This window comes from Elgaria multicarinata, chromosome 1 (assembly GCF_023053635.1).
Source record: "Elgaria multicarinata webbii isolate HBS135686 ecotype San Diego chromosome 1, rElgMul1.1.pri, whole genome shotgun sequence".
Taxonomy (NCBI): Eukaryota; Metazoa; Chordata; class Lepidosauria; order Squamata; family Anguidae; genus Elgaria; species Elgaria multicarinata.
The window spans coordinates 147,635,743-147,911,250 of record NC_086171.1 but is presented as its reverse complement, the minus strand read 5'-3'; the positions used below and the strand labels follow the sequence as shown (position 1 = coordinate 147,911,250).

Genomic DNA, 275,508 nt, shown 5'->3' with positions numbered 1-275,508 from the left:
CCCAAGTTCAATCCCCAGCATCTCCAGGTAGGGCAATCCTGCCTGAAACCCTGGAGAGCTGCTGCCAGTCAGTGTTGACACTACTAGGCTATAAGGACCAATGGTCTGACTCAGTATAAAACAGTTTCCTATGTTCCTAAAGACTAATAAATGCATTAGGATATAGGCTTCTGTGGACAGGAGTCCACTTGATGAAGAGTTATGGTCAGTTATACACAGGGTGGGTGGGGGAGAACTGTAAAGACTGAACTCAGAGGCAAACTGAAATGCCTTAAGTACAGACAGTGATCTCTATGTAGCAAGGTATTCGGGTTTGTGTTTACCCGAATTGCTCTCTCTCTCTCTCTCGTTTCCACCGCCCAGATCCTTGTGTGGTGGTTCGCGCAGTGCCCCTGGCTACAGGCTCCTCAGGCGAACTGATGCCTCTCACCTCACCGTCGACCCTCAGCGGGCGGAGGCAGCCAACCTCGGAACCAGAAAGAGGCCGTGAGGAAGAGGAAGAGCGGCAGCTTCGGTTTTACCACGCAGCCGTGAGGTGGCCTGAGAAGGCCGGCCTGGCTTCGCGCTTGAGCTGCAGTGCCGTGCCTCTGGGGCCGGCCAGGGGGCGCTGGTTGCCGAGAACCAAGGCGGCTTCGGAGCGAGCGAGGCAGCCCTGGCTGTCGGGAACAGAGGGACGCGCGGAGGGCCGGGCAGGCGCCGTGCTGGCCTTTCCTGCGCTCGCTGCGTGCAAGGCCCACCCGGGAGCGGAGCGGAGCGCTCGGCATCAGGGGAGCCTCTCCGCCATGCAGGCCCAGCGGCGCCTGCTGTTGCCGCCGCCGCCACCTTCTGAGGTGAGTGAGCCGCCGGCCTCATGTTTAGCCCCTTTTCCCTTCGCGCTTTGGCTCCCTCTCAATTTGGGCCGTTCAGGCAAGGGCATCCTCTTCCCAGGCCCCTGTAGGGCGGTGTAAGGCGCCTCTGTTTGGGGGGGGGGGAGGGAGCTGGTTCAAAGACTTGGGGCTGCCTCGAGGAGCTCGGGCAAGGGAAGAGAAGGAGGCTGAATGAACCCCTCCCCCTCCTCGGCGAGGGTACTTGAAAAGGATCGAGAGGGGCTACCGGACACAGCAGGAAGGGGCAACATATTCGGCTTGGAAGGGGGGAAACCTCGGAGCTTTTCCTTCTACAGGCAAACAGGACCCCCTTTCGTAGTGACATACGCTTCTTTCCATCACAATTGGGGTCCCGAGCCTTGGGACCCTGAGAGGAAAGGGTAAACAGGAGCCTCTCGCCCCGGCTTATCCCTTTCTGTGTTTGTCTGGCTTCTCTTAGTATTACGAGTTCTAATGGAGCAGATTGGTAAGAGCCTTCTTCCTTTCAGGATACCCAGTCAGCCTTCTTTAAGAGTTTGTGGGGGCGCATTTATAGTATCTCCTTCCCCCGTCCCCAAATGCTAGGATGCCAGAGAGAAGACGTGGCAACAACCTCCCCCAAACAACCCCCCCTTCACAGCAGACTCTTAGTCTTCTTCTGCTAATTAGTGGGGGACCCCCCCTCCATACAGCCAGGTCCCACGTTGTAGAACATATGCCTCCTTTTTCATATTCCTTGCTTGTGTGTTTTTGCATTTATGCATTCCTACATCCTTTAATTTCTTTTCCTGCTTGTTTACAACCAGCTACATTTGCTTATAACTCAAGTTTCTCATACTGGATCTGACGGGAATCCTGTTTGCTGCTAAGGTGGCTTATTTTGTGCCTGAAGTACCTTGCATTGATTTGACTTCATTTGTTGTAAACGGTCTGTTCCCTATTAAAATAATTTGAAATGTGTCATTGTTGCTGAAGGAGAGCACTTATCAGGAGGCAAGGATACTTTTAATGGTGTTTCTGATTATGTTTATTTAAACGATGCTCATCTTGGTGATAAAATTGACAATCCAGGTTTTCAAGAGCTATCTTTAACTCACAGAAATATGGATAAGTAGGTCCAGATGATGGATTATAATGGAAGAGCTATTCTTTACCTTGTAACAGGGAATTGTTTTGATTTGGATGTTTAGATATTTTGCATATTGTATATGCTGAATTGGAAGCTTAACATATATTTGAATTCCATACATTTTTATTAATAAATTTTGATAAGGTGAGGTTCAAAATGTTAAAGTTTCAAGAAACTCTTTGATGTTTTTGGTGGTGTTACTACAGCTTTTCAGATCTGAACCTGCTCCTATAAATTTGTGTGTCAAGATAGAGGGAAAAATTCAAAAAGCCTAGTAGAGAGAGTAAGGGAAACATAGAGGTCATACTAGAGGTTATAAGGACAGCAGTTTGGTTATTTGTAGAGCATATATATCTAGAAGGATAATGTTATGATCATTTAAAGTAACAAAACGTAGTTATATGAGAGTGGCGTGCTGTTTTGGCTGGTATCAAAATTTGTCAAATTTCAAATTGTCCTATGAGCTTGATCTTACAAAGTGGATAAAAACGGCTTTATTGGTCAGTAATGCAAAGGTGCACAGATGTACTAGCAAGATAATGGTTTTCTGAAGAGGATTTAATAGTTTATATCACATAAATAATTGTAATTAATTTTATTTATTAGCAATATTTTATACTGTTTCTCATTTAAAACAAATCCCATTGAAATTTAATGGCTCAGATTTACTAGTTTCAATATGTACTATTTGCAACCTAGTAAACAGAAATGTGTAGATTTTATTATCTGGTAAATATAGAGATGTGAAGGTCTGGTAAACATTCAGGGGGAAATACATTTTCCCACATGGCTTTAAAATTGATGGAAATTTTTTATCTGTTATGCTGGCACTGATCTCCAACAACACCGGGGGGGGGGGGGGTTTGAATGTTACCCTAGCAATGTATTTATTTATTTATTTATTTATTAAATTTTTATGCCGCCCAATAGCCGAAGCTCTCTGAATGTAGAAGCCATTCAGTGAAAACCAGCAAGTTACACAGTCCTATAACACTTTCTTGGGTGTGAATAATTGACCTCAGTGGGACTTGTTTCTGAGTAGATGTATACATAGAATTGCACTGTCAATAAATAAGTGAAGGATGAGCTGGTTAGTCAGTGTATTTCTATTTGAGCAAATTTTGGGGGGCACATGTGAGAATGTTGTAACATTTATATGCTTCTCTGTGATATCCCTGTTTCTCATTTGAAAATGAAAATGTATTTCTAGCCCTCTGTGAATGAAAAATGTAAATTGATGCAGAAATATCTGCTGAAGTCAATGAGGAAATAATATGGCTTACTAAAACAATATTCCTCACAGTTCTATCCTAAGACTTGTTGTGTCAACGCAGAATTGTTTAGGACAGTGTGGGAACCTGTGGTCCTCCAGATATTGTTGTACTTTAATTCCCACAATCTCTGATGATTGTCCATGCTATCTGGGACTGATGGAAGTTCGAGTCAACAACACCTGGAAGGCCACAGGTTCCCCAGCCTGGTTTAGGAATTATAACTCAATTGTGGACAGAAGGTAGATTTGCATCTACTGGTAAATCTGTGGATCATTTGAAGTAGATCAGCAAGGATTCCTACCTCCCAATTGTTTAACAATAGAAGCAATAAAATTACTGCTTTCTGACACTAAATTAGACTGCTGAAGTAAAGAAAGCTTGGGGTAAGCATGAGTGGACTTGTGTGTGGAAGGACTGTGGGCTCAGTTCAGTTTTGATGCTTAAAACAAATTCCTGGGCTCAGAATTTTTAATTCTAATTGTATGTCTATTGTACTAGGCTATGGTTGGTGGTTCTCAGGAGTAAAGGATTACACATTTTTTAATGTGTGCCCTTGTATTGTGAATGGTCCTGCATGAAGGGTTATTTTTTTTAATAACCCATTAACATGAACGTTAATCTGCTTAGACTGCAGGCCTAAATACACTCACTGAGGAGTAACCTAGCTGAACACAGTGGGATTTACTTCTGAGTAAATATGCATAGTATTGGTTTGTTATGATTTGGGCAATCTTCCTCATTTTTCTCAGTGTTAAATTGTGGATGTGATTGTCAAGGCCTGAATCTAATAACATCTGGCAGTGCTAAATATACTTTCCCTTTGTAGGAACACAGTATTAGATATTAGGGCTTCATGGAATCTATTATGTTGGTTTTTTTCATGGTCTTGCAAGTGAACATCTGAGCATACTTAAGTTAGTAATTTGTTGCTTAAAAAACAAACGAACTAATCATTGTAAAAATATCTTTGTCTCGTTGCCTGAAGGTGGTTCTTATTCACCACAGGTGACCAGATAAGTGGCTCTTTACAAGCCTATGCAAAGGTGTTGAAAACAAAGTGTCAGGTGGTTATGACCTCATATTGCTAAATGGAAGCTGGGAGTTGGTGCAATGGGTGTCTGAGCATGTAACAAAGAGTGAAAACTTGGGAACTGGATGAACAGTAGTTGGCTAAAGTTTTTTTTATTAGTATGGGTATGCAGATGAGGTAGACAGAACAAAAGAAGGTAACCTTGTCTTGTGTTTTGGTATTCCTGTAGAGGGAACTTGTATTTAATAGAATGCTTGCAACCTTTTTGCATTGCTTATAATATTGTAGTTTTAAATTAGTTAATATGGTTAAATCCTAAAGGCCTTACTCTGTGTTTCCACCTACCTTTCCACTGTAACTCTTGTACCTTTCACCACTTCAAAAGTTTCTCCTAAAAAGTCAGGAAACACTACAAAACATGCAGAGGATTTCATTTAAAAAGCTAAATTGCAACTTTGCGCATTTACAAAACCTTATTAGTTGCAAAGACAGCCCTATGGATCCCAGCCTATACTATATAAACCTTAATTATTGAATACTATGTGTAAGAATGATACACAGATAATTTAAAAAGCTCCAATCTTTGTGCTTTCCAGATAAAATTGTTCTAATTTTTCATTGGGATAAATGGCATGCACAGTGCTTGAGTCTTCTCAATGTGTTGGATTCTGACTCTACATTATACGAGGTCTCCTCGTTCCCCCATCCTGTCCACTAGTGTTTGTGTTGCTCAAACACATGTTGAGTATTATGTGCTTAGTTGTTTACTAGGACACAAGAAAAGGAGAGTAATTATAAAATAATTGTAATGCATTTTTCCCAAAGCTAACAGAATACTTGAAATATTATTGTGTTGTGTTTTTTTATGTTACGTCTCTGTTTTCAGAATATATAACCTCACCAGTAACATTGGTATTTAAAGGTTATACCATATATAAGTGTTGTTCAGAGAGTTGCAAAAATGGCAAGAAAGATTAACAAAGCTTAAATTAATTGTTTGGGAAACCGTTCAGATATAGGGAAAAAGGAATAAAGTCCAAATAGTGACTTTTGATACTAATTATGTTCTGAATTGACAAATTGGTGGATAATTTGTGGATCTTTCAGATTAGAGCTAAATTACAAGAGTAAATTAAAATTTAAGAGTGCAGTAGTGTTGGCAGAACACATAGGATCAGGCTTAAGGGTCTTAGTGTGTGTTAAGGAATATATGTTGCTAGCAGTCCCCAGACTGACTGCTTGTCCAGCAGCTGCCATTAACACTGCTGTGCTTCTTGTTCTACTGACAATACTGGTATGTGCATTGCAAGAGTATGGAGCTGTTTAGTTGCTTCTAAAGTAGTACACCCATATGATCTAGCTGCCCTTTTTGGAGAGATACTTCCTATGGATTAAAATAAAATTACACATAATTAAGCTAAGTATAATAAGCATATGGGACAATAGTTGAGTCATATAGTTTATGACCTATTTGTTTATTAAGAGTATTTGTATCTTGCCCTTCTGTTGTGTAACTCTGCTCAAGGCAGCTCACAAGATATTAAAACCAAACAAAAAGCACATAATGTTTTTTTAAAACCGACAAGATTGGAGACTTATTACAGAAGATAGAAGGGGCCCAGTACAATAAACTCATCAGCCTAGCAGATCAAACACCTGCCAAAACAGAAATATCTTAACTAGGTGGTGGGAAAGTCTTAAGGACAGGACCAAATTGGGTAGATTTCTATAGCCTTTGTGCAACTGCAGGAAAGGGTGTCTCCCATGTCCCAAACCAGTTGCTCCTTTGTTACTGGTGGAATGTAGAGAAGAGTCTTCCCCATACATCTTAGCAGCCAGAGAGGCTCAGATGCATGGGTGGGTGATCCTTGATCTATGCCATTTAGGGCTTTAAAAGTGCTAACCAGCACTTTAAATTGTACCTAGAAATGAACTGGAAGCCAATGAGGCTGTTGTAATCTTTGTGTCACATGCTTATGCCTTAGGGCAGTCTTCTCTAGCCTGATTCTCTCCAGATGTGTTGGACTACAATGCAACTGGAAGGCGCCAGGTGTGGGAAGGGTACCCTGGTTTGTAAAGAAGATTGTACAAGTATTCTTCCCAACAGAACATACTGAATGTTTTTAATTCAATAAAAAAATCCTTTTGCAGGAGCCCCTAATTATAAAAAGACATAACAAGTTTCTGTCAATTGGACATACTTACCAGTATGTAGGATTGCCGCCTAATTGCATGGTAGTGCTCTTCAAAAATGATATTGTAGAACTGGAAAAGGTGAAGGAAAGTGAAGCCAAAATGATGAAGGGGTTGGAATCTTTTCTCCCCTATGAAGAAAGATTACAACATTTGTGGCTATTTAGCTTAGAAAAGGGGTAAGGACAGACATGATAGAGGTGTATAATAGTATACATGGTTTGGAAAAGGTGGATGGGGAGAAGTGCCCCCCCCATAATACTAGAACCTGGGGTCATCCCATAAAGCCGCTTGATGGGAGATTCTGGACAGATAAAAGGAAGTACTTCTCCACATAGCGCATAGTTAAACTATGGAATTTGCTACCACAAAATGTAATGATAGCTACCAACATGGACAGCTTTAAAGGGAATTAAACAAATTCATGGAGGATAATGCTATCAGTGTCTATGAGTCATAAATATAACTTAAGAAGCAATATGCCTATGTATGCCAGTTGATGAGGAATAAAAACAGGAGGGTGCTGTTGTGCTTATGTCCTACTTGTGGGCTTTGCATAGGCATTCGGTTATTGGGCGGTATAAAAATGCAATAAATAAATAAAATAAATTTGGTGGCCACTGTGTGAAGCTGAAATAGATAGGTCCAGCATGACCTTATTTTATATTAAGGATTCAGGCGTGCCTACTATCAGCTTCAGCTGATATGCAGGCTGCAACCCTTCCTAGAGTTGGAAGACCTAAAGATGGTAGTGCACATGGTGGTAACTTCGCGGCTCAACTTCTGCAATGCACTGTATATAGGGCTACCTTTGTGCCTAGTCCAAAAACTTCAACTAGTTCAAAATATGGCAGCCAGGTTGGTCACCGGTACACCTAGGGATGACCATATTACACCTGCTTTAAAATCACTTCACTGGCTGCCAGTTTCTGGGCAAAGCATAATGTGTTTGTTATTACCTTTAAAGCCCTACATGGTTTGGGTCCAAGTTACCTGTGGGATCTCCTTCTCCCGTAGATCCTCCGAGAAGGATTTACTCCAATTAATTCATTACCCAGAGGACCTTCTCTTCTGCTGCTCCCAGACTGTGGAATGGCCTACTGGGAGAGATTAATCAACTTAACAGTCTTACAGAATTTAAGAAAGCCATAAAGACTGATCTCTTCCGGCAGGCCTACCCAGTTGAATTTTAAAATCTTTTAATAGTGTATTAGTTTTATTTTTTTATCAGTTGTATGTATTTTATGGTGTTTTGTATTCTGGGTTGTACACTGCCTTAATCCAGAGGGAGAGGCGGGTAAGAAATAAATTTGTTGTTGTTGTTGTAGACCAAACCCATTTTGAATAATGAGGTTTTTTTTTTTTTTAAAAAAAAAGCCTTTTGTGGGCCCTTATGGGGCAACTCTAGATACTTACCCAGACCTTGCATAGTGGTATCTGGCCTTTTTATTCTGGTTTTGGCCATTTTTTTCATTAATAGCTTTGCTCTTCCCCAATTTTTTTTTTTAAATTTGACCATACTTGCACTAGCAAAATCTCTCCCTCCTTCATATCAATAAACTCAGAAGTAGAGTGCAGGTTTTGTTTTACTTTCAGCTGCCAGCTTCTATGGTGACATTGTACTTCACAAATAACTTTTTTAAAACACAGATTAGTCTCTGTGCTGGAAAAAAACACCATGTGTCCAATAATATAATGACAGCCATGCATTTTTTTGTGTCTCTGCAAATGTCAAGAAGCTGACACACAGTCTGCTTCCAAGTGTACCTGAGGCAAGCAAACATTCATGCTGCAAATTTTGCATAGTGTGAAACAAAAGGAGAAAGCTAAACTGGTTTGGCTTATGCCCTTTATTTGTCAAATTTATTTCATTTGGGAGGAACAACTGACTGAGAGGTGCTTTTTTCACTATGCTGATGAACTAAAAAGGGGTTTCTGTTGAAAATAAGCTTATAAAATGTTATGTTTTTCTTATTTAATGAGATGTAATTTAAATTCCTAATCATACATTTTTAAAGCTATTTTTAAAGTGATTTCTTGGATAAGCCTTGTTTACTTTTGCATGATCCATTGCCTTCAATAGTATTAGTGAAGATCTGGGCCAGCACCAAAGGGCAAGGGTTAAATGTATGTATGTCTAGTACAATAGCTATTGTTTTGTCACTGGAATGGCAGATGGGAAACTAGAGCCTCTTACATTCCCGCATGCATTGTTTACAGAGGAATTTACCATCAGCTGATTATCTTAAAATTGGAGTTCATTTGTGGCAGTGTTTCTTAAGTGTTCTGCAATAAAAAAGCATTTAATGTGTTGATTAAATTTTAAACTGCTTTTTGAATTGATGTTGTATAAATGCACTCTGAAAGTTTTATACAGATAATCATATTCTGAGTCAATATATTGTAGAATCCTGTAGATTCATCTTAGTCTAAAATACTTATATATGAACTGAAAGTATGGATTTGTTGTATTCTCTTTTAATGTACAGTATTTAAATGTATCAGTTTTCTATGCATGTTAAATGTCTCTTCTGGTGTATAAATGAACTGTTTTAGAAAATCTGTAACAGCCTTTTCAAAAGCTTTTGTGTTCATCCCCCACTCCTTAAGTAATATGGTAGATATAAGAACCACTATTGTTCCATGTGAGGGGCAGATCAAAGTGCTTTCTAAATCCCCTAATAGCTGTTCTAACTATGAATGACACTTTTATTGTTATAAACAGTAAATTAAAGTTAGAAACAATTTCAAAGTTTCCTATTTCATTTTGCTATGTCAACATTTTGCTTTGAACTCAGTCCTAGTGGTGTGTCACCTAGTAGTTGGTGCACTGTTTAATATAAAACTACTATGCACGCTCAATAGGATAAAGGCTAATTTAGATGTTATGTTGCCATCTGTTTGCCATTATAAACTTACAAAACTAAAGTGAGTTATTCCGCAGCTTGCTTTACGCATCTCAGTCACGCCTGTCTGCTGTACCATAGCATTAAAAATGAAGATGCAACTCTGATTGCTTAGTGCTATGTATCACTTAAACGCCTGGTAGTAGTTCTGCTGCCAGGTCCATTGCTGGATGTTCCACATCCTTGGTTCCTGGGGACAGTTGGGTCGCAAGTGTTCTTTATTACAGGGAATGTTTTGTGAATGTGATACACATTGAAACACCAAATTCCAAAACTACCATAACACACCATCCCTCTGATTTTTCTAGTATACTGGCTCTTCACTATGAAATAAAGAAATTACTTGCCTTGTCTCCACTTATACGTACCATCTCCATCTATACATACCACTAATTCTCTATAAAACTGCTCAGTTTTCTCTAACTCTAATCTAGCTTTCCCCCTCTCGAGAGTTGGCCTACATAATTATTGATGAGGGAGAGAATAGGGAAGAATAGCAGGGATGGGACCCAGGATAGGAAAAAAACATTGTGGAGTATGTTGACCACGGCCCACAGTAACAGCAAAGAAGCATAAAAAGGCTATGGGGGAGGTGGGGAAACAATGGAATCAATGTGCATGGCTGATGTGGCCATGGCCTATTTAAACTAATACAATTTTGAGTATTATTGTAGTGAACTAATACCTCTTATGGCTCAGTTCAGACAACAGGTTTCTCAATGATGGTTTTAGAACTCCACAGCGGAGTTTTTACACCATTGTTGAGAAATGTGTTGTCTGGCAGAAAAACTCCATTCAGTGGTTGAGGTTTGTTTTTTTGAAAAACACTGCACACAGAATATCCATGTTGTGCAGAGGACTGTTCCTGCACAATGGTTGTGTTGGCAGGCTCTGTGGAATTTTCCGTTGATTTGACTTTTCCCACTGGCTACAGAGTTCCCTGGAAAGAGCGGCAAAAGGAGGAAGTGCCATTCTAGGAGAGCTGCTGGGATTTCTTTTTGCAGCAATATCTGATGGAACGCTATTGGGAGAACTGGGGGAGGAGAGAGGTTGGAGGAACTGTCAATCAAAAGTCGCGATGGATTTTACTCAACTCCACAGTAGCTCACAGTTACACAATGGTGGAGTTAGAACATGTTGTGTGAGGAGTACTCCCTAAAATTCAACCATTGAGTGGAGTTTTCACACTACATTGACTAACATGCTGTCTGAACTGTGCTTATGGCTCTTTGGCTTTTGAAAAGTGTTCTGATGAGTGGGTGGGCACATCATGAGGTGGCACTTTTATTTATTTTTGTGTGAATATAACTGATCCTGCCCTGCCCTGCTTTTCTTGCTTAGTGACAGTGCTGGTCTTATTGATTGTTATTCTCAGATGCATCATCAGATGGCTAGGATGCAGCTGAGAAAGATTAAGTAGTGGGATATCTATCAGCTTCAGCTGATATGCCAGCTGTGCCCCTTCCTAGAATTGGAAGACCTAAAGACGGTAGTGCACGTGCTGGTAACTTTGAGGCTCGACTTCTGCAATACGCTGTACATAGGGCATTGAACTTCAACTAGTTCAAAATATGGCAGCCAGGTTGATCACTGGTACACCTAGGGGGAACTACATCAGTTTTAAAATCACTTCACTGGCTGCTAATTAGTTTCTGGATGAAGTGTAATGTGTTGGTTATTACCTTTAAAGCCCTACATAATTTGGGTCCAGGTTACCTGCAGGCTCGCCTTGTCCCATACAATCCGCCCCACACACTGAGGTCCTCTGGGAAGAATTTACTTCAATCAGCGAAAACTAGGCTGATGACCATTACCCAGAGGACCTTCTTTTTTGCTGCTCCCAGACTGTGGAATGGCCTGCTGAGAGAGATTCGCCAACTTAACAGTCTTTCTGAATTTAATAAAGCTATGAAGACTGATCCCTTCCGGCAGGCCTACCCAGTTGAATTTTAAGATGTCTGGCTGTTATTTTAATAATGTATTCGTTTTATATGTTTTTAATCAGTTTTTGTATTTTATAGTATTTTTGTATTTGATGTTCTTCCCTGCCTCAAACCAGAGGAAGAAGTGGGAAAGAAGTTGTTGTTGTTATTTATCTTGACCTGTTGTCCCTTTGTTCCACCCCATGATGTGTTGTTTGCAGCATTAGGCACAGAGAAGAATGTTAGCAATGGGGGAATTTGGAAGTGAACTTCCCCAGGTTGAAAATCTAGCAATTCTAAGCTGAGCCAGCACTCTCTCTAAAATTTGCTACTGTTCATTATACTTAGCTTAGTGTTTGTCCTTCCATCTTTGTTTCTTCCTTACTCTACACAATTTCACAAAGTTATCATATTGTGAGCAGTAGAGAAGGGAGAACATCAGCCATGTCTTAAGCTTTTCCTTCAGACAACTCTGGGAAACATGGTTATTCCTTTATTTATTGACCAGGAGGAATATATATATATATATATATATATATATATATATATATATATTGAAGTGTGTTAATTTTTAAGGTTCCACAAGCGTTTTTGATTTAAGATGGTCAATAAAGTGCTGGACATGTTCAGAAGCTTGCAAGCAAAGAAAAAGAAAAAAGGACATGTAGAGAAAAAAATTAGCGTTTGCAAGTCGTCTTTTCTTTTTATCCCTCCTCTCTTCACCTCATGGCAACTTCTAAGTGTGTGTGTATGGGTGCGTGGGAGATGAAATTTAGCAGATGAGAGAGAGCTGGTGATGGTGGAGGAGCTCCCATGGGCTGGGTCTGTTTGAGAATTGGAAAATTCCTAGAAAACGCCTGTGCTTTTTCTGAGATTTTTTCAAAAAAGTATGGAGCCATTTGATTTTGAAATGAGCTTTACCCATTTCTATTCCTGCCTCCTTTATTCTTTTTCCTACAATCTCCTGGAACTTCTGGATGTGGGTGTTTCTGCAGCAAGAAACCCTTTTCTTCTGCTGCTTCAAATCAATCTAGTCTTTTTTTTGGGAAAAACAACTTCTCTCTGTGGCTTTCTGTCTGTGCATGATAAAGCCTTCCTTTCTCTGGAGAAGTGCTTTGGTTTTTGGCATACAGGCATCCATTTCATTGCTTTTATACCCAGAAAACCATTCCTCCTTGTTCCTAAAGTTTTTTTTTGTTTAAGCCTGTGAATTATTTACTGGACAGTAGGTTTCCTTAATCTGCTGTGCTAATGAATAATCATACATCAGGTTCCTTTACAGTTCATGCTGATGGTTCCATTGTATTTTTTTTTAAAAAAATCTCAGGTTGTTAACTAACATTATTTATATTATTATTGTTATTATTATTATTATTTTCCTTGCACACAACTGTTCTTTGGACAGACAAACATTATTCAAAGTTTCTTAGAAGCTTCTCTTAAGAAGAAAGAGTGCATTGTTTTTACAGTTAAGGCATAAGTTAATTTCTTTTGTAAATTGATTAAGGGGATCCTGGGTACTCGTAAGTCTCCAGATTTGGAGGCATATGAGTATCCAATGAAGAGTGGGAGGTGCTTTGCACGTCTAGTGGAGGCTGAGGATGTTTGGGGATACCTAAGTTGTCAAAGAAGCTAGCATACTACTTTTTTGGAAGATAAATAGTAGTGGTATTGTGTGATAAATATATTTTATCCTTTTTGCTTTTAATTTTGAGGATATGAAGCAGATTATGTTGTCTCAAGAAGGAACTAAAATATCTAATAAACACTGATCCATAAGATACTAAAATTATATTTTGCTCAAGGAGTCCTGGAACTTAAGTCTAATGCAAGCTACTTCAATAAGGTTAGGTTATTGTGGAAAGTTCTATACTGAAATATTATGATCTAGTGATATCTTCCTATGGTAAGACTGTAAAGATATTTTATCTTATTGCATGCTGCTTATTTCATTGCATGTCATATTATCTGTGCTGTTGCCTATCTTGTTGGGTTCTCTCATTTCTAAGTGTAATATTGAAATGGAATCTAATTGCTGTAAATAAAGGTAAAGAGATTTAATGAAAGGTATCAAATTAATGGCGTTAGAAACTTCTAAACATTCATGTTTTCTTCTTTTTTGTTTGCCATTTTTGGAAGATTGGCAAACTTGCCAGATAAACTTACTGATCACAGTTTGCATAGATCATAAATAAGCCATCACAAGGCTGTAATTTCTATTTCCTGAAAGGACGAGAAATTTTTGTAAAGAAAAATAAATAGCTTGAGGGAATTGTTCTGTAGCTTTTCATTGACTGATGACATTCTTAAGATGTGGTATATTAGGCCACTGAAATTAATTAGATGTAACTATAGAGCTTCAAGAATGTCTTTGGCATTCTGTAGGGTGGTTACTTACATAATTGGCATGATGTTATCTTAGTGCGAATGTTATAGATTAACCACATTGCAGTCACAGGGCAATGTGAACATCTCCAATAGAAGATAACTTTGTTCTTTGGGATAAAATGCTTTTTCTGAGCTTTCTTTACAAATTCATCCTGACTTGTTATACATATGCCTCCTCTAATTATGAGGGCGGGTTACCTGGCCTTCTGCAATAACAATGACAGGTTACCTATCATTGTTTGTGTTTTATCTTCCTGTGTATAAAGTTTGCAGTGTTACTGGTCTCAACATGTCCAGGGTTGTCTTGGTAGCTAACTATTTTTTCTACTGGCCAGTTGTGAAGTATAATTCCACCATGATACTACAATATTATATGCATTTTCAAAATAAATATCAGTTTAGTCATACTGAATGGAGTTTTGATTAATTCAGTTTATCTACGTTAATAAACCCATGACATGGATTTTTCTAAACAAAAATTCTAAAACTATGTACTCTTTTCATGACTTATTACTGATTATATTTACAAATTATATTTTAATTAAAAGTTCCAGTGGTATAGAACACTTATGCTTTCTGTTACAAAACTCAAAATGTGGGGGAAGTATGGACTTTGCCTAGTAAGATGACTATTTTAATTCTGTATTCAGAAGTTTTATTGGAAAAGTGAAGGAAGAAAGAAAGAAAAGTCTTTCACAAGGCAGGAGCCCTGTGGTGCCTTAAAGACAAATAACTTTGTGTGAGTGTGGAATGAGTTTTCATATCCTAGTGTCTACTTCTCAGTTGCAGTTTTCAAGCTTGATTGCTGTAACTCTGTTCACTACATGGTTTTGTTATGGAAAAATAACTGATTTCCCACTACTCCCTTCGCCCATCTCTTCTCTCCCCTCCTCCTTCCAAGATCCCTCATTTCCCTTTCCCAAAATGCCATCCTTGGGTGATTTCTATGTGATTTAGATGAGTAGAATAGACCCTCTACTCCCAGGTAGGAGAGAAAAGTCCCATTCACCTATTTGGGTAAGGTCGCTTACTCAGGTGTAAAGGATGAGCCCTAGCTGCTGGTTAAATCACCAGGCGCTTGCTTGTGCAGCTGGCATACACACACACCTCTTATTTCTCTTTCCCCACAGCTCAGCAGGAAACCAGGAAGAGAAATAAGAGGTGGGATGCTCGCCCATCAAAAGAAATGTCAGGTGCCATCTTGAGGGCTGGGGCTTCTTCTTCACCTTCCTTTCCACACCCTCCGATGGGAATTTGGGAAGGGAAGGTAAAGCGGGAAAGTTTCTGCCACATAGGCAAGGTGGGACAGGAATGTCCCAGGGGACATTGCGAAGGGGGGGGATGAGGGAGGGAGTGTTGGACAGGGATTAGTTAAAGATAATGGAATACGTGACAGGAATGTCCCAGGATTCGTTACTAAGGGAATCATGCGATAATGGAGTTTTGCAAGGTCAACAGGGTCTCTCCCCATCTGGGCATGTCAAGAAAACAGGGAGGAGGATCAGCTGTGACGATTTGAGCTGGCAACCAATTATTTGTGTACAATGTTTCCTCCTGTATAAAATGAAACATAAACTTCTGTTCTTCTTTGTGGTCTCTGTGCATCACACATATGGGCTCTGCGCCTGCGCGGGGCCAGCTTCGGAAACTTCTATAGCTGAAATCTTTTTAGGCGGGAACCCCTCCCCCACCGTCCACTGAGCATGCTCAGGGGTTCCCGCCTAACTCCCCAGTTCTCTTCAACCGCCTGTGGGTCAACAGCTTGTTGGAGACTTCTGTGGTAGATAATTACCTCAGCTGAAAAATCTATCGTTTTAGACCGGACCCAGCTTTTCTGCCCAAGGTTGTGTCTTCCTTTCATCTTGGACAGGATATCACCCTGCCAAGTTTTTTCTCTTCGCCGACATCTCCTATTGAATCTGCCCTACATACCCTGGACGTTAGACAGGCCCTTGCCTTTTATCAGTCCAGGACTGCTACCCTCCGGAGATATCAGAGACTTTTTGTTTGTTATGGGGGCAAGCAAAAGGGACTTCAGGCATCTCCGCAGAGGATATCTGCTTGGGTTGTTCAGGCTATTAAATTAGCCTATGAACTCGCTGGCCTCCCATTGGAGGGTAAGGTGCGTTCTCACTCCACGAGAGGAGTGGCCACCTCTACAGCCTTTGAAAAGGGGATCGCTCTACCAGACCTCTGCAAAGCGGCTACCTGGTCGACTCCTCTGACTTTTGCCAGCCACTACCGTCTGGACATCTTATCGGCAATTCTGTGAAACTCATCCATCATCTGACACCACCCACCTCCGGTAAGTCAGCCTGTTATTCGCCCATATGTGTGATGCACAGAGACCACAAAGAAGAAAGACAGGTTGCTTACCTGTAACTGTAGTTCTTCGAGTGGTCATCTGTGCAGTCACACAACCCTCCCACCGTCCCTACTATGGTGTCATTAAAATTTGATCACCTGGTGGTTCTCCTCAGTGAGACTGTTTAGGCGGTTTCAGGAACTGGGGAGTTAGGCGGGAACCCCTGAGCATGCTCAGTGGACGGTGGGGGAGGGGTTTCCACCTAAAAAGATTTCAGCTATAGAAGTTTCCGAAGCTGGCCCCGCGCAGGCGCAGAGCCCATATGTGTGACTGCACAGATGACCACTCGAAGAACTACAGTTACAGGTAAGCAACCTGTCTTTCTGGGCCTTTTCCTTTACATTGGCAAGGGAAAGGGGCCTTTGTACAAAGAGATTTTTGGTACCTGAGGTGGAAAATAAACTTTCCTTTTGAAACTGCATCTGGATACCTTTTTATTTGATTTTAATTGGGTTGTAATCCACAATTTTTCTAAGAGTTTGAAAATGCTATTTCTGGGCTTTGCTCCTTATTGAGGATGCAGGATGAAACCAGATTTTTAGCTTGTAAGATCCTTTGTTTAGGACTCAAGGTTTTATTTAGAATATTTGACTAAAAGTCTGTTAAAAAGGAAGGTGGAGCAGGAGAAAGAAATCTGCTGTATTTCAGTCATAACATCTCCTGCCCTGTTTTACACATTAAGACTGCAATCCTAAGACCTTTATCTTATGGCAATAAATTATATAGAACTTAGTGGCACTTACTTCAGAATTTTCATGCATAGGATCAGGCTGTAAAACACATCCAGCATTTGCCAGCTATAATGCAACCTTGTCATTTCTAATGATCTTAAAAACAGCCATTACCTCTTCAAATACTTGCTTTGTTCTTCTAAACTGCTACCCTATGCTAGGAACTATGTCAGAACAAGGGAGAGAAATATACCGTCCTGTCCTGTATGGTACTTTTCTTCATTCTATCTTATTTCGTTTTATTTATTTTTGCTGTTTAATTAGAAGTATTTGTGACTTGTGATGAAAATAAATAGAACTCGGACAGATTGGACTCTCCCTACTCTTTGTATTTACCCTGGAATCTCTGTTAGCTCCAATTAGTGAAAATAAGATAATTCTAGCACCATCCTCTTTAAGAGTAACTTGCCCTGTTTCCAATATCTCCACACTTGAGAATTTATGCTGATCACCCAAATTTTTAATCCTGCTGAAATAATTATGGATAATTATGCATATCCCTCCGGCATGTGTGGTTGCAAAATAGGCCACTGTGGCTTATTTTCCTGTCTGTGATTGTGCAAACAGGCTTGGCCCTGAAGCTTGTTCACCATAGCAGGGACGAGCACTGACCTTATGTTTTTGGTGAGTGTGTGACTGCTTTTGTGGATGGTTGAACACCTGAAAATAATTTAGGAACAAGGATGGATTCAAGAGGTCAATGTCCAGCCCTCATATTTTGTCATTTTCTATGTACTATGTACCAAAACCTACTTGCTGGTAAACTCCATATTTGTTTCTTTCTTCCATACGTTTGTATTAGTCTCAAACCAGCCAAGGAAAAGTTAATTGTCTCACAGGATACTAGGTTTATTGTAATACAAGGAATCATGCTTCCTAATGGAAATACAAGCATGTAGTTGGTGACCTAATCTTTATTGTGACATGAGATTAATGAATACTTTTTTCCTACTATAGCTAGGAGCAGGTCTCACAAGTAACAAGTGAGAAAATTGCATCTCTTTCCAGGTTTTTATCTTGTAGTAATGAGTTATGATACCTTCATAGTGTCAGAGCTAGGCTACTCTGGAATTGCTTTTGACTGTGTTGCTGGGAGTATATTACACAAAGATGCACAAGCTCATATAGGACTTAAGACCTGTAACCCTATAGGGACTGGATACAATTCAGGATGTTGATAATAAACTGGCTTGAGTCCATCTTACTTCATTTCCCTTGTATCTCTTTATGATGATCTATAATGAGTGTCTTCAGGATGTTAGATGGATATATTGAGAAAGAATACATGAGGTATCCTGTGTAAATACTGTGGTGACCTGCTTACATGTATGTTGGAAGTGCTCAATTATATTTTTCTTTGGGCTTGCTTTGCTGGCAGTTTAGAGAAGTGTAAGTTATCAAGTTGTTTTAATAGATTTAATAAATTAAAATATTGTTATCTTAACTTAGCTACAATTGATTAAACTACAGATCTTACTGTAGTGTTAGGAAGTCTAATGTATGGTGTTTATTTCATTTTTAGGATCAAGCAGAACATATGGATTCAACTCAACTAGCTGATTGTGCAGTATATATCATGGATAGGCATTGGCTCAATTGTTTCTTAATGTATGTGTAGGACAAAAAGGTAAGAGGATAGGAAATAACGATATAAAACTTGAAGATTTGAATAGTAATTTCAGTTTTGTTTTCTTATAACTTTAAATTTTGCATCTTTGGGATGTTACTTACATTGCAATCCTATGGGGAAAAGGAAAGGAACCCCTCGTGCAAGCACTTGAGTCATTGCTGACTCCTAGAGGGACGCCTGCTTTTGCTGATGTTTTCTTGGCAGACTTTGTAGTGGGGTGGTTTGCCATTGCCTTCCCCAGTCGCAATTACCTTTCCCCCAGCTAGCTGGGTACTCATTTTACCGACCTCAGAAGGATGGAAGGCTGAGTCGACCTGAGCCAGCTGCCTGAGAACCAGCTTCCGCTGGGATCAAACTCAGGCCGTGGGGAGAGTTTCGGCTGCAGTAACTGCCGCTTACCACTCTGCACCACACGAGACTCCATATCTCCTATGGAGATCTACTTAAAAATAAGCCTTATTACTTAATCATAACTTACTCCCAGGTAAGTGTATAGGATTGCAGTTTTTGTAAGCTTAAAACCTTTTTTTACTTAAACTGTCCCTAGTGGGATAAAATCATAGCTGTTATGCAAAGCTATTGTAAAGAACTGCTGAATCTCTAGTAGAGTTTGGTTCTTCCTCCCATCCAGAAGCAGACTAGGAAAGTTAGTCCTATGTGCTAGAAAGGAATTTAAACTTGCTTCACCCATCATTGCTGGTTACTGGAAAAAGTCCTGAGGAGTATTGGTTCACACAAATTACTCAGTTAAGATGATGTGTTGTGTTGTCCTTCTACAACTTCATTGGCTGCCAGTCCAGGTCTGGGCCTGATTCAAAGTGCTGGTATTAACATTCAAAGCCCTAAACGGTTTGGGGCCAGGTTATTTGAAGGAATGCCTCCTCCCATATGTTCCTGCCTGGACCTTAAGATCATCCACAGGGGTCCTTCTCTGTGAGCCCCTGCCAAAGGAAGTGAGGCAGGTGGCTACTAGGAGGAGGGCTTTCTCTGCTGTGGCACCCTGGTTGTGGAACGAGCTCCCCAGAGAGGTTCGCTTGGCACCTACATTGTTTTCTTTCCGTCGCCAGCTGAAGACTTTTTATTTTCTCAGTATTTTAACACCTAATTTAACTTAAATTTAAACTTTGCTGTTTTAATCTCATATTTTAACCTATATTAATTTTTGCAGTGTGATTTTATTCTGGTTGTGCTTTTTATATTGTATTTTGTATGTGTGTTTTAAATTTGTTGCTTGTTTTTATGCTCTTCATGGTTTTAATTTTTGTGAACCGCCCAGAGAGCTTCGGCTATTGGGCAGTATAAAAATGTAATAAATAAATAAATAAATATTTTGAAAATTGGTGAAAATGGTTGGATTCTGAAGCAAGATGAAAACATAGCAAGCTTTATTTGGTTTTTTTAAAAATTGAACACATCAATTCTGTTTCCAATAGGGTTTGCAATAAAGAAAGGCCCTATAGGCCTTCTGCATGATTTTTAAATTCTACTTTTGCCAAGTTACCAAAAAAAACCCAAAGCTTCTAAACGATAAGTTTACATACATATCATTAAAGTGTGTGCTTGGTTTTAGTTGCTGTTTCAGCACATCAGGATCATGAGACTGGCAAAATTTGGGCATGGCTAGTATTGTTTCCTGCCAAGCATTAAACTAATTTAAATGTTGTAAATATTGTAGATTCAATAATATAAGGTATTATATGATAAAATACCATTCTTGAAGTAATAGGGGCCATCTTAAGAAAGCCGATTTAATAATTTATTAGAATGAAATGTTTGGAAAGCCACAGTCTTACTCTATAGAAAAACTTAATAGATAGCCTTGAACAAAAGTTTTTAAACCCAGCTTTTATCTTAAGTTAAATGTGCTATAACTGTTAATGTGTCATAAAAAATGTCCTCAGCAATGATATTTGATTAGGGCTCCTAAAAGGTACTTGGGTGTTGGGAAGTCTTCCAGGAGAAGATATTTACTAGGCAGCAATAGTTAAGGTTTTTCAAATGAAAGGTTTTTAAATTGGATGCATGGATTAACTGTGAATGCATTCTTGATCAAACTTAGATATTGGTTGGGTGGCTGATAACTTTGTCTTGATCCATAAAGCTTTTTTATGTGAAAATGATAAAAGTGAATTCTGTGTGCTGATGTAATGTGCCTCCAGTGACTCAATAGCTCCTTTAATCTATTTATTCTTATGTCCACCTCTTTAGCTTTAGGTTCTCCCCTGCAACACACACACACACACGCACACACACTTATATAAATACGGCTTCCCAAAAGATATTACTGGGCAGTATCCAACGGGACTCAACCGATAACATAAATAACATTGCTCTAGTGTAAACTACTTTAACACAATGCCAGTAACATTAGCTGATGTGCTAATTTCTCTGGGGAATATTGCCCTTGTGAATACTTTGCCTTATTTTGAATGGGATCTTTGTTTTGAATGGAATTTAAAATAATAGATTGGTACACTTTCTGTTACTTATGCATTAATTCTGAAGGCTTTCCAATTTATTTTATATCTGATTGACTAATCTTGATGGGAAATTAGGAAGGAGAGAATCAGAATTAACATGTTTCATCACCTGACAGTTTTGAAATACTGGAATGTGCTCTTGATTTTTTTAATAGAAAATAATAAACTGGCTTAAATATTAAAGTTGGTAATAGTCTCTAAATGTTGTGCATGGGACATTGGAATATTCCTAGAAGTTTGTAACTGGCTGTCTGCTTGACAGGTTCAGAGAAGGAGCTGGGTGGCATTTCCTGACAAATGGAGAACTATTTCCAGGCAGAGGCTTATAACCTTGATAAGGTCTTAGATGAGTTTGAACAAAATGAAGGTGAGTAACTTTTGTTAGGACTGGAGATGATCTCTGGATCTCTAGTTGTATTTGTATTTCTTGTACTATTATAGCCACCATCAGTACATTTCCTGGAAAAAAATGGAAAAGGATACTTACCATTTTTGTTACTTGGCAGAAATAGTTGAAATAATTGTTCTTAAAATTTCAGTGATTGCATGATTGATTTCCCTATATTAATTTGAAATCAAGCATTATGACAGTTGCATAGATACATAATTTGCAGGTGAGAATTTGCTGTAGTCAGGGCTAGCACAGATATAACATTAGCTCACTGTAAATAAGAAATAAGGGCTGCTTCCTTCTGCAACCTTCAGCTCTTTTCTCCATTTTATTCAGGTTCAGTGTTATGTCTGACTGGCGTTAACCCTGGTTAATACAAATCTGGAGGTGTTCTGCAGCTAGCTTTTAGAACTATGGAGTAATTGCCCACTTCCAATCCTAGGGTTGGCAACCTGGAGTCTAGTTTGTGTCCAGCTAATGTTGAACTACCATTGAGTTGGATCTAGATTTAGGTATATGCAATAGGGCTGAAGGAAGTGGACTTCCCTGCTCCCTCTTTCCCATGACAGCCCCCCTGAAAATGTTACAGAGAATCAGGGGTTCTTGCTGAATGAGAGAGGCTGTGTTGTGGCCTCTGACTGATTTGGGGGGATTCTCTTTCTACTCCGCCCCCTCCCCACCAGCCTATCCCATTCAGCTGTAGGATTTTCGGTGGGTTGGAGAGGCTGTCATGGGGAGGAGGATTAGGAAATGTGCTTCTGTCCAGCCCATATGGGTCCTCAGTAATTGGTCTAGAATACAATTGAGCCTGAATAATAACAAATAACTAGGTTTTAAAGGTTAATATAGGAATGACTGCTGTTGCTGTTGTTTTTATTGTTGACTTTTATTATTGTTTTTATTGCTATTGTATTGTGCTTTTGTTTTTACCAATCCTAACATTTTAACTGTTTTTATCTGTTTTATTGCTGTGAGCTGCCTTGGGAGGGCTTCTGCCCTAAAGGGCGGCAACAAATGTTTTAAATAAATAAATAAAACAAAAGTATTTAAGTGTAGTATGGGTTTTATAGAAATGTAATAAATAAATGCATGCATATGCATTTTGCCTTCGGCTGTAGTATAAGGCGCAAATCACTAGTTCTGTGCTAGATATTTGTATGTCACCAATAAAATGTTAAAATTAAATGTGTTTTGTAAACTTAAATTCTCAAGTGGCTTGTCACTCATGCCTGTGACTGATGTAACCTCTATCCATTGTCTTGGATGTAGCTGAATCAAGAGTTGCTCCCCATATTATACTTCACTTCCCACTGATTTGGGTTTGACCTTTTCTGAACAATCTTTCAGACAGGACTTAAAAACTCATCTGTTTTGGATTGTTTTTCTTAAAGCGTTTACATAGTTATGTTTTTTCTTAAAATGCTGACCTGTTCAAAACTGTTTTATGATACCATTTTTTTCTCCTAGTCATGCTCTTAAGTTCTTGGTAGTTGTGGATGTTTACAAAGCTGTTTGATTTTTAAATGAATTTTAAATTATGTTTTGAAAGCTGGGAGGTCTAGGCTATAAGAGTGGCCTAAAAATACTTCTATAAATAAAATACATAAAAGTGCTCTTGTGAGTCCCTCCGGTAATAAACATCTTATCAAGAATAGGATTTATAAATTTGAAAGCAGATATAACATCTTTCCATGTTACCATTTGTGGAACTAGGGCATTCTTTTCCATGAAAATTGTAACATTGAAACTATAAGAAGAGTTCTACTGGATCAGACAAAAGTTCAGCATCCTTTTTCCAGCAGTGGTCAACCAGATGTCTCTGGCAAGCTCAGAAGAAGGATATGAAGGCAGTAGCTCACTTCTGCTTTTTCTCTTCAATGACTAGCATTGAGTAGCATACTACTTCTGAACCTGGAGGTTCCATGTAGTTATCATTACTATTGATGGATGTATCTTCCACAAATTAGGCTAATTCTTTTTATAGCCAACTAAGCTGCCACATTGTTGCAGCGAATTTCTTACATTAATAAATAGCTGCTGTATGGAAGAATGCAGCCTCTGGTGTTTCAACTGCAGCTACTAAACTGCAATTGGGAATAAATGCCATTTGGTTACCCTCTTTGGGAGTAAGGTTTATTTGCTAGTTTGACTGATGGGAATTACTTTCTTAGGGCTTGTCCCTAGAGTAGTTTACCTCTGATTAGCCAAAGAGCTGTTGGTCTGTAGTTATAACTTGTAGGCCAATTGTTTCCTGATGTTTTTCCTCCTCTTATGGTGCTAAAGGACGTTTGTGCAAAAAGCAGTAATAATGCCTGATGGTTATATGAGGAAAAGGAGCAGCAGCAGCCTGAAAGGCAGATGCTAGGGGAAGAACTGTTGGAGGGAGAGCAGTACCTTATGAGCAGAGGCACAGTGTGAGCACTGTGTTTGAGAGTGAAAACTCTCTTCGGAATTGCTTACTGCTACTGTCATTGAATTCTGTGTGCCAAGCGGAGAAACACTGAGGATAGAATGGGGTTGGACTCAATGGCCTTATAGGCCCCTTCCAACTACTATTCTGTGATTCTATGATAAGAGACCTCCAGTTCTTTCTCTCATAGTATCCTCTCAACGTACAGTTTCACTACTTGCTCCAGGCATGCAGAACTCAGCAGTAGCAATGGGATGAACCCAGCCTTTTTATCCAGCTACTCTTCAGGGGTGGAGGGGAAGCTATAGTTCTTTTCCTTCCTTTGGCTGCTGTAATGATAGACTTTATCTCCTGGAGGAGGATCTTTGCTTTCTTCCCAGTCAAAGCCACAACTGAATAGTTCTTAAAACGCTGTTTTTCCCCCTTAAAAGTGAACGGCAAATCTGCAAGCAGAACATTATACTTGGAAAATTGCTTTGGCTGGTTTTATTTTGTGTATATAATAGCCTTTGGGTGCACTTTGCCAGAACCTTTTTCTTTTTGCACTGTTACAGAGATATGGTAGACTGAAGGCCAATCTAGATTATGCAAGAAATGTGTGGTTGTATTTCATATATCTTTAAAAAAATAGGTGTAGGAAGGAGAATCAGGATTGGTACTTCAGGATAGGCTGACCCATTTATTTATTTATTTATTTATTTATTACATTTTTATACCGCCCAATAGCCGAAGCTCTCTGGGCGGTTCACAAAAATTAAAAAGTTTGCAAGACCCTTCTCTTGCAAACTGCAGTCCTGGTGCTACCGCCCCCACCCCAAGCTACTATTTGTCCTAGGAAAGAACTGTCATTAGTGCCAGTGGCCGCCTTCCTAATGCAACGAGTGCCAGCATCTTGGGGTGGGCGATGTCAGGATTGGTGCTAAAGGGTGTGGGGGGAGCCCCAACACCCACTGCGAGAACCTTTATTATTCTGTAGCCTATCCATGTTTGAAGTTGTTTCACAAGACTCAAGACTGTGACAACTTTGGTAAACACCAGATTTATCCAAAAAGCATGGGAAATCTATTTCTACACATATGTATTACACTTAGAGTGCTCAATTGCATTCTCATATTGATTGCATCAGGTGAGCATATCTTCAGTAATTTTAAACTGCTAAAGGATTGCCAAAGACAGACAGAAAGGACAAAAAGGGTAAGAAAGGCTTACAGTTCAATCCTATGCACGTCTACTTTGAAGGAAGCCATATTGAGTTTAGTGGGACTAACTCCCAGGTAAGTGCATTTAGGATTGCAGCCTCAATCATCCTATATGATCTTAGCAGAAACTAAACTTGCTAGGCAAATCTCCTTTGACAACTTAATTTTGCAAAAATAAAAGCAAAGAAGAAATCATTCATATGGGCTGCTTGTTTAAATATTAGATGATTGATTAATTAATTATTGTAATAAAGGACTTTTGTTTGAATTATGTGAATATTTGATAATTTTTGCTCTTTAAGTATAGTAATCTTAAATAATGTTTATAGATATTATTACTGTAATTTCCTGAGATTATAAAATAATCTTCTCACATTTTATTAAAGTAGGTTAGATAAAGTCGTTAATACCTATGAATGCTGATTCACTGTTTGCCTATTTAATGAATCTGCATTCGTAGTTATTAATGAATTTATTGTAATTAAATACTGCACAATGGACTATCTAATAAATTGCCTTTTGCCTGCCATGATTTAAGCTGGGTTTTTTTAGCATCTGTGATTTGTATCTAAATATATAAATCAAGATTTTTAAATTGCTTGTGTCAAAAAGAATTGCATTATGAAGAACTATTTGTGTTCAATCCTTAAAGGAGATAGTGAACCTCTGGTCTGCAGAACTTTCCCTCCTCAGCTCAAGCCTTGCTATTATCTCTAATCACGTGTTCCCCCTAGTGTGCTACTTGCTGTCCAAAGAAGGTGCTTGACTTGGCTAGTGCCTGGAGGAACAGGTCCCTCAGGCACCAGCCAAGCAACCCTTGATGTAACACTTGCTTCCTCAATTGGAACAGCATATGAAAAAGGCACCTGACTCTGCTGGTGCCTGAAGGAGTGGTCCCTTCATTTGCTGGCTGAATGCTCTTTCACACACTGTCCAAAGGAGGCACCTGACTCAACTGGCACCTGGAGGAGCCACTCCTCCAGTCAGCATCCATGTCTCCCTCTGGGTAGAGAGATGTCTGGAGCTCTATGCCTTTCTCTGCATGGTGATAGGCGAAATGGGTTGGGGGAAATGATGTCAGCAGAGGGGCACCCTTTTTATGTGCTTCTAATCTAGGGCAAATAGTAACTTTGTGGGTCTGTTTAGGAAAACATTATGGTGTGAGAATGATGTGGTCAAATAAACCTACACTGTTCTGGTTGTGCTTGAGATGGGCCCTCCTGCAGCTGCAGTTAAAAACACCTTTCTCCCCCCACTCCCAATAATTTCCAAGCAAACTACGGTCTAGTTTTACCTTGATTTTTAAACTAGTTTAACTATAATAGCTTCAAAATAGCCCCCTCACAAATCTATAATTCTTGGAATTCCTTTGGAAGATACCATGGCAATAAAATAATGACTGTTTGTAGTGCTAGACATCATCTAATTGAAATCACCCTTTTAGCTGCTGATAAATACTTTTCATTGCTGTCTTTATTAGTATTGTTAGACATGTATGTACTTCTCTTTCAAATGTAGTTTTGATATAGAAAAAGTAGAACTTATACAAAACACAAGTTATGCAGTTGTGCTAAATTTGTCACATACTGATTTAGATCACTTATTTTTCAGATGAGGCTATTTCACCTACATTGTTGGATGCAAAGTGGAATCAGATCCTAGATCCTCCTTCCCACCGGCTGTCTTTTAACCCAGCTCTGACCAATGTGAATGAATCCACAATTCCTAAAGAGTGTCCACAGAAATTAAAGTCATTTTCCTTGTCTAATTTAGTCACTGCATCAGTAGTAGTAGGAGATTGTTGTTCTAATGGAAAGAATCTTAATATGAGCCAAGAAAGCCCAAAGATGTGGATTGATGATCAGGCAACAACAGATGATCAGCTAGTAAAGAGAAATAGTAATCGAAATGCTCAGTGTAATGCTGTGGATGAAGAAGAAAGAAAATGTGGCAATATAGATTGTTTACCAGAAGAAAAAAATGTTCTAGTTGTAGCAGTTATGCATAACTGTGACAAAAAAACTTTGCAAAGTGATCTGTTGGACTGCAAAAATTACAGCAGTCCCCCTATAATGGATACCATTAGCTTTACACTGGATAATGAAACCCAACAAACAGATCACCTTGATGTTACTGTAAACGGGTCCACTGAGAAAGACACTGATACTGAAAAAGAAGCTGTACAAGCAAAGAGGCTGCATGCAGAAGAAGATTCTGTTGACCATTGTATTGCTTCTGCTTCTGATTGCCTATCCAGTGGATATTCCTCTTCTCTGTTAAAGGAGAATGATAATACAAATAAAGACTCTCAGTTCTCAGAAGCTGCAACAGCAGGGATGAATGTAGTTTCCTTGCAGAGATCACTTGACCATAGTATTAAAGTGCAAGCAAGATGTGCATCAGGTGAAGGTTTTGATACCGATGCTGTTGCTCAGAGAACAGAACTAGGAACTAGGAACTGTTCACCTAGTTCATGCAGTGGTGATTTTTCCACAGAGTTGTCTGCAGCAGAGCAAACAGTGCACCAGTTTCAGTCAGGGATACCTGAGCTCTCTGCAACTTGTCAGCTGAATGCTTTTGGAAGTGGCAATCACTATGAGCATTCTGGCGGACATTTGGCCTCTCAGGATGTTAGTGCTGTTGAAAACGAAGCTGACAAATATGAAAAAGTTCTCAGCACAACTGAATTACTCAATACGGCAGTTTGTTTATCAGAATCTCAGGAGATGACAAATGGGGAACTGACTAAACAAAATGAGATGAGTAATGGGCGAACACATGGGGAGAACGAAGCACTGTCATGTTCAGCAAAACTGGAAGAAGCACATAGTAGTAATGGAGACAGTGGTGATGGCATGACAGAAGCAGGTCTTGACTTAAAAGGGACATCTGTAGAGGAGCTTGAAGATTCCAGTCCTACTGATGTCATGGGTACATCAGCATCAAGTGGCCTGCCCAATTGTTGTGATTCCTATGGAATACAGAACCCAGTTCTTGCTCATATTCCAAAGACTTTACCCTCTAAGGAAGACTCTGTGACTGAGGAAAAGGAGATAGAGGAGAGCAAATCAGAATGTTATCCTAATGTTTATGAACAAAGAGGAAATGAAGCCACAGACAGGAGTGGACTCATTTTGAACTGCACTGGTGACCCAATGAAAAAAAAATATTTACATAATCTCTGCAGTCAGGTACCATCTGAACCAAGTCAAGCATCACCAAAATCAGCAGCTAGCCTGCAACCTCTCAGTGTTCCTTTTGGTGGTGCCCGACCCAAGCAGCCTACAAATCTTAAGTTACAAATTCCAAAGACATTATCGGACCATTTACAAAATGACTTGGTCCCCCCAAACTGTGGAGGTATCAGTAAAAATAAAAATGATATATCTGGAAAAGCAAAAATTGGTGAAAATGTAGCAGCAAATGTATTTTCTGATGAAACAGCACTGAATTCCTCAGTGACAGATACTAGTGTGGAGCATTCAGATGAGTATGAGCCTGGGGTTTCTAGTAGCTCGTGCCTTGCAGCAGCCTTGGATAGTCCAGACAATGATCTTGGAGCTGGCCAGTTTGGAGTTCCTAACAGAAAGCCATTTACTACTTTGGGTGAAGTGGCTCCAGTTTGGGTTCCAGATTCTCAAGCACCAAACTGCATGAAATGTGAGGCCAGATTTACATTCACTAAAAGGCGACACCATTGCAGAGCCTGTGGAAAGGTAAGTTTATATATGTAATGAAATATTCTCATAAATAATAGAGGTCATGGACCAGGACTAAAATGGTAGACTGGCCATTAGGTTTCTTTACATTTTAAAAATATTTTCATAAAGCATCTTGGAAATCTCACCTGTTCACTTTTTAATGGTTACTGGGAATAATTGGTTATTTAATAATTAAATAATTAAAGTTTATTAATTTAAATAATTAAAGTAATAATTAAAGTTATTAATTATGATTTTATTTAGGAGTGTGTGTGTGTGTGTGTTCATCAGAAAATTCCAAAATTCATATTAGTGGAATAGCTTTTTTAGGCCAACAAAAAAATCTCTTTCATCAGGTAAGATGTTATAAAAAATAGGTGCAGGAAGGAAGCACGAGGAGAGATGAAGACTGAGTTCAGACAACATGATAACCAACGGTGATTTAAACAGTCGACGGTTGGCTATCATGTTGTGTGGCGGGAGTTTTTTAGCCAACAGTTGGTTATTTGGCTGAAATAACAAATGCAAATAACAAATGCTGTGCAGAACTGGCTATTTGGACCACTGTTGGTTATTTCCTCAGCCACCGTTGGTTATTTTGTCAGCCACAGAGTCACAAGGCAAGAGTGGTCAAAGTGGAGGCTTCCCCTCTAGTCCAGCCAGCAGGATAGATTTTTGGCAGCAATGGCTGATGGGATACTAGTGGGAGGGGGGTGGGAGGGAGGGGGATGAGTGAGTCAACTCAGCATGGACTGATAGTCAACTCAACACTGATCCTAATCCACACTACGTTTGATTATTATCATGTTGTGTGGGGAGTACCCCCTAGATAAATAACTGTTGAGTTGATTATTACCCCACTGTGTTATCTGAATGCAGCCAAAGACTCAAGCTGGGTTCGGATGATAAGCAGAGAAAAGAAGAGACAGTGACTTGTAGGGGTTATAGGGTGGTTTAGAAGCCACCCCTGCAGTGCACTTTGCTGGATTCAGACAACACAGCAATCCACACTGCAGTGAATGTAATGAGGGAAATTGCAGGTGCGCCCATGAGGTGAGGAAAAGAAGCCACTGTGGCCTCCTTTCCTCCATTGATTGTCCGAACCTAGTCACTGTATCTACATGTTTAGAAGGAGGAAGGGTCTGCAGACATTCATATCAGGCTCTGCAGGTCATCTGATATTTACATGTTGAACCTGCAGCTGCCCCTAGGGTTGCTGGGTGTAAGAAAGTGAAAAATGTTGGAGTCCTCATTTTTGAAAATGTAAAGTTCAATTATTACTCAGAAATTAAAGGATTTCTTAAATTACTTGTAGTTTAAATAGCCATGTGTGGAAACCTAGCTTACGTAAATTATTGTCTCACTCATTTCTCTCATTCTGCACTCTGGGCTTAGACATATGTTCCCAGTTTTTCATCGATGAATGTGTCTGATCATCACCATTATACAATACCTTTCTGTGGCTGTGTATGCCAGGCCTTGCAGCTTATTGCTGGAATCCTTAAAATGTCTTTATAGCTGTATTGCTTCTTTTTTCATCAAACTATAAGGAAAGTAAAGGACCCCAAATGGATGACTTTTTAAATGTAAAGATTTCTTAGCACATTTTGTGTTTGCGTACAGGCTTCAACAGTTTGGATAACCCATGGTGAGTGTGGCATTGCCCTTTGGTTAGCATGATCAATGAATGGGAATTGCCAACTCCCTAACTCCAAAGTTTATTTATTATTTATTTATTTATTGCATTTATATACCGCCCCATAGTTGAAGTTCTTTGGGCAGTTTACAAAAGTTTAAAACAGTAAACATTAAAAACAAATATATAAAGTTTAAAAACATAAAAAGCGTAAAAACAACAGTATCTTATAAAAACAGCTATTCTGGGGTCTGTTAAAAACAAACAAACTCAGCTCATGTTGTTAAATGCTGTTAAATGCCTGGGAGAAGAGAAAGGTCTAAACCTGGCGCTGATAACAATGTTGAGATAACAATGATGATGAGATAACAATGTTGGCGCCAGGCGAGCCTCATCAAGGAGATCATTCCATAATTGCGGGGCCACCACTGAAAAGGCCCTCTCCCTTGTTGCCATCCTCTGAGCGTCTCTCGGGGGAGGACCTTAGATGTAGAGCGCAGTGAGTGGGTAGGAAGAAGGCTGGGGATTGTTTGGTAGTTGTATGGCCAAAGCACCCAAAGAGCCTTGGCCATACAGGACCAAACTGGCCAACTTCCTCTCCTCACTACCTGCTGGCCTTTTCTGTTCTTATAGCAAGAAAGACACATAGAGTGGGAGTATTGGTAACTGCTTTCTGAATGTGCTTGGGTACAAGCAGCGGCAACCAACAGTGCAGCCTCCTTGCTAGCCTCTCCATTGGCAGAGGCCAGGTGATGTTTTGATCATTGGTGCCTGAAAACATACTGAGCACCTTCAGGCAGTGGTGTTAAACAGCACACATCCAGTGCTTGACCTCTCCTGATGGAGAGGGTTAGGGAGAGTATTGGTCACTACTATCTGGAGGTGCATGGGGTGCCTTCAGATAGGGGTGCCCAATAGTGCACACTCATTCCCTGTCCTTTCTTTCTTTTTTCTCTTGGTAGTTGTTTGTGTATTGTAGTATGGAGGCAAGCTTTGCTAATTTTTGGCTTGGCTAGCAAAGCCAGCAAAAACTGGTGGATCTCATGAGTAGAATCCAATTATGCATTATTGCTAGCAGCAAGCGTTGCCAGTGCCCGATGCGCGCATGGCCTCTACTGCTGACAGCGGCGGTGATATAGCAATCCCAAACTGCCCCTTCCAGAAACTTGTATTTCCAGTTGTTTGAGGGCTTGTCCCCTTCGGTGCTATATTGCTGGCAATAGGGTCTGCACACGCATTGGGAACCGGTGGTGCTCACCACCAGCAGTAGGGCACCATTGGATCCTACCCCATGATTTCATAAATTTGGAGTGTTGATACTATGAAAAACCAGCACCAAAAATTCGTAGAAGACTCAAAAGTTGAGAGGGAATGTTGTGGCATCAAAAAAGACACAATGTGGGTCATGGGTGAAGCGCTAACCCATGTAAGTATTCCATGCATTCGCTGTCATATTTAAATCTGCTTGTCATGTAGGGTGCCCCATTTACATTTGTAAGTTATTTGTAGTTTAAGAAAAAAAAATTAAATTTTTGAAAAAACTTTTCTTTCGAGGTGTATAGAATGAATAAGTACATTTTAATACTTTATGTATTATTTCAAAATAAAATGTAAAATAAGACAGACCTGGAACCTGCACCAAAATGTTGCAGTGTAGAGTGCTCCTGTTTAGGGTACTCCGTGGTGCTCTATTCCATTCCTCCTCCCGCCCAGTTCGCGCCCCCCCCCCCCCCCCGCCACAGTCAGTCAGCATTTCATGTCTGTTGGGCATGCTCAATTTTCATAGGGCTATTCTTGAGGTATCTCCCTTTTCCATGAAGCTAGTGCCATTTTGGCAACATAAGTGATGGCACATGAAGAGTTGAATTTGAATTAGAATATATGATGATATGATAGCTTGCGGCCCTGTCCAACATGCAGATTTGAATACTTTTTTCACCTGAGAAGAAAATAAATTTAGAATTAAATGAATAAAAGATTTGAAAGCAATGCAGCCATGTGTAGTTTGGCCAAAATTGAGTAATATGTAATTTTATATAGCAGTTACCCTTTTTAATTACTGAAAAGTTTCTGTGCTTCCTTTTTTTTAGTAGGATTCCTGTTTGTACTAAAAGGCCTCACTTACTTTAACCATTGAAGTGAAATATGCTTCTCTTTATGTGTTTCCAATAGAATTATTTTACCTTTACTTTTTGAAACTTGTTTCTGTACATAAACTGCTTACTTATGCGCCCTCTCTTAGTACCTACAGCTTGTTGTAACACAGCTACAGGGAAGCTTCTGGCTAGGAGCTTCTGCTTTAAGGTTATATGCTGATCTACAATATCAGTATGGTAGTGATCACTGTAATGTCCACACTTTATGCTGATTTTGTTTTTCTTTATATGAAGCTTCCTGTATCGCTTTATTTACTGTCCATCTCCTTTAGGCAGTGGATTTATTACTGACATTTGACACTGTTTGGATGAGCATTACTGTATGTGAATATCAGGCTCACACATGACCCTACCCTAGTCTCCCCCTTCCTTTCCTCAACGAGAAAGTTAGAGCTGGTGCTTTATTGGGCTTATCTATATCCCCAGCCTAAAGATGGAATGACATGAATGTCAGGTTTAGGAATATCATGGGTAGAGGTATCCTGACTTTGTCCCAGCTCATATCTGTCTTTATGTGGTGAAGAGGGGAAAGGTTGTATATGAGCCTGAAACTAGTACACGTACATTTGTGTACATTGGTATTGGCTATCTGGTTTTATTGGCATCTTAAAAATGACTGTAGTTAGGAACCTTGAAATGTAGTATTCCGCTTTCTTTAGAAGATTTTGAATGAGGAGTGTATGTTTTATTTTACAGTTGAGGATATAAGCTGCCATTCTAAGTTTCCTGTTGAACTGAACTTTCCAGCAACTAGGTGTCAGTGAATGTAGACATGTCACAGAATAATTAAAATATCACTATGCAGTTAGGGTTTTTTTTTAAAAAATATTGTACGATATTAGAAATTTGGTACATTTTGCTCAAAGTTAAATGGATGTTCTGATTCTTTGCTGAATATATTTTGTCAAGGTACATTTTCATGTAAAGTGATAGGCTTCATTCTAATGTGTGAAGAAGGAAGAAACTGTAAGAGAACTTCATTAGAAATTAAAACACTGCAGTTTATGCAGTACAAGCTGTGAGCTAACTCCTTATATCACAAAATCAGCACTAAGTGGTAACTTAGTGCTGACTACCCATGAGCTATTTTGGATGGATGTTGTCCATAGTTGAATGTACTTGCCCATTCTATAAAGATAAAGCACAAGTTTGAGGCTTGGCTGCTGTGAAACTTATAAAATATTTATGTGTACTCAAGAGCCACTGAGTAGCTATTAACAAATACACTATTGTTGAGAGGACGGAGCACGGCCTTCCCACCAGCCTAAACAGTCTCCTTAATTTCTTTTTATTTTCTCCCTCTTCCCTCCCCATCCACTTTTCCTTGTGTGTCACGTCTTTTTTTAGAATGTAAGCCTGAGGGTAGGGACTGTCTTCTTTATTGATACATTGTAAGCCGCGCCGAGAGCCTTTTGGCTGAGGTGCGGGATAAAAATACTCTAAATAAATAAATAAATAATAAATAAACAAATAGGTGCAGATCACACACTATTGTTTTGCCCAGGCACAGATTTTATGGCCTATTTTTATGATGTATGAAAGTGGCCAGGATGATCAAGATTGTAAGATTTTTATATTCTGCAATGAAGGCTCACTTGTATACCTAAGTATTAATTCCAACTTATTTTGCATTTTCAACATAATCAAGGAATGTGTTCAACACAAGGAGGCCTCTGTTATAGCTCATCCCCATTTGCCATAAAATAGTTTTGTGTCACTTGTGCTTTCTTTCTCCTCTACTTCCAACCTTTCTAGTTGCCCCCAGTGGGGTGAAAGGAACAAGGTCCTTCAATTAATTGTTGGGAGATGCACTTTCTTAATTGCAGTTTCCCTTTGGCATATCAATCAAGAGTCAATGTGAAATCATAGTTTAGCTCAAGGGCTTATCTTAAAATATATGCATTAAATTTTCAAGTGCAAAAAGTATTTATATCTCTGTTCTGGAGTCTTATGAAAAATTGGCTTTCACTACAAGCATAAATGATATTAGTCATTTTATGTAGGTATATTTTTAGCTTCAACTAAGTTTGTTTTAGAAGTAAAAAAAAAAGAGTTCTTTTTTAAACACAGTGCTTTCTAGAGAGAGGCTTTTCTGCCTAATCAATATACATCCCTCGAATGTGATCTCCAAAAATCATTATAGCACTATTCAATGAGAAACCCACATAATCAATTTTTACGCACATACTAAGCACTTAATGTTGTTTTGTGTGCTGTATCACTTCTGCTGTAGAATTACTGGCTTTATATAGCTTTGGCTATATAAACATGGAATTCAAGCTGTTTGAATTATCTTCGTCATAAGAGAGTTCTAAGTGACTGAATATATTTTTCCTATTTTGCTTAAGGTCTTCTGTGCAGCCTGCTGCAGTCTAAAATGCAAACTGCTATATATGGACAGAAAGGAAGCCAGAGTGTGTGTAATTTGCCATTCGGTACTAATGAATGGTAAGTAACAGGGTTGGAACCAAACGTAAGTTCCTCTGCCTTTGTTCTAGACAGAGCCACCCAAATGCATGAGTAGGGTGTGTGTGTGTGTGTGTGTGTGTGTGTGTGTGTGTGTGTGTGTTAGTGCTGTTCAGTGCATTTTTGTTTTTTTCTACTGGGAAGTATTTTAATATAGTAGACATTTTCAGAGTGGCAGCTGTCACAATCCTATGCTTATGGTGCATCATGGGGCTTTCTTGAACTTTTGTGTTTCTGCAACTTCCGATTCATAGAAGAAAATTAGGAAGCCCTAGTGTGTGCATTTGGAGTTCTATGTATATATTACATAGAATGTAATATATATATCTAATATACATATATATTACATATATTAGATCCCAGCAGAATTTTAGATAGTGTTGGAGAACTTCAGTAAAATTGACTTGAACTCATTTTCTCTGTTTGAAATCCATACAACTCCTTAACCAACAAATGGTTCCTAAAACAGGCAAGTGTATGCTTTGCAATTTAATCTTGTGTTCTAAAACAGTGATCCTAGTTGTAGAAACTCATTTGAACAGACATATTTTTTGCAAAACCTGCTTTCATGACTTAGAAGATCAAAGAGAAGAAATATTGTATGTAACACAGTGATCTTGACAGGAGTACCAGATTTTTTTTGTCTCATTCTTTAGTTTTGGTGTCTGAAAATGATGCCTGGCATAAAGCTTGATTGTACAAGATCAGGGATGTCACTTTGTATCTATTTCAAAAGGTTTCTAAGAATTATGTAGTTAAATTATGTCTCACATTTTAAAAAAGGATTACTGCAGTATAAGTAACTGCTATTTAGGGCACAATCCTATGCATGTTTAGACAGAAAAAAAGTCCCACAACTCCCGACATGTTCCATTCTGGCTGTGGATTGCTGGAAATTGTAGGGCTTTGTTCTGTCTAAACATGCATAGGATTGTGTCCTTAAAGTATTAAATATTAACATCCTGCATATAGGCTGAAAGAAATATGGCAGGAAATGGTGGGTTTATTGCAACTATGAATTTAAAAGTAGTGACTAAGGTGATGTTGATTTTTTTGGAGGACGAGAAATATTACTCTCTGAGGGGTGGGGGGAAATAGCATCTTTTCAGTATGTTCTGAATATATACTGTGACTCCATTTGGTTAGTGAATAATACTTTTGGATGGTTTGTGGAAGGATGGAAGCTTGAAAGTGTTTTGGTTAAAGACATCTAATAAAATTCATTGGGTTATAATGATTTCCTTTTAAAAGCCTTTCTGTTCCATTACTCATCAGTGATGGTGAACAAAAGCATCTATAAAAGAGCCCTGATTGCCTGTAAATTAGTGTAGTCCTTTGTCTGGAACCAGTTCTCCACCTATGTTTTGTAAAACTGTAGTGCCCAATAGTGTGGTGATGATACTTTCATGTCACTTGTCAGATCAACTGTATCATCTGAAAAACCCAATTATCTTAGTGTTTCAGATTCCTTCGGTACAGTGCAGCAGGTCCTTCATCATTCTTTTCTCTCAGAAGGCTTATGCATTAGAAGTAGTGATTGCTCAGTTGGTGAATTACTTGTATACAGTTTGAATGGGTGGGAATACGGAAGCATGTGTGTGTGTATGTGTATTTCTTGCACTCATCTACATATATGAGTGCATATCTGCTTACAGTTCCTGATAACTTGTTCTTATGTTTAAGTTCATTCCAAACAATAGGTGTTTTATTTTATAAGAATTGCAAATGATAGGTGAGGGCTATCACTTTCAGAGATTTTTTCATGCCATACAGGCCCGTTAAGAATTGCTCAGCACACATATCCTCCTTCCAAATATCTGTCATCTGAAGCCCTATGTTGAATCCGTATTTGTAAATAAAAATGCCTTTTCAGTAGTAATGAAAGTTACATCACACTTGGTCCTAAAGGTGTCAGCCCTTGTTATTGTGTTTGATTGTTATGAGGTTTGTCATTATTTTTGCTTTTTGACTTTGTTCAAGAGCTTGAGCCCACTGCTATCTATGCTTTCCTGAGTAGACTAACATAGGTCCTGGGTTTCTAGCAAAGATGGACAACTTGCTTCCCAATTTGCTCTGGTGCTGGAAACCAGTTCCATTCTCTTTTCCACACACCCAGAAAGCCGTAGGAACAATCCTGTCTTAATATTGCTGACAAAATAACTAGTGAGCATGAAAGGATTTTCTTAGCCATATGAGGCTGAGGTGTCCACCTTGTAGGTTGTTAGTTCAGCTTGTGTAGCCCAAGTAGGTGTTTGGCCTACAACAATTAGGCAGGATCAAAATATAAACCATTCAGTTGTGGAAGGCAAAGAGTTGCAAATGAAAACCGTTCCACAGTTGTTGAGGGGAACAATATTCTAGTAGCTTCTGAATCAAAGCTGCTATATTTTTAGTCTCTGTATTTTAGAAAAAAACTTCTGTAGTGGTTTTGAAGAACTACAGAAGGTAAAGTTCAAATCATAATTTAGCATGCAACCATTCGTTGTAGAGTGATCTAGTGAAGTTACTAGTTCATAAAACCTCATTACTAGCTTCCATACATATGTGAGTTCCAGACTGAAAGCTATAAACAGCAAACTCTCCCAAACCTTCCCTGCTTTGGTTGCCTTGATGTAATTGGTACTTGCTATAGGCTAAAGGGTTTGTTTTCTGTTGGACTATCGTTACTGTTGCTAAAAAACGGGGGAAAGGCATTGATCTGGTAGGTAGGAATCCTAGAATTGCTATATTTGCATTCATTTATTATTGTGGGGGTTGGGGTATAACCAATTGCCTTTTTGTGTTTTGTGTTTCCTTAGCACAAGCCTGGGAGAATATGATGAGTGCCTCAAGCCAGAGCCCTAATCCTAACAATCCTGCTGAGTACTGTTCTACCATTCCTCCCTTGCAGCAAGCCCAAGCTTCTGGAGCCCTGAACTCCCCACCACCTACTGTTATGGTACCTGTGGGAGTCTTAAAGCACCCTGGTGCAGAAGGTAGGGATTCTTGAGTATTTGTTATTTCCCTGGCTGATCATATTAGTCTTACCTATTTGTGAAGTCTGATGCAGGAGATAATGTTTTGAGCTTCAATGCAGAAGATCTGATATCAAATCTGTACTCAGCCAAGTATTCCAAAGTAATGACATGTGCACGTAGACAACTGTTTTCGGAAGCTGCACTTTGCTTGCTATTACTGCTGCAGCAGTTCTCACTGCTAAAGAGACAAGCTGTTTAAGAAAACAACAAATGAGAACTGCTTCACCAAAATCAGCAAATGATGCTCCTTTTGATTGTAGCCTTGACATATTTCTGTATTGTTATTTTATACATTGAAGTCAGCTAGTTTTACCTCACGTCATGCATGCATTTATTTCTCATCACTCTTCCTAGTGGCTCAGCCCAGAGAACAAAGACGTGTTTGGTTTGCTGATGGCATCTTACCCAATGGAGAAGTTGCTGATGCAGCCAAGTTGACAGTGTCTGGAACAACTTCCACTGGAGCGCTAGCAGTGTCGCATGATCCAGGCAAGCCCATGAGCAACAGTTCTTCACCAGCGGAGGTGAGAAAATATCCAGATTTACCATACAGTATGTTGGATGGTTCAAATGGCAAGAGTTAAGTATTCTAGTGTGTGATACAATTAAATGTTGACAATATGTAATATGGATTGGATCTAAACAAGTGTTTCTGCGAATAGAAGGGCTCCTTCTGTTTATGGAAGAGACATAGTTCCAGTGGAGGCTCCTGTTGGAGAAAGGTGGGGGAAATGGTTCCCCCTTCCCCCTGCTGGTCCCTGAAAGACTGCTCCAGAGGGTTAGGGGACCCTCCAGAACAGCATGGGAAGTGGTGAGGGGAGCTGCAGGGGGAATGAGTAATTGGCAAAAAGCACCTCACCACTCATCCTCCAGCAGAGCATCCTATGAACATAACTTCGCTCATGGGAAGTCTGAATCTCTCTCTCTCTCTCTCTCTCTCACACACACACACACACACACACACACAAAGAGAGAGAGAGAGAGAGAAAATGGGTACTTGTATCTATAGCGGAGCAGATTCTATAGAACAGGTTGCTCTTGTATCTTGTGTTTACAAAGTCACCATTAGAGTACATTTACATGGTGTTGTTTGTTGCCTCTTGTAGACTGAAAACACACTGACGTTTTCAAGAAGTATAACTCAGGTTGGAAGTCCAGTTGGCAGTGCAATGAATCTTATTCCAGAAGATGGGCTTCCTCCAATTCTCATTTCTACTGGTGTAAAAGGAGGTGAGAGCTAAACTATAGAATAAGCTATACATGGGTTTAAGAAATTACAGTCCATCATAGAAGGATCTATATTGAAACCTAGATCTCTTCTCAGTCAAGGTCAGATAGTCTCTTGACCGTCAGTGGGTGCCAAGCTTAATGGTTGTGTGCGTGTAACTATCTGTAATCTTTTATAGTGGAAATTCTGTGGTTGCATTCTCTCTCTCTCTAGAACTGTCATTCAGATATACTGGAGAGTGATATGGAAAATGGAAGGGTTCACTTGAGATGCACGCAAAATTGTAAGAAAAGGTTTCTTTGTAGGAAGGTAAAAATTTCTGAGACAATATTCTCTAGCCTTTCTCTGATCTATGTATGTTATCAGTGGTAATGTGTGTGTAATGCCGTATCTGCTGCAAGTATCCAAGCCTCAGTCTGATACGTTGGAGTATTATCATATTTTCTTGCCCGCCTCTTCCGAAGGTAGGTTATTGTATCCACACTGGGAAGTTACTGTCATTAAAAGCAGCAGACAGTAGAATCTGTGTATAACTCCTTAGTTGCACTGGCATAGAAAACCAAATGATTGATTGTGATATGAGACTCTTCTTAACATTCCCTCTTGAACTATAGTGCTTTTTTAATTGCTCATTTATTTGAATGAGATCTTAATCCACACCATGCTTAAATATCGGAGGTATGCTTTTGCAAAATTGCATAGCATACCTCCAATACCTCCAATATAGAACACTTTACTGTAATCATTTGACTGCTAACCTTTTTTTCTTTTAGATTATGCTGTAGAAGAAAAACCATCTCACATATCAGTGATGCAGCAGCTAGAAGATGGTGGCCCTGACCCTCTTGTGTTTGTTTTAAATGCAAATTTGCTGTCCATGGTTAAAATTGTGAATTGTAAGTCCAATTTATTTGGAGAAGATGAGAAAAATATAATGTTTTAAACTGGGGTAGGCAAGCTTTTGGGCCTGTGGGTGTATTTGGAAATTTTAGAAAAAGTCCTTGGCACAACCATAAAATGGCTGCCATGGGTGGGCATGACTTAGTCACAAAAGACAAATAGCCTGCTCAGAGGGATTCGTGGGAAATTAAGTTTAGCAGCAGCTAGAGGCTTTCATTTCACTTTGAAGCAATCCCAGCTGCCATTTAGAAAATTGGGAGGGGTCGGGTGTCTTAGTGGGTACCAAGAACAGGGTTGGGACACTTTGGTGCCCATGGACACCACATTGCACACCCCTACATTAAACACATTTCTTTAGCTTTTATAAAACATTTGACTATGAAAAACGTCTCTCACAGCAGAAAACTAACCTCCTATAATGGTGGTGAATGGTCTGTCTGTTCTGTTTCTTGGAAGTGAGCATGCACAAACCTCAGGATACTTTTCCAGTGATTTTTTTTAGTCCGAAAATACTAATTCAGAAATTAAAAATGTGTGCTGGTCTTGCTACTGATGATTTCTTGATTCAAAAAGACTGCAACAATACATTAGAATGTCTAAAATTCTGAATGATAGGATTTATAAAACCACACTCCTGAGTGTCAGTTAAGGGTGCAACTAGATTTGATTCAGAAGACTCATGATTTAAGATCTCGCATGGTTTTAAAACAATAGCAGCTGCAGAGTGTGCCTAATTGGATCAGGAGTGTTATGCTGTTCTCCTCTGTGGGACAAATAGCTTTAAGGGGGATTTTTATTGGGGGAAATGGTATGAGGGAAGGGTTAAATCCTTACCCACTCAAGGATGTGGTTCTGATTCCCCCCACCCCAGCCCCAATGCATGACTTCTATTATTTTTAAAATGCCAAAGTTTCCTAATGAGAGATCCCTGTGTCATGTCTAGTTTGGCTTTGGCAAGTGAGCAGTCTTCAGTAGTTTGGCTTTCACTTTATTCCATTTGTCCGTGTTTTGAAATTCTCACTGCACTTTCTCTTCTACAGATGTGAACAGGAAGTGCTGGTGCTTTACTACAAAGGGAATGCATGCGGTGGGCCAGTCAGAAATAGTAATTCTTCTCCAATGTTTACCTGATGAGAAGTGTTTGCCCAAGGATATCTTCAACCATTTTGTGCAGCTTTATCGAGATGCCTTGGCAGGTGAGAGGACTACCTGTTTAAAAATTGTGATGATTGACAGCAGTTAATTTATCTTAATTATTAAATAATCAAAATGTGTAGCTGTGACTTTTAGATTCTTCCACTCTTTTCGCTATTGGTCTTATATAGGGGGTTAGGTAGCATTATAGAGTTGTACTTGAGCTTGTTGTCTGCCTCTGTCCTAAATGAAACAGGACAGCAGATATTAAAGAAAGGTATATTTAAGGGGACTAGACAAAGCGACTTACACACACGATACAGAAATCCGTGATTAATATAACAGGAAGATGAAGAAAAGGGGAATCATTATAAATCATAACCAGCACAACAATACGAATAAAAATAAATACCACAAAAACATAATCTAAAACCAGTGTAATATAGTATTCATGCATCTCCTCTTATTCATAGCCTCGAATGACCACAAAAACGATCCACAACAATTGGGTCTTAACTAATGTCCAAATGCCTGGGAAAATAAGTATGGCTTTGCCTCTCACCATAAATTTGACCATGTCAGTGCCAGATGAGCTTCTTTGGGGAGAGCATCCCACAAATATGGGGCTATCACAGAAAAGCCCTGTTACCGTACTGACACTCCTGCCGTCTTCCAAGCCTCCCTTAGAGGGGGCGGAGGGCTCACAGAGAAGGGCCTTTGAAGCTGTACTCAGGGACTGGGGAACTTTTCATACAGGAAAAGATGGTCCTTGATGTATTGGGGACTTGAGCCATGAAGGGCTTTACAGGTTAAAATCAGCACTTTGAATTTGGTGGAGCTTTCTGCAGTTCTGTGGACATAGTTGTAACACTGGTGGTGGTCACCCAGATGGTAGAGTCTGAAATGGCCATGTTGAGAGGGTTGGATATGTAGGATCCAAAACCCACTCATTTCCCAATATCCATGGATTGGGCCCGAAACTATACTAGTCTGGTGCTAGGATAGCAGTTTCCTTCTCATTGTGGTCCATGCAAATGCATTAAACAACAATGGAACACTGGTGAGCATAAAAAACAGGCAACCCAGGAAGGCTATGAATGTTGCAGGTGCTCAGCCACAGATTACACCCACAGAATGCTCAGCCCATTAACCAAAGTCTTCAGATCCTACTGCAACTATATTCTGTGCAATTTCACTGTAGTGTAATTGTTCTCTACATAATTTGTTTTTGGATTCTATTTTTGGTATGCTTTGATATACTGTGAAAGAAGTAGGACTTTGGGGGTTTACCATTTTTAATTGAAAGCGAAAAGCTTTTTACGCCTTTTTTTGTGGGGAGAGTATTTTCTGTTCCTGTAGTTCAGAAATGCAGAGCAAACAAATTAGATCATAAGTTACTGTGTCAGATACAAAAACGATTCTTGCTTTGTGAGCAGATGATCTTCATGACTCATAGAACTCTCAATCAATTCCTGCATTTTTAGTATGTGGCTTGCTTCTGTTCTGACATTGTAAGCAGTTGAGAGAGATGATATAGTGCACTAAATTAACTGTGAGGTTATGACAAACAGTTTGTTATGAAGTCATTTACCATAGACACAATGAATCAGGCTATTGTGCCTTAAACTTTTCTCATACAGTTCAAATTTGCCTGTAATTCGGAATGTGCTGTGTATAATTCTATCTAAACTCTGTTGCGGGGGGTGGGGGGAGATATTGGTAAGGGATTTCCATTACAGTAATGGAGAAATTTTAGCTAGGCTTAGATAGTTATAGCTAGAGTGGATAGCCATAGCTAGAGTGTTAGACCATATATGCTTGGGACTTTGTTTCTCTAAGAGTTGGATGTGCTTGGGCTGAATATCTGGTACCTGCAGTTCAGGCCTTATTAAGCCACAGTTACTCTGTGCAGATGTCGGCAACAGCAGGACTAAGATGAGCTATGTTGCTATCATCTGTCAGGTATGCTTTAGGGTAGATTCCTGCATTGAGCTGGGGGTTGGACTCGATGGCCTTTTGGCCCCTTCCAACTCTACTATTCTACGATTCTATGATCATCCATTCAAGCTGTAATGTCAGTATAGGGTTGTCTCAGGCCATGTCGAAGGTTCTTTTTCCTTGTTGAACCTTTCTTGAACTTCCATTTTTGTTTCAAAGGTATTAAACTGGAAACAAGAGAAACATCTGTGCAGCTCCTCCCTTGATGGAAAGCACATTGGTATATAACTTAAACACTAGTTGTATGAGTTTTTGTCTGCAGAAATAGCATCAGACAGATCTTTATAACTGTCAGTCTGCAGTGAAGGACATTCTGGCAATAGAAGTTTTTAGGTTTCCTGCAGAAGATAGGCAGAAATGTTATAAACCTAGGAAGATTTGTGGCCTAGGCGGATTAGGATACAACTTGCTTTCAATTTTAAAGTTTAAAAGAGGAGAACATTTTGCTTCATAATTTAGGTAAACTATAATGAAAAATATTGTTCAACATAAATAATTTACTACTGCCATATTGTTAGCTTTCATTAGGTTTATGTTCACCTTGGATACTTAAGAAGAAAGTATTTAAATTATATAAATCACTGTGGACCTACTGCAGGAGTTGTTTGCCATTCAACTTCAATCTTGCACTTTTCCATTATAGTGAACTCACAATCACTTGGAAGTGAATTTAAAGCAGAATGTTATGTTTTTGTTATTTCTGGCAAATCATTATACCTTAGAGGGGAGAAGTACAAATGGAGATGCAATAATTTTGCTAGTGCTGCTTTATCAGTTTCTGGCTGCAAACTGGGGAAAGAGCAAGGCTGTTTATGCCATGCAGCTGGAAGTTTTCCAAGGGTGTGAGACAATGAAACTGCGCTAGCTACGTCCCATAGAGTTGGACTCACAGGGCAGTATCCAATGATATCATTTCACTAATGAAAATTATATTGCACTAGTGAAAGTGACCTCTAGTGCAATCCTAATAGCGTGGGCTTGCATAATAGGATTCTCTGGAAAACCAATTGGTGGTGTTACATTAGAGGTTCCTTTCACTAGCGCAACATAATTTGCGTTAGCAGAATGATATTGTTGGATACTGCCCTGGGGCAGTTGTCAGCCACCTTAGGTCTCAAGTGCCATCTCAACTTTTTAAGAGTTACTGGAGGTATAGCAGGATAGATAGCTCAGCAAGTGGGCTGGGAACCCACTCCTCATTGGGTAGGCCTCCTTAAGACGTCTGGGAGTGGTCACTTCAAGGCACCGCTGAGCTTGGAGACTGGCATGTCTGTAATATACTGTAGCTTTCAGATGTCTGAGTCCTTGCCCTGCGTATGCCAAACAGTGTAAGTTCTAAACAATTACATTATTTTCTAACCCATTTCTGATCTTAACTTTTGCTCCCCCACTTCACCTCTGTTTTCCCTATATTTAATAAGGAACACTAGTGTCTTAAAGCTGGAAACAAATTTTTATCAGAGAATTGGGAATGATTTAAGAGTGCTGCTCATGGTGTGTGCACACATTCTACTTTTGACTCTGGTAAAATGGTTTTGTAGGTTTTTGTATCATTCAAAGACATGCAACATTCATTTGACTAAAGGTGACATTTAGGCAAAAGGAATATGTGTATATCATAAGAAGTGAAACATCTCTCAAACCACTTTCAGCTCTCATAAAACATACTCTTTTATGACTTAAGACATAAACCTGAAAATACTCAGCACATAACTGCTTTGAAGTACTCTTTTGTATGTGCAAAGCTCTCATTTTTCAGCTTACTAGGTCTCCTGCTGATCTTGTATCTGTATGTACAGTTGGAAATGATAATTATAGGATTACTACAGAAACAGCACATTCCTCCAATTTCAAAATAATAAAAGCTGCACTTCAGCAGGAAAGCCTGACAAGTCTAACAAGTTAAATACACAATACATACAATACAATGTGTTAAATACACATTCATACATACACACACTATACTAAAATCCTTTTATTTTTCCACTTCTCCTGCAAGTTCTGTATTTTCCTTTTAGGCCCTTGTCCCAATTTCAACTGTTCCTCTGAGATGATTCAGACATTCAAAAGATGGACATACTAAAGCCTTCCTGAGACAATCTCATTTTGGAATGCGGCTGAGGTGATATTTTATGAATGTTTGAATTAGCTCTCTGTGAGAAAAATGAGTGAAGCTTTTGAGCAAGTGTTATAAAGACGTACCAGTTTAATCACCAGGAATGAAGTAATCTCTTTTGAAAGGCTGGTGTTTTTTTAAAGAAGAATACATTTAAGACCGTAAATTGTTGTAAATCATCTAGAGAGCTTCGGCTATTGGGCGGTATAGAAATGAAATAAATAATAATAAGAGAGGTTCGCCTGGCACCTAAATTGTACTTCTTCCAGCGGCAGGTGAAGACATTTTTATTTTCCTAATATTTTAGCATTTTACCATCCTAGTCTTTAAGCTCTGCTGTTTTAAGTCTGTATTTTAAATCTCATTGCTGCTCGGTTTTATTCTAGCTGTACTTTTATATTATGGTTTTAAGTTTCCATATTTTATATTTTACAATGTACCTTATGGTTTTAATTTTTCTGAACTGCCAGAGAGCTTCAGCTATTGGATGGAATAGAAATGAATAAATAAATGAATAAGGTGATGTTTATTTCTCATATGTTTATTTATTTATTACATTTTTAAATGGCTCAATAACTGAAGTTCCCTTTCTTTAATCCTCCATTCCAAGTACATATGTGAATGACAGGGTGTGTGTATGCATGCAGAGGTGAGTGCCCATAACTGTTCACATCTTCATTGAGTTACCTGCAAACCTGTACAGGGCCAGGAAGTGACATGGGCCGTGCTTGGATGACCATATATTAATAGTCAACTCCACATCTAATTATTTAGGGGGTACTCCCCACACAACATGATAATAGTCATCCGTAGCGTTGACAATTAACACATGGTTGACTATTGCCCATCCCCACCCCCTCTTTGCCCTCCCCACCAAATAGCGTTGCTGGTTCCCATGAGAATCCCCCTTCATGTCAGGACCCAGCACGAAGGGGGATTCTCATGGGACGTGCCATCCCTGTGTGGGGTGCCGCGATCAGTGGTGTCCCATGCACTTCCCAGGATGTGCATGTCCCATCCCTGGGTGGGGTGTCGAGAATGGGGAGGGCAGGGCGCAAGCATCTCTCCTGCGGCTGTCAAGACGCTTGCACCCCGCTGTCCCCATTCTCCCCAAAGTGGTGGCAAATGGGGACCGGGGTGGGTGGGCTCTCTCCTGCGGTGTGAAAAATGAAGCTTTTAACCTGTTGTGCTTTTGTGCTTTTAACCTGTTGGTTGTCTTACTATGGTTTTAATTTTTGTGAACCGCCCAGAGAACTTCGGCTATTGGGCGGTATAGAAATGTAATAAATAAAATAAATAAGTATTTACAATGGAATAAAAATAATGTTGCTTTGTTTTGATATATGTCTGTTGTAAATACGTTCTTTAAAATGAGTATGCTTTAACTTTAAAGTGTTCTGCTGTAAGACTAGTCGTACAATAGGAAATAGGTGCAATTCTGGCTTAATTTTTAATGGTATGTGCTCACTGAAATAACTGTATCTTTTGGTTTTGTAGGTAATGTTGTGAGCAACTTAGGACACTCATTTTTTAGCCAGAGTTTCCTTGGCAGTAAGGAACATGGCGGCTTCTTGTATGTTACACCTGCATTTCAGTCGCTGCAGGACTTGGTGCTACCTGCCCCACCATACTTATTTGGGATTCTTATCCAGAAATGGGAGACTCCTTGGGCCAAAGTATTTCCCATCCGATTGATGCTGAGACTTGGAGCTGAATACAGGCGTAAGTACTGTTTCTCTTAAATATATAGATATGTACCAATATTGATTTTTGAGAACAGTACCTATAGAATGGCTAAGAAAATGACTTCTGTTGGACTTTACTATTTTGAATGTGATAATGCATTGGCTTAGATCCTAACATTTGCTCTATGAATGGAAGGGAAGCAATGTCTTTTCACAAAAGGGATCCTCCCACAAAGCACAGCTTTTTCCATGAATGGAAGATCCTTCCATTCATGGAGCAAAAAGTTATGGTCCAAGCCATTATTCTTAGGCCATTTCTAACTATGATTCCATTTACCAAATTAACTCATAGTTTGAATATTTTCAAATCAGGTAATCTTAGAGAAAATTAAAATTAACCAATTTTGAAAAAATGGTGATACCTGTTCTCAAAAATTTATAATTTATTTTTAAAATGTGAAACCATGCTTAAACAAGTCAAAGATTCCATAGCTAAAGGAGCACAAAATATAGGAAAAAGTATTCCCATGGAGATTTGGGGAAACTTAACAAATAGAGCTTATAGGCTTTCTTTGAAAATGGCTGGGAGAACTACTATAAACAATGATGAGATGGTATACTACGCCAATGGGCCCATTCAGAAGACACCTTAAACCATGGCTTTAACCTCAGTGAATAAGGCTTTTTGCTTTATTCGCCGTGGTTTAAAGTGTCTTCTGAACACAGCCAGTGGTGATAAATAATTGTCCACCTATTTGTTGAAGTTAGTAAGAAAAGTGAGCAGGAAAGAGAGGAGATGAAGAGATCTACCATATATGGTTGGAATATTATTTAGGAAGTTGGTGCGCTAGCCTCAGCTGGGCAGATGCACTCTTGGCCACTGCAGAAACCTGGGCATCTGGGTTTAGAGCTGTATCTAGGTATACACTCAAGACTGCGAACCTGAGATTTCAAATGGAGTGGAACCCCATTCAGCACACGTTGAATCCCTATTTCCTGTGCATGAAGTGTTGCCAGAAAGGACAGGCATATTCCCCTAGCACAATTCTGTGCTCCAGGTAGAAAGTTTAAGGCACGTCTCATTCTGCCCCTGAAATTGTCCTTGATCAGCCGGCCACCAGAATGGGTGAAAGGACTCCTCTCATGAATGTGTATGTATGTGAGCCACTGTAAAAAAAAGTACATTGCTTTTTAAATTTTGTTTTAACTGTTTTAAAGAAAGAATATGAAGAAAGAAAGAAAAGAGAAACAACTCAATTCTTTTGTTGCTCCTTATGTTGATGTTGTTCTATATCTGGTTTTTTAGCAGCCAAATACAAGTGTTTTGAATAAACTTCAGAAGATAAATTTGAGTGTGATTTTATTTATTTTTATTTTCTTAGTATACCCATGCCCACTTTTCAGTGTCAGATTTCGTAAGCCATTGTTTGGAGAGACTGGACATACAATTATGAATCTCCTTGCAGTAAGTGATGACCTTTTTCTTCTGTAGTAATGAAATAAAGAATGGGCATGTGTTACGTTCCCCCCTCCCCATTCACATACATGAAAATATTATGGCAACTAGATTTATTCACCTAGATATGAAATTCTAGTGCAAACAGTATAGATGTGAACTGAGGTCTTAAACAATCTCTGAAGATTTGAACTGGTCTTCCCCATGGAAGTAGGGTGGAAGAAATGAATAGTGAATTAGACTGCCTAAAATACTCTGTACGTAGCTTGTGGCAATCCCTCTCCAGGGGATGGGATGGTCTAGGGCAGAAAAGTGAAACAGAATGTTGACTTTTGGTACTAAGGTTGGATCCAGTCTGAGGATAACTATGTCTTTTTGAAAGGTTGATGAGGCTTTCTTTTACTGAGAGTGATGAAGTTTGGATATTCTATGTGCTAATGCAATTGTCACTAAAAACAAGACTTTTTGTCACAGGATTCTAAGTGGTATCTTAAGTGGCTCACAAGGAACTTAATTAGTGCTAGTAGCGCTACGTATAGGTTCCATGATGGAAATCTCTGGACTGTGGGAGGGCTCAGGAGTGAGGCCTTCCTTTGAAGTCATTTAAAGTGAGGGTGTGAGCTGGATGCCCTGGTCTTGAAAGGACTGATAATATGGCTGATATTTGTCTGTGCAAAGTACCTGGTTTATGGTTTAAGTACCATGTCAAAGGCTGTATGGAGGTAAAAAAAGAAGAAGACAATCAAGTATTGTAAAAATAGTAAAGTCTTGAAAAGGTGAGGTCAAAAAGCAGTGATGAACTGGAGGAGGAGCCTGGGACCAGCATATTACTTAGAACTTTATCACAGCGCTCCTGGGTGATAATGGGAGTCAATCTATTATTGGATGCCTTCTTCACACTAACCTGGAGAAAGGGCACTGCTGCTCTGTGGAATGGAAGTAATACATTGGTGCTGTCCTCTCAGCATTTAAATGGTTTAAAAATGCAGCTGTGCTAAATGTGTATTGTACTCTCAGAGTCCAGGAAGGACAGTTGCAGGAGCAACTGGAATGGGGGATACAGGATTGTCAGGTGGGTGCTTTCCTCCTGCTACTGGTTGCTAAGGGGCAACTTCTCTTCATTCTGGCACAATCTAATGCTTTGTTGCCAATAATGAAACCAACTCATTGGTGTAGTATTAGTTCTTCCTATTTGCTATTGTTCACAGATTCCCCTTTGGTTTTTCATGTTGCCTCTGAAAGAAAATGTATTCTTCAATTTTCTTAACAGAAAAATAAGAATAGAATACTGCTTATTGCAACGGAATTAAGTATAGTATTTTAGTGTAACATTTCTATATGAACTCACACTTTCATTGTTAAAAGTCGAATTCTGTTGGTAATTATCATGATTTTAGTCATTCTGTACACTGACAGGACTTCAGAAATTACCAGTATACATTGCCAGTTGTCCAAGGCCTAGTGGTTGATATGGAAGTAAGGAAAACCAGCATCAAAATTCCCAGCAACAGATACAATGAGGTATGTGGTATCCCTTTGCCTTGGCTCTCATCTGAAAAAATTGACATTTTACTATACTATGTAGATATGCAAGCTCAATTTTAAACTATTTTGGCTGTTAAATATACTATACAATTATTTGTTTTGGAGGAATAAAACCTTAATGTTTGTTGAGGGGAAAGTTTTTAAAGGTACCTTGGAAAATAGCTTCACTTTGGCCCCATACAGATGGTATTTTTCTCCAGGGATTGTACCTGTGGAAACATTTTCCTATAAAACAAAAGTGTTTCATTTTTAGGTTGTGGTCTGATACTGCATTGTAATGGCAAATGCTCTGTTTTGGTTTGGTTGCAGATGATGAAAGCCATGAACAAGTCCAATGAGCATGTTCTAGCAGGTGGGGCATGCTTCAATGAGAGGGCAGACTCTCACCTGGTGTGTGTGCAGAATGATGACGGGAACTATCAAACACAGGCCATCAGCATTCATAATCAGCCACGGAAGGGTGAGAGTTGCAGACAATATGTCCTCCCCACTCCCCAGATCAATACTGTGTCTTTTGTATTTCCTTTGTGTGTTTTTTGTTTCTGTTAGGCCCATTTCATTTTGCAAGTATGTGGTCTCAACGTTCACTCATAGATCTTCTGAGATGAGTATCAGCGAAAGGGATGTACTTATCTGAACGTGACATAATTGGAACACCATGTGCAAGCATGCTAATTCTGTGGTTGAACTCCATGTACCCTCCATTTATTTCCATTTGCCTTTCCATTGTAATGTCCATTGTTCATCTAGGTTATGCAACACAATATTCCAGTTCAGGCATAATGTTAAACCAGCTTTCCCCAACCTGGTCCCCTCCAGATATTTTTGCCTATGATTTCCATCATCTACAGCCAGCATGACCAATGCTGATGCTGACTGAGGATGATGGGCATTATAATCTAGTGCATCTGGAGGAGACCAGATTGGGAAAAGCTGTGTTAAACCATGATTTCTGATCGTGGTTTGTTTGAACTCTAATCACTTTCTAAAGTCTCAATGTAATCGGAAACTACACTTTATTCAAAACCAAAGATGCAAATATTCACCTTCCCCTCACACAAGAAGGAAAAGGTGTGGGAAGTGTGTGAAACTTGTCATGGTTCAATCTTGTAATGCTAAAACATGGTAGTGTTCAGTCTGAACCAGGGCAATGACTAAATTTTTGGTTTCCCCTTTTTTTCCTGAGCTGGTTATCATCACATCTTTCTAGGCGTGTAATCAGCATTTAGCTGAACTTTACAAATATGCACAAATTTGGCACTTGAGAAAATGTCTCTATAATTACAAGAGATGCATTTTCCAGAGACCTTGTAATCATTATTGCAGTAATCCAAGTTTAAAGATACTAGAGGATGAATGATTAGTGCCAGGCTCTGATCTTCAGGATATAGGGTGCTGCATCTAACTTACCAAACACCACTGAAACAAAGCATCTGTTGCCACTGCAAGTACTTAGACTCCACTTTGCTGTTGAATGCCTCAGGATACTTGTAGACTGCAAATCTGACCTTTCATGGAGGGCAAATAATTTGGTACATGGAACATTTAGCATTTCCTCCAGAAACATAAGATGGGGCTGTAAGTATGCATATTTGGGAAAGTGAGTAATCTTGACCTGGCTATATCTTGATGCTGGAAGTGAAATGATCTTGGAACCTCAGGGGTTTTTTTTGGATTTGGGAGATTGCACCTGTTATGTCTTTTAGGTTTACATGGTTTATGCTTCCTGCTTTCTCTCTCCTGTTCCTTAATGCTTACATTTTAGTAAAGAGATGTTCATAGGTCTCTTGTGCGTGCTTCCTCCAATGAAAACACACCTGTTTGGAGCCACTCATTGCTTAGGGAAAGAGGAACCAAAAATACAATGCATTAACCTAAAGTGGTATTTTACTTAACACTGATAATTCTAAAAGCTTGTGGTCAGGTAAAAAAATGCAGTGATTTGTATTTTACATAACGGTAGGTAAGATGTGTTAATAGTAATTGGCTTCCCTTTGAATATGTTAACTTGCCAAAGCGTTTCACTAAAGGAAGTTTTGCTGAAGCATTGGATGTTGCATAAATTTGGTCTTTGGATGATTTGCTGCTCTGTTGTTGATCAAATTCTAAAACCTAGCTCTTCAATACAGTATGAATTTTCTTCTTGTCTCCCATTGTGGCAGTGACGGGGGCCAGCTTCTTTGTGTTTAGTGGAGCTTTAAAATCGTCTTCAGGCTATCTTGCAAAGTCCAGTATTGTAGAAGGTAAGATTTATGTCAGCTTTCACCAAATGCACTGGTTTCTTGGTAAATGTATGGCAAAACAGTGCTTGGACAGTAGTTAAATTAGAACTTACCTTGTTTGCACAACATTGTGTTGCTATTTTTAAAGTATTATGTATTAGGTTCATTTAGGATTTTTGAGCATAGCAAGTCCTAAGGGGCAAGCTTAAATAAACCAAAAGGAGAATGAACGCATTGTGATGTGAGAACAGCCTCTTGTGCTAACATTACCTAGCAGTAGTGGAGAACTACTTGCCCTGCTTCTGTCTCTGCTGTTGGTTTTCTCCTGAAGAGATGAAATGCTTCTTAGATCCATTATGGTTATGAAATTGCCATCCAGTTTAAAAGCCTCTGGATGTTTGAACGCTAGAATGTGGGAAGGGGTCACAAGTTAGGGCTACTTGCAAACCCCCATTACAATGAATTTGTAATTCATTAGCTATAGTGCAAACTTCAGATGAGAGCTTACTAAGAAACGACACTGAAGCACAGCTTACATGTTGGATACTCATACGTACTGGGGCATAGATCGAGATTGTGTAGTGCCTACCATGCCCGATGGTTGGTGTTTGGGATTTCATATTTTTGTAGAGGCCTTCATACATGGAGCCTATAGTGTGGCGACCTAATCCACATAATCTTATAGCTTGATTTTGCAAGTTACATATATGTGGGTTGGCCTGTACATATGTAGGCCTCTAGGCAAATGTGAAATTCAGTGCTCAAGATCTCAATTCCCTGCCATATATATGTTCAAAACTTTAAGATTTAGATGTTTGCAGCATTAATCTGGTTTGATGCCTACATTTGGTTTCTGATTTATGAATATAGCTGTGGGAGTTTTCAGCCCTTGTGTCTTGTCTTACCTAGATGGTGTCATGGTCCAGATAACAGCTGAAAATATGGACTCCCTAAGGCAGGCTCTGAGGGAGATGAAAGACTTCACTATTGCTTGTGGTAAAATGGATGCTGAAGAGCCTCAAGAGCATGTGCACATTCAGTGGGTGGATGACGATAAAAACTTCAACAAAGGGTAAGTATAGCAGTCTTCTTTTGACACCTTTTAAATAAGCTTATTTAGTTTTATTGCATCTGCTGTTTGGAAAGGAGAAGGTTTAACAGCCTATGTGTTTTATTGCATGTTAGTATTCTCAGGAGCGGATAACTAGCATCTTCAAACTAATCAGTAGAGGGTATTGGCAAACATGATCCTCCAGTTGTGTGCATTTTTAAAGACTATGTTATGGCTGGGTATCAAATGTGTATCTTGCTTTTCCTCTACTATATCATGCTGGAATAGACTGAGTTTAAAAACACACATGACCACAGCTGTTGAAGGTTAACCTTATAGAAGCCAGCCTACATTTGACAACTCAGTTACCTAGAGTTCCCCTTCATGTCTTCATACATAAATATCTCTTTGGTGTATGAAATTATGTGTGCATCATATTGTGGGCTGAATGCATGGGTGGTTTTGGCAGTCTTCCACAGGATATAGACACAACTGGTGCTTGCTGCACTAGCTGATAGCCACACACACACGTCAGAGAGAATGAACTACAGTTGCTCTCGTGGGATGCAATGAGGAGATGCCAACACTGAAGAGCATGGGAAAACTTTGCTCGCGAGGAGCTTTTAGCCTCTACTTATTTTGTCCCTGCACCAACTTCCCCCTACAGTGTATTGCAATAGTACTATGTGGTGCGACTCTGAAAAGCTATCCTCTGTATGTAGCCTATTTAAACTGCTCATATTACTATATGCCAATTTTTTCCAGTCTTGATGGAGGGGGTGTCATTGTTTTGCATTGTCTTCTCATCTAGTTAGCGAGACATGGAAAGGCATAGGATTTAAAGGAAATATTCTGCTAATAGTATTGCCTATTCCTTCCTCTTTCTAGTGTTGTAAGCCCCATTGATGGAAAATCTATGGAGTCTATCACTAGTATCAAGATATTTCATGGCTCAGAGTATAAAGCAAACGGGAAAGTCATTAGGTGGACAGAGGTGAGGAAACCAAATTGTTTTGTATTTTAAAGTAGGAATCTTTAGTGACTTGCATGATGTAGCTCATGTAGCTGTATGGGCCCTCCTCAGCTAAGCTTGATGGGAAACCAAAAAGGGCTGTATTAACTTCCACGAAATACTCAATTGGTCCTTGCTAATATAGGCTAGAAATATACATTGTGTGGTTTCTGCCTGACTTGGAATGGTCTCAATACTTCGCTTATCAGTTAGTTCTTAAAGCTAAATAACATTACAGTAAGTCACTGTGAGAGCTCTGTGAAGTGTGTTGTCCTCCATTTTGAATATGCAAGCTATGACTTGCTTTGTTATGCAAACGTGGGCATCGTGGGTTATGTGGTTTAACCCTCAATTCACGATGCCTAGGTCTGCAAACCATGATAAGCCATGGCGTGCCCCCACTGTGACTTGCATATTCAAAATTGTGGCTGGCATGCCTTGTGGAACCCCACGGGTTAATGAAAATGGCTTACCTCTACATATGAACTGATTCATTACTTTTTATTCTAGGATGGCTCATATCTAGGAAGCATCTCTGCATATCATTTCCCTAAAGTAGCTATCTACCTTGATGTATTTGTTGGTGGTCAGTCTGCACTAATTGCTTTGGCTGATCTTTCTCTACTTTTCTTGATTGTAATGGCATAAACAGACACATGAGGCGGAGTGTTCATTTTTTAAAATATGAGAATTTAGTTTTAATTGTGAAGAAAACATTGATCTATTTAGATACTCAGAAGATGAAAAGTGCCTGTGTCACAATGATCCCAAGCTGCAAGACTAGTGTTACAATGCAGAACTAGAGAGACTTACATTTATTTCGGCTGTGTATGGAACAATTATTTCTTCAGGTTTTCTTTCTGGAAAATGATGACCAACATAATGGCTTAAGTGACCCAGCAGATCACAGCAGGCTAACTGAAAATGTGGCTAAGGCTTTCTGCCTGGCCTTGTGCCCTCACCTGAAGCTGTTGAAGGAAGATGGGATGACCAAGTTGGGTCTACGTGTTACACTTGATGCTGATCAAGTAAGTTAAAAACAACTAATTCTTTCTACTGCTTTGGTGTGGGTTAGTTAAAGAAGTCACAGAAAGCATGAATAGCACCTTTTCCTTATGACTTTTCTTTTGTTTGGTAATTGACACTAACATTGGGTTGGATCCACATGGAAGGTCTATTTCTCTTCAAGGAAGGTACTAGGATCTGTGGTAGAGAAAGGGTTGCAAGGAAGCAACACCCCCTGCTTCGCCCCACCTCTCTAGCAGCGCCTGTGGGTCCACTAGCCCTCCAGAGAAGCTTTCAGGAAGAACAGGGGGAAGGAAAAATTGTGAAGACTGTGTCCCCGCACCCTTCCTCAGTGCAAGCAGAATTCCATTAAGTGTAACTCTGGAGCCATCTAAACTTATAAATTTCAGTTTATAACCACTTCCTGGAAATTCTTCTTCTTACGGTATCTAAAAATCAGTTTCAATAGGCTTCTGATTCCAGTAGAACTTTAATACGCACTTTATCTAGAATGATTGTTGACTCTGTGATTATGCTTGTTCACATAAGCAACAAAACTATTTGATCTATTGAGAATGGAAATATGGGACCTTTGATCTAAAGAAAACACTTCATATCTATCTAAACATAACCAAATAATCTAAAATTTATAGGATTGTATGTATTATTTTTTAACAGTGATATAAATTTGGGTTCTACAGATCTCCCAAAAAGCATACAGCCACAACTTTAACACGAACTTTTGCATCCCTTTTGCTTATCTATTGCAGTAATCTAGACTAGGAGCATTCTTACGCTGGGAGTAATCTAGAACTACATTGATGAATGCCAGGAAGTTCAAAGTCAGAGTTTGATTGCTTTATGGAAATGGTGCAAGACCACCTTGTTTGGTCTGGTGTTTCATGGACAATATTAAAAATCCTTTTGTAATATAATGTAATAGGTAGCTGTTTAATTTGCTTTATTGGGCATTTCTCCATGTTGCCATACTCTGACAGATTCAATTTGACAACTGTTGAGGCTGAAAAATTATTGGCTGGTACCTGTATCTTAAACAGTATTCCTCTGCAGCAGATCAGTTAGTTCATCTCCCTTATCTGTATCCATGATATAAATAAGTATTGAGGTTCATTTCTGAAAGAAAAAAAATGCTTGTTTCCTTAAGTGCTGTTTCCTTAATCTGAAAATATATGAACTGAGGTTGGTGCACTGTTCATTCCTTGAAAATGATTTTTCTTCATGTCCAGATAATCTCCATAATTGGTAGGAACACCATCCAGCCCACATTTCCCCCCTCTATTGACCTTTCATGCTTGCTTTTTTGTCTATTGTGTTTCAGGAAACAAAAGCCTTTTTTTTAACTACTGTGAGATGATTAATTGAAAATCTCTGTATTACAATACTCTGGATCATGATTCATGTGAATTTGAAGGATTACTTTAAGAACATAACTTTGGGCCTGCTTACCACCATTTCCATAGAGAAATTACATTAGGAAGGACCCTTCTGTAATATAAAGCTTGCTAACTGAGGCTGCACTCTTATCACACATACATACTCGTTTCAAAACAAAATAAAGTACTCTTTTTCCTTTTATTGTGTGTTTTGTAGGTTGGCTACCAGGCTGGAAGCAATGGCCAGCCACTGCCTGCTCAGTACATGAATGACCTGGACAGTGCCTTAGTTCCAGTGATTCATGGAGGGGCATGCCAGCTGAGTGAAGGCCCAGTCATAATGGAGCTTATCTTTTATATTCTGGAAAACATCTCATAAGAGGACTTCATTTTCTGTTCAGACCTGTTCCAGCGGCAGTTGTATCTGAATCATTTGCACTTTAAAACTGGAAAATTAAGCGTTTTGTTAACACTATTATGAGGGGTGGGGTGGGGGTGAGAACAGTTGTTCCATAATTCTGAATCGTCTATGCATTTGTCAACAAACAGGATCAGGGCAGCTTCTATACTACAAAATGGCTATGCTATCTTTGCAGCTAATACACTTCTGATACAGATTAGAAACAAATAATGGTCATGTTTTAAGACAACTGCAGTCATGTATTCAATACTCAAACGGGTGCAGAAATCACTGGGAAGTAAATAAAAAGAAAGGAAATGTCAATGTTTAATGTTTGTAGATGAACTTATTATGAAGAAACAATCAAGACCTCCATTCTGACCTCATTATACTGCCGTTTATGGCTAACTTCTCTAGACGTTAAAAAAGTATCGTTTACATTATTTTGACCAGATTATTGGTCGAAGTACCTCCAAGACATGTTGAGATTTTCTATAGAGGTGTACAGAAAGAAAGCCGCATGACTGAGGGTACCTTTTATGTCTGTCCCAAACAAAGCAGCAATCTCTCTGAAAGATTTATGTAAATTAAGCTTGCAGTTTTGTGTGTATAAATAGGATAGTTTTACCTTATTTTTCTTTACTTGTGGAACTGTCCCCCCCCCCAGACTGATTACTTGGCAAACATCTGCCACCATAAACTTTTGTTTCCTTCTCTGTGAATTTTGAAAGAACCTGTCACAGGCATGAGAATTGTTAGCCTTAAAGAGCAGTTACATGGAATTGCTGTTCTCTGTCCAGCTGGTCCTTTTTTCTTTTCTTTTTTAAAGGGAACAACCTTTCTTGATTTTCCTGATTGGTGTGCACTGTACTTACATTATCCCTACCATTAAGCCTGCACTTATCTAACACTTTATAGTAGCAGCACCATGTAAAACTAGCCTGTGAGAACTATAAGAGTTTGGCTGCTGTTGCATGTTTTGCTTTCACTTCAGGCTGGACGGCTTGTGCTCTGCCTCACCTGAGAGACCCTTTGAGAGGAGAGCAGCTTGAACCCTCTTGCTGCAGCATACGAAAGCTGGCAATGAGAGTTAGCAAAGAATATGAACACATTCCTATTACATCTAATTTCTATCCCTGAGAAACTGATAACCAGTGGAAAGAGCTGTCCCAAAAAGTGAGGAGGCGAATATAGGCTTCAACCAGACACAACTGCTGCCATTCAGATTGGCTGCCAGCCTTGTGCAAGGAGATAATGAGCTGAGAAAGCTTGACTTTTAAAATACAGATTTAAAACTGGGGCAAGTATGGGCAAACTTGTAAGCATTCAATAGTAAGGATGGGCAGCAATTGTTACAGGTTGAGAACTGCATTTTTTTAAAAAAGCAAATGTATATAGCAATGACAGCTATGATAATGAACTTTTCTCTGTAGGTAGCAAAGTGTAGTTGAAAATACATAGAGCTCGTTTTTGAGCAAGTTACTACTGCTCGCCCAAGATTAGTAAAAACTTTCCTACTACAACCTATTGCAAACTGCAACAGGACCCTGAGGGAGACAAGGGTGTTAGATCTAGGCCCAAATTAAAGGAGGAAAGTTAATCCAATAAATTCTACTGAATTAATAGATGGCCATGTGGTCTGAATATACTTTTAGGGCATGCTGAGCTTTCTGAAGGTGCTCAATATTCTGCCATGGGAGAAGGGGCAGGGCAGGCATTTACAGGCACCTGTGAAATCCTTTGCAGAACAAGGGCCTTACTCAGTGGTTCTAAGAGACTTATGTTTCCTGTTGTTTTCCTTGCATATAAAGTCAAGTTGTGTTTAAGATTTCCTTCCTCCTGTGACAAGCATTCAAGTTTTCCTGGCAGAATCTCCAAAATCTATTGAAATCCACTACATAGCTGCAGTAGATTCCTAGTTCAAGAGATGGCATCCCAATTTCACCATAGAAGCAGCTTTTTGAGTAACTTAGGACACAATCCTATGCCTGTTTAGACAGAAAAAAGTCCTACAACTCCCAGCATTCCTTCAGCCACCCATGCTGAAAATTGTTGGGCATTTTTCTGTCTAAACATGTGTAGGACTGTGTCTTTAGTCTTGCATTAAAGTTACTGACAGAGGGAGAAGAAACTGAGTTTTTCTTCCTCCTCCCCGCTGCAGAAAATCATTTGTTTGGGTTATGTTTGTGCAAAATGCTATTGACTGACTGGTTTGCTTCAACCATAGCCTTTAAAATGACCTTAAGATTACCATATTGTTAAGAAATGAGTACTTGTTTAAAGAAAATGTACTTTTAAAATTCAGTTAACACTGCAAAAGACTGCATATTATATTTTTATTTTCAACATGTAGTTTTGTATATTAAATTTATTAAAATTAAAAACTGAATACTGTATTGTCTCTATCTGATTAAGACAGAAACAAATGCTGCCTGCATGGCAGACTTAGGTTTATGAAATCACACACATACTGTGAAAATCTTCTGCAACTGCCTCCTGTGAGCTATGAAAACTGGGGTGGGGGGGGGGGAAGCAGGCAATTTTAGACCCCTAGCATTGTGTGTTTTATATTCTTTAAAACAGGCAAGAGTTTCATGTTTTTTTTTCCAGTTGAATTGTTAAGTGACTCAACTTGCTGAAACAAAACCAAAATGCTGTGGTTCTTTAAATCATTCAGCTTTTGTTCTGCCTCAGTTGAAAACAAAACAAAACACAAGGAGAACAAAGGCTGAGTGGGGGGGGGAAGGGCTTAAAAGCAGCTGTTAGCCCCCTCTCATATGGTACAGGCCCCTTTCAAAGACTCATGCCTCATTCTAAATAAGGTTGGGAAAGATGTACTTGTAGTTTAAAGAATTCTATATTGCAGGCAATGTAAAGAAATATACAGGTGGTTAACAGTAATAGCTATGTAACCTAACTCCTTTTGTATGTAAGAATAGAGTTTACTCTGGGGCTGGGAAACTTATTTGCAAATTCATGATGAACTTCCTCTGCTTCAGTACATCTTAGTATACTGCTATGCAGTAAGGCAAAACTTTTTGCCCACTCTGCCAACATATCCTTCCTCTGTATAAGTCAATCAGTTAACAGTTAAGTAACATTCATGTAGTACCAACAACATTAGTCTCACCAAGGCTTAAGACAGGTCAACCTGTCTTTGTGGATCAGTACCATTCATTTCATTCCTAGTAGTAGACTTACAAAGCTTACCAACTCATACTATATGATAGTTATGAAAATAAAGATGTTATGTTCAGTAGTGCATTCATTGAACATCTTTGGTGCTTGCAGAAGCTCTATGTATATAAAGTCCATCCTGCAGCTTTTAGCATTCCTGGATCTGTGGTAATGGGAAGAAAAATGGGCATGGTTTTAGAGGTATAATCGAGGACAGTACAGCAATATGCTACAGATCATAAATGGAAGTCTAGCATCCATTATAGAAAAACGTTTTAGTTTGCTTTCAAACATAAAATTCAAAAGGAAATCTCTAAAAAATACTTTTAGTATGTTTTAAAAGTGAAGTGATTACAAGCATATGTAAACGAGACCGTTTTTTTCTGAATTGTTTGTAAGCCACTCTGGGAACCTTTTTTTGGCGGAGAAGCAGGATAAAATTATTTTAAATAAATCAAATAGTAACAGAGTGAGGTTTTCTTCTTGTGGCTGTAATATAATTCTGTTCCTGAGTAGTAACCCACTTCTCTAGTAAGACTTAAAAATTAAGGCAAGAAACTGGTTTTTAGTCTTGGATATTCTGGTGATAGAAGAAATGTTTTTAAATAATATAATTTAATGATTTATAAAGAGTAAACTAGGACATGAATCTCTACAGAGAGCTTCGGCTATTGGGCGGTATAAAAATGTAATAAATAAATAAATACATATCAAAACACTTGTCATGATAGTGAAAGCTGGGTTGCAGATTAAGATTGTTCACACCAATTAGCAGCCTATCTAGAAAATAGCTCCTACCTTAGGCGGAACTAATGTTCAAGGATTAGCCAGTTTTCTGTAATTGTTTGAAGGTCTTGCCCACTAAGTGGCTCCCTGAGTCTCACTTTTACTTCTAGTTTCCCTCCAGTAGGCTTCCTACTATCCAAAACCTAAACACAAGAGAAGACATGTCAAAAGCTTAACCACAATGACAATAATCCAGAGAAATGTGATTCTGACTCTTTGGACTCTTCTCCAGTGGCAGGCCCCCAAATAGATATTACACATATTACAGTGGGATCTGCAACAAAATGTTGCAGTGTAGAGTACCCCTGTTTAGTGTTCTAGTGAGTGAGCCATGTCCTCCTCTAGGTACTCCATTCTATTTCCCCTCCCATCCAGTTTTTCATTTCCTGGCCCACCTCCCACAAGCTAATTAGCATTTCGTCAGTCCTCATTTGGTTGTTTGGGGGATTTTGTAGCCACCATGGTTAGGAATGGTTCACACACTACGGTACTAAGCCATAATGTTTTGCTCAAAATGCTTAGCCACCATGGTTTAGTATGTTGTCTGAACAGGGTCACTGTAAGAGAAGTGGTGAAGGAGAGAACTATATCAGCCAGCATACAGCTCTTGTGCTTTAAAATCATCCAAACGACCATACAAGCATATTTGGAAAACTTCAGTTACATCTACCCTGCACTTTTATATCAGCATATAGCAGGCACCATGAGAAGGGAAGAAAGTGGCTATGCTAGCAGTGGAACTGTGATAGAGAGAAAATCAGTGCAGCATATTCTATTTCAACACAGACTGTGTATTGTGCAAAAAGAATAAGCAGCAGTTCATTTTACAAAGCTTACTTGAACAAAACAAGTATTGTACCTCGATTATTTCTCTAATTTCACATTCAGACTCCAGTTTGTCCAACTTCAAGTGTGCTGTTCCCACTTGCTTGTCACTCCTGAAAAAGGACCTGGGAAGAGGGGGAACCATCAGGGTATCAACTAGGTTCTTCTCTTAACAATCATGGGGAGAAACAGCAACATCCAAACACATTCAGGATATCAAACTGTGACAAAGATCCTATTTTATTTATTTATTTATTACATTTATATACCGCCCCACAGCCGAAGCTCTCTGGGCGGTTTACAACCATTCATTCATTCATGTGAGATCAAAGATGGATTTATAAAGCCCTTTGATCAACAGAACCACTACAACAAAAATCACACATAGAGGTAAAAAGTACAATTTCGCATCATGTGAACTAAAGAGAAAACTCGGGAGACACGGCATGTATCCCTCTTACGATGCACTTGCCTACTGTCACTCACACACGCCATGATCAGACACATTTTTAAGCTAAGAAATGACGTCAAGGGAATTGCTTATTGCAAAATGTGCTAGCAGAGGTGGGCATGGCATTTCATTACTGTTATAAAAACGCTAAAGACAAGGGCGTAATGGGTTAGTTCGGAAACAATGATAATGCATGATGCACAGAGATCTTTAGGGTCACTGAGACAAAAGTCTACACAAAACAATGCCACTGGGCTTTCTGCAAGATCCATTTTCAAATGAATACATTTGAAATACGTGCCATTTGATATGGGGTATGTTGGCTCACCGCGCCCCTGAAGATCTTTGTCAAAAATGTGTTGGGCCTAACAAACTATTTCCTGTGCACCGCAGAGTTCTTCCCCTCTCTCTCCCTCCCCCCTCCCCGGCCCACCCTTTCCTCCTTCAATATGGGAAGGAGATGCAGCAAGCCTTGGGCTTACACACTGACTTTTTCTTCACATGTGAGGAGATGAGAAGCTTTTATTTCTGGTTTACAGCAAATTGTAAGCTTTGTTCAGGCATTCACCGGAGGGTCAGACCTATGTACAGGACTGCACATGCTTTATCAGGCTTCCTGAACATGGGGAGAGATCATGCCCAGGCAAATTTAAGTAGAACTCCTCTTCCTACCTCTCTGCTCAACACTGGGAAGCTGAGATCTCAGGAGAGGCACAAACAGGATCACAGAGGGCAGGGCCAGCATGCGCATCTCTACCCTGTACCACCCTCAGGCAAAATCACAAACAGGTTTGCCCTCAAAGCATGGTTGGGAACCTGGATAACTGCATTTGGACAGAACAGCACCCAAGAAGTAGAAGCTCTTTGCATCTAGAGGATGGCATCTGCATTCTCATCATGACAAAAGATGCGTTGTCATGTAGATCAGAGTGGAACTCATGAATGGGACTTGCCGTATCTATCTATTCTTCTGCCTAGCAATAGGTCACAAGAGAGCCATGCCTTAATAAATTCCCTCTTAGATTACTGCAACATAATCTTATGTGAGGCTGCCCTTACAAGATGTTTGGAAACTGTAATTTGTGCAAAATAGGGCAGCGAGGTTGCTTTCTGGCTGCATAAATGTAATTGCACTGGCTTCCAGTTTATTTCCGGGTCCAGTTCAAAGTGGAAGTTCAGGGATGCACAAATTGTGGCTCTCCAGATGTTGTGCGACTGGTAATGCTGGGTATGGCTGATGGGGATTGCAGTCCCACAACATCTGGAGGGCCACAAGTTGCGCACCCCTGAACTTACACCATGAACTGAGCCTCTGTTCTTCTCTACAAACCCCTAAAGGGTTTGGGACCAGGATATATGAACTTGCCATAGGTGACTATCTTCTTCAGAGACCCTGCTGGGAATAAAGGACAGGTCCTTTTCTATGGCAGCACCCAACTGTGACATTAGCTGTTTAGTTTCAGTTGGGCTCTCAAAATGTTTCTGTATGGTTCAGCTTTTATTGTTTTTTAAGATGGGGGGAATTCTGTTCTCTGGGATGTGTTATAGCTAGATATGTTCAGTTTGGTTGGTTGTTGTAGGTTTGCTTTAACATTTTGTACACCACTTCGGGGGCCCTGCTGGACAGAAAAGCAATTTATACATATTTCATCTGGTAACCTTGCTTTCAATACATTTTGATCACTAGAAGGTTCGAATACATGCTCACAAAAGACAGGACATACCTAAGGGGATCCAATCCATTCTTTGCCAGTGAAGAGAAGGGAGAGAGGGAGGTGTGTATATGGGCAGACAGGATAGGCAATGAGGACCTTCGTGTTCTGTTTCTTCTATCTTATGCAAGCAAGAGCCCCAGCCCAAAGCTAACATGTACATAACAGATAAGAGTCACCTTTATTACAGGATTTGTCTATATAACCTTAAAGCAAGCATTAAGAAGTGCTCTGTGTTGTAGAATTGTTGCACATCATCCCTTATTTAGCAAGCTCTTTTGCCAAGAGGGGGACCCTTTCAAACTGCTGCTGTAATAATACATAAATTAACATGAAGATCCACATTGCCAATAAGGGTCATGTCCTTACTGTGATTTGACTGTAAGATACATTGACCGTCTGCCACCGAGGTTGGGTTCAGCTTCATCCCTATGGCTGGTTTAGCCCTGTAGTGCATCATAAGGAAGACACACAGGGATTTTTTCCCTGCAACACTCATCCAGTGGCATAGTCCCCTTGGGGCTTACAGGTGTTGGATGCATTGAATCGTTACGTTTGGTAAGAAGGATTCTGTTTTATAATGGAACTAACAAATCACAGGATGACAAAAGTCTTACGGCCCAGGGGGATTGAAACTGGACAATCCTACAATTTACTGAAGTGCCATACTGGCAGCAGGGATTGAAAAGTCCCATGAGCTTTGCCAACTATGGGAATTTCTGCAGAAGTAGCTTTTGCGTCAAACAGCCAACCATCTAGAGCAGGGATAGGCAACCTGGTGCTCTACAGGTGCCTTGGACTACAACTCCCATATGCCCCAGAAAACATGCTCAATGACCAGGGATTATGGGAATTCTAGTCTAAAACATCTGGAGGGAACCAGGTTGCCTCCCCTTGAGCTAGGGAGATCAAGTAATAACAATATTATATCAAGTACTGCAAATACATGAAAGCAGCATCTGCTGTAGACGACAAATCTTTGTTACGGCCCCTTCGACTCAGATTGCCCACCATGGCTTCAGTCCTCTTGTGAAACATTCGAAACAGGCAGATCCATGCAAACAAGTTATTCATAGTTTTTAACTTCCACTAGCTCTCCTAGTGACAGAATGTGGTCTCTCTTCTTCAATCCTCAAGTTTTCCTAAGCGGAAGTCACAAGACCTTGCTTTCAATCAATGCAACACTGGGCATAAACACTTACCCTTTGTGGAAAATTTCAAATTTAATTCCTTTGGCCTGAATTGCTCTTCGGAAGCCTCTGTGATTTCGGTTAATATTCAACTTGAACAGCTGATCATATTCTAGAAATGCAAGGACAGATACGTGAAACACACACAACTGTCGAGAGCACTCAGGACCAATTCAAGATCAAACAGAGCGTGTGTTGGGGATCTTTCAAGCAAGCAGTCTGCTCGTAGGTGTACGTCGTACCGTGTGTCCTGCTTAATGTCACCTCTCATGAAATCAAAACACAATGGCTTTGATCCACATACACACACCATTGCAGGGAAGCGGGGAAAGAAGGATGTGAATGTCTATATGGGGGGACTGGACAGAGAAGAGAAAGTCCAACTATCCAAGAGCAGACCCACCCATAGTTTTCTGCATCCAATCCTATATATCCATTTTTCTAATTCTCCTGGAACATTGCTCACAGCTGCACTCTCCACTCTGAATGACGCTCATGCTTTCACCCATTTTCCTGACCAGTTATTTATTAAATTTTTATACCGCCCAATAGCCAAAGCTCTACCACTGTCAATTTGAACAAAGGGAGAGGTTGGTGGAGAGTGGGGAGCCATGCTTACAGGGCTGTGGAAAATCAGTCTTACGACTTTGTTTCCACTGCATGTCATATTCACTCATCCCTAAACTCTGAGACTCTATGGTACCATCCAGGCTGAAACAAAGCCAAGAAAACCATTTTAATATATGCATTAAGTGAGATCACGGTTCTAACCATATGTTAAAAGCCAAGGTAGAGATTTAACAACAGCTGTTTTGTTTTACAAGCTGTACCTTTTGCATATCTTAAATTGCTCCTAAATGTACAAGAGAAGGACCGGTTTGAGCAGTCAGTTTAGCTTCAGGGTTCTGTAAAATGCTAGGGATTAAGGTTTCTGGTGAAATCCATACACTATGCACTAAAACCCAAGGGTTATTACTTACTCATCCAATTACTAACTCCCAGAAATACTACAAGAAAGGAGGAATCCAGTAGCACAATTCAGAAGCACTGAAAATGGGAGAAAATAGCCAAGGGTGGAGGGGACAATATCTCCCCTTCATGCCATGATCCTCTCAATGTTAAGTGTTGGACTGACACTTCTCAGTGCCCCCCACCTTTCCAATACTTCTGAGGCTCCAGCAGGTCCAGAAAGGGGAGATATTGGCTCTTCCCCTCTTTTCGCAGCCAACAAAAAATAACAAAAAAATTGCAACCTCAATTGTGCAATTTTCTGATGCTGATTTTTATTATCTAACCCCAAACACACATTTTGAGGCTCCAAAAACGCACACCCAGGTAGTGATCGGAGCAGGGAGCTGAAGGCAAGACAGCTTCTACCACAAAGAACACTGAGATCCCGGTTGGAGGACTGAGGGTGAAGGAGGAGAACAAGTCACTGTGTGCCCAACTGTGAACAACCCACACTGCGTAATTTATTCGGAGAGTGGCTTAGCATGATGTATTAATGTGGCCAAGACAGGTTTTGCCCCAAAGTCCCCTGTGATATACATTGGAGCTGGCTTGAGGACTGAGGGGAAGACAGGGGAGAACAAACCACGGCAAGCCAAATAGTCGGGAGCATACTGTGGGTAATTCTGTGCACAAGCAACCCACTGTGGTTTATTTGCAGGGTGGGTTAGTGCGACATGAAAACCCACCCAATGGTTTGGATCCTAGGTTCTTGCTCTAGAACCAAAAGGACCCCTTCCATTCAAGGAACAAAAATCTTGGACCTGACTCAAAGGGATACAGTTGAATCTCTGCAACCCTGTAAGTTACCTTCCTTAGTCAGTTTTTTTTAAAGCACATGTTCTACAATTTACACTATTTCCAAAGAGGTAGCCATGTTAGTCTATTGCAGCAAAAATAATGGAGTCTTGTGGCACATTAAAGACCAGCAAATGTATATGAAATAGCTGTGAAAAAGTAGGGGATAACAGATCCCAGACAAGACCATGGTGAAGGTGGGAACTTTTAAAAAATGATCAGATGCAGGCGCTGTGGTGCAATGAAGAGCAATGTTGGCCTTCTAGGGGGCAGTAGGCAGGGTGGCAAGTCCTTGAGAGAGATCCGGAGATTTGAATCATAGAATCATAGAATAGCAGAGTTGGAAGGGGCCTACAAGGCCATCGAGTCCAACCCCCTGCTCAATGCAGGAATCCACCCTAAAGCATCCCTGACAGATGCTTGTCCAGCTGCCTCTTGAAGGCCTCTAGTGTGGGAGAGCCCACAACCTCCCTAGGTAACTGATTCCACCGTCGCACTGCTCTAACAGTCAGGAAGTTTTTCCTGATGTCCAGCCGGAATCTGGCTTCCTTTAACTTGAGCCCGTTATTCCGTGTCCTGCACTCTGGGAGGATCGAGAAGAGATCCTGGCCCTCCTCTGTGTGACAACCTTTTAAGTATTTGAAGAGTGCTATCATGTCTCCCCTCAATCTTCTCTTCTCCAGGCTAAACATGCCCAGTTCTTTCAGTCTCTCTTCATAGGGCTTTGTTTCTAGACCCCTGATCATCCTGGTTGCCCTCTTCTGAACACGCTCCAGCTTGTCTGCATCCTTCTTGAATTGTGGAGCCCAGAACTGGACACAATACTCTAGATGAGTCCTAGTGGAGTCACCATAGCTCAGTGGTGAAGCACATACTTTCACATCTACAAGGTTCAGCCCTTTGTAATCTCCAGTCTTTCAGCCTAGTTCTGAAATGACAATCCCACAGAAAACCACCAAAAATGTGAAAGGAAACACACACACACACACCTGGACAGTTGTTATTTTTAACCACTGATGTTTTACTTTTCTGCGCTTGCTCCTGTTTTAAGAAAAGCACAAACACATAATTCCTTAAAAGCCATTTAAAAACAGTAACACACCATTAATATTCAGCAAACATTTAGTGTAAGATTTTATCTGCTTTTTGTATGAAGAAATGATCAACACGAATGAATAGAAATGTAATAAATAAATAACAGATAAAGCCATCTCCAGGGGTAAAATCTACATAAGTAACTAAAGATGCAAAAAAGAAGAAGTGTATATTTGAAATAAAACTAAATGCTGTTTGGGAGACGTTAAAAAAAGGTAAGCCAGATTCAGCGAAAGCACCCTCCCTACTTTTGCTTTGCTGCAGAATAAGAGCTGTGATGCACACAATTTCCAGTATTTTATTGTTTGCCTTCCTTCTTCTCAAGAAGGTAGAGAGTATGAACTTTGGAAGCTGCAACAAAAGTGCTCCAAAGAGATAATTTACTAAGCTTTTTGTGACAACCCAATCATAGTATAAAATAAATTAACTTCTAGCCCCAAAACAAAGCAGAAATATCCCTAGGGAGTGAACAAGGACAAAGTGACCCAATTAGTGTAGCCACTTCTCTATGCTCCCATCTCCTTCATTCAGTTCCTCACCCCCTACACACACCTTTTTCTTCTTTTATGTGCTGTTTCTGTTGGCTTGATCTTTGCTCTTCCTTATTTAACTCAGTAACAGCACATAAGGTTCTCTCTCTCTCTCACACTCACACACACACACACACACACACACACACAGAGAGAGAGAGAGAGAGAGAGAGAGAGCGCTTTCCATATATTACAAGGCAGCAAACTCAAGTTTGCATCTGGGTTTATGCGACGGAAGGCCATTGCCCATCCTGGCTCTCTGATGAGTATACGGGCAGGGTCCATGCATTTATCTCCTTCACACATATTTTGGAAGTGTGCACTTAAAATCTTAGGTTTACACCGAAGAAATATTATGTGTGCATTGGCTCTGGAAAAGCTGTAGACACAGGCAGGCTGTTCACAACGGTTGTCAGGATGCAACCAGCTAGAAGACTTTCCAAAATTGGGTAAGGCGTGCTCTCTGAATGCACAGAGAGAAGCAACAAAGTATGAACGTGAGCATCCTTCTATCCCTACCGCTGATGGGCCTGCGCTGGTCATAGATAGTTCTACAACGAGGCGGGGATAGGTGCTAGCAAGCAGGAGGTGTTCAGTCTCCACTGGAGAGCGACCCACTGTCAAGAAAATGAGCTATGCAGAAGTTCATAAATTTCTTGGCTTAGTAAGCTACTTCACTTTAGCCTCATCTGTAATATGGGGATATTATTACTCATCTACTTTACAGAATTGTTAGATAAGGATTACTGAGCACACAAAGTGCTTTGATCTACTCAGAAGCATTGTATAAACAGTCCATATTATAAGCACGCTTCATTAGCTTAAGTTTCTCTCTCCTCACTAGCAAGCCTCACTCTGATTAATTTCATTCAGTGAGGAAGGGGAAGGAAAGGGAACTATAAGGGAAAGCAAAGAAGTATGAAGCAAAATTATTAAAATATAAAATCAGGAACTCAGCATCTTATATTGCCTCTTTGGGATGTCAACAAACAAATACCCCAAAATTATATATATTATAGGCGTTGATGTGTACTCACGGAATTAGGGTAATGAAATTCAAATTTCACAAATGCATCCAAGTCATTTGGTGCCACACCTAGGCAAAGAGAGTACTTCAGTCAAGCAAGCAGTCCCTCTGAGGTCAAAGCACAAGATCCATCAAGGCAGCATTACATGTAACGCTCCTAAACCCTACACAATGCTGGCACTCAAACACGAAGACTGCCAATGATCTCACAGGAAAGAATAAGTAGCAGTCTATATTTAGAGATACTCTTGCTTGTGCCCTAAACAGCTTGGTAAAAACTGTAAGAATCCCCAACTTGTATTGATTGAGCAGAGATCAAGTTTCTAGCTCTCGTGGATGCGGAGAAAACTGCTTAACACCTCAGTGCATACATATGGTGGAAGCAGTAACTATGAGCCCCATTTGTAGTACCAGGGGCTCCAGATGTTCTGTTCAATGCAACTCAGTGCAAGACACCCATTTCAGATCCTCTCTGCAAAATATTCCCATTGCTGTAACCATGAGGAAAGCAACATATGAGTGGGGAACCCACATGATCATTCTATCCCTGTGGAAGGGTCCCTTCTAGGGGTGGGGGGAATAAACATCTGTAAATAGGGATTGCAGAAGTGCAACAGCCATCATAGTTCTTTAATCCTACAACTGTTCCATACACATAGTGAAATTGGAAGCCACCCACCCCAAAAGCAGGAACAGTTTAATATTGAAGTGTCTCCCTTGAGTTTCAATGGCTTGGATCCTGAGTTGCCATTCCGTAAATAGAAAGGCTTCCGCTATTCATGGAAGCGCTTCCAATGCTGTGGAGGCTCCTACTGGTGGGGCAAAGAAACAATTTTCACCAATCCCTCCTTTCGCTTGCAGCTCCTCACGGCCGCCTCCCAGTCACTGAGGGTCCACTATCACTCTAGGGCAGACTTATAGGGCACTTCTCAGGGAAGGGGGAAATCACTGTCACCCACTTTTCACCAAGCCAATGCTCAGTTCTGCTCACATGGACTTCGGACCAAGCCAATGTTCTGTGTGTTTGTATTTGGAATTTGAAAAGCCCATGTCAAGTCAAATGCAAGGTGGATGGAAGGGACCATATAGCTCTTAAATATGCCTCATCCAATCACCATAAAGTCCCACAATCGGAATGATCTTTAGAGACAGTTACATGGCAATTGTTGACTACCTGGTGGAGCTGGTAAATTGATTCCTCTGACAATGATGAGATGCATTTCAGTGCTATTAAGTTCAGAAAAAATCCTAGGAAACAAAGAAAAAGAACCACACGATCACTCCAGCAATCTGTACCAAATGTAGGAAATGTGTAGAAAGAAGTATCATGGAGAAATGCATAGCATGGAAACATCAGAGCATGAGCTAAGTTACAGACATCATGGGCAGGGATGGGAAGAAGAGGAGCACTTGGACTAAATACAGTATTTCCATTTTTGGCGGCAGCCCCATATTTCCTTGCAATGCTGAGTTGTATTCTAAAACACTCACTTTAAGAAAAAGGGAGGTGGAAGACTTCTGCTCTATTAGGAAATTCCAGCTTAGAAGTTTCCAGCATTCTAGGTTGCTTTGGGGTGGGGTGGGGATTTGTAACGCTCACCTCTCTGTGAGAACAAGAGATTTGCAACCCTTCCCATCATGTTTTGCTTAAGATGCGCCCTTGGCTTTTCATACCTAACGATTTTAAAGGTTCTCTCTTCAAAATGATGGCTTGGGGGATCCAGCCCCTGGGCCTGTGCGAGCTGTAAGATGTCCAGATCTTTTTTACAATTCTGAGCCAGTTTTTCAAACCTGAAAAATAACGTAGGAAACACAGCATACAGGAGATGTGAGAACCAGCAGAAGTACATTGCCAGAGCATCCTTTGGTTGCAAAGCCAGTATCGAGGAGCAAGAGAGCCCCAAATTGCTAAATTTGTGAATGGTGACAAAGGTTGGGCCTTACTCAAGACTGGAACAGCTTCATGCCAGAAGTCAGCAGCAGGGATGCAATTAGAAACAGACCCCGATGGTATCAGGCTGGCAGAGCAACAACCCAAAGGGCTTAACCTCCATTAGTGACACCTTTGGGAACCAGATATGCAAATCCAACCAGGGGTCCCCAACTTTTTGGAGCTGGTGAGCATATCTAGAATTCGGGGGGGGGGGGGGGCGGGTGCTCACAAAATATGTGCCATGGGGGGCTGGCCTATTCATAAAATGGTCCAGAGGAGCCAGCCGCTCTATGCCTCGCTTCCCGGTGGAAGGGCACACGGTATCAGCCATCCTTCCAGATCTGGTTCTTGAGGAGGGAGGATTCACCATACCGAATAGGATGGCTGGCCCTGTTGCCATCCCAAAACAAAAAGGGGACTTCCAGACAGAGGGCTCCCATTACTGCCAATCAAAAGACACTAACTGGGTTCCGACAATCAGTGGGGGAACAACCCACCTTGGGTTGTTGCCTGCGACTGGCATTTCCCTATTTACCCATGTTGCGGATTACATGTCCTTTGAGGTGGGCAAGAAGCCACGCAAGAGGGATGGCTTCTTACCCACTCTACAACACATGGCTGGCAGTAGGGGTTGTGGGGTGGGTGAGAAGCCGCCACGCCACACCATGTGCTGGGATCAGAGGAGTGTGGGTAATTCCGGAGATACCGGCACACACAAGGGAAAGGGAGACAACCCAAACTGCGTTGTTTCTCCCACTGATCGTCTGAACACGGCCACTGTGTAGCTACTCAGTCTTTTCCTTCTTAACAGATTTTCTATGGTAAGAAAAAGGATGGGAGGAGTAGGAAAACCCAGGAGGGCTACAAATGGAAGACAACATCTGGACAACACCCCCCCAAGGTAAAATTCCATGAATGAGGAAGTGTCATTGTGTAATAAAAGCCTTGTCTAGAAGCACCTAAAGGACCTCAGAGGCTATTAATTATGGTTTCCTGCCCCAAATACCAGCTATGCTACAGGTTAACCAACAAGATCCAGACTAACGTGCTGAAAGCTAAGAACAGTGGTGAACGAAGTGTGCCTGAACAAATACCTCTAAGTGTCTCAAGCTGAGAGCACCAAGTTACACTTAACAGCTGGGAGAGGGAACCTGTGACGCTCCCAATGTTGTTGAACTCCCAACTCCCATCAGCCCCAGTCAAAATGGCTATTTGCCAGGGACGATGGGATCTGTAGTCTAACATCATCAGAAAGGTCACATGTTCTCCTTTCCAAATTTACAGACTTAGGGGGAAGAAACTACAGAAAGTTAAATTAGACCTGGAGCAAGAAAGCAAAATTCAATCACAGAGTTTCTCCCGAATGAAGTTTCTATTAAGCTCCACATTCTTTTATGCTATAGGTTATCTCGAACTATAAACCTACCGGGATGTTTCAGTTACATTTCCCAGATGCATGAACTGCTTGGAATATTGCACACATTTCTATTAACAGAAAAGAACAAAACGAATGTCAACCACAAATTCCCTTTGAAAATTTCTTAAAGGGAGATGAAGGGAGGCATTGTGTGTTACACAGCACTTTTACAGTTTGTCCACTGGAAGAACTGTACATTTTAAACAGTTAAACACACACACACTAATTAAAAAGAACAGTACTGTGCAGTCACACTTATCCACATAGCCCAAGAGATTTATATAAGCCACAGATTAAGACATGAGAGCAGATTAAGAATTCAGAATTGCTAAATTCTGGAAAAAAGGAAAGAATAGATCATGGGCCTGTGTGCACTTTTGGCAATCTGAGAAATCATCTGGGCACCACCACAAGATGACCACCATGGAGTCACAGGTAATCACAAAGGTCAGGTAACCTGCCCAAAAGACGAAGTACAAGGCAGAGCTGGGCTCTGAGCTGCAACATATAAAAACAGCTTTGAACCCAGTTTTTAGCATCAACAAAAACATATTTCACTTCTTCCCTCTCCCCCACCTCTGCCAGCCAACTCATTCCCACAAGCCCCCACATGCCGACAGCCAGTCATCATCATCCATCCAAGCATGCCTACACACACACCCCTCCTTCCTCATCCTTTCTGCAAGCATAGAATTATAGAATAGTAGAGATGGAAGGGGCTTATAAGGCCATCGAGTCCAACCCCTTGCATGCAAATAAACGTACTTACTCCATCAGGACCCCTCCAAAATCCTCCCCTGCAAACTCTCCCAGTTTGGCGCTATGTGCACAAGCAACAGCAAGCCTCACCCTCACCCCCACCCCCACTCTCCTCTTCCAGTGTGACCGCAAGCAGGAAATCCAACATCTACTTTTAAACTACTGATCCCCATTACAGCCTAACTGGGCATAGGAACTCTTGATGAATTTACGACCCTGGCTTTTAACAACCTGATTTTATACTATGCTTTGCCCCCGGCATGTTTAAACAAACCATAACTTAGGCCAGCCAGAGTTCCACATTTGGATGCAAGTTAGTTTAAAAATGGAAAAAGATGCATTTATTTAACTAAAATTCTTTCTGGGCTGCTATTAAGGGTGGAACCTTTTCCTCCTCACCACTGCACCAGAGGAAGAGAAAACAGAAGGGAGCACCTGACCGCCAAGGTTTGCAGCTAAATCATTGTTTAGCGTTATGTGCAAAATAAGCCAGTGTGAAGTACACAGGGACTCCTACGTCTGCTACAGGATTCTTGGTTAAAGAAACAGGAAAGAGTCTCTCTCTTGCTTGCTCTCTCTCTCTCTCACACACACACACAAACACACCTCTACCTACCTCATGCTGGTCTCTCAGTAGCTTGATGAGCTGTGTGTAAACCTCTTCTGCTTTCTGAGAGAGTCTGACATCCTCATGATGTATGAAGATAAAGTCACCCTCGTCATCTGTAGGAGGTGAAGGCAGCTGTACAGCAATACACAAAACATGTCAAAGTTTCCCCGGAGAGAAAATGGTAACTGAGAATAGAAAAGAGGCCAGCATCAACAGAGTGAGACCCACTCAGAGCAGATCAAAGCGGGCAGGGGAGGAAACAAGCAAAGGGCAACAAGCAAAGCTTCTTCACCCGGGATTCATACAGGGCTGACATTTGGTGTCAATAAGCTCATTTTCTGGGGCCTCTAAATCATAGCAAGGAGAAAGTCAACTTTACATGCAACTGCCTGGAACGCCCAACACCGCCGTGATCCACCTATATGAAAACGGAGGTAGCTGTCTAGTGACGAAGTTTGTTACTACGAACAGTCATTGTGAATTTTATCCTATAACTTGTTTCAATGGCACATATCCAAAGGAAAACATTTTCCTTAGGCTGAATTCACAGCACTCATGTTGGATTTCATTTTAGTCCCACTCTGTCCCAGTAGTTTGAGCTAGGTGGAAACAAATGCTAGAATGCTGGACTTGGGAGTGAAAAGCACAGGGTCAAGTAGTCATTCAGGTTTCAAGCCCACAGGGTTACTTTCTCCCAATACAATCTACCACTTAGATTGGTGGTGTGACAAAAAAGTGGCTCTGAGTTCCTCAGGGCAAGGGAGGCTTATGCATTTAGCCAATAATTCATCTACATGTGTGTGCCTTCTGCTCCCAGAATTGCAGGCCCCTTTTTTAAGCCCCAGCAACCTGCAACCTCTGCCTGCTAAAATAATCCTGAATTTGGGCACAGTTGAATTTGGGCACCAATGACTGTGTGCCCATAAGCAAGGCAGGGTAAGAAGTGGCTGTGTTCTGGGATAGTCAAGCAGACAGGTTCAGGAATTAGCTGAAGAAATATTAAAGCATTGAGCAGGGGGTTGGACTCGATGGCCTTACAGGCCCCTTCCAACTCTACTGTTCTATGATTCTATAAACATATCTAAAGTGATTGGGATATTCTGAACAGATCTAGCATTTCAAAAGATAAATAAAAAAAAAGAAAAGGCTCCTATAACATAAGGAGCAAAAGTAGGATAACTTCCAGAAAGATAAATAGTACAAGACTGTCATCTGGATCAACCAAGGAAAAGGATGTCTCTTTAATGTAGAACAAGATGTTTTAGGGTTTTCTGTAAACCCCCCAGAGAGCCCTGGCTATGGGAGCGGTATATAAGTGCAATCAATCAATCAATCAATAAGATGTTTTGAGATAAATCCACAAAGGGTGTGTTTAACAGCAACAAAGGGCATCAGGTGATATAAGGCAGCATGGATGGTGCCTCCTCCACAAAATACCAGTTAGGGTCTCTCTGCTAACCTTGGAAATGTCGACTGACTTGCCATTTTTTGCCAGCTCAATCTTTGGGTCCAAGCTCTTAGCTGTTCTCAAGTACACCTTTGCTCGTTCAAGATCATTTTTCTTCTTTGCCTGGACTGCAGCCTTTAAGTACTGTTTCTTTCTACTCTCCAGAAATTCAAGTTGCTCTGTAGCTGCAAAGAAACAAAACTATTTAACTTACTAAACAAACAACACCTTTCAGACTGTCATGTGGCCCAACAGGGGACTTCTGGTTATAAGAACAGAGGTTAAAGCCAAAGAGATGTTGTCAGATGGCGCACTATACATCTAGCATATCATTTTTATGCTGATGGAAGATGATGAGTAGGACCGGGAGAGGTTCACAAGGACCCATAGGGTTTCAAAACCAACCATGAATCATGGCATACTCAAATCACATTGGAGATGATATAAGACCTTTGAAATAGGACCATCATGTCTGTACAGTGCCCAGCACACACCATTAATCCTAAAGCAATGTGACTGAGTAGCATCAGGAGAAGGACTTGACAGGGTGGAGATAAAGCCAAGTCTAGTTTTCACTGGGATGTACTGGTGCATGTTTACACATTCCCTTTCTTTGGAGAAGAGCTCTTTCCATAGCTATTAGCCACAATGCCTACTTGGGACCTCCAGGTTCAAAGGCAGGATACCACTTGCTGGGGAGCAACAGGGAGAGGGCTGTTGCCTTCACACCCTGGCTCTGGGCTTCCTTGAAGCATCTGGCTGGCAAATCATTGGACTAGCTGGACCTTTGCTCTAAACCAGCAGGGTTTTTGTAATGGCCAGCGATAGCCATTATTTGGGATCAGGAAAGAAACCATGTCTGGATCAGATTTGCCAGTGACCACCCTGTTCCAATTTTAACTCCCCTACAATGTAGAGCTTGGTGTGTTTGAGAGACTCCTCTTGCACAATTTGCTTCTTAAGCACTATACTGCAGTGCTTGTGGCACCTGAGAGCTGGATTACATCAGCTGATCTGGTGGGAAGATCCTGCCTTATGACAGAAAGTTCAGCAAGATGACCCCTTGTTCCCCTTTTCACTTCTCGGCTGTTGCTGTTTTTAAAAGAGAGAGATCAAAGCCCTTCATAAAGTTTTGCATCAAGCTAATTTGAGGAGATGGAAAAGCCAATTCCTCATATTTTTACATGCTAGCAAAGAAGGAAAGAGTGCACTCTCATTTTCTGTTTTCCGTATTCCCACTCTGCACACAAAGACAAGCCACTCCACATACAACACTGTAGCAATGGTATAAGCAAACACACGAATGATTATGGGAGAGCTCTTGTCATCACAGGGATGTACAGAATATGCTCTTAACAGCACAGAGAGAAAAGTGCAACACTGATGCCTACTTTCCATCCTCACAGCAAGGCTGGCAGAACTCTGCCACTGTGTGCAATGTGCCTAGTCATCCAAATCGAAATCAATTAGATAAGCCTACGCACCAGGCTTTGGCTCAGCTGGAATAGCTGAACTGTATTTGTCCCAAACTTTGTTTGGGACAAGGTGCGGGCGGGTGGGGGAAGAGACATGGAAAATGGAAAATTATCAGGGAGGCAAGATCTTACACTAAACCCTTAATACATCTTTAGGGTCTCATGTCCAGCAGACATGCACCAGCTCTTACAAGCTCTGAAAAGCAGAAAAAGAGAGCTAGCCTAAAGGCAGTCATGTTTTTTTTCCCAAACGGAAGATTGCCATCAGAGTTCATGCACTTACTACAGTGCAAAGATGGAACTTCTCTCTGTGGAACACTGTTAGTGTGTGTGAATGAACTTCTCAGGAGGCAGACAAAATGCTACTTAATCTTGGCTAAGTAATAGTTGCACCTGCATCTTCTTAGTGACACCAGAGACCGTGTTCCAAAGGCTCCAACTATAAAGTGCCTATTTAAATGTACTCACTGCATACTTATTAGATTTTGTCCTATCATCCAATGGCTGCAGTGAACCATCACCTCCCCCAGTCCTTTCTATCGTCTTTTAAGCATATAAAAATATCATCGTTCTACCCCAGCATAGGTAAAATAACACAGTGCTTTAAGTATTTCCACATCAGATGCTTTGCCGGCCCTTGAGTCCTTACCAACTGGAGAGAGTTGTTCAACAGGTGCAGATTTCTCTGGTGCTGTTACAGGGGAGGACAGAGAATCATCTTTTTCTGGCGAGGTCTCTCCCTGCATTATAGCAGATGGCACCGTTAGTGGTTGTACAACTTGCACTGGTTTCTTAGGCAGCTGGGTGGGCTTCTTGGCAGCTGGAGCCTGTGTGGAAGACTCACCCTAGCGGGATCAAAAGGAAATTGATTAGAGTGTGCATGAAATCCATATACAAGACCCAGAATCGGTGACTGCTGTTACACAAATGGATCCCATTACAGCAGCCATCTGCTCTGGTGTCGCGGAGAAGCAGAGACCGACTGCCTGCTGACATGCAGAAATTCTCGATTTTGCAAAGACATGGGAATGACTCAACATCGCAGGAATTACAAAGTAACTAAGATGTTGAGAAACATCTTAATGGCAGCTCTAGAATCATCATCGTTAGGTGATCTTTAACAGAATGTACTCCATTGTCTAAAGGGCTATTGCAGTACATGGCTGGACAGGCGGCAAGCTGGTACTGGGAACCCAACACAAAACCTGTGAATTAAGTGGCGAAGATACTAGTATTAGGGGATCAACAGTAATAACTAACCTTAACAAAAGCAAAAAGTGCTTCTGTGACAAGGGCTAAAACCAAAGAAAGCCCGGAGGAACTACTGTGTTAAGATAGGAGTGAGCAATATCTGGGGCTGGGGGGGCACATTGCTCCCCCGACCCATCAGGTGCCACATCCCAGCCACACTGAATTTGCTGCTGGTGTGGAAGCCGAATTTGCTGCTGCAGGAGTAGCACCCCCAAACACAATGATTTTGTATGGAAACAAGGTGTGCCAAAAGCCTGGTTTCCAAGAAGGATCATCTTCTGAGAGGCTTCCAAAAAAGTGACTCTGCCCCTCCCCCCACGCACTCCTTGTTTCCATTCAGAATTGCTGCGGGTTTTGCCGCTGCAGCAACACATTTGGCCAGTAAGGTGACACAAGGGGGCACTAAAAACAGCTATTGGTTGGGCTGCACCCCTGGATTAAGACATAAACACACCTCTTCCTCCTCCTCCTCCTCTTTATCATTCTCCTCTTCCTCCATCTTAACCAGCCTATTAGCACTTTCCAGCACTGCAGCGACTGTACCATCATCATCTGCAGGAGCCATTCCAGGAATTGGAGGGAATCCTGAAAAGAGAAAGAAAATGAAACATTTATTATAGCACTAGCCAGATTTTATTTTTTAAGTGACTACGAAATTCTAGCTGTATTCAAAAGGGCCAAGATTGGAAAGCTCTGACTATGGATTACAATGGTTGGCCAATAGAAGGCAAAAACGCTGTCTCCAACTTTTGTAACTAGGCAAGCAGGTTGAAAGGACAGACATGAATGTAGGCTCCTACTGAGGCCTTTCTTCTCCCAGTCGAGTAATCAGAAGTTTAGAATAAATCAAACAGGGAAATATTGAACGTGAAAATCAGGAATTGTATCATGTATCCACAGCTTTATACGAAGGGCAGCATCCTCATATCAGTGCTGCAGGGCATTCTGGGCGCAAGACTTTCTGTCCCTCCTTACAATTTTCACCTACCTGTCCTACACTCATGACTAGAGATACCCCACCCTTCTTTTGTTTTTAAATTCTAATGTTATAAACCCATCCTTCAAAATTAGCAATATGAAATATACAGCCAAAGCATTTCAAAATCTGTTTTGCAACGTTTATTCCCAAAAGACCATTTTTTCCTCCAGTCACGGCGCTGTTAGTTCTGATCTCCATAAATAATTTTTTTAAAATGGCAACTACTAAACAGGAAATGTTAGCTGGGATAGTTCCATGAGTTTCAAAATTCCTGCCAATAAACATCTCCAGGCAAGCAAGAATTTCAAACGTTTTACTTTGTTAGAACAGTTCATTTTAACTTGCCATTCAAGATGCTCTCCCAACATAAAGGTAATGGCAACAGCCATCATTATAGGAACATAGGAAGCTACCTTGTACCAAGTTAGATCATTGGTAGATCTAGTTCAGCATGGAGATGCCGGAGTTTGAACACCATACAACTTGATGAAAGTTTATCAATAACAATAAGCAGTTGTACAGCACATTCTGTAGAGTTGTCATGGAGCCAACCAAGACTTCTGACAGAGAAGAGTAGGAGGAACTCTGCTGAAGCATTTCTGGCAAATGCATTAGGGAAAGTGCTTATGCTAGGATATTTCACATAACACCACACAACCCTGACAGGCACACACTTACCAGGGGGAACTGGAAGTTCAGCAAAATTCACTTTCCTGCCTGCTTTATGGGCTCTTATGGCATCCTGGTATTGCTGTAATGAGATATTCTGATTAGAACAGAGAACTTCTTTTCTTGCTGGGGGAGCAATAAATACAGGTTTGTCATTCATTTGCTGTCCACAGTCTATACACCTTCCCTACAAAAAGGTTATCATATTTAATGAACTCTCCAGACACAATAATATGTAGCCCGGACCTGTAAAGCTTTCGTCAGGTAAAACGTTCATTGCCACTGTGCTTGTTTTGCGAAAGAATATCCTCCATGTTCTTTGTGAATTCAGTTTCATGATTAACGTAAATCACAGTGCAATCCTATGTCTACTCAGAAATAAGTCCCACTGAGATAAATGAAGCTAGCTCCCAGATACTTTGGTATGGGAATGCAGCCTCAGTGTGTAACCAGACTTTCGTACCTAAAAGATATGGGATATACTTGGTGACTTTTACAAAAAACACATTTATGAGAGATCATAAAAGCCATTGTTGCGCCTGTATCATATCAGAATAGTGTTCTCCAACCTAGTTTTCTCCAGATGTTTTAGACTACAACTCCCATCTGCCCCAGCCAGAATAGCCGATGGCCAGATTAGTTGTAATCCCAAAAATCTGAAAGGCGCCAGGTCAGGGAAGACGGCATTAGAGACTCGCAACAAGCCGCGATACCAAGGGACTTTTGCTGGCAGCAAGCTAGCTCTTCCTCCCGCCACTAACCTTGGCTATCCTCTCGTGCATCCTGCTTTTCCGACCATCTCCGCTTGCTTTGGCTTGAGCTGCTGCTGCTTTGTATTTCTCCAACCTCTGCTGCAAAGCTTCTAGCACTGTTTTTGGCTGTTGCAGGGAACCTTTGAAAGAGATTCAAAGAACGTATCAGGTGAGCTCAACCATGAAATATGTACCCGTTTCTTTCACTTTCCCCTGGGGGATGGTAGTGTTTTCCAGGTTGGACTTCCACTTGACAAGCCTCCTGGGGGCCACATAATAATGGTGGTTGTGGTCAGAGCTTAAAGGAGGTGTGTCCAAATGCTGTTTCTCACATACAGCATTTACACAGACACATACAACATGCAAACACACATGCACACCATTTCCTCTGCAGCTGATCAGCTTGGGGTGTGTGCACGATTTTCCATGTTCAGCACTAAGAAAGGGAGCTTTTCCCAACACTGGGCAGGGAAAAGCCCTCAACTTCAATCAGCTGCTAGATCTTGGGGAAGAAGCTGGCAGGCCAGATTGGGATTCCCCACCCCCCCAATTTGCTATAGGTTCCCCATTCCTGCTTTAACCCATCATCCATCTCTCACTGGTGCTGTGCTCCTAATCTATATAACCAATCTCACAAGAGAGCCCTCCAGCTTTAAACACGTCTTACCTAAAAACTTCATTACCTTGAGGATCTGGTGTGGTCACAGGCTGGGAAGTTTCCACAGGTATAGATGGAGTTGGTTCTGAAGGAAGCTGCATCTTTTCTGGGCTTTCGAGTTCTGAGAAAAAAAATGTTATAAAAGGGAAGAGAATTTCAGACGAGGTTTCATAAAAGGCAAGAAAGTGGCAAAGAAATAGAACCTGGCAACATAATTCAACAAGATCCAACAAAAATTCTGAACTGTTGAGGTCACTGTCTTCAATGGGAACAACTTTAACATCACCAAATACCTAACCCCAATGATCCCATTGTTAGAATAGGACCACATGAAGAAATGTCAATTGAGCACCCTAATCTGTCCCTATAATTCCTTTAGAAATATGTTGATTGTCCAAGCAGGTCTGATGCTCTGTATAAATATATATAAATAAAGATAAGAACCACATCAATTTGCTACCAAAACCTAGAAATGTAAGAATTCCCAACCAAAATCACAGTGTAACATGGACAGTAAACTGAGGTAGTGGTTTATATCTACTCACAAGGAAAAACCCAGGTAGGTTCACATGACACTAGCACAGTCATACTGTACACAGCAAACATCCTTTTTATGTTACCCAGTGTTATCCCTTTTGTTATTGTATAGAAGTGGAAAGGTAATTCATCTGTGTAATTTTACCTGGTGGAGGTGGAGGCATATCCCTGAGGTCTATTGGCTGCCCACTGTCCAGTGCTTCTAGAACCATGCTAAATTTCTGAAATAGAAAGGCCAGGCCAGCAAATACTGATTACTATCGGAAGATCTAGACGCCCTCGATTTCATGACAATTCACAGAACAGTGCTTTCGGGTGTTTTTAGAATCCTGCAGAACTACTTCCATGTAAAATAAGACATTCTCAAAATTTTAGTGGCAAAGAAAATCTCACCATTTATTGTAAGTTTATGATTTTTAAAAAATCAAGGGGAGGGGGGAATGGGCTTCCAAGAGGTCAGCAAGATGAATGCCTGCAGCCCCTAGGCCCACTCTTCCTATCATTCAGCCTCATCCTGTGCATAATCTCTCCCTTGCACTTCAATTATCTCTGTATTTGCTAGCAATTCCAAATTTCATCATATCTAGAATAAAGTAGGGAGGTCAATGCCCATTTAGACAAAATTCTCTAATTTGAAGCATAATTTGATTTATCTGGTGACAATGTGAATTTTTTATTGCATGATTGTATTAATGTTTGCGACGCAATGAGACGGAGTTTGTCCCCTAATAGGAAAAGAACCAAGTACTGGACTGTAAATTATTTTCACCATGGTAATCAGCACTCCTTCCCGCTTTTCCAGGATTTCATGAAGCAGAGCTTACAGTATAAGACAGGACCATTACTCTGATCTTCTCCATCCCTGATTCAGCTCCATGGAGGCTGTTGGAAGAGACTAGAGACTCACAATGCAACAGCTCCAACTCATACAGCAAGCTGTCATGGTACGCTCGAGGAGGGAAATTCACTGCAGGGATGCCGAATCCCACGGTGAAAGTCACTTGTAAGTTCACTTCCAGAGGAGGAAATATTCTAGTACCTCAAATTCTGGTTTGCTGAAAGCTGCCTGGGCTTATGAAGAATGGAACCTCACCTTACCAGTTCTCATATATTCTTTCGCTTTCTCGAGATCACCTCTCTGTTTGGCTTTCAGTGCTGCTAACTTATACTCCTTCTCTCTCATCACAAGCAGTGCTCGTGTGCCAAGACTTGAGGAATCTGAATTAAAAGTCAGACAATAAAGTTAGCCAATAAAACATCTCCTATAGACACCATGAAGAACAATAATTCCTTCCTAGTCTGGCCCACCTCCCTGGAAGAAACAAGCAGCAAAATGGGATATTTTTTGAATGGTTGCAGAATGGGGATGCTGCATGGGGAAAGGCCATACTAAAACTACTTACTGTTTTCAGAAGTGGTACCTATTCCCAGAGCATCTACATCTCCATCCTGGCCCTGGAGAGCAGTTAGGCTCACTGACTGTTCCAGATCACTGGGGTCCTTTAATTCATGGGCTGTAGCACAGCCTCCCTTCTCCTCCTCCTCCGGTACTGTTCCTTCATCATGATCATCTGAACTCTCAGGCAAATCATTATGATGCGTGGCTTGTGGTGTGGTCAAAGAGCTCTTCCCTGATCCTACAGGTGGCGGCATTTCTTCCTGGTTTATTTTTTTGCCCTTCTTCAGTGCAGTCAGCATGGTTTCCAATGTCTAGCAGTGATTGAGAGACAGTGTTGCCTGATAAATAGAACGTTCACCTATATATGATCCCAATCATGCCCCTTCATTCATTCATAATGGAAAAGCTGTCGACACACATCATGGTGTAAGTAGAGCAAACAGTAGAAGAACACATTTTGCTTCTCTCTCTCAACAAGACGTGGAACTATACTATTTTTACAGCCAAAAAACAAACAAACTAATCAGCCCTTGGTCACTGAGACTAGCGCAAAGGAAGCACTCAGACTAGGCAAAGGTATTTCTTATCGTTGTTCTAAATACTCATTTTTAAAGAGTTTGGTCCACTGTGGGAGCTTCCAGATGAGGCATTTATAGTGCTACCACCATGCCTCATTCATAGAATTTAATGGGGTGGGAAGTAGATGGCAACTTCTACTCATAACCCTCCTGTATTTTCCCCATCACTTCTTCCATATTTTCTCTTACTGCAGAAATTTAATGAAAAAGAAGATGGAAGAGCTGCACAAGGACAGAGGTGGGCAAAAAAAAAGATCTCCAGATGTTTTGGACTTCAACTCTCAGCATTCCTAACCTCTGGCAATGCAGGTTTCTGTCCATTCCTGCTGGACGACTTCTGTCAGGAAAAACTTGATCACTTGATTCAAGATCACTTGGTAAACTCTAGACATGAAACGTTTATAAAACTCAATCTTGTGATCAATCCATTACCCACATTAACAGCGTAATTCTATGCCTGTCTACTTTGAAATCAGTCCCATTGTATTCAAATGAACTTCTTCCTGGAAGCATATGTGTGGGAGCGCAGCCTGAATGCTTGCCTGACCCAAAACAAAAACTCCACCAAATGCGGAAATCCCCCAAACCAGGCAAGGTCAAAACCAGACATTATGTATCACCTGTTTTAGAGCAACAATTGAGCATCTCTTTTATCAAGCAGCTATCAGGATGGAGAAATGCACTGAGGCACACATTAATGTGCCTAGGAGTTATGTTTTCAACCAGTAAGTTAATAACAGTTGATTCCTTAAAAATTATGCTTTTATGGCCACTTGAAGAAAGAGAAGTCAGATGCCTGAAATTTCACACCCCATCATCTTCCTGGTAATGAGTTTCCAGCGCTCTGAGATCAGTGAAAATACTCCCAACACACGCACAAAACATAAAAATTGTTATTCTATCTATCACAAATGTCTGGACTACAACACACACGTGCAAATCCACTTGGAGCAGAAGCTAGAAAAGCATTACAACTCTTCCTTCACTAGACAGAGCAGAGACCCAAGAACAAAACTCTGAACTATAAGGGAACATGCAGTAGCTTTCCAATAACATCCATGCTTAAACACAGGAAGGCGAAGTAAGACCATTTTGCCAAGAAGCATCACAGATTGTCCTTGATTTTATGTCCTAATAAGCAGGCAGACTTTTCTGCTCTCTCTTGAAGCATAAGCACAATACTCTAATACATCTCCATCCACAAAATATCAGCCATCCAAGTAGAAAATGTCAACCACAACAAGAAAGCCCTAATGTAGGAATGCTTTTTCTGGAAAAAATGACAACCAGCTAAGAATCTGCACAGATCCTGTTTAGCTTTTACCCCACTGCACTTGTTAAATCCAGATTGCATCTCATTTCTCCCAAATTTCCACTCTCTGACCTAGGTAGCCAATAGTTATTTTAGAATATGCAAAGTAGAATTTTAAAAGCTACCTTCAATATCCACAGTGTTTATTTATTACACCTAACTCTGCCATATAAATATAAAATTGAATGGATCATTGCTGGGGTATGAGTACTAGGAATATGAAAGTGTAATTATTAGACTGGAGGGTGGGGGTGTAGGAAGTCTGGGGAAGACAAAAGACGAAATAACCTTCATTAAAACTCCCACCTACTAAACCAGATTTCCTTCATTACTTCATAGAAGGGAAACATTAATGGAGGTGCTCATTTATCCTAGATAATTCAAACTATGCAAAAAGTTATAACAGAACATGATTAGCACCCCAATTAAACGATAAAACTGAAAACGAATGGCATCTCTTTGCTCTTCTATGCACATCCTTTACAATGAGTTAACATGCGACACTCCTAGTCTGTTTTGAACACTAAGAGGATGGGGAGCAACTGTCAATGACTCCAACATACCTTGAGGCCCCGCTCATACCGCCGCACTTTGGCACCCTCACCGGCCTCCTTCGCGTTTGATATCGCTGCCTTATAGTTAGTTATCCTTTCTTCTATTGTTTGCTGCAGTCCACTGGAAGCAGGAGTCATCTCAAAGAAGAAGAAGAAAAATAAAGGAGAAAATAAAAGGGACAACAATTTTGGCTCCACAGAATTACACGTCCATAGGACATTCAAGTATCAGCAGAAAACTCCTCTCTAGCATACATAGGACGTGAGACATAAGAGGTTGAACCATCTCTCTTGAACAGAGAAGTGCTTGTTCTTTTGCAAAAATTCCACAGGTCACCTCTGGGCTTTCTGCCAAAGAAGTAGCAGAGGGGTGGGTGGAGTACCTCAGGAAACTTTACAGCCACAGGAGGGTAACTAGAGATATTTGGTCAGTGAAAAGATGAAGGAACATAGTCAGAAGTCTTAGTCATTTCAGGCAAGGATTGGTTGCACGGTTATTTTGGAGCATTAAAGAACTTTTCTCCCCCCTTCTATGAACATTTAAATAGTTGTCTTCATCATGTCTGCTTACAAGATTCTCTCCTACCATTTGGAGATGGAAACAGCGCCAGGCAAATGCTATATTCAAACGTACAAAGAAAGCTGTTGGCAGTCAACCACTTACAAAATACTCTGCCAAGAGGTTGCCAGCATTGCTCTTCAAACCAGATCCTAATAGGAATGATACAGGGAGCTCACGGAATGTGTTCAAAAGTGAGGGGAAACCAAATAAGCTGTAAACCCAGCCCAGGAGAAAATCCGTTGATCCTGTTCTATCTACACTGCCTATAGCCTGTTTGGCGATGTTCTCAAAATCAGATCTCTCTTCAGGACCAGATCATATTGAATTGCAACCATCCAAGTCGTAGTTCAGTTGTCTACATCACATGAAAAAAGTGTGCCCCAAACACATTAATAAGGCAGTATTCTTGCCTTCTATCATTTCCTCCCTTTGGAAAAATTAATTAACTTCCAAATTCACTGTAAAAAAGCAAAACACAGTGCTATTCCAGGAACAGATGGCAGAAGGATATACAACATCGTGCCCCCCAGATGGTTTGGATTCCATCTCCCATAAGACAGATGTAGTCCAAAACATTTGGAGTGTACCAGGTTGGAGAAGGATGGGAAAATAAATATACTGAAGAATTTTTTTGTGGGGGATTAAATGACCTTTATGTTCTTTTCCATGCCTTAATATTCACTTTGCCAGGCTCAAAGCAACAGCGTCCACCTACCTGTGTATGCTGCTCTGTGGCTTCTGGAGACTCTTCCATTGTTTCTGTCTCACGCTCACTGCTTTCTCCTCCATCTTCCTCTCCTAGGACCTCCTGCAACTCTGCCTAGAGCAAGAACCAGTGCAACTGTTGCTCAGAAGAGCTACTTCTATTTTAAGTCCTGTGTTAAAACGAACCACAGGCTATTTAATACCTTTCCACTGCTATCATTCAAAGACAGGGCCTTGAAGTCTCTTACTCAGAGTGCTTCCAGATTAGGCTTTTATTGTGCAATTACGCAGCCTCATTCACGGAATTTTATGGGGAGTCCAAATGATGACATCTTCAATTTGAAGCTTTCTCGCTGCTGCTGCTGCCTTTTTTTCTAATCAGGAAAAATCCATTAAGGAAAAACAGACAAAAGCTGCATGTTGCCTTTTGACTGTTAGCGCTAGGAGCCCTCCATCTGGAACCATCCTTAGAATCAAAGAACATTTTTCTTATGCCAGACGAACAGCACATTTTAACCAAGCATTGTACATGGTTAAAATAACTGTCTTACTATTATTATTACTATTACTATTATTATTATTTACATTTCTATACCTCCCAATATCTGAAGCTCTCTGGGCAGTTTTCACCTGTGGCAGTCTTAACTTGCAATATATTGCAATCATGCAATATACCATGTTTTATTTAATATAAATTAGCAGGAAAGCAATTCCAATCAAACCCTGATATGTGCCTTTTAGGAGTGGGAGAACTGTTCTGGTGTTCTCACATGCTGAACCTTCAGCTAAACCACATTATCTAAGGGCCCATAATACATGCCTAAGGCAAATAAGAACTTGTGCGGTTCTGGATGAAAAATAAACTTCTATATGAAGGCTTTTGCTGAAGAACTTCACAGACCATCAAGCAAACAAATGCCAATCTTTCCTACAGTTAGAGTTATGTACTAACGAAGCCAATAGGATTAACACTGTGAACTTGTACACAAGACTGCAGTAGAAGTTCTTACATATCAGCCTTTCTAGCAGGATTCAGTTTCAATTTGCAAATTTCAAAAGTTGCAGGTGGGAGAAGACCCCAATTCTAAGCAAATCGAAATGATGCATCTACCCAAGACTTCCAGTGCTGATGACATTACATTTATTTCACTAGCATCTCACTTTCTCAACCCTGTCTTGAAGAGTACGAACATTATTTTAATGTAAGGATAATGCACCCTAGCAGCCTTCCCCAAGTTGATAACAGTACCTTGCAGATATTTTGGAATTCAACTCCCATCAGCTTCAGACAGCATGGCTGATAGTCAGGAATGCTTGGAGTTGTAGTCCAAAACATCTGGATGGCCCCAGTTTGGAGAAGTCTGACAATAGGTAAACTCACGTTAGGAAAACAGTACTAAAATTAAGACCAGAGAGAAATACAATGGGCATGGCTAGATGACTGTTTATGCCAGGGATCACCCCGGGATCATCCCTGTGCATCCACATGACACACAGGGGATCCCGGGGGCAGGGAGAGATTATCCCTCCCTTGTTCCGGTATAATAGGCACCACTTTTCCTGCAGTCTCGGGATGATCCTAAGACCGCAGGATGTGTGGGCACCCATCCCGGTTTCATCCCGGCTCCTCGCGAGTAACCATGTGGAGCTGGGCACGGGGTTCCTCAGGAGCTCTGTGCCCATCGGGGTGGGTGGATAGGAGGAGCAGGAGGTGTTTTTTTTTAAAAAACCAACAACACCTCACTGTTTGCACTGGAGTGCTCAACTTGAATAAAATGTAAAGAAACAAAATGGCGGGTGCGAAATCCTCCGTCCACCCAGGACGTCGTGTGCCATGTGTAGACTGGGGTGAGGAAGTCACGATCACCATATCACGAAATCCTCTCTCCTCCAGGCCCTGGTTTAGCCATGGCCTAAGAAGCTCTCAGCTTCATTTCAGCCTCATCCATCCATCCTTAAGCAGCATCCACATATGTGGAAAGCTAGAAAAACTTGCTTCATACAGTGAGCAGACCTTCGATGTTTGAACCCAATCCAGTAAGTACTGCCAATGCCACTTTTCCCTAAAACTTTATGAAACCATGTCTAAGGGTGGTATCCAATGTTACTCCTACATAGAATAGACCCACTGAAATGAATGGGTCTTAAGTTCATCCCATTCATTTCAATGGGTGTACTTTATGTTTAACATTGGAGAATGTTAAATTATCTTACAGGCAATCTTATGATTATCTACTTAGACGTAAGACCCATTGTGTTCAATGGGACTTACTGCCAGGAAAGTAGGTATATGACTGCAACCTAAATTGACTACATACTACTTACTAAGAAGTTACCTGAAGCACAGAAATGGCACTATTTCTTACTACCCATACACTTGTGCAGATTGGTTATTCTCACTTGATTCCTACAGACATCCCTTCCAAACACCCTTTCTGCAATAACCTGACTTCCACTCCTCAGAAAAACCAGAACATTAAGCGTTATAGTTTATTAGCATTAAGAATTTTTCACATTCCCTGACATTATTCCAGGCCTTCAAGATTACCAAGTACTACCACTTGGACTCTTCCCTATAAGGCAATAATCGCTCTTCTTTTGCACTAAATAACCCCACATCCTTCCAACAGAATCCCATATATACCAAAAGTTCGGTATCTTCCTCCAGACCTTCATCATCTTCCTCATTCAGGTCCTTCATGCACTCAGCAGCCATCTTTTCAATATGGTCCATAGGCAGAGGGGCTGGTGAAAATCAAAAAGGAAAGATCCTGAGAAAGGGAACGCTGACATTCAGAGAAACAATCACTGGGTGTAAACTCTATAATGGTGGCAAATACACAAAACAAATTCTTCTCCTTAGTGTTAGCCATTTCTCGACAATAAAAACACGCATACACACAATAAAAACAAAGGCAGCTTCCCTCTCATGTTCTGCCTTCCTTTTATTGCAATCCTGGGATATGACGGGAATAAGGTCTGGTTTCAATAATAAGTCTGTCCTCCAAACCCAAACCCATTTAGCAAACAAAGCCCCAAGCCCCCAACTTGAAGGCATAAGGGAAAGATGCACCCTACGAACATATAAAATGGGTATATTTACTATTGGGTGCTAACAGAGAATGCTAACAGAGGTCTGATCTCTTCTTAGTTACGTTAGAAACTGTTGCTAGTTATTTTTAGCCAGCAACGTTTTCCATTATTTACGCTGCCAGTGAGATTTTATCAGAATCAATGGAGTACCATCAAAAAGAAGAAGAAATATTAACTCTAGATAAAATTAAACTGCTGCCTTTATTCTAGAGCATTCTTCCCCAGCCCAGTGGCCTCCAGATGTTTTGGACTACAACTCCCATTATCCTTGACCACTGACCATGCTAACTGGGGATGATGGGAGTTATAGTCCAAAACAGATGGGGGAAGTTGCTCTAGGAGCTAGAGTTCTCTAATATACCCAAGAAATGATCATAACTACCACTCAGTGAGAGTTTGAAAGCTAAGGATGCACCATTCTGACCCAGATGCAGCCTAGCTCACACAGGCCCATATCCAAACTGCCACACACACCTTTGGCAGAATACTGCTTTGTAAGAAGATGGGGCTCCATCTGAAGACTTTCAGTCCCATACTTTTTCCACACTGGGTAAAACAGTGATCTTCCAGCAGAGCAGAGCTAAAGCCTGCATCCAGAAGTGCACTCACAATTCTTTTTTTGGCACAGAACTATTTTTCAAGCAGCATAAGTTTTCCATGCAACAACACAAAATGCATTTTGGGGAGGACAACTTTTGGTTTATTCTTGTAGTCCTTGTCTGGAGAACGCCTTTGTCTTTCTTAAATCCATATTCTGCCCCATTATACTGCTTGCAGGATAGGTACAATGAAACAATTATGTGCGTGTTTTTTTTATGATAATTTCTAAAGCAATTAATAATAATTTCTAAAGCAATCCTATTAAAAATAGGATTGCTTTAGAAATTTATTATTATTCAGTTCTACTGAAGTCTTTTGGCTTATTTCTGTGTAGGCACACATAGGATTGCATTGTAAAGCTTTCTTCTTAGTCTTAATTAACAAATGCACATCAAAGGAAATAAACTGAAATGTGCAGTGCAATCCTAAGTGTCTACTCAGAAGCAAGCTTCATTGAATTCAATGGGATTCACTCCCAGCTAAGTGCATATAGGATTGCAACCTAAATGCAACTTCCAAACTGATGCCCTTCTATCATAGCTTACCTTTTCCTTTAGGTTTTGTTTTCCCAGCTGGCATGTTCTCCCCAGTGATAGCAGCCAGTTCTGCTTCTAGGTCCCCATCATCTTCCAGATCCAGCATCATCTCTTCAGGATTGAAGTCTACAAAGAGCCCCAACTGAGGCCAGGAAAAAACCACTTCAGTGAGAACGGAAGGTTTATGCCAACAATCACCATGTCAAAGTTACATAAATGCCCAAGTGTTAAAAATGAAAATTGGCTTCATTTACTTGGATTCAAGACATCTTTAACTTCTCTGTCCCAGATTCAAAGATTCTAAAATGAAGAGCCCATGGCCCCCACCCAGAGATTTATATTTCCAGCTCATGTTAAATCTACACTTAAAGTTTTGAAAAGAGTCGTTATTTTGACAATTTGGAGCTACCATTATCCGTTCCAAGAAAAAGCTGAATTATATGCCAAGGTTATGTTTACAACGTTATGCAAAATTAAGTTAACTTTATGCTTCCAGTCCAAATTTTGAAATTTGCTGTTTTCTTTAAAGCCAAACAAAATTCACTAAGTAATTGGAGGTTGGGCTGATAGTGCAATCAAAACAATTCAGTATATGTACATATTTTTTTAAAGAACAAAACTATAAATTAATACATGTAAACTTACATATCACATCTATTTTGTTATTATATTTTAAACCTGCTCCTTCCTCCAAGGAACTCAGGGGAATGTATATAATTCTCCCCTCCAGCTTTACTCTCACCACAACCCTGCAATGTAGGTTAGGTAGAATGATAATGGGGATGTTGTGCCATCACATCAGTAAAAGTAGCCACTGTGTCTTCTCCCCCTGCCCCCACAGCCACCATCTGCAGGAGTGGCAGGAGAGCACGGAGAAGCTCCCCTGAACACTGGAGCCTCACACAATCATGACTTTAAGTATCAACCTCTCCAAAACAGTAAGGCCTAAAAATGGGCTTTTAAAAAGAAAACAAAAAGAAAAGTCAGATTCTAAAAATGTTGCAACAGTTCTCAGATTCCAATTGACTTTGTGAATACAGAGGTATAAATTACAAGTCTTCTTCAATAGTACATCAGAAATTGAATGAAAGACATTAGAATGGAACTAGTGCTAGTTCACCAAGCACTGACTGGGTTCGCACAACACAAAAACCCAGGGCGGATTGTGAGTCATGTTTGTTTCTGAGTGGTTTGTTGTATTATCTGAACCTGGCAGGGTGGCTTCAGCATGGGGAAAACAAGCTGCAGAGTGCCTGTCCGGAATAACGTGAGTAAGTGAGCAAACAGCCAACCCACCATGGCTTATTTTCAATATGGCTTACTGAGACATGAGAACCAGCCCATTATCTAGCACAGCTTCCCCCAACCAGGCATGGCTGTTTGGGGAATGCTGGGAGCTGTGGTCCAACACATCTGGAGGACACCATCTTGGAGGAGGCTAATCTAGAATTACCATATCCAAGCAACTTAAATTTATTACAGACTGTGGTTAATCTTAACTGCGGTTAGTGGAAGCAAGCCAACTTCAAGCCTTATTATTATTATTATTATTATTATTATTATTATTATTTATTTATATAGCACCATCCTTGGTTTAATGAAGCTGGCTTGTTTTCTCTAATCATAGTTAAGATTAATCATACCTTATGGTTCAGACGACATGCTAAACTGTAGCTCATCTAAAATGGAAACAGAAGTTTCTGATCTCCTTGCAATCATGGGACACAAGCCTCATTCATGTAACACTAAACTCCAAATGCAGCGATTACCTTAATACTAAGGCTTATCCTTAATGGAAGGCTGCTATACATTATATTGTTAACCTTGTTAAAGCTACCCAAAATCACAAGTTCATACTAATTAACAAATTGAACAAGATCTTTGCTGCTGCTTCTTTCCCACTTTTAAGCATAAGAAGGAAATTCCATTTGAGATGGGTTTTATAATAACAACCACAACAATGTAAACATCTATCTGGACATGCAGGAAATACATAGCACCTCTAGACTTGTACTAACTTGTTTTGGAGAACACGGAACAATATATTCCTTTGCAAACCAAGAATAAAGTCCTTGACAAGTTGTTGACCTAAATATTCTTGCCTGGCTCAAACCTTGTGCAAAGTTTACACACACTATATTCCATTCCTTTATGCATTTTGCTTGCTTACATCCTTTTAAAACTTTGCATCTTAAGCTCAAGTAAAACACCTTAAGTTTAAGAGATCAACTCTTAGCATGAAAATTCAATTATGCTGAATTCAAGAACTACCTATACTGTTCACAATCCAAATGTAGAGGTAAGTACACTAAATCCCACTGATTTCAATGCTTACATTTGTGTCTACCATCTTTACCCTATTGTCGACAAATTAATTTTCTGATAATTTCCTTGTTTTGTTTTGCAGTTTTACTCTCTAGCACAACTTCCTCTTGTGGTCTAACCAAAACTGTAAAACACTTTTATTTGTAAAGAGATCATATTCTTCTTCCCCTGTGTCTTACAATTGGTTTGGAAACCTGGCACTTTTGTTTTTATCTCACATGGACTTCCTTTCACAAGGATCAACTGAACAAAAACTAGTTTCCTCTTCCCAGTCCCACTTTTATAAAGCCAGATTCAATAGCAAATTTGTGAATATTTTGGCTTCCCCAGCAGCATGCACTGTTTCCTATCAGTAGAGCTATTTGTTCTGCTAGCACCCTTCTAAATAGTGCATGCTCTTTGATTGTAGCACAGTGCCATAGGTTGCCCAGCATGAACTTTGGAAGCTGATGGATCCTGTTTCACAGAGGAGATTGCCTTAAGAGATTGCCACTTTGGGTCCCTTTCAGTTCTGATTTTATGAGTATTTGTTTCAGTACACTGACCAGTTCCACCCCATTCATTTATTATATCAAACACCTATAGCTAAATTACCTGCAATACTCATAGCTAAGTTACCTGTAACAAGATGACATCTATTTAGACTGTGAAAGCAATCACCAACCTGATGGCACTGCTAGCAACTTCAGTCAATAAGACACGAAAACAAGGAAGAAGCCCACTTAAAAGCAGTCTGACTTTATCTTTCTTGCTTTCTTCAGAAGGACAGCATTTCACCTAAGTTACCGAGCATATCAATTATTACAAGTTTCTTTGGCAACCAAGAGTTGGCAGAAAATTCCAATTGGAACCTAAGATGCTAATAAGAAAATGACTCATCAGGTCACAAGTCACACATTTCAAGGATAGAGCATCTAGCAGAGCACTGTCTTCATGTAAGAAGTGCCTGGCTAGGCATCTGTCCAGATTGGTTTAAATCTAAGCAAGCCTGCTTTTGCAAAGGGCTGTATATATGGATCTTGAGATGCTTGCATAATTAAATTCTTCCTGTAGGAAAATCTGCAAGTGAATTCCTGACAGGCTATCAAAATAATACATAGATCGGGGACACCACCTCTTTATTATTACTTGAGAGGCACAGAATACTCCACAATGTCTTCGAATGATAGTAACACAAAAAAACATTGCACAAACCAGATAGAACTAAGGCAAAAAGGACTGATATAAGATGTGTACCTGTTTTGCTGCTGCTGCCGCCTGACCCTTCACCTGGGGGCTTTTCCTGGGTCTTCTGCCAAGCATATTGGTTCATCAACAACCAACACAGTCACTTTGCTGGGTCCACAAAAGTTACCTACAGACAATAATATCCAGATATAAACAGAAAAGAACAGCATACTGATGTTCCCGATTAGAACATTCAAAGCACCCTAACTGGAAAAACAGTAAAAAAGATACCAATCTGCTGCCATCCCCTGCAGTAGGTCTTAATGCTAGCAGGCAACTGGGCACTATTCCCCCACCCATTTCTATCAGCAAAGCACAAGTGAAGGAGCTGGGCACCATTGCTTCTGAAAGATATATATTGCCTGGGTTACCCTACCCCAATACAGTTGGGATCAAGCCATCACTGCCTTTTAGATTACGACCATAAAATGAAATTGATAGATATCCTGAGACTCAAAGCACTCGAAAAACCTACCTGGAAATCCTGCCACCAGAGTAACACCTGTTTTGGAAAAATTGGGGGAGTGGGGAGAGGGGCAATCACTGCCGTTCCAGTATATCCTGTTAAAGAAAGGCAGGAATCCCAATGATTTGAATCTGTATCAAAAAAGTTCATACATTCAGGTATATGGGTGTGCCTTGGCGCTTACTCTGTGAGAGAGCACAGACCCTCCATAATTATTAAGAAACACCCTTTATTCTTACTTCACTGAGCCCTGCCATTCAAGATCAGTTCCAGGATTAACCCTGGATCGAATTATGCTCTAGACCTGCAACTCAACCAAAGATGACAGCCCCGCATTGCCGTTCCCCTCAGTGGGGGGATAAATCGGGCTCAGCAAGCTGACATGTCCCCTCTCCTCCCTGTACAATGAGCTCATAGAGACACCCGAACCGCGTTCTGTCATTCAGCGACTACAAGATGACTTGCATGTTATGAACCAGCCATCACAGGCGCCACCACACAAGAGACGGCGCTTTCCTATCTGCAGACACCAAACACAAGACGTTTCCAGGAAGGCCGTTCGCGCGAGTCGGTTGCGATCCGAAAGATACGCATACACGTGTGAATCGGCACAACTCGGGGGGGTCAAACGGAAAACGAGGCTCAGCGGCCAGCCAATGATCACCTGTTAGGGCTCTATCCTGCCACAGAAGACGAGGAACAGGGAGGAGCTGGGTCACGCTTCACACCCAGTTAATAACACACCTTCCCTCTGAGGAGAGGGAGGGAGAAGGGGAGTAACAGCAAGCGCCCACCCCACCCAAGCTCAAGCACCGGGGAAATGAAGCGGGACGGCCTATCCTGGTATCCCGGCCGCCCACCAGGACGGGCGGTGCCCGGAGGCCCGAGCTCACCTCCTGCCGCAGCCGTGGGGCCCCAGCGCAGCACACAAGAAGCCGCGGCCTCAGCGACAGAGAGAGAGAGACGCACACCTTCGCCTCAGCTAGGGGCTGCACCAAGGGGCCTCGCGACGCGCAGGCGCGGCCATTTATTTATTTAAAAAGAGAAAGAGGTTGAAGGGGGCGGAGACATGAGCGCGCGAGGGCCCGGTAATTGGCTGAAAGGCGAAGGGAAGCCTGCCTGCCTGCCTGCCTGCCTGCCTGCCTGCCTGGGCCACGGCTTTGAAACCGGGCAGCTGGAGGCGGTGCTAAGACAAAACAAAACTCCACCCTTGTACCTCAGCAACTACTCCATCGGTGTCTCCACTGAGTTCGATAGGTCTGACTCCCAGGGAAGTGTGTGCGTTTTTTGTGGTTTTAATTTTTGTGAACCGCCCAGAGAGCTTCGGCTATTGGGCGGTATAAAAATGTAATAAATAAAATAAAATTAAATAAATATAAATGATTGTAGCTAGTCAGCTGCAAGCTCTCCTGGATGAAATTGGTTTTCAAGATCAGGGATAGGCAGCCTGGTGCCCTACAGATGTTTTGGACTCCAACTCCCAGAATCCCTAACTGTGAGTCATGCTGTCTGGGGCTGATGGGAGATTTAGCCCAAAGCATCTGGAGGACTTCAGGTTGCCTACCCGCTTAGATCTATTTCAATTAAGATTTAGGGCCTGGTTTTGAAACAGAGCCTGCCTTAGTCGCCTGTGGGATGACCTTTGCTGAGAGATGGATGAGGGAGAATGACATGTTGATTCCCTTGAACCTGTTACCTGCTTTTCATGCTATTGGGCATATCCTTCTAGACAGGCTGTCTGGATGGGGGTTACTGGGGACAATGTAAAAGCCAGAACCACTCCTTTAGATATGCCAAACACTATGGCATATGTTAGAGACAGCTGAGAACAGTATTTTAGTTGAGAAACCCTTGAAAAATTATATTAACCCCTTAATGCCCAGAACACATCTGGAACAGAACAGCCCAAAACAGTCACTTCCAAGTGAGCCAACTCTACCAAATTCACGAGTTGGACCCAGAATACATCTGGAACAGAAAGGCTGCTCCAGCCCATTCCATTTTGTTCCAGATGCATTATGGGCATTATGGGTTAATAATATATTTTTCAAGGATTTCTGTCCTAAAATATTGTTTTCGGGTGTCTAAAACATGCCATAATGTTTGGCATGGTGTTTTTTTGTTTTGTTAAAGAGCCTGTTCCTTTCCAGCTTTTACCTGGTCCCAGGTTACTGTAGTGCTAGGATTCCATTGTTGCACCATCCGTTCCACAAAGTGACATCTCCCCTGCAACCCTTCAGTTTTTCAAATCAGGGTCCATGCTATTCCCAACAACTTCTGTATCATAAATTCCATTTGTGTGGTTATACTGGGTCAAGAGTACTGGAGTAGATTTTTAGTTTCTTTAGTTTAGCTGTACAAAAAACACCTATTACAAATCACTCTAGGAGTCCGTTGAACCCAGGAGTAAATTTTACCCAAGGAGTGAATTCTGCTCCAAGTTGACTTTAACTTGACATAGGAGTTAATACTTTCATTGTAGCCCAATGAAGAATTTAAGTCCAATGCCCCCAAAATCTTTTGTTAAACTATGTTTTTAGAATGTGAAATGGAAAAAGTGTCTTTTATATGTTGAACTAGAGTAATTTTTGAAATCAATCATTTAACTTGCTTTCCAGCTAGGACTGTTTAAGGAGTCTATTGGACCCTGATAGTTAAAAAAAAACCCACGAAGTGTGCAAGGGCTAAGTATAGTAATTTTATTAAAAAGCATCTACCCTCTGAAAGCAGTTTCTGAACTTAAAAATGTACTGGATAATAGGGGTGTGCAATCTGCCACGGAATTATGTTAATCACAAACATCCATGGAGCATTCAGTTTCCAGAGCAGAGACTGGCTGCTTCCAAACCCATTGATTAATATCAGAGCAGATGTGCCCAATTGGAGCTTCTAAAAACTTCGAATTATCCTGCTGAGTGTCTGTGTGTGCATCTAAAGTGAGTATCTCCATATCTGCAAGATGCTGAGTAGGGTGAAGGGTAGCTTTGATACTGACTTCTGTGGATAACCAATTAGGAATAGTTACAGCGCTGTCCCTGTGTTCTCCAATTGCAGTGTTCAGGGAAGTGGGAAATACTAACTGGCTGCTAATTCTGGCCATGGGGAGGGTGGGGAGAGAGGGAGCACGTTCCTGCTCGGACTCATAGAATAGCAGAGTTGGAAGGGGCCTACAAGGCCATCAAGTCCAACACCCTGCTCATTGCAGGAATCCACCTTAAAGCATCCCCGACAGATGGCTGTCCAGCTGTCTCTTGAAGGCCCCTAGTGTGGGAGAGTCCAAGACCTCCCTAGGCAATTGGTTCCATTGTCATACTGCTCTAACAGTCAGGAAGGTTTTCCTAATGTCCAGCTGGAATCTGGCTTCCTGTAACTTGATCCCGTTATTCAGTGTCCTGCACTCTGGGATGATCAAGAAGAGATCCTGGTCCTCCTGTGTGTGACAACCTTTCAAATATTTGAAGAGTGCTATCATGTTTTCCCCCTCAATCTTCTCTTCTCCAGGCTAAACATGCCCAGTTCTTTCAGTCTCTCCTCATAGGGCTTTGTTTCCAGACCCCTGATCATCCTCGTTGCCCTCCTCTGAACATGCTCCATCTTGTCTGCATCCTTCTTGAAGTGTGGTGCCCAGAACTGGACTCAATACTCAAGATGAAGCCTAACAAGTGCCAGATAGAGGGGAACCAGTACCTCGCGTGATTTGGAAGCTATACTTCTATTAATGCAGCCCAAAATAGCATTTGCTTTTTTTGCAGCCACATTATACTGTTGGCTCATATTCAGCTTGTGATCTACAACAATTCCAAGATCCTTCTCGTTTGTAGTATTGCTGAGCCAAGTATCCCCCATCTTGTATCTGTGCATTTGGTTTCTTTTTTCTAGGTGTAGAACTTGGCATTTATCCCTATTAAATTTAATTGCTGTTTTCAGCCCAGCGCTCCAGCCTATCAAGATCACTTTGAAGTTTGTTTCTGTCTTCCAGGGTATTAGCTATCCCACCCAATTTTGTGTCATCTGCAAAATTTGATACGTGTTCCCTGCACCACCTCGTCCAAATCATTAATAAAAATGTTAAAGAGAACTGGACCCAGGGATGAGCCCTGCAGTACCCCACTCGTTACCTCCCCCCAGTTTGAGACGGTACCCTTGGTAAGCACTCTTTGAGTCCGATTCTGTAGCCAACCGTGGATCCACCTCATAGAAGTAAATCATGCACATTTCCACAGTGTGAAAGTGCTGCTGGGCTGGCTGGTGAGTGATAAAGCTTCTACACCTGAGTGAGGCACAGGCAGTCTCTTTATTTCAGTGGCTGGGTGCAGGGTTTCCCCCTCCCCCAATAGATATGGAGGGCACCAGGTTGGAGAGGGCTGGAGTGGGGATTTTTTAAAAAAAAAATCCTAAAAAAATCAATGCATAAACCTATCTGATTCAAACTTAGTGGGGCTAAAGCCCTCTTTAAGAGCTATCACCGAGCCAAGTTTGATCTCTTTATAAAAATGAGGGTACTATAAGCATTTCTGTTAATACTGGTTACCTGAATACTGAACAGTTCTTTGAGGGTAATTTGATGAGGCGGAGAGGGGGAGGAGCTCTGAAATTGAGGTAGAGAATCATCTCTACAGAGCTGCAGATCGAATTCCAAGGCAGAGAAGATCCACTTTGCACACCCCTACTGCATACTCCTCCAAGGAATAAATGTGACAGTGCCACCTACTGACCAAAAATTGTATATGCAACACTTAGGGTCAATTCACACATGATATGAAAAATGGAAGCACCCCAAGACTTGCATGTTCCCTCATCCCACTTCCTGGTTTTCATTCATCTACATCAGCCCTGATATTTGAATTGGCAAGCCGATGTTAGCACCTTGTCTCCAACCAATCTGAAGTAGGCTTGGAAAGCATAGCTTAGAGGTTAATGCTAACCAGTTTGATTTGGATGTCTCAGGAATTTAGATTGGTGCCTTATACACAGGACAGTGTGAGCCTGTGTGGAAGCTCCTAATCAGCAAAGCCAACTCTGAATTCAGCTTAGAAACTTGAAAAAAAAGTGAATAAATGGAATGCATAATTATAAAAGATTTATTTTATAACAGTGCAATTACAAAAGTACATTAAACGAAAATTGAAATCAGTTTAAAAACAAACATCAGCATAATTTAAAATGTCTCTAAAATTTAAGATAAAAGTCTTCATATACATACATGTGCCAGCAAAACTGTTATGTTGCTTTACTCTTCCTTGAGTGCATACATGACATCGTCCTGGCTAACATTCAGTCGAATTCGCATGTGAAGATATTTATTGCTAGACTCTACTAACAAGAGTCTACAGGTACCAAGCCGTGAAGAAATTGCCATTATTTCTGATATGGTAGGAGTTTGCAGGCCTTCAATTCTACACAGTGCAACATGCTGATGAAATATCTACAGAAACAAAAAACAGAAAACAATAAGAACAGAGCAAGCATCAAAAAGACTACATATGGGAAAGTACTTTAACCAATAAGTTATATTATTATTTTGGAACAGTGTGTATAATATATTCCAAACCAAGGGATGTTAAAGGTTTTCAAATAAGTTCCTTCCACTGAGAATACATAATTGGAAAGTCAATCTGTTTTATTATTATAGTTCTGGCCGAGCAAATATATTTGCTTTCAATATATAAAAACAATTTAAGTAGGATCAAGTAGGATAGCTGCTAAAGTGGCTAGAAAAAATGGAGTTCATGGAAAATCTAGTCCATACATACTTGTGAATAGTGACCTACATGGATTGCACTACAGTGACCTTAGCTGTATACACCCTTTGAATACAGCCAAAGTCTTCTGGTGGAGGACTAATCAAATTTAGCATGCATTATTTTTAATATTACCTGCTGAACTGTAGCTTCCTCCAGCCCTAACCTGCGAAATTCTGCAATAGTTGCTTTGAGGAAGGTTTGTTCCTGCAGTGAAGCATTCCTGAAATCAGAGCAAAAGAGTTCCACAATATTAATTAGCTAAACGTAAAGGATGAGATTTGGCTCAACAAAAACTGTCAAACTTTTGATAAAACTATATTTGCTTCTAAAATATATTAACACAGAGTGACTAATAAACCATAGGTTTATAGGATGATAAAGGCCTTAGCTAGACCTAAGGTTTATCCTGGGATCGTCCCTGTTCATGTAAATGACACACAGGATATCCTGGAAGCAGGCAGGGACGACCCTGGGATAAACCTTAGGTCTAGCTAAGGCCAAAGGCTGCATTTAGAGTAAATGCCAAACCATGATTTGCAAAACCAAACCACACGAGGTGAACCTACACTGACTTATAAACCATGATCTGAAACCAGTTTGAAGCTGGTTGACAAACCACAGCCTGTCGTAACCATAATATGCTCCTGTGTCTGAATTCACAAACCATTAACTAACCACAAGTTAGCCCCATTGCTCTGCCTTAAGAAACTACTGCACTAGTAGACTGGAGGTGCTCTCCTACTGCACCATGGAGACAGGAGTGAACTTATCAAAGCTGAGCGCTGAGCAGAGGAAAAAAAGCAGAAAAGCATATCTAAACCATGTTGTCTGTTGTATGTCTAGAAGCTCAAACCATGGTATGGTTCTTAACTATGATTAGCACAAACCATGGTTTGGCATGATGCCTGAACTAAACCACTGCAATTAGTTCCACTACATTAAGATTTAGAAGAGTGTTTGGGCCGTGGTAGCTACTTAAAAATATATACAAATAAATCACTGGAATTTAATTTACCACATGATCAGGCACTACAGATAATCTGCCCCCGATCCCCAGAGATGCAAGATCATAGGCAGCTGCCACAATGTAAGTATCATCAGACTTTGCTCTATGCAACTGAGCTAAGGAAACTACATGGCCAAACTATTGTATTACCTAATTGTATTTATATAAGGAGATGAGAACATTTCATCCATGGCTTCCATAACATGTGCCATGCCAACCAATCCAGACCTGCTTTTCTGGCTAGCACGTTCACAGATCTCAGTGGACCTTCTGCAGATATCCAGGCAACGTCTTGCATCCCCAGATAAAGCTGCCACCTAAAACAAATTTATTTGAAAAAGTAAAGAATATAACGTTTCCTATATTGCAATATGCAGAATCATTACTTACATACATTTTAATATACTGTTTGTGTCTTGTTACTATGCCCTTCCCTTTTCACCTTTGTTAACGTGCCCCCATTCTTATGGTAACCAACCCAACCCCCAACCCCACCCCCCGTTGAAGTTGTAGGTTCCCGTGGGACACTGATAGCATGAAATAAATAGAAATATAGACAGTCCTTCTTAGAACATGTATATAAAAGTGTGTGGTGTGTTTTTTTAATCAACTACTAAAACAGAAACTGATCGTTTTAACACAGGTGTTCAAAATTCATTCAAAATATACCATTCCAGTAAACTAGATTTTTAAAAAATCCTCAAAAACCCATATGGACAAGTTGCAGCTATTTAAAAACTGACAGATATCAAGCCAGAGAGTCTGTAATACTTCACTAAGATTATTTCCTTAAATTTAGGTATGGGGTTAGGTGCATTCGTTTCAATATGCATTTAGGACAGCAGTCAAAAATTTAAAATATGATATCACAGGCCAATTAATTCTTATGAACAATGCTAATTACCTACAGATTTTCAAGAATAAAAGCAGACTTATCCCTATTCTGAGTTTACCTTTCTAGAAACAAGCTGAATTGCATCTTCTTCAAATGCTTTCATCTGGCCCACTCTGGATGAGATAATCTTCTGTAACTCTTTGTAGGTATATGGCTGGAAGGACATTCTGGTAAGACCCTAGAGTGTAGAACACACTGCACTTTTAATGGCTAGTATATCTGAAGGGCTTATTAACCACCAAGAAGCATGTTCCTGCATTTCAAACTGAGATTCTTCAATCTTATTTCTGCCATTTTGTTGTTTACCACCTGCATTTCCACAAGGAGAAGTTTTTCTCTTAACCACATTCTCCTGCTGTAGATTCAGTTTGAAAATTATTTTGAAACCTGATCACTCAAGACAGGAAAGAATTTGTTGGAATTGATAGTAGACAGATTGTATAGGTTGTATTAATCCAGGTATCGAGAGAAGATTGATGATCTATCTGCCTCCCTCAATGTCTGAAGATTTTATGACATATACTTAAGATGTTCCTGGTCAGCCATAAACAACTTTATAGCTCAAAAGCAGATCTTACGTATACTTACATGGCAGCTTTAGTAACTCGCAATTTTTCTCTATTCAGAAAATTTATTACATGAGCTGGAACATTCTTTTTTTAAAAAATAATATGACTAGCATTGCATTTTTACCTGTAAGCCACTGAAATATTTTATTTAGAATTAACCTTGTGACAATGTTTTTGCTATTTTTCAGAATTCTGTTGCATTCATGCTCAAAAATATGACTTGCAAAATAACCAGTTAAGAACCTTATCCCTTTTTTTCTTCTAATACCACAAGTTTTTCTACTAATACCCTGTTTTGCAATCCTGTTCTATAACATATCAGTAGCGGGGAGGGGCATAGCTCAGAGGTAGAGCACATGTTTGCATGCAGAAGGTCCCAGGTTAATCCCCGGCTTCTCCAGGTAAGGCAGGAAAAAGATAAGGCAGCTTTCTATATTCAGAACACTAAAAAGCCTCAGAAAAATGCAATGCACACTAATGTGATTTGAACTGACAAATAATTATCTCTACAAGATTTGCCATCATTCAGATATCATGTTTTGGAATAGCATGTTCATTGGAAATTATCGCAGGGGGTGCCACATTTATTTTTATCATACAATTAATAACTGGCAGTCTAAGTAAAATAATAAAGTTTTTCATTTTTGGACCTCCTAGAGTTACAAGTTCACATACCATAACTCGGTCCGAATTATGGGTACAAATAAATGAGAAAACTTCACTGAACAGAAGAAATTTACCAATGCTCTGATAGATGAAGACAGTCTAGAATTCTGCATAACCACAGTAATAAAGCTGAAAGGACATACCAGCCTGCTAGCTACTCTGTTCATCATAATTCTCTCTGGCAAATCCATGGTGTTAGCAATGGCCAAGACGATCAACTTGGAATTTTTCTTGGTTGGCCAGTCAAAGAGATTGTACATCACGTTTTGTTTTCGGGTCCACAAGAGATCGAGCTGGGTCAAGAAAGAAAGTGATACAAACTTACAAGGCAAGACAAAACGTGCCACAAAGATTTGAAGAACTGGTTTCAATTAGTTTTCCACAACTGTATGTAACTTTGCGTAAGTCTTGCTCATTCTTGTCCTGAGTCAGTTAAGATGGTCATATAAAGGTACAAAGAATAAACACATGTCCAGCATATAAAAGTGCATTATTTTGTAAATTTAGTTTTCTTTACCTACTGTAACATACAGCCAAATGTACAAAGTAGGGATGCTTCCTTAGCTGAATCCCACGTCTGTGATTAATCCATAAAAATATAAATTGGTAAGAATAGAAAAGGTAGCTTTTCCCTTTTCGTTTTTGTGTTGTGCCTTTTAGATTTTAAGGCTGAGGGCAGGGATTAAACTCTCTAAGCCACTTTTTTTTGGCTGAAGAGCAGCGCAAAATTGCTTTAACTAAAAAAATGAATAACAATGATGTCCCTTCAGTTTCATAGTACAAATCAGAAAATTCTTCAGAGAATTAAACCTCCAGGAGTCCCCTACTTTTAGAATATTTATAGTGCGGGCTAAAATTATTTCCTTGTAACGTTGTAAGAACCCCAAATTACCTCATCTACTACGAGTATTACAGTTTTCTTTTTAGATCCAGGCTTGCTGAACATCTTCTCCAGGAGCACAGCAGCATGGACTGCAGTTGCCTTCTGGCCAATCATTAACTAAATAGGATTAAGCAAAGATTCAAGTTAAGATCTGCAAGAAGGAATAATGGATTCTTCTCTACTAAGAGTGCAAACTCCTATGTATGCTCACTAAGAGGTAGGTCACACTGTATTCAATGGGGCTTATTCCCTTATAAGCATATTTAGGACTGCAAACTAGGGCTGCAGAAGACACCTTAAACCATGGTGGTTAAGGCTTTTTTGTTAAAAACAACAACAACCCTTAACCACTGTGGTTTAAGGCGTCTTCTGAACAGGGCCAATCTTATACACACTAACCTGGCAATAAATTCCATTGAACTCAATGGGACTTACTCCTGAGTAGATGTGCATAGGCTTGCACTGTAACTGTACCTCCCCCCCACCATGCCTTTAGACATATGAGTCAGATACTGTTAGAAGTATTTATTATTATTATTATTATTATTATTATTATTATTATTTATTTATTTATATAGCACCATCAATGTACATGGTGCTGTACAGAGTAAAACAGTAAAACAGTAAATAGCAAGACCCTGCCGCATGGGCTTACATTCTAATTAAATCATGGTAAAACAATAAGGAGGGGAAGAGAATGCAAACAGGCACTGGGTAGGGTAAACAGGCACAGGGTAGGGTAAGACTAACAGTATAAAGTCCAAACGACATCAAGTTTTAAAAGCTTTAGGAAAGAGAAAGGTTTTTAGCTGAGCTTTAAAAGCTGTGATTGAGCTTGTAGATCTCAAATGTTCTGGAAGAGCGTTCCAGGCGTAAGGGGCAGCAGAAGAAAATGGACGAAGCCGAGCAAGGCAAGCAGAGACCCTTGGGCAGGCGAGAAACATGGCATCAGAGGAGCGAAGAGCACGAGCGGGGCAATAGTTTCAGATGAGAGAGGAGAGATAGGAAGGAGCTAGACAGTGAAAAGCTTTGAAGGTCGACAGGAGAAGTTTATATTGGATTCTGAAGTGAATTGGAAGCCAATGAAGAGATTTCAGAAGCGGAGTAATATGGTCAGAGCGGCGAGCCAAGAAGATGATCTTAGCAGCAGAGGGGTGAACAGAAACCAACGGACTGATGTGAGAAGAAGGAAGGCCAGAGAGAAGAAGGTTGCAGTAGTCCAGCCGAGAAATAACCAGCGCATGAACAAGCGTCTTGGTAGAAGAGACAGACAAAAATGATCGAATCCTGGCAATATTATACAGGAAAAAACGGCAGGCTTTAGCTACTGCCTCAATATGAGGAATAAAGGAGAGCGAGGAATCAAATATAAAGCCAAAACTACGAGCTTCCTTGACTGGTAGTAGTGCACAAATGGAAATACAAACCCCCAGCAGGCCTTATAAAATCCCTTCTGGCAATCCAAACAGTCATGAACCCAGATGCACTGCCAAACATTCCCTTGCAATATTAACAGGGATGCTGGGCCGCCCCCATCTGCTCAGAGGCTAATTTTAGGTACTACAGGGCAGCATGGGAGCCCTCCAGGCATTCAATGAACCACTTTCCCGGGACACTTCATATTTCGTAGGCTGTAAATAAGAAAAGTATATAATCTGTCTATTGGAGCAGTTTTAGGTCATTCATCCAAAGAAACCCAAGAGTTTCTGGCCCAATATGTTCTCAAGCATGAAAGACTTGCAATACATTTGCTCACCTTTAAGATCTGCACATAGGCTTGGTGGGGATCAGTTAACTTCATGCCATTAATCTCTATAAACTGGAAATATGGTAGCTCCTCTTTTTCTGCTGCCTGCTGGAGAGAACGAATGGCCTCATGAACTGTTGCTGTTTTGCCTGTTCCAGGAACTCCAGAAATGTACATACATCTGAAAAAGCAAGGGAGCCAGTGGTACAGGGTGAAGGATTTAGGAAGACGTGTTGACTTGTGTCTCTCTCCTAAAAAAAAACTTTCCAGTTATTCACTTCCTTATAGAAAGCTGCTTTAGACCAGGTCATCTTATCTGTCCATCTAGCCTAGCGTCATCTACCCTGCAGCTGCTCTCCAGGGTACCAGGTAATCAACCTGGATCCTTTTTTTAAAAAACCAGAGGTTGAAAATTGAATTTTTGCATGCAAAGCATGTGTTCTACTATTTCCCGGCACTACAGATAATAGTTCCTCACACCACTGAGTTCCTAACTTTTTTTCATTGAGTTCCTGAAGATTAGTTAATGCTGTTGAAGAACTCTGAAAGAGGATGTGCTTATTTAATAGCTGCTAAAAGCTTATACATAAAGACAAAACTGCCTATTAGTTTGAACCTGTGTAAATATGAGAAGCATATGACATGGCTATAGCTTCAGATCAGTGCTACCAAAAACAAGAATAAGACTCTCAGAGAAATAGACCACTTTTTAGGGAAAACAACCTACTTTCTCATGTCATTTTCACATATACATGATCTGGATTGCCCCTCTTCCTTTCACTTTAGTGTGTAGAGAGCTGTTGTGCTTCTCATTAATCTCAAAATAAAATGGCTGAGACAACACTCACCCGCCTGTCCCATCAATGAGTTTGCTTTCTATAAAGTTATAGATATCCTGGAATTCCTTTTCACGGCAGGGCAAGGACTCTGGGACAGCAGACACATGTAGCCTTTGATTAAAGAAAAACAAGAGGAACTAGAGGTTATAAAGTACTCAAAAAGCCTTCCCTTTTACAAGAGGTGTAATCAAGCTACTCCACACAAAGGAGATGTTAGGAAGTATGCTTACACAGATATGCAGATCCTCTAAATCAGGGATGGGCAATATGTGGGCCCCCAGATGTTCTCGCCTACAACTCCCACCAGCCCCACCCATTGATTAGGGGAACTGTAAGCCAAGATATCTGAAGAGAAACAAGTTGCCGAAACCCTGCTCTAAAGAATTATTTTTAAAGTATTTGTGCGCTAAGGCTACAATGGAAGGGGGATGATATTAAGCCAAGTTTTCAAAGGTGTTTTCAATGCAAACACAAAACCAGGAAGAATGTGACATTAAATACACATCCATTTAAAAGAGCCATGGCATTATAGCTTGCTTTCGTAAAGAAAATTAATCTATACACAACCTATAGGGAGTAATTCCAATTCTTCTTACTTTAAATGTGTCATTCTTTTCCACTTTCGATTAAAAATCAGGAACCCCTCCTATTTACCTTATTCTAGCCTTTTCAAGCACACTGACTGGCTTCTGTGCAATTTGATTTCGGCTGCGAATTCTTGGAGTTGCATTACTTGGAGTCTTGGGAATTCTTGTCTCAGGCTGCGAAGAAAATATTAGTGCTATATATTTTGCATTGTATTGAAGTGTTTTGCATTGTATGAAACACTTAAAATACCAAGATCCCACAAAACAGTAGATATCTGGTTGTTTTCTTCATTCTTGAAGCTAAACTTTAGATCGTAGCTAAAAAAGGAAGCAAGAGGCCTATCAAAGTTAGGTGTATCAGAGGAATCAATTTTGGGGGTGGAACTCGGTGAGTTTTAATCATCTCAGCAGCCCAGAAACCAGTTTGTGGATCCCTGAGCTGGCTCGACTCAGCACGTGCTGAATAAAGCAAGTGACTCTTTCCCCCCCTTTTTCTGTGTGCAAAAGGTGACTTCCCGCAAATCCACATTTGCACAAATTCATGGGTGGGAGCATTTATGGAAATCATAATTTGCACAAACTCACAGCTGTAATTAGCGCAATTTGTGAAAATGCAGGTGTGAATATTCCTTTACACCTGCAATTTTGTGCAAATTGCACCATGTACAGCCGCAACTTTGAGTAAATTGCAATTTCGCAATAAATATTCCCACCCGCAAATTTGTGCAAAATCGCAGCTTGTGGAAAAGGCACACACATTTGTGCAAAAGGCACATGCTGGGATTGGGCAACTATCAGGAGTCCAGCAAACAGGATGCCGAAGGGTTCCCCCATCCTTAAGTATGACTTAAGAAAATCAGGGACCTGCCCATATTGGACAAAATATCGCACCAAATGAAAGCTAACATAACACTCATTCTGATGACTTCTCAGGTTACCAATTGTCAAATCTGGAGAAAGTAATGATGCTAAGACTGGAAAACCAGTTAAATATAAACTGTTATTTATTAATTTTAAATAGGATTCCTTTCTTTAGGTTTAGTTAAAATATTTATAAATTCAGATATGGTTTTTAAATTGTTTAAGTTCACATTTAGATGCAACTGTTTGTTTTCTTATGTTTGAAAGTCTTAAAATAGTTTAACACAAAACCACTGATAAAAGTAATAAAAAACACACTTTAAAGCTCATTGCGGCATAATTTTTTCATTTTATGCCAAATGAATATATCAGACTGCAATCCTGATATATTCATTGGAGCAAATCCCACTGAATTCAATCAGGATCACCTCTGAGTGGATGTGCATAGGATTACACTGCCACAAGTCTCTGCTTTGGTTCTGCTGCAACAGACTAATTCTCTGAAGTATTTCACAATTATCCACAATTTAGCTTTCAGCATAGCAGTTGGGTAAGAGGGAAGAAACCCTAGAAAGATTTTTAAGCTATTCCCATTGGGAACACCAAATTTGTTACTTGCAGCCTAGCTCAACCAAGCAAAATGAAGATGATCTCATTCCCCCACCCCAGCTAAAAGAGACGCAGGATGCAGAGAATGATGGCTATCCTTGCATGTTATTATACAGATTCCAAGTAGTTACTACCTTTTTTTTTCTCAGATTGCTACCAGTTACATTATATTGTAGCCATGACTTCCTAAGCTTCTAAACAAGCCAGTTCATTTTATGTATGTACAATTGCTCAAAGTAACTACAAACCAAAAGGCTGAAGTCTATGCATCAAAACTTACAGTTTTGCTTCGAACCTTGCCAGGTGTCCCACCAGATGGTTTTCTTGAGATTTTTGGAGTGGATCTCGTTTGCCTCTTAGGTGTACGAAGCACCTTGATGTCCTCTTTATCGCTGCTACTAGAATCAGAACTTTCCATGAGCCTCATTTGCCTCTTAGGTGTATGGCACACCTTGATGTCTTCTTCGTCACTACTACTTAAATCAGAACTTTCCAGGGAAGAAAAGAGGTCCTTTTCCTTGTCCTTCCCTCCAGCTTTATTTAATAAACTAAAGGAAGAAAAGAATCAAAACACATATTGTATTTTCTATACTAGTGCCTTTTGATGATGCTAAATTCTATGATGTTAATGGCAACGAAAAATACATTTATCAAGATAAAGTAATTTTATAAGCTGGTTAAGAAGCTTGTTCACCAGAGAACTAAGGAACCTATAACATTAAGGTACACATCACTGGAAATGGCAAGCTTGTTATTAAGTGTTTTTACAGGTCTTACACAGCTCCAGTCAGTACTACTGAAATATCCATCATTATGATGTCTAAGATGTGTGTAGAAGAAGGTACTATATATTGCATAGACCTAAGAAAAGCCCAAGATGTATGACCAAAGGCATATCAACTCTAGCATTCTGTCTCCACAGTAGCCAACCAGATGCCTATGGGAAGCCCACAATAGCACCCTCCAACATGTGTTCCCCAGCAACTGGTATTGAGAGGCATTTTTAGGTCCATGCTGCCTCCAATACAAGGGATAATACGTAACCATAATAATAGGCTCTGTGAAAGTCAGATCCACACAAATCTACTCACTTAGGGGCAAATACCCTGATTTTCTGGTGGAAGCCCATGTTTGGCCATGCAAAAATGCTCTCCTCCTTACTACCTAATAGGGAAAGGGTTCCTCATATGGCACTGCTACACTTTGGAGAAGACAGAAACAGTGTAAGATGCTCATTATTTCTCCCACTCCATTTTTTAATTATTATTTTATTTATTTATTTTCCAACAGCAACATCTAAACAAGCATCACACATAATACATACACAGACATTGTACATACCCACAAAACTACGTTTAACAACTACAATTAGAGGTTAGGATATATATTTCTTCTGTCCCTTTCATGCCTGAAATGCCCCTTATATTCTTAATTACCCTTACCTAAATTACAACCTTGAATTCACAGAATTTGTTTTCCCTTCCCCCCTCTTAACCTAAAAACCACAAACAAATAAATCATTTTCTCTGTCTCTTTCAAATAATCTATCATTGGTTTCCATTCCAACATAAACGTGGCTGTTGACCTTTCTCTCTTATTTCTCCCACTCCAAAGCACAGCAAAAAAACAAAGATACTGTTCCCTTCCCCAAGTTCTAGCACATATGGATGGCTTGGAGGAGAGGAGTGTTCAGTGGCGACCACAAACACCTACCCTGGAGGCTATCAGTAGGCTGGGCCACCCAGAATATGGGGAAAGAGGCATAAGTTGCCGCTACGCGACCATCTCACAGTGCTCAGCACTTTGACTTATGAGGGGTAGTATTCTATGGAAGAAATATAGGGAAGGCTATAAAGGGGGTTTAGCTGGTGGTAAGATCCAGATTTATAATTTGGACAATTTCCCCCCAGCTTAAAATATGCTTCGTATCAAACATATCTTATGTCTTGTATGTTTATACAGAAGAAAAAGTCCTACAACTGTTAGCTGGGGAATGCTGGGAGCTGTAGGCCTTTTTTCTATCGAAATATACATAAGATTGCGCCCTTAATATATTTGTCTGTGTGCATGAGGGCAAATGCAAGCAGACACACCCAAATGATAATTTGACATGCATTTCACAAACAGTGCACCTCTGGGCTATGAACTGCCTGCAGAAAAAAAATCTGTAAGGAAGACATTCTCACCGAAGCTGTTTTGTAATGCGAATAGCAGTCACCAGTGCACATTTCCTGCGTGAACGTGGAGTCACTGCTGGGCTTCTGGCTTCCGATTCCTGATCTTCTCTTAAACTACAGGGAAAGAGAGAGATGGGATTTTCTGACTTGCTTGAATGACACATTGACCAGGTTTGCATGACTGCCGTGGCTCGTTGTGGTATATTTAAGCCACGACAAGCTGTGGCACCCATGGATATTCAACCCTGAATATTCAAGCTGTGACTTGTATTCTTTGAACCTGGGGGCTGTGGTTTTTCTAAGTGTTTTCAAATCCTTTCAGAATCCATGGCCCATGGGTTGTTTAACCCTCGTATAACTCACAGTCCCCAGGTTCGGACATGGCAAACCACAGCTGGAATATTAAAAATGGCTGCCACCCGCACCATAGGCCACAGTGGGCTGCTTGATCCTGCAAACTGACCCACTGTTAGCTGCCTATACAAGGCCTCAGTTTAGACACGTAATTTGAAAACTTATCCCATATTCAGGATTTATACGGGATAAATGAGGTAGATGCAGCTGTCCATGTTGTCAGATTTTGAAGCTGCAACCCAATACACAATTACCCAGGAATAAGTGCTATTGAAGTCAAGGGATTTACTTCTAAGTAGACATGAATAGGATTTAGGGATAAAGTTTTCAAAACCAGCTGTTTCGACAATCTATATTTTTTATAATATAAAGAAGCAAAGAATGGAAGATTTTACGGTTATTGAAAAGGAACAAAGATCTATAAAAATCCACTGGTCAGGATCACTTCAGTATCCCCAGTGAGAGTTTGACTTTTACATCCCCTCTTTAAAATAGCAGACCCTTGTGCTAGATCGCAAACTGTTCCTGAAAGCCCCACAAATTTCAAAAGCATTTTTTTTATGCAGCCTGGGGAAATTCTGTTCATGAAATATAAATCCAAAGCCCCTTTTGGTCAACTAAATTAGATATATTGTTCTGTGGTTCCGAGCCATGAGTTGCAAATCAATTTCTACTACATAATCTCAGAATATATCTTGCCATATAGGATTTCCAAATTATTTAACAGAACAATACAGAAGAACACAAAACCACAGACAAGACACCTTCACGAATAATTTCACTTTTTTCATCGTTCAAGAGAAGGGGACACATTCAAAAAGACAGATGTCCTATCTTTCAGGTGTAAAATATTCTTGAGAAAGATTTTTATTCTCTTTCCTCAATTAGGATCTCATGTTCCCATAGAGCAAAACATTCCAAGATAATCTAGATACTTAAAAACATCAAACTGATTTTAAAGCAACCATGTCCTAGCATAGTTATTGGGCCTGTTCAGAAGATACCTTAAACCCTGCTGGTTAAGGCTTTTGGTTAAGCAGCAGGGTTTAAGGTGACTTGTGCGATGCTAAACCCTGCTCACTCAGGCCTTTGCTAGACCAGGCTATATCCCGGGCTGATATCTGGGATCGTCCCTATGCGTCCAGATACAGCCCTATCCTTTGGCCCCGGTTTTTCCTGCGGTCTCGTGTGGCCTGTTTCTGCGGCTTTACTCATGCAGGGCGCTGCACCCATCAGGTGTAGGGTGGGGGTGGGGAGTGGGGAAATCATTTTTTTTTAAAAAAAAAAACACTCACTGGTTGTCGTGGAGCGCTCCTGTCTCTTTAAAAAAAAATTAAAATGGCGGGTGCAACACCTTTCTTCTTGAAGTCATTGCGCCTTGCGTGTAAACGAGGGTGAGATCTTGCGTTATTCACAACGCGAGGTCTCCCCTCCTCTCCCCCGGATTTTCAGGTAGGTCTAGCAAAGGCCTCAGCGGCTGAGTTTGGATGACACGCTAATCAAAGGTTGTTTCCAATTCTGTTCCTATTACCCTCCCAGTTGATTAGCATGTCATCCGAATTCAGCCACTAACTGCAGTCAGACCATCTACAGCAGGGTTAGTGACTCTAACCGTGGTTTAAAGTGTGTGTGATAGCACAGCTTGTGGTTAGTGTTAACCCCCAGAGAACCACAGTTTCACTAACCACAGAGCCCGAAGTGTCATCTGAGCAGGTCTATTATCTATATCCTATTTCTATTAAAAAGTTTTGAATGCCTTCAATGTGCTGAAGAACAAAAGCACACCAGTATTACTGTTTACGCACACATAAGGCATCCAGATGGGATCTCTTGCTTTAACAGAAATTATCTGCTAGGGTTTTGGCTCAGTAATGGACTAGATGAGCCCATTCCTACATTCCTATGCATGATGCGCTACTTACTCTGTGACATTGTATTGCATAGCAGAAGTCCTAGTTTTCTGACTGGAACATTGATTCTTCTTGCAAGGAGTTGATAGGTTTGTGTTTGTTTCTTCAAAACGGTTGCCCAGTGGTCTGATGTCTAGAAAGAGATCATCTTTCTCAGTAGCACAGGATATTTTTGGAGGAGAACCATTAATGCCAGTTAATGTCACTTTTCGTTTGGGGGCTGATTGCTTTACAGGCTCAGTGAAATCATTGTCCAAAAGCTCAATCATGTCTTGTTCAGTAAACTTGCTTATGGGAGATTTTCTAGGGCCTAAAAAACAAAAAGCATCAATGTACATTTTTAGTGACACTCATTAGGTAGCAATGAATTTTAAACCACACATGCCAGATGTGTGGCATGTGTGGCCTAACAAAATGGCCTAACAAAAGGTTAAATTTCAGTTGAGAGCATTTAGCAACACAAAACAGAACAGCTTTTAAAAATAGGTAGGTTATGGTATGGCTTGGAGTTCATTTTTGTTTTGTTTTTGCCTTTAGAAAACATAAATGGTTTTTTTTAATTACTTAATGTATGTCCCCACAGAGCTACTCTACGCTATCTCATTATTTCTGCAACAATGTCCAACGAATAAAATGTAATTGACCCTCATTTATTCCATATAAATCCTGAGTGATACTTCCAGATTAAGGTAAGGTCCTGTCCTGTATAGGCATCTAACAGTGGGTCAATTTGCACTATCAAACAGCTGACCGTGGTCTATGGTGTGGGCAGGTGACCATGTTGAATGTGGCTTGTCATGCTTGAACCTGGGATCCATGGGTTATGCTAGGATTAAACAACCAATACGCTATGGGTTTTGAAAGGGTTAGAAAACACTTAGAAAAACCACAGATCCCTCTCATTCCCACTCCTTTAAGGAAACATGTCAAAGGTTTATTTGTACTCCTGTAAAAAAAAATCTATTTTTCATGTACGAAACAAAATTCAATGTCACATTTTTTTAAAAAACAAACAAACACGTTAGCTTTATTTGTAAATTGAACACATGTCATACCAGACTATATATATGGAAGCCACCACTATTAACATTTTTTTCCACAGGGGCAAGGAACATTACATGGACTAAACTGGATTTACTAGCAGACAATTCATCTCCACCAATTTGCTTTTTGCAAACACATGTCCAAATTGAGCTTAGCCCAGTTGAGCCGCTGAGTCATGTGCTGGATCCATCTCCAGGAAGGTGCCTCTGCTCAATTTTGAGCTGTTCCCCCATAGCTGAAGCCTTCTCAAAAGGTCTCCTGGCAATCGGGGGGGGGGATCTACACTACTGCTTTAAAGCGCTTTATAACAGTTTTGACAACTGTTGGGGCCCAGAACACACTGCATATACAGTTTTCAAAACGTTTTCAAAGTGCTTTAAAACACTTTAAAAGCAGTAGTGTAGATCCCCCCAGGAGAGGCTTTACAGGGCTCATTGTGGACAGCAGCGGAAGAGGAGACAGGGAACCACCACTGAACAAGTGCCCTTGCACGAGGGCAGCATTAGATGCCACTCAGTTACCAAAGACTCTTGACAAAAATACGCAGGAGCAGAGTGCAAGGTTTGTACAAAGGCTCAGGTTCAATCACTGGTTTGTCTAGTTCAGAGGTGTTGTAATCCAGTGGTGGGCTGAGCCAAAGGCAGGAGGGGCGGGGCAAGAGATACCAGCCTATTTTAGTTTAAAGCTCTTACTACCAGTAACTAAGATTTAAGAGGCATTTCAACCCTTTAGAATGGGGAAACACACACACACACAAGCTGTGAAGACACCAATCGAGCAGAGGAAAGGGAGCATGGCTATCTGGGGAACACCAGGGATTGCAAGCAAGCTGGATTTGGCCCCCAACCTGAGATTTTACATCCCTTGTCTGGTTGGAAGAATCTCAGGCAATCCGATTCACAATAGCTTCTTTAGCTACAGCAAGAAAATATCCCTACTACAATTTGTTCTCAAAGAACTACTGGGGTGGAGTGGGGGTGTGTGACTACGACAAGAGAAATATAGGAAGATTTTACTACATCTATTCCTCCATTGGAATTGTTCCCAGGTACTTGTGTGTGTCTGTGTGAAACTACAGAGTAGCTCTAATTAGTAAAAGCTACAAATTTGTACTGTGGAGTAAAATGCTGTAGTTGCAAGATTTCAACATTCAAGATAGATCATATTTCAATACCGTATTTCTTCGATTGTAAGATGCCATTGATTGTAAGACGCACCCTAATTTCAGTACCACCAACAGAAAAAAAAACCTAAGACACACCCGTAATTCTAAGACGCACCCCGTTTTTAAGAGATGATTATATGGGGAAAAAAGTGCATCTTAGAATTGAAGAAATACGGTAATTAAAATTATCTCTCAACATGCTCACTTTAAAAAAGCATCTGACTCTGCTGTTGCTTAATTTTATCTACTGACTGTTAGTATGGGTTTTTGCTGCTGCTTTTAGCTTGTTAATGTGTTTTAAGGGTTAGTTATGGACCCTAGCCATGTTCGGGTGTCATGATAGTCAATGGTGGGTTAATAGTCAACTCACAGTTGGTTATTTTGAGGGTACTCCCTACACAATCAGAGAAATAACCAATCATAAGTTGGTTATAAGCAATAAGGTGTATTGACTAATCCCACCCACCCTCCTCTTCTCAGCCCTCCTTGCTTGTATCCCATCATCCCTTGCAGCCAAAAATAGTTCTGTCAGCTTAAGTAGAGCTGCAGCCTTTAACTGTTCTTACCTAGCAACTCTATAGCTGACAAAAATAACCAACAATGTCCTCCACGTGACACGCTAACCACCAGTGTTTAAATAACACACTCTGCACTTCATTGGTTATTAGCATGGGTTATTTTAGTAAAATAACCCATCGTGGATTCAAAAAAATCCCACCACATGACATGATAACCCATGGCAGGTTATTGTGTTGTCAGAACCCATTCAATTTTTAAAAATATTTTGTAAGCCACTTTGAGCAACCCCCTTTTAGGAAGGGAAAAATGGGGTTAAAAATACATCAATAAATAATAGATAAACCAATTGTCAGCTTCCAGAGCTATCAACTAACAATGGTTTTGCAGGCAGTAATGCTGATATGTAAAATCACTTGTGAACATACTGTTTAACTGTAATTTTTTCTTTGCTCCTGGAGTGTCACTGCCATTGGCCATTCTTTGGGCATGTCTCTGCTTAGACAGGGAAGACCTGGAGGCCGAGTGTCTTGATTCTACTTCTGCCACACTCTTCTTGCGGCTTCTGGTACTCCAAGCGACCTTCTCAGTTTCTGCTTCAGGAGAGCGAATTGTGTGTGAAGGACTCAGGTGGTACTCAGTTGCAAAGTCTTTAGTCTTCATTTTGACAGAGTCTTTCAACTCTGCTAATAAACTAGGTGACAATGGTTTAAACTTTTTTCCATCCCAAGATTCCCGTATAAAGAAAATCTCTTCATCCTCTGACACAGGAGGCAAAACTTCATGCAAGGACAGTGGAACAACCTAGAAAGTTAGCAAAATACCAGAAGGAAGTTAACTCCAAATAGCAGACTTTAATCTTTACCAGTAAAGATATAATGCAATCAATAGATAAGACCAGCCGTACTGGATCAGACCAAGGGTCTATCTAGTTCAGCATTCTGTTCACAAGAAGGCCAGCCAGCCATGAGTACTGTATAGCACCCTCCCGGTTGTGTTTTTCAGCTACTGCTGTATGTAAGCTGCCTCTGATACTGCAGGTAACATATAACCATCAAGACTAGTAGTCAATGATAGCCTTATCCTCCATGAATTTATCTAATCCCTTTTAAAACCATCCAATTGGTAGCTATCATTACATCTTGCAGTAGCGAATTCCATAATTCAAATGTTACCCTAATCTTCAGTGCTGTATTAACCCCCTGAGATTATTGTTTAAAGTAATCAGGAGACCTTTCCACATACCTCTGTGACATTCCCTCAAAACATCATTAAAAAATCATTAATCCCCTGAATACAGAAACATTCAGCAACTCATAAGACAATGAAAATTGAAAGCCCCACCTTTAGAATTAAATGACTGGATTTTATAATGGCAGCTGCTTGCAGTTCTCATACTATGCACTTAAGGCTGTTACTATTAATAAGCCAATATTTCTTTAATAGAGATGTGAAGGCCTGAAAAAAACCCGGAAAAAATCGGAAAAAAACATTTTCCCCCTGTTTTTCCGAAGCCTCTTTTGTTTTTTTTCTGAAAAATTGAAAAATAAATAAAGCAAAAATGGATTATGGGATGTTTTATTTTAGCTTGATGAATAAAATGTTTAAGACAAGGTGTTCATATATTTACTTCACCAAATGATTTCTAAAAACTGTACAGTATCAGATTATTACAATGTCTGTGCACCAAGGACAAGCAAGTCCTAGGTTGCAAACTGAGACTACAACTCTCAAATGCAAGAGCAAGTTGCATTTCTGCCTCTAGGGGGCACTGCCATTGAAGCAGAGACTGAAACTAATAGTGATAGCTATAGGTCAGAAAATGAGTCTGATTAAATTTCATGCATATTCATTGAATCTTGGTTCCCCTTTTTTTCTCAGTTCTTTTTATGGAAATGGGTGCTTTATGTCTTGACACTGGAGGACTAGCGGAAACATAAATAATTTTCTTTGTTACTAATGTTAGTGGTTTCTTCTGTTGTAGTTTTTTTAAATTGATGTTTTTGCCTGCTTCTCATAAACTGGAAGAACCAAAGAGGTTCCTAACAGTTCAGGAGCTTGTACCTCCATTTATTACCTAAAAAAAGTAAAATAGTAAATTAAATTTGTAATAATAGTTTGAATACACTGTACTTTTAATATACCAAATGTAATAATTTTATGCCAACGAACTTGGACATAATTATATTTTATGTTCCTATAATAAGAAACTGACTTTCAATCTGTAAAAAGTGCTAATGTTGCATTATTTCATTTTTTCCGAAAATTTCCATTTTCCCTGAAACCCCCTGGGGAAAAAAAGGGGTTTTTTTTGGAAAGGTTTCAAAATTTCCGGAAATTTTACATCTCTATGTATGACAATTTTCATATGAAAAATAGTTCAAAAGAAAGCTGTTTTTAGATAATACACACATGTGCTGCTGCAGTTACCATCTCAGAAGAGGAATTCACTCTATTGTGAGAATGAGCGATGCCCCTTCTAAGATTGTATCTACTACATGCATTTTTCCTAAATTGGATTAAGTTGGACTTAGATTAAGAATAACTTTTTCAAAATCTGCTGCTCATTTAATCTAATCAGCCTTCTAATCTAATCTGAAAACAAGACCTTTTAGAAAGAGCTTTCAAATGTTTTACACTGAAGAACTGCATCAGAACATTTCAAAAGGTTCACAAGGAACGTTCTCCTCACATGAAGAGTGTCTGTACATACCATGACATTACTAATAATAGATGTAACAAGTATATCAGTGTCCCATTTAGCATTTTCATTCAGAAATATTTCCCGAGAAGCTTCTCGTCTCAAAGATATTCGTTGACTGAGAGGTATTTCAGTGATACGAGAAAACCACTCCACAACTGCATGTTTTTCCTTAGCACCTAGGGTAGAAAAACAATTAAGAGCTGAGTTAGCAACAGCATTTGAAGCATTTTAGCAGGATGGATGCTTCTCTTTCTTCATTAAATTTGGGTGATGGCCAATCCTTTTTTTTTAACTTTCTATCTTCAGTGAATCCTTTCCATATCAACCAGTCTGCCAAAGACTTTTAAAGCATTTGCCAAAGAGCTGCAGAGAATTTCTGTTAGGGTGAATACTCTTCTCATAGTTCTGCTCAGACTGTTGAGGGTCACCTTTGCTCCATGTGAACTAATGCATTTGGACACTTTCCAACTTTCGCTGTGGCCATACATTGCAGAGGAGACTGGTAGCTGTGGGCAAGCTGGCACCATTGTTGATCTACCCACTGGGAAATGCTTGATAAGCTTCCAAGGAACCACAAGGTTCTTCAGAACACAGTTCTGGCCAATAGAACCCCAAATCAATCCTTCTCAATCTCTCTCATACGTAATCCAAAATTCTACTTACTGAACACTAAAAGAAGCCAACAAGGACATAGAATTGCCCTCTATCCACTAGAGATGGTTCTTCTGGCACAAACCGGAATAATTTGTTGGGAGCAATGGTACAGGATTCTATCCTATATTGTATTCAATGTATTCATCAAGTGGAGGAGAAAGACTTATTCATATTCTACTGTTCAACTGCACTAGAGTCACTTCTTTAAAAGTGAAGCCTATCCAAATCTATCTATAACAGCTACATAAGTAACTTGTGCAATCCTATGTCTGGGGCATGCTGGGAATTCAAAAGTGTAAATATAAAATTAAAAACACAATTGAATCTGTCTTGCTTGCAATATGGAAACATATCAGAATAAATATTCACAACCAATATATTAAATGGAAACTTTCACAATCAAAGCTCCTTGACGTCTCATTCCTCTTTTAAGATGTAAATTTTACAGATGACGAGAAAACAATGTATATTAACATATTTGTTTGACAAAAAACACACTCAGTATCTTCATCTTGCTTGGGGTCCTAGAATCTTTTGTGCCACAGATGTAGTTCTATCATCCTAGCATGAAAATTTAACAAAAACTGTAATCTTACAAAAGCTGCTTAGCTTCTCCATGCCTTAAGTGGTCCTTAAGCCAATCTCTTTTTATAAAACAAATATCCAGTGTAAGCCATCTTAATAAGCATGCAATGAACAAATAACAAACAAACAACTTACCATCTTCATATAATTTTTCAAGTCTGGCCACTGAGAGCTGATCCGTATCCTCACTTGCTACTAAAACAAACTCTCCAGGGAAAATACAGATCTCGGTGACATTTTTCCCAGATTTAACAGACAGCCCCCTAGAAAGTGACAGATCACAAATATCACAAACCTGCAGTTCTTTGCCATTAATGGATACTACTGAGTTTGACAGCCTAATCTTGATCTCCATTTTTTCTCATTTATCCCAGTTTACAATGGCTCTTCCAATTCTATAAACTTCAGCTTTCACAATGTACCAGCCCTTTCAATTCTTTTTGATCCTTATGCTTCAAACTCTCTCCTAGATCATCTATGTGACACCTCCTCTCTCACTCCCACTTCAAATTCCTCCTCATTCTGTGAGGCCCAGCCCTCACCCACTATTACTGAAACTAAGCCTAAATATGAGTAATATTTGGATGCAGTTGTTAAAATTAATTGCTGCAACTTTGTACATATTGTTACAATTTTTAGCATGCTTAATATTTTATAGTGAAATTTTATTTGCAGCTCCTGAGGAAGGAAATCACTTCAAAACATGTCAGACATATTAAAGCTTTTTCTGGCAACTGAGAACATTTTCTGTTCTGTTTCTGTTTCATCCTCCCCAACCAGCACTGCTCTATTTCCACATCTGCATCAAAAGAAGATTGTAAAGTGCCTCATGGCCCTATCTTTTTTGGTTTTACTTAGTAAACCAGTGTACACAACAATAACTACAATAATAATATAAATGCCACCCAGACCTATTTAAAAATGGGTGGCATTTATTGCTCATCTCTCTGTGGTAAAGAATTATTATGCACTTGCAACATAACTACAACACAGTTTACCCTCTAACAACGTACCCTTAACAGCCAAATTTGTTGCTGTTGTTTATTCGTTCAGTCGTTTCCGACTCTTCGTGACTTCATGGACCAGCCCACGCCAGAGCTTTCTGTCGGCTGTCGCCACCCCTAGCTTCCCCAAGGTCACCAACCAGCCAAATACACACCTATAATGGGAGATCTGCAACTGCTTGTCTGTCCAGATAGCTTTTCCAAACCACGAGTACGTGCGTTTTCTCTGGGTTCTTGTGTTCATTGCTTCTGTGAAGAAACAAGAATATGAAATCATTCGTTCTTGCATGCCACAGCGGTGTCAAAAGGCCACCAAAGAAAGAAAGAAAAAGCAAGAAAACTACTTCTTGCTAAGGGATTTGAACCGCGAATTCTAGGCCAAGTCTTTCTCCCCCAACGCGATACTCGGAGAAATGAACAAACAGCTGGCGACAGACACGGGAGCACGTAGAGGGCAGACACGTCTGTAACCTCCCGATGGCCCACTGGCCGTCGAATAGGCACAGGTGACTACCTCAGCCACGAGCGAGTCCGTTCCACTCTTTCAGCTCGACTAACCCGGCTGGAGAGGAAGATTTTTGGCGAGGGGACTCGGTGCAGCGCTCGACTTCCCTTCCTCCCTGGTCAGGATGAAATTTCGCGCCAAACCTGGGTCGCCCCGCCCCGGAAACCAGGGAAGTCACCGCCATCGCCGCCCTGTTTGTTTCTGGTTCCACGAAGCCTGGAAAAGGCGGCTCTTTTGCCCGGCGCTAAGATGGCAGGGCGGAAATATCCGATCGCGGTCCGCGCTTGCCTACGGGAGGAAGTCAACCCCTGAGCGGAAGTGGAAAGAGGCCGCCGGGAGACTTGTCCCGAGTGCACCGGGTCCGGTGGTCCCTTCCTTTCTTGCCTTGTTTCCTTTCGTTTCTTCTCATCTCAGCCCGTTACGTTTAGGGATAGGCCCGAGGCCGGGCCATGGCAAACCGGACAGTGAAAGATGCGCACAGCATCCACGGCACTAACCCGCAGTACTTGGTGGAGAAGATTATTCGCACCCGCATCTATGAGTCCAAGTATTGGAAGGAAGAGTGCTTCGGCCTCACAGGTACGGTTTAACTGTTCGGGCAGCTGTAGGTGGAAGAAACGGGGGAGGGGTGGGAAGGGGGCTGCCGCTGTATGGGGCAGTTTGGGGTTACAACTCCCAGCATTCCTGCCCATTGGCCATGCTGGCTGGGGCTGATGGGAACAGAAGACCAAAATATCTGGTGGGCACCAGAGTGCTGGGCAGCATTCCTGTATTAGCCTTAGCAGCCACCCAATGAGGTAAGTCAAGCTAAGAGGGAATGATTTCTACAAAGGCACCATGGCTGAGTAGGGATTTCAAAGCCAACACTTAACTGCTACGCAATGGCTCTGGGAAATAAGGACTTTTCAGGAGATAACAGATTGTGTTAGTATCCCTGTATAGGAAGTTTGATAAATTGCTCATTAGTATGTTATTTAGATATCAAACGATTTGAGGTCATGCATTGATTATACCTGGGAGAATGAATGTGGGTTGTAATGCTGTGGGAACATACGTAAGAGCCATGCTGGATCAGACCAAGGGCCCATCTAGTCCAGTACTCTGTTCACACAGTGGCCAACAGCTGTCAACCACGGCCCCACAAGCAGGACACTGTGCAACAGCACCCTCCCACCCATGTTCCCCAGCAATGCTTCTGATCATGTGCATGTTTATTGGGAAAAAGTGCTTCCAAATGGGCAGCTCCTAGTGCTACCAATCATAAGACATTGTGTAGCTTATCCTGTCCTTCCCTCTTTAATGGATTTTCAGAGGTAACGAAATAGGATGGTAGAAATGGTGTAAAAACACTGGAGGGGTTACAAATGGAAGATGATGTATAGAACCTCCCTCCATAAAACTATGAATGAGGCAGGGCAATTACATGATAAAAGCATCATCTAGAAACACCCCAAGTTTCATAACCATCACAATGCTTCCTGATAACAAACTCTTTCCAAATAGATTGGATTACTGTTATTGTATCACAAGAAGTGAAACTTCTGATTAAACAGAAGGGAGTTGGCCTAGTTCTAACGTTAAAATCTGAATGCATTTCAAATAACTGTAGCTGAACTGGTTGTGGACAAAGCCATGGAACTGAGATACACTGGTGGAGTTTATGGTGGAAACATCAAGCCTACACCATTCTTGTGCTTGACCTTGAAGATGTTGCAGATACAACCTGAAAAAGACATCATTGTTGAATTTATAAAGAATGAAGACTTCAAGTAAGAGAAAATAGCATTTTGTAATAGAGATGTCATTAATAATTTTAAAGGCAAAAGAAAGGCCTTTAGTAATACTTTGTTTGATTCACGTTAAGGGTCTCTTTAGTCTCTCCACATATTTGTTTCTATTCTGCGAAGTCATTACCCTCACTGTATAAATTTCTTAAGTCAGTACTCATAAAAGCACTCTTCTCCCTAGTTTGGGGTGATCCTGTTGACATAATGCTTCTTCATAATACCTTTTTCTGTATAGAGAATCTTTCAAGCAGCAGATGAAGGCCCAAGTACTTACATTATTGAAAATGTTGTAGTTGTTCTGATCATGTTGGAGATCTTCTGATCAAGAAAAGTTCATGTTTTCCGATGACTTTGGGTTAGACCCAACCCTCCCGCGAGTGGAACTGTGCTCATGAAACAGGATTTCCCCACTCTGCCCTCTCACCTACAGCTCCCTACACATGCTCTGCTCCAAAGGCTCACCCAACCCTCTAGAGCTGATTGGCGGGTCTAGGGGCATGGGAAGGAGATGCTGGAGGTTGCAGTGGGGAAAGGGAGCGCCTTCATGCTGGCAGAACACTATCTCTACTTTATTAGGAAGAATGATAAAAAAATTTAAATAACTGTTTTTACTAATTTTCCAGGTATGTGAGATTGCTGGGAGCATTGTATATGAGACTAACTGGTACTGCCATAGACTGCTACAAATATCTTGAACCTTTGTACAACGATTATCGAAAAATAAAAAGCCAAAATAGAAATGGGGGTAAGTGGCCTAACTTTATTATTGATGTGATTGGCTGTTACACCTTTTCAAAGCATTAATAAAAATTGGTGGGTGTTCCTCAATTTTACCAATATGAGTAGCACATGTAGAATATATTATGAATGGATCTTGTCATAGTGCTTAGTCTTACTTTATATTAAATAAAATGTTTGCTTTGGAATCCTTGGTGCAGTATTTGAAAATAAACAGAGCAATTTTGGGGGGAGAAAAAAGAAGCATGATACCAACAAACTACAAAGATCTTCAATTTCTTTTGTACTACTGCTTTTTATTTGGAAAACATGACTAAAAACATTGTTCAGTGATTTCTGCAATCTTAGTTATACCTATTTTAAGTATTACTTATTAAGAATGGTGGTCTCCCTTCTAAAATGCAGTCACTTCCCCCCCCAGAGTTTGAGCTAATGCACGTGGACGAGTTCATTGATCAACTGCTCCATGATGAGCGTGTTTGTGATATCATTTTACCTAGACTACAGGTTTGTAATGCTTATATAACATATAATGCAAATAAATCAACCCTCAAATACTAGATATAAAAATATGATTGCAGGGATTTGGGAAATAGTGACCAAAATCCAAATTTAAGAAAGCAAGACCTTCTCTGCTTGTACAGAGAAATTATAAATGCGTGATTCAATACTTTGGCTCAGTTCACAGAACACTTTTCTCAACTGTGTTGTCTGGAGGGAAAATACCACCCTGAATCTCCATGCTGTGCAGAAGAGAGTTCCTGCACAACTGTTGTGTTCCATGTTGTCTGGGGGGGCTCCGTGGAGCTTCCTGTTGAGTGGAGTGGAATTTCCCAGTTGCCATAGAGTTCTCTGGCAAGAGCGGCGAAAGGAGGAAGTGCCGCTTTAGGCGAACTACTGGGATTGTTTTTTGCAGCAATGGCTGATGGAATACCATTGGGAGGACTGGGGGAGGAGAGAGGGCAGAGGAACTGTCAATCAAATACTGTGTTGACTTTTACTCCACTCCACAGGAGGCCACACCCACACAACGGTGGAGTTGGAACATGTTGTGTGGTGAGTACCCCCTACAAACTCCACCGTTGAGTGGAGTTTTCCCACTGAGTAGAGAGAAGTGTTGTGTGAACTGAGCCTTTGTCTAGCTAAGTATTCCCTGCATTGAGAAAATGTTGTCTTTTTAGAAACGTTACGTTCTAGAAGAAGCTGAACAATTGGAAACACGGATTAGTGCTTTGGAAGAGGATATGGATGATGTGGAGTCAAGTGAAGATGAGGAAGAGGAGGATGAAAAGGTTCGATTGTTTTATGTAGCTTATTTCATTCTGGGCCTTAGGGCCTCTTCTGTAGCACAATACTCTCATATTGACTGTGTAGTGCAGGGAAGCCATGTTCTTATAACTTGAGGAAACTTTTCTTGTATGGTAGTCACTTGCTAATGAGCTTAAGAACTGGCCTTAGCTATAGCTGAGAATACTTATGTCATAATTTGTCATTTCTGTTCTGCCTTCCATAAAAGGATTGCCAGAAAACTATTCAATTTTATTTTTAAAGCAAGTTCCTTAGTTTAGCTATGTTGTGTTGCTTTCAGCATATTTTGTTTGCAATTCTTTGTTTGTTTGCATTACTTTCAGATGGAGAGAGCTCCCTCTCCTGATCACAGGAGAAGAGGCTACAGAGATCTAGACAAGCCTCGCAGATCTCCAACTCTGCGTTACAGGAGAAGCCGAAGCAGATCTCCTAGAAGGTAACATTTTGGGCATTATCAAAATATTTTCAACCAACATAATGCTATACCTAAATTTACTGCAGAGAAACATTTCTATTTCTTTTTTCCCTTTCCTGTTTTTAGGCGAAGCCGATCTCCAAAGAGGAGAAGGTAGGAAACTTACTAAACTGTCTATTTGTTTTTTTAAAAAAAATTGCATAAACTGTTTTCTAATAGCCTGTGTCCTAACAGTCCATCACCACGCCGGGAAAGGCATCGCAGTAAGAGTCCGAGGCGACACCGAAGTAGATCTAGAGAAAGACGTCACAGATCAAGATCTAAATCTCCAGGTAATTTGATGGGAAAGGGAGTTATGGGTGGTTTCTCTGGCATTTTTCAATCGACTTCTGGTTTCTAGCAGCATGGAGACTATTTATAATATATCAATAAAATGTTAAAGTTGAGTAACTACTTCAAGGACCTTTACCATTCTGCATTACTTGACCAGGGTTTAGGAGGAATTCTATGTATGTAGGTGAACGTGAATAGAATCAAACTAAGGATTTTAAATCTTATCTCAACAGGGCATCATCGTAGCCACAGACATCGCAGCCATTCCAAGTCCCCAGAGAGGTACAGACTTCCTATATTGCAGCTTAATTATGATCATGTAGCAGGTCTCCATGAAATATTTTCTCACTAGGTTTGTTCTTTAAGAATAATACCTTTCCCCCCTACAACCATAAACTCAAGACAGGTTGTTTATATTTGAGGGGATATTTTATAGTCATCATAGGCAATATGTACTTCATACCCAGAGGTGAATTACCACTATGCGATTGTGGAATTTTAATTGCTCCTGAGCATCAGCTGAATAGTGAAGTTTTTGTTCTTCTTTCAGATCTAAAAAGAGTCATAAGAAGAGTCGTCGAGGAAATGAATGACCCTAAACAGTTCAGGAATCAGAGCCACTTTTTAAATAAATAAATAAATAAATGACACATCAGGATGGGTAGAAGCTGTCATGGCAGCTAACAATTTTTTGTATTAACTTAGCTTCTTGGACAACAAAGTATTGTTCAATATCTTTGTTTAACTCAGTGGGAAGTTCTTTCAATGTATATTCTGATCATATTTGCTCTTTCTACAAGGAAAGCATGTGTGTTATGCTAGGAGACATGTATGTCGTTTAACGTTCTTTTGAAACATTATAAACCTATTCATTGCAAGACCTGTTACTAAAGCCTTACATATTAGGCTTTTCTATAATGGTTTTTGGTCTAATTTTTATGTAACTCCAAATTTTAACATAGCCAAAAAGCTGGCAAAAACAATTCTGTAGAGAATTATTTGTAGGTGTGGGGAAGATAGAAAACTACTATTGTAATTTCTTTATTAAAATATTTGATAAGCAAGCTGCAGTACAAATATGTCCTGTAAACACCTTTACTTTGGGTATGTTTCAACAGAAGTGATTCACGTCTTTATTGAGAATAATGAAGTGTTTCAGACCAGAGTTGTAAACCCATTCACTACTATTAGTATGTACCATACTTACGACAAAACCAGATGGGTTTAGTTAGAATTGAATTCGATGGGGCTTATTTTTAATTAATGTGAAAAGAACTGCAGCCTTGGAAATGTGGCTCATGTTTAGCTTTATATTCTCTATAACATTTGGGTTAGCCTTAAATATTTAAATATAGGAGTGGGACAAGCTTTTGTGGGCTAGGTCCTTCATACTTGCCTTTCTTAATTTGGCCACAGTTGTCAGACATATGGCAACCCCTAGATAAGAACACAAAGCTATATGGAAGAAAAGTTAAAGTTGAGCTTATACACTGTACAGAGGTACTTCAAAGAGAAAAATAGCTAGATTTCACAAGCAAATGTGAGGCCTTTTTCTTATTGTTGGAAGCTGACCCAAATACCTCATGAAGGCTTCTGTAAAACTTCAGCAAAGTTACTAGGCTTGAATCCAGATTTAAGTTGCATCAACTGCACTGCAGGTGTCGCCCCATCCTTCCCACAACAACTCCTCCAGCTGCCCCCGAAAATGCTATAGAGTATAGAAGAGCCTGCTGAATGGGGATGAGCTGTTGGGGGGCGGGAAGGGGAGCTCCAAAAAGCTGGGCAGAGGGACCTTCCATGAGCAGATTCTTTCCTGTTACTGAAAGTCCCCTCTTCTTGTAGATCCTGGATCCAACCCCTAGTCTGCAATACCTGGAACATTAGAGTCACATAGAACATAAGAGTCTAGTTATGATTTCTAATTTTGCAATTTTATTTTTTTTCCTTTTAAAAAGTTTTTGGCACTACATTGTTCTGTAAAGAAATGACAATCTTTAACACATGAAATCCTTTTCTAATTTCTTTAGAACAATAGATATAAAGTCTGAACCAAAGTATGAATAAAGCTAATAGAAAATAAACAACTTAATTTTAAAAACTCTCTTTACAGTTTATCAAGATAAAATAAAACACAGTTCCCCTTAAAAATAGGGTAATAAAATAGATGACATTTGTATCACTTACCCGTGATACCGGTAAAAACTATATTTTATATCTATTTACAAATGATACAGTTAAAAACAGCTTTAAATAATCTCTTATCTAAACATGTTGCGATGAGATTTTAATCCAGAACCTGATTTCTTCCCATCCCATTAATTAAACTTCATTTTTTCTGCTGAATAAAATTCATGTTCAAGTGGGGGTGTCCTTGAGACAGAAGTGAAAACCGCTGGTTGTTCTGCATCAGTAAGCCAGCTAAAAGAAAATGGGTTACAATTAATTCAGATATTACCTGAATCCCCTGTTTAACATGCAGGTTGAAAAGCAGATTTTACATCCCCTGTAGTTTGAGCAGAAAGGGGCTGCTGGAAAGAAAACTGATTGACATTCTCTGTACATGTGAATTGTGCCTCAGCTTAAAAAAATACACAACCACCTCCACTTTAATCTGTTTTTCTAAAATCCCACTTCGAACAGTTAATGACTTAATTGGTAGATACAGTTGTGTGAAAAAGAAAGTACACCCTCTTGGAATTGTATGATTTTACATATCAGGACATAACAATCATCTGTTCCTTAGCAGGTCTAAAAATTAGGTAAATACAACCTCAGATGAACAACAACACATGACATATTACACCGTGTCATGATTTATTTAACAGAAATAAAGCCAAAATGGAGAAGCCATGTGTGAAAAAGTAAGTACACCCTTATTGCTTCCATAGGAATTAAGATGCTAAGTAGCAGACAGGTGCTGCTAATCAAATGCCCGTGATTAATTGATCATCAGCAAGTATGACCACCTCTATAAAAGCCAAAGTTTTTTCAGTTTGCTGGTCTGGAGCATTCAGGTGTGTGTTAACACAGTGCAAAGGAGGAAAGACATCAGCAATGATCTTAGAGAAACAATTGCGGCTGCCCATCAATCTGGGAAGGGTTATAAGGCCATTTCCAAACAATTTAAAGTCTATCATTCTACAGCGAGAAAGATGATTCAAAAGTGGAAAACATTCAAGACTGTTGCCAGTCTTTCCAGGAGAGGACGTCCCAGCAAAATCACCCCAAGGTCAGACCATGCAATGCTCAGAGAAATTGCAAAAAACCCAAGAGTTACATCTCAGACTCTACAGGCCTCAGTGAGCATGTTAAATGTTAAAGTTCATGACAGTACAATTAGAAAAAGACTGAACAAGTATGGTTTGTTTGGAAGGGTTGCCAGGAGAAAACCTCTTCTCTCTAAAAAGAATGTGGCAGCACGGCTTAGGTCTGCAAAGTTGCATCTGAACAAACCACAAGACTTCTGGAACAATGTCCTTTGGACAGACGAGACCAAAGTGGAGATGTTTGGCCATAATGCACAGCGCCACGTTTGGCGAAAACCAAACACAGCTTATCAGCACAAACACCCCATACCAACTGTCAAGCACGGTGGTGGAGGGATGATGATTTGGGCTTGTTTTGCAGCCACAGGACCTGGGAACCTTGCAGTCATTGAGTCAACCATGAACTCCTCTGTATACCAAAGTAGTCTAGAGTCAAATCTGAGGCCATCTGTCTGACAGCTAAAGCTTTGCTGAAATTGGGTCATGCAACAGGACAATGATCCCAAGCACACCAGCAAATCTACAACAGAATGGCTGAAAAAGAAAGAATCAAGGTGTTGCAATGGCCCAGTCAAAGTCCAGAAGCATCGTTGTAAAGAAGAGTGGGCCAAAATTCCTCCACAACGATGTGAGAGACTGATAAAGTCATACAGAAAACGATTACTTCAAGTTATTGCTGCTAAAGGTGGTTCTACAAGCTATTGAATCACAAGGTGTACTTACTTTCTCACACATGGCTTCTCCATTTTGGCTTTATTTGTTAAATAAATCATGACACGGTGTAATGTCATGTGTTGTTGTTCATCTGAGGTTGTATTTACCTAATTTTTAGACCTGCTAATGAACAGATGATTGTTATTATGTCCTGATATGTAAAATCATACAATTCCAAGAGGGTGTACTTTCTTTTTCACACGACTGTATACGCCAGAGACAATGCAAAGAATACTTGCAAATGTGGTTCACACTAGTTTATATAAGCAGAAAAAAATCCCTTACCCACCATTAAAATCTACATAAAGTGGGTACCGCACAGCAAAGAGAAAATATTAATAATAATTCTTACCCGCCTCTCCCTTTGGATCAAGGCGGGGAACAACATTAAGTATATCGATTGGGAAAGAAAGAAAAATTCTTTACTCCTTCAGAAAAGCCCGCAGACTTTAGCAGGCATACAATGTAGGAAAGACATCATTCTTTCAAGATGTAATTGAAAAAGATCTGATGTAGTAAGTTATTTAACCCCAAAGGACAAGTTAATTGTGTTGCTCTAGGAACTCAGAGGAAGTGAATCACATTTATTCGTATTAGGATGATCATGACTAATCTGAAGTAAATCCCACTATATTCAAAGTTGTTTGTAAGAAACGTGAATTTTACATCTTATTCGAAGTTTATCTTCATACTACTAATTTCCATTTCATTTATTCTATTGGGATTATTTCAGGATAAATAGCTTAAAGGGTACCGCCTAAATCAAATGAAAAATAGCAGAAATGTGCTAAAGTTCCTTCATGTAGTTATTCTTAGTACCTTGAGGGTAGAGAGGTTTGTTCAATGGATAGCTGGCATTTCCCTGCTGCATGTAGTTTGGAGACATATTGTAAGGCCACGTCCCTCGAAGGACAGGAAAACGGGCAGGCGCTCCATGGTCCCAAGGAACAGGAGGAGGAGGAGGAGGATTCGCTTTACCAAACTGTCCTTGGAAACCCTGATCTAATTTCCATTTTAAAGAGAAAAAGGGAAATGCTATATATGAAATTACCAATCATTTCCAACACAAAAAACACATCACCAAGTAACAGCATCTATATATTTAAAATGAATAATGTGTCTGTTTAACTGCGTAAGCCCTATCTTGCTTAGTATTTTTGTTTTATCATAAATTATTCCTTCCTAACATGTACAGTTTCAAGAATAGGCCTAGAATAAGCAAAATACGTTTTGAACTATCTTTAGGTATAACAATTGGCACAAACTTTCGTAGACTCTAGTCCATTTCATCAAATGTATGGAATGTTATTGAGAGTTCCTGGTAGATATACAGTATTGAATGACTGCTTGATTAATTATATAAAGGAATGTAACTTTCAATCATTTAAAAATATTTTATAAGTAACTTCACATTAATCAAATCATACATAAAATCAGTTTTTTAAAGAACAATGGATCCAAAGGACCGTGACTAGAAGAAAAGTAACCACTACTGTTGATTTACAAGAAAGAAAGTGCACAGTACTTTAACAGGCAGTTTCTATGGAAATTTTCATACATCCACCTGGATTTAGTTTCGTTGTTCTCACACAAAATGTAAAACAGTTTTTCTTCCACGGGCAGAAAATCCCTTTTACATGGAAAGGCACCTTTGGATCCAAATGAATTTTACTGATAATAAATTAATTATAAATATAACAGCAGTGAGCCATTAAAGAATGTAAAACATCAGGGGACAAACTGATCCATATTAAATTATTCACTAAAAGTGATGGAGGTATATTAGCAGAGTTTGCTGTTATTTTTTAAGAAAGGTGGTAATGCTCACATTTGTCCAGAAACTAATTTAACTAGCTTAAAAGTGTTTGTATTCCTGACGTACAGTTTAGTTGTGAAAGAAAGATACTCTCAATATGATTACAGATACTTCTATTCATTTTTAGGGCTTACCCTAGCATCGAAAACTAGCTTTTAGGCTTTACCCTGGTTTAAACTAAGCCTTTCCAGAGCACATTTTTTAAAGGGAAGATGCTACAGGGCTTTTAGGTCACTTAGATGAAATCCAAAGGGCTGTACACACTAGGGACATCTTTCCATTTCACTTTCCAAACACCCACAAGCTGTTTCTGAAGTCTGTGAGACATTACAGAGTAACCTTTCAAACCCAAGCCAAATTTCTGAACCACTTTTCATATTTTTTAAGCTTCGCAAATATGAAGCAATTAACCTTTTTTTTTAAAAAAAAGTTTCCTCATGTCCACCCAGAATGGATGGGTCAGAATGACAGGTTTAGAAATGTTTAGCAAGGTGACCATCAGTATTCGTATGAAACATGAGACAATAGAGGAGAGTTACCTGAATTCCCCACCGTGCCATTGTTCACCAGTGAGCTTAGAGTCACAGGGTTGTGCCAGTGTCCCTCGTGAGAGCTGCTGGGGATTCCTACAGGCCTGACAGCAGGCTGTGCAAAGATGATACTGGGATCATTCAAGCTTACGCTGCTCTGGTTATTGGGTGTGTTGCTGCTGCCAGCCCTCACAGAAAATGGAACATTTGTAGCGTGAGAAGGATTACCCGGTGCAGAGTGAATAAGAGGCCACGCGGTGTTAGGAAGTTGAATTTGATGGTGGTGGTGCATCTGAAATAGTCCCAGGTTAGGCAAGGTAGAATACTGACCTGGAGGAGATTGGGCAAAGTTAAACAAAGGCAACTGGACCTGGTGGGTTGGCTGTGCCCCTTGCTGGGGCTGCAGAGCATGCTTAGGCTGGGATATTGGTTGTGGCTGAGTCTGGTTAATGGAGGTTGGCGGAGAGGAGTTCTGGGTAAATTGTTGAGGCTGTGGAGAGTAGGATGATTGACGCGAATCAGACTGGAGGGGGGAAAAAAGGATGTAGTTTGGATTAGTTCTTCAGTTAGCTGAAAGCAGCATTTCCAGACTCACATTTATTACATCTCAACTTGAAAACACCGTAAACAAAATTATTCAATTGTACAAGCTTAGTTAAAGAATATGATTTCATTGAGAATAGATTCATTCTGCTGAATAAACCCCACTACTGAAAAATAGCAATGTAGGCTACTAGTAGAACAAAGCATTATATAACCAAGAAATGTGCTCCATTAAAAGTTTCACTAACCAGCATCTTAATTAACTCACTGTTCCAATTACTCAAAATGTGCCTCAACCTGCAGTTTCTCAAATGCAGTCACTAATGTATAGCAGCTTAAATAAAAGCTTTAAAAATAACTTGAAGCACATAAGAATCAGCACTATTCACATGTACATGAGATCTCTTGTAGGCAGGAAATTTTGCAAGCTTTGCAAGATGTATTTATCACACCAACACTGGTTCCTTATGTAACATTCACAGAAATACTAGATCAAATGCAACTTACACATTCTGATGGCTGTCTAGTACGTAAGGGTCTTTCCACTTGCTGCTGAATTGATCCAGTTACTTGCTGTGAGTTTACAAGGCTTCGGACTAACTGAGCAGCTAGATGATAAAATGTTAAGAATGTGTATTTTTGATACAAATTAAGAGACCAAATAGGGCAGTGATGTCTGTACAGGGAAAAGCCATATCTGCAGCCAGAGGTTTATGTACTGTGTTTGTTGTAACTGTGCCCTCTGCCAGAGACAAGCCACTTTTAAAACGGAATGAGTAGTTTCTCTGTACAGTGGCTACGATTGCACTGAAACCAACAAACAAAGCTCCTACTTTATTCATCATTCTCAAGCATACATGCATCTCTCTTGTTTAGATCCCAGCTACAGTCTACTCATAAGTCATCACGGCAATAAATCCCTTATCTTAGTTTGGCTATAGCAGGGGTGGGCAGAAGGTAAAATCAGGTTCTACTGGCAGATCTCTAATTTGCAGTAAACGGCAAAGAGTTATGACTCCCTATTATTTAACAATGGCAACAAAAGTGGGGGAGTTTCCCCTAAATTAGGCTGCTGAAATGAAAAAAGGCTCAGGGGGAAACTAGTGGATTTGTATGTCAAAGGACTACAAGTTCAGTTTTGATACTAAAACAAATTAGTGAGCTGAAAATTTGCTCAGAGGGTCCCTGCTCTTAAAATTAAGTATATGCTCTCCCCACCCCCACCCTTCATCTCGACCCACTATTTTGCAGCTGGTAGATTTCAAGGTTCCAATTATACAACAACAAACTAGTAGATCTACCAATCCTGCCATCTGCTCACCCCAGGCTATAGTAAAATGTTTCCCTTTTAGTGAAAAAGGTATTGTTTAAGTTAACTATTCAATATTTTTTTAAATATAGGTGTCTTATTTTCTTTTCTCATTGATGTTGGGGAAAACAAACCACTGATACTACAAACCACTTAATTGTATTATAAAGTTGTAGTATACAGTAGTTGTATACTACAACTACTGTGGGTTGTAGTATAAAGCTACAGGAGTTAGCTATTATAGGATAACTGACATTTAGAGGCATTCTGAGGATTATACCCCCCACAGTGTAGGAATTGGCACTGGTGATCATGCAACAATGGGTCAGGAAAATAGGCCTAAAGATGTAAGAAATGTTGAGAAGGCAAGTTATATAGTTTAAAGACTCTAGACTACAGGATCAGGGCCCAGAAAAGGGAGAACTGGCTTTTGAGAGTAAGGTAAGGGAGTGGGAAACGAATCCCTATATCAATAGGCAGAAATGAAAACAAGGCCACTAGTTAGATAACAAGCCTGGAATAGGAGACTGACAGTGCAGTCCAATGCATATTAACTCAGAAATGAGGCCCACTATGTTCAATGGGGTTTACTCACAGGGTTGTAGTCTGAGTTGAACAGATTAGTCTTCAGAAATGTTTTACGATGGAAATTCCCACAAAATAATTATTTTAATTTCTAACAGAGTTGCCTTTTGCAATCAAGGCCAATACATGTTATTGTGTAATATTGAAATACAATTAAAATATTCTCAAAGTAACAGCTATTTCCAACTTCCTCCCCACCCCAAATTGTTATGTTTTAAAAAGTATAGCCAGAATGTCTAGGCTTAAATTCTGATGGAAATCAAGAGTGAAGCCAGATATGAGTAATGGCCAGTAAGAAAAGTCTCCAAATGCATCCTCACTACTGTAATTTCTTAAATGGGCAGGCACTAAGATGAAGGTGCTGAAAACTGACCAAAATAATTATGTTCTAACATTTGGGAAAGAGACAATCCTTTAGAGCAGGAATGGGACACCTTATTTCTATAAAGGGCCACTTGCCCACAGGAAAAAACAACAACGGGGGGACGGGACCTAATTATTAATTAATTGTATTATATGGTCTTAATTGTATTATAAATACTACCTATAAATAAAAAAAAATATTCCAATGCCTAGAAAGATGATCCTGGGGTGTTTTCCATCTCCTGAAGCTCTGGCTACTCAGGCCGGCTCTACTAACAACATAACTATCCCAGTAGAGGGCGCCAGATGAAGACACACCTGCTCCTTCTATCAGGGAAACGCTGGTAGGACAAGGGGTGTTGGACACCACTGTTGGAAGGTGCTTGCTGGTGAAGAGGGTGGGAGAGAAGTTCCATATAAATATCCAAAGGCCAGATAAAATTAAGCAGGAAGCTGCATCCGGCCCTTGGGCAGGAGGTTTCTCACCCCTGTTTTAAAGCAAACAGGCTCAAATCCTGCAAGAAGGGTTTATTTCAAATAAATCATCTAGTGAAGAAAATTCATAGCCCAGAGCATCTTGTTTTCCAACTGGAGATAACCACAAAATTGTCTAAAGAGAATTGGAAGTACCAGAATGCAAAATTTGGTGGGGGAAGTTTTGTTTTACCTTGAACTCCATTGCTTCTTTGTCTTGAAGCCTGCTTGAATTCAGGACAATCCCTTCGGACATGTCCTACATCACCACAAATAAAACATCTCTTTTCTCTAGTCTCTCTATCTTCCTCCTTTACTTCCTTTTCATCATCTCTCTCATTCTCCTTTTTCTTCAGCCTAAATGGGTAAAAGTTTTAAAGTAAAGCTTTAAAATATCCTTGAAGCTGTGTAACTACTGCCAAAAGCAACCAACAAGGGTATAAATGCAAAGAGGAAAGGGATGAAATAAAAGGCTTTGAATCTTCATTTCATGCCACTTTGTGGACAAAAAATCGGGGGAAATTAAGATAGGCAAATTTGAAATGTATTGGAGAATGCCGTTTAACCTGAAGACTACAGGATTCAGAATGCACTTCAAAATAATTTCACCTCTAAACTGCCACAGATGGTTTTCACCCTTTCTCAGAACAACTAGAGATAGAAACTATTAAAGGGTCAATCAATGCTACATTTCCTAGAAAATCGTGTTTTGAATTGATTCAGTTGACATGATATGGTGCACATGGCCACCATACTGAACATACAACCCTCACATGACCCTACTACAAATCGAGGGTTATGCAAGTGTTACTTAAACCTTAAATAAGCCATGATGGTTGGAGTCAGACGACATGGCACAACCCCCAATTAAGGGCTGCATAGTCAAAATTGTGGCTGCTCACCCAGCATGAGTCACAGGTCATGGTGACTTAAATAAACAGGTCAATAAATAGATCTTGCTAGTATTCTCTGAGTCTCATCACAACATTTCCCCTTAAAGGCAGAGGACACTTATGATACTGTTCCTGAAAACGTAAAAAGATTACAGAGCAAGTAGATAGTAATCTACAATATTTAGCACCAAGCGATATCAACTCCTGGGCTGTTCAGACTTTCTTCAGGGAAAAGACTGAATATGTGACTTTTTCAACAACCAATTCCAAAAGCACAATTAAGATAGTGGAATGCATTTCCTCAGGCAAACAAGAAGTGCAGACATATTAATTTTCTCTACAAAATATTTTCTTCATTTTCATTCAGCGTAAATGTAAATGAGTAGTGTGTGTTTATTTTCCCAACCTTCTCCTTTTGGGACAGTCCTTCATGTAGTGACCAATTTTGCCACAGACACGGCAGCATCTGTCATTGGGCGCCAGTTCTCCATCAGTCAATACTTTAGAGTTGAAAAAGTATTCCTGAAGGGGGGAGAACAAACCATTACTTATAAGTTACCTGAATTCACTTTCTGCAAAGGGAGAATACAGAAGTAAGAAAAAAATGGAGGGAGCAACAACAGTTGCATATGCTAATAAACAAGGCATTCATTAAGGGGAAAAGTCTAATCCCACTGCCCCCACCCTCAGTAACTGAGACATTAAAAAAATAAGGATAGTGTTTTCACATATTCAGAACTCATTTGTAACAAAGTTATATTAATAGTAGATTAGGGTTTTTACAGGTGAAATGATCAGTGCAATCCTATGCATGTCTACTTGGAAGTAAGCCTCATTCAGTCCTATAGGGTTTACTCTCATATAATGGGGAATAGTCCAGTCAGTATTTTTTAACAGGGCAACAAGCAATCTAAGACAGTGCAGGTTTTCGAGTTTTGCAAAACACCTAATCATATAAACTAATCATTCTTAAGACTGCATTCATGCAGGGAGCAACAGTCATAGAGATGGACAATCACATGCTTTAGGTAAGCGAGGGAGTATTGAGAAGAGTTTGGTTCTGTTCTGTCAACTTGGTTATGCTCAGTTATTCAAAGTAAGCCTGGAATTAGCTTGCATGAGTGTTAGCTATTTGTCTAACGCATTGGATGCTAACACATAGACACACAGAATATGAAAGATCTCAAGAAATTGCAGCTTACAGCTTCTCTTCCTAAGACTGGATAGAAAGGGGTACCAAATAGTTTTCTCCCATTGATTAATGCCTTCATTATGAAATTGGTCACTGGAAAAGAAAAAAGAAAAGGTTAACGCACTCATGTTGTTTGAGAAATTCAATAGTGCTAAATAGCGTTTTCTAAGACTTACTTTTTCTGGAAACTCCTGCACCCAGGTTATGATTCAAGTCAAAAGGATCTGTGCAAAGGAAATAAAAACAATAGTAAAAGATCTGGTAAAAAAAATTCAGCAGCACAAGTCTCCTATTAATGCTAATGAAAATTTCTTCAGAAAAATGTATTATTTTTATTAGTTAACAAAGTACCTTCAATAGCAATGCATTTGGATGTCCACTGTTTCTCAAAGGTGGTTAACAGCTTCTTCTGCCGAATGCTGATGACATACTCCTTGAAGTCAAACTCTTCAGTGTAAAATCGCAGTAACCCTAACCAGAGTTCTCCAAGTGATTCTGTGTTTTTCCCAAGAGAAGGTAAACGTTTTTTCTGTATAAAGGTTATAGCAGATAAAGTTAACACAGTACAATTTCTTCGGAACATAATACTTTTAACTTTGGGATGGTTCTGAAATAACACATTTTGAAGTACTTGATTAGTGTGAAGCTGTAATTGTTCTTAATATATGCTGCCGCATGGTAGACAAGAAAAGGAATAGAAGTATTTTTATGTTCATGGAAAATGAACATATACAAACTCAAGGTAAGGGTACCTCCCCTCCTAACATTCTCAATACAGAGACAGAAAATTCATTAGCTGCAAGAAGCATTAGTGTTGAAAGGGAACCACCTAAACTGTAGTCCAGACTACCCCACTTTCTTTTGCCTTATAGATTTACTGAAACATCTCACTTGTCAGTGATCAACGCAAGCAATTTTCAATTGACTTGTACAGCAAATAGTTTTTCAGGGGGGAACATTGGGACTGGCAACTGGGATAGCCCTGTGTTGTTCCTGCACCCAAACACAGAATGGAACACTATGACAATTATGCTTGAAAACTCTCTCTTGCCCCACCTCCAATCTCTGGCCATTGGCCCTTTGAGCATAGAATACAGAAAACGAGGGAGCATGTAGGCATAGTGCAAGACTGTGCCATGTTTTGCCATCTAAAAATAGCACTACTCCATCTGCTAGTCCTTTTTAGAGGGCTTGAACAAGCACCCTGAAATACTGCTTTAGATGGCGCAGGAAGGTAAGCAGTGACAGGAAGACAGGATACTCTCTGGGCATCGTAGGATATTGGCAAATTGTATGGCTCCTACATGGCTTAGATCATCTGCAGTCCTTGTGGAGCTTTCACCTCTCATTCTCGTTGTCATTTAAAAAACACAACCAAATATCTATCTTCCACCCTCAGTATCAGTACAGAGAAGAGGACACCTGCTTGCCTAGAAACACAAGTTGTTGTCTTTTCCATGTTTCTGCACCACCGCAAATATTTCTCCTCTTTTCTCCTGCCATGCATTAACTTTATTTAAACAGGAATTTGGCCTCTCTGTTGATCTGTGGTTTAGCACATAGTTTAATTTAATGATGTTTTAACCGGCTACTATTTTTATGTGCTCTTACTTGATTTTTAGATGGTTTTACATGTTTTGTTTTGATTGTGGATTTTAGTGTTAGTCACCATGGACATATTTTATGGAAAGTTGGGGTATAAATCTAGCTAAATAGAAAATATTATTATTATTATTATTATTATTATTATTATTATTATTATTATTAATAATAATAATAACAACCTTCTCACAGAAGGAAAACCCCCCACAGTGACCTGGTTTGCATGTAACAACAACCTATGGATTATCACAGCTACACAGGGGCGAACGAGCTGCATGCCACCCACCTGCTGCTCCCACTTTGTTTTCTGTTTACCAAACAACCCAAGAATGTCACGCTCCGCAAACCCGGATCTCTGCATTGTTAAGGGAGGAAGAACCCAAAGATTTAAGCCAACAACAAACCATAAGTTAAAACTCTTAAGTTTCTCCTTCAAGAATCCTGAGTTCGGGGTTCACACACCATAGCTCTTGTTTGGTAAACATAGGAAACAAAGTGGAAGTGGTGAGAGGCAACATGCTCACTCACTCCCGACAAACCATGGGTTAATTGGTTGCCACATGTAAATAAGGTCACTAAATCATATTATTCCAAAAACAACCCTATAAGATTTACAACGTTTTCCATGTAACAGCTTCCAAAAGATTTGATTTTCTAATTCTAAATCTCTTGAAAGCTCTTGATATAACTAATTTTCCTCTGACTTCCATCTCTTCCTTGTACTTTGTTCAACAGAATGTGTAGGAAGTTGCTTTTTGTGTGTGTGGAGTTATGTTGATTCTTTAATAAATAATTATGAAGACTACATGTAGTATAATAAAACTAGGACCAAAAGCTCATTGATTATTCCAGAACTAGAACATTACCAGTTCATCAGTATCATCAAAGAAGAAAGCATTCCATCCATCAACCATCCTCTGAGGAATTTGTTGTCCATCAAATATCTAGAACGCCATGGAAGAATAAGGGTAGAAAATGGAGAGAAAATTGAACAAATTCAAAATACAAAACTATTATCTCTTTTAAAAAGAACAAGAACATCAAGGAAAATGTTACTAGGGCCCATGAGGGCAATGAAATATGCAGTCTATATATGTTCAAAAACAGACTGAGGGGGCAATCCTATGAGATCTGTCCTGGCTATGCATAAGCCTCTGAACTCAGAGGCTTATGATTATCCAATGTATTTTAGCTGGAAAGGCTTTGTCTGTTTAGCAGAGGCTTCATGGAGGGAAGGAGATGGAGGATGGCTGGGGAGAGCTCATATCCCTGCTTCTCCTGTCTTCCCCTCCCACCAGACCCTTTTGACACCTCTACAAGCTCGTGTTAGCAAGCTTTTAGAAGCAACTGGCGCAGATCTTTCCATACTGGCTGAAGGGAGAGGGGAGCTCAGACTCCTGCATCTGATGTCATAGCGCTGTCTCTGGCCTCAAATCCAGGAATTCAAAATATCTTATGTCCCTCAGACACTCTCTAGGGGCCATAGGATTGCCCTCTTATACTACAAATAGATATCTCAGTTTGGTTTTAAAAATCAAGCTAAAACCAGTAACTTATTATTTTTAGCCTTGACAAATAATCAACCTAGAGAATATTTCTTTTGTTTCTTTGCTTTTAGCTCCAATAGAGAAAGTTTACATTTTTCTTGTCTTAGGGCAGCTTTACATGATGATCTCAAGTAGCACATTAATTCCTACTTAGAAATGCCTTCTGCACTAGAATCTTGTAATGTATGAAAAGCCATAGAAGTGGTTCATGGTGACAAGGTTAAGAACCCATGGGGCGGCTAGGGAAAGACACAGTTCTGACTTGAACAACTCTTCAGAAAGAACCATACCCAACACTGGTCTCACGTGCAAAGTGAATTGAGAAGAAACAGAAAGTCCACAACTGTATTCCATGTCATATTCTCCTTAAAACCTACCTCTTGAAGAACTGGAATTACTGGTGGGTCTCTCTGTTGTAGAAAGTATAACACCATAAGGATATAGGCATAAGAAGACAGGCTCCCTCTGGATGCATCTCCAATATCACAACGCTGGTCAGATATAATTTGAATGCAATGAACATGTGATGAGATTTAGCTCTAACAAATAGGATGCTAGAAAAATATACTATTTGTTTCATTAGAAAACTTATTTTGTGATGCTGGTGACAAATCCAAATATAGTATTTTCAGCTTCCAAGATATATTAAACATACTCAAAGTCAAATGCACACAAGTATACTATTACTGGAAGGTCTCATTTGTAGAAAGACACCTAAAAAATGAGAAAGCTCCAAAGAACTGTAGAACTAGTTCCACAGGGCACTGATTGATCTGTTTCTTAAGCAGCAATTCCCATGTTACATGGGAGTTCTTTAAACTACCAGGAGTTCAAAAGCCATTTATGATATGGCATGGATGTCTGCTCTTTAAAGAAGTAAAAAATCCCACAGGGTACCCTACAAATCCCTGGACATGTTTAAAGTACTGCTTTTGATCCTGGCTTCTACATATTTCACTCTGACTGAAGTGCCACTGACACAGAAAAATGCTAGCTCTACAATCTAAATATAAATTTACACTTTCTACCAAAATTCTTACTGATTGTTTTCATGGAGCCTATTAAAGACTTCAAGTGAAAAGGCAGCCAACAATAAAGCCACCTGTTGAGTTTATAGACCCACAAATTAGTTATTTGTAATGTTACAATTATAGTCAAAGAGAATAATTTTAGACTGGCAAAAAAGCAATCTTAGGGTACCATATGACTAGTGTGTCAATTTCTGTTACTGCTGCTGGCTTAAGTTTGCTATCATACAGATATAATCCAACCACGTAAACTGACTATGAAAACATAAGTTTGTATTGACCAATATAATACCACTAGTAGTTTCAGCAGCAATATCAAAGATACTGTCTAAAATCAGAAATAGTGCAAGCTTCCTAGACTTGAACATAACTACATAACTCATCTGAATACCATTTTCAAAACAACTTGTACTTGTACATCAACTGTTTGGAACAGGGATTGTTGAACACACACATGTTTGAGTTATTCCTGTCACTTACATTTACCTTTGCAAAAACTTTCATTGTGTATCCTAAATATTGCACTCTTGGATCAATGGCTGCATAGGTTGCAAGCATTCTCGTATTGTGCTGTGCCTGGGAAACAAGTCAATGGTTTAGATATCAGACTTTCGTTCAGGATGCTACCCTGTGCAATCCAATCATTATACACTATTCTAACATTGTTATAAAATTGTGGACAGGTCAAAAGAACACCAAATGCAAATTCAGAGAAAGATGCACATTGGTGGAACACTAAAAAGTAGCCAGTTACGCAGCACAATCCTAAGCATGTTTACTCAGAAATAAGTTAAATGGAAATTACTCCTAGCTAAAAGTGCATAGGATCACAGCCTAAATCTCAAAAACAAAGTCATTCTAAGAAAAATAGTGCTCATTTCATTCCCATTTGTTATTGTAGTTTCTATTGCCAGTTCAAAACACAACACAACTATACAAAGTACTAGTGGAACCTGAACTGGAACACTATTCTGTTGCACAAACCACAGTGGCTGATGATGACCTGTGTAACTCACTTAGAAGAGAAACTGGGGATAAGGAATGTGGTCTATGTGCATTATACTGTCATGAAAAATACATCATTTGAAAATGAAATGTAATCTTTATTCAAGATACTACTTGCAGTTTTTAAGACTTTGACTGTGTTCAGACGATATGATAGTGAACAGTGGGGTAATAGTCATTTCAATAGTTGTTTATCTAGGAGGTACACCCCATACAACATGATAATAATCAACCATGATGTGGATTAGTATCAGCACTACGATAACTCCAGGTGGGTTAAATAACCAACTGTCTATTATTTAAACCACTGTTGGTTATCGTGTTGTCTGAACACAGTCTGTAAATCATTAGCTTCTGTTAGGGAAAACATCTATGGTAAAGATTCCATTTAAATTGAATCATGTATAGTAGGGTGGGCAACTTCCGGAGGTCTAGGAGCAATTGTCACCCTCTGCACTCCACAGTGGGCTGAAAATTCTGTGGGGCACCCTCCCCCAAAAAAGGAAAATTCAGCTAAGGTGGGCAATTTATAAGTACGTCCCTTTGTGTATTCAATTAGCCCCTGTATTTGTTTCTTTCAATGACATCTGTTTATATATAACCCCACCCCCAAATTAAGAAAACATTCTTTACCTTTTCATTTGATCTTTACTGAAAATATTAAATACTACTTGCATTTTTTAGGCTTTAAAGAATTAGCATAACCAGGCAAGCTTTGAACAGTGTGATTTTTACTGAAACAGATACTTGCCAGTGTATTGTATAAGCTGATATCTCCTTCCAAGCAACTTCGTCTGTGCTCAAATTTTACTATAGGCACTTTGGCTGTTGTTATAGGCAGAATGTTTCTTAAACCTGAGAAGGTAAGAGCTTGACATGTAAATTATCCCTGATAACATAAAACCAAACATAAATGGATACATCAGACAACGCATAGTACAACACACATACCTGGATGCTTCTTAAGAACCTTTGCCAAACTTTCTATAATTTCTTTACAGTTTAATTTCTAGGGGAGGAAAGGGATAAAAAAAACCTTAGAGAACAGCAAGTATTTGAATATGCATATGACATTACTCTAGGTCTTCCTTCAACTATATAATTATTTTTTTTAAAAAAAATACTACCTCTGCATTTTCATGGCCTTCTAGTGTCATGCAAATATCCAGGTCACTGTCACGGAATCCAAATCCATTCTTTGAAGAGCCAAACAGACATAGTCTGGCTTTGTCTGATCAAAAGAACAAAGTAACAGATTTTTTATTTATCTTTAAACTTGTTCAGCACAATTGAAAAATGACTGAGTGATCATATTCACCAACAAAATTATATAATCCATATTATAGCAGACACAGTATAACCCCTGATGAGTTATCGAGCACATGTTACTTTTCCTAGTGCCTGGAAGAATGCTTTAATGTCCATGAATATTTGATAATGAACTGAAACATATCATGCTTTAAAAACAACATTTCCTTTCTGTAATAATATTTGTCACACAGACATAGCTGTGTGACATCCAATACAATGAGTTGAATTCAGACTTACATATTTGGAAAAGATCCACTAAAATCAATGGGACTTTAATTAGTCATGACTAACGTAAGTTCCATTGATTTCATTAGGTCTACTCTATGTGTATGATTAAAACTGGTTCCAATCTTATATAATGATTTGTTGTACACCACCTGAAGTTTCAGGAGAGGTGGACTTATGTATATAATAAATCTGTAAATAGTAAGATAGATTACTACAAATAAAGTATGATTTTATTAAAACAAGGTGCTTTTCAAAGTTTTCTGTTACATACCATTATATTCTTTTCGAATAAATCTTTCCAAACTTGCCAGAATCTGTTCTCGATTTTGTTGTTCTGAGAAAGGAGGTGACAACTCATCTAAACAAAAAGAAGTTAATTGAGACATTTAGCAACATCTAACATAAATATTTATCTCAGTGAACTTAGTTATTTACTACATTTCTATACAATCCAACAACCAAAACTCTCTGGGCATCACAAAAGTTAAAACCCCAAATTATAACCTGATAAAATATAAAACCTATACATGTTTAAAACAGCATAAAAACAAAGTAAACAATGGAGTAAAAGCCAGCAGCAGTATAAAGGTCCAAAAACAGAGTAACTCACTTAAAAGCAAAGCTGAAGGACTAAAAAGCCTATGAAAATAAAAAGGTCTTCACATGGAACCAAAAACCCCACAATCTAAGCATCAGGCAAGCATCTCTTGGGAGGACATTCCATAATCATGGAAACTCCCATTCCTTAGTAGTCACCTACCTCCCCACATTTGGCAAGAATACCTGGAGAATGGCCTCTGAACATGATCTTTGGGTCTCGGCAAATATAAATATGCATAGACAAGACTTCACGTACCCTGGCCCCAAGCCATTTAGGACTTTAAAAATTAATACCAGGACTTTGAACTGGTCCCAGAAATGGACTGGAAGCCAGTGCAGATCATAGAGCATTAGCTTAATATGAACATATCAACCAGTCCCCATTAAAAATCTTGCTGCCCTATTTTGTACCAGCTGATGCTTCTGAACTATTTTCATATAGCAATTATTTTACTCATCCCTGTAATCAGTATCAACATCTGATGATGGTATTTTACATTTATGATACAACCGTGTAATCTTAAGTATCAGACAAAATCCATAAAGGAAAAAAATCATGTTCCTTTGTTGCGAGTGCAAAAACTTGTTGTTACTAAAGTAGTTACTAAAACTACTTTCCTGGCCACTTTAGCTACCTGTTATTGGCAAATCCATGACGAATTCCAAAACACCCTGGAGACTGTGAACTAGAACACAAGAGCACCTTCTATTGTCAGTCACATAAAAATAACTTCTTTCCACTGACTTAAGCATGGAAAATCCCAGTTTAATGTGTTTATCTTGTGCTGTTAAATTTTAAAACAGAACTCACAACCTGAGCCCAACAGCAAAATTGTACTTACCAAAGCACCTTTTACATACTAGATCAAGAATTTCTCTAAATCTACTTGTCATTGGTGGTAGTGGTTTTAGATCAATTTTCTTAAAATCTTCTGGGCAGTCATTTTTGGAATGGCCATCCCTTTTGCAGATACTGCATACTATAGTTGGTGGCTATGGAAGACACAAAATAAACAAGATTTATATTAAAGTTGTTCAAGTATGCTGTGTTATTTTTCCTAAGGATATGTGTGTTACAGTGGGGGAAATTATGGATTCAGGTATTAGCTCAACTCAATGAGCAGCCTTGGGAAAATCACTATCTTTTCAGGCCTGCTTCATATATTAGAAATGAGAGGGAGGCATATATGCATGTATATCGCATGTCCCAAAGTTGTTCCCATAATGCCAGAGAGCTGTATACAGAAAGCTGAAACTAGTCCTGGGTTCCTGCCTTGTTCAGGTCCAATGAGCAAAAGTGACCAATACTTCACCCCTTTATACTTACTGAAGCTTGATGGTGGAATGGGAGGACTTGCACAGCTTTAGCCCCAACTGCACAATATGTCTCAGAAAACCATAAACTTTCCCTCAGTAGCCTCTGAACTGTGGCCAAAACTATATGGGGCTTAAATATTCCCCATAAAAGCCCCCTATATTGCAGGAACCTCAGGAAGAGTTCAATGCATTTCCATGTACAACTAAATAAAGATAAGGAAAAGCCAGAAGTGGTGGCTGTGATGGGCATAGCAAAAACAAAAAAAGCAACTTAAGAAATTTGGAACTGAGAAAATAAGCACAGGTCTTGGCAAGTTTTGGGCTTGGCATACAGCTGGAATAGTTTTGTTGACAACAGAGACAAGAAAGCTTCAGAGTATAGGTTAGAAGTTCCAAAACAAACTTCCGTTTGTTTGCTTCTGGAATGTGCTTATGCAGTCATGACTGTTTTCCTTGTGTTATGTCCCACTCAAAGATCCCTCTCTCTGTGTGAGCTCTAAACTCTAATTGTATACTTTAAAAATTAGCTAAAATTATTTTATTTTTTTATTCTCTGTTACTAACCACAGCAACAAAAGGCTAATGAACTGTAGATGATAACAAACAGGTGAAATATCAGGTTGGAAAAACACCAGGTGCCTAGTTAGCCTAAGCCCTAAAAATCTGATGCTGTTGTCTAGAAACTTGAAATATTTTCTCAACTATGAGCTGGTGAGTGCCTCAAAATTTGATACTGGCTGCTCTCCCACCCACTCCTTTATATCCTGAAAAGCCACTCCTGATGAACACTCCAGAATCGCGTTGGGAAATGGCACAGAGGGCTGTACTGTGAGGGTGGGGGCAACTTGTAAGAACAGAACTGCCTTGCACTCATGCAAGAGCAGGTTTGGATCCAACTCACCATAAATATATTTTCCAAGTTGAAAATTACAGAAGGAACTCTTGTCTAAGATTTGAAGAACTATAAAATGCCCAACAGCAAATGATTCAAATTGTAATTGCAAAGCTTCATAAACATAAATGGAGGAATGTCACTTTTTCCTTGATCACCATGACCAAATCCTGGAGAAAGTAGAAGCCTTTCTAAACTAATACTTTTTTAAAAAAGAAAAAATGTAACAGAAACCCTGTGGGTTTTATTGTGTTTTTTTTACAAAAATCTGGTTAACTCAAAATATTTTTAACCATTAGTATCAAGAAGTAGGTAACCTGTAAAAACAAAAATGAACTTCAAGTGTTTTAAGTCCATTCTATATTTGTTCAACATGTTCTTGGCTATGCTGTGTTTTATTTGACAAATATATAAAGACAGTTAAAAGTTTACATACTAAAAGGATAATAAAAGATAGCATTCAGTAAGGCATTATTATTGATCATGAAAACATGGAGACTAGAAAACCAGCAGAAGAGTGCCAATCAAGAACTGTGAAATGGAGTCAAAACGAACCAAGGCAGCAGAGGTTGTCTGAGGGTTGGACAACTCTCAAATAACCCATGGCTTGTTTTAGAGTTATTTGAGCATTGTCTAACCCTCAAACAACCCCTGCTGCTTGGGTTTGTATGACATGACAAGTCACAGCAAGGCACGTACCTGTGGCCATCATGCAAAAATTGTGCCTGTGGGTGCCCAGAACAACACAACAGGACCCGTGGGGAGATTAATCCACGATGGTCTGTCATGATGTGTGAATAGGCTGAGAATGTATGGAAGAATCTTCAACGAACTCTGCTGTTCTGGTCAGATTGTTGGGGCCTTCCTCAAGATATCTGGTTTCTGGTGGAATCTTGGAGAGTAGCCATCCAGCCCATAAGACGAGTACTTTAGTCAGGCGTGGAGGCTTTGTTGTTGGAAAAAGAATCAAGTCACATGAAGCCTGTGTAGGACCCTCCTATCTATGGGTACCACTGATTTGGAGAACAACTTGAAATTGTCCTTTATGTCAGGAAAGAATGTGGAAAACCTTTTAACCAAATTGTTGAGAGTTGTTGTTTATCCCATGCAGCCTGAAAAATTTAGGGAATGGCACCAAGGCTGAATGACTGAAAGATTACAGCAATAAATCTCTGGGGCTTGGTTCTGGTAGTGGACTCAGATGGAGCAGTCTATTGACAAAACAAAACATACCAAAGCATTATTTTAACAAGAATCTTAAAATATTGTTATGGGAAAGAAGATTGAAAAAGAAATAGAAAAAAAGTAGTTTTGACCTCATCTTACCTTTCCAGAAGTCAAGATAAATTTATCAAACACATAATGCATATCTTCTGTGGTGACTTCATCTTTAGTGTCTTGAATGTCTCCTACTGCTTTGCAATTATGCGAGGTAGCTGATGTGCTAGTGCTTGAGCACATACTCTTTTGTGGAAACTCCATTACCGAACTCTGTTTACTTTCAGTGTCAGGTAATTCACTAACAGAATCTGCATCAAGGGATGTACGTTCACTAAAAACACAACACTGGCTTGGGCCCTCTTCGGCTGACAGTTCTTGATCATCTTTTGCTTTAAGTGATTTCTGTTCTAATTCACAGTATTCACTAGTAATAAGGGACACAGTTTCCCCTTTGTCTTCAGAGTTTGTGTTTACAATTCCTGGTTTTTTTACCACCAAGCTTTTAAAGTTTTCAGAAGTACATCTCCTAGATGTAGTTTCCATTTCATTACATTCATTAAACTCATGCTCCTGTATATTACATGAATGGCCTGTGTTCTGCTTCTCTGTAACGTTGTCCTGCTGTGGAAGGCAACAATTGTTTACAGGTTCTCCAGGTTTTTTGCTACCATTTTTCCCCTTTTCCTTTTTTCTGGAATCTGGTTTGGGCTTACTCCCATCTTTATTCTGTGGACATGCAAAATATTTATATGCTGTCCTGAACCTCTCAAGGATGTACTCAAACACCATCTGGCTGTTCAGGCTCCGTGCAACATTTCTTTTTAGTGCAAAGGGATCTAGAAAAAGATAAACCAGCAATAAGTTTGTTGTTGCTGTTCAGTTACGTCCTTCAATGTGATATTACTACATTGCATTTTAAATAGGGCTGCAACATTTTAGTTGATTAATCCAAGTAATTGATGTAAACATTTTGACTGACTAAAAAGGCTGTCCCTAATTAATGAGTTAGCAGATATTTTAAGAACAAGTATTTATTAAAAAAACACTCTGCAGGTTGTAACTGTCATTGTAAAATGAGGTATTCCTTTGTATGGGAGTAAGAACATGGAATGCCTCTCTTCTAATATGATTCCTGTTGGGACACATGCCTTCATAATTTAAAAAAAATCACACAAAGAAAGTATCCTTGTTTTATTCAGAACTTTTTTCTCATAGTAAAACTTAATAAATTTAATCAAACCAATCAAATCTGTACAAAACTCATATGATTTCTTTTATCAAATGACAGCCCTAATTTTATACAATACAAGTCAATGACTACTAGTCCTGATGGCTATGTGCTACCTTTAGGGTCAAAGGTAGTAAGCCCGTATAAACTAGTTGCTGGGGAATATGGGTGGGAGGGTGTTATTACACCGTGTCCTGCTTGTGGATCAACAGCTGGTTGACCACTGTGGAAACAGAGTATTGGACTAGATGGATCTTTGGTCTGATCCAGCAAGGTCTTCTTAAGCCCTACTATTATCCATAGACCTTAGGCCAGCCCCCCCCTCAAATTGTCTTGAATCTAACTTCTTTTTATTACAATTATGAATAATAATATAGCGAAGACAGGAAAAACATTCCCATTCTCATCAGGGTGACTGCTCCTTACTGATCCATGGTTCTGCATTTGTTTTCTCAACAAAGTACAGCAATAAAGTTCATGCAGTGCTAGGATAGGCCAAACTTTAAAACTACATCCATAACAGTAACCAGGTTGGCCTCATCATTACAGCCCACCATGGCTTGCTTAAACCATGATGGATGATGGTGCATGCTGACCGCTTGAATATTCAAGCCATGGTCGTTGGTTACTGTGGCTTATTGTGCCTAGTAAACCCAGCGAGGGTGACTTATGTGAACTCATGGCTGTTTAATCCTCACATAAGCCACCCTCACCAAGTTCACACAGCACAGTAAGCTACAGCAATCACCCATGCAGCTTGAATATTCAAGTGTGTGGGCAGCACATGGTAGGCTGAGGCGAGGCAATCTCACCAACTGGCCCAGTATTTTTGGCATAGGAGTATGAAGAAAGTGGAATGGCATGTTTCTTCCCTTTAAAATTACTTTGAAAATCCCAAAAAGAATATATGGGTGTAGGGGCAGGCGGAAGCCAGCATCTTGAGTCCATTATACCACTAGAAATATAACTACAGAGGTATTTGAATACAAATTCAAAGGGAAGTTTAAATTTGTTAAATTAATTGTTTTAAGTAATTATAAGCCTCATATGCATGCCAGTCAACAAGGCCAAGTATGTGACAGACAAACAAATAAAAACCCTTTATAGGTAATATAGCATAAGACAGTGTTTTATATACATAAAGTTAGATAAGTAAGACAAAGTTAAAGCATTGCTAGACTTATTACAAATTGCAGTGCCCCACCTTCAATAGCTATTCGCCTTTTAGGCCAGATTTTGTTCTCTCTGGTTAAAAGTTCTTGTACCCGTACGCTGATAACATATTCTTCCAAAGCAAATTCCAGTGTATAAAACTTCAACAGTTCTAACCACAGTTGTCCCAGAGATATCTGGTGTGGTGTTTCCAATGCTAAAGGAGACTGAAAGAAGCAGAAAGGGGAAATTTATAATTGCTGATTTTTTGGACACTAAATGCAGTTATTTTAAGAAAAAATCTAAAAAGGCCAATTTCCATTTAAAGACAATTACTTACATTGCCATTTTTCTCCTTTGGAGTACTTTGGGTGTTTGTCTCTAGGTTTGCTGCAGTCTTGTTACCACCTCTGTGCTGTTCACCTTTAGTTTTTCCTTCAGCACCACTCAAATTTTTCCCTGCTCCATTATTTGATGGTTTGTATTCCCACACTACAAACTTTTCATTTTCTATACCCTTCAACTGGTAGTCATCAGCCTTCTTAGAGTCAAAGCCTTCAATCTAAGCAAAAGGGAAAAATAATTTTCAAATAACAAAATCATGTGCTCTATATAAATCAGACATATCAGCATTTATTTTATGGTATAGATTATGTTAAAATATGAAGTATCAATAGAGATAGAAAAACTATTTTAGACAAGTCTATTGGAATTGTTGATTTCCTCCTTTGGGTCCATGGAACTAGTTACATGGTTCTTTAAATCCAGGCTCCTATATTTTGCTTTTTTAATAAACTTACCCAATTGCCTAAATATGAAGGTAGTATTCGTGGTTCTCTTTGTTGAAGGAAAAATATCACCATTAAGGCAAAAGAATACGAAGGGATTCCACCTTCTGCCTGGCAGTCAATATGGCATAACTACAAAAAATGGAAGAGATAGGCGTTAGTTCTGTGATGTACTTCTTTTTTTTTTTTTTAAAGCAAAACATAGTAGACTTTGTAAACCTTGAGTGTAGCCAACCAACATTTTCCAGTCATAGGATAAAGGCCTAGTCTGGACATAGTCTGAAGGCACATAATGCAGCAACCTTGTTGAAGTTAAGCAGGTCTGATTCTGGTCAATGCCTGGATGGGGACACCACCTGGGACCCCTGTGTATGGTACTTTAAGTTCCATGATGGAAGAAAGGCAGGTCAGAAATGTAATAAAATAAGTAAACACACCCATTATCTATAAACCAAGAAAAAATTGGATAAGTAGGAGTTCCATTTATATAAACAAGGGTTACATGATGTAAGTCACCAATTCAATTTAGATATCCACAAGATTTAGTTAAAACAGACATCAGAGGGGTTTTCATATAACATAAGCTTGCACACTTTCGTAAGCATGCCTACACCCTTGCATGGCCAAATTGTAGGTGACATTCTACAAGTGGAATGCAGACATCCCTCCCAGACTACAAATCAGAATCTGGAAAAAATACTTCTTTATGATTACTGTAGCCAGAACTCATAAACCATATGTAGTGATCCGTTTTTCTATTTCCCATCAACTCAACATTGTTGTTTAGAAAACTCTAACTAATCTTTGGCATACTAATTTCCTTCTTCTTTAGTGTTTGTTGTATCTGCAGATTTATTTTCCGACTAATTTGGATAGAAGAAATATGCAATTTCAGGGGCCAGGATTACTGAATGTGCATCCATTATAGCACATAACAAATGTTTCCTGATTTATACTTCCAACTGCAGCTCCTTACACTGTATTAAGAGGCTGTTCTGTAGGGTCCTCTGATTTTTTGGGAGCATCTTTCAGGAAGTACAAGGCGCTTCCATAAAAAGAAGCCTGATAAGTCCTGATGCACATCTAGGAAGCCTCAGTGTGTGCATGGAAGTTCTGTATGCAGTCATTGGATTTAATTCAAATGCTCTATATTTTCCGATACAGAAAAAAGGTAATTTAAAAAGAAATATATAATTTAAAAATGTATTCTTTACACTACAACTTGTTGCTTAAGTGTTGTAAATGTTTTATTGTATTTACATATGAGGTAAACATGAAAGGAAGAAATGTCTGTATTTTAAAAACTTACTCTCGCCCAGTAGCGAAAAGCCAACACCAAAGGAACAAGGACTGGCTCTAGTTTGCCGAGCGCAGCTAGCAGGTCAGTTGTAAGGCAGGCCACATCATTTCCAGCACTTACTTTGCAAGTTAAACCACTGACATTGAAAGAAATTTTAAAAAAAGTTGTAAGTTGTATCACTTTTTTTTGTTTTTGAAAACACAAAAACCAAAGAACATGCAAATCTTGCCATATATATGCAGTCTGCATTAGTTTCTTTCCATGTGTTGATTTCTTCCAACAGATACTGAAGTTTATTTATTGCTTTGGGCACAATCCAGCCAAACATTAAGCATTATAAGTGCCACTGGATTTAAAAGAAGGATTAAAAGTATGCTCAAATCTGTCTCACTGAAATCATTGGGACTTAAAAGTGCATAACACTTTGGTTAAACTATGCTCTTTGTCGTTTTTGAAGTATTTATGAAAAGCTCTGCTCCTTGACAAATTAGGAAACAGTTCTAAAGGTAGCTCCAAAGTGAAAATAGACTTTTATCCTTTGCAATCTAAAATGGATCCTAAAATACTAAACTGAAGCTGATAACTTCTCAATAATCCTTTTAACATGAACCCATAACACAAATTACACAAACCTTTTAACGTCTTTACAAAAAACAACAGGAACTTTGGCATGGAAATCTGATTCCACATCAGAGTAAGAAGCTGAAGGAGAAAAAAACAGAAAGTATATCAGGAAATAAAAGTGTCTCCCATAGTTCTCTAATGGATTCAAATTCATCTGGATTCAAATTCAATTCATGCAGCAGGCTAGAAATGTACCATGTCCTCTGTCAGATCCTTTTATGTTCCCAGCATCAATCAGAATATGGAGAAAGTAAATGGGAAATAAACGGCATGGAAACTTACCACTGTTTTTTAAAATATCAAGCACCTGTATCAGAACATCTGGATGACTCATCTAAAATAATGAACAAGAAGGTTATTTTACCCTCATTTTGATTCTATCAAAGCGAACAGGGCAATCATATTCATTACAGTCATAAGGTATCATCCAGCCCTCTTTTTGCCAGCACAACAAGCAGAGTACAGTGTCCTATGATTGTATAAACAGGCCCCAGATGGCCAGATGTACTTGCCTCTGGAACCTGAATCAAGTCACCGAAAATTGTGTACAATGAAGGGACCTCCAAGCTATCTAGTACCTGGAACTACCACTTGTCCTGCTATTCAGGCCTCTTCTAGATTGCTTTAAGGCATGGTGGCAAACTGCTCAGCAAAGGCAACATAGACACCCTTTCAACTCCAGGATCCCTCACCCATCAATGAGAGGACAATTTCCACGTATGCTTCCTGACTCCTGCATGTAAAGGCTGGATCAGGCTTGTATTAGGCAAGCTGTCACTCTAAAGTCAAACCAGCCTATGCTGCTTCATGTATGTTTCCTCCCAAAGCCCATATATTCAACAAAGCCTTTCCTGGTCCTTTGCAGACAAACACACTTTCAAGAATGGTAGCAGCAAACATAACCAAGTGTCTTGCAACACCTAACATTTTATTATGACATAAGCTTTCATACACTAGAGTGCACTTCATCAGATTCATGAAGTGCAGAACCCTCCTTTACTCTCATTCCTCTCACTGCCTTATCAAATATGTACCCCCGTACTAAGGATATTTTCTCATATGGGAGACACAACTGTTTCAACAGAACTTACTTCCAAGTCAGTATGCTTTGTACAATGGCATCCTTTTCTTTTGTCCTGTTACATATAATTTAATCATCAAAATTATCATAGCCTATATTCCATCTATATACAAAGTAAACTCTGGTTTGAAAGTAAGGATTAGCAATCTAAATATAAAATATTATTTTGGAGTAACTACACTGGACTGAAATTACCTCATTGTTGGTAAAAAACAACAACCCTATAGTAGTAAAAAAATATCTTTGAGACCACAGCCATAAAACATTTCTAATTAGATAACATAGATATTTCTTAAACTTACCGTGGTGGGAAATTTTATATCAATATTAACGTCACTGGTTTTAAAAGCAAATCTGGTTAGACAGGATCCATACATCCTCAATGAACACTCTGAAAATAAAGAATTCTGTAAGTAATCACGTGGCTTTCATAACCTTTCCCCATACTTTGATGTTACTACGCATGTTCCTATTACTTCAGACTATATAAGTATTATTTTGTCTTCCAATGATATGATACGTTATGGTTAGAAAATCAGAAATTAGTTTGTTCCTATTAGTGAACAATAGTGTAAATGACACATTATTGATTCACTTGCCATTTCAGATTCCCTTCAGTTCAGAGATACAACTGATACAGGCCCTACTGTACATTGACATGGATCACACTTAGCAACTAAAGGCTGGATATGTGTTGTTGTTGGATCGTAAATTGTCATTACATGCGAACCTTGCACTATGGTCTCACTGCAGGTTACTAACCATGAACGGCCCAGAGTTCAAAACTCAAAAACAAACCATGGGCTCTCTTCCTTGGTTGTCCATGGTTAAAACTCATAGTTAAACCATAGTAGAGTTCACATGTAATGCCAACCTATGATTCAATGCCAACCTATACCAAACCCATATTTGGGGTTATCATAACATGTGAACCAAGCCACTGTTGTTTCCTGATAAAAGTCAAATTCTCTCATCAGATGCAAGATGTACAAACTATAGTATTACTTCTAAGAAAAAGTGTATTTAAGACTTGGTTTTATAAACATGAACCCCATGCTGCTTGGCAACACATGTGTCCTATATATAAACTGTTATGTATGAAAAATGTACACTTGCCTATTTATCTGAAAGTACATGCTACAAAAACACACCATGTGGTGAAATAGACAACTCCGCATTCACCAAATGACAAGGTGATTACATATTTTTACATGGAAGTGATCTCCATGTTTAAAAAACGGCTGTATCTCAAGTTGCCCTCAGAAGTATCACTGACAGACCGAAAAATGATACTAAAAGAGCATGGTCACATTGAACAGTTGCCAGCCTTAAATGTCACTCTGGTAAGTCGGTGTTTTTCCCTACCAATGCTGTTAAGGTGCTATTATTTGCCCCTATTATTACAAGACAGGGTATACAATATAACATGTAAATAGAACTACAATAATATTTCATACTGACAGCTTCTTTGCTGAGAACACTGTGCTCTCACATCCAAATGTTGAGAGCATTCTATTTTCATTATGAAGAAATAAAAGGATTTGCATCAATTTCAGTTTTATCTCTGAACTGGAGAGACTTGCAATGCCAGTTTAATCAATGCTGTGTCTGTTTATATTGCTTTTTCCTAATATAAACAAGCTACTTAACTTCTGCTTTCCTAACCAAAAATCTATTATAACCATAATAAATACAGGCAAAGCATTCATGCCCACTTGAGAAATTATGAAAAAACCAAGTTCAGCTTCACCTCCTTGAAATGTTTATTGATAAACAAGAACTTCAAATACAACTACTCATCACCAATCATTTTAAATCTGCCACGAGAGTGCAAAATGTGATTATCAAAGTGAATTTCTTGGAAAATGATGATGATGATGAAGAAGATAATAATAATAATAATAATAATAATAATAATAATAATAATAAATTTATTTATTTGTTACTCGCCTCTCCCTCTGGATCGAGGCGGGGTACAACACTAATAAAAACACCATAAAATACATACAACTAATTCAAACGTTTAAAACCAGTGCATCATTAAAAGCAGCACACCATTAAAAAAGGCATCTTAAAAACAATCAGGAATGCCAAAAACTGCCACTACCTTCTAGTCTTGCAGCATTCCAAAACTGCATTTCTGTGCACAATTAAGAATATGCAAGTCAAATAAACGATACACCGAGATTGTACCTACAAAAATAAAAATAATCCCTAAACGAAATAGCTGAAGAAAATGGCTAAATCTACACCAGTCACCTGGTAAGGGTTGCTGAATTATGTTCTCCATATCACATACAATTCCTTGGCGGATTTTGAAATCATCATCTGATATGCCTTGCTCCTTTGCTGCCTCCATCAGCATAAAACTCAAGGCGGTTACTTGTGCTGGAGAAGGGGGAGGGAGGGCACGCAGTTCATTTTCTTCTTGTTTTTCCTGAAGAATATTATGAGCAATAAATATTACTCTTACTGTTGAACATGAAAATCCTTCAAATCTCATTTTCACTTGCTTCTTCAAATCCTGTTAATTTTTTTAGAAGTTGAATGTATTTAGAAGTTCATGAACTTGATATGATGTCAAGAGGTCCCCTCATGATGGGAATTATAGATCTCTGAAGAATCTCTACATGGCTACGGAGATCTCATTTTGGTTATGCAACATGTAACGGTAATGTTGCACAGATTTCACTCCACCCCATATGAACTATCCAATCAGGATACTGCAAAGAAAGTTCAATATTGTTGCCCATATTATTAATATTTGGATGCTATCAATACTCTGATGACACTGAGCTCTGTTTTTGGTTCTCCTCCAATTCAGGAGCAGCAGCAATATTTATTTATTTAAGCTTTTGGCTAGTTTGGTACCAAGACAGCAACTTTTCCTGATGAATCCATTCTTTTGCTCACTGAGATTATTCAGTGAGGACTATTATTTTAGGCAGAGGTTAGGTTGATAACCATATGAGACATGGTCTCCTTAGTCATGGGGTCCCAACTCAGTACCTCACGTTTTTGCAAGACTGTATGAACATTTCTGTTTAGCCAAACTTTTAGGCAGAACGTTAATGATTGTTTTATCAAGTGTTTTATTAATCTGACTATAATTCTAATTGTTTGGATTAGTTTGGTAAAATGTCATGGGTACCATACATGAATGAGGAAGAGAGAGAGAGAATGATCTCAAGAATAGTAGATCAGCATTTTTTCCATCACCAACAATATTGCCTTATGATTACAGTCCTATATATGTTTACCTTTGTTTCAGCCAGACAATTTTTAGAAGTTACTTAAAATGAAGTGTATATTCATGATCAGAAAATCCAAGTCTTGTTCAAACACTTACCATGATATTCTTTTTATGGCGTTTTTCTTTAATATGTTTGTGAGCTCCCTGGATATTTTCAATGTGAACTGAGCAGAGCTTGCATAGGTACTGACAATTAGAGTACTCTGGAGAGCGCTGTGGAAAAACCACACATTTAAAATTCAGCAGCTACTTAATTATGTCTGTTTTCTTTTCCATCATGACAATAATAAAATGCTACTAAGCACACGTAGCAGAGAAGAGCATAGCAGATGGGGATCATCCCTATGGACATACTGATATATGAAGAGTTTATTCACATATCATACTTTTAAATAGCTTAGACCCACATTTTTCATCTTTTTATAAAGCCACTGATACCCTGGCTGTCAGCATGGTCAAACAGGGTTTATTCATTTGTTCTCTGGGCATGACAGCCATGGAAAACATATTAGAATAGCTCGTGCATGTTGATTATCAGCGCTTATCAAGCTTGTCATGTATGTTGGCTACCATGCACAAGATTCAACTTTTCACAAATACTCAAAAATAGAGACTTCCAGACAGGTGCCAAACCCAAATCTTTCACATGGAGGCAGATGCACAATTGCTGATTTATGATGGATTAAGAAATAATATGAACAGGCTTTTCCAGCGCTTACCATACACCCAGAATATCATGTGAATAGACCCCCAATTAAAGTGAATCAACTATACTGCCATTGATTATAAAATATGTTATGTAAATTAGCAATATGCATCCTGTCACATTCACAAAAAATTCAAACACTGTTGGGAAGGAGTTCCTGTCTTCTCTAGGAAAAGCCATCTCACACCAAAAACTTTATTAAAGATGAAACCCAGTAGTCAGTTAATTTCTTCTTTTGAACTAGCTATACAATGAGGAGCCATGTAAATAAGTGGGGAAATAGTCTAAGAAGAAAAGAATACTAACTTGAAACCACTACTTACTTTTTCCAAGCGGTTAATATAATCTCTTTCCAGTCGTTCTTCAGCTTGTTTCAAGCCTAACTGTTGTTCTGCCATCAAAGTCGATTCATCAATTACAGCAACATTTTCTAAATAATCAGCCTCTGAATTAATTTCTTTAGTAGAATCAGAATGCTTTATTTTACCTGGTGGAAGGATGAGGGAAGTTGATGAAAAGCTCATTTTGCCCAGACTACCTTAAATATAAACTGAGGGATAATTATATAAAAAGGAAATTGTATACTGGGGATATGGTATTTCCTTGGCAATTAATGTAATGCTAAGCATAGAAGTTTTAAAATAAGTTTCAAAGTTTCAGTTAGATGATTTCCGTTGTCATTAATGAGATTCAAACATAGGGCAGTTGAAAGGATTGATGAGATCCTGTCTATGAAGCACCCTGAGCCATCAGAAAAAGCAGTATATGAAATTATTACTATAATTATATATGCAATGCTTTATTAACTCTAGTTGTATGTGATACAGTGAATAAGGTGCAAGCTCATTTCCTTAGCCATGCTTACAACAAATTCATGAGACATGTTACTGTTATTTCCATTTTACAGATAAATAATTTATGCTGAGAAACTTGTCCCATGTCACTCAATGAATGCTTATTTGAGTAGATTATCTTCATATCTTCAGTCCAGGTCTCTGACCTTTAAGTCCAAAAATCTACTCACCAAGCCCATCAATACTTATAGTGCTCAGGGACAGTTGTGTCGACATCAATACTATTAACATAATCCATGCTGGGTCTACACTTGGCAGAATGGGTTGATATAATAGATTATCATACTTCAGACTGCATGGGGATAAGAGTCTACATTTGAAAATGCCACATTTTAAAAAACTCTCTTCAAACAGAAAACTGAAACATTGACAAAGAAGGTTTTAGAATAGGCCCCTGCTTAGTATGCTTGTTTTCTATTTGCATGGAGTTTTAAATATAAGAAAGCATCCAAAAGTGGGATTTTACACTTGCACCGGACATGACACAATCCATTCTATTACCTCATATTGTGGTATGTGTAGGTGAGATCCCACATGCTGAAGTAGTCTGAGAAATTCTGAACTAAATGGGTTAACTGGTAAAGGACGAAAAGAAAACCTATTCTGATAGCTTCAACCAAAAACTATTCAAATTAGATGGGTTACAAGTAGCTGCTTCAGTTGAGAAGTTAATATAGCATGTTCTGAGAATGCAAACTAAGCAAAACACAAGATCATATTTTCTTTCAGGACTATAATTAGTACACATAAAATACGTATTTTTTTTAGACTTTGTCCAGTTAGCTTACATTAAAAAGACATTCTACTGCTGTGCTTGATAAATTACATATAGTAAACTGTTTAAACATATTTCAGACTGGATTTCTTTTCTTTTATAAAAACTGAATGCAACACTCACAGGAGTCTTCAGATGTCTGTTCCATTGGTCTTAGATCCAAACTACTTTTGTCTGAGTCATTAGGCCAGTTGATATTAATTTTAGATGTGTCCTGTCCTGCTGGGTTTTCTAATGCAGAACTTCCTCTTTGGGCAGTTGGTAAGGTTTCTGTGCTGGCACCATTCTCTGAAATATGGCAGCTTGGAAGGCTTTCATCCATGTGCTGAACTCTTAACGGTTTCAGATTTTCTAATTCTGCAGGTACATTAGGTAATCTTTTTGCTTTGCTATGACTTTGATCCTGAAGACTTGACCCCACGTCTTTACATCCAGGAATATAAGTACTTGTCTTACATGATTTATTTTCTCCTGACTTTTCAGGGCAAACATCATTTTGCTTATTCTTTTTAAAAATGCTCCCACCTGAAGAACTTTTCCCAGCTTCCTTTATAGATTTGTCATTTTTGTTAGTTTTATAGTTTTGATTTGTTGCAACTTTGCTTTCTTCACAGACAATACGTGCAGATTTTCTTGTGTCATGATTTCCACTTTTTGAGCTCTTGCCCTCTTCCATTATTGAGAAGACCTGCTTCGTCTTTCACTTCAGACTACTTGAAATGTGATTTTGCAACAATTTTAACGGAGCAGAATCCTCTGTTCAAGCAAAGTATCTGGCTGATTGTCTGCAGAGAAAAAATTAACAAACAAATTAAAATGTTACTGAAAATCACTAAGTAGTCAATGCGTTGTTGATCCTTGAGAAACCCAATGCAATAAAACAATATTTTCAGGCCCTGCCATACCTTTAGGCAGATTGAGATGACAGCCCCAGCCAGCAGATTTTGAGTGTCATGAAAAGGCAGCAAACAGTTATTAAATTTGTTGTTATTGTATTTTTAATGTCAGGAATGGGAAGAGGTGCTTCTGAGATTTTGTGCCTCATGTGCCAAAATAAATTGGGTGTTGGATAGAAATGTCTTGGATCAGTCCCAAACACTTTATCAAGAAATTACAGCAAATGAAACCCAGAACCGAAGAAGCAACACAACTACCAACACTTTTTATAAGGCTTGGTTTAATTTTATTTCCTAAGGAGGTATCGACTTCCACTATTTTTATTTAACTGGTGGAAGACCCTTTTTTCTTCTTTTGCCATTGCAAACTTTGTTTTGTCCTTGCTATCCATATTTTTTCCATGGCGCTCTCATTTGGGGGAGGGAGAGAGAACTGTTGTATATTTGTATTGTTTTATCTAAAATAATAAAATACAATTAAAAAAGAAATTACAAAAATATTTGCTATGATTTTTTTCTACTAAAACAAAAGTGTGTGTTGGGGGGCAATAATGGACACAAAGAATAATCACATTTTATGATCAGATGGCCTCTTTTAGCTTAATAAATTGATGTATGTTTCAAATTCTTCTTTACCCTTGGTAAAGGCAACAAGTGTAGTAAAGTGGGGTGAGAGAGATAAAAAAAATACCCTTCAGCATATTCTCCTATTCATGCTTTTCCTTGCTACCTACACTAGAGACTGCTACCAATGCTGCCCATGTTAATGCTGAAAATTCTTAAGGTTGTTTTGTAGGAAGACTGCCAATCTGTAATGTTTTCAGAAGCATTAAGGTTTCACAGCATTCATACACAGGCGTATATTTTTATGCTTCTACAGCTGCCAAAATAAGTTTGCTTTCACCACTTTAAACACACAAAATAAGAGCCACAGAGATGTTGTCCAGCAAAATTGTTACAATAGAACAGCCTTCCACAACTTCGTACCCTCTAGATCAGTGGTTCCCAAAGTGGGCGGTATTGCCCCCTTGGGGGCGGTGGGATTGCATAGGGGGGCATTAAGAGGCAAAGAGACGGCAGGGGGGCGCTGGCAGGGGGTGCTAACAGGCAAAGGGGCGGCGGGAGGGCGCTCGAGGTGGTCTCTCCAGAAGGGCCTAAAACCCAGGGACCGAGCAGGAAAGAGCGGCAAATTCAGCTGCTCTGCCCACACTGCTCCTGCTCAGGAAGGACTTTCTCACTCACACAGCCGCTCCCTCCTCCTATCTCAAGCCCACAGCGGCCCCACCAGAAGTAGGGGGTGGGGGAAGCGCCCACAGGAGGCAGCAGACCAGGAAACAGCGGTGAATTCAGCTGCTCTGCCCACTCTTCTCCTGTCTAGGAGGGCCCAAGGCTTCTTTCCTGCTGGAGCCACCGCCGCCTGCTCGCTCCCTCGGTCAGAGCTGCTTCCTCCTACAAGCTACCCCGACAGACTTCTCGCAATAGTTGCTGCACAAGGCGGGAGCAGCAGCCATGTGGCGGAGTGGAAGGCGCATGTGGAGGACGGCGGGTGGCAGAGCAGCTGCCAAGAACAGCAGTCAGCCGGCAGGCTGGTTGGGGAGCAGGACTGCTTGTGCTGCTGCAAGGCATCACCAGGCTCCCTTCCCCTGTCAGGAATTGCAGATTGGGGCCATCTCCCCTCTGAGCTGCTGCCCTCCTGTCCTAATCAGCCTGGCAGCTATTGTGGGGCTTGGGGGGAGTGGGGGTTGGAGAGAGAGAGAGAGAGAGAGAGAGGCTTGGAGGGAGGGGGATTGGAGAGAGAGAGATGCTGTGTGTCTGTGTGTGTGCTCCCACCCCCCAAAAAATCTGGACTACAACAGGATTGGGAGAGAAAAGAAAAGGGGGAGGGAGAGAGAATTGCAATTCCCCAGGTCCTTCCTGGCTAAAGAAGATTCAGCAGCACCTTTTTCCAGAATGCTTGCTGAAACAATTCCTATCTGCCCTTGCTTATTTCAGGGTGTCCAACCCCCTTTTTTCAAGCGTTCTTTTGGTAAACATGGTATGTGTGTATCTTGTGTCACCATAAAAACAGAGCAGCAACACAATCCTAAGTATGTCTACTCAGAAGTAAGCCCCACTGAGATCAATAGAACTTACTCTGAGGTAAATGTGCATAGGATTCAGCCTGAAAACAAAGAGAGGGTGAAGAAAAGATCGGAGAAAACGAATTGTAGAAATAGAATAGCAAGGTAACTGTGGGATATTTAACCATATTTAAAGACAATAAGTACAGTAAAATTAGTGCCCCTCTACTTCAGAGCCAGCCAGATTTTCCATAGGAAAACTCTGTACCAGGTGGCAGATAATTATTTTAAAATTTTAATTAAAATACATTATCCTTTCCTATAACAAAATGGTGCTTATTCGTAAGTAAGTGTGTTCCACTGAAGAAGGAAATCCTATTTGATTCCTGTATTCATGCTAGTGTGACATGATAAGTTAAAGGCACATTTTTATGCATGTTTAGACAGAAAAAAGTCCTTCAACTCCTAGAATCCCCTCTAAATGGGAAGCACCTGCCCCAGGCTTGCTGAGGGAGGGAGGGAAATGAGAGCGAACACCTCTGTTTGCAGCCAGCATGGCAGGGCGCACCAACTGGATTTTGAATAAAGTATTCAATTAATTGTTACTTTTTTGAATTTTATTGTTATTATCTTCCTTGGTGGGTTGTTGAAAACCACTATTCCGAATAATGATTTTTATAGTGTAGGATAAGGGGCCGCTGGGCATGAGTTTGTGGAACCAAGGGAGTGGTGACCTGAAAAAGTTTGGAAACCACTGCTCTAGATACTGTAAGTCTAGCACTTCACTGGGAAAGATGTGAATTGCAGAGGGCAGCAGGTTGGGGAACAAAGCAACAGAATATGTCTTGTAAATATGGCATAGCCCTATCCTATTTTAGCTTAATCAGAGCAAATTATCAATATGTAAGCACTGAGACCAGTTGGGGAAAAGTTAATTTTGGTGCTATCCTTCTCTGTTGACAGTTGATATTGCCTGAATAGTAACACCAATGATAAATTACACAGAAGGAATGGGATTTATTTATTTACTAGGCTTAAAAGCATGAATACAAAGCTAAACTATTTAAAATGTTAAGAGAGACAAAGATAGACCAGCCACCTGTAGTTTATACCTGAAACTTTAGATTTCTTTTCTATTTATAACATAGTTATATGGCTCAGACAAATGAAGAACCAAACAAGTTTCATTTCCATTTCCTGTTAATGTTTAGGTTTTATAATTCAGTTATCTTCTACCAACATTATTAACTGAGTGTAATATCAGGATATGAAGTATTGCACCAAAACCCCAGAGAAATACAAATAGGGCAAAAAACTTAACAAACATTTAATACAAAAGAAAAAAGCATATTAAATGTAAGTAAATTTGCTTAATATCCAAATCTAATTTAGGTGCCCTTTTGAGATACTGGAAGACATTTTAGAATTCAAATTTGCAGTTTATTCAATACATACTTGTTCAGAAGTTCCACTAATTCAACAAGCTATGCCCAAATAAGTGTGCACAGAATTGCAGCCTTAACAACAATTCACTGTTACCAGTGTCAATATTTCTTTTTTAAATTATCCTGAATATTAAAGAAAAATCAGAAAACTCTCAAAAAATAAACCACACCCTCTCAACCCTACCAAATAAAATTCAGCCTTGCTAATCAAAACCGCCCCATATCTATTAATCTACTCTAGCATTAGTTAGCTAATTTATCTATTAAACTGATTCAAGCTAGCAGTGCTGGTATTTTAATAAACACTGTCCTTGTAGAAAAACATCAATGGGTAAAACCACTCCCTGCTTCCCCCCAATCCCAAAACTAGCACTGCTGAGGGTTGTGCAGTAATGCTGCCAGCCGCTAGCCCTGAAGGAATGGGGTAAAGGGTCCTTTAACAACACAGCATGAAGAATTCTATTCACTAATCAAAGGGTTTTGGAGAGGGGGGCGGACAAAAAAAGAAAGAGAAGAGGCTTAGAGGACATATTTCATCTGAACATTTCCCAACCCAGTGCCACCATACATTATGATGGGCCGTGTGCTCCCATGCATTTTTCACATATATTCTAAATGCAACAAATGAATAATAGCACCCTTACTTTGCATTTTACAGCCAGACATATGTTAGTATCTGCTCTCCTTAGTGTTTGTATCTATTGGCACAAAGTGCAAAGTTATGGAATATAGCTGAAAGGATTGTAAAATATAAGATGATGTACTGTATTCTCTATAACATCTTATTTTGTTATACACTTAACAAATAATAATTACAAGCTGTTAGAGAAAATATGAAACACAAGTTAAGAGCATATCAACTTATATCTTTGCAGTCAGTACAGTCTGAAGGGGGGAAGGAGGGTAGTCTGAGAGACAGCTGTCCCCGTCCCCTGCTCTGGGACAATCCCCCTCAAGGAAATGGAGTGGACAGACCCCTCCCTCAAGGGTTTACACAGTTGCACAATGGCAGTGGCCATGCCCAGGCATCCCTATGGCTGCGGCGGACACTTGTCCAACTCTGACAGCTGTGTAACTTTGCTTGAACACTTAGTATGAAACTAATGGGCTATCAACCTATGCTAAACCATGTATATTAGCTAGTATCTAAACTGTAGGAAACAGTTCTATCTAAATAGAAGTAAACAGGTCAATGAGCAAGGTGCCTCTGCCTGATATTTGGCAATTCCCTCCTCTGTAGCACCCTACCTCCAATGTTCTGGATAGGCTGCTGGGGGGAGGGGGGAGGCTGCAGAGGAGAAGAGGGGAAGATCCACTAAGGAAGTAGCCTTCTGCACAGACAACTTTGGATCCAACTCAATGTTTATTTTAGTCAATGAAAAAGAAACTTTAATTCAATGTTTACCTAAACTTTTGAAACCTAAATCACAGTTGTTTCTGGATTAAAATTAGAGGTATTTAGAAAAACAAAATCCTGGATAAATGCCAAAACAATGGGCAGTCATCTTCCTTGCAACTGCAAAATGCAACTTGCATTCCCTTTTGCCCAGTCTGAGATTAAAAAGTCTTCTCAGAGATAAAACTGTGTTTTCTGAGCAATGGCAATGCTTCTGAAATGCCCCCATGTCTGTTAGATGTAGCACAGGTTACATTAGAGCATCCTGCTGTATCCATACACACCAGCTCAGGAAGATGCCTTCAAACATGTATTAGAAGAGTCAGCAGATCAATGTGGGAAAAGATGGTTGCATTCAGAAGTCCACATTTCAATTCACCACCTTTTCTTTGGGAAATGAGGAAGGTGAGTTTGGAACTTGAGAGAGATTGGGGATCATCCCCATAGTTGAACTGAGATTCAGAAGGCTCAGCTCAGCAATGGTGAATATCCCTACATCCAACTCCAGTTAAAGCTAGAAAGGAAGTAAGGAGCTGGCTATTTTGATAGTGAGCAGCTCAGAGCATCTTGGCCAGTCAGCACAAACTCTTGCTCCCCTCCCCAAGGTACAAACTTTTTGAGCTTGAGAGGAGAACATGGGATTGATTCTGGCCTCCCAGGGGTCTACAGCGATGTCAGGGACTAAGGCTGCAATTCTATGCACACTTATCTGGGAGTAAGCCCACTGAACACAATGGGATTGTCTTCCAAGCAGACAAGCGTAGGACTGTGCTGAAGGGAAGGAGCAGAGTCCTAGCAATCACAAATTTTAGCTTGACTACCAGGGCCTATGAAAATTTATGGACCCTTGCGACGTAACAAACCCTTACACTAGGCCCGTCACATAAACACTTCTCAGGCCAAACACCACCACTTGAAAAACTGAGGGAGGGTTAATTAAAACCTTTCTCCTAGCTATGAGGGAAACAGGTTTAATACAGGATCTGCTCTAAATATACTGTAGGTATAATCTGGTGTGGGTGTTTAATAACTGTAAGGCAGGTAAATAATGCCAAGCTGACATGTGGTATTTTGTAGCTAACAAAATAATAATAAATTTATTGCTATTTAAAAACTTTAAATCAAAATATAATACTTTCAAATCCTATCTAATCTAACCTCTCCACACATCAACCACTTCTCTCTCTTTACACCAATCCTAAATCCAGAGAATCTAAACTCTTCTTACTTTACAAACAAAAAACACAAGAAAACAAAAACTAAAAACCTCCCCCACAAACTCCCAACACACTCCTTATATACTCCTCTTCCCCCTATCTATTACATCATAAACCACACCTACTCAATTCTAACATTCCCTACTTACCAGACATACTAATCCAGACATACACAATATAGATGCACCCAACTTAGTGTTTAGTTATTCAATACACATGGTGTGCTTACCTCAGCATACAGTTTAGGAATCCCTTGCTTCAGTCTGATTTTACTTTGTTAACAATTAGTAGCTTTCACTCTAATAGCGATAGGCGTCTGATTGTCAATGCTAGATCATAAAAAGTTTTGATTCACTAATAGATATATAATTTCAAATGCAGGAAGTGATCCCTTCGGTGCTGAAAGGGGCAGTAACATGGGATGGAAATTTTCTGCAGCAATTTTTCCATGGCAGATTGCTCACTTTTAAAAATGTACCATTTCTTCAAATTAATTAGAAACATAATGAATTAACACAATATAAATGAAGCTGGATTTGACATTAGCTGAATCTAAAAGCAAAGGATTCAATTCTAGTGAAATCAAAAATCATGGATTCAATACTACTGAAACCTAAAATCAAAGTAGTAATTTGGGTTTTTTAGGAGACTATCCCTAGGAAGCACACATTTATCCACACAATTCTACAGCCACACTAAAATGTATGCTGTTAAGTCATAACTTTTTTAAATACTTAAAAGTATTCCAATAAAGATAATTTCCTGGTGTAGCTTTGAATTTGTTGCAATAAAATGCTTAAAAACACACTAAGTGCACTTTATTAATATTTTCCTTCATAGCAAATATTTTACTCCAACCAGCATGCAAAATTACACAATATGCTTTGTTTTATTTATTTATTTATTATTGTATTTATATCCTGCCTTTTTTCCTCCAAGGAACCCAAGGTGGCACACATAACCCTCCTCCTCTCCATTTTATCCTCACAACAACAACCCTGTGAGGTAGGTTAGGCTGAGAGTCTGTGACTGGCCCAAAGTCACCAAGTGGGTTTCCATGGCTGAGTGCGGACTAGAATCCAGATCTCCTGACTCCCAGTCCAACACTTCAGCCACTACACCACATTGGCTTATTAAATGTAAGTCAAACAAACAGAGGAGAGCCTGAAGAGATGGGCTGCAGTAGGGAAGATGTGGATGAGAGAGGCTCTTCTCACTTACATGCCCCTTAACTTTTAAAATCAGACTTCACCTTCCTTCTCTATATGAAACAGCCCTATGTTTAAACACGCAGATCTGATATAATACATCTAGCTTTTGAAACATTAGAAAAAGTTTCCCATATACCTTAGGGCACAATCCTATGTGTGTTTACTCAGAAAAAAGATCTTATAACTCCCAGCATGCCTGGGCTAGCCATGCTGGATGGGGCTGTTGGGAGTTGTAGGAATTTTTCAGTCTAAACCTACATAGGATTGTACCCTTAATGTTTTTACCTAGAAGGGCTAAGAATTAAGCTGCTGTCATCCATGTCATGAACACAAGTTCACAGCCATGCAGTATTTTTGCCCTGCCTATTAAGGGGGAAAACCAGATCTTCCCAGTTAGTCTCAGTCTGATTGATAATTTAATTATTCATGTCTTTGTTTTATATTAATTCAAAGTCTTTCAGTAGATTGGGAAAAGTACATGAAACACTGCCAAAACACATACACTAGCACTCATTCACATACCAAAAGGCTGCACTAGCATATGAGATGCTCTCATTCTTTCTACCTATTAATACAAATATATTTAATGAAATAAAATTAGACTGCTCAATTTCAGAATGCATTACTTTATTTCTGGAAGTTAACAAAAGACATTAAAAGCATGATAGCATTCCAACCATTATGTATAACACCATATTTTTTTTAAAAAAAATCACACATTGCTTTCTTTTGCCAGGTGTTAAACTGGAACGAGGAGAAAAAAAGAAAGCCCAAAGTATAACATTAAAAAGCAAGTGAGATAATCCTTTAGGCTCTTTGATATCTTTTAGCACAGAATAGGGTGAACTATATGGTCGCACACACATATAGCCAGCCTTTCATACAGAATGTCCACATTCCTCTGTTTTTGCAGGGATAGGCAACTTGCAGCCCTCCAAATGTTTTGGCCTACAATGCTGGCTAAATCTGACCAAAGTTGTAGGTCGAAACATCTGGAGGGCCACAAGTTGCCCACCCCAATTTTAAATAAATTTGTAGCACACATGATTGAACAACAAATTTGAAATAAAAAATAACAAAATTGCAGCCTAAAGCCCCCAAAATAACAAAATGAATAGACTTATTGATCCACTGTTGTCTTTTCTCCTCTCCTTCACCCTCCCCATCTCTTCCTCCTCCTCTTCTTCCGCTTTCCATTTCCACTTCCTTTTTTTCTCAAAAGAAAAACTGCCTGGACTGGTAGCATTTTATTATTCTGTTTGGAGGGGGGAGAACTTCCGTTGTTTTTATTTTGGTGCAGGTTCCAGTTGTAATTTCTAAACCTCTAAGAGGTTTATTTTTATTTTTATTTTTTGTGTGTGTTAGGGATCACACTCTTCATCACCCTAGTTGGCTGGAAAGTATAGCTAAGGTCCTTCATGGGGTGATTACTTCCTCAAAACGAAACACAAAACAGGGTACAAGCAGATACATAATCACAATGTACAACTGACCCCAGGAGCAGCCTCACACAAGGAAATCTGAGACTGATGACATGTCATGCACGTTCACTAAAAGTACAGAAAAGTGATAAAAAAAGTTCTTTAGATATTTCTCCCCTTTTGGCCCAGTTTGGAGAAACTCTGAGTGGAATTTGACGATTCTAGAAATCAGGCAACTCCCAAGGCACCTTGCTGTAGGTTGCTAAATGCCTATTATCTGTGACATTATCACTCTTGCCTTGCTTATCTGATTTTGTTTGTTAAATTCTTCCATTCTTTTTTGGGGGGGAGGGGGGCAATAAAATACATTAACTTTCTGCAATGTGAACTTCAACTTCCAAGCAATCAGGGTCCTGTTCAGGGTTCACTGTCAGTGTTCAAGGATCTTGATATAACATATTCACCATGTAGTTCACACCATAAATTGCCCAAATAGCATCACAGAATGAGTGCAATCTATTAATCAGTTGTAAACTGATGTTCATCCTGTTTACATTAATGCTAGGCCAAACGTGTAGAAATAAAACTCCTAAATTTGTTGCAGGATGACAAATTACCTGCTATGTCAAATAGACGCTGTTATAAATTCTAAAAGATTCCTTTCACCCTACCCTAATTTTAGGGGATCCTTGGTTCCTGAATGACTTACATGCTTCTTTCACTCTCTATGCTGGAGTAGTCATCCACACTCCAACACAAATTGTACATGTGAACATAATCAAAATACTTTCAGGTGCCTTTTGACCCAAGGGAGGCAAAATATGTTTTTCTGTTTCATGTTGGGCTGACACCTAAGAAAAATTATGCTAATTCCTGTTGCTGACTCCTGGCAATTTGAAATCTTTTTGCCATATGCCTAAATCTAATATTCAAAAAGATTATTACAATATCATAATAATGAATACGAATATAAATAATAGCAGCATGGTCATATTATAACTTCTCAAGTATAAGCAATGCTTTTGTTCTATTTTAGCTCGACTGTGAAATTAGCCAGGGCCATTTCACATGTTGCAGTGGAATCAAATGCATGCTCAAACTGTAGTGTACAGTTTCATAGCTCCTTACAGTGTTTCCTGGTGCAGAAATAACAGCTGGTTGTTTCTACTGTTAAACTTAGGGTAAACCCTTGCTTTTCCCCATTTGCAAACTGCAGATAAACTATTAGCCTTTTAATGAGCTGATGACTGGAAAATATTTTATAGTGAACACGCCGAAAGGGAATCAAAAGTGGTTCACTGTTATGGCAGAAAGACCACCCCCACCTTAAAGATAATGCAGGATTGCCCCGAAATTTTATGTTTAAACTCTTTAAAGCATCATGGACACTTATTTCCAGATGGTAGCCATGTTGCAGCAAAAATAACAAAGAGTCCCATGGCACTTTAAAGACTAACACATTCATTTTGGCATCAGCTTTCACAATGCATCTGATGAAATGGCCAAAGACCATAAAAGCTTATGCCAAAATAATTGTGTTAGTCTTTAAGATGCCACAAGACTCTTTGTTGTTTATGTACACTTATGGGGTTGTATAAATAATGACAACAATGATGACCTCTCACAGATCCCACTATCCTCCCGTCAGTGATCAGAAATACTAAAATCAGCATATCACAGCCCCAAATTAAACCGAAACTAAACCGTGGATATGCACCAAGAGCTCCTCTTCCCAGTAACTCCAAGTATCGCTATCAGCTTAGTCTTCTGTCAAAACATCCCGACACGCCATAGCATACCTTGTTAGGGACAACCCTCCCACATCTTTAGAGAGAGCTCCCACGGAAGAAATAACCACCTTGTCTAGCCCCCAAAGTACACGTGCAGGGCGACAGCAGCGACTTTTCAATTATTATTTTTAAAGTCTTCTAATGAGTAAGTCTTAAACCCCCCCCCCAAAAACAACAACAGCAACAACTTCCTCCTATGGAGAGAAGGACGACTTCGCTGAGGACACAGTCTCAAAGGGCCTTTTATCTGAAAGTTTCGTTTCTCCTCACACAAAACAGAGAATGGAAACTGGGAGGCTCAAGACCTTGGTGCGGCGGACTCCTCAGGAAACAGAGAACCCCACAGCAGATCCCAACACCGAAAAGGAGACGATCCGGTTAGACTTTAAATTGGGGAGGATGAACGAGGCCGGCGAAGGCCCTTGGCGTAGGGAAGCCCCCCTCCCTCCTCCAAATACTTCAAGCCCAAGGAGGAAGGAGCCAGAAGCAGAAGCATGACGGGGGGTAGGCAAAAGAGGGGGGCGGTGAATGTCCCCGGCACCTTTCCCCCCCCCCCCACGGACGCAAGTACCTGGCTGTCACCCCAGGGATGTTCCGGCCGCGTCCCCCTCCATGTCTTGCTCCGGCAGTTGGAGGCCCCGATGCGAGCGCCTCAATCTGGGCCGGCCGCCATGTCAGCCGCGGCGCGCACTGCATTGTGGGGGAGGGGGAAGAAAGGGAGGGGGGACTGGACGGAGAAAGAGGCGGCGGCTCCCTTCTATCAGTTTCCTTTAGGAGCGAAGGAGTTGGGCGCTCGCTCAGCTCCAAAACAGGGACCGTCAAGTACCCTCCTTCGAGTCCGCCTCCCTCCCGGCTGAAATGCCTTCTCGCCTTTGATCCCAGACGCCTCAAAACAAGGAGGACGCCCTTGTTCTAGCAACCGGAGCTCTTGCCAGGGCAGCCAGAACTGAATCCCTACCCCAGGTGCACGAACTGCGCGCGGCCTCGGGCAGAAGTAAAAGCCCCCTCGTCAGCCAGCAGTTCTTTCCGGGGCATAATTTGCACCGAGGGTAGAGCTCAGTCCCTGAATAAAACTTCTGTGTCAGGACTCGAGCCACAGAACGTGTGGAAGTATCAAATAAAGGAGAGGGCTGCATTTAATACATAAAATAAAATATGGTTTAAAGTCGGTTTTGTGTAGTTCCTGATGTTTTACTGAGAGTCAGCCGCACAGTTTCATGATCAGAACATGACTTGCACGAACCTATACACATCACGGGCCCAGAAACGTAGCTCCGGAACATGGGCCTTCATGATTATTCTGGCAAACATCCCCAAAAAGGATTAAGCGCAGCCCACCATCTTGTGGCACTTTAAAGGTACTACACACACACAACCAAACACCCCTTGTGCCAACAGAATGAAACAGCTGTTCCTCTGAATTCATTAAGAACATAAGAAGTGCCATGCTGGGTCAGACCAAGGGTCCAGCACTCTGTTCACACAGTGGCCAACCAACCATCAGCCAGGGATGAACAAGCAGGACATGGTGCAACAGCACCCTCCCACCTATGTCCCCCAGCAACAGGTGCACACAGGCTTACTACCTCGAAAACTGGAGATCGCACACAACCATCAGGGCTAGTGGCCATTGATAGCAGGAATTTATCCAACCCCCTTTTAAAGCCATCCAAATTGGTGGCAATCACTACATCTTGTGGTAGTAAGTTCCATAATTTAATTATACGCTGTGTGAAGAAGTACTTCCTTTTATTTGTCTTGGATCTCCCACCAATCAGCTTCATGGGATGACCCTGGGTTCTAGTATTTTGAGAGAGGGAGAAAAATGTCTCCCTATCCACATTCTCCATACCATGCATAATTTTGTACACCTATCATGTCTCTCCTTAGCCTCCTTTTTCCAAGCTAAACAATCCCAGTTGATGTAACCTTCCCTCATAGGGGAGATGCTCCAGCCCCTTAATCATTATTTTTTGTAAAGTCACTTTAGGCAGATGTGAAATGTAAAGTAGATTTGTGGAGACTGCAAATAGAAATAATTCAGATCAGTGCACAGGAAAGGGGGAGGAAGAGGCTGGTCAGTAGAGCTGTTAGAATAGAATTGAAGGAATGTAGCCAATATCTGGGGACATATGTGAAGCCAGAGCAATCTTACTCAGAAAGATTTCCAGTAGTCAGGGTGAGCTTCAGAGCTTTGCATATCTCCGTATACCTTCTTGTCATCAGCACCGTATTTTCACCCTTTTTCCAGAGCCCCTTGTCATCTCCTATCCTTTATTACTTTTTTCCCCATTTTGAATTTTTCACATGTGTCTCCTCCCAATCGTTATGGACTGTAAGGAGAGTATCTATGTATACAAACACTGTCACGTCCCTAACCATTGCAGAAGGATTTTAGACCAACTATTTAAAGCAGGATACAGTTTAGCATTTCGGTATCCTCTGGGAATTATAAGAGATCATTCAGAAGATTGGGGATGAGTATTAGATTGCAAGTTAATGTTTATAGGTGAGGGATTCTGGATAACATAACTAATTTTATCTCTTTATCACAAGAAAAGGTGAAAATATTACAATCAGTGGAAAGAAATGAATGCACACCTTTGAAATAATACAATCTACAAGAACAGAAATCAGTTGATGACCGTATAAGGCACTTGGCTTATGCTTCTCCTGAAATTTTCCAATTTATCTCCCAAATTGCATAATAACAAAAACTGTTTCTCTGCTTTGCTATTTCATGGTTGTCCCTTGAAATGCAACTTTTAATTATTTTATTTATTCGCAGTGGTTATATCAGTTTTGTATAAACTTACTAGCCTAAGAGACTAGTAGCCTTAAAAGTGATGATGATGATGATGATGTCGACGATGAATTCTTTACAAAGACAAACACGACTGTAATTTTCTTTTTGCGGCAGCAGCTTCTTTCCGGCAGGGCTTTGCGATGTCGGAGGACGTCAGAGCTGGGATTCAGTGCAATATGTTAGACCCTGAGGGCAGTGTGGAGCACAAAGCGGTTCCTTCCTTCCCCAGAGTTTTTCTCATCCTCTTAGCCATGCTGATCGTCCTAGGGGCAATAATCTTCTTGGCATTTTCTGCCTCCGAGCAGAAAGAGGAGGATTTTTACTCCTTTAAAGTAATCAACATCAGGGGCAAGCTCGTCTCCCTGGACAAATACAGAGGCTCGGTAAGTTTGCAAAGGAGGAGGTCGGCTACACAACTAACCAGCAAGACGTCTCGGCATGCCTGCATGATGGAGGGGGTGGGAGAATGCACGTACTTGATTTAAGTGTTAGCGACGATTGTGGTCTCTCTCATCTGGAGCACCTAGTCCGCGTGTCTGTGGCTTGGCGTCTACGGTTCTTCCCGCTGGCTCTATTAAAAAGTTTCCTTTTCTGCTTGAGTGTGTTTGAGTCTCTTTTCTTCTGAGCATCTTCTTCTGCGTATACGTGGCAGGCACGCAAGATTCCCCGCCTTGCCTTCGCGCAGAACTACTTCATGGATTTTTGGCTATGCAACACGAAAGGCACATGCTTGGGATCCATGAGATCTGTTCTAAACATTTTACAGATCCATACTGCAAGCCCTTTGATTCCTTTTAAAAATAAAACAACTTTTGTTTAACTGGGGCGGAGAAAGAAACGAGGGAGGAGGAGGGTTTAATATTACTTGGCACACAAAGAAATGCAGCCTAACATTGTAATTTTATAATTACATAAAATTGACACTACAGCTTAGAACTCCCATCAGCTCATCCATAATGGCCAATGGTCAGGGATGATGGGCACTGAAGTCTAAAACAACCAGAAAGCACCAGGTTGGGGAAAACTACTAGATTGATTTCCACTGGTGTTTTTCAAATTTCATTTATTATTATTGTTATTACATTTATGTCCCGCCTTTTTTCCTGCAAGGAACATAATCCTCCTCCTCTCCACTTTATCTTCACAACAACCACCCTGTGAGGTGGGTTGGACTGAGAGTCTGTGACTGGCCCAAAGTCATCCACCCGGATCTCCTGGCTCCCAGTCCAACAATCTAGCCACTACACCACACCGGCTCTTTATTAAGATTCTTTTTCTAAAGACCTGAACTTAATTAAAACTATTGTGAAGCTTTTAATATGTAGTAGCAAAGAAACATTTATTTGCGTATTATTAAGAAAGACCATTTAAAAGGCATTATCAGTTTCTGCTGGACATTGGTACTTTAGGGGCTGTGGACACAATGCACTAAGCATTTCTCCAAAGGGTAGCTGTGTGTGTGTGTTGCTATAAAACACCAGAGTATTGTGGCAGCTTAAAGATTAAAAGCTTTATTATGACATACATTTTCATGGACTAAAGTCTGCTTCATCAGATGGATGAAATATTATCCTGAGTTATATCCACATTGGGCTGTATGTGAGAGACAGAATTATAAATAGTGTGCTCAGAGCAAAATGAAATGCAGAATGAATAGAGTCTATACCATTTCATTCCAAGGACCAATTTTTTCAGAGAAGTTCTTGGGAGTTGCATTCCAGTGATGGGCAGGGCCAGAGACTAAAAGGGGTGGAGCCACAAATGCCAGCATATTGTAACTTAAAGCTCTTACTGCGATTAACTGAACTTTAGTAGGAGAGGCATTTCAACCTTTTAGAATGGGGGGAAACTGCACAAACCCAGGAAATCAGTGTGGTGTAGTGGCTAGAGTGTCAGACTGGGAGTTGGGAGATATGGATTCTAGTCCCCACATGGCCATGGAAACCCACTGGGTGACTTTGGGCCAGTCAGACTCTCAGCCCAACCCACCTCACAGGGTTGATGTTGTTGTGAGGATAAAGTGGAGAGGAGGAGGATTATGTACGCCGCCTTGGGTTCCTTGCAGGAAAAAAGGCAGAATATCAATGCAATAATAAATTAAATAAATAAATAAATAATCAATTAGTGGTTGGCGGAAATGAGAGGCGGTGGGGCAGAGGGCATGGTCCTCTTGGGAACCTAGGGGGAATGGATTGGGACTGTAGGAGGGTCAGATTTGGCCTACAGGCCTGAGATTCCCTACCCTTGTTAGAGACAGTAACAGTTAGGTTATTAGTTCTCAGTCACTGAGAAATTCTCCGGCATCATCTCCATTGAACTACTATGTACTTCTACGGCTCCTATTCATTTCATGGGGTTTGCACAGGAGAACTTCTTGGTGGGTTGTTCCCACAGCAAGTAGCTAGGAATAATATGGAAAATACCTTGCTATCTGAAGCAGCATAAATTGCAATGACCTGCACACAAAATTATGGCTATCCAGTCAATACAGAGATGTAAAGCAGGTGGAATCCTGCTTTTATAAATCTATGCAGGTAAATAAAAATGGGTCTCAAAGCAGTAGAAGTGAGTGCCCTAAAAATACAAGATCATATAGGCTTTGTGCTGGCTCACACCCACCCGCATCAAGAGTTTCTGTGAAGGAAAAACACTCAAAAGGAGATGAGAAGCATTCTGGTCTTGTACTTACTTCAACAGTATTTCAGGGATTAATTTAAGAACTCACACAAAACACAGGATTGTGATTGTGCATGACCACAATGAAAAGTATTGTAATCTGTCAATTTACAAGTAATAAACACTTATCCAGTGCTCCAGAGCAAACAGTCTTCTTCAGTAAAACAGTAGCTCACATTGACCAATGTCTGGCATTCAGCTCCTAATCATACCAGAAAAGTGTATTATAACAGAGAGCAGGATCCAACTATCCCAGTACATTCCAGTAGCCATTCTGGAGGGAATTACTTTTTCACTCTTTCTTTTTTAATATGGCCATTTGTGAATGGTCTTTAAAAGCCATTGTGTGAACAACCAATTACTGTTTGCTTACACACTGAATTCCAATAGCCATTCGGTGTACATTCCAATGGCCATTCTGGAAGGCAGCAATGTATTTTCATGGGCATCCTGCATCCTTCAGTTTATCATGTCCCTGCTATTGTATTTTAGAGAGCAATCCCATGGTCCCTGGGCAAGAGTCCTAGGGACCATAGGGTGGCTTGGGAACCCTATGGCAAGGTGGAACTTTGCCAGCTGCTTCTTTGAGGTCAGGAAAGCAATCCTGGAGGAGGAGGACAAAGAGGAGGAAAGGGGGCATTCAACTAGTTGGGGAGGGGTGAAAAGGGCAGGATACAAGTTATCCTGAGCCTCTTTTAGCCTCCTTCCCTCTCCCTTCTAAGTGCCCTTGCTAGATGGCCTGAAAAGCCCATCTAGCAAAAATACAGGAAGCCAGAGGGTGGGGAGGTGAAGAACACCTATGCTGCTGCTCCTCCTGTCCTGCCGGCTACAGCCCAGCAGGGCATAGGAATCTCAGAAGGACCCACATTCAGGGGCTTCCAAACAGCAAAGGCACAGTCCATAGGATTGGCAAATGGGTATTGGAGAAGATGCAGAAACAATGGGAACTGAGAAACTCATATTTTTCTGAACAATAATATGAGCCTCCCTATGGACAGCATAAAAATGCCATCTTTCTTTACTTAGACCTTTTTTAATTTTTTTGTTAGACTGTTGCCCATTTCAGTACTATTTTCCACAGCTAGCGTTCTGTGTCTAGTTCTTTTTATTACTTCTTTTTCTATACTCTCCAACATTGTATGCCCTGGTTATATTTTCCAGGTCTCTCATCTATGTCTAGAGATAGATGCCAAATGTTCTGACTACCTGAACTATCTGTAGTCAGAACATTTGCCAACTATCTCTATAGACAAGGCCGGTCCTACTATTAGGCAGAGTGAAACCTGAGATTTTGGATGTCATGAGGCAGCAGATTTTGGATGTCATGAAAGGGCAGCAAATGGTTACTTTGTTATTATTGTACTTGGATTGCCAAGCCGGGGGGGGGGGGGGCAGGGGGTGGAGATATTTGTGGGACTCCCTGCCTCATGTGCCAAAATATTGTGGCTAGCTTTGGATACTGTGCACCTTGATGTGGGTGGATAGGATGGCCATTTGCTGCTCTGCTTCAGGCTGCAAATGTCTTCGGTTAGCTCTGTCTATATCAAGATAGTCAAACTATTTGTACAGACAAGGTTGAACTTACATTGAGTATAATCAAATTTCACTCTTTTGGGCAGGGCCTGGGGGTATAAACTAATTCTACTTCCAAAGTAAATACTTTGCTTTTGTTTCATCCCAACATAGTTATGACTTCCTATTTTTACTACATTCACCCCTTTGACATTTTTGGAAGAGTGAAGTGCTTGCAGTGTACACTAGATGGCAAACTCGATTCACATTCTTTTCAGCTTTGATGTGAAAAGCACATTGGTTTGCCAGAAGCTAGAAAAGGACCACTCCATATTGAGCTTAGTTTTAGACTTTTAACATCTAAGGATTTTCTCCAATGAGAGAAAGCAGGGCACAGGGTGCACCACATCTTCCACAATGAGGAGGTCATGGGGCGGGCAAGGCACTGCTCCTTTTCCCAATTGGGAGGATGAATAGCATGCTAAGTAAAGGGAATCCTCCTGTTATCAGTGATTGGAGATGGGAGAATAGGAAGCTACCTCATACTAATTCAAACACTTGGTCCATCTAGCCCAGTATCGTCAACAGCAGCTCTCCTGGTAACAGCTCTCCAGGGTTTCAGGCAGGAATTTTTCCAGCCCTACCTGGAGATACTTGAGATTGAACCAGGGACCTTCTGCGTGCAAAGCAGATGCTCTGCTGCTGAGGCATGGCCCCTTCCATAACAGGGGGATTCCACGGCCCAAACTTCTGGTAGCCTCGAGGGGGTGGGGCTTAGAGAGAAAACTGGGCAGGGCCAGCCCCTATGTAAGGTATAGGAACAATCCATCTGATGAAGAATGATGTTGGCTTTCCTTTACTGCTCTAGAAGTCTGCATTATTTAGTGTACTGGATAAGATGCTTTGCCAATTTGAACTGTATTAAAACTTGTAATCTAGATTGCCTTGCCATAGGACACTTTTTCTCAACACACTTCTGCAAAACTCACTCCAACAAGATGTAGTGATGGCCACCAATTTGGATGGCTTTAAAAAGGGGATGGATAAATTCCTGAAGGAAAAGCCTATCAATGGCTACTAGCCCTTGATGGCTATGTGCTACCTCTAGTATCTTTATGCACCAGTTGCTGAGGAGCATGAGTGGGGGGATGCTGTGGCACCATGTCCTGCTTTGTTGGTCCCTGCCTGACAGCTGGTTGGCCACTGTGTGAACAGAGTGCTAGACTAGATGGACCCTGGCTCTTCTTATGTTCTTATGTGTTCCCACACAGACTGCAACATGTTCAGAAACTACAAGATCTCTAAATATGTTCCCCTTAGGAAGAATATGCACAAGAGAAGATGCACAAGAGAAGATGCACTATTACAAAATGGCCAGCATGTATTTTATGCAAAATTTATAATACCCAGGTTTGTCTCTGGCTCAGGAGCAATTACATATTAACAGTACCCTTATGGCAGCCATGGGGAACCTCTTTCAGCCCAAGGGCTGCATTCAATTTCAGAAAAGCTCTAGGGGGCTGCAATCCAGGGGGGAGGGGTGAAAGCAAAGGTCAGGACAGAAGGAGTGGGGACATTTTTTTAAAAAAACACACATACCAGCATGTTGCTTAAAGTTCTTACTGCCTTATGGACATATCCAGGCAGACATTTCCCATGCTCCTAGTCCAGCATTGTATTTGGCTCTCTGCAGGTCCTGGTTAGCCATATGGAATATTGGTCATCTGGATATGGGCCAGACTGACAAAATTAAGAGCTTGGAAGGCCTCATATTGGCACTAGGAGTTAGGAGCATCCAGGTCATTCATCCATTAATACAACTGCAAGTATTAGCTTTTAGCCAGTGGTCATTCTAGCATCTCCCCCCCCCACACCAAACTATTTCCCACTACCTCTTCTAATACCCCACACATCTCACTTAAAAAAGTAGCATGGCTATGTGAATCACAGCAAACTAATTGTCCAACAATCAGAGTAGATGAACGTCTGAGTTTGTTTGAATTTAAACTTGTGAAGCTTGTAAGTCATTTAAAAATAAAACATACCCTTCTCTCTCCCACCTCCTCCAATTTCCAACCAAGAAAGCAAAAGCTAGTGAAGCTATTCAACCAACAGGCCTGAGTTCAAAGTTTCCCATAGCAGCCTGTCTAGGGACCTTTAAATGGTCCCCTTGCTGTGTATAGTTCTGATTTAACAGTTCTGGGTACATGAAAAATGAACTCCACTTTGTTGCCTGTTCAGGTCTATCCAAAGACAAGATGTAGATTGCAACTGCTCAGAATAGATTTATTTCACTAGTTTCATTTATTGCCCTATATACATTGGTGTAAAAATTGTTTGCAAGTGTGACCATTCCTAATGGATGCCATATGTAAAGGGATGCTTCCACTCTGAGGGGAGCAAAGCTAGGCTGAAAGGATCTGAGTTTTTGGAAATGTCCATGGCTTTTAGTAGAGAGCAAATAGATCTGACTTCATTTTCATGAGAAAATGTTATTGCTCAGAAAAAAGGAAAAAGCTGTTGTTGTAAAGAGATCATGGCTCACATCAGTGTTGTTACCACACAAGCAAACAAGCCTAGAGTGCCTGCAATACATGGCAGTTTTGCAGCCTCCCATTATGCTCCTTTGCCACTGCCAAAATCACACCAGCAGCAAAATTGTCAGCTAAAATCATGGCAGTTTTACAGTGAAACAGTGTGTGCAGGAAGCCTGTGCATTATTTGCAAGCAGAATTGCATGCCTGGAAGCACAATTCTGCTTGCAAACAAGCTGCACATCCCCCACACCCCTGATTTCTCTGCTAAATCACTACCATTTTGACTGCTGCTGCCCCATTAGATTCAGCAGGGGTGGGCTGTGACACCCAGTGACTTCCAGGTGGGGGACCATGTGGAAGCAACCCATCCCTGCTCCAGGGAATATGCCTGGTCTTTGGTTCCCTCTACATGGTTGTGATTAATTTGCATTCCTCCAAGGATGGTAGCATACATGGGGTCTCAGGATGCTTTCATCCAGGTATTGGCCAGGCCCAGAGCTGCTTAGCTTCAAAGAAAAAACTACAGAGCTAGTGTGGTGTAGTGGCTAAAGTGTTGGACGGAGTTGGGAGATCCGGGTTCTAGTCCCCACTCAGCCATGGAAACTCACTGGGTGACTTTGGCCAAGTCACAGACTCTCAGCCCAACCTACCTCACAGGTTGTTGTTGTGAGGATAAAATGGAGAGGAGGAGGATTATGTACACCAACTTGGGTTCCTTGGAGGAAAAAGGTGGGATATAAATGCAATAATAAATAAATAAAATAAATACACTGCATGTTAAAAAAAATCTCTAATTTATCAGAGAATAAATAGCCACATTGGTCTCCAGTACAGGAAATTCAGAACAAGTTAGAATGTATATCTACACAAAGCACACACCTTTGGATTTCACTTCAAAATACTAAACATAACATGAGTATTTAGTTAACAGAACACTTGTTCAGGTGTAGGTATTAGAAGTAAAAACAACAATTTAAACATTTAACATTATTTGCATGTCTGTGTTGCTACCAATGTTGTTGGCTTTAAAAGAGGACTGGACAAATTCATGGAGGATAAAACTATCAGTGGCTACTAGTCCTGATGGCTATATGCTACTTCCAGTATCATTGCAGTATGCCAATGTACACCAGTTGCTGAGGAAGCAGAAATGGGCGGAAGGATACTTTTGCACCCAAGTCCTGCTTGTAGGTTTTTCTTGGCTAGATAGTTGGCCACTGTGTGAACAGAATGGTGGACTAGATGGACTAGTCTGATCCAGCATGGCTCTTCTTATGTTCTTATTAACACAGTGAAGCTGAGTGCTTTTTTAAAAAAATAAAGGCCTAATTCAATAAACTCAAATATCACATTTACTATTATGTGATGATTATTTTAATTCAAAACGTACCAGTTACAAAGCAAGGTGGTGTACTAATGAAAGAAAACCCCTCCTGCTCTGTTATTAATTGCACTTCTAATTGTTATTCTGTTTCTCTTTAGGTGTCCTTAGTTGTCAATGTTGCAAGTGAGTGTGGATACACTGACAGCCACTACAAAGCCCTGCAAAAACTGCAGAGAGAACTTGGCTCATATCATTTCAATGTGCTGGCATTCCCCTGTAATCAATTTGATCAGCAAGAGCCAAATACTAATAGAGAAATTGAGAATTTTGCGCGACAAACATATGACGTCACCTTTCCCATGTTCAGCAAGACAGCAGTCAAGGGCATGGGGGCGAACCCAGCCTTCAAATATTTAACTGGTGAGTCAACAATCATACTAAAGCAGCTGATCTGCTGGCTTTAAATTGCTGAGAATTATAGGTTATTTAAAATAACTAGCAATGCCATTTCAGATTTGGGGATAAGGTGGGCTGTGCTGGGCTGATTCAGAAAATTCCGAAGGCCAGCTCTTTGGTGCATTAAAGGTGAAATGATGAGAAAACCATGTATTGAGGGAACATTTGTTGTGTTTATTTTCAGTCTTTTCTTCCTATCTCTCAAGAACACAAAAGGTACAATAGGAATTCAGCTGAAGTTTAATTGCCTTGTCCTTCAAACTAAAGTACAACAGAAATGACTGCATTCCACCTAGCTTAAAACAGGTGTGCCAGGAAAAGGAAAGACCTTTCTATGTTTCACTTAGACCAGGAGTGAAGAACCTCTTTCAGCCCAAGGGCCTAGTTCAGTTTCAGACAAGCTCGGGGGGGGGGGGGGGGCTGCATTGTCATGGTGGGTGGGCCTGAAGGCAAATGTCTCCAAGATAAAGGGTCTCCAGTTCCCCTTCCACACCAATCAATCTTTACCCCATGATTAATGGAAGAGAGATCAATCCATTCAACCCCCTCCTTTGTTGTCATCTGCATTAGAATACTCTGCACAACCGTACAATGCAGCCTTTATCCACATTAAGAGTCTGTAAAATCTCTAATTCACCTGGTGATGAAGACAGAAACAAACTTCAAAGTGATCTTGATAGGCTGGAGTGCTGGGCTGAAAACAACAGAATGAAATCTAATAGGGATAAATGCCAAGTTCTACATTTAGGAAATAGAAACCAAATGCTCAGTTACAAGATGGGGGACACTTGGCTCAGCAAAACTACAAGCGAGAAGGATCTTGGAATTGTTGTAGATCGCAAGCTGAATATGAGCCAACAGTGCGATATGGCTGCAAGAAAGGCCAATGCTATTTTGGGCTGCATTAATAGAAGCATAGCTTCCAAATCACGTGAGGTACTGGTTCCTCTCTATTTGGCCCTGGTTAGGCCTCATCTAGAGTGTTGCATCCAGTTCTGGGCTCCACAATTCAAGAAGGATGCAGACAAGCTGGAGTGTGTTCAGAGGAGGGCAACCAGGATGATCAGGGGTCTAGAAACAAAGCCCTATGAAGAGAGACTGAAAGAACTGGGCATGTTTAGTCTGGAGAAGAGAAGATTGAGGGGAGACATGATAGTACTCTTCAAATACTTAAAAGGTTGTCACACAGAGGAGGGCCAGGATCTCTTCTCGATCCTCCCAGAGTGCAGGACGGAATAACGGGCTCAAGTTAAAGGAAGCCAGATTCCAGCTGGATATCAGGAAAAACTTCCTGACCGCTAGAGCAGTACGACAATGGAATCAGTTACCTAGGGAGGTTGTGGGCTCTCCCACACTAGAGGCCTTCAAGAGGCAGCTGGACAACCATCTGTCAGGGATGCTTTAGGGTGGATTCCTGCATTGAGCAGGGGGTTGGACTTGATGGCCTTGTAGGCCCCTTCCAACTCTGCTATTCTATGATTCTATGATGAGGATGAAGATAGGTAGGATATTTTAATAGATTTCTGGCAGGCAACTGAAAGCTTTTAAGATATTATCAAGAAAGAACATTCTTTGCATCCCTTTCTAAATTGCACCTCATCATTGCACATCCCAGTGTTACATGTTTTTAAAATATTCATAGATGTTACTTTCAGAAATACAGAGGCACCTATGATGAACCATTCATCTTTTCTATGCCGCAACAATGCTTAAATTAAGCATAGATCTGCCCATGTGACACAACTGATATGCTGAAGTAGCGAGAGTGTTGGATTTGCATGTGGACTACCTAGGCCATCCAGAGGGTTCATAGATCTTACCACAAGGATTTGGACAAGTTCCTGTCTCTATGACTAACCTATATTGTTGCTGTTTAGGAGATATACCATGGCTGCTATTCTGGTCTGTTTTTAAATAGCTGTAAATAAGTGCATAATAAATAACATCTGGAATTGTACAGCTATCATTGGCATTTTGAATTAATTATACTGCGCAGAATGTTTGTGTATTTGGATTTTAAATGTTTTATTCTTATGCAAATTTTATTTTTGGTGGAAGTTGTACATAAATATTTAGATCCTAAGTCTTATATATTTAGGATTCCTGCAGTCCTCTTTAGTCAATTCAGGAAGCTACTAGAAAACGAAAATTAAGAGCAAATGGCCTCTTACGTGCAGATAGTTACTTTAGAATTCTACTCTTTTTCAGGACTTACCTTTCAGTCCCTTCTTTGACCTACAGTAGATATCATTGCCAATGAAACTGATGTTCCATTACCAAAATCATGAAACTGCTAAAATGTTTTGGTATTCCTGCCTCATCAGTTTGAAACCACTGAGTTATTCCAGAATAGTCCATTGACTATCCAGAATAGTCCATTGATTTTTTTATTTGCGAAAGGCATCCCTGAATTTACAGAAGCAGATTAATGTTGCAGTCCTAGACACACTTACTTGGAAGTAATTTACATTAAAAATTAGGGTGACCATATTTGGGAAACCAAAAAAGAGGAGTGGGAAAGCGGCTTTCTGGAACCTCAGAAAGCATATCATTCCCCCATCACCTTAAAGGCCTTTATTGGAGGAGGGGAAAGTATGTCATCCCCCCCCTACTCTGGGAATTTATTTATTTATTTATTTATTTATTTATTTATTTATCATACTTATACCCCGCTCCTCAGCCAAAAAAGGCTCTCAGAGCGGCTTACACTTAGGAAAAAAGACAGTCCCTGCCCTCAGGCTTACAATCTAATAAAGACATGACACACAAGGAAAAGGAGTCAAGGAGGGAGGGAGGGAGGAGAGAGAAAGAAAGAGAGAGAGAGAGAGAGAGAGAGTCCAGCAGGAGCAGGCCCCGATGTTACGATGTTACTTCTGACAGGCTTTCCTCTTTAAGGCCCCCATTGGAGCAGTGGGGGGGGGGGTGACGCACCTCCAGAAAGCATGTCATCCTCCTGCCATGCCTAATGGCATCCTTAAAGGGGGAAAGTGTGTCATTCCAGGACATTATAGAAAATTACAGAAAATCCCACCTGATGCCCAGGATAGAACAAAAACCAGGACACATCCAGGGAAATCCTGACAGTTGGTCACCCTATTAATGCTTCAGATTGGGGCATTTAGAACTTTTGTTTTCCAGCACAGAACTTATACTTTCCCTAATATTTTGCTTATCCTCCATTTTCATTTTGCTTAACTCCCATCTTCATTTTGACAATCAAATTTGTCCTTTAATTTTAATCTCATGTTTTCTTAAAATAGCTGAATAGCAAATTACCCCTCTTATGTTTTTAATTTATTTCTTTTTTGTAGAATCCACTGGCGAGGAGCCAACCTGGAACTTCTGGAAATACCTTGTCGATCCAAATGGAAAAGCAGTAAAGGCTTGGGACTCTACTGTCACTATTGAAGAAATAAAACCATATGTCACTGAACTTGTGAGGAATATCATCCTGAAGAAAAGAGTTGAGCTGTGATCTATTTTTTCTAAAAACAACAACAACAACAAAACCATTCATTTTTTTAGGTCTTCATATTCCTAAAAGAAAATGTAATCAACAGAAATCCTTTCTGTCAACATGAGTTTGCTCCCATCCCTCAAGTACAAGTTGTTTTGTTTTGTTTTTTATATTCAATCTAGTATTCTGAGTCCACCAAAAGCTAATTGTTCTACCTTAGGTTAAGGTTTTATGTATTAGTTTAGCGTGTTGCCTGAACCAGGCCAGTGGGAGGCTGCAGGGCAAGGAGGAATTGGTGAAAACCACCTTCCTTTAAGTCATTGTATTTCTGTGTTGTGTCCATTGTCATCCTGGGTTTTTCAAGTGGTGATTTTAAAACAAAAAACACCCACATGTCCATGCAATTGCAGTATAGTCTTTTCTGGTATGAACTGACTTGTAGCATGGCTGTTTTACATAGGGCAGATGAGTGGTTTGTGATGTTTTTGTGACTGTATGCAATGATACTTCCCTGGATCTCTCCAACCCCAAAAGCATCTACCCATCTCCTACTCTCACCATTTAAAAAAGAAGCAGTGGTGAAACTGACAAAGTTTCCCACCATCTCAGCTGTTTGTCTGGAGAAAAATCTCCTGATGCTATCTCTGTTGGTTACACTGGGCTTCTTCTGATTCACTTCAGAGATGAGGAAGAGTCAGTTCAACTGTGTGCATCAGTATGAGAGCACAGTAATGGATTTTTAAATGTATGGGGGACATTTATAAGGCTCCCCCCCCACATTAATGCAATGAGTCCAAAAAAGGCCCATGACTTTCACCAAGTTTCTTCAGATTCACTGACCTTTCTTTCCTTCCAGAGGATGGCCTTCCCTTTTGCACAGAGACTAGATAATGTTCAAACAGCACTGAAGAAGGCTACTGCTAGTGTACCATCAATTGTTTTTTTTTAAAAAAATAACTATTGTTGTTATCTGGAGCACTCATACATTTCCTCCATAGTAACCACATTGTAAAAATTAAGTGACTTTACTCAAAATAGGAACGGTCTGTGCTTATAACCACTGCTGAAAAGTCTGAGAAATTTTCATTGACTGAAACAGAATAAAAAGGGATCCTTACATAATTTTGCCAAGTGTCTGTGAATTTTCTTTACAGCCCAAAAGCAAACTAACTGATTGTGTAGTTAAAACTTCATAAGTGATAGCAGTGCAATGAAAACACTTTATTTGGGCATGTGAACCACCCAGAGAGCTTTGGCTATTGGGCGGTATAGAAATGCAATAGATAGATAAATAAATTATTATTATTATTTATTTATTTATTTATTTATATAGCACCATCAATGATGTACACGAATCTCGAAAGAACCAAGCACTTTGAAAAGATGCTACATTTTCAAAAGAACGTGGCTTCTGCATTTCTTTTTTAATTAAATTAGGCTCTAATTAAATTAGGCCCTAATTTAAAAGGCTCTTGGAAATTAATCCCCATATCTTCAAATGTTAGCAAATGCAATGTGTGAGTGATAGTATACCAGTAGGCAAGTGCATTATGTATGTGAGGAAGATCTGCTTGGTCCCAAGGACTTCTAAGAAGCTTTGAACTACAGCTGTGAAGTTGATTGCACTCCCAGCCAGAAGAACTCCACCATGACAGCTACTAGGAGCCCCCTGTTTTTGCATGACTCTCCTTCATTCTGGTACAAGAACAAAAGATGTTCCTTCTGAACTGTGTCATATTTTCTGCTGCAGCTTTCACATGACTTCATGCTAATCAGCCAGTGGAAGGCTGATACGTGCTATAAAGGAGTTGCCAAACTTGAACTCAGAGAGATTTTCAAAATGGATTGAACCTGCAAGGTCCATAGGATGCTTCCAGACAGAGGATGGCTCCTAGCGCTACCAAAAGGCATTGTGCAGCTATTCTGTCTTTTCCTCCTTAATGGAGAAAAAAGATGAAAGAAGTGATATATCATTAGGTGGCTACAGCTTACATTTTAAAAAATGTTGTACTACATATTATATTGAGGGATACTTGCAGGTGTACAAACATCACATCCAAAAAGCTACGTTGGTCTTCTTCATGGTGAAGATGTAAGCTTACCGAGACTACATATTGTCATACAGAAGGCTTCTGTGATGCTTGCATACTAAAGAAATGGCCTTTAACCTTGATCAAGCCTTATACACACAAAACAGATAACATTTTCATGACTGCCTAGCTTCTTTATATTTGTCAGACTGGAAAGATTAGTGACATCTCCCTGATAAAACACTGCCCTTTGATTTAAATTTAAGCAAGCAAAGGTATCACTCAATGGACATAGCCAAACAGCAGAGAGAAGGATCCAACAGTGAGGAAATCCATTGCACTAATAAGCATTATTGAAGTTTCACAAGCATTGGTTTCTGCTAGCAGAACATAAATAGTGTTAATGGCCAGACACCATTTGATCCTTCCATTGTTTTCAGAGAAAGAATTTCCTACAGGTAATTTAAGATTCAAATGGTTTGCCACTTAATAAGCTGTTTTCTTCTCAGGCTTGTAAACTACCAAGGCATTTACTGTGTAGGGGAAACAAACAGACAGATATAGTCAGACTACCAACTTGTCCCTTCTATTACTTTGCACCTGATGCAAACTTATGCCCCAGGCAAAATAGCAAATAAGTAGGCATAGAAAAGGGAGGGGAGAAGTTGCTACTAACAGGTCTTTGTTAAGCACAAGCAAGACTAACAACCATAGAAAATGTGTTATTTTCCATCCTAAATAGCGAATATCCAATACCCCAACTTCTGATCAATCAGATGGGAGCCAGGCTTCAGATGTAAGGGACACAGCATAGAGAAACAGTGAATTATGCTATTAGTGGGAGCAATCACAAAGGCAGGATCTACACTACTGCTTTAAAATGGTTTATAACAATAGTGACAACTGTTGGGGGCCAGGACACACTCCATATACAGTTTTCAAAATGTTTTTAAAGTGTCATCCTGCTTGGTGTAGATCTGGCCCAAGAATATATTAAATTCCATGGAGTGTACAAGGACATTCAAGCTTCTAATAATAATCCAAAATGGTATTTCGAGTCTGGAGACATCTCTAATTTAAATTTGAAAGGCAATATTTCTTTACAAAATAAAAATAAAGATGAAATGTTGCTTTGAGGGTTCTAAATATTGGTTGATCAAATCTCAGCTCTCTAAAATTTATCAAGTCTAAAGCAGGGGAGTTGAACCTTGGGGTGTCTAAAGCGGGGGTGTTGAATCTGTAGGCCAAATCTGGCCCTCTCAAGTTTCCAAGATGGCTGTGATACCTTCTGCTGGTCCCACCCCTTTCCTTTAACCACTAATCGTTTGGTGATATCCTGGCTTATATGCATTTTCCCCATTCGAAAAGCCTGAAATGCCTCCTCTAAGGTTTTATTACTGCCCATAGATAAATATACTGGTGTTGTGGGCCAGTCCTTTTGCCTTTAGCCCCACCCACCACTGGAATGTGCCCCTTGAAAGTTTCTCTGAAATTGAATTTGGCTCCTGGGCTGAAAGAATTTCAACACTCCAGGTCTAAAGCATGATCTTATTTACCCCAGTGCAATCAGTGACCTGAACCCCACTCTTAAGGCTGTGAGTCATATATGCAACTTGGTAGTGGGCTACTGGGCCATTAAGCAAAGTAAGTTCAAGCTCTTAGAGAAGAAAGATTACGGAACTATGCCATTTTGGAGGTCTCATGAGACAATCCTTGCTCTGTACAATTTAGAAGGCTGAAGGGAAGTTGGAAGTATGTTGTAGAAAGGTAGAGAGAATGCATACAGTAAAATAAACAAAAGCTTTATAAATTAAACAGTTTAATTAATGTCTCTTTTTTATAGGTAATTTCACTACCTAGTCAAAGATCTACAATTTTTTAAAAATAAATGTATCTCTCTATTTCAATGTGTTTATGATAAACCCTGAAGCATTTCCCCTAAAAATGTCAACGAAAGAATGGTTAACTATTTTAACAACTTTAATTTAAAGGGCAAAAGCAACCAGAAACAATGCATCTGGGATCTACCTGAAATGTGTCAAAATCTATGTTATGTTTAATGTAGCTAATTCCAATAATCTCATAATTTAGGGATCACTGGTATATTTCCCTTTTTTCCTCCCAATCCTGAACACCCTCATTTTCCTCAAGGGGAGACGTTTCAAGTTCATGATGAGGGACTCCCTCTACGTCACTCTGGAGAGAAAATGTGCGGAAAAGATCTGATATGGGCTCATCAATGAATGTTTCACTCTGGATAGCTCTTACTGAGGTGGTATCTCTGATTCCATTTGACAGTTGACTCCTCCTGTCGAACTGCGGATTCCTTCCTGATTGCTGACTCCTTTGATCCTGAAAAAATACAGAAATGTAAAATGCCGACATGAACATTATGTATCTATCTATCAATCAAAAAATGTACTATCCATTAAACATATATGAGTCCCTGTGATATGCACAGGAACAGGAACAGAAAGGTGTAAATCCACCAACACATAATTTAGCAAAAGAAGTTAAAGTGTGAACTCAATTTGTCATGTTAAGGCATCTGGCAACCTTGAGAGAGAAGGAAATTGTTCAAGTTGACTAAGGCTAAAATCTATTTCACACCTACTTAGAAATAAGTCCTGTTGGCTTGTGTGGAGGGCCCACTGCTAGTCTATGGCTTACTAGTCACATTGCTACAAGTGTCTTAGGTCCAAAACAGACATTGCTTGAAATCTGTGTCTAGCAGCTCTGTCTTTTAACATTTTTTTTTACTTTAGAGTTAGTACAGGACCCCAGTCCTGATCAGGACCCAAGCGGTCTTTTAAGATCTGGACCGAGGACCTTGGATCTACTCCAGAATAAAATAGATAAATAAATGATGCAGCTGTGAGACACAGATTTAAATAATGTCCTTTGGCCCACAGGTTCTGTTTTGAACCCCAAACTCCATCTAGAATGCCTGAGCAGCTGACTCCTAGATCCTTTCTACATGAGGCTTTTATTGTGCACTTGTGATTTCTTACTCATGGTAGTTTGTGGGCCCTTTAGACAACCTCCTCCTCCTCCTCCTCCTCCTGGGCCTCTTCTGTGCTTTGCAGCTATTATCATGTTTACCCCCCTCCCCCACAAGAAAAGCTCAGTATTTCTTCTGAATAGTATTATAGAAACCTAGTGAAATTGCACAAGTCTGCTGCATCAGAGCACCACCTAGTGGTTGTGTAACATATTGAAAGGAAAAGAAACCCACCCCACAGGCTGGTAAAAAGAAAACACGTGTAAAGGAGCCAATCCAGCAAGGTAAAGGAGCATTTTTTTAAAAAAAAAACCTTGAGTAGAAAAGTCCCTAGAAAGCTGCCTTTATGATATTCTTCTCACTTATGATATCACTTATGATATTCTTCGCAGCAGTATTTTCTGCCTTGGACATGACCCCTTCCAGGCAGGACCAAAGCATGGGCTTGGGGAGCACAATTTACCAGAACCCAGGGATCTTTGGCCTGAGCTACATCCTCATCACCATAAAGAAAAAATGGAAGATAACTTGTAGATCAGACTTGGGAATACTTATGCAAAACGTTTCCCCAAATCTATATGGGTCACCCAGATCTGGTAAGATCATTTGAGATTTGTTAGAACTGTTAAAAGAGAACAAGCAACATTTATGATTTTTTTTTCCAGCCAAAGTTCCCAGAGCAGCTTAGAAAGATTAAAAATAAAAAAAATAAAAAAGGATTTACAGTTGTCAGATCAGTAGATTCATTATGAACTTTCATCAAATACTTTACCTTTTGGTCATCTAAATACACTTCAGCTAACAGTTCCTCATGTTCAGACAGTGTATTATTGCGTTCAAACTGCACAGTCTCTTGCAAGAGATCTGGCTCCACGGCAAAGAGCATTGCATCATGTAGCGTTGGAAAGAACCGTGCTTTAGTAACACACTGGTCAAAAAAATCTTGTTTTTCAAAGGTCTTTATTACAGTGGCTGTGAGATAAAAAAAATGCAAAAATAATTACATGTTTAAAAGGCTGAGCTTTACACTGATACTATTCATACAAACAATATCCAAAATTGCTAACTAGAGAAATATGGTTACTGTACTCACGATGACAGGCAGCTATGAGGACTGTGATACCAATATTCTGAAACACATGACAGAGCTGTAGAAGGAAGACAGCATATTAACATTAGCAATGTTTCCCTCCTCTATACATAGATTGATAAGACATAATATGATTTGAGAGCAAGCATTTAATTTGCTTGTCATTAGTATGGAGGTCAGGGCTAGCTTCCAATACTTCTTTCAATTAGGATCTTGTAGGCGATCACAAACCAGCCTGTATCAGATCTATTGTGAGGATTTAGGACGTACTGTTAAATCCTGCCAAGAAGTTTAGTGAAATTTGATTGGCATCCATTCTGCTTAGGGGTATGGCATACATTCTCCTTTCGTCTTTGGTAAACAATCTCATGTATGGGATGCTTACAAACAATGCATCTATTTTACATTTTTACCAATGCAATTGTATGCATGCCTAATCAGAACCGAAAATTGCACTAATCTCAAGGCGGCGCACAGAAATGAAAACTGATTTAAAAGTAGCTCCTTTGCTCCTGCGCACTTGCACAGGACCATTTAAAAAAAACACGGTGAAAGCATTTGGGGCACTCTCTGGTGTCATTTTTTCCCCATTTATAGGAGCACCAGACAGAGGGTTTTCGCCTTATTGGCCAGGTAGCTCTGTAGCCATTCCTGCCAACTCATCATGAAGTCGCCTTGCTGGGTTTGGACTATACCATGTGCATGGTGTATGGGCTGTCAGAGTGGGTTGTTTGTGAAAAATAAGCCACCCTGCAGAAACTGCGTTGGGTTCGCACAACACAAGAATCCACCACAGCTGATCACCCATGGTGGGTTAATGTCATGCAACCTAGGTCAATATGAGAAAGTGGGCTGGGATTGAAAAATTGGTCATTTTTTAAAAAGCAAAATGTAAAAGGGAAGCTAAAGTCTTTCCTATTTAAGATTTCCTGTCACAAACTAAATTTTTAACCTTTGGAATTCATAATTTCCACTTAAGCTATGGAAGTACTATGTAATGAAAGACATATATTGTTAGGCAATCTTCCAGTGTTGTTTATTCTCTTTAATTTATTTATTAAAAAGAAGTCTCTAAGATAGTACTGACATTATCTCAAAGAGCCAGTTTGGCGTAGTAGCTAGAGTGTTGGACTGGGAGTCAAGAAATCCGTGTTCTAGTCCCCACTCAGCCATGGAAGCTCACTGGGTGACTTTCGGCCAGACATTGACTCTCAGCCCAGCCTACCTCACAGGGTTGTTATTGCGAGGATAAAAATGGAGAGAATTATAATGTACACTACCTTGAGTTCCTTGGGGAAAAGGTGGTATATAAATGCAATAAATGAATGAAAAAATGAAATGACTATTATTTTGATGACATAACCCTTTTATTTTATTTATTTATTTAAGCATTTTTATGCCACCATTCAGCCAAAAAAGGCTCTCACGGCGGCTTACAAAAGTATTTCTTTTCTGTCCGTCTTTAAATATTTTAAATAAATATTAAGAAATATGTGTAAGGCTTTGGTACTTTTGTACAAAGCCCTAAACAACTTGGGACCAGGATACCTGAGAGAGTGCCTTCTCCCTTACCAACCTGGTCACTGAGGTCATCAGAAGACATGTTCCTGGTAGTTCCAAATGGACCTATGGTACTGCCTGGAGTCCATCCGGAGAAGAGCCTTCAATGTGTGGCTCCCTTCCTATGAAACTCCTTGCCTCGAGTCAGGCAGAGGCCAACACTGTGTTGTTTTCAACACCTCCTGAAGACAGCTCTTTTCCCGGAAGCCTTCCTTGGTTGACCAGCCTCAGTTTTATTGGCACTCTGTTGCTGCTGTTGTTGTTTTAAGAATAATTTTAATATCATGTTTCATTCTTTTTATCTTTTGTTCATTTTATCTCTTCTTGTTCACTGCTCTAGAATATGTCTAGATGTGGAGCAGTGTTCAGATGTTGTAAATAAATAAATACCAAAAGGTAAATAAATAGTACTACTCATAAAGTATATAATGTACAATAATTTGGGTGACGTACCTCCCGTAATAAATAAGAAGCCTGTAAATCAACGAAGTGCACCATGCTGAAGTCTAAAATAATGGTGTGAATCATGTATATTGCAGACTCTCCATCTGGTGGATACAACTGAGTTGTGGATCTTGTTAAAGGAGGGTCTGAGCAATGCCATAATTTGTTTAGATCTTCTCTCCTTTTTACACAGTCATGTCCTGTTGCCCTTTCTCTGGCAGTTGGGATTTGAATGCATTGAGTATCGGAAGGGTATCTATTCTCATTTCTTGTCCAACGTACCAAGGCCAAAGAAGAAGAAGAGAATGACTCATTAGCTGTGTGAACACGCCTTAGAAGTTTCTCTGTATAAGGTACCTAGGATGCAAGAGAGTTGAAATTCTAGACCAGGGTAGGATGATATTGTAATTTCTGCATTTTTACTTCCTTTTATTAAAATATATATTTTATACATTTACATGTACATTGATGTTCATAAGTAGAACATGGCTGCATTACACATCCAGAAACTTCACATACCCAAGAATTCTGCTATTCTCGACATAATTTAATGTTATCAGAAAGCATTTTAATTTTAATCTTTATCTTAGAGAACCATCTACCTATGTCCAATTTACTTTTGGATGATTACTAGTACTAATTCTGATTCACTGTTGGACTAAAAAAAACAGTGTGGATTTTTTGTCCATACTGATAAATAGGTCTGAGTACACATGAAGACTTAGGGGACTTCCAGACAGGGCTCCTAAAGCTAGCAGTAGGAAGGAATTGTGTAGCTGTTCTGTCTTTTTCTCTTTAATGGAGTTTCTGGGTTAAGAAAAAAGACAAAGCTGTAAGAAAGCACAAGAGGGTCACGAGTTGATGCTGTCATAATCTGGACTGCCCCCTACAGCATTCTGGGAATGAGGCAGGCACATTGTTTTAACTGTTTTAATAGTTTTACTGCTTTTAAATTATATATCGTTTTAATTTGGTTTATGGTTTAATTTGGTTTTAGCTGTGTATATTTACTGTTTTATACTGTATGCTTTTATCTGTACGCCGCCCTGAGATCTTATTGATATAGGGCGGGATATAAATGTTTTAAATAAATAAATAAATAATGGTGCCATGATAACCTTGTTTCAAAGCATCCTATACCTCACCTGCCCCCACAGCATACTTTGGAAAGCCAACGAGATGCTATGAGCTTTTCTACATGAAGCTGATAACCTGCTGTATCAACAGAATTAAGATCCAAGCAGTACATGAAAAGTGTTTCCATTCCTGCTACATAACTTCTAGGTGGCACTATGGTATAGCGGAGTAGTACAATTGCACAATTGTAAAACATATTTTTTTTCACATTCACAAATAATAACGCATTTCCCCTTCTCTAAAAAGAGCTTTTGTACACGAGGCATTAATTGAGCACTCGTTGTTCCTTACCCAAGGTTCTTTAGCTGGCATTGTATTCCCCCCAGTTTTGCTTCTATTTTTTTAAGAGCACTTTCCCAGGTTTTTTTGACTTGGGAAAATTGAGTATTATTTCTGAAACTGAAAGAAAAAAGATTTTTCTACTTGTGTAATTGCATTATTCTGCTATAATAGTGCAACCTAGAAGCTATGTAGTGGAAAAGCAGAAAAGGGAAAACTCTGTGTACAACTGGATCTCAATTCTGTGACAAAACCAAAAGTAGATACAGCACAGCCTCATCTAGAAAAGCAGATTTTTTTTTGCCAAAGGTGTGTTTAAAAATAGAAGTAAAACTGGAGTGTCATGACATTATCTAAAACCCATAAACAACTGTGGGTAGAGAATGATGGGTACACAATAAATGACTGATGTAGAACAGTTCTCTATCAAAAGCAAAATAAATAAATAAAAATCTCACTGCATTCACTATGGGAGTTGGTAATCCCATTCTGAGGGGTCCCTAGAAGAAGCACAAGAGAACGAAGGCTACCCTGTTCCCATTCCCATTCTGTGCAGCGTGCTCCTATGCTGCATAAGGACTTTCCCCTTGCACTGGTGATGACACCAGTACCCCTTTTGCATTGGCACAAGGGTGGGGCCAGTCGCCATGGGCCATAGTAAGGGTCTGCTTGCACATGTAGATAAACATAGGATAAGGCTCTTCATCTTTTCTACGCATGGAGCTTTTCTACACAAGGCTGTTAATCTGCTGTTTCCACTTTCAGTTTAGCTGCAGAATTGAGATCCGAGCTCTACACAAAGAGAGTTTCCTTTTCTGCTTCTAGGTGGCACTGTGGTACAGTGGAATAATGCAAATACGCAAGTGGAAACCATGTTTTCTTTTGCTTTCTTTAAATAATTTCACATTTTCCCTGCTCTAAAAAAAACCTTGCTGAATGCTGCTTAAAAGCAGAAGTGAAACTGGAGGGTAATGACATCATCATAAGCAACCATGAGTAGGAAATGAAGAGCACATAATAAATGCCTCATACAGATAATCTCAAATTCTTCCAGTGACATATTTCTTAGAAGCTAATGCTCTAATGTAGGTTCACTTCTTCTCGGCTGTCCTTCACTTGGCAGGTAAAGCTGCTTTATTCAAGAAAGCCTTTGGCCTATAAGTGGCTCTGTTGTCTGTCTGAGTGCTGTTTTTTATTTTTTATTTTGTAATTGTTGTGTTTTTATGTATTTTAATGTATTGTTTTAATCAATTCTAATTGGGCCTGTAAGCCACCTCGAGTGCCATTTTTTTGTAGAAAGGCAGGATACAAATCAAATAGATAAATTAAAAATATAAATGATAAATTACACTTTTCAATTTTTAAAGTCAAATTCTGTGTAAATGTGTATATCAGGAGTCTTTAGATTTAGGGAAGGTGAAAGCCTTTGCCTTAGTGACACCAGTCTGGGAGTTCTGACATAGTTTCAGTTTAAAGAAAAACAACAACAAGAGAAATCTCTGACCCTAGGTAATGCTTCAGGGGGGTCGCAAACACAGGCACAGTTTAAATCCTTGTTCTGTCCTCTCATACTAGACATACTGACTGAGATCAAAGCTCTCATTTCATGTTCATCAAGAGGGACTGCCTTCATGTCCATCTGAAACAGAAATAGGGATAGGTTATCAGAGACAGCAGTCTTTTTTGAGTGCAGGGATTTCTCCAAATCCCTGCTCATCATTCGGAGGGCAATCATTTACCTTTTGTAAAATGTAGGCTTTGAAATGTTTCATATTTGCAGATGAAATGGAGGCACAGCACTGGAATATTTTCACACCCTGAATTTCTATGGCCTAAAAAGCAAAACACAATGTAAAGCTTTACTAGAGAGACCTGCAACAAAACCTTGCAAGCTTAGTGTGCTCCTTTTCACGATTCCAGCCAGCCATACCCTTTTCCAAGATATACCATGCCACTGTCCCTCCTGGGGGCTTTCTTTATGGTGCCAGGTTGGCGCCGCCTCCCTCTTAAATCCCTCGCTTTCCCTCCCCTGAGGCAGTGCCAGGTAATTCTGACACTGAGGAGGGAGCAGGGGGTTCTGGGTGGCCATCCGAATACCAGCACCACTCCTGCCCTCTTCCTGGTGGAAGCCAATCAATTGCCAGTTGCCTTCCACCAGGCGTTGCCCCTAAGTTGCCCCTGGATTGGCCCCAGAGCGATATCAGATGTCGCTCTGTTTAAAAAAGTCAGAGTAAATCCCTGACTATTTCAAAACGCAGAATCGTGGGGAAGCCCTGTGGTGGCTACAAAGCTGCGCTTGCATTGTCTAACCAATGCAGCGCAGATTCACAACCACTTTGGGGCTTTCCCCACGTATAGACAGCTCCCTAGTCTTCTGGTCCCTTCCTGTGCCTACTCCTCTGCAACTATCAGTCAACATTCCATGCCCATTTACCATGCTCAGTCCCCATTAAGCTGCTTTTGAGTCCCTCCCCTCTTAAGTTTTTTTTCCTATTTTTTTTGGGGGGGGGGTAATTTTGCAAATATTGGAGTCTCCCCTCTTTCCCCGACAAGCTTGCTGATTCCTCCTTCTTGTGTAGTGATGGTGTCATTTCAGCTACATAATAATCAGTATTTGGAGAATGAGTTCACTGAATATCCTGGATGCAGAACCATTTCGGAGAAGCTCTTGGAGGCTGCATTCCAGCAACAGGTAGGATGGAAGGCCAAACAGGCAAGGCCAAATCTATATCTATATCGATTGTGATATTTTATCTTAAAGCTTTTACTGCCAGTATCTAAGCCTTCAGAGAAGCATTTCAATCTTTTAGAATTGGGGGTGGGTGATGGATGGAATGCACAAAGGCCAGGAAAATATCAAATGATTGGTGGTTGGGTGGAAAGGGGGGTGGCCGTCTGATGAACCTTGGAGGGCCAAATCGTAAACCCCAGAGGGTTTGATTTGGCCCTGGGGGCTGAGTTTATGGACCCTTGCTGTGTCAGATTGGTCTTCTCAATGCCAGACAAAGACTGTCATCAGATGGTGGGAAAATCACATTTCCCTGCCGCCGCTGTCCCACAATAAGAACGAGCAGCTTCCTCTTTCTTCACACAGAGGAGAAAGAGGAAGCAGTGAAGACCATGTGGCCCATTCAGTGGGTGTTTTTATCAAGCTGCTTTTCCTGCACACAGCAGGAAATGGCGGCACGTTTCGCTTCAATTTTAAAAAAATCAGATTTACTGGGTCTTATTCTGCTGCAGAAAAAAAGAACAGAAGGAGCAGGAGGTGGGTGTTGTCATCAAAAGGACCCACAAAAAACCGTGAGTGACCAGTAACAAGCATGCGATAAAAGACTCGTCTGATGATGTGCAAAAAGACCTATGAATTGCAGACTGTGGAAATCTACAACAGGATTTTGTTTCAGTTTCCTTCTGATGGTACTGAAAATGACCTAGCTGCCAACACAGAAGGATAACCTTTTAGCAAAGACCTGAAGGATTGTTTTATGGTTTAGATGCACAGCCTATTTTAGGCGTATTAATTGAGATGCTTGGCTAACAAACAGGGACTTTCTGAAGAAGAGCAATTTGTACCTTTGGCATGATCCATTATCAGATAAATCATGCGTGTAAAGCAACATGTAGGTAGTGGAAAAACCGCCCAGAGAGCTTTGGCTATGGGGCGGTATATAAATGTAATTAAATAAATAAATAAAATACAAATAATAGCACAATTTGCGCATCACAAATCTGCTTCTATTGCTGATGTCAGAGGAAGAAGATGATAGCAGCCACTGTAGTTGTTAATTATATTCTGTCAGAAGGACCACAATGACATATGTTTTCCAGAGCTACTGTCAGGTAGCCAGCAACTTGGCTTTTTCAAGTATGGCTCTTCATTACCAGTCATAATTGTGGTAATTATACATAATGCCCTGTCAAAATATAGTTCTTGAACTTAATTGAACCTGATGATTCTGATAGAGGCTGGTTATACAGCAACAAATTTTTATTCCCCCAGGCCCCTTACCTCATGGTAGTCAGAAAAACTGCGATAAATATTGGTGTTTGGAATCTGACCCAATGTCAACATCTTCATTCTGAAACAAGATATAAGTTAGTTCTCCTTTCCTTTCTTCTTAGAGACTGAGTAGTGCCAACAGTACCAAACTTTTCACTCTATCCATTTTCCCCCTGTAAGTACCCCGGAAATAATTTGTTTACACAAAAGGAAGGAAACTGTGATGGATACAGACAACAATGATCCAACTGGGGACATAGTTTCAAAAAGTGGAAAATCAGTGCCCCAAAAGAGAGGGCATTTGCTTGATAAGATGGCCATTATTATTATTATCATCATCATCATCATCATCATCATCATCATCATCATCATCATCATCATCCTGCCTTTTGCCCATTATGAACAGGTGAAAAAAAATTAGACCTCTACTGAAATATTTTGAGTGAACATAGAATTATAGAGTTCGAAGGGCTTTGCTGGCCATCTAATCCAGCCCTCCGCTTGATGCAGGAAGCCTAGCTTCTGCTTAAAGAACGTAAGCAAGGAAGAGACCACAAGTCCTCCAAGTAATCGGTTTATCAAACTGATCTTATCATCAAGAAGTTTGGCCTAAGTTCAGACCATATTGCAGTAGAATGTGATATTCTAATGTCAAGTTTACTTTTAGAGTGTTTCACAAATGAGCTAACTGAGCCCATAATATATTACATATTATTGGTATTATTATTTTACAATATCCTATTTAACTTTCCACAACTGAAATCAAGAGACAGAGATCATCATAATCTGGCCACAGTTCCTTTTTTAATCACATTCATTACATTTTACCTCTTCTTATAGAAACCATATTTTTCTAATATATTCCTATAACAATATAATTTTCTTTCTCCACATACATTTATTGGCTATTTCATATGGAAATGCTACAATAGGAGTCAGTTACCTGTGTGACCTGACACTTATTATGAAAAAGGCAAATCCCATAGCAATTCCCAAGCCAATATCCAGACCCAGACAGATTACAGCCAGAAAGGTCACAATCCAAATTCCCTGTAAGTAAAAGAAGAAAAGAGAAGAGAAGAAACAACAATAATATTATCTACTTAACAGGCACAAAACTGGAAATAAAACAAAGTACAGCATGACGAGAAAACATGTTTGACTTATGGAGAATGAAAAAGCTGAAAAAAATTGTTACCCGTAGATTTCATGTCAAAGTTCAGGGTAGCGTCCTCATACATGCTACATCATCTAATCCTGCAATCATATACACACTTACCTGGGAATAAGTTCCATTTAACTTAATAGGGCTTACTTCTTGGTTGACATGTATTGGATTGAGGTGCAAAATGTCATAACTTCTATGTGCTGTTCATAATGGCTCAGTTCAGATATAATGCTCAGTCTGATAAACCATGACTTAGTATGGGGAAAAGGCATGGGCCCCTATGTTCCCTCTTCGTGTTCCATCCTTCCACACCAGCTTCAGAAAACTTTCCTAGTTTCTTCAACCACAGTTTTTCATGATGACTAAGCTGGGCCACTGTGGTCTAAGGAGCTCCCTCCAGACTAGGATATGAAATCAAGATCTGATGCTGGTTCAAAGCTTCATTTGGAGGGTGCACTTAAACCAGTTTACCAGTTTTGATGTTGACCAATTAGAAAAAACTCATGTACAGCTGTATGTTTTGCCTAAAGGGGATATTTTCATAAGGGAAAATTTCACCGGGGGGGGAGACTTAACACCTTCTTTCCCAGTGCCATGGTCCTAATCTAAATTGGGACACCTGAATGGTTATGTTTTTGGTTTTTGTAAAAATTTAGAGATGGGATATCTGAACATGGTTCTCTTGTCATCTTGTCTAATTTGATCCTAGGTCCCTTTGACTAGCAGAGTCCAAAGAGATATAGATGTGGAGCTACACTGGCATTACAACCACTATTGCACTGGGGTAACATTACTCTGCTACCCCACTTCATTTCTCTCTCCAGCCTTGTGTAGGTTATGTAATACTTACAAAATCATATTTGTCCTGCCTCCACAAGAAAGGGACATCCATAAATTTTTCAAGAAATGGGAACATGTTGACCAGTACAATCGCTGCCAAAACAGCCTGTAAGAGTTAGAAAAATGGTTATTCTTTTGCCAGTTCTGGATGATAATATGCAGATAATATGCAGGGCATTATTATATAAAGTGAGAGTAAGAACTGAAATTACTTAAGTAGGAACGAACAGTTTTTGTTTATTTTCAAAAGTTATACTGGTATCTAATATTATATAACTCCATGGGCTTGTCTTGAAGAGAGGAAAGCCTCCAGATGGATCTACAGTGGGGCTAGGTCAGTTCTATGATACAGCAGCCATTGCAGAGCTGTCCCAGGGCATTCCCCTGAAGCTCCGGTTTAAAAAAGTCGGGGACTAACCCCGACTTTTTAATGCAAGCAGGGCACAGATGTCCATCTGCCATCTGTCGCCATCCTCTGGCTTTGCGCCGGAAGTATGTCCCAGCTAATGATGACCCCTGATTGGTCGCCATCACTGGACAGGGAGGAGGAGGCTGGAATGTCTCTGTGCGTCCTCTAACTGTGCCTGCTCTTTACGCCCACCATACCGCAAACCTCACAAAAGTTAAGCACAAAAGTTAAGGGCACCAACAGCAACATGGTGGCTGCCCTGTGCCCCTCTGCCCAAAGAGTAGCAGCACCACTGTGGTGAGAGAGATTGGCCGCACATCTCCCCCCTCTGCAATTGCTTTCTCTTTGGCAGCAGGTGGGATATCCCCCTCAATGTGACAACCACTGGACTCATTCCATCCCAAAACCTGCCCAGGAAGGAGGAAGAGGGAAAAATGGGGTGAGGGAGAGGAATGGGGTGCATGGGATGGCAACGGCGGCCCCTCCTCCTCCTCCCAGTGAGGTTTCAAAACCTGCATTTGTGCTCCTTGCCATGGGGATAACGTGAAGGAGCACAAACATGGGAATTTGATGCCTCATGGCGCCAATGCGCCACCATCAAGACACAGCCCAGAGCTTCTACCATTATATTTACATATTATACTTCCCCACAAAATCTGATAACCTCCAACTACAATGCTCCTGAAAAGGACCTGTATCTACACATAATATAATAATCAATACATATTGATGTAGGCATGCAGAAATTCATCTTTAAAAATAAAGATCTTCTTTGTTTAACAGAAATTAAATAGAAATGAATTTTGAAAAGTTCAGCAGATGGACATGGCGTACTGCAAAGCTGTTTCTTAGTATTAGATTTTACTACTAGCAGAGGTCTGCCAAACATTAATGGGAATCCCCCATCACCTTCAGAGAGAGAAGATGGTGCTGCCGGCTATTGGGCGATATAGAATAGCTCCGGCTATTGGGCGGTATAGAAATGTAATAAATAAATAAATAAATAAATAAATAAATAAATAAATAAATAAATAAATAAACCCAACTCTGCCCATTGTGGAAAGACAGTGCCATTCTAGGTGTTACCATAAAATGACACTGCATGGCCATGCAATAATGGAGGACACGATAGAAGGCTGGTCTTCTGCACCCCCATTAGTTCTCTCTCTTAGTTGACATGAAGGTTCAGGAAAGATTTCCCTTGAGCTGCTTCTCCACAGATGTACAGTCCAGCCTAGAGAGCTGTTAAAGGAAGCATTGAACAATGCCTAGAGAATTTATTTAATAGACATCTCATAAACAAAACAAACGTATGAATGAATGTGCTCCTCTGTCTCCCAGCCATGTTCGACGTGCTAATGTTCATACAGCCAAGGGATAGAGTTTTTATAAAGAGCTATCTCCCAAACTGACATAACATAAATGTGTCCAAGGACTGCCATCAATTTACTGAGGTTCTGTTTCACATTAACTTACATTAGGAAGGAACTGGAAGAAATAGCCCAATTTTAGCACAGCCACCAGCATTAAGGAAACTCCAATCAGAGCTGCAAGCTAATAAATATACTGCATTAGAAATAGAAAGCCATACGGATCACTTTTTGCTCCACTACCGAGTTCATTTTGTCATCCACAACAGTGTATCTTATTCAGAGAGTATTCAAAATTGTGTGTTTAATGGAGATTAACATGCTGATATTTCAGTTTGTTCATTTCTTATTAATTTGATAGAAATATAGAAGGATATAGCATTATTACATCTACGACAGGAGTTTTATAAACAAAATTCTTATGTGGCATCTTCACTTGTCACATTGGTCATCATTTTGTTTCTGGGCCCAATTCAAGGTGCTTGGTATTATGACCTGAAACTAGGATATTTGAAAGACTGCCTCCTTCTACGTAAAGCTGCCTATGGTTAACTTCAGAGACCCTGCTCCATGTTCTGCCACCAAGAGACATGTGGTTGGCAGGGAGACAAGACAGGGGCTTCTCTGTGGTAGCATCCCAATTGTGCATTAGGTTGGTCTGTTACTTGCTCTCTTTTATCATGGGCAACTAAATAATTTCTCCTCCTGCCATGGGGTCATTTTAAATTGTTTTTATTTTGACCTGTTTTAATGCTCTCCATTTTTTAATTGTAAGATTTTAACTGGTTGTAAACTGTTTTGTGGACCCATTTTAGGGCTAAAATATGGTATATAAATGTTTTTATAAATATAAATAAATAACTTGTGTGAAGTGTTTCTAAACCTAAGAAAGCACAGTAGTTGTTACTCACAAACAACTATTCCACCCATTACATTTATTTACATGACTGCACTCTCAAAAACAACCAAAATCCTTCATATAAATAACAAAGACAATGTCTGAACTGTTCCTAAAACAAGAAACTAAACCAACATTTTAAACTACAGTGAGGCAATTCTCAAGAAGCCATGTTTATCAAAGGACTCATGAGATATTGATTGTTTGCACAATCACATTTACATGTTTGTCTATTTATTTAAATTAAAAATTCATAAAATTCATACTTCATGTTTATACGCAATTAAATTCATACTCCATTTGAAATATGATTATGTTGAATCAATAAAAATGCTCGGAACCTTCTTTAGCTCCATATTGTGTAGAAAAAACCCTCTCCCTAGTAAATAATCCTAAATGAGATCTGAAAGAATCAATGCCTTTTAAAATCAACAAGCTCACCTGAGTTTTTCCACCCGTCTTCTCCTGAACAACAGTTGTAGACATAGCACAGCTGACAGCAAAATTTTTAAAAAGTGAACTGAAGACATTGCATAGCCCAATGGCCATTAAATCCTGTATGTGATAAATCAAAATTAATCCCTCTCAAATTATGATAAAAAATACTGTTGAAGAATGCAGGTATTAATTCTACCAGCAAATCTTAAATGACAGCAAATCTCAAAGGAACTAGTCACAGTGAGAGTTTTTGATAAGGAATAAGAGGCATCTGTTGTTTGCAACCATTATGGTAAACTCGTGTGCTGCATCTAAAATTTAAAAGTAGCCCAAGGGAAAGCATATGACTCCAATCAGGAGAAGCATTGTTCTCTTTCCCTTTTAATTTTACCCTTCCCCCCCACCAAACCCTCCCACCCTGAAGCATCCCCCATCACTGTAAAAAGTATGAGTGGATTGACTCGCTATAAATAATATTTATGAGGGAAGCAACCCTATACTTTAGCTGAGAAAGGCTTACTTGATGAAATGGGAACACAGAACTAGGGATTCCAAGATGAGGGATTGTCCCACTGGCACAGCTACTCAGTGCCCATGGCGAGTTGCTAAGCACCAAAAATCACCTCAGACACTTCCTCCTTTTCCTCAGCTCTGAAGCCTACGCTCAAGTCTCTTCAACCATGTGGAGACTAAGACCTCTCAGTGGGACCATGGCTCCTTCCAGGGAGGGGAATCTAAGACCAATAAGCTTTGAGAAGGTGTGTGCATGAGTTCCCCACCTCCAGACTATAGATAAACTGAAAAAAAGCAATCTAGGGCTTGTCTAGGCAGGTGCTTTCCCCAGCGGTAGCTTCGGAGTGGCAGCAGGTGATCTACATGACACAGCCGCCACTCCAAAGCGATCCAGGGGCAAAGCCCCAAAGCTCCGCTCTAAAAATGTGCCAGCCCCTCAGAATTTCCTGTTCCCTCTTTGCTGCAGTCCTCACAGTAGCTGTGTGTAAGTGTTGGGGCAGGGGATGAACTTTTTCAGCAACAATATATTGTTGTGAACTTCCCTTATTGTATTTTGGGTTGGTCTGGTTTTCAATGGGTAATTAAGACCCAATAGCTTTATTAAAGACCTTCTCCTGGTTGAGATAAAAACGCCTAGAATTGGTTTGTTGATATGGATCAACACAGCTGCCTGTATTTTTGGCTTCTTGAGGGTGTGGCTATGAGACTATCATGATGAATACTGTAGTTCAAAATTTACCAGTAGACTACTGAGGCCTCAGCTAGACGAGGGGGTCGGAGGGAGGTGATCTTGCGATTTTATGATCGCAAGCTCGTCACCCTGGTTTGTACGCAGCGCGCGGCATTGCAGCCACCATTTTTTCTTTTAAAGGAGACTGAGCACATGAGTGCTCGTGCACAGAAGGTAAGTGTTTTCCCCCCAGAAATTAATTTCCCCCACTCCCCACACCCCCAATGGACACAGAGCTCCTGAGGAACTCTGTGCAGGTCCTGGCTCATGGTTACTCACAAGGAGTTGGGACAAACTGATCAGCCTGGGACCGTGAAAAAAGCGGGCTAAAAGGGTAGGGCGATATCCTGGCCCAAGGGAGGGATCATTCCTCCCTGCCCCCGGGATCCCCTATGCGTCATCTGGATGCACAGGGATGATCCCAGGGCGATCCCTGGGATAAGCCCTCGTCTAGCCATGGCCTGAGTTTCTGGAATGTGATGCTGAACTCTTACCTGGGTATGTCTTAAGTGATAGTTGTGAATATTTGCATACTTCTTGCCCACAAAAATGAGAAGGAAATAGCTCACTATTGCCAGGGATGAAGCATGTAATACAATCTTGTTTAATTTCGAAAAGTCAGGTAATGTAGGATGCAGAAACCTGAAATAAAAGCAAAAGTTTGAGTCCCCCTGTGTATTGTAGAAATCACATCCTTAAGAACTCTGCCCAAGATAATGTCCTGTAGCTCTGTTTATTTACAGGGTTACTTCTTTCTGTTTCAGCACAAACACCATGACAACCAAGCAGATAGTGGTGACTTTGTGAGCATGATCTGTTACGCCTCAAATAAGGAATGATACATTTGCATTATTAGCCGTCTTGGAAGCTTTTAGTGAAAGATAAGATATAAATCTTTTAAATACTAATAGGTAGATATATAGACAATACCATTTTGGACAGAAACTAGTGCCGTGGTTTACCACAGTAGTGTTGCTAACTCCTGTTGAGAATATATACATGAAGAACACAATAATAATTAAGACTTTTCGTGAATATAGGTGGTGTACACACAGCACTGTTTGCAAGAGCATAGAATGTTTACATTGATCAGCAACCACTGCTACTACATCTTGTAAGTGAGCATGCATGCTCACTTCAGGGCTCTGTTGACAAGGAAATGCTCTAGCCTATATTAATTCTCACGTGCTAAATTGTGCTGACTTTAGTAAGCGCTACTGACATGTATGCACAAGGCCACCGCAACAAATAGCTGGATGTCAGTATAGGCAGAATGAAAAACTTGGCAAACAAGCTCTGAGAGGTTTGTAAGAGAAGGACCACAAGGCATTGCTTTGCTAGACATCCCTTGGAATGGAATTCCAAAACTAGGGGACTGATCCTAAAAAAGAAAACATCTTTAACATAGTTCTAGCAAATCCCAAGTGAAATTTTAGATGGCAGTATTCAATGAAGTGACATATTATATTTGGTGTGGCTTACCAACCTGTCAGGGGCCATTGTAAACACTCCTTTACTGGATTCAGCATACAGACGTGTTTGGCTAGAAAGTATGGTGAATACAATAATCTGTAAAAGAAAACAATGGAATTATAAATTATTTGAGCCAAAGACTTATTGTATGTCTTTCTGTCAGTCTGTGATGGAGCTAGTAACTATCCTGTTCTGGCCAGAGAGAAGAGGACTGCAACAAAGGGAGGCATAATGGCAGGTCAGGTCATGGCAGGTAGGGCAGGATTATGTCTGGAAAAAGCAGCCATCCATGCCAATGGACACTCCCCCCCCCCCCCCGACACTAATTGCTGTACCAGAGGGCAGGATTTTGTGAGTTTCCCTATACCTCAGCTGGGAAGGGAACAGTTTTGTTTACAGGGCAAGTTTCCTTGTGAGAAGAATGCACTGGAGACATCGTGTTTACTGGCTAAATGAAGTTTGGCCTTGGAGTAACTACTGACCTATTTGGGATTCTGCTTTCTGTTTGGTTCGTAAGTTTATAATATATTTTTATTTATTTATTTATTACATTTATATACTGCCCCACAGCCGAAGCTCTCTGGGCGGTTTACAACAAATATGGTAACTCAGTTGAACATTTGATATTCATATTCTGCATTCAATTCTAAATTTCTGTTTATAGTCTCTATAAATATACAGGCTGAATATTGGGTAGCAGACATGTAACTAGACACACAGAGCATCATCACACCGGGGAGTGGGGGGTCGTGTTTCCTTACCCTCACTTTTCTGCCCCTGCTTCTGTCTCTCATTACTTCTTCTCTCTTCCCAGATGGGAAAGAGGAAGTAAACAAAGCCCATATGGCCCATTCAGGGGCTGTTTTGATTGCATGGCTTTTCCTGCACGCAACAGGTGATTGAGGCACATTCCTTTTTTTTTTAAAAAAAAAAAAGGCAGATTTTTGGGGGAGTCTATTTTGCAAAGGAATAATGAGCAGAAGGAGCAGGAGGTGCATGAGAGGCGGACATCGTCGTCTAAACGATGTGTGCACAGCTGTAAGTGGGCAGTAGCGAGTGTGCGATAAAACACTCATCTGATGAACCTCACAGTGCTAGTTTTTAAAGCAGAAGCAGTTTCCACAAAAGCAAACAGCATCTCTCTCCTGCCCTCACTTCCTCTTGTCACTTCAATGCAAAAATTCAGATTTCTGACTCCATTTCAACTCACAAAATGTTTCTCTGCAGCTTCAGCCCACATTTTTCAGCAGATGGGGTGTTGTTCACGAGCTTGTAACTACCAGCCATCACAGGCAATAAATGATCACATAAGCAAGCATCTTTTAGTTCTCAGAGCACATCAAGAAGCATCTTCAGTGCTTGAGATTTTTCAAATGGCTACATATATATATATAAAGAGGATGCTTACAGCAGTTTAAAAAGCTGTCCTGAAATTCTAATATCAGGCTTTGATTCTGCTTCAGACAACTATGATTTTAACTGAGACTGCACTGGTACCTTTTACTGAGGCCCTTCTCAGAGTATCTCCACATTATTATACATTTTCTTTCCTTATTTGATAGATTAGTAGCAGCATGCAAACATTGTTAATAACTTTGACGCAGACCACGTCTATTTCAATTTCTACAATGCTAAAATTTATTGTTTCAAGTTAAGCATTAATATTGCATTGCCTGTTCCTGTGTCATGATAGCCACACGGTAGGTTCAGAAACACTAACAATTGTCACTTTCTTTTTAAATATATTTCAAATTTATGGTGAAGGATTTCCATGACCCATTAACATTTCAAGCTTGCAATCTAAACACAATGGACCAAGGTCTCCTTTTCGTCTAAAAATAAATCAAGCCCATACATCTTGTTCTCTTCTCTCTCTCACTGTCTGTCATTTGTTCACAAACACAAGAAGCAGCCTTTGATATTAAGATGCCCCAATCCAGATTTTGGTATTTGCTTCAGTGTGCTTCTAGACATGCAGATGTCTTTATTAATTTCAGTAGTTGGACTCAATCAATGCATACATTCAGGTGAGGTAGGTGAGAGAAGAGAATGCCCACGTTGGGCTGCAGCTATGACAATAAAAAGAGCAGATATAAAAGTCACAAGTGGGACCAGTAACAGATATTGCAGTGTGGACACTGCAGTGTGGACACCTCTTCCAGACACTCCATTCTATTCCCCCTCCCCCCTCCAGTTTTCTGTGCCCACTGAACGTGCTCAGTCTTCACTAGGCTGGTTTTGGGTCCTCTGTCTTAATCGCTACCCCACCATTTTTCCTTAACTATTTTTTTGTACTTCTGCAAATCTTAAGCCTACAGATCCCTTCCTCTTCTGTGTGGAATGGATATTGCCATTTTGGATACATAAGGGACAGCATTTGGAGAATTGAGTTTGCTATTAATATATATGTATATAGTCAGTCATATAAATGACGATCGAGAAGTTTAGTTCAACTGAATATTGGGGCCAGTGTATAAAGATGAACACCTGTTTAATGAGATATTAACTACAATTAATGGTGGTGGTCCTCTAATCAGGACAGGACAGGACACAAATGGAGTATGAACCACACAAGCCACTATTCTGTGAATCACCCCGTCTCCTTCATGGAGCTTCTTTCCAAAGTCTAAAGACAATACAAATTTTGAAGAAGGCTGTTCCATGGACAGTTCTATGCTTAAAAGCCATCATTTAAGGGATTTAAGGGATTTTTTTTTCTTCTAGTGAAAAAACGATTGTCTGTGGTGCATAAATATACTTTTATTCAAAGAATGTATGATACCTACCAAAAAAAGCTCCATAGGAAACTCAACAGGATAGTGTTTGTACGTTATCTTAATGCATTTACTGATCCTCAACATTAGTAAAGAAAGCAAGAACAGTAGTATACTGGTGGAATTAGCTTTGGGAAGACCCATGCAGTAATATACCAAGTTCTGAAAAGAAAAGCACCAACAAAAAATGTTCAGAAGCTGTTTGTTTTTACAAGGGTTAACTAACCATTGACTAACAAAGGCAAACCTTAGATAATTATAGCCATTTCCCCCATTGTGGCAGAATGAGCATAGATATATTTAAAAAAGGTTAATAGTTTAAGAACATAAGAGGCATGCTGGATCAGAGTAGGGCTCCATCACACCAGCGATTTAATGCACTCTCGCCTGGTGTGTGGTTTTGCAGCATGGTACTCACATGACAACCCGCCTCGTCCCCAGCCTTTTCTGACTTTTCCTAGAATGGGGAAAGTCTGGATTATTTTCCCCAAGTGAATTTAATGCATCTTGAAGTCTCCATGTAGTGCTGTCCTCTTGCTTTTTTCTTTGTTGAGGGCATGTGCTTTGAATGGAGTCTTGCTGACGAAAGGGGAGGGCGGGGCAGTTCTCCAGCTCCCTCATTTTTAAAGATAGAGATGGAACTTCTGATCTTGAGAGCTCTTATGTAGAACTTTAAGCATGCCAAGTTTGAATCAGATCGGTTCATTTCTTGTTTTTTAGGAATTTTTAATTTCCCCCACTTAAACTGCCTGTTTGCATTTGTGGAGCATCTATTTTCCTTTACTTTGATAATGTGAAGCTGTGCATCTCCAGCTCATAAAATAAAGGTATGCTGGTTCCCTTACTTATTTACATCAAAGTCATACTAAAATCTGATGCATCCTTTCCTTTGAGTAAACCCCATTTAACAGAGAGAGACTTACTTCTGAGTAAACATGTATAGAATTGACTTTTAATAGTGTGGTCACTCAGAAGCTTTTTTTCTAAAGTCTAAAACAGCAAACTGGAAAGAAGTGTTCTGCAACTGTATGGTTACTTCTGATGTCTTCTGTTTTATCAGTAGTAAGTCTCTCTCTGTTCAATGGGGTTTACTCAAAGGTAAGCATGCATCAGAGTTTAGTATGACTTGGATGTACATTGCAGTTGAAATCAATGGGAACCAGCAGATCTCTATTTTATGAACTGGAAATGCACAGCTTCACATTATCAAAGTAAAGGAAAATAGATCCTTCACAAATGCAAACAGGTGGACTTTCACATTGGTGGACTATCAGGGAAAGGGTTTATGGGGGGAATTTTAAAAATCCTTAAAAAGTCAAGGGATGAACTGATCTGATTCAAACTTGGCATGGCTAAAGGCCTCCTTAAGAGCTATCACTGTGACAAGTTTAATCTCTTTGTCTTTAAAAATTACACAGATGTAAGAATTTGGTTAATTTCCATTTTAAAAATTCGTTAAAATCAAGGCAAACTTGATTCAAACTTGGCAAGGCTAAAGCCCTCCTTAAGAGCTATAACTCTGAAAGGGAAGAGCATTTGCAGTACTTATGAAACAGAGGTAAAAATGCAGTAAAAAAAGGCAAACCAGGGGAAAAAATAAATGTGATGGAGCCCCAAGGGTCCATCTAGTCCAGTATTCAGTTCACACTATGGCCAATCAGCTGTTGACCGGGAACTCACACACAGGAATCATAGAATCATAGAATAGCAGAGTTGGAAGGGGCCTACAAGGCCATCGAGTCCAACCCCCTGCTCAATGCAGGAATCCACCCTAAAGCATGCCTGACAGATGGTTGTCCAGACATGGGTGCAACAGCATTCTCCCACCCATGTTCCCCAGCAGCTGGTGTACTGCCTCTGATACTGGAGGTAGCACATAGCCATCATGACTAGTAGCCATAATAGCCTTCAGGAATTTATCCAAACTAGGGTGACCATATGAAAAGGAGGACAGGGCTCCTGTAACCTTAACAGTTGAATTGAAAAGGCAATTTCAGTAGGTGTCATTTGTATATATGGGGAACCTGGTGAAATTTCCTCTTCATCACAATAGTTAAAGCTGCAGGTGCCCTGCCCTCTTTTAAATCTGGTCACTCTAGTATAGCTCCTGCACCTTTAACTGTTGTGATGAAGAACGAGTTTCACCAGGTTCTCTGTATATACAAATGACACCTGCTGAAATTCCCTTTTCTATGCAACTGTTAAAGATACAGGAGCCCTGTTCTCCTTTTCATATGGTCACCCTAATCCAAACCCCTTTTAAAGCCATCCAAACTGGTGGCCATCACTATATCTTGTAATAGTGAATTCTGTAGTTTAACTATGCATTGTTTGAAAAAGTACTTCCTTTTATCTGTCCTGAATCTCCCACTAATCAGCTTCATGGGATGACCCCAGGTTCTGGTATCACGAGAGAGGGAGAAATGCATGCATTTCTATACGGGGAAGTAACAGGTCTGGATTCTCATTATGGGTTCATAGCAATGGGTTCATTGAAGCAGAAGCTGTGTGTATGAGTAGTGCAGCACTATTTATTTGTTTATTAAAACATTTGTATCCTGCCCTATTATTATTGGGATCTCAGGGCGGCATGCAGATAAAACCAGAATACTATAAATGTAATTTACACAGCTAAAAATCTATTAAATCCATGCAGTCTCCTCCCCGCTTCATGATAAGTGGGTGTTCCTAATGCAGGCTGGGCTTCCCTAACTTGGTGTCCTCCAGATGTTTTGGACTTCAACTCCCATCAACTCTAGCCAGCCTGGACAATGGTCAGGAATGCTAGTGCAAAACATCTGGAGGGCACTAGGTTGGAGACAGCTGCTGTGGGCTATGGGCTTAAAAAGGGTAGCGGACTGCCTTCCTTCCTGCAAATCTCCTGATCCACCTCATTCTGCTGGAAACCCAGAAGCGACAGTAGAACTGTTTAACTATCTGTTCCCCTTTCTTTAAATGAGCTTGGCAGAACAATTAATCTATTAATAATGGAGTAGATAAGCAGCCCAACAGTGCCCATCCATTTGCAATCTGAAGACACTTTTTTGAACCAGTAACTTGCAATCCTCTGTTTGCAACTTCTTAAGCTGACCTCCACTTCTCCTGCCCAGAAACAGGAACGGCTTTGTATTGAGGCTCAATTTACTCACATAAAAAAATGCCAAAGGGCCGGAATGAAAGTCAATCACAATTCCAAAGATGAAGGAGAGCTGGGATATAATAACATGCAAAGCAGCTGCCGTGAGATAAGCATTCATGAGACTTTCCGATACATATGTTGTGACAAATCCCAAGCCGAGAAAGACTAAAAGCAGCTAAAAGGAAGACATGAGAGAAACAAAACAAGAATATTGGGGCTTTGAGGCCAAGTCATAAGCCCCTATTCCCCACAATACCACCCCATTTATGGAGAGTTGCCATAATGCCTGTTTGGTGTTTGAAGAAGCTGGGCTTTCTCTTTGGAGTTCATGTTGCATGATCTACAAGCATGGAAATCTCCAAAATGTGAGTCTCCCAATTAATGTCACAAGGCTTCAAAGGTGCAATGTTATGCATGTTTAGACAGAAAAAAGGCCTACAACTCCCAGCATGCCCCAGCCAGTATGGGGCATGCTGGGAGTTGCAGGCCTTTTTTCCTGTCTAAACATACATAGGATTGTTCCCTAAATTAGTCAACTCTTTCAGATGCCTGAGTTAAGCCTATGGCCACACTTTCTGCCACTCTCCTCCTAAAGCCTGATCCCATTTCCTCCTCCCCTATGATTCTAATCCCCGGGACCATCTTTCCCCACACCTTCCTAACCCAGAAGTCACTTGCCTCCCAGTTCAGGATACTTTAAAAACACAATCATAAGAAATTAAAACCAAGTACATTTCCTACCTGAATAATCCCAACCAAAAATGTTGTAGATGCAGTATAAGTTAATGCTTCCATATAATTCTTCATAAAAGTTTCATCGGAGAAGTTGGCCAGACTGGCATTCCCTGCTGATCTAATGTTGAGATTAAGTGTGTTTTGAAAGTTTGCCACCATTGCATTTAGAATACTGAAAGAACCTGTTGCCGGAAGAAGAAACCAAAGGCTAAAGAGAAATTCATAGCAATTTCAACTACCCCTTTTGTTATTTATTACATATCCCACCTTTCCACCTATTGGGATTATTTAGTAATGATGCCTTTTGTTACAAAGACAATTAGCAGAGAAGAAACAAAAAGGCAAAAAACAGAATATGCATTTACCAGTCCCACATGCCCACAGGCTATCTTAGAACAATAAAGGAGACCACGTCCTTCTTTAATGAAGCAAACAGTTTTACTCACAAATATTCTTGCATGCACAATGCAAGTACAGTGTAGATTTTTTTTTAAAAAAAGTTCAGTCCATTTTGAATTCCATTACACAGTCAGGAGAGAACAAGCACATGCATCCCAGCCATGGTGGAAGGTCAGAGAGAGCGGGATGGGGAGAGGAAGTAGAGGAGCAAAAGGAAGAAGTCACAGGATCCCACACTGCAGGTTATAAAGATCCTAAGGCTAGCTGTGGTCAAAATTCCCATGAACTCATTAACTGCAACACTGTCCCTTTCCAGTAACTTGCAGAAAAGCTTGCAATATTCTTAACACCACAAGGAGCTCAAGGTGTCAAATGCCTTTCAAAATGGGACCCAGAAGGTATAGACTAGGCAGCCAGTCTCTACCTACTGTGCATAGCTGCCTTGGGCTGCCAAGAGACCAATGTGCAGTGAAATCAGAGCTCGCAGGGTTGGAGCACTGGAAAAAGTGAAGTACAAGCTGAAGGGGCAGGATTGCAGCTTGAGATTGATAAACAAACGGTCAAGGAACACCTAATTTCTTTGAATGAGTTCAAATCTCCAGGGCCCGATGAACTGCATCCTAGAGTAATGAAGGAGCTGGCATAAGAACTCTCAGAACCACTGTCTATTATCTTTGCAAAATCATGGAAGATGGGTGAAGTGCCAGATGACTGGAGGAGGGCTAACGTTGTCCCTATCATTAAAAAGGGCAAAAAGGAGGAACCAGGGAACTACTGACCAGTCTGTCTGACATCCATCCCTGGGAAATTTTTGGAGGAGATTATAAAGAAGTCAATCTGTAAGCACCTTGAAAATAAGGCAGTGATTGCTAGAAGCCAGCGTGGATTTGTCAAGAACAAATCGTACCAGACTAATCTGATCTCATTTTTCAATTGGGTAACCTCCCTTGTGGACTGTGGGAATGCTGACTTCAGCAAAGCTTTTGACAAAGTACCCCATGACATTCTGATTAGCAAATTAGCTAAAAGTGGGCTAGATGGAATAACTATTAGGTGGATCCACAGTTAGCAACAGACTCAGACTCAAAGTGTGCTTATCAATGGTACCTTCTCAAACTAGGAGCAGGTAACAAACGGGGTACCACAGGGCTCAGTCCTGGGCCCAGTGCTCTTCAACATTTTTACTATTGATTTGAATGAGGAGGTGCAGGGAATGCTTATCAAATTTGCAGATGACCCAAAATTGGGTGGGATAGCTAATATGTAAATCTAAACAAAGGTAAAGGTAACTATGAATCAATTGAGAGGAAAGTTATGTGAGAAATGTAGAAGAAAGAATAACTGTTATAAAATGAAGATATTAAACTTGGTAAGATGAAGAGAAATTGAATCTGACACAACATTATTAATCTTCCCTGAATGTCTATGCAAGCCTCTTCACATAACATTTTAGCACAGATAATAATGTTTTAATGGAGGAGATTATAATAATAAAAACAATACTTCAGTACAAAGAAGTGACTTGTGAGCCAAATATTTATTAGAAACAAATAAATCTAATTGTCACATTGAGTCTTGATTCATAAAAACCAATTTTAAAATGGCTCTGCCTACCACCTCTGTAGACAAATAACCCATAGACCCCATAGATTGAATTAACAGAGCAGATCAATACTTACCAATGGACACATGGCGTGAAGTTCCAAATATGACATATGTTAAAGAGCAGCAAAAAGCAGAGTAAAAACTGTTAATAACTGGTAGTGGTAATCCAGTTAATAATATTCCTGATAGTCCTGGGAAAATGTGCATTTTTAAAAACAACAACAAAACCAAAATATCGATTAGATAGTGCTGAAACAACAAGTTCATTATGTATTTGTAGGGAGTGGGGGAAACCCATGAGAAGCAAGCCAATTCTCCCCCCTATTATTATGATCAATAATTATTTGATTATAGATTTGGCCTCATCTCCAGAATCAGAACATATGATATTAGACCACTTCACTTTAACACACTTTGGAAACAACTGAAATTCTTCTTTCATTGATTGAGGAAAGAGGTGTACCTACTTCCTTTAAAAGGGTACACACTCCCAGTCTGCTTTTTCTGGTATATATTATCAGAAGGGGCTATTGTCTATTACAGAGAGGACAAACTCTTTGTCAGAATAAGAGGGACTCTAGTCCAGGACATTTTCATATGGGTAGAAAAGACTGGGGTATTCTGTTGTTCTATTATGTAATAAAATACTATCCACTTTCGAAGCTTGCATTATCAGAAGGCAGACCTCTCAATCATCACAATTTGGCCAAAGGGAAATGGGTGGATGGCTGGGAATAGATAGAAATAAGAAAACTGCTTACTTACCTTGAAAAATCTGAACCATGCCTACATTTATGCCAGCATGTATGTCTCCTAGAATCCATTCTGTGACACGATATGAACAAAGCCAGTTTAGAATGGGAAACATCTTAACGATTAACTTCCTGAAGCGTGAACACGAGAACCTGAAATAAATGTGCAACTAGGCATATTCCTGACTAGGAAAAATCTTTTTTAATGTATTTTTTGTGACACAGTAATGTATGAACTAAACATTAACAATAAAACCTCTCATGCACTGTTGATGATATTAACGTATAATCAGGCTCATATGGGAGAACATTGTCCTTCAGATATCCAGGTCCCTTTAAAGGGCAGCATTTAAAGCCTATTAAAGATCATCACCAGTGCTTTGAATTGGGCATAAAAACAGACCAGAAGCTAGTTAGTTGTTTAAGAGGAACCGCATGCTTTTGATAGATACCTCCAGTTAACAACCTGACTGCCATATTGTGGACAAACTGAATTTTACAGACACTTTTGAAGGGAAGCCCGTGTAAACTGCATTGCAGTAATCCAAATGTGATCTAACTAAGATGTGTGTTACTATGCTCATATCCGCAGTCTCCATGAATGGATATAGCTGGTGCACCAAACCATCCTCCAGGAATGACTAGAACCATAATATTGTGCTTTTGAGTCCTGAGATGGCTAAGACATAACAATCCTTTTACTACTCAGAAAAACTGGGACCACTCTGCACGAATGCAGTGATGACAGGCTAATAAGTTTTTTGCTGTCATAACTGCAAAAGAGTATTCTGCACAACAGGAGTGGGGAATATGTGGCCCTCCAGATTTTGTTGAACTATGACTCCTATGATCCCTTACCATTGGCTATGCTGGCTAAGGCTGGTGGGAACTGCACTCCAACAACATCTGAAGGGTCCACATAATCTAAAAATCTTTTGTTCTTCCTCTGCTATGATGAGGGCTTAGTGTGGCCTAGGTTGCAGGGTTTACCTATGGATTGCTTTTCCCCTGCAAAGTCAGGTTTCAGGAATGGATAGCAAGGTCAGTTTTCTGGAATAGGAATAGGAGTAGATCAGCACCCTGGAAAGGTCCAAGTGGTGTAGTAAGTCAGGCTTGTCTATACATTGCTCCAACAAGGGGCTTGTCTAGACAGGCGCTTTCCCCCACAGTAGCTTTGGAATGGTGGCAGGTGATGTACATGATGCAGCCGCCACTCCGAAGCACTCCAGGGGCAAAGCCCCAAAGCTCCATTCTAAAAAAGTCGGGCACTTATCCTGACTTTTTTTTTTTAGCTTGGAGCGAGGCGAGGATGGCATCTGCCATCTGTTGCTCTTGCTATGGAGCTGTTAAAAATAAATAAAAAATAAATAAGGGGAGGGTTGGATATTCTGTGAGGGAGGGACCATCCTGTTCCTCCTCCCCCTTATTTCCCCATTTAGTTGTAAATGTGATCCTTTGCATTTACAGCTTTAAAAAAAGAAAAGGAGGAGGGAGCTAAACTTCTAGCAAGATAAAAAAAACCCCAAAAACCTAACCTTGGAAAAGGGGGCACGAATGCTCCCAGGCACCCCTGAACTGCCACATGTGTGCTTGGGTGGGCGGGCCTGGCGGAACCTTCAGTAAAACCCTCAACTGCGCTTCTTCTGCTGTAGATGGTCAGAAGGAGTACCAATGCGGCAGCATGCCATCTCGTGCTGCAGACCCGACATTGTCAAGACGAGGGCAAGATCAGTGCAACACGAGTCTTAAATAAAAGTATTGCTGGTTTCAAGTTGATTGGCCCTTCCTTCCAGTGATTAAGGCTCGCTCTTTTAAAGGGACCTGGACTGTTTTTGCATTCTCAGGCTGCAACAATGTAGGAATAGCTGTGACATGCTAGTATTTTCATGGCCGCAATCCTCAGAATCTGAGGATGATAATGCAGCCTCTTCTGGATGCAGGGGAGCTAACCTCTGGGGTCTTTCTGGAGAACAGATCCTGTGAGATGGAAGCCTTGTGAAGACATTCCATGGCTGAATCCTCTCCCATTAACTTTTAATCCTTCTTTTTTGAGGACAAAGGTTTAAAATCCCCTGAGGACAAGGGTTGGAGCCCTGGTCCATGACAAGGATGTACTCTAGCACATCTTTGGTTGGATCCATTATGAGTCTTCTGACACTTTCTCTCTTGTCATTGCCCCTGTCATTTCATTTCTTCCAACTCCTTGAACCACTAAGGAGCTATATTAGCTCCACAAACATGGGGAGAATATTCTGGTACAATCAAATCAACCAGTAGGGTAATGTCCTCATTCCCCCATTTCATTGCAATGTATTTTTCTTTCCCACCACTTTTTTGGTTTGTTTGTTGTTTCTGCTAAACATCAAGTTTGATAAATTGCCCAGGGGAGCTTGCTTACTACTTTGTGATCCTAGTAAAATTGGTTTCTTTCCTAATTACACTTACTTGTCATTTTAATCTTACTTTAGGTTGCAGCCCATGTTTGTCCTACTTAGAGTAGACACATTGAAATGAATGGTACCCAGGTTAAACTAAAACGGAGTACAACCCTATCTAAATATGTGTGTGTTTGCACAGCTTGCAAACTGCACTAGCCTTTTTTAATACACTGCAAGAAATTGGGTGTCTATGGTTTGACAATCTTGCTGCTCATTTAAAGTACAAGGCATGAAATGCTGTCTTCAAAGGGACAAGTGTGCTGTTTGACACTTACCTGCATTGGATTCTTCGTCCAGTCTGAGTACTCTCAGGCTCTTTGTTGGATTGGGAATAAAGCTTTTGGTCATGATCTTTTTGGAATTCTTCTTCATTGTACACTTTTCTGTTGATGTTGTATGTCACCCTTAGTGGCTGTCTCTCATTGGCAATGCTAACAGCTGGGTCCATTTCATCATACTGGTCCTGGCATATTATAACATGAGAACCCATAAGTTCGATGAGATTTAAGTTTCCCCTTTCTGGGCTTTAATGCATCTGAAATCCATAAACTTATAACAGGGTCAAGCACAATCCTGGAGACTAAAATTCTTAGCCCATAACCATGCATGATCTATTGCCAGCACTAGGGAAACATAGTTCACAAGGTCTCCGATTTGCTCCAGCACAAAAATGCTTGAATCCCGTGTTGTGTGACTATAGGAACATGCCTCCTCTCCCTGCTTCTTTCTGTTTTTTAGATGATTTTATGTTGCTCTGCTGATTTGTGGTTTCCAGATTCTAATTCGTGCCAAAGAACAGCATTTATTCTGGAATAATCCAAACTTCTTCATTTTGAAAGCACACACTCACCTGGTCTTTATGTGTCCATGAACATGCACCAAACATGGGGTGGGGTTCATCTATGCTAACAGCACTCTGACCAGCTTGATTGTATATAAATGGATGGCCAAGTGTAATTAATCCATGACTGAAACTTTAATCTGAATCCTTAGGGAAACATTAACAGAAATGCTGCTAATTTGTGCCAGAAAGGAACAGTGCTCTAGCAGGTGTGAATTAAGACCTGTTAATGGTATAAATGTGAGCCAGATTAGGATGTAAACATGATCTATTAATGACCTTCATTTCCTGATCAATTTTTCCCCATCCTCTCCCTCCTCCCTCTTCCTTTCCTAATCTATTCTAATATCTTACATTTGTACAACTTCCTTCTTCCTCATCCCTCGATGCTGTCCCCATTCTCATTCACTTGCCACCACTTCTCAATTGCACCATATTATTTAGGACCAAACTACACACTGCTACATCAAATGTGTCAATGCATTTAACATACCTTTGGTCTTTCCCCTATAAATTACAGACACAGCGTGGGGGACGGAGGGATTCACAACTGTGGTGTACAGGGAGGGGGGTTAACTTTTCTCTTCTGCATGATGGTCCCATGAAAACCACCCTCCAAAGCTGCTATTGGTCTTAGGAGGGAAATTTCCATTGGCCCCAGTGGACGTTTCCTTCATGGGACAGGTAGCAGCTCGGGGAGGGGGCATATAATCAAGACTGCAGTATTGGGGAGTTAAGCCCCCTTCGGTGCAGACTGTGGTTGTAACCCTAATCCCTCCCAAAGTATTATGTAGAACACAGGAGCAGAATCTCAGGCCTAAGGGCCAAATTCTGTTCTCCTGGGTCCCTGTCCAACCCTCCAGTGTTCCCTCAGATGGCCACGCCCCGTTTCCCTGGTCCCATGCCCTTTCCGCCGCCACTGATCCTTTGGTGGTTTTCCAGCTTTTGTGCACCCCAAGAGCTTTAAGTTAAAATATGCTAGAATTTTGCCTTCAGCCCTGCCTATTATTAGAAGCAGCCCCTAAGAGCTTCTCTGAAATGGAATTCAGGCTGAGAGGGATTCAACATGCACAATTTAGAAGAAGAAAAAACAACCAGACACGTTAAATGCATTCACACTTTTAACATTGCATCTAGTTTCACCTTAGTGGCTTCATCAGCAAAGAAATAATTAAATGGGCACCTCAACCCAGCTAAGGTGGAAAGCAGGGATTGCTTTCCATACATAAAACAAGCTTTTTATTCAGGATCCACCAGATCCAGTTTTCCCATCAAAACCTGCCTACCTAAGCATCTTACAGAAGATAGAGCTAAGGACAAAAACATTCCTCATAATTTAACCCTAGATTGTTTTATTAGGGTGACCACATGAAAAGTAGGACAGGGCTCTTGTATCTTTAACAGTTATATTGAAAAGGGGATTTCAACAGGTGTCATTTCTATGCATGCAGCACCTTGTGAAATTCACTCTTCCTCACAACAGTTAAAGCTTCAGGAGCTATACTAGAGAGACCAGATACAAATGTGGGCAGGGCTCCTGCAGCTTTAACTGTTGCAATGAAGAGGGAATTTCACCAGGTGCTGCATGCATACAAATGACACCTGCTGAAATTCCCTTTTCAATACAACTGTTAAAGATGTTTTATAGTGGTGCAAGTATGATGCCCATCTTTAATTTTTAGTGGCTTTTTGTTTTTAAAGAACAACTACCAAACTAACAAGCCTACAAATCTCCCTTTTAGGTGTTTTTCCCCTGTGTCTCAATGACATGCAGCTTACAATCCAATTGTACATCTAAAGTTGTATTAATTTAAATGTAATAAAGTTTAATAAACTGATAACAAATACATTTTAAACGTTATATTACTTACTGCATTGGGTAAGAAATGTACTGTTGCAAAAAAATGCAGAACATGCTGAAGGAAAAAGTCATTTCTCTAATATGTTGCATGAAAGGATTATTTATTATTATTATTATATTAGTTTCATGGGCCTAATTCTTATAAGAAATGCATCTAACACAATTCAATATACTTTGTCTTACTTGCATCTGCAAAGGATCCCCCGCTCCCACTACCACCACCACTGAATTGAGTGATTAATAATAAGAGAGGCAAAATGACCTGAAAAGACTCATATGAAGCCAGACAAATTATGCTTCTACATGAAATATTTAAAAGCACAGAGAATCAATGAGCCAGGAACATAGGGAGACAGTTTTACATGGCCATGCTATAGTGATTTCAAGGTGATCTCGGAGGTTGACAAGCAGATGGCATTTGGGCACTATTGATCTATTTTGCTAAAAACGTGTTTAGGGGTAAATAAAAAGAACCAGTTACATAAATAATACAAATGTTCTCAGAAGATGGATTACGTGGCTTCTAGTAGCCACTCAGTACTTCCATCAAGTGACACAAAAGAGTTTTTAATGGCAGTAAGTTCAATGTAGTTGAAAGAATTCATTAAGTTTATGGAACAGCTGAGCAAGAACTGAAATAAATGCAATCAGGTTCAGTCCATGGGGGTGTATATACTATTCCACATTGGTGGCTTGTTCCCTCAAAACCCCACAGCATTGTTGCTGCAAGGTGGAAGCAATAAATTTAGATGTCAGCAGAGACCTTTTCAGATACTTGATCACAGGGAGCCTAAGAAATGAAGCTGTAGCACTGGCGGCCATTCGGCTTGTTAAGCCTGCCCCTGCCCCCTGTACTGCCTTCCCATGCTTACCTGATACATACCCGATACATACCCAATGCATGCATTCCTGTGTTTACCAGATACATACAGAACTATGCCCACTCATAACCTGAATTGAGACCACCACTGACACATGAAGAAACAATGTGGTGACCTCAGAGCAAAGGGAGAAGTTGTGGTAACTTGGGGGTTGGACTTGATGGCCTTATAGGCCCCTTCCAACTCTACTATTCTATGATTCTTTGAACACTTTCAAAAAGCGCAGTTTTGGGGGGAAATGCCTGTTGTGGCTATGAGTTGGCAGCTGCATCATGCCACTGCACAGCCATGACAGGGTAAATAGGACATATATACACACACCAAAGAGATTTTGCTGCTTCGACTGAAGGACAAGATGCCTCTCCCCACATCCCGCATTCAGAAACTGACCTGATTGGCAGCTGAATCTTACCCCAGCATCAATGGTCCTCTATCACACCTGAGGGCTAGGGGGATCAGAATAGGCTGTGTGGCACATTCAGCTCTCCAGTGGGGGCTAGTGGCTCTATTGTCAGTGGGGCAGTGAATCTGTTCTAGTTGAATAGTTTCAGTGAATAGTTTCCAAGGTACTGAAACTATTTTGGGGATATCTGGAGTAGCTTGAGGATTTTGGGGGGCTCTCATTTAAAACACACTCACAAAGCAATCGTTTTCCTCAAGCATGGAAGCCCCCAAGTATTAAGAAATCACTATAATGTGTGTAGGCAGTCCTGCTTCACTACCCAATGGCTGGCTTCAGGCTGCCAAGTTTGCCTTTATAGGGAATAATGATAGTATTTATTTATTTATTTATTTATTTATTTATTTATTTATTACCTGCCTCTCCCTCTGGATCGAGGTGGAGTACAACACAAATGCAAACACTATAAAATACATATAACTAATTAAAACATTTAAAAATACATTTTTTAAAGCAGCACATTATTAAAAAGGCATCTTAAAATTCAACTGGGTAAGAACAAATAGGGATCCTCTAAAAATGTTGCAGAGCATTTTGAATTATGTCTGTAGATGATGTGACTGTGCCTCAGATCATGTGAAGGAGGAAAGAGCCATAGGGAAAGTGTCTGCATTGCTCTTTTATTAAAGGTGGCCCTACATTCCAGCCCTATTTTCAAGAGAAATTGCAGGCAGAAGCATCTTTTGCTATCCTAAAGGCAGGTGAATTTCTGCTCTTTAATGTTAAAAGAGGAAAGAAAAGGTGGGTTAGAGTCCTGTGTTCTGTCACTAAAGGAACTTGCCTCCCTCTCACTTTTAAAAATAGCCATGGCCTCTTTAAAATAATGTACTTGTTGTTTTTACTTTTATATTACTAGTCGTTTTTTATATTCCGTTTTGAGGAGGGGAGGTCTCTTGTTGTTCACTTACCATTTTTGGTCCAGCTCTTTGTTCTGTTCCTTTCCTTTGTGTACTTATGCTACTGGTTTCTCTGTATCAGTTGGAACTGTTTAGAATCTCGGTGTTCTTTTAAATACTCTCACAATGCCTGTCAATCTAATGTACACCAAGAATGAACATTCTTTTGTGTGATGTCAACATTGCCCCAGACTTGCCGAGCTTCATTTGATTTGTCTCTCTGTGTTGTCAATTGTTGTGATCTCATAACATGCATCCAATTGCCCTAATGCCTAAATCCCCATTTCCCCACTCATATGGAAAGGAGGTGACCATATGGAAAGGAGGACAGGGTTGCTGCATCTTTAACAGTTGTACAGAAACTGGAATTTCAGCCGGTGTCATTTCTATGCATGCAGCACCTTGTGAAATTCCCTCTTCATCACAACAATTAAAGCTCCAGGACCCCCACTCTCTTTTATATCTGGTCATGCTAGGCAGGGCCCCTGCAGCTTTAATTGCTGAGATGAGGTGGGCAAGCCAGGTCAGGGAGTGGTGCACTGCTTCCTGTTCAGGCAAGCTGCTGGAACAGGAGCAGTTGGACAGAGGCAAGTGCACTGCTGACTGCCCAGGCAGGCAGACAGGGTGGGTGAGAAGTGAGTGGGTGGGTGGCAAGACCAAGAGGTGGCCACTCACTTGGACGCCTTCAGGCCACCTGGGCTGCTTGTTTGGGCAGCCGGTGCCAGCCATGCACACTGTTTCTTCATCCCGCCAGTCACAAACACAGGGCCAGTGGGACCAAGGGGTGGTGGGTGAGCCTGCTAGCTGCCCAAACAAACAGTATAGGTGGGTGGGAGCTACCTGGGAAGCCTGCAGGTGCGGCCACTTCTTGGTCCCACTGGATGCTTGCAGTTGCCAGCAGGACTAAGAAGTGGTGAGTGCACCTGTGGAGGCTCCCGCCACTCATCCCAAATTTTGCCACCTGATGTGCCCGTACCAGGCTGCCTCAGGGAAGGCCAGCCCTGACTACAACTGTTAAAGATACAGAAGCCCTGTCCTTCTTTTCATATAGTCAGCCTAATTTTGAATTTCTGAGGATTATATCAGATCTGTGTGGGTTAGTGTTGGTGTTTTAAAATGATTGCTGTTACTGTAGCCTCAAAGCAGTGTGGAGTGGGTGGGTGAATGGATGAATAAATTTATTACGGTCATTGACCAAAACCAATAAAAACATTAATAACAAACAGACAATCCCAAACACATACATACATTACTATATTACATACATCCAGCAGTTGCTGGGAAATTGTATCACACAATCAGAGGCTGCAATCGACGGTTAAAAGATTACGGCAAGTTATAGCAATTGCACAAAATTTGGCCACTTGATTCGTAAATGTGGTGTCTTATCGGAGAGAAGCAAAGAAATATAAAAACTGTCAGTCCTACCCGGATAATTATATAACATGGGAAAAATATGGTCCCTGCGTAAATCCCGATAGAAAGAGCAATGTAGAAGTACATGGCCCACTGTTTCTACTTCCCCATTATTGCAGGGACAAAGTCGATCTTGGACTGGAATTCCCTGGAATCTTCCATACAAGAGCTTAGAGGGCAAAACATCAAATCTCGTTAATGTAAAGGCTCTTCTATATTTAGACAGGGCCATATTTGCCAAATAGGCACTGTGTACAAAGATCTTGTCCCTTAAGGGGCTGCATTGAGATAGCGAACTTACATGCTCTTGCAGTACAGTATCCCAAATTCTTTGTTTAACTGCTGACTTGGCGTTTGAATATCCTAAGGCTATTAAAGCATTGGGAGAAAATCCTAATAAAGATAATTCCTTACCCAAATGCTTTTTCCATTTTGATTGAAAGGGATCCAGCAATGTCAGAGGGGCCAGCCCTACTGGTACAAATATCAGTTTTAGCCAAAAATTTATCATATACAATCTAGTGCAGGCTTCAATAGGAACTATCCCAGCTTTTAACCACAGCGCTGCATTAGAGACACAGTGAGGTATTAAAAATATTGCTCTCAAGAATTTGGTCTGAACAATTTCCAGATGTCGAAGATTATAATAAGCATACCATTGAGATCCATATAACATTTGGGCAATATTGGCCACAAACACATGAATAATGGAGGGAATATGTTGCCCAACTTTACTAAAAAAAAATCTCATCAGAGCAGCAGTTGGCCTCCTCGCATTAGCCACCACATAGTTTATATGGGTGGACCATGATCCACAACCTTACTTGCTTAGGTACAATCTCAGAGCTATATGGCAATATCTGAGCTTCAATGGTGGTAGCATAGTTTACAGTCCACCTAGCCTGTGGAGGGTGGTTGATCCGATGTTACTGGGTGTAGTGGCTTTGATACCAGAAGAAGTGGCAAGGAGGTTTAATGAGTTCTCACAGTTGTGTCTAGTTAACATGTTAAGGGCATAGAAAATATAGAAACGTGTAGTCTAACACAGTAAGCAGCTTTTATCAGGCTTTAGCTAACTAGCATGGCACTTCTTATGTTCTTATGTTCTTAACTTGAATTGCAGAAGACACAGTACAGCCTAGTACAGCCTTCCTTAAAATGATGCCCTCCAAATGTTTTGGATAACAACCCTCAGCATTACTGGCCATTGGCCATGTTAGCTGAGGCTGATGGGAGTTGATGGCCAACGCATCTGGAGGGCATTAAGTTGTAGAAAACTGATCTGGTGTAATGTTGTACATTCAGCTCTATATTGAATAAGGAACTGGAAACCAGCAACATCTTTGCCTTCTCCAACCTGGTGCCCTCCAGATGTGTTGGACTATAACAACCAGCATCCCCAGCTAGCCATGGGGATGCTGGGAGTTGTAGTCCATTGCATCTGGAGGCAGTGGGGCAGCTAGGGACTTCTACTGTTACTTTCTACTGTTAGTTTTTCCCTACCCTGTGCCTGCTTACCCTTCCCTGTACCTGTTGGCATTCTCTTCCCCTCCTTATTGTTTTACTATGATTTTATTAGATTGTAAGCCTATGCGGCAGAGTCTTGCTATTTACTGTTTTACTCTGTACAGCACCATGTACATTGATGGTGCTATATAAATAAATAATAATAATAATAATAATAATAAAGTCCAGGGGCTCCACAGCTTAGCCCACCCAGAGATTGGCAGATGCAAACTTCATTTTATTCCTACAGTCCTGTAGAGGCTACTGATTTAAGGGACCTTAAAATTCACATGCTCAAAGGATATCTATATTTCTATCAGGCTTGACAAGCGTTCAATCAGATCAGGAATGCAGAAGCAGTTGGAAAACATGGCATTGCGGTCGCAAGAGAAGAAAAATGTTCATTGTGTGTGTGTCACCACTCAGCTGAGACCCAGAGCAGTCTGAAGCTGCCTCCCCCAGCTGAAATCCATGAAATCCAGGCTCTCGAATGACCAAGCCGCCCCCACTGTCTGGAAAGGGCACCAGCCAGTAGAGGTTAGTGGCTCCAATTTTGGTGAGGCTGTGAATCCACTCTGGGTTTCAGTCAGAACCAGCCAGAATTCTAAAGAAGCTATTCAAGGTGATGTTTTGCAGATTGGGTTCAGCACTTTGGATAGCTTCTTTAGAGTTCTGGCTGGTTCTGAATGATACCCAGAAGGGAATTCTAGTCCTACCAAAGTCGGAGCCACCAGCCTCCACTGCCGCCGCCCAGGCTGGTGAAGGCTGTCCAATCGCAGACGAATCCAATGGAGTCTGGTGGCTCCGATGTCAGTGGTGCGGTGAATCCGCTCTGGGTTTCCGTCAGAACCAGCCAGAACCAGCTGTCCTAGGTGCGGAGCCCCCCATGACACCGAGCCACCAGCTTCCACTGGATGAATCAGAGCGGCAGTAGCTGCCGATTTCAGCGTGGAGACGTATCGTGCTGCTGGACCATCCGTCCCCCGCCCCCACTCCGGGCCCGCCCTTTGCTTCTTTTGCGCCTTTTCCTCACAGAAGCGCCCGTTCGCCGCACTGGTCAGAAGTCCTGACCAGCGGGCAAGACTGGTCGGAGGGGCGAGCGCGAGAGAGGGGTTGCGCGGGAAGGCTGGGAGAGGACGGAACCAGTTGCTTTCCGGGGAGAGGAGAAGCAGCAGCAGCGGGCGCAGGCGGTGGTGGAGGAGGCGCGGCGGTCCTGCGCCTGGTCCTGCGCCCTCGACTTGCGCCTGCGCGCGGGCGGCACCTTCCCGGCTCCGGGCTTGGCGGCTCGGCAGCTTTCTCTCCCGCTGCCCTCCGAGCAGCCCCGCGACGGAGACTGCCCTCGCTCGTCTGGCCGCGCCATGAGCGCCGATTGCGCGAGTTACGTCAACGCCGAGCAGGTGCTGGTGAGCGCCTTCAGCTGCCCGCCCGAGGCCGGCGGCGAGGCCGGCGCAATCTATTGCTGCGGCTTCCAGGACGTCAAGTACTGCTGCGATGACCCCAACAGCTTCTTCCCCTACGAGCACAACTACATGTGGTGGCTCAGGTGAGAGCGGAGCGCGCTGGACGAAGGCGGGCCGTCCGCGTCGGCGGTGGACTAGAGTGAAAACAGGCGAGGCGGGTGGCTCCGGCGTCGGTGGGGCTGTGAAGCCACTCGGGGTTTCAATCAGTACCAGCCAGAACTCTGAAGGAGCTATCCGAGGTGCTGAAACGCCGGGTTTCAATCGGAACTAGTCAGACGGCTAAGAGACCTATCCAAGGTGCTGAACCATCCAAAAAGTTTCAGCACCGTGGATAGCTTCTTTAGAGGTCTGGCTGGTTCTGACTGAAACCCAGAGTGGCTTCAGAGCCCCATTGTAGCAGACGTAGTTAAGGTGGGATCATCCTCATTTGCAGCAAGAGCATCAAAAGATGCATGCTCAAGAGATGACCTGATACCTTCGGATAATTATCCTTCAGATAATTACTTTGAACCATTTTGTTTTACTCATAAGAACCATGATAACAAAAGGAGGGATGCCCCCCCTCCCTCCCCACACTTTTAACTGAGTGAAGATAATTCTAATATTAGTGGTACAGAACAGGGGAGTGGTAGCTGTTCTAGACTTACTAATCCAAATGAAAGACTTGTAGTCTTGTTTAAAGGTGTCCCATCTTGAGCATTAGGGGGAAGAGTGCTCATGGTTCAAATCCCATTTCAGTTCACTCCCCTGGAGCTTCTATATTCTCAGCCTCTGTCCCCTTTGCAGTATAGAGGGGTGGCTGATTGATTATATGGCTGTGGTAAGAATTACTGCAGTAATGTAACCTTGCAAAAGTCCTCAGAAGTTCGCTAGCACAAAATAACAACAACAGCAACATATTGCTTCCCAATAGTACATTATTTATCTGTGGCTTAAGAGAGATTTCTGAGAGACTTAAGAGATTTATCTGTAACTTCTGTGCCATGTTTACCTGGGGGGTAATTCATAATTGCCACAGGCATCCTGGTGAGTGGTTATTTACAAGATTATAATTAAGTATAGAAAGCACTTTGAATTTTCTTATTTTTAAAGTTCTATATCAGTCCTGTTATATTTCTAAGTAGTGTCAACTGAGATCATCTGTTTTTTTTTATCCTGAATACTGGGTTTTTTTCAAATGGCAATATGAAGTACCATTCTCAGCTTGTCTACTCAGAAGTAAATTGCACTGATTTGACTCGGACCCTGATTTGGAATTTTGGGAAATAGTCCATTTCTGCTCAGACAAGTCCAGAGATTGTCCACTTTGATTCAGGTACTAAACTGAGATTTAGAAACCTGAGGCTTTGTGTCTCCCATTGCCTATCATGGAAAATCAAATAATGGTTATAACTTTTTTTCCCTATTTGTCAGAATTGGATGATGTGTACATGCATAGTAGCCCCTTAGGAGGGAATTCCACCTGTCAAATGTCAGAAAGATAGGTGCTCCTTTATACACTCCTTTATACTTCAATTTGTTTTAGAAGAAACTGCATTAAACTTTTTATTTTTTAAAAATTTCTTTTATTTCTGGGACTTAGAGGGTGAGCCTGTCAGTCACTCAACTGCACTCCCTCACTCCCTTCCCCATTCATTAGCATTTTAGAGAAACAAAACAAACAAACACTATTTGCAGGAGAGATATAAGATCTGTGTGTTTCCAAGCATGAATCAGTAACGAAGCCTCATTCCAGCTCAGCTTTTGTTCTGACGATTTTGGTAGGAAGCCTTCTTATTCTTGAGACGAGCAGAAATGGTTTAAAAGGTGCCCAATTCTGCCTGCGTTTTGTCCAAAGCAGATACACATTCCTGCTCTCTAGCAAGTCTGTATTAGAACTGCAGCCTAACAGTTGCTTCAGATAATATTTGAGTTAGCTCATTCTTTGCTAATGACTGCTCACGCGAGTTGCATGGACATTGCAATGTCTGAGCAGAGGACTTCAAAGAGATTTTCAGGGAGTTTCTCCAACATCCTTCATAAACAGGATAATTGCTCTGATTTTTCTAATCGAAAATGAATTACAATCTCACAGATGTCTACACTGTGCATGGAAGGTATTAGTATCAGGCCTGTTCTCCCTAATGTGGGGGAAGGGGTTTCAAGCTATCAATCGGAATCAGATTCTGAACCAGAGGAAACAGGACTAGAAATGTACCAGCCAACACAGGAAGAGGAAGAGGAGTTTCTCCCAGGCACTTCAGGAGCCAGGGATGAATCTTCACTGGATTTTAAGCTCCATCCAATGAGCGTTTTATTGCACACTCGTTACTGGGCACTCAGAGTTTGCACAAGTCCCTCACATGACGTTGTCTGCCTCTTGCATGCCTTCTGCCCCTTTTGGCCTTCCTTGCACAACAACAAAAAAGAGCCCTCGTTAAGTCTGATTTATTTTTAAACACGGAATTGATGCTCTCTCCTGCTGTGTGCAGGAGAAGCAGCACCATTAGAACAGCGGACTCAATGGGCCTTGTGCTCATTGTGTACTTCCTCTTCTTGAAAGAAGAAGTAACTTGAGGAAGGAAAACACAGGCGGAGAAGCGAGGTAGGGAGCGTGTTAACCCCCGGTGTGATGGAGCTTTTTATTAGAATGAATGCTAACAACTGAACTTTCCTCAGAGGGAGATGGGACTTTAGAGTTGACCGATCTCAGAGTCTGCCACAGGGTCAAGCAGGCTGAGCTGAAAGCAGGGGAGGAGTGACCAGCTCATCTAGCTTCTCACCAAAGGCTCCTTCAGAAGAATCTTCCCTGAAGCAAAAGTGGCTCAGGGAAAACTTTCCCTGTTGTTGAAAGGACAACTGCCTAGTCAGCCTAGTTTTAGCTTAGAAGAAAGCTCCTAGTGCTTACACTCTCTTCAGGTGCAAAGAGATGTTTATTTGCTGAATAAAGTTTGTGGACTACTTGGCAGACCTCTTTATTGTCTTGCATCATAGCTGGAGGGCTCAGAATCACAACAGAAGTGGTCCATCCATGCAACCAGTTATTGGTGGCCATGTCTCCAAACACTGGCTATGCCCCCCTTCAGCCAGGTTTCAGTCAGAGCCAGTCAGAAGTCTAAAAGAGCTATCCAAGGTGACTGGAACTAAGAACTGATTCACTGCCTTACTGACGTCAGAGCCACATACCTCCAGTGGGGAATTTCAGGCCCGGGGGCCAAATCTGGTCGTTCAGGATTCCTCAGGTGCCACACTGCCTTGAGTCCAACTCAAACACCATTGAGTCCTACCCCCTGCTGCAAGACAGGACTAGGGTGACTATATGGAAAGGAGGACAGGGCTCCTATATTTTTAACAGTTGTATAGAAAAGGGAATTTCAGCAGGTGTATGCAGCATTTGGTGACATTCCCTCTTCAGCAGGTGTATGCAGCATTCCCTTTAACAACAGTTAAAGCTGCAGGAGTCCTGCCCTCTTTTGTAGAGTGACCAGATACAAAAGATGACAGGGCTCCTTCAGCTTTAACTGTTGTGATGAAGAGGGAACATTACCAGGTGCTGCATGCATACAAAGACACCTGCTGCAATTTCCTTTTCAATACAACTGATAAAGATACGGCAGTCCTGTCTTCCTTTCCATAAGGTCACCCTAGACTAGACAAGACCATAAACTTGCCACCCCACCCAGACCAGTTTATGAAATCCAGATCTAACTCATATGCTACTTGTGAGTACAAAACAGAGTCTGCTGGACATGGTGTATTTAATGTATGGTATAGTTTGACACCCACCCCCCAGTCCTTCTGACAGGTGGGAACCATCCAACAGGGAAGTTGTCTAAATACAATTTGCTTAGGGCCAAACTAGGCAGGTGGAGCAATCATGAGTATCTTAAGCATGTGCTTGCTCCATTCATGTCAGAAGCATTGTGGTGGTGGCAGCACTGTGTCTACACATTACATAAAAAAGAGTGTGTGATGGAGGAGAGTGAAACCTGTCTTTCTGCTCTTCCCTTACCTCTCTGTACTCTGCTACTTTTAAGCCAGGAGTGGATAATTTGTGGTCCTCCAGATGTTTTGGAATACAACTCCCATGATCCCTCACCATTGGCTATACTGGGTAGGGTTGGTGGCAGTTGTAGGCCAAAACCTTTGGAGGGCCACAGGTTGCCCACCCTCATTTTAAGCAGTCCCTATACCTCTCAAGCCTGCCTCCAAAACTAAATGTCATTTGTGCATGGAGAAAATAGAAAATTGCTACAGAGTGCAGCAAAGTAAAAAGAGAGTAGCTTGCACTCCCCTCCCCCCACTGTTCTTATTGTGTAGTGAGCAAACCCCTCCCCACTTCACTTTATATGTAAATAGGGCAAGCATGTGTTTAAGATGCACATGATTGCCTCACCTGTCTAGTTTGACCATTAGCTCCAGTGGGTATGCTATGGACCTGAAGTTTCTGGATTCAATTCCCCGATTAGTCATGAATTTACTGGATGATCTCATGGAAATTATTCTCCACTTGATCTGCGTAGAAAAATGGAAATGCCAACAGCCGTCACACAGGAATTTATAAAGAAAAACACTACACATCATCAAACACTTTGCATTTCCAAGGAAATCTTAGAAGTTGGACTGTTTTATGTATTTGCTTTCCTTAAGGTATTCAGAAATCAAAGTTAAAAGGCACTGTTGTTTTTTAAAAACAAACAAACCTGAAGATAAAGCTTTATATATTTACTAAACTTTGCTTCCCACTGGTTTCTCTTGCTTCAGTTTTGTTTCCGTGTAGTTTTCAAAGATACGCAGGTTTGAACATTCTAATCAGTGTATACAAAATTTCTCTCTTCCACGCAGGAGGAGTGCTTGCCTGTTTGTTCCAGGACTCTTGAGAGTTTACAGACATCCCCCCTGCTTTATCCAATTGTTTATTTTATTAAAGGCAAAGAGGAAAGAGAGGGGCTTCACCAAAATCAATTTTACATGGGTTTCACTCCACCAATTTCAAAGGAGAGTCTCCTGATTATACATGTTTTGCTCACAGCAACATCAAACTCAGTAAATCTAGATAACATGATGAAGCACCTTGGATGTAATCTGGTCTATAGATCTAAACAATGTCAGGAAGGGCTGGGTAATGAATTGTTATAACATGATTCAGTTCTCATGAGAACATTAAAGGTAAATCAATTTATCCCCATATTGTCAAAACATCTGTCTCCCTCCATTAAATATATGTAACCCCGATGCTTCCCAAGGGCCATGATGATTCCAAATGCCTTCAGTCTAGTCGGCACATTAAATTTCATCGCTCTTTCTTTTCTCAGCATTGGAGCGCTTGTTGGTTTGTCAGTCGCAGCCGTGGTCCTGCTGGCTTTTATCGTCACTGTGTGTGTTCTCTGTTACTTGTTTATCAACACCAAGCCATGCAGCAAACTGGACACAGGATTAAGCTTAAGCTTACAGACAGCAGGTGAGGCCTCCTCATTCCTCAGGGAATATTCAAAAGTTTCCTCAATTGAATATAATTCAGCATTACCAATATGTGTTTGCATCTGGATTTTTAAAGTGTTCTGAAATTGGAGGTCCTAAAATTTTAGCAGTGCAAGCCTCCTTTAATCAAGAATAATTTCTTTGAGCTTCCCTAAAACAAATGCCTGGGGCAGGGTTTGCTCTTACTACAGCTCTAGAGGAAGTTTGACAAAGGAAGGAGCATCATTTTAAAGTCTTCAAAGGATATCGATGATATCATCATCATCATCATCATCATCGTATTTATTAGATGCCTATCTCTTAAAAAAGATCCAAGTTGACTTAAAACAAAATGATTAAAAACATGCAAACCATAAAACAACTAAAAACATATTATACATAATAGGGTAACATGCATAATAGGAGAACAAGATATCCATTGGCCGCTTGTATGATCATTCAGCACAACTTGTGGACTGCCCAGAGAGCTTCAGCTATTGGGCGGTATAAAATGTAATAAATAAATAAATAAACAAACTGTGATAGGAGAAAGCAACTCAGAATGCATCAGACATGTTGGGTTGTGCATTGCTTGTTGGAAAATACACATACTTGGAGGACATCTTTCTAAGCTGTTGTCCACATCGTCACTTTAGGGGAAAATCCATGTCACTGTTTCTGAGCTATGGCCTTGGCTAGTATAAACTGACCACTACAGTGTCTTGTATTGGGGTAGTTCAAGCTTATGTGGGACATGAGAAACATTATATTGGTCCTTCATGTGTTCCCTCTGGGCATCAGCAGTAGGCTTTTTCTGTCTCCCTTATGTAGTAAAGAATGTTAGTGGGCCTTTAATTTAAAGAAACTAGAGCAGCCTTCATCCCAAATCAAACAGTATTAACCAGGTACTCAGGGATTTAGAGGAGGGAATCCTGGGAATCGTAAGAAATAAAAGTGAAGTGTAAATATTATTTTCAGAGCTTCCACTTTGTGCCTTTTGAGACAGAAGGAGCAGCCAGATTGAAAGCTTAAATGTTCTGTGAACAACCAAACTTGCAAATAGAAACATGGCACTTGGCCAATAGAGGGAGGCAGCTGAAATGTCACTAGATGCCCAAAGGAGCCTGAATAAGAGTGAAAACAGTTTGATTCTCCTCTTTAATCTTCTGTGGCCTTTACACTGCCGTGTTGCCATTTTCTCTTTTACACAACCTGCACTGCTTTGCCTTTAGGTGCCATGCCGTCTTTTAATTTCTCTCTTTTTTTTATTCTCTCCCATGAGAGAGAAGTGCTTGACATGCCTGAATATTTTACTCCCAATATCAATCTGCTAACTGCTTGTATAGTCCAGCAAGTTTGTTCAGTCCAGCAAGGCTGGAAATTATGGGAGGTGCAAATCTAACACATCTGGAGGGCACCAAGTTGGGGAAGGCTGAATCAGATCTTTCAAAAGCCAGTCCAGCCTTCAGCAATGAACAAACTCTGAAAAAGGTCCGAGGTTCTTCTCTGAAATACCAAAACTAGGGCACCAGTTGAATAAGAACTGAAGAATAAATGCTAAACAGCATACAACTGTATGAGTGACAAACCAATACATAAGAGATAACTATATAGAAACGTACAAAGTAAACAGAACTAGGTGAGTTGAACAGGTATACACAGGAAACACACGTGCTAGAAAATCAGTATAACATAAAAGCATAAATTGAACACAAATGAGCAATGTTTTTACAGATGGACAACGGCCAAATGGATTTTCAAGTCGGACACTGCAGCTGAACTGCTTCACTAAGAGTCTGGAACTGGCATCTTTTTTGGGATAGTGGTTCGATGTATGTTTTTTTCTTTCAAAAAAACAAAAACAAACCTCTGTTCTAGTCTGTACTGTATATTGCTAGTGTTACCTGCATCTTTAACATATGTGTATATAAAATGACCTGAAAGGATGAAGGAACACACCTGTCTGCAGAACTTACTGCTATTGAAGCTGATTGATTGAGTTGCTGGGGATTTTAAGTTTGAACTCATTAATGCTCTTTCATTGGGCTGTTTATTTTATCATGTTTCTGAAACTCTTAATTTTATAATGTTTCTGAAACTCTGTATTTGTCTCTCATCCAAACTTCCTTCCTTAATAAAATCCTGGGATAGTGAGGCTGCCTAAGGCGTTCAACTTTTCTTTACTCCCATGGCATTGCTAATTAGTGGCGGTGAGTTCCTAACAGAAATGGTTTGAGCCTTATCTGATGCTATTTTCAAGCAATTATGTAACTTTACATGGGGCATGTATATCATTTTGTTCTATGTACGTTTCTCCATTCTTATACGTAAGATGTTGCTTTTCTGAAGAAGCTGCACATGGCGAAACAGGACTGAATGGGTTCCTGTAAAACCTTGGCATATCTGTAAAAAAAAACCCTTGCTTTGTTCTATTTATGCTTTTATGTTACACTGATTCAAAACTTTATCCATCTGTAAAAAACTGCTGCATTCCCTGACAGTTTGCTGAAATGCCCTATGAGAGCTTCCTTGCCCCAATTTCACCTGATTAGAGCAAACCGTCAGGGAATGCAGCAGATCTCTATTTTAACATACTGGAGGTGCACAGCAGTGTATCAGCAAAGTAAAGGATAAAAGCTCCCTCCAAAAATGTGCAGTTTTGGATTTAAATTGGGGTGAATTAACACAGCATCAGAGAAGCTAATTAACACAACCTTGCCCTCTGCTTGGCTTCTGGCAACCAATCAGGAGTTGCCATCCACCCCAGCTCAACCCCAGAACAAGATTACACGGTGGAAGGGCCATGGAGACCTCGCTTTCAAGAAAAAAGTCGGGGTAAGTTCCTGACTTTTTTTACCTCAGCTTCAACTAAAAGCCCCACAGTGGCTGCAAGTCAACAGCTGCATCGTATAACTAACTAATTAGAATGTAAGCCTATGCGGCAGGATCTTGCTATTTCTGTTTTACTCTGTACAGCACCATGTACATCGATGGTGCTATATAAATAAATAAATAAATAAATAAATAAATAATAATAACCCAGTGCCACTGTGCAGCCACTGCGGGGCTTAGAAGACATATAGATAGGCCTATGGTCTTCCTACTTAGGCGACTTAGGCTGCAAAATCAGTAGGTAAAAGCCAATTTTAGTCCTATGTAGACCCATTGACATAACATAAAAAGTGCCATGCTGGATCAGACCGAGGGTCCATCTAGTCCAGCACAGTGGCCAACCAGCTGTTGATCAGTGACCAACAAAGCAGGACATGACAATGTTCCCCAACAAACTGGTGCACACAGGCTTACTGCCTCAGATACTCGAGGTAGCACATAACCATCAGGGCTAGTAGCCTTTGATAGCTTTCTCCTGCAGGAATTTATCCAACCCCCTTTTAAAGCCATCCAAATTGGGGGCCATCACTACATCTTATGGAAGTGAATTCCATTATTTAACTATGTGCTGTGTGAAGAAGTACTTCCTTTTCTTTGTCCTGAATCTCCCACCAATCAGCTTCATGGGGTGACCCCAGGTTCTAGTATTTTGAGAGACGATGAAAAGTGTCTCCCTATCATGCATAAATTTGTACACTTCTCTTACTGTATGTCTCCCCTTAGCCTCCTTTTTCCAAGCAAAACAATCCCAGCTGTTGTGACCTTACCTCATAGGGGAGATGCTCCAGCCCCTTAATGGTTTTAGTTGCCCTTTCCTGCACCATTTCCAGCTCTGTAATATCTTTTTTTAGGTGTTGTGACCAGAACTGTACACAGTATTCTAAGTGTGATCGCACCATAGATTTGTATAAAGGCAGTATGATGCTGGCAGTTTTATTCTCAATTCCTTTTCTTATAATGCCTAACATGGAGTTTGCCTTCTTCACAGCTGACATGAATGGGACTGAATTTAGTCATCGTTAACTTAAATCCCATTCATGTTAATGTGTGTTCTCCAAATAGGACTAACATTGGATCCTACCCCTTGTTTTTAGTTTCAAGACTCCCATTGACTTTAGCAGTTTCTGGATTGGGTTAGTCATCACTTGCTTCCCCCCCCCCCCCACTTACTGTTGAATGACAGAAAATTCCCAGACATTCCTACATCGTAGCAAAATGGTAATAAATTGCAATTTATGATGAAAGCCATCATTTTCCTTATAAAAATAGACTTCTTTTTGATCTTCTTTCTGAGTATCCTAAACCTGGCTGCAGGAGCCTTTGAGTTAACATAGAAAAGTATTCCTAATATGAAAAATGTGCTGGACCCAGTAAAGAGGTGTGAAAAGGCTTTTAGGTGCAATGTGCATACTGTGGAGATTAACAGTAGTACTCCTGTTTGATTTTAATGAGCAAGATGCCATAATTCTTGTTTTACAAAAACAGCAAGCCATGTACCTTGCTCCCTTTTCTTAAGGATTCCTAATGGGACATCATCCATAGATGCCAGACATATAAGCCTACTAATTAGAAAATTTACAATGCTGGTACCCTGTCATTATTGCAACAGACCTACTCAGCTTAATTTAATTCTAGGGCAAGGCATGTGTTCTGTGAATTTAGGAGAACCATAATGAATATCCTCCAAAATAAGAACTAAACCCATCATCAGCCTTTTCCTGGTAATTATTTCAATCTTTCAAATGGGAGAGAGGTGAAAATAATAGTTTGGGATAGTATTCAATGTTGCCTTGGCACTAGCAGTAATGTCATTGCGCTGGTGTAAGCCAATGTTTGTGCAACATAACTAGAGTGCAATGGGGGAAGCAGCAATTTGCCACTGACACTAGTGTAATATTATTACGCTAGTACCAGAACCATCTTAGATACTACCCATGGACAGGGATGTATAAGAAATTCGGTTCAGTTCATTTTTTATCGGAATTTACTCAGTTCGCACCTTCTGGACCAAACACAGACTTAGATACAATCTGTGGTTGAAGTCCATACTTTTCTGAGCCTGCAATGTGATTTGCGGACATTTAATCAATGGGAGAAGAATGTATACATTTCAAAGATGAGCACAATTGATGTGTACATTTGGAAAGATATGCTTGAAAGCACTCATGGATTTTCATGCAAAAAGGGAAAAAACCCAAAGCTTGCAATCTGATAAAGACTTGAGCTGGCTCGAGCATTGCAGTAGAATTTGGAGACTTTCGTAAAGTTCAACCCTACCCATAGAGTATAATTGTAATTCTTAATAGCGTAATTATTGACAACTCAGAAATGGAAAACATGTGGATCATTGGGCACTTGTGATTTCTAAGGAATAGTTGAGCATGACTCTTAGATTGTTGATAATCTCAGATTTCATTAACAACAGTAATTAAAACGATTCAGTACTGAAAATGATGGTCCTAAAATGATGGTCACACTAAAAGGATGTGAAAAGAATCCAAGTGTTATTTATGGACATTCCAGGTGCTGTCTCATGGTTTTAACTTTTGGTTCGGGTACCAGAGCTCCATTATTATTATTATTATTATTATTATTATTATTATTATTAACATTTATATATTACTTTATCTGCTTATAAGCCATTCCAGAGCCCTTGCTCAGTCTAGTGCCTGCCTGGAGATTCTAACCTTGAAATGATATGTATCAGAGTTTTTCACAGAAGGTAAAATATTATTGGGCCAGATACATTTAGGCCACAATCATACCTCTACCTGGGAGTAAGCCCCATTGAATTAAATTGACTTTCTTCTGAGTAGGATAGTGGAGTTAGGGCACAATCCTATGCATGATTAGAAAGAAAAAAGTTCTACAACTCCCAGTATTCCCCAGCCAGCATAGGATTGCACCCTTAGTCTCTATGAGAATCATTACACAGGGAAAAATGTGTTTTCATACCGTCACTTCTCTCATTATTTATGTATTTCATTTCAGTTCCACTTAATGGCCAGAGCTCTCTGGGTGGGTCACAAAAATTGAATGGCCTAGGCTGGTTGGGGCTGCTCAGCATTTCAGTCCAACAGAGTCTGGAGGGTCACAAACCGCCCAGCCCTGATTTAAGCCCTTCTAGAGTCTAATTCACAGATGGGAAAGCTGCTGCCCAGCAATTGTTGCTGAATTATATCTCCTGTCATCCCTTACCATTGACTATGCTGGCTGGGGCTGATGGCAGTTGGAGTCCAACAGCATCTACCAGTTGTCCAAGAACATCTACTTCCTCACACCTGGTCTACTACTTGGCTACTTTTCCTAAGACGTTGTAGCATACTATTAGGACTTGTAATGGAAAGATGCCTGGTTCGTTCCAGTTTGACTAAGAAAGCTATACTTTTGTTTTTCAGGAAGAGAGATGAGAACAAACTCTTTATGTTAAAGAAAGATGGATGGAACAGGACATCCAGGAACTTTTCTGCAAGCCAATAGGTACAGTGTCCTCCCCATATTCCCCTCCCAGCATAATATTTATTTATTGCTGAGGGTGTATTTACTTTTGAAACCAGGAACTATGGGCATTATAAGGTTTGCAGGATCAGGACCACACTTCATAGGCAGACTCCCTTAGTTGGAAGGCACCCAATCCACCTTCAAAATCTTGTGCAATTTCACCCGGGGGTAGGAAAATAATGAGTGCACCAAATAGGGGGTGGCACAAATAAACCTTTAGAAAATAAGCAAAAACAGCCAAAAATTTGCATCCCCCCCTAGCCTAAAGTGCACAATTGTGAAGATACGAATTTGTGCAAATCCAAATTTGCACAATAGCATACTTTGGGCTATGGTGGAAGTATGCATTTTATTTATTTATTTATTTATTTATTTATTTACCGCCCCACAGCCGAAGCTCTCTGGGCGATTTACAACAATTAAGATTAGTAAACATTAAAAGTATACAAAAATTAAAAAAACATAAAAACAGTATAAAAACAACAGTATCCATTTTAAAACAACAATTCTGGGGTCCATTAAAAACAAACTTAACGTTGTTAAATGCTGTTAAAATGCCTGGGAGAAGAGAAAAGTCTTGACCTGGCGCCGAAAAGATAACGTTGGCGCCAGGTGAGCCTCATCGGGAAGATCATTCCACAGTCGGGGGGCAACCACTGAAAAGGCCCTCTCCCTTGTTGCCATCCTCCGAGCTCCCCTCGGAGTAGGCACTCGGAGGAGGGCCTTAGATGTTGAGCGCAGTGTACAGGTAGGTTCATGTCGGGAGAGGCGTTCCATCAGGTATTGCGGTCCTTGGGTTCCTAACCCCAGCCTTACTCTGTCTTCTGGGAGGGGAGCAGCAGTCATCACACGCCTGCTCCATCTCTACCAGCAAGACACTTTGTGATGCAGCTTTGCCATGCAAGGGACTGGCTGGAGGAAGGAAGGGTGGAGTGGGAGGCGGGGCTGAGCATGGCATCTGGGACCCTCGTTGAAGTGGCGAACTGGTGTCGGAAAATGATGGGCTGTGTTCTGTGCTCTTGTGGAGGCGCTTTCCCTGATGTAAATCCTTGTCCTCAAATCTGTTTAGTTCCTTGGGGGTAGATGACAGATGCTGTTCATTATTATTGTTGTTGTTGTTGTTGTTGCTGTTGCTGTTGTTGTTGTTGCTGTTGCATTTATATCCCACCTTTTCCCCTCCTGCAAGGAACCTAAGGTGGCTATCACATAGTCCTCCTCTTCCTCTCTATCTTTTCCTGACAACAACAACCCCATGAAGTAGGTTGGGATGAGAGTCTGTGATTGGCCCAACATCATCCAGTGAGCTCCATGGCCGAGCGGGGACTAGACCCTGGATCTCCCGAGTCCCAGTCCAACACTCTAACCACTATACCACACTCTCAATTTTGGAGCTAATAGTAGCTTCGAGGAAATGAGTCTTTGGCGGAAAGGAGAGATTCTAGTATGATGACAAAGACAAGATCTAGCAGAAAGAGGCTGTTTTTAATGGTACTTTCTGTTTGCTTTTCTAGCGGACAACAGCATCTTTCAGGAGTCACCAGCAAAGCAGCCACCAAACCCCCACAGGAACAAAAGGATTAATTGTGAGAATCCAAGGCAAGAACCTGAGATCTTCGAAATTTCTTTTACTGCCACTGTGACAGCTCTCAATGCTCTCTGGCCAACTTGAATGTGTACCCAGGAATTTCTCAGCTGCCTGCTCTTTTTATGTCTATACTCTGCTGGCACCATTACAGTCTGTTTCATCACATGTTAACTCTCCTTTTCTATTTCCCCCACTCCACAGTTCCCTCTGAATCTCGATTTATCAGTGGCCTCCTATTTTCTTGTCCTTATGTTTCTCTATACTCCATATTCAGCTCCATCCGATGAGCATTTTATTGCACACTCGTTACTGGGCACTCACGGAGTTTGCTCAGGTCCCTCACATGACATCGTCTGCCTCCGTTGTGCCTTCCACCCCTTCTGGCCTTCCTTTCACGACAAAGAAACCCCTCGTTAAGGCCGATGTATTTTTAAACAATCCTGCTGTGTGCAGGAGAAGCAGCGCCATTAGAACAGTGGACTCAGTGGGCCTCGTACTCGTTGTGTATTTCCTCTTTTGAAAGAGGAAGTAACTTAGGAACAAAAACATGGGTGGAGAAGTGACGATAAGGAGCGTGTTTCCCCCTGGTGTGATGGAGCTCATTGTCTCTGTGCATCTTTTCCCCTATGTTCCAGCTAGTTAAGATTAAGGTTAAACTGATTAACGTTGAGCTGCTTAGAACAGTGATGGACAACTTAACACCCTAGAAATTTTTGGACTCTATCTCCAGTTTTTGGGACTGATTTGACCATGGGTCATGCTGGCTGGGACTCATGAGAGTTCAAATCCAACCACATCTGCGGGTTCCACACCTGTGGCTTACAATATTGGTAGGCAATGTCCACCCTCACTCCAGGGACCTTTTGTGGTGTTCCCCCCCCCCCTTTTAAAGCAAGTTTCCATATTCCTGATTTTTGGAACAGGGAAAGAATCTGGTAGCTTGCACCAGGCATCATGCCAGTGCTGCAATGTTTCTGGAAATGAGGCAGTTCCGTCCCCACGCCTGCTTCTCTGTGATGTTTCTAGTTCTCATTGAGCCATCTTTCCACCCCATCATAACCAAACTTTTAAAAATATAGAATGAGATCTCAACAGACTCTTCAAAATATCTCAAGTCCTTCTGCTCTTATTTAAGAAAATGTACAAGTGGCATCAGGGAAGAGAGATGGCAAGTCCAAAAGCTGTCCTTGGTTTTTCACTGTGCTGATGTAAATTTTATGCCAATGATTTAAAATTGTGATAGTAAGCAAATAAAAATGTGAAAATCAGTGGTTGCTCACCAGTTGTTTGAACTGATATTTTTTGCCCTCAAAGTTGAGAGCTCTGCTGGATCAGTCTTCAAATATGCATCCTTTTGGTAATAATTTATAGTCTAAGCTATGTCAAGAAAAACAGTGTTCCTTGGTGCTTGAAAAAATATCCAGGAAGGCCTGGGGGAATGTGTGGTCTAGCAGTGGAAGAAATCTCATGATCTGAATTACATTTCTACCCTTGGAATTGTTAGTTGTGTCTGTTCCTAATGTTGCAGTCACTCTGCAGTTACTTTTAAAATGCAAAACATTCACACAAGTTTCTGTCCTTTGATGCAGACCAGCCATATTATTCACATGCTCAGAGTTAATGATTTGGACCCTGTGATGATTTTCAGGTACCTTGTTTTTCTGTAATGTACTGGCAGCCAGCCCATGCCTGGGCTAGAACCAGCTTTCTGGTGATAGCTTTACATACTGTCATTGTAACGTGTAGCATGCAGTATGTTCTTGTAATTCCCCAATAGGGAGTCCTGTTCAGTTCAGATATGATGAAGCTATATTTCTGACATTTAATTATTTTTTATTTTATTATTGATTGCATTTCTATAACACTCCATAGCTGAAGCTCTCTGGGTAGTTTGTAAACTTTGTAGAGTTTCAAAACATTAAAATAAAGTATGCAAAGTTTTAAAATCATTTACATAAAACACACAAACAACATACATGAAGACAACATATATGTAAAAACAACTTTGAACAGTGAACCATAACCATAGGACAGATCCAGGACCTGGATTTAAGAGAATTGTATTGTCCCTTCCCCAGGTTTCTAAACTAATCTCAGCATGCCACATACTTTGCTTTAAACAATTGCCAATTACCCTGACATTTAAGTTCAGTTTGGTACAAGAAATATGGCTAAGGAAAGAAATATGGCTAGCAGCAAAACAGTTAAGGATGCATATAGCCTTCCCTAGATTCAGTGCTGAGTTCTCTATGGAAGCGCGCATACCACATTTCTGACAGATTAGACTCAGGAGGAACGTGAACATCTGCGCTTCTTTGTAAGTAGAAAAGAAACTATTGATTGCTCTCAGGAAAGAATTTATATATTGTCTTCAGCAATAAAGTTCCCAGGGTGGTTTATTAACACAAAAAAGTACATTTTATCAAGAGGACAGGAACTTCTGTGAGAGGAAGGAATCTGCTCACAGAAGGTCCCTCTGTTCTATTTTTTTTTGGGGGGGGAGTCCTCCCTCCCACCCTACCACAGATAACCCCATTCAGCTAGCTGTCTTTCCCGATTTCCTGTCTTTCTGTGTAACTATGGAGTTTTCTGTTAGTACAGTTGATCCTGTGTAATATGGATTACACTGTGATCCTTCAACATTGTACTTGTTGAATTTAAATACACATTTAATATGATTAAGTTGCCTGAAAAAAGAGGTTTCTCAATATGTATTCCATATCTAATGACAAACAAATGTTAACAGCATCATAACCAGAAGTATATATGCATCACAAGCACATTTCTCTTAAACTTACAACCATCATTCTGCATTGCTTGGAGAGTCTTCACAGCTATCACCTGTTGCTGCTGACAGCTGGTTCTGGTGTGCAAGGTCTCCATAAGAACATCTAGTTCAGCTTGTTGTTCCCACAGCGGCCAACCAGATCTGTATGGGAAGCCCACAAGCAGAACATGAGGGCAAATGCACCCTCTAACCCCAGTTCCACAACATCTGGTATTGAGAGGCATACTGCCTCTGATAGAGAAGGTAGTATATGGCCATCGTGACCAGTAGCTTTAGACTGCCTCATACTCCATGAATTTATCTAACCCCCTTTTAAAGCTATCCAAGCTGGTGGTTCTTGTGGTAGTGAAGTCCATAGCTTGACTCTATGCTGTATGAAGAAGTACATAAGAACGTGGTAGGTGGAAGAATCACATGTTCTCAATCAGTGGACTGTGGAGCTGACAAGAATGGATTAAGTCCTCTCCTCCATGAGAAGACAGGGTTAAATTACTGATACACACCCAGCTGTGAGAGGAGAAATCCTCTCAATCTTTTACTCTGCCTTCTAGGGAACAGCAGGGTGCCTGGCTTGCTCCTCTGCTACTGTTGTAGAGCTTGAAAGGAGAGGGGGAAACACCTCAGAGAACATAAACAGAACTTTGTATCTCTTTCTCCCACTCTTCTGTCATGGATCAGGAGGGGGAAGGACTAGCTTGTCAAAATTGTCCCTCTCTCCTTCGCCTGGGCAAAGGCGAGGAGGGGCAGCAGCTCCCTTGAGTTTCTCCAAGCGTCAAGCTGGCTTGACCAAACAGTCCACATTCCTTGCCTCTGCCCCAGGCCCTCAGTGGGAGGTGGGCTGAGTGGGATAAAACACTCACACCAGTGTTTTATCACACTCTTGTCATGCCTGGTTTCCTGTTTTGCAGCGCGGTACTCAGATGACGTTGTGCCTGTTCTGCAGTCACCCCACTTCTTCCCCTCCATTTTCTGTGGTTTCCTAGAGCAGGGAATGTCTGGTTTATTTTCTCCATGTAGGATTAAAGTGCCCTTCTGCCCCCATGTTTTGCCATCCTCACACTGTCCTTTGTTGGGGTGTGTGCTTTGAAGGGAGGTCTTGCTGATTAAACAGGAGGGTGGGGAGGTTCTCCTCCAGCATGTCATGTCGAATAAATGGGCTTGTGCCGACTCAGTTGAACATAGTCCATTGCTTCTCCAACCCCACTCTCATGGCCTGCAGAAATGGCACCCAGCCAATGAAACGTTAAATTGGTAAAATGCTAGACAACAAAGCCAGAGCAAGTGGGGGAAGGCACTTGTCCATCACAATGTCCATCAACGACAAGAACCAATGAACTGGAGGGGGAAGGAGAAGAGGCGGGGAGGGGTGGAGTGGGAGAGCAGACAAGCGAAAGGAGATTTCACCGGTACAGTGGTGATACCACAAACACATGTGAAAGGGCCATAGCTTGATGCGCTAATGAAACGGAAGTGGAAATCACGGAGGTAAACCGGGGTGGGGGGGGAAGTAGGTGTGATGGAACCCTGTATCATTTGATGCTGCTCCTTCTTGCAACTCACCAGTGGAGTCAGGTTTACTGCTAAGTGAGGAGAAGGCGAGCCGAAGTGCAGGAAACCTTTCTGCATCGCTCAGGCAAACTCTGGCAGCCATTTTGGAAGTGGGCCTACAAGAGTAGAGTGTTTCTCCCCCAGTACTCTCCTCCCCAGGGGCTTGCATGTAGCCATCACACATCTGCCCCTACCCAGAGGCTCAGGGATGCCCTTCTAGGGAAAATACTGGGATTGCTGGATCAGTGGTGGGCATTGCATATGGAGGGCATGCTGTGGCAGCAACATAGAAAGTGGGAGAAGGAGAATGTTCTGCTCCTTTGCATCCTCCTCTTCCTCATCAGTTTCAGACCTCCACTCAAAGCATAAGGGCAGAACCAGAGATTGCTAGCAGGGAGGGCAAACTCAAGGAATGGGGGGAGGCCAAGCTGCCAGTCATCCCCAGACAAGCTCCCCTCCTTCCAAAAGGCCAAAGTCAGCCAGAGAGCTTTAGCTTTATTCTAGTTTTTCATCCGTCTGCATGAGCAATAGCTAATCAGTACAATCTGCACATCAGGCATGAGCATTTCCCAGGGAAGAGGTATTCGCCTTACCTAGAGACATTTTTTCTGCTGCTGATTGTATGTCTAACCATCATTTAATAATAGAGACATGTTCTAATGCAGTTCTGAAACTCCATCTGGCGTTTGGTGGCTGCTTCCTTCCTTCCTTCCTTCCTCTTTCTCCCTAATGCTTTTCATTTGTTTCCATATCTTTGCATCATAGCGTGGCTTGAACATCTCAAGTGTCATTAAATAGAAAGGAACAAAGGCGATAGAAAATGAGTACTGCAAGGAGGAGAATGCACCCTGACCTGTTGGCAGTCAATGCTTGGATGGGAGCATAATTTCCCTGCTTCATTTCTTTTCCCCACTCCAATTTGCTAAATAATAGTGAAAAGCAGATCCCAGGTCACTGAGTTTAGGATGTATTCAGTTCATTACGTACTGCTGGACAAGTCCAGCGTGGTTGTTCCACTTATGTTTTATTTCTAGAACTTCTCATTCCCTCCCCACAAATGTCTAGACTGCTTTTATACTTCAAGAACACCAAAGAGTGAACAATGCCAAGAAAAACACCATTAGTATAAAGCAGATGCAAGGTTGAGGGCGTGGAAACAGCAGTGACATTAAACTAAACCACTAGAATTAAATAACCAGCCACTCACCTGAGCCACTTCAAAGGAGATTATATATATATTACATCTTGCCTTTCCTCCAAGGAGCCCAAGCAGGTGTGTATGGTCCTCCTCCATCTCCATTTTATCCTCACAACAACCTTGTGAGGTAGGTTAGGCTGAAAGTTAGTGACTGTCCAAAGTCACCCAGTGAACTTCATGGCTGAGAGGGGACTAGAATTGTGGTCTTCTGACTCTCAGTTCAATGTTCTAACCACTACAGCACTCTGGATTTTATAAATGAAACCATGCAGCCCATTGACACTCACTACCCCACCTCTGTATGGGACACTGCATTGTAGTCAAGGGCTGACACATTCTGCAATACAATTCTTTGTTGTGTGACCATGGCAAGTCACTTTGGTGAATGAGAATAGTAGTTTAGGGCGTGATCACACATTTGGCTACAATACAGGTCAAAATGATATCAAATTGCCATCAAATTATGTCCACTGACATATTGCTGGCTAGAGTATGTATGCTGTCATAGGAAATGCTAAATGCTGCAAATCTGGGCCCAATTCCGTGGTGCGAATAGGTAGCAGATCTAATGAAACTGCAGGGGAACTTCATATCAAAACAATACAAAAAGGACTGTCATTTAATGTGTGATTGAAATGGATTCTAGAGAGATTGAAATGGAAGAGAGAGCGAGAGCACGAGTGAGATGAGGCATACGCCTGAGGAAAGATCACAGAGCATGCAGCCTAACGTGCTGTTTCGACTTCCTTTTTTTTTTTTTTTTACAGAATTAAGATCAGAGCTCTATATGGATCATTTTCATTTCCTGAATTTCCATACTTTCTGTCCCAAAGAGCTTTTCTAGATGAGGCTTTTATTGTGCACTTATTATTGCTCACTCGCAATTGTTTACAGGTTCTTGAGAAAATGACATCACCGTCCAGATTTGCTTCCAGTTTTAAAAGTAATTTCACCTGTATGTGTAGCAGGGAAAATCCAGTCTTTTTTGTGAAAGCAAAACAAAGCACTAGTCCCCACTAGTGTAGTTGTGCTATTTTGCTATACCACAGCACCACCTAGAGCTTATGTAGCAGAAAATACACAAAGGCAGGAAAGAAAAGAATCCATATAAGAGCTTCAATCTTAATTCTGCAATGAAACCCAAAGTAGAAACAGCAGATTAAACAGCCTCATCTAGAACAGCTCTTTGAGGCATATTTTCTTCTAAGCCTGAAGATTAAATCTAAGCACTGTGGCTAATAGTAAGGAATAGATACCTCCTCCATGGATTTGTCTAATCCTTTTCATGAGGTATCTTTGCCAGCAGCCACAATGACATTGTCAGTCAATTATTTGCAAAAGTACACAATACATTAAGTATTTCCTTGTTTGTCCTGAGTGTATTGCCAATCAGTTGTAAAGTTTTGAGAGAGAAGGGATAAATTGTTGTATCCATTAAAGGAAAAATGCTCCATTCTCCCAATCTGCCTTCCGCAATAGGTGTATTCAAGCTGTGTGGGGCTACAACTATCATCCCAGACCACTGGCCATGGTGACTGAGAATGATAGAAGCTGTAGCTCAAAACATCTGGAGGGGCCCAGGTTGGGGAACACTGCTTTCAATATTTTTAAGTGCCTTACAAATCTATCTATCTATCTATCTATCTATCTATCTATCTATCTATCTATTATAGTGATCAGATAAAAGTGATGAGAAGTGAAAAGGCTCAAAGGAAACATGTTCAAATTTGTTGCAGCATAAGGAGCAGTTGCATTTCTGCGAGATACAGTTGAAGCACCTTGTAAGAGGCCCAGATGTACAGTTTTGGGTTATACGTATTTTGCGTGTGAAGAAAGCAATTTTTAGCATATATAAAAGTAACTAAATGAACACCCCTTTGATGTAGGGGAAAACTTCAAAGAAGTGGAAGCAGCCAAGCAGCTGGAACTCCAAATGAGATGATTTTTAAAATCATCAATAGCGTTAATGCATGAGAAGGAACAATGGAGGAACACAGCAGATACTGCTTTCATGTAGGTACAGTTAGGGCTGTACTGGACCTAGAGCAAAACAACAAACAAAGCCTGTGAGAATACCACTATAGTTAAACAGTGAATAATACTAATGAAGGCAGAGTGTCGCTCTTTTACAATTTAATGTTAAAGAAAACAAAATAGAACATTAGTTGTGTTGGGTGGAATGTGACTGAAGCCACAAAGAAAGATGGGCAGCCATTAGCCAAAGGCATCAACATGATTAAAAGCAATAATATTTATAGCTTTTATAGCATAGCCAAAATCGACATCTCAAGAAGACTCAAGTGAGCTAAGAAAAGGCACAATGATTCTAATGCACAAATGCCTAAGCATCAATTAGATGGTTTGGAAACTTCAGCCAGTGTCCACAGTCTCCAAGGAAACATCTCCTGCATGAACCCCATTAACTTTGGTAAGAGCACAGTATGATAGGAAAGAACGCAAGAGTCAGAGCAGTGGTCCATCTACGTCAGTATTGCTATACACACACACACACACAATCAGGGACTGAATCTGGGCCCTTTTCCAGGAATTGAACAAATTTATAAATTTGGCCACTTTATTCGTAATATGTGGTGTCTTATCGGAAAGAAGCAAAGAAATATAAAAACTGTCAGTCCTACCCGGATAATTATATAACAAGGGAAAAATAATGTCCCTGTGTAAATCCCGATAGAAAGAGCAATGTAGAAGTACATGGCCCACTGTTTCTACTTCCCCATTATTGCAGGGACAAAGTCGATCTTGGACTGGAATTCCCTGGAATCTTCCATCCAAGAGCTTAGAGGGCAAAACATCAAATCTCGCTAATGTAAAGGCTCTTCTATATTTAGGCAGGGTCATATTTGCCAAATATGCTCTGTGTACAAAGATCTTGTCCCTTAAGGGGCTGCATTGAGATAGCGAACTTACATGCTCTTGCAGTACAGTATCCCAAATTCTTTGTTTAACTGCTGACTTGGCGTTTGAATATCCTAAGGCTATTAAAGCATTGGGAGAAAATCCTAATAAAGATAATTCCTTACCCAAATGCTTTTTCCATTTTGATTGAAAGGGATCCAGCAATGTCAGAGGGGCCAGCCCTACTGGTACAAATATCAGTTTTAGCCAAAAATTTATCATATACAATCTAGTGCAGGCTTCAATAGGGACTATCCCAGCTTCTAACCGCAGCACTGCACTGGAGACACAGTGAGGTATTAAAAATATTGCTGTCAAGAATTTGGTCTGAACAATTTCCAGATGTCGAAGATTATAATAAGCATACCATTGAGATCCATATAACATTTGGGCAATAACTTTGGGTTTGGACAGTTCTGTGTTTATGCAGGGCTGGTGCCAGACTATTTTGCGCTCCAGGCAAGGCGAGCTACTTGCACACACACACACCCGAACTGCCAACTTCGATTCAGCTGTTCAAGAAGAGTTTCTCAACTATTATATTTTCTTTTTATTATGTTTTTTTCTTAAAACAGCTAATTTGTATAAAATTGTGACCCTTAAAGGGCAGTACTGCGCCTCTCTGAGGTCTGCACCCTAGGCGGCTGACTAGTTGGCCTAATGGTAGCGCCGGCCCTGTGTTTATGATATACACAGTGATAAAAACTCTCAGGACTTCTTTCTCCACAGGCATAAATGGGACCTCTGCCACACAGTGGACATCCACTCCTCTTTTGGCAGATCTGGTGGTTAGGACTGTGTTCTGAGCTTATGATAAGCACAGTGATAATAGCCCTAGGGACCACCCATCCATAGGTCAAGCCTCATTGCAGTAATATATTGAAATTCCCTGCAATATCAGAACATTAAGCTCTAATTATTTCCTTTGTCTTTTGAATGGACTTGTAGCTTTCCACAGTCGTAAATCGAAGCAACTCACAATTTAGTAGAAAAAAGTAAGACCTGGCACCATGTGAAAAGTTAGGATAGTATGTAATGTCTCCTTGGTAAGGTTCTTACTTCATTTTCTGAAAGCATTTCAGTTTAAGTATAATGAAATAACTGCAATGGAAATATTTATAAATAGGTGAGCCAGCTGGGAAATCAGCAATCATCACACTGCTTTTTTCTTATTGAACCATTGCAGGTTGTTTTACAAGGGCATTGTTTATTAAAGAGAAATGCATTTGTTTGGATCAATAACAGGGCTTGCTGGCTACTAATGGAAAATTTCCTTTGTCTGTAGAGCTCAGAGCTATATTTTTATCATATATATATGGATTTTAAGTTTCACATATTAGCCAAACTCAGACTGAAATAAAGGGATTATTTTGTTGAACTATCAATGCTGCAATGAACTCTTTGCATCTGCAACTCCCAGGTTAGCTAGCTTGCATAAAACCGAACAGGATTAGAAATCCCAATTCCACCTTCATGCCGCTTCCTGGAAGCCTCTTTCTAGCCACTGCTGCAAACAAGATGGTGGATGATGATGATGATGATGATGATTTAGATAGACTCTTGGTCTGACCCAGCAGGTGTGAGGTCCCATGCTGTTCAAGAGTTCTTTTTAAAAACATTTTGTATCATATGTCATAGATTCAATTTTTGGTTGCATCTATGGGAGGCTAAGGCACAGACAGTACCCACATGATAATCGAAACAGGCCTTGAATATTAGAAATTTAGGGAGACCATATGAAAAGGACAGGGCTCCTGTATCTTTAACAGTTGTACTGAAAAGGAAATTTCAGCAGGTGTCATTTGTATATATGCAGAACCTGGTGAAAATATCTGTTCATCACAACAGTTAAAGCTGCAGGTGCCCTGCCCTCTTTTAAATCTGGTCACTCTAGTATAGCTCCTGCAGCTTAGAGAATGCACCAGTCAAGAACTTTATTATTTCTCTCAAAGAAGTACATAACAGCAACAGAAACTCTTGACTCTACCCAGATACAACTAAGTCCAGTGCCACCTAGTGACTAAACTACATAATGATACTATCTATGAAGTAGCATAAGTTGGAAAGAGAATCACAGCATTGCCAGAAAGATGAGTCCTCATCCTAATAAATCATTGTTCTTCACTTGTAAGTAACCTACAACAAGAATTGCAACTGACATTCCACATTGTCTTGGGGATAGGATGTATTTTCTGTGTACATTAATGCACTTTGTGCTGCTCTTCTGTCTTTTATGGGTTTGATGTGAGTACTGACTTAATGTGCAGCTGGACTAATTACTGCATAGCACACATTTTCCCTATTTAAATAACCTTATTTACTTTTCCATCCCAGTATACAGTGGCATGCAAATTAATGAGACTGTCTTGCTTTGGCTGTAGGAGGCTCTAGATGCAGTGGAGTTCAGGGTATCACAGAGGTGGTATAAGTCTAAGCTGAGGTCAGAGCACAGGCAGGCAAGAGGTTCAGGCAACCATAGAGTGGTCAGGATAACAAGCAAAAGGTCAAACACAATAAACCAACTGAGTACATTACACAGTTCAGAAGCACAGTCATTAGGCAGTCCATAAGGTCAGGAAACAAGACATCAATCACAGGCAGAGTTCAGGAGGGACTAAGTTGTTCCAACACTAGCTGGATTTTCTGTGATGGCTTTTAAGCTCAAAACCTTCTGGACCCCACCCAGAGCTCAGCTGGCAGAATCAAACCTCCCTTTACAGAGCCTTCCTCCTGAGGAGTCACTTTCTCCTGAGGATATTTCTTCTGGAGGCAAGCATTCCTTCGCACAGGAGCCTTACTTGCCTGTCACTTGAGGCAACGACGCCCCTGGGGGTTAGGGGGTTGCTCAGTCTCTGCTGCAGAGGCAGAATCCCTGGTGTCTGCCTTTGCTTACATCAGCCTTCCCCAACCTGTGGCTTCAGATTAATTGGATTGCAATTCCCAGACAGCACTGGCCATGGGGAGATAGGAGTTATAGTCCAAGACAACTGGAGCCCACCAAGCTGGGGAAGTCTGGTTATAGGACGCACACCTTCAAATTAGACCTTATCAGGCATGGAGATTGTTTCAGGTTATATCTCCCATGTGAAAGGTTGCTGGCAAGAAGAAACAAATCAACAATGCTTATGTTTTATTATTTTTTATTGAGTTTTCCAAAAACAACAAACATTCAGTGAAAACAAACACAAAACACATTAATACTTCAGAACGCCTCCGCAAGCTTGGTCAATTTTTTTAAAAAAAAACAAATCTTCTTCCATTTTTCATTTTCTTTTTCTATTCTAGGATAGTATATTTAGGGTGACAATATGAAAAGGAGGACAGGGCTCCTGTATCTTTAACAGTAATGTAGAAGAGGGAATTTCAGCAGGTGTCAATTGAAGAGGGTGAAATTCCCACTTCATCACAACAGTTAAAGCTGCAGAAGCCCTGCCCTCTTTTGTATCTGGCCATTTTACAATAGCTAGTGTAGCTTTAACTGTTGTGATGAAGAGGGAAGTTCACCCACTTCAATTGACACCTGCTGAAATTCCCTTTTCTACATTACTGTTAAAGATACAGGAGCCCTGTCCTCCTTTTCATATGGTCACCCTAGTATATTAATTTTTTCTATTTCATTTATTTATTTATAGTCTTCTTTTCATGAGTCCCACACATTTCTATAAGCTTCTACCAAAGTTATTCTGTTCAGTTCTTTTTTCATATATATGTATTTTTGCCAGTCCTTTAGAAAGACTCTTTTCTTTATTCCTCTATGTACTCTTAACTTTTGTTTGAGCTTTTCGTTTATTGCTTTATCCCAAATTTTCTTTTTTCGCATAGATACTGTCAACATCCACGCTGTCTTCCAGTTACTTGCTGTTATACTTTATTTATTTATCTATTTTTATTACATTTATATCCTGTCTTTTTTCCTCTAAGGAGACCCAAGGTAGCGTACACAATCCTCCTGCTCTCCATTTTATCCTCACAACAACAAAGCTATGAGGTAGATTGGGCTGAGAGTCTGTGATGGGCCCAAAGTCACCAAGTGAGCTTCCATGGTCGAGTGGGGACTAGAATCCAGATCTCCTGAGACCTAGTCAAACACTCTAGCCACTACACCACACTGGCTCTTATTGACACTATCTTAGTGACATAATTCATTCTCCCCTCTTCCTCCCTGATATTTAACTGCTAGTGATGGGGAAATAGGGTCAGTTGAACCTTGGAGAGTAATAGTTCTAGTAGCCAATACCAATGAAGTTGTAATAAGCCCAGTGGAGACTGGTGGCTCCAATGTCAGTGGGTTTATGAATCCACTCTGGGTTTCAGTCAGAACCAGCCAGAATTCTAAAGGAGTTGTCCAAGTTGTGCACTCCATACAGCTCCTTTAGAGTTCTGACTGAAACCCAGAGTAGATTCATCAATAACTCCAATGACATCAGAGCCACCAGTCTCTACTGAATAAGCCCATCCCCTGCCAATAGAGACTGTGGTAGGAACCAGGAACTGCTCCTGATAAAGAGGGCTATTTGGAACATTTGATGTTTCACAGTTGGTGGCACAATCTCCCCCCCCCCCCACACACACTTTTACCATCAGCTTTAAAGGCCTAAATGACACTATTGTACTGAAAGACCAGATCTGACACTATTATTGAGCCATCCCCTTGGTAACTAAACAAGGAAAACTATGGATGAGAAGCAAGCAAGTTATCTGGTATATTCAGTAAATATTTAATACAACAAAGGAATCATGGTGCTTTCTGTTATCACACTTATATTGCAGTGTGGTCAGTCAAAATAAAATCAATACGGCATTTCCCTCATGCTGCTGCCCCCATTTTCCACCAGGATATACATCCCACACATTCGTTGGACATCTTGTTCTTTCAGGCAATTGAGCTGCCAGACAGAAAGGATATATTTTATGAATCACATGGGAAGAATTTTTTACATAGCCTTTTCCATTTGCAGTCTTCCAAGTGACCATGAAATAAATAACATAAACAGAGAGCCAATGGAGCAGCCAAATGATATAATCATATCTGGTGCTCCATCTTCAATCCTGGGCAACTAATGAGCACATTCACCTGCGTAGTGGTAACTAGTTTTGCATCCAGAGCAGCTGCTATGCGTAACTGGATAGTGTATTTGGAACTCCTATGGTGATGGTGAGTTGCCACCACTGTGCAATCAAAGAAATTGGATGTCAGAGCACTCAAGCATAAGATTATATTTGTTTAGAAAGCATCCGAGTGGCATTGGATGTATATATGGAGGGTGCAGAAAGCACAAGAGCCTTGCATTTTCAGTTTTCCCACAATGTATCTTTCCAATGTTCCCCACATGAAAGCTAAACATGAGAGCAGCTTGCACATGTCCCCGATGGGGGAGATGCAAACCTTCTACGTCAGAATTGATGGTGATGTGAAGGATCAGGAAGTGGCAGACATGTGTGGGCTTAATTGGGGCTGGTTGGTGAAGGAAAGAGAACAAATTAGACACTGGGAAAATAAATTGGCCACAACTTTATTGACTGACTTGAATAGGCTTGGTAGTGGCATAGGGCATGCCATGGATCCTGTCATCGGCCAGCATACCTGCTGATTGATTCCCTTTCTTGTCCACATGCCATGAGCCCTGGTGTTGGATGACAGGGCCAGGCGCTCACCATGGTATGACTGCTAATGTGTACCCTTCCACCTCCCCGGACGTGGAGCTTTATCACACCAGCATTATATTGTGCAATCACTGCGAATTGCGTGCAAAAGACTCCGAAGTTTTCCAGCTTATAAACTGCTTTTATTGTGAAGTACTCTGAAGTTTTCCAGTTTATAATCTGCTTTGACTGTGAAGTACTCCCATGCATCCTGCTTTAATTGTGCTATAAAGGGAAAAGACCCACCCTATTTTGCTACTAGTTTCCGAGTGGCCACTGGGGCACACGAGCAAGATTTGATATGAATTAAACAAATGCTTACATCTGCATAAGCTTTAAAAATAAAGACTTCAAAATTGGCACAGTAATAGATATTAAGGAGAGCTTTAAGCATACCAAATTTGAATCAGATTTGGTCATCCATTGATTTTTTTACATTTTCCCGCTTAAACCCTTTGCAAAGGATTTTAGGAGCGCTGCTGCCCGGGGTGTGATTTAGCAACAACACTGACAGCTTAGCACACTGTAGGGGATAATTCGAAGGAAACAGGTACATGGTATGAAGCTTTTAGCCACCTTGCAGCCCCCATACTGGTCTGGTCTTGATGCAGGGTGATTGCACAATAAAAGCCTTAAAGCTCCATCCAAGGAGCGATTTATTACACGTTACTGGGCGCTCACAGAGTTTGCTCAGGGAGGCATGACATCGTCTGCCTCCCTGCACCTTCCGCCCCTTCTTGCCTTCCTTGCACAACAAAAAAAACTCTCCACAAAGTCCGATGTATTTTTAAACATGGAGTTGCTGCTCTCTCCTGCTGTGTGCAGGAGAAGCAGCGCCATTATAACAGCGGACTCAATGGGCCTGAGCTCATGTGTACTTCCTCTTTTGAAAGAGGAACGAAAACACAAAGGCAGGGAGCATGTTAACCCCCGGTGTGATGGAGCTTTCAGTCTGGAAGCCCCTGTTCTGTATTGTATTAAATTCTCCTCTGTTAAGCCTGTGTTGACCAGAGTATTCTCCATTTCTAATTACTCAGGCTGCATGTAGCTACTGTTTACTTCTAGCTTTTGTTTCTTGATAATGCCAGACACCAAATTATCCTAGATGTGTACTCTCTGGCTTGGGGAAAGCTTAATGGCTCTGGGCTACTGTTACATCACATCTTGCTGGATCATGCTGTGTCTGTCTCCACACTAGCTGGCATCCAAGTTTTCTATCAGTATACAATGATTTTTTTTTGTTTTGGGTTCTCACTCATTGAGCTGGGCACATCTATATGACAGCGGGATTGCTTCTCTTTGAATGTTAATCAGATTTTTAATGGATTCGAATGTAGGTAATGAGCATCACACTGCAGTAGCAGTGATTTATATCATGAATTTACTGTGTGTACACACACACACACACGTCTGCTAGGGTGAATGCTCTGAAGCGGGAGGGGGCGTCGTGCTTTTGAATGAAAGCTCTCCCTCGATCCAAACTCTGCAGGGCACTTTTAGGCTCCGACCCTAAAGCACGCGCTGGGTCTTACTTCCTAGTAAACAGGCAGAGGCTGGGGCGGCAACTCCAATGCTTCGGAAGGGCTGCTTGCAGGCAAGCGGCCCGGATTATTCTCCAGCCCAGGGAGCAGCTGCGGGAAGCACTGATTGGCTGTGGGCGGAGCAAGGGGCACAAACAATACTGTCCTCCCCCCTTAAAAAGCAGGCTTCAAGGCTGGGCGACTGGGAGGCGTCCAGAGAGCCGCCAGCACAGAGCGGACGATCCATCCAGCGCTCGAAGTGAGAAGGCGAGGAGGAGGGAGCTATAAAAACAAACAAACTGAAAACGGTGCAAACGAAGGGAGCAGGCGATAGGCGGGAAATCAGCCAATCACATTGTCCTACCCTCGAAGCTATGGCTACCTTTCAAAATGCAATTTTACTCCCCAATGATACGTTGCCATAAACATGTAAGTGCGCATTTAGGTCGGGGTAAAGAGCCCGTATAGATGCCCACCTGGTAATGAAAGCCATGCCCATTGGATTCCATGTTGTGCCTCTCTGCCGGGCTGGAAAAGAGGGCCCTACATTTTTAAAAAGAATGATTAGTTCTTACTGTGAATCACCTGTAAAAAAAGGAAAGAAAGAAAACAGCAAGCTATAAATTGCCTGCCTAGTTTTCATTTTTCTGCATGGCAAGTATTGAGCTAGCAGTAATGTTTTGCTTTTTAAATCTATTTTATCTACAATTTTATCTTCTTTGTATGAAATAATAGACCTTACTCCTTTATTAAATAAAACCGCATGTTTTCGACTTGGGAGGATTCTTTAACTATGCTTATCTCATCCCACATTAATGCCATTGTTATTTTGGCAAAATTTACAAAGGGCTGCACATCTGATTATGTAAGAAAAGTCATTTCCTTGTTTTTTTCGTTTTTTTCAAAAATTGTATATTATTTTATTTTAAGCATTTATATTCAGCTTTCCATGTATAACAGCTAAGGCTGTTTACAATTTTTTTTAAAAAAAATAGTAACAATGCAGTAACAGTGAAGATTTACACCATACAAGAATTTATGATTTCAACAGATGAGCGTTTAAATGACAGATAAAACCATCAGTCAAGAACTAGACATCCTGAAAAGCCTGGGGGGATAAAAAACTGTTTTCACCTGGCACTAAAAAGGAGGAGCTAGTTTTAGAGGTGGGCCACCCCAGCAGAAAGCCATACCCTTTTGGGTTACATTGCACCTCACCACCAATGGTGCAGGGACATGCGGAATGGCCTCTGATTATCATAATACCTGGTCAGGTTTATGCAGAACGGGGCTTTGAGATATCCTGGTCCTAAACCATTTAGGACTTCGTAAGTTAAACCCAGCAAGTTGACTTGGGCCTGGAAACCAGTGAAGCTTTTTCAAGAAGGGCAAGATGATGATGATGATGATTTATATAGCACCATTAGTGTACATGGTGCTGTACAGAGTAAACAATAAAATAGCAAAACCCTGCCGCATAGGCTTACATTCTAATAGAATCATAATAAAACAATAAGAAGGGGAAGAGAATGCACCAAACAGGCACAGGGTAGAGTAAAACTAACAGTATAAAAGTAAGATCAAAATCAAGTTTTAAAAGCTTTAGAAAAAAGACAAGTTTTTAGCTGAGCTTTAAAAACTGCGATTGAACTTGTAGTTCGCAAATGTTCTGGAAGAGTGTTCCAGGCGTAAGGGGCAGCGGAAGAAAATGGACGAAGCCGAGCAAGGGAAGTAGAGACCCTTGGGCAGGTGAGAAACATGGCATCAGAGGAGCGAAGAGCACGAGCGGGGCAATAGTGTGAGATGAGAGAGGAAAGATAGGAAGGAGCTAGACAGTGAAAAGCTTTGTAGGTCAACAGGAGAAGTTTATATTGGATTCTGAAGTGAATTGGAAGCCAATGAAGAGATTTCAGAAGTGGAGTTACATGGTCAGAGCGGCGAGCCAAGAAGATGATCTTAGCAGCAGAGTGGTGAACAGAAACCAACGAACTGATGTGAGAAGAAGGAAGGCCAGTGAGAAGAAGGTTGCAGTAGTCCAACCGAGAAATAACCAATGCATGAACAAGAGTCTTGGCAGAAGAGACAGACAAAAATGATAGAATCCTGGAAATATTATACAGGAAAAAACAACAGGATTTAGCTACTGCCTCAATATGAGGAATAAAGGAGAGCGAGGAGTCAAATATAAATCCAAGACTACGAGCTTCCTTGATTGGAGTAAGTGTAACATCATTGACAGTAAGAGAGAATGAGAGATGAGGAGAAGGTTTAGGAGGAAAAATAAGCAATTCAGTCTTTGCCATTTTAAGTTTCAAATGACGATGAAGCAACCAAGCTGAGATATCTGAAAGACATGCCAAGATACGATCATGAACATCAGGAGAAAGTTCCGGAGATGAGAGATATAATTGTGTATCATCAGCATACAGATGATATTGGAGACCATGAAATTGAATAAGATTACCCAAGGACAACATGTATAAAGAAAACAACAACGGGCCAAGCACCGAGCCTTGCGGAACCCCTACTGAAAGGGGAAAAGAAGAAGACGAGCTGCCATTAGCCAACACGTTGAAAGAGCGACCCGCTAGATAGGAGGCAAACCAGTTATAGACGGAGCCACAAAATCCGAGGTCATGAAGGGAATCCAAAAGAAGATTGTGAATAACTGTGTCAAAGGCTGCAGTAAGGTCCAGGAGAATAAGAACAGAATAAAGGCCTTTAGACTTGGCAATAAGAAGATCATTGGTAATCTTAGTAAGGGCTGTTTCAGTGGAATGCAAAGGACAGAATCCAAATTGAAAAGGATCCAGAGCAGAGTTACTAGAAAGAAAATCAAGACAACGAGAGTAGACCACACGCTCCAGGATCTTTGAAACAAAAGGCAACAAAGCGACAGGACGGTAGTTAGAAAGAGAAAGTGCATCAAGAGTAGGTTTCTTGAGAATAGGAGAGACTGTAGCATGTTTAAAAGCAGAAGGAAATGAACCAGAGGACAAAGAAAAATTAATAACATGAAGCAAGGAAGGGAGGATAGCAGGGATAAGATTAATAAAGACCCGAGAAGGAATCGGATCACGAGAACAAGCGGAAGGCTTCGAAGAGCGCAGTATTCTCGACAGTTCATCAGCTGAGACCGAAGGGAATGCAGAGAAATTTGCAGGAGGAACTGACAAATGAGGGACAGGAGCTGGAAGAGGAGCAGAGCTGGCAAGATCAGAGCGAATAGTTTGGATTTTAGCATTGAAAAAAGAGGCAAAGTTATTAGCAGACAGAGATTCGGGGAGAGATGGTGGATTAGGCGGCAAAAGAGAATTGAAGGACGCAAAGAGCTGCTGAGGCTGCATAGGGTTTGACTGGATCAGCAGTGAGTAATACTGCTGTTTAGCCAAGGAAATAGCAGAAGAGAAAGAAGAGAGAACAAATTTGTAATGGACAAAATCCGCCCAGTCCCTGGTCCTATGCCAAAGGCGTTCAGCTGCCCGGGAACAAGAATGAAGGTAGCGGATGAAAGAGGTGAGCCACGGTTGGGGTTGAGGAGGACAAACTATCCGAGTTGTAGATGGAGCAAGATTATCAAGAGTTGAGGATAAGGAGGAATTAAAGAAAGAGACAGCTGAGTCCAAGAAGACAGCAGAAAAGACAGAAGGGAGGCTAGAGACTGAGAAAAAGCCTCATAATTGATAGATTGCAAGTCACGACAAGAGAGAGAAACAGGATGTGAAGGAGGAAGATTATGAGTAATCATGAAAGAAACTAGATGATGATCTGACAAAGGAAAGTTAGCAGCAGAAAAGTCCAAGACAGAGCAATTTCGAGTGAGAACAAGATCCAGACAGTGTCCAAGGGAATGTGTGGGTGCATCAGACCAAAGCTTAAGATCATAAGAGGAAGATAATGAGTGAAATCGTAGAGCTGCAGCGTCTTGAGGTTCATCCACATGAATATTGAAATCACCCAAGATAAGGGTAGGACAATTATCAGATAGGAAAAAGGACAGCCATGAATCAAAATCAGAGATAAATTTCGAGGACGATCCTGAGGGGCGTTACAGAACTGCAATCCGCAGCCGCAATGGAGCGAAAAGCCTCACCACATGTACCTCAAAAGAGGAAAAACAGTGTGATGGTGGAATGGAAAGAGGCTGGAACTGGCACAAACTAGATAATAAAAGACCTACACCACCACCCCGACCCTCTGGGCGACTCGAGTGAGAGAAAGAGAGTCCTCCAAGAAAGAGGGCAGCAAAGATAGTATCATGGGCAGGAAGCCAGGTTTCAGTAAGAGCAAGGAGGTGAAAAGACCCAGAGATAAACAAGTCGTGAATGACAGGGGCCTTAGAAGCAACAGATCGACAGTTCCATAAGGAACACGAAAAAGGCAGCTGAGAAGAGGGGAGACACCGAATAGGAACTAAGTTAGGAGAAATGAAATGAGAACGAGCCATAAGAAACGGATGTGAGGAGATAAGAATTGAGAGAAGAAAATGAGGAGAGAGAAATAGCAAGAAGCCGGAGAAATAGAACAAGCGAAGAACAGCATTAACCAAGAGCTCATTTTACCTACTTCCTGAACTGTCTTCAAGATATATAGCAAGCATTCTTCCGGCAGGTGGATTGCTTCATCTTTATTTTTTAAAAAATAACATTGTACTCCAGAGGATTTAACTGGGAGTGAGAACATGGCTAGATGAAACCTCATTCTCAGGAAGAGATGAATTATTGCTAAACCGTTTCCATGCCAGTGTTGACAAGTACTGGAATTTAAAGGTAATATTGACCTGCTGGTTTGAAGTATGGTTTCTTTAGAAGTACAACTTAAAATTTTATACACTTCTCCCATTGAACTGCTTGATATGAAGAAGTAATACTTCACTACATCTAACTTCTGCTCTTTATATATAACATGCAAAGGAATGAGAAGTCCTTTAATAATTTAGAGAATAGTGCTTAAAATGATTAAAAAGCCTTAAGCATCAATGCACCTGGTTTTTTTAAACCACACTTCATAAATATAGTGCATAGACGCCTTTCTACCCTTCCCAATATTTTACTGTAACATATGTTCTTATATTTATATATATTTGTTAAAACTAAATGAAAAACAACAAAAACAAACCCCTCTGATAAGCATGTGGCTCATATTAATTTGTGAATAGCCTACTGTTTGCATGGATATGAGCCAAAATATCTAAATCGTCCTCTATGCCAAGTGTAAATATATTTTGTTGATATTATATACAATATTAAACATAAAAGACAAAAGTAGGCTGACTTCTTGGCTACCTTTCCTCGGTTGGCACCACATTATTATTATTATTATTATTATTATTATTATTATTATTATTATTATTATTACCACCACCACCCCATGGTTTCCCTTACCCGGGGTGGCGTCGGGTAATCCTGACAGCAAGGAGGGAATGTGGGGTTTCTTGCAGTCATCCAGGTACTGGAGCCACACCCCCTGCCCTCTTCCTGGTTTCCGGTGACCAATTGCCAGTTGCCTTCTGCTAAGACTGCCCCCTGGATCAGCCCCAGAGCAAGGTCAGATGATGGAAGAGTTGTACTGACCTGACTCCTGTAAAGGAAGCACGCCCCAGCAAAGCTGGCTTTTCCACTGGATTTTGCACAGATCCCAAGAACACACGCACACAGCTCCAAACTGGAGGGTTAGGCCCAAATTTATTGAGGATAAGGGTAGGAAATACAAGATTAGCATTCAACGGATAAAACATGCAGATACAGAATAAGAACCCAGTCCAAGCAAACTAAAATAACTAAGTTGCAAACTATACTTCACCCAGCCATGTGGTCATCCAGCTCAGGACAAAACCCCTTTCAAAAGCATACTCTTTATAGATATTTTCCCCTGCTCCTTCCCCCCTCCCTTGCGAAGATCTTTCACACCTTCCCTGAGATGTTAATTTTCGCTCAAGGCTGATCGGCCTTGCCCCAAGCGGTTCCAGGATGTGCCAGAACGCCCACATGCAGCTGGCGCTTATCTGTTCCGCTCCTAAAAATCATAACAATAAAACATTTTAACATTTTAAAACAGCCATTCTTTGTACGATTTAACCCCATCCTTACAACTCCCACTGGAAAAGTCAGGGTAAGTCCCGACTTTTTCAAAGCGCAGCTTCACGGGGAAGCCCCGCAGTGGCTGCAAATCTGTGGCTGTATCTCACAACTGACGCAGAGCAGATTTGTAGCCACTATGAGGCTTTGGCCATGTATAGGCAGCCCCAAGGACTCTATATCACACCAGAATAGTAGGTTCATCTTCCTATTAACGGCAAAGATAAAAACGTATTGTGTGCCCATGTAAAATATACATTTGCCTTAAAAAATATTTCAATTATAATTTCTATGGTTGGGGAAGAACTGCTAGGATATGAATGGGATGGACAACTATCAAAAAAAAAACCCTGACCTTTTTGTTGGAGCGCTTGTGCGTTCATCTTCAGTAAAAAAACCAAAAACAAAATGGCGGGCGTGACATCCTCCTTCCTCCCTGGACATTGCGCGCCACATGTGGAGAAAGGGGAGGATCTCGTGATCAGCATATCGTGAGATCCTCCCCCCTTCCCTCCCCAGTGTAGACATGCCCTAAGATACCCCTTACATAGGGTGACTATATAGAAAAGAGGACAGGGCTCCTCTGTCTTTTAACAGTTGTATTGAAAAGGGAATTTCAGCAGGTCTTATTTGTATGCATGCAGCACCTGGTGAAAGTCCCTCTTTGTCACAACAGTTAAAGCTGCAGGAGCCCTGCCCTCTTTTGTCTCGGTCACTCTACAAAAGAAGGTAGACTTTTTAATTTAAATTTCCCTTTTTATATTAATCTTTTAAGACAAAATAATAGGCAAGAGTTATTTCCCCTTCACTGTCCCCTTCACACACAAAATTACCTTTATAGTAGTACTATCATTTTTATTTTGTGGCCATTGGCTGTAACAACTGGACTTATTAAAACAGTTATATAAACCAAATCACATAAATTGAATAGAAGGTATCAAATTATAAATTGGGATAAAATCATTATACGTTTCATTATGCAGATAATATTTATTAAAATAGGGGGGGCATTTAAAATATATAATTTGAAATTAACATTAATGATTAAAGTTACAACCCCATACATGCCTACTTGGGAGTGAATCCCATTAAATTCAATGAGATTTGAGTAGGTATGTATACGATTGCACTGTAATAGAAATTTCAATTGACTCTGCAATCTGCAGTATGATACTTTAGGTTGCAATCCTATGGTCCCTCGGATGGTATAGATAAGAAATTCCCCTCTGAGGTCAGAGACAAGTCCTATCTGGGAGGAGGAGAACTAGTCTTGGTTTCCCTTTCCTTGCCTCTGTTGAAAGATCCACACCCTTCACCTTTCCAAGCACAGAGTATTCCCATGCTATCTCTGGGATTGCCCTGCCCCAAAATGTTTCCCCCCTCTTACACACAGAAAATGTATTTGTAAAAATTGCCATCTTGCAAATAATAAACAATTAGAAAGTTGCAATAATAGAGAGTTAAGGATGATGCAGAACGTTTTAAACCAGGCCCCATTTGTACTCTGGCATGAGCTTAATTAGCCAGGTGTACTGTACGCTAGGAGTAAAATGCACCTGTTGCTCCTGTCAGACCAGCCTGTAGAAATAGACAACCTGTAGAAATAATGGAAATTGCTTCAGTTTCTAATGAAGCATTGCACAGATGGCTTTGCAGTCTGGATCCTGTGGGAATCCAGCAATCAACTTTAATTGTCATTAATGACAACTGCTGCAGCTATTCTCACTCTCACTTTTTTTAATCGTTCCGACTGACAACATTGTATCCCCAACGGAATTCCTTCTTTCAGACTTCCAATAGGATATTTCTGGAGAGAGTAGGATTTTGCACACCATCTCATGCTAAAAAAAATAAAAATAAAACAGTAGCAGGATGAAGGCATTTATGGAAATTTCATAATAGTTGTTTCCCTGGAATGTGATGTAACAATAAAAACAAAACAAAACACGAGCTTAGATTCAGTGGCAGACAATGATACTACATTGCTGATATTGATCCTAGTGGATGAACTGCAAAAGAGAGGGCGCTTTTTAACAAAGACAGATTGAGGATTCAGAGCAAAAGCCCTCTCTCATGTAGCTGCTACGTGTTACTGGAATCCAGTGGGGAATTTGGGTGAATATTTAATATTTAATCCTGGTCTTCTGAACTGTTCAACATCGTTTCATGGGCTTAGTTGACTCAAAGAATAAAGCATAAGCATGGGGCTGGCATCAAGATTAGGCATGGTTGGACATCTGCCAAGAATCCTCCCATAATCCTTCATCCTTGGGTATGCCGGCTAGGGCTGATGGGAGTTGCAGTCCGAGAACGTCTGGAGAGCTACATTGTATGAACAAGAAAAAAAGAAGGGAGTGGCCTTCGCAATAGTCAAGTATAGGGAAGGACCTATGGGGTATAGTTCAAATTCCTAAAATATTTAGAAAGCAAATTATCTTGTGAGATATTTTTGTTAACTCAATAATGTATATTTAACAGATATATACTTTTACCATGTTGCATTAATACATACAGAATGCACATAGGGGTGAGTTGAAGTGCAGGGTGAGTGCGGAGGCGCAGGGCAGGGGGCAGGCTTCACAAGCCGAATGGCCGCTGGTGCTGAGTTTTTTTGCGGTTCTTCATTTCTCTGGCAGGTGACTCCGCTGTTTGCTCCTCCATCCCCGTCTCCCTCTCCCTTAAAAATAATTTATTTTTAAGATAGGTGCCTGCATTGTGACCCATGGTTCATTTTGGTCCTCTGTCTTTCGGGGTGGGAGGAGGAGAGGGGGAAATTTAGCAGAACAGCTGATTTCTTTCCCAACTCAAGACCGCATGTAAAGCTCCATCACACCTGCATGTTTGCCCTGGTTTACCCTCGAATTATCCGCCCTCATTTCCATAGCGCATGAAAGCTTGCGGACTTACACCTGTGCACGTGTATGTTCCAAGCGTCTTTACACCTTTCCTGTACTGCGCGCTGCACGTTGCTGTTATTCCGCTGAGGTTTACTCTCACCTTGTTGTTTTCGCCATCGCCTCCACCCATTGATCTTCTTTGTACCTCCCCCTTACAGTTTGTTGGTTGTTGGAAGGTGGACAACTCCCCCTCCATTCATCCTTACCGACAGCTGGGTCTTGCATTGCTTTTTCATTGAGTGTAGCTTCTCTTGTTACTGAACAGTTTGGGAAAAGAACTCTTTCTCCCCCAAGTACTGGCAATGTATATTCGCAAGGCTTACCTTTGAGTAAACAGCACTGAACAGAGAGTAAACAGAAATAAGACCTCAGAAGTAAGCATGGGGTTGCAGAGCACTTCTTTCCAGTTTGCTGTTTCAAGACTTTAAAAAGAAAGCTTCTGAGTGACCACACTAAATCAGCTCTATATGTGTTTACTCAGAAGTAAGACTCTATCTGTTCAATGGGGTTTACTCAAAGGTAAGCCTGCATGTGATTTTAGCAGTTGAAACCAATGGGATTTACTTTTGAGTAAGGGAACAGCGATCTGTAGTTAATGAACTTGAAGATGCACAGCTTCACATGATCAAAGCAATGGAAGATTGATCCTTCGCACTGGTGGACTATGAGGAAAAGGGTTTGAGGGGGGAGATTTAAAAAATCATTAAAAAATCAAGGGATGGCCCAATCGGATTCAAATTTGGTATGCTGAAAGCCCTCCTTAAGACCTATCACTGTGCCAATTTTGATCACTTTATCTTTAAAACTTACACAGATGTAAGCATTTGTTTAATTTCCATTTTAAAAAAACCTTAAAATCAAGAGATGATCCAATCAGATTCAAATTGGGCATGCTGAAAGCCCTCCTTAAGAGCTATCACTGTGCAATTTGAATCTATTTATCTTTAAAAATGAGGGCGCTGCTGGCATGGAGGATGCATTTTCCACCTTTCTTTTAAGGTGAAAATGCCTACTCAAGAGTAAGAACATAGAGTTCAGTGGGACCTCTTCTTGCTCCAGAGGGACTTCTAATAACACCGAAGCAAATTTAATCCTTAGATTAATTGATTAATCAACTAAAACTCCTATCACCTACCACTGAAGGTTGCATTGTGTTCCCCTTGTCATGCGCTTCCAATTGAGAGGGAGAGGGGAGGGGAGAGAAGCTACTCAATACTGGCCCTTGAACACACTTTTGTCAGCAATACCGCTCCTTGAAAAGACGCCCACAGAACATTGGATTTAAAACGATGGATGAAAATACACTTTGAAGTTTGAGTGGTGTGCTTCCGCATTACTGAAAGAACCGGACTTTCCATGTGCCAAAATATGTTGCTAAGAGAGGGGAAACAACCACAATCACAGCAGGACATTGCTGATGTCATCTGAGTCCTTTGCATGCAATTCACCTCGACAGCAGACTAGAATGCTGGTGTGATGGAGCTTTACGATTGCAGTAAACACATGTGGCTCGTTAGAATATAGAAGGCTACTGGGGGGCTGTCTATATGTGTTAAAAGCCCCACAGTGGCTGCATGGTGGCGCTGCATCAGTTATATGATGGGATTTCCTGCAAAGCTTCACATTTAAAAAGTCAGGAACTTATTTCAACTTTTTAGGCTTTTTAGGCAAACACAACTCTTCCACCATCTAATTCCACCATCGAGGTGGAAGCATTCCCAGACAGAAGGCAACCCATGATTGGTTGCCAGAAGCTGGACAGAGGGCAGGGGGTGGGCAAGAAGAAACTATTGTTGGAAAGTGTAGAGAGGCTTCTACAAATGAGTAAAAGCACATTTCTCTCTCTCTTTATCTCACACTCCTTAAGGCTTTCACCAGGCGTCTACCTCCTATATGTTGCTAGGCAATTGGGTCACATGTCTACAGTTCCCACCCACCCGTCACCGCCCCTCAAAACACACACACAAGAAGAGAAGGCTGTGATTGCTATGGCGATGAAGCTTGTTTGGGGAGGAAGACAAATGCCTTGCCAGAGGGCAGGGGGTGGGCTGGAGAGCCAAATGGCCACCTGAAAGCCTGCACTGCCTTCTGCGTGGGGATTAGCCTCCGCTAACCCTGCAGCAGCAAAAGCGTGGGGCTTTGCAAATGTGGCTGCAACCCAATGCCATCAAGGCAGTCCCAGGCTTGCAATGGCTCACCATTTAAAGATCATTTTCTTATTTTTCAGTACGGATTTTTAACCGAACAGAGTACCTTGCACACAAGAACTCATATCACCTGGCATTTAACACATTTTTTAAAAAGAGAACAAACAGGCATTTTCCTCATGTATCAAAGCTTCCCCTCTTCAACAAGGGTCCCTGTCTCCTTTATTATATCTGTCTGATTATCCAGATATCAAAACTAGATCCAACAAAGCTGTAAGGAATAAATAATTCTGAAGATATTACGCCTGTCTTTTGTCAAAGTCCCTCTGAATCTGAGCACATTTACTCATCACTTTCATTGTATGTTTCTTCCCCAGTTTCTCTCTACCCCCCCACCACACAAACACCTTTCAGTATTGACATTTCTTTAGATTTCATGCAGTTTGACATTTTCTACTGTGTTCCAAAGTTCATTGAAAAGTACCATTTGCTTTCACAGGAAAAGCACCCAAACTAATTACATTCAGCCTCTCAAGCAAAGCTTAATGCTCTCTTTGTCTCTTGAGATATATAACTCAGGAGATATGTAACCTGTCAACCAAAGTGATATATATTTTGCTGTCTTAATGTTACTCATCTGTAGTTGAGTGCCAAGGCAGTCCTTAGATTATTATGGCCTTTTCTACAGTGCATACAAGGACAATGCCAAGCCAGATCCATGATTTGCATCTTTAAAAGCTGTATTATTGTACTATTCATAAATGGAGGTGTTTTTTTATTTTTCTTATAATATTTATATACTACCTTTACACAAATGCAGGGTACAACAATACAAAAACAGTAATACATAAAGGGCTCCATCACACCAGCAATTTATCGCACATTCCCCATGCCTGGTATGCAGTTTTGCAGCCCGATACCCACATGATGTCATCCACGTCCTGCACTCATTTTGGCTCTTACCCTTCATGTTTCATTTCTTTTTGGAACACAGAAAGTCTGGATTATTTTTCCTCCCTGCAAAATAAATGCTCTCCTCCCTCCTGTTTATTTCTGTGGTTGCATTCTATCGACTATCCCGTTCTTTGTTGGAGGCATGTGTATCTAAGGGCGGTCTCGCTAACAAAAGAGGAGGGCGATGTAATTCTCCACTCAACTATGAAGGGGGAGGGAGAGAGGTCCCATTTAACTCTATGTTTTTACTCCTGAGTAGGCATGACCAGGGGTACATTTTCACCTTAACTGAAATGTGGAAAATGCACCCTCTTTGCCCACAGCTCCCTCATTTTTAAAGATAAAGAGATCAAAAATTGGCACTGATAGCTCTTAAGTAGGATTTTTAGCATGCCAAGTTTGAATGAGATCGGTCCATCCCTTGATTTTTAGGATTTTTTAAATCCCCCCTTAAACCTTTTTCCTGGTAGTTTGCAAGTGTGAAGGATCAATCCTTTGATCATGCTAAGCTGTGCATTTCCAAGTCTATAAAATAGCAATCAGCTGGTTCCCTTACTCAAGAGTAAATCCCATTGATTTCAACTGCATTTACATCAAATTCATACTAAAATCCCATGCATGCTTACCTTTGAGTAACCCCCATTTTAGTAAGTCTGTCTCTGTTCAATGGGGTTTACTCAAAATTGTATGGGAGAAGGCGACCCACAGGTAACCTGGACCCAAAGTATGTAGGGCTTTAAAGGTAATAAACAACATTTTATACTTCACCCAGAAACTAATTGGCAGCCATTGAAGTGTTTTTAAAGTTGGTGTAATATGGTCACCCCTAGGTGTACTGGTGACCAACCTGGCTGCCATATTTTGAACTAGTTGAAGTTACTAGGTACATCACATTGCAGAAGTCAAGCCTCAAAGTTACCAGTGCATGCACTACTGTTTTTAGGTCTTTTAACTCTAGGAAGGAGCGCAGCTGGCGTATCAGCCGAAGTAGGCACTCCTGGTCATCGCATCTATCTGGGCTGTCAATTGGAGTGACGGATCCAGAAGCACCCCCAAGCTGCGAATGCAGTCTTTCAGGTGGAGTGTAACCCCATCCAGAACTGGTTGACACACCTCCAAACCCAGGTTAGGGCCCTTGACAGTAAGCACCTCCGTCTTGTCTGGATTCGGCTTCAGTTTGTTTTTCCTCATCTTGGCCCAAAGTCACCCAGAACTTTATCACGCCAGCGTTATACTGTGCAATCTCTGCGAATTGCATGCAAAGGGCTTAGAAGTTTTCCACCTATAATCTACTTTAATTGTGAAGTACTCCCATGCATCCTGCCTTAATTGTGCAATAAAGCAAAAAGATTCGCCGTATTTAGCTCCTACTTGTTGAGCGTATCTTCCGAGCCGCTGCTGGGGTGCAGGAGCAGGATTTTAAAGAAATGCTTACATCTGCGTAAACTTTAAAGATAGAGACACCAAAATTGGCACAGTAATAGATGGAGAGCTTTAAGCATACCAAATTTGAATTGAATTGGGTCATCCGTTGATTTTTTATGATATTTTACATTTCCCCCCTTAAACTCACTTCCTGGTATGCAAAGGATCACTGTCGCCCGGTAGCAAAAACAACAACAACCGCGAAAGCTTAGTGCTACGGGGATAATCCGAGGGAAGCAGGTACATGGGATGATGCTTTCAGTGTGCTTCATGGCTAAGTGAGGATTTGAACCTGGCTCTGCCCAGACCAACAGACTTCCCCAACCTGGTGCCCTGCCAACATATTGGCCATGCTGGCTGGGAATGGTGGGAGTTATAGTCCAACACATCTGGAGGGCCCCAAGTAGAGGAAGGGTGCTCTGACCACTACACTGAAGCCTTTAAAGGGCTTGGACCCCAAAAGCCTGAGCTGACCAATCAATGTCTGACAAATCAAAGCCCATTGCTTGAGTGACTTGGCATTGGCATTTAGGTATTATAAGTTATGACTGCAACAAAGCCAACTTGAAAATTGGGGGTAGGTTTGCTCTCATAAAAGTTCATTTTTAAATTGTGGAAAATAAATAGTCAAATGCCATGATATATTTTAGGAATGTTTCTTTATACATTTATTTAAATTAGGGGTGGGCAATTTGTGGCCCTCCTGGCAGTGGAGGCTAGTGGCTTCGATTTTGGTGAGGCTGGGGGTTCAACACTTTGGATAGCTCCTTTAGAGTTCTGGCTGGTTCCGTCTAAAACCCAGAAGGGGTGAACAGTGCAACTGAAATCACAGCCACCAGCCTCCACTGTCTCCAGATGTTGTTGAACTGCAACTCCTATCATCCCTGACCATTGGCTATGTTTCTGGGAGTTGCAGCCCAACAACATCTGGAGGGTCACAAGTTCTCCACCCCCTCCCCAATTTGAAGCAAGGAAACAAATCACAAAGGACCACAGCTTAGGAATTTGAGCTTTATCTCTTACTTCTCCAAACAGGAGTTTTAAAAATCTGTTTGCCATTTCTATTGAACTCCACTCTTTTCTTGCTACTTTGAAAAATTATAACAATTTCAAAACATCCCCCAGGGCGAAACAAGCCTATAGAGCACATGGAGCAGGGACTGTACAGAGGAGATGCAGGTAGAGATTACACCAAACAGGCAAAAAGCACATGAGCTGATTGGCTGCTCCTTGCAGCGAGAAAAGCAATTTTCTACTCACAGGCGATTTGTCTGCCTTACTCAATAGTCATTTCTGCCATCAAAACAATGGTATCTCCTGCCAGCTTGCTGAAGTTACTTTAACAGGGTTTTCTTTTTCTTCTTTTTTTTTAAAAATGAAAAATGAACTTTCATGAAAAATAACCGGGGAGCTGCAAAGACTTGTCCAAGTCATTTGTGGTGGCTGCTTAGTTCAATATTGCATTTTCCTACAGTGCTTTAGTCTTACTGCTTCTATCTCACCCTCATTCAGTCCCTGCGGGGGAGCGATCCTATGTCCCTTAGACAGCATTTGAGGGGCCCTAGGATATCTCGGATTCCCAGATCCGAGGCTGGAGACAGAAAGAACTGCGCTGTCTGTTCTCCAAGATTGGGAACTCAATCTCAGAGGATGAGGAAAGGGGGCATTTCAGTGGGCGAGGAGGAGAGCAGACAGGAGAAACCAGGATACAAAGCTATCCTGAGACCTCTCCAGCCTCCTTTCCTCTCCCTCCAAAACACCCAGCTAGATGGGTAAAAAAGCCCATCTAGCCAAAATGCAAAGTGGGAGGACGGGGAGGCGAAGATCTTTGAGGGAAGAAACAATTGTGCCTTAAAGCTCTCTTATCTGTCGACTGTCTCCTTCTACCTTTCAGCACTCATAGATTTTTCTCTTATTTTTGGCACTACAATTCTCCTCGGCTTTAAGCAGTGTGCCATTAGGACTTTGGGGCAGAGGTCTAGGCCCCCAATCAACAGAAGGAGCTGGAGGGCCCCAAAATATAGCAGGGCTGCCTTACCCCATTTTGAAGTAAGTGACATAAGACACACTCCTATCTAAAGAGGAGGGGGAAGGCTGTAAGATTATTATGTCCAAAATCTAAAATTACCTAACTGAACTGCTGCTTTAAGCCTTAACATAGCTCTTCCCACAGCTTATGTTTGCTTCAAGCTGTCGGAGTGACTGGCCTTGAGTTGCTGGCTCAAAGCCTGCCTATTTGCCTTGTAGAATTAAATAAAAGGGGCCTAATAGCAGCAATCCATATACTCCAAGATCCAGACTCTGGACAGGCCTAGACCAGGGCTGGGAAGCTGGATGAGCCCTCCTCCACAGGCCTAACGATATAAAGGGGGTGGGGATGATGCTCCCAGTGTCCATTCTCCTCTCTTGTATGGGCTGTCTTTGGGTTTTGTAAGCCTGAGGGCAGGGTCTGTGTCTCATTTTCATTTAAATACAGTGCCTTACACCCACACGCATTGCATTTTTTATTGATGTGAACAACACTTCTTGTCAGAAAAGCAGGAGGGGTCTTAGCTCACTGGTAGAGCACCTGCTTTACATGCAGAAGGTCCGAAGTTCAATCTCCGGCATCCCTGGGTAGGGTTAGGAAAGAATCCTGCCTGAAATCCTGGAGAGCTGCTGCCAGTCAGTGTCAACAATACTGGGCTAGATTGGCCAATGGTCTGACTCATATATAAGGCAGCTTCCTACATTCCTAACTGTGTGGATCTAGTGGGTGGGGTGACTGCCCTCCCCACACACTAACACCCTAACTTTACTGGGATAGAGGAGAAATCAAAAAATGGTGGAAGGAATGGGAGAGGCAGATGATTGCGGAGGAAAGAGTAGGTTTTTATCAGTTAATGATTCGCATTGGATCCACGTTCCATCAGCTGGATCATCTATGTTGACAGAAATGGACTTTCCCACTCTTTCCTTCCCACGGCAGCCC

At 40.5% G+C, this 275,508-nt stretch overlaps 8 protein-coding genes across 9 annotated transcripts; 4 read left to right on the top strand and 4 right to left on the bottom strand.

The window, feature by feature from the left end:
* The first annotated feature begins 701 nt into the window (after window positions 1–701).
* Window positions 702–56,994, top strand: ZFYVE9 (zinc finger FYVE-type containing 9). Its single transcript, XM_063138816.1, has 19 exons — window positions 702–830; window positions 18,306–18,410; window positions 21,156–21,260; window positions 26,505–28,609; window positions 34,735–34,834; window positions 37,651–37,827; window positions 38,224–38,393; window positions 38,976–39,099; window positions 39,871–39,993; window positions 41,038–41,193; window positions 46,743–46,967; window positions 48,313–48,395; window positions 49,803–49,907; window positions 50,241–50,391; window positions 52,094–52,174; window positions 53,063–53,225; window positions 54,093–54,198; window positions 55,068–55,244; window positions 56,833–56,994. Exons 3-19 carry the CDS (start codon window positions 21,191–21,193, stop codon window positions 56,992–56,994), a joined length of 4,278 nt encoding a protein of 1,425 aa, XP_062994886.1. The 5' UTR covers window positions 702–830; window positions 18,306–18,410; window positions 21,156–21,190.
* A 2,361-nt stretch (window positions 56,995–59,355) lies between these two features.
* On the bottom strand, window positions 59,356–96,419 carry CC2D1B (coiled-coil and C2 domain containing 1B). Its single transcript, XM_063138818.1, has 26 exons — window positions 96,352–96,419; window positions 95,468–95,553; window positions 95,002–95,119; window positions 91,450–91,582; window positions 89,856–89,956; window positions 87,222–87,326; window positions 85,954–86,082; window positions 83,505–83,811; window positions 83,195–83,319; window positions 82,247–82,322; window positions 81,590–81,685; window positions 80,916–81,046; window positions 80,164–80,236; window positions 78,961–79,091; window positions 77,905–78,100; window positions 75,793–75,965; window positions 74,340–74,465; window positions 72,974–73,032; window positions 71,289–71,405; window positions 70,789–70,862; window positions 69,625–69,683; window positions 67,952–68,003; window positions 65,169–65,268; window positions 61,838–61,928; window positions 60,991–61,121; window positions 59,356–60,355 (listed from the first exon to the last, which is right to left on the bottom strand). The coding sequence occupies exons 3-25, from the start codon at window positions 95,065–95,067 to the stop codon at window positions 61,002–61,004; spliced, it is 2,640 nt and encodes an 879-aa protein (XP_062994888.1). The 5' UTR covers window positions 95,068–95,119; window positions 95,468–95,553; window positions 96,352–96,419; the 3' UTR covers window positions 59,356–60,355; window positions 60,991–61,001.
* Window positions 96,420–100,627: 4,208 nt separating this feature from the next.
* On the bottom strand, window positions 100,628–122,221 carry ORC1 (origin recognition complex subunit 1). Its single transcript, XM_063118330.1, has 16 exons — window positions 122,133–122,221; window positions 121,109–121,236; window positions 119,744–119,910; window positions 117,459–117,834; window positions 114,318–114,615; window positions 112,051–112,155; window positions 110,145–110,412; window positions 108,462–108,568; window positions 107,817–107,918; window positions 106,978–107,149; window positions 105,231–105,338; window positions 104,482–104,631; window positions 103,162–103,281; window positions 102,359–102,525; window positions 101,335–101,422; window positions 100,628–100,883 (listed from the first exon to the last, which is right to left on the bottom strand). The coding sequence occupies exons 1-16, from the start codon at window positions 122,219–122,221 to the stop codon at window positions 100,689–100,691; spliced, it is 2,640 nt and encodes an 879-aa protein (XP_062974400.1). The 3' UTR covers window positions 100,628–100,688.
* Window positions 122,222–122,818: 597 nt separating this feature from the next.
* On the top strand, window positions 122,819–128,140 carry PRPF38A (pre-mRNA processing factor 38A). Its single transcript, XM_063138815.1, has 10 exons — window positions 122,819–123,061; window positions 124,092–124,251; window positions 124,893–125,014; window positions 125,429–125,514; window positions 126,189–126,299; window positions 126,639–126,751; window positions 126,857–126,883; window positions 126,965–127,062; window positions 127,297–127,345; window positions 127,614–128,140. The coding sequence occupies exons 1-10, from the start codon at window positions 122,932–122,934 to the stop codon at window positions 127,654–127,656; spliced, it is 939 nt and encodes a 312-aa protein (XP_062994885.1). The 5' UTR covers window positions 122,819–122,931; the 3' UTR covers window positions 127,657–128,140.
* A 1,248-nt stretch (window positions 128,141–129,388) lies between these two features.
* Window positions 129,389–173,388, bottom strand: TUT4 (terminal uridylyl transferase 4). Its single transcript, XM_063138809.1, has 30 exons — window positions 173,268–173,388; window positions 161,384–162,045; window positions 159,955–160,118; window positions 159,022–159,138; window positions 157,932–158,109; window positions 155,975–156,063; window positions 154,874–154,925; window positions 154,600–154,669; window positions 153,977–154,103; window positions 152,680–152,799; window positions 152,220–152,441; window positions 151,932–152,106; window positions 149,605–150,335; window positions 146,912–147,062; window positions 145,741–145,827; window positions 145,058–145,161; window positions 144,882–144,939; window positions 144,682–144,785; window positions 143,412–143,501; window positions 142,275–142,388; window positions 141,217–141,294; window positions 139,100–139,277; window positions 138,925–138,972; window positions 138,759–138,841; window positions 137,963–138,078; window positions 136,857–137,020; window positions 134,440–134,540; window positions 133,399–133,912; window positions 131,863–132,045; window positions 129,389–129,481 (listed from the first exon to the last, which is right to left on the bottom strand). Exons 2-30 carry the CDS (start codon window positions 161,934–161,936, stop codon window positions 129,390–129,392), a joined length of 4,863 nt encoding a protein of 1,620 aa, XP_062994879.1. The 5' UTR covers window positions 161,937–162,045; window positions 173,268–173,388; the 3' UTR covers window position 129,389.
* A 2,290-nt stretch (window positions 173,389–175,678) lies between these two features.
* Window positions 175,679–222,764, top strand: GPX7 (glutathione peroxidase 7). 2 transcript variants are annotated; one of them, XM_063118319.1, is made up of 4 exons: window positions 175,679–175,885; window positions 183,710–183,971; window positions 187,319–187,492; window positions 222,753–222,764. In XM_063118319.1, the coding sequence occupies exons 1-3, from the start codon at window positions 175,679–175,681 to the stop codon at window positions 187,480–187,482; spliced, it is 633 nt and encodes a 210-aa protein (XP_062974389.1). In that variant the 3' UTR covers window positions 187,483–187,492; window positions 222,753–222,764. The 2 variants fall into 2 exon arrangements, with proteins under 2 accessions (XP_062974389.1, XP_062974381.1); XM_063118311.1 differs by lacking the exon at window positions 222,753–222,764 and having other exon boundaries at window positions 187,319–187,738.
* On the bottom strand, window positions 191,582–224,269 carry SLC26A8 (solute carrier family 26 member 8). Its single transcript, XM_063135940.1, is given in 21 exon segments — window positions 191,582–191,611; window positions 191,613–191,846; window positions 193,268–193,467; window positions 193,589–193,643; window positions 195,599–195,946; window positions 198,510–198,644; window positions 198,745–198,837; window positions 201,015–201,084; window positions 201,949–202,055; window positions 203,024–203,119; window positions 204,899–204,976; window positions 206,132–206,245; window positions 207,866–208,013; window positions 208,858–208,940; window positions 211,631–211,780; window positions 214,768–214,932; window positions 215,499–215,674; window positions 217,571–217,687; window positions 218,262–218,401; window positions 220,962–221,149; window positions 224,261–224,269. Coding segments are annotated over 21 exon segments (2,736 nt in total).
* Window positions 224,270–229,905: 5,636 nt separating this feature from the next.
* Window positions 229,906–243,508, top strand: SHISAL2A (shisa like 2A). The gene is made up of 3 exons (XM_063135812.1): window positions 229,906–230,090; window positions 235,302–235,447; window positions 243,351–243,508. The coding sequence occupies exons 1-3, from the start codon at window positions 229,906–229,908 to the stop codon at window positions 243,506–243,508; spliced, it is 489 nt and encodes a 162-aa protein (XP_062991882.1).
* Window positions 243,509–275,508: the final 32,000 nt, after the last annotated feature.

What these genes read in the sequence shown, in the direction of transcription:
- ZFYVE9 (XM_063138816.1), top strand. Translation starts at nt 21,191, where the DNA reads ATGGAGAACTATTTCCAGGCAGAGGCTTATAACCTTGATAAGGTCTTA. An exon ending in ATTGCAGAGCCTGTGGAAAG is followed by an intron (nt 28,610 to 34,734) that starts GTAAGTTTATAT and finishes ATTTTGCTTAAG; the next exon opens with GTCTTCTGTGCAGCCTGCTG. An exon ending in TCATAATCAGCCACGGAAGG is followed by an intron (nt 50,392 to 52,093) that starts GTGAGAGTTGCA and finishes CCATTGTGGCAG; the next exon opens with TGACGGGGGCCAGCTTCTTT.
- CC2D1B (XM_063138818.1), bottom strand. Translation starts at nt 95,067, where the DNA reads ATGCTTGGCAGAAGACCCAGGAAAAGCCCCCAGGTGAAGGGTCAGGCG. An exon ending in CCACAGAGCAGCATACACAG is followed by an intron (nt 86,083 to 87,221) that starts GTAGGTGGACGC and finishes TTCTTCTTTGAG; the next exon opens with ATGACTCCTGCTTCCAGTGG. An exon ending in TTTGAAATTTTCCACAAAGG is followed by an intron (nt 61,929 to 65,168) that starts GTAAGTGTTTAT and finishes CCCTCTTCCCAG; the next exon opens with GTCCTTTTTCAGGAGTGACA.
- ORC1 (XM_063118330.1), bottom strand. Translation starts at nt 122,221, where the DNA reads ATGAACACAAGAACCCAGAGAAAACGCACGTACTCGTGGTTTGGAAAA. An exon ending in CTATTATTAGTAATGTCATG is followed by an intron (nt 117,835 to 119,743) that starts GTATGTACAGAC and finishes CTAACTTTCTAG; the next exon opens with GTTGTTCCACTGTCCTTGCA. An exon ending in ATGCAATACAATGTCACAGA is followed by an intron (nt 112,156 to 114,317) that starts GTAAGTAGCGCA and finishes CTTTCCCTGTAG; the next exon opens with TTTAAGAGAAGATCAGGAAT.
- PRPF38A (XM_063138815.1), top strand. Translation starts at nt 122,932, where the DNA reads ATGGCAAACCGGACAGTGAAAGATGCGCACAGCATCCACGGCACTAAC. An exon ending in CGAAGCAGATCTCCTAGAAG is followed by an intron (nt 126,752 to 126,856) that starts GTAACATTTTGG and finishes TCCTGTTTTTAG; the next exon opens with GCGAAGCCGATCTCCAAAGA. An exon ending in CATTCCAAGTCCCCAGAGAG is followed by an intron (nt 127,346 to 127,613) that starts GTACAGACTTCC and finishes TTCTTCTTTCAG; the next exon opens with ATCTAAAAAGAGTCATAAGA.
- TUT4 (XM_063138809.1), bottom strand. Translation starts at nt 161,936, where the DNA reads ATGGAAGAGGGCAAGAGCTCAAAAAGTGGAAATCATGACACAAGAAAA. An exon ending in CTTTTCGCTACTGGGCGAGA is followed by an intron (nt 152,800 to 153,976) that starts GTAAGTTTTTAA and finishes CATTTTTTGTAG; the next exon opens with TTATGCCATATTGACTGCCA. An exon ending in AAGGCCATGAAAATGCAGAG is followed by an intron (nt 144,940 to 145,057) that starts GTAGTATTTTTT and finishes TTCCTCCCCTAG; the next exon opens with AAATTAAACTGTAAAGAAAT.
- GPX7 (XM_063118319.1), top strand. Translation starts at nt 175,679, where the DNA reads ATGTTAGACCCTGAGGGCAGTGTGGAGCACAAAGCGGTTCCTTCCTTC. An exon ending in TGGACAAATACAGAGGCTCG is followed by an intron (nt 175,886 to 183,709) that starts GTAAGTTTGCAA and finishes GTTTCTCTTTAG; the next exon opens with GTGTCCTTAGTTGTCAATGT. An exon ending in AGCCTTCAAATATTTAACTG is followed by an intron (nt 183,972 to 187,318) that starts GTGAGTCAACAA and finishes TCTTTTTTGTAG; the next exon opens with AATCCACTGGCGAGGAGCCA.
- SHISAL2A (XM_063135812.1), top strand. Translation starts at nt 229,906, where the DNA reads ATGAGCGCCGATTGCGCGAGTTACGTCAACGCCGAGCAGGTGCTGGTG. An exon ending in AACTACATGTGGTGGCTCAG is followed by an intron (nt 230,091 to 235,301) that starts GTGAGAGCGGAG and finishes TTCTTTTCTCAG; the next exon opens with CATTGGAGCGCTTGTTGGTT. An exon ending in CTTAAGCTTACAGACAGCAG is followed by an intron (nt 235,448 to 243,350) that starts GTGAGGCCTCCT and finishes TTGCTTTTCTAG; the next exon opens with CGGACAACAGCATCTTTCAG.